This window comes from Pithys albifrons, chromosome 2, assembly GCF_047495875.1.
Source record: "Pithys albifrons albifrons isolate INPA30051 chromosome 2, PitAlb_v1, whole genome shotgun sequence".
NCBI classification, from domain to species: domain Eukaryota; kingdom Metazoa; phylum Chordata; class Aves; order Passeriformes; family Thamnophilidae; genus Pithys; species Pithys albifrons.
The window spans coordinates 120,663,556-120,896,972 of NC_092459.1; the positions used below are offsets into that span (position 1 = coordinate 120,663,556).

General features: G+C 54.8%; 4 protein-coding genes across 15 annotated transcripts in view; 3 read left to right on the forward strand and 1 right to left on the reverse strand.

The window, feature by feature from the left end:
* The window catches only part of HADHA (hydroxyacyl-CoA dehydrogenase trifunctional multienzyme complex subunit alpha), a 32,251-nt gene extending 11,330 nt beyond the window's left edge, over positions 1-20,921 (reverse strand). The window contains exons 1-10 of the mRNA XM_071547646.1: positions 20,803-20,921; positions 13,893-13,934; positions 13,737-13,807; positions 12,534-12,667; positions 10,246-10,384; positions 9,176-9,295; positions 8,993-9,095; positions 4,126-4,248; positions 2,977-3,095; positions 2,156-2,212 (exon numbers count right to left, since the gene is read on the reverse strand). Of these exons, the coding sequence (XP_071403747.1) occupies positions 2,156-2,212; positions 2,977-3,095; positions 4,126-4,248; positions 8,993-9,095; positions 9,176-9,295; positions 10,246-10,384; positions 12,534-12,667; positions 13,737-13,807; positions 13,893-13,934; positions 20,803-20,890 (996 nt within the window). The 5' untranslated portion in view covers positions 20,891-20,921. The remainder of the gene's footprint in view (positions 1-2,155; positions 2,213-2,976; positions 3,096-4,125; positions 4,249-8,992; positions 9,096-9,175; positions 9,296-10,245; positions 10,385-12,533; positions 12,668-13,736; positions 13,808-13,892; positions 13,935-20,802) is intronic.
* An 819-nt stretch (positions 20,922-21,740) lies between these two features.
* Positions 21,741-38,475, forward strand: HADHB (hydroxyacyl-CoA dehydrogenase trifunctional multienzyme complex subunit beta). Of its 4 annotated transcripts, none has more exons than XM_071547655.1 (16): positions 21,741-21,837; positions 23,659-23,936; positions 24,186-24,227; positions 25,633-25,729; positions 27,051-27,095; positions 27,970-28,069; positions 29,278-29,365; positions 30,336-30,523; positions 31,606-31,786; positions 33,045-33,166; positions 35,145-35,224; positions 35,310-35,357; positions 35,674-35,761; positions 36,608-36,682; positions 37,136-37,300; positions 37,910-38,475. In XM_071547655.1, the coding sequence occupies exons 2-16, from the start codon at positions 23,870-23,872 to the stop codon at positions 37,943-37,945; spliced, it is 1,422 nt and encodes a 473-aa protein (XP_071403756.1). In that variant the 5' UTR covers positions 21,741-21,837; positions 23,659-23,869; the 3' UTR covers positions 37,946-38,475. The 4 variants fall into 4 exon arrangements, with proteins under 4 accessions (XP_071403756.1, XP_071403757.1, XP_071403760.1 ...); XM_071547656.1 differs by having other exon boundaries at positions 21,832-21,921; XM_071547659.1 differs by lacking the exon at positions 21,741-21,837 and adding an exon at positions 22,097-22,171.
* Positions 38,476-42,703: 4,228 nt separating this feature from the next.
* SELENOI (selenoprotein I) lies at positions 42,704-73,483 on the forward strand. 2 transcript variants are annotated; one of them, XM_071547660.1, is made up of 10 exons: positions 42,704-43,218; positions 58,001-58,069; positions 58,330-58,438; positions 60,486-60,560; positions 61,362-61,624; positions 63,440-63,548; positions 65,132-65,180; positions 65,576-65,756; positions 66,897-67,079; positions 69,620-73,483. In XM_071547660.1, exons 1-10 carry the CDS (start codon positions 43,171-43,173, stop codon positions 69,734-69,736), a joined length of 1,203 nt encoding a protein of 400 aa, XP_071403761.1. In that variant the 5' UTR covers positions 42,704-43,170; the 3' UTR covers positions 69,737-73,483. The 2 variants fall into 2 exon arrangements, with proteins under 2 accessions (XP_071403761.1, XP_071403762.1); XM_071547661.1 differs by having other exon boundaries at positions 69,620-69,685.
* A 3,878-nt stretch (positions 73,484-77,361) lies between these two features.
* DTNB (dystrobrevin beta) lies at positions 77,362-227,401 on the forward strand. Of its 8 annotated transcripts, XM_071547650.1 has the most exons (23): positions 77,362-77,445; positions 78,076-78,152; positions 86,697-86,764; positions 88,716-88,796; positions 92,011-92,224; positions 96,812-96,897; positions 99,325-99,479; positions 100,480-100,585; positions 101,942-102,108; positions 109,556-109,680; positions 138,478-138,555; positions 139,993-140,115; positions 151,634-151,723; positions 157,147-157,234; positions 165,842-165,927; positions 167,763-167,876; positions 170,817-170,913; positions 176,213-176,233; positions 210,214-210,367; positions 215,930-216,019; positions 219,203-219,256; positions 222,820-222,855; positions 225,282-227,401. In XM_071547650.1, exons 3-22 carry the CDS (start codon positions 86,698-86,700, stop codon positions 222,822-222,824), a joined length of 2,001 nt encoding a protein of 666 aa, XP_071403751.1. In that variant the 5' UTR covers positions 77,362-77,445; positions 78,076-78,152; position 86,697; the 3' UTR covers positions 222,825-222,855; positions 225,282-227,401. The 8 variants fall into 8 exon arrangements, with proteins under 8 accessions (XP_071403751.1, XP_071403755.1, XP_071403749.1 ...); XM_071547654.1 differs by lacking the exon at positions 86,697-86,764; XM_071547648.1 differs by lacking the exons at positions 77,362-77,445; positions 78,076-78,152 and adding an exon at positions 82,030-82,379 and having other exon boundaries at positions 219,206-219,256.
* Positions 227,402-233,417: the final 6,016 nt, after the last annotated feature.

A 233,417-nucleotide genomic window follows, 5' to 3' on the forward strand; every position in this document is an offset into this window, starting at 1 on the left:
ACTACTTGGGGCCATTGTCCCCAGGGATCCAGGTGGAAGAGCTCTGTCCTCAGGCTTTGAGAAAAATCTTTATAAACAGGTCAATTCTCCCTGACAGCAGCAGCCTGAATCTAATTCTGCAGGATCACAGACAGGCAACAAATCTAATCCTGCATAACCTCCCAGCACTCAGCAGGGAAGTTCTCAGAAGACAAAAGACAGCCTAAGGAGACAAAAAATTAATGTCTGAGCCAAGTTAGCCCAGGAAAAGCAGGGAATGCAGTTTGGAGCAGGCTGTGCCTTATTTCATCCCTGCCCTGTGAGTTGAACCTTGTTAAAATACCTAAAACAAAGCCTGGAAGAGAATCTGCAACTCCTGTCCTGGGGGACAGAGGGAGGCAGTAAAAAAAGACACGACACTGACACTTCTTATTCTTCAGAGGTTCTGGGGAGATCTCCATCCTGCTGCTGCTCTCAGGGAAAAACATCCATTCTTTGCTGTAAGGAACAGAGTATCCCCAGGCTTCATTCAGCACCAGACCACACGTGGGTGGAATGCACAACCAGCAGGGATGGGGCTCAGCCAGGAGGGCACTGGGAAGGAGGGGAGGGAGCTGCAGCCACAGCTCAGAGCAGGCCTGGGACCAGGGGGAACAAGAGCAGCCACAAAGCACAGCAGGGATGTGGGAGATGGGTGGATTTCACTGGCATCTAAGGAGCAGAGACCTGAGACAGGGCCCAAATGCAGAGATAATCAGGTGAGAATGTGGCTCTGCTGGGGACCTGCAGAGCTGGCAGTGCCCACCTGACACTGCACAGCCAGGAATACCCCTCTGGCACCAGAAATTACACATCTGAGCACAACTGTAGCACAGCTGGGACCAGTGAGGAAAAACTAATTCAGAGCAGGCTGGATTTTAAGGCAGAAACAGGGAAGGATCAAGGTGGCTCAGGATGAACAAGCACAGGAAAACAAAGACACATCAACTTTCCCCTTTCCAGCTCTCCCAGCCTTCTCTTCTCCATTCCCAGCTCTCCCAGCCTTCTCTTCTCCCCATTCCCAGCTCTCCCAGCCTTCTCTTCTCCCCATTCCCAGCTCTCCCAGCCTTCTCTTTTCCATTCCCAGCTCTCACAGCCTTCACTTCTCCATTCCCAGCTCTCCCAGCCTTCTCTTTTCCATTCCCAGCTCTCCCAGCCTTCCCTTCTCCATTCCCAGCTCTCCCAGCCTTCTCTTCTCCCCAATCCCAGCTCTCCCAGCCTTCTCTTCTCCAATCCCAGTTCTCCCAGGCTTCCCTTCTCCATTCCCAGCTCTCCCAGCCTTCTCTTCTCCCCACTTCCAGCTCTCTCAGCCTCTCCTCAGGTTCCAGACTCTCCAGACCTTTAATCACCCTCTCTCCAGTCACTGGTCCCAGTCTGTACCAGTGCATGGGGCTGTTCCTCCCCAGGGACAACACTTGGCATTTCCCTTTGCTGAACTCCAGGAGGATCTGTCTGCCACTTCCCCAGATTGGTGAGGGCTCCCTGAGGGACCAGCACAACTCACTACCCACCAAAGGGGCTACTAAGTTTGGCCAAGGGATAAAGAGAGAAAAGTCTTGCTCTGGGTGAGAAACCACTACTGGAAGCAAAAGAAAACACGTTGTTTTCAGAAGCACCCAAATCATCAGTGGGTGAAAAAGGATCAGCACAAAATATCTGGATGAGACAAGAGCACAAACAGCAAAATGAGTAAGGGAGAATCAACACCCTGACCAAAGGGGGTGGTGAAAAAAGGTGGCAGCAAACAAAACAGGGCTAAAAAGGAAAGATAATTCTTGGTGTAAATGACTCCAAATTGCCTGGAAATGCTGATGAGACCAAGAGAACTGCACCCACACCTCCAGGTCACCTGTCCCTTGGGAGAACCAGGACAGGCAGTGCCCAGACACACAGAGAATCCAAGTCCTCTGTGGGAAAGCTGGACTATTCTGGTTATTCCCCACTCAAAGACAACACAGAGAGGAGGGAGAAAAGGCCCAAAGTGGTATCCCAGACTCCTGACACTCAGTCCTGTTGCTGCAGACAGGCCTCTCTCCCAGCCCCAGTGCCACAGGAAGGGGCAGGGAGCCAGGCAGCACTTGGAGCAGGCTGGAGGAGCCACACAAGGGGCTGATCCCTCCAGGAGCTCAGGCCTTACCTGGGATTCCACGAGGTATCCAGCGTCGTGCCCCTGGTCCAGACCCGTCTTTACAACCTGGGCAGGAACAACACAGACACTGCTCAGTCACAGCTGCAAACACCTCCACCTCCCCAGCACTGCCTGTTGTCTCCAGTGACCCCTCCCCAGCATTCCAGGCACATCTCAGGCTCCCTGGGTCCTGTCCCTGCTGCTCAGAGCAGAGCTGAGTCAGCCTCTCCTTCCAGCACAGGACAGGTTTCCCATCAGGTTCGTTTTGAGCCACCCCTTGTGGTTTCAGGAGCTTTGTCACTGGTCATGTCACTGCTCTCAGAGGCATTCACAGGTTTTAGAGAAATCCTGGCAACAACTTAATAGTAAAAAGTCATTTTAAAGTAAAGATTCAACCCTGGTGTGTGTTTGTAAATACCACAACTGCTGTGGAACCCAGAGCATTAACTTTCAAAGTATTGTGTGGTTAGTGCTATGAAAATTGTAACAATTTTTATTTTTCTGGCCTCAAACAGGTTCCCTGAACTCTTTAGAGACTGGAAAAACTTCAGCTGGAAGTCTGATGGACAGAACATTCCACCTAAGCCTCCCCTCAACTGGGATTCCTGCTCTACCCCTCACTGGTACCAGTCCCACCCAAACTGGAGATCATAATTTGGGCAGTGATTCTGAATTCTCCCACTCCTGCTCCAGACCCCACCCATCAGGAGTGATCTCTGTGAGGACCAGAGTGTTGGCTGGACTCAGGAAAAGGAACCACCTTCCCTCTGCCTGTCCCCCATTCTCCCACAGCTCCACCTTCCCTGCAGTTCCTCACACCTCGTGGTTACCTCGATGATCTTTAGAGGAGCAGGGTAGAGTCCTTTGGTTTGCTTCTGAACTTTGCTCTCCACTGTCTTGTAAACTTGCTGCCTCACGAAGGGGAGAGCCATGGCATAGTCTGTCAGCCCTGGAAGGTGGGACACAGCAGGTGTCAGCACAGTGCTGTGAGCACAGCCTGCCCTTCAGGGACCAGCTGCAAAGCCAAGGGAGAATCAACGGGAATGCTGCACATCCACCATGGAAATGTGTCCCTGGAACCAGCCCCAGCAGCAGGGGCTGCTTCCCAGGGCTTGTTCCATGGCCAAGTCTCATCCCCCTGACACAAGTGGTGACAGACGGAGCCCTGGGGGGCAGAACTCCCACAGAGATGCCCCCATTTCTGGGCTCTGCTAACGAGGATCAGTGTGGGGCAGAACTCCCACAGAGATGTCCCCATTTCTGGGTTCTGCTAACGAGGCTCAGTGTGGGGCAGAACTCCCACAAAGATGTCCCCATTTCTGGGCTCTGCTAACAAGGATCAGTGTGGGGCAGAACTCCCACAGAGATGTCCCCATTTCTGGGGTCTCCTAACGAGGCTCAGTGTGGGGCAGAACTCCCATAAAGATGTCCCCATTTCTGGGCTCTGCTAACAAGGATCAGTGTGGGGCAGAAATCCCATAAAGATGTCCCCATTTCTGGGCTCTGCTAACGAGGCTCAGTGTGGGGCAGAACTCCCACAAAGATGTCCCCATTTCTGGGCTCTGCTAACGAGGCTCAGTGTGGGGCAGAACTCCCACAGAGATGTCCCCATTTCTGGGCTCTGCTAACGAGGATCAGTGTGGGGCAGACCCACGTGCCTCTCCCCACTTGACTACACAGGTCTGGTACAGAACTTGCCACTCAAATGCTGAATGTGGATGGTGCCCTGGGGGCACTGCTGCCCCCATCCCCGAGGCCTGGCTCCCTTCCAGCAACCTCAGGAGCCACCACACCCAGCTCTGTCCAGGCCCAGATCTGCAGAGCAAGGATTTCTCTACCAGCCCAAGAGATGATTCCAACATGAAATAACCTTGTTTTGAAAATGGCATTAAGTGGGAGCACAAGCACACCCCGGGGAAGCCAAGCTGGATCCCTCTCACTGCAGTCCCGTGGGATTTGGCCACGTTGCCCACACTTACTCTGCATCAGCCCCTTGGATCTTTTGGCAGACACAGTCTTGTTGGCCAGGCCCCTGGCAAAGCCAATGGCCACCTCCTCCAGGTACTCGATGGTTCGTGCCTCTGGAGTCTTCAAACCTGGCCCTGGGAAGCACAGAGAGCACAGCAGAGTTACCCCTGAGAGCACAGCAGAGTTACCCCTGAGAGCACAGCAGAGTTACCCCTGAGAGCACAGCAGTTATCCCTGAGAGCACAGCAGGAGTTACCCCTGAGAGCACAGCAGAGTTATCCCTGAGAGCACAGCAGAGTTACCCCTGAGAGCACAGCAGAGTTACCCCTGAGAGCACAGCAGAGTTACCCCTGAGAGCACAGCAGAGTTACCCCTGAGAGCACAGCAGAGTTACCCCTGAGAGCACAGCAGAGTTATCCCTGAGAGCACAGCAGAGTTATCCCTGAGAGCACAGCAGAGTTACCCCTGAGAGCACAGCAGAGTTACCCCTGAGAGCACAGCAGTTACCCCTGAGAGCACAGCAGGAGTTACCCCTGAGAGCACAGCAGAGTTACCCCTGAGAGCACAGCAGTTATCCCTGAGAGCACAGCAGAGTTACCCCTGAGAGCACAGCAGAGTTACCCCTGAGAGCACAGCAGAGTTACCCCTGAGAGCACAGCAGAGTTACCCCTGAGAGCACAGCAGGAGTTACCCCTGAGAGCACAGCAGTTATCCCTGAGAGCACAGCAGAGTTACCCCTGAGAGCACAGCAGGAGTTACCCCTGAGAGCACAGCAGAGTTACCCCTGAGAGCACAGCAGAGTTACCCCTGAGAGCACAGCAGAGTTACCCCTGAGAGCACAGCAGGAGTTATCCCTGAGGGATGAGGATGTGGAGAAGGCAGGACCAGACAGCAACATGATGGGCCTTTGAATTGCCACCACTCCATTCCCCCCTCGTGCTGGACGTTTCTTGGTTCTGAGAGGTGGTGGGAAGGCTCAGCAGGGACCACATGGAAGCCCCAAGGGATTTACACACAGAGCATTGTACAGAAATGCTGGGATGCAGCTCCCAGGGGGAGAAGGGCCACATTTAAGTCACATCCAGCTCTGGAATTAGATCAGGTTGCTCAGGAACACCTTCTGCCAGTCTCTGAACACCTTCAAGGATGGAGGTTCCAGGGCCCCTTTGGACCTGTTTCAGCTCCTGACCATCTTTCTGCCACTTGTGCCCTTTTTTCTTGGCATAACAACAGGCACTGAGTATCCCAAGGGATCTGAGGTGTTCTGCCTCCCCTCCCTCTCGTGGCACAAGTGTGCACAACTACCCTGTACCAACACACAGACATTTAGCAAGTGTTGTGTCCTTCAAAATTACCTGCACTGGAGCCAATGTCCAACAAACCCCAACCTTTGAACTCAGCAGGAAATCTCCCCCCTGCTTTAGCTGCTGCAACCCACAGTAACTCCTGGCCTGACTTACAGCTGCCCCCCCCATGAGGCAAGTCACCACAAACCAGTTCCTGCAGCCTCTGAGTTGCACAATTCCCAAGCACAGGAATCCTGCTCCTTCCCAGACAGATCTATCATCACCAGGATACAGCAGAGCTCAACAGGCAGTGCTGAGAAGCTGCCAGAGGCAGACACTGAGTCATTAATGACAGGGCAATGCCCAGTCAGGGGCACAGGGTCACCAAGATGACTCTGCAGGTGAATGTGCAGCCTTGGGCTGCCTCTGAACTCGCTGAACAAACCTGGTGAGGTGACAACCCTGTACCCTCCAGCTGGGCAACCTCCTGCACCTTCACACAAACTGCTCCAGACACACCCAGGTGCTGCATGGAGGCCCCAGAGCCAAGGAACACCCCCAGACACAGGAGACAGAGAAAATGCAAACCAAACCCCCCTCCTGTTTTATGTCCCACTACTCTCCCCGTCAACAAAATCTGAGGTCTTCAACTTTAAGGTTTTGATCATGGAAACCCAGAGTGGTTTGGGTTGAAAGGGACATGAAAGATCATCTTGTTCCATGGGCAGGGACACCTCCCACCAGCCCAGGGTGCTCCAAGCCCTGTCCAACCTGGCCTTGGACACTCCCAGGGATGGGGCAGCCACAGCTGCTCTGCCCAACCTGTGCCAGGGCCTGCCCACCCTCCCAGCCAGCAATTCCTTCCCAATATCCCACCCAGCCCTGCCCTCTGGCAGTGGGAAGCCATTCCCTGTGTCCTGTCCCTCCAGCCCTTGTCCCCAGTCCCTCTCCAGCTCTCCTGGAGCCCCTTCAGGCCCTGCCAGGGGCTCTCAGGTGTCCCTGGAGCCTTCTCTTCTCCAGGTGACCCCCCAGCTCTCCCAGCCTGGCTCCAAAGGGGCTCCAGCCCTGCAGCATCTCCGGGGCCTCCTCTGGCCTGGCTGCAGCAGCTCCACGTCCTTGTGCTGTTGTTGCCCAGGGCTGGGGCAGCTCTGCAGGGTTTGGGGTCTGCCCTGAGGGGGCAGAGGGGCACAATCCCCCTGTCCTGCTGCCCATTCCAGCCCAGGATACACAGATACACTCTGCTGTGTTCATGCTTGTAAAACAGACTGATGGTTCCCAGGCTGGAGTTAAAAGTGCCTGGATAAACTTTCTCACTTTGTATTTACTTAGATGTGAATTGGCTTTTAAGAGCCAGCAAATATGGTTTTTATACCCACAATTACTCTGGTTTGGTGAAAGGAACTGTGAGCTTTCTGAGGAGCTGCTGCAAATCCTGGCTCAGCACGTAGGAGGAACACAAAAATACAAATTCTATGCAAACCTTGGAGGCCTTCCCTGTTCATGCCAAGAGCAGCCAGTGCCAGGAGGGCTCCTGCTGGGAGCTGCTGTTCCCCCTGTGTCTGGGGCAAAGCAGCTCTCCCTGGGGTGATGCTTTAAGTGATTACAGAGAGCTTTGCAGGAGGCAGCATCAGTCAGGAGACAATATCATCAGTTCTCCTTCAACAGGGAGCTCTACAGCATTCCCTGGATCCCACTGTGGCATGTGCCATTTATACAGGAAATCAGATGGGAGTGGACAGCTTGGAGCTCCTGAGTTAGGGCATGACAAACTGTTGGGAGGTAATTGCAGGTAAACTAAACCCATGTGTGGGATCAGCCACCTTGTGGGAATAGTTCTCACAGCTCAGACTTACAAATGAACAGCTCTTTTCATCAGCTGGAGTGTCAAAATCCAGCCCTTGGTGTGGAGCAGCCAAGCTAATGGAGAGGAGAAACCAGGTACTGGCATCCTGTAGCACATCAGGTCACTAAAGCTGAAGGTCTCAGCCTTGAAAGGTGAGAAGAGGATTTGGAAGTTGGTGAGGTTTGAGCTCTGAACTCCCCAGTGCTCTCAGATTTCCAGTAAATTCTCTGAAACCCATTGGGCATTGCTGAATACAGATTATGCAGCAGCTCTGGGCTGTTTCCTGTGCTGCTGTAAAATGGAATATGTTGTTCTGTGTGGCCTGTTTTCCCCTAGACTGGCTCTGACATTGTGCCAGGGCAGGGGGCCCTGGGGAGCTTTCCTGGGCTGGCAGAATGGCTGTGCTGCTTTGTTTGCTTTTGGCCAAGAGACTCCCCAGCAGGAGCAGCTTCTGGGGCCTGCTGGGTGCACATTCCAGTTGTCACATGAAGAGAGGTGAAATGTGGAAGGAGAGGAGGCCCTGGAGATGCTGCAGGGCTGGAGCCCCTTTGGAGCCAGGCTGGGAGAGCTAGGGGGGTCACCTGGAGAAGAGAAGGCTCCAGGGACACCTGAGAGCCCCTGGCAGGGCCTGAAGGGGCTCCAGGAGAGCTGGAGAGGGACTGGGGACAAGGGCTGGAGGGACAGGACACAGGGAATGGCTTCCCAGTGCCAGAGTAGGTTTAGATTAGGTATTAGGAAGGAATTTCTCCCTGTGAGGGTGGGCAGGCCCTGGCACAGGCTGGGCAGAGCAGCTGTGGCTGCCCCATCCCTGAAGAGTTCAAATCCAGGCTGGACTTGGAGCAACCTGGGACAGTGGAAGGTGTCCCTGCCCTTGGCAGGGGGTGGAATGGGATGAGGTTTAAGGCCCCTTCTAATCCAAACTATTTTCTGCTCTGTGATCCAGCTGAGCTCTGGCATGTGGGACAGACCACACAGGAGGGATTCCCTGGCATTGCTCAGGGAAGGCAGTAGCACCTTTTCTTTCTGTTTAATTTCTTTACCTTCAGGCACCAAGGGCCACCAGTGTGCTCTGGCCACTCTGCCTGCTCAGCACTCTGCAACTCCATGGCAGCTCCAGCTGGAGCAGTGGTTTCTACTGGAACTCCTGGTGGAGCTGCTCACACCCTTCAGAGGAGGCTCTGAAAGTCCTCCCTTTAGCTTAGTCCTCACAAACTCCTCCATTTAATTGCTTTCCAAGAGAGCTGCCCTTATGAAGGAACAGCAGAAACAAGGAATTATTCACTGGCCTGCTCAGCACCTGGAATCCTGCAGGTTGCAAGGAATTTCTCCACCAGCTGACAGCCAGCTGGCAATCCAGAGGCCTAAGCCATGGGGGCTGCCTTGCCCAGATCTCCTCCCAGATTGCCATCTGCAGGCTGCAGAAACCCAGACATCACTCCTCTATTGTCTGTCCATTAGGGGCTGCAATCTGTCCCCTGCCATGATAAATGAGGAATGTGGGCTCTTATCTGTGGAATTAGCTGAAGCAGGAGAGCCAGCAGGCCTGCCCTCCCTGCTGACCTCTGCCTGCTCACTCAGCTCCAGCAGCAGCCTGACATTCAAGGTCCCTGTGCTCCCAAGGTGGAACAGATTCCTGTGCAGTCCCTGTGCTCTGCCCCACTGGCTGCACTGATGCTGCTCATTTTGGTGAGGGGAAGGCTCCCTGACGGGCAGCACATCAAGGAAGTGAGAGGCACCATCATGTCTGACCTAGTGGTTCCACCAGCTGGTCAACCAGCCCCATCTTCTTGGCTCTGTCGGCGCGGATGTTCCTCCCAGTCAGCATCATATCGAAGGCAGCAGGGAGTCCCACCTGCAAGGGCAGAAAGGAGATTCCAGACAGGGAGCATGCCACACACAAGGGCTGTGGAGCAAAGCTCTCCTCTTACTTACCATCTTTGGCAGCCTCTGAGTACCCCCTGCTCCGGGCAGGAGACCCAGCAACACTTCAGGTGTGGCCAAGACTGTTTTCTTGTCCTTTGTTGCTACTCTGTAGTGACAGGCAATGGCGACCTTTAGAAAGGGAGACAAGGAAAGGTTTTCCTGGGAAACACCACAGGAGAGCTGGGCCATCCCTCTCAGAGCTCTGTCCTACACCCTGCCCCAGCCTCCCTCCTGACCCCAGTTCCCTCATCCAGCTGCCCCAACTCCCTCTGTGCTCACTGATGGATTCTTCTGGGACATGGCAGCAAACGGGCATGACACGAACATGAAAGCACCAAACTGAGCCCCGCAGGTTGTAAATCTCATCTAGACCACCATGGGCTTAATTAATTAACAAGCATGGTCCCATCTCCTGATCAGCCAAGATTCCTGGTTTATCCCTGACAAATCCAGATGTGTCAACACTGTGTGTAGAAAACTGTGACTGCCTGAGAAATCCATACAAACCAAAGAGAGTCTACTCCAAAGTTATCCTGTTTTAGTAACAACTCTGCTCCAGGAATTACCAGAGTCCTTCAGTTTACAGAAATCCTGGATGGAGATTCCCAGGCAAACCCTGGATTCAGCTGAAGGGGCAGGTGATGGAGCAGGGTGTGCAGGCAGGGAGGAGCCTGGCTGGGCCCCACACTCATCCCTCTCACAACAACCTTGGAAAGAATGGGAGTTGCTGGGATACAAGACTCACTTGATCTGAAAAGCAGCAATTTCCAGCCTGGACCCTGCCAGCAGCATTGATGCAGATCCAATGCCTGCTGGGAACAGCCAGTTTTCCCTGGGACACTCTCATCTCAACACCAGCCTGGCCCACACAGGCTCACATTTGATTTGCTGTCTTTCCACAGCAGCAGCAGAGCCCGAGGCACAGCCAAGCCATGAACTTGGCACAAACTCCTCTGCATGATGCAATGAGCCCTCCTCAGGTCCCACATCCCCCTCCAAGTGCTGGCACCACTTGGATAGTCACAGAACCTGCACCATCAGCTCCCACTGCTGCTGGGACAGCCAGCATTGCCCAGTACCTCCAGGCCTCCTCCCAGGCAGCTGCCACTGATGGCAGCAACGACAGGCTTTGGAGACTGCTCAATTTTTTCCAGCATCTTCTGTCCATCCTGAGAGAGCTGAGTCACTTCCTGAGCAGTCTTGCAGGCTTCAAGCATGCTGGGGGAGGAGAGAGGGATCACAATGGGACAAGCACTGAGCAACAGCAGGAAAATGAGAGGGTTTCAGGGACTTTGCCTCTTTTCCCACAGGCAGGTTAAGAGCTATTTAGGCCCCAGTTTTGCATCAGACAACACAGGGAGACTAAACCCAGTAGGGTAAAAGGCCCTTCCCACCGACACAGGCTGTGCCTGTGGCACCAAAGGGCATCCCTTTGTCAGGGCTCTCAAAGTCTCTGGGAGGAGACAAAAGGGTCAGAGGGAGCCTCAGAGCACTTGCCAGGAATAGGAGAGCCCAGGATCATTTTTTAGAGGAGCAGATGGCCAGTGCTCTGCTGCCACACTCCATCAATTAGAGACTTCCTGTGCCAATTATCCTCCTGGAGACCAGCAGCATTTGCCAGGCAGGAGCAGGAGGAGGCTGGAGGTGCTGGGGCCAGCAGGAACCTCTTAACCACAGCCTGGCCCCTGCTCTGCTCACCAGCTCTATCCACCCTCTCCTTCCCACCTGCACAGGGACTCTGCCCCTGGACAAGGGCAGCCAAACAGGCAATGAGGTTTTGGAGGGTCTATTTGTAATTCACCTTCTTTCCTCAGAGCTTTCTGGCCTTCCCTGTCTTTAACCAACTGTTCTGTCCTGTCCAGTGTCAGTCCTGGGAGCCAACAGCATTCCAGGCCCCAGTGAGAGCACCCACAGAATCATCCCACACCCTGGAAATGCTACCCAGGGAGTCTGCTGAGCACAGGGCAGAGTTCCAAACCCTGCCCGGCTGAGGGGCCAGGCTGGAAGGCTGCCAGGCACTCCAACCCAGCCTCAACGAGTCCTGCATGTAAATGATCTGCTCTTGTTGTGTCCCAGACTGAAGGACAATGGCCCTCTGCATCAGGATGGGTTCCCTTGGCTGCACCCCAAGTGCCACAGCAATGACTGCCACGTCCCTCTGTATCCAGGCTGGGCACCCTGTGCACAAGGATTTCACTCCCAGCTTTTGGATCCTGTCTCCAGGTGTGCCACCCTGTGCACAAGGATTTCACTCCCAGCCTCTGGATCCAGGTGTGCCACCCTGTGCACAAGGATTTCACTCCCAGCCTCTGGATCCAGGTGTGCCACCCTGTGCACAAGGATTTCACTCCCACCCTCTGAATCCTGTCTCCAGGTGTGCCACCCTGTGCACAGGGATTTCACTCCCTCCCTCTGGATCCAGGTGTGCCACCCTGTGAACAAGGATTTCACTCCCACCTTCTGGATCCAGGTGTGCCACCCTGTGCACACAGGGGATTTCACTTCCACCCTCTGGATCCAGGTGTGCCACCCTGTGCACAAGGATTTCACTTCCACCCTCTGGATCCAGGTGTGCCACCCTGTGCACAAGGATTTCACTCCCTCCCTCTGGATCCAGGTGTGCCACCCTGTGCACAAGGATTTCAATCCCTCCCTCTGGATCCAGGTGTGTCACCCTGTGCACAAGGATTTCACTCCCACCCTCTGGATCCAGGTGTGCCACCCTGTGCACAAGGATTTCAATCCCACCCTCTGGATCCAGGTGTGCCACCCTGTGCACAAGGATTTCACTCCCACCCTCTGGATCCAGGTGTGCCACCCTGTGCACAAGGATCTCACTCCCACCCTCTGGATCCAGGTGTGCCACCCTGTGCACAAGGATTTCAATCCCACCCTCTGGATCCAGGTGTGCCACCCTGTGCACAAGGATCTCACTCCCACCCTCTGGATCCAGTCTCCAGGTGTGCCACCCTGTGCACAAGGATTTCACTCCCATCCTCTGGATCCTGTCTCCAGGTGTGCCACCCTGTGCACAAGGATTTCACTCCCAGCCTCTGGATCCAGGTGTGCCACCCTGTGCACAAGGATTTCACTCCCACCCTCTGGATCCTGTCTCCAGGTGTGCCACCCTGTGCACAAGGATTTCACTCCCAGCCTCTGGATCCAGGTGTGCCACCCTGTGCACAAGGATTTCACTCCCACCCTCTGGATCCTGTCTCCAGGTGTGCCACCCTGTGCACAAGGATCTCACTCCCAGGCTCTGCCTCACCCCGGGGGGATGGCAGGGACAAGCTGCTGGATGTCACTGCACTGCAGGGCCTGTGTGCTGGGATCCAGGGAGGGCTCCCTCAGCCCCTGCTGTGCTTACTTGAGGTCTGCCCCAGCAATGAAGCAGCCTGGCTTGGAGGAGATGAGGACGGCGCTTCTCACGGCCTCGTTGGCCCAGATCTCGTTCATCACATCCGTGAACTCCGCGCTCAGCTGCTTGGACAGAGTGTTCACCTGCAACAGCAAATCCCCGTCAAGAGGAGCTCAGCTGGAGCCCAGATGGGCTCTAAGTTAGTTCAGCCTGTGCTGGAATGCAGTGAGAAAATCCCACTCCAATATAAAGCCCTGCAGCAGGTCACCTTTAATCAGGAAGTTCCTCCTTAACCTCCCCAGTCGTGGCTTTGTGCCCTCAAACACTGAATTTATGAGCTTGTCAACTGGTTTTTTTTCTGTATAATCACAGAATCACAGAATGCTTTGGGTTGGATGGGACCTTTAGAGGGCATCTCATCCCAGCCCCTGCAACGAGCACCTTCTACCAGACCAGGCTGAAATCTCTCCAGCCTGACTGAAGGGCTGCAACAAGCCAAACAAATCCAGCCTGGGTTCTTCACATACCACCAAAATCCTCTCACAAAACAGGATGTTTCAAAGCTGAGACTGCTGTTGCTCCTCACAAGGAAGGAGTATATTTTAAAATAAGTTCAGGTCTGCAACAATTAACACAAGATTTTTCATAGCAGGAGTAGTTAAATATTTATATCATGTATAAAATCAGAGCAGCTCAGCTGTTTAGCTTTAAAAACCAGTTTCTTATTGCAAGCTCTACAACTGCTTCATAACAGAGCATTTCCACCTGGGAGATGACATCTGAAATTCATTACTGGTTTACAAGACCCCAATATGCATTTTTAGAAGGTTCCTCAAATGTCATTTACAGAAGTTCCTGCCCTCCAATAACTAAAAGCAACTGCAGCTGTACTGACCTTAAAAAAGAAAATTAGTTCTATTTATATCATATTCATGATAAGAGAATCACAAGCATTATGTGGACACATTCTTTAACCTTCTTGAATTCTAGAATGTAGAATTCTTTAAAGATTTCTTTAAGATTTAGAACTTCCTAAGACCTTGTGCCTGGGAGAGAGATAAGTCAGCTCAGCACACACCAAGTGTCCCATGAGGCATCTCCAGGTGTGCCACTAAACACCCACAATCTCCTCCTCCTATTTCTCCTTTGCTCCCAACTCTCTAAGGCTGCAGGTTAGGAAAGTTCTTAGTCTGAAATGGGAGTTTTCAGTACCTTGGAATTTGGTGTGTTGAAACGCACAACAGCAACATCCCCTTTGATATCACAGCTCACGTGGGTCCTGGCTGGAACCAAACACAAACCTGGGGTCAGCCCCTGCCCAGGGGACTTAAGGAATAAAATGAATTTATGGGAAAGCTTCCCACTTACTCTGGAGGGCAGTGGAGGTGGAGATGTTCCGGCAAGCATAGCCTAAGGAAAGATGTTGCAGATGTTAAAGGGATTCTCAGCAGTCTCAGTTTAACCCTCTCCCAGCTCCCCCCACCTGCCAAGGACAGTGCCTGGAAAACCTGAGCATGGGCCAGTCCCCTCCCTCACAGCCTGACCTGTGCCAGAGCCCAGCAGATCCCACACCACTGCAGTGACCTTCCCAGCACAGATCCCACACTGCAGCTTCCAGCAGTGCCAGAACAAGAGCAGAAAAACATCAAAGGCTTCTCTGCAAAGAACTGAGAACAGATGGAGCAGGTGGCACAGGGCAGTTGGCCTGTAGGATGCTCATTCCAGCACATCTCCACATGCTGAACCAGGGACCTTCCTGCACTTTGGGGAGTTTAAAGCCTGAATTTTCAATTCCCTGCAGAGCAAACACAACTGTCCCAGGGTATTTCTGGAAAAACACACTCTGGTGCCAGGCCAAGAATTACATCACAGATCTCAGGGGGTACAACTGGAAGATCACAAAGAGCTGACAAAATATGTATCCTTGCCTCCATTTATCACCAAAATTATCAGAATCCCAGATTGGTTTGGGTGGGAAGGGACCTTAAAGCTTGTTCCACCCCCTGCCATGGGCAGGGACACCTCCCACCAGCCCAGGGTGCTCCAACCTGGTGTTGGACACTCTCAGGGATGGGGCAGCCACAGCTGCTCTGCCCAACCTGTGCCAGGGCCTGCCCACCCTCCCAGCCAGCAATTCCATCCCTGGCCTCTCACCCACCAGCACCCCCAAGTCCTTCTCCCCAGGGCTGCCCTAAATCCCTTCTGCTCCCAGCCTGCATTTGTGCCAGGGATTGCCCTGACCCAGAGGCAGCACCTGCACTTGGCCTCACTGATCTTCATGGGGCTGGCACTGTCCCACCTCTCCAGCCTGCCCAGGCCCCTCTGGGTGCCAGCCCTTCCCTCCAGCATGTGCCCACCCCACCCAGCCTGGTGTCACTGGCCAGCTCACTGAGGGTGCACCTGATCCCACTGTCCCTGTCCAAGAAGTCAGACACGTTGGCCCCGTTCCCACCCCCTGGGGGTTGCTCCTTGCCCCTGACCTCCCCTTGGACACCAAGCCATTGACCACAACTCTGAGTGTGACCATCCAGTCCCTGCCTTGTCCACGGAGCTCAAATCCCTGTCTCCCCAGCCTGGAGACAAGGCTGCAGTGTGGGGCAGTGGAAGTGCTTTGCAGAGAGCCCAGAGCAGCTCAGTCCCTGTCCCCTCATCCACCAACACCACAGTCCTGGCCTACCACACTGCATTTGTCAGGCATGATTCGCCCTTAGTGGAGCCACACTGGCTGTCACCAATCACCTCCTATTTTCCATGTGCCTTAGCATAGTTTCCAGGAGGATTTGCTCCACAAACCTGCCAGGCATTGATGAGAGACTGATCCAGGCTGTAGCTGATCCATCTCTACTCATGACACACAGAAGTGCCCAAACGTGTCTTGTTCCAGAGCCCTCACTGCACTTGGAGCACAGGATGAACAAGTTCTGCCCACAGTTTCTGACTCATGAATCTCCTTTCTCTGCTCAGACAAAGAGTTTGGCCCAACCACCTCTCAGAACATGAAAGAAGCCCAGTTCCATCCCAGTGACCTGGCACCCCAAGGATCCCCTCACACAGCCCAGGCTGAGCCCCTGCCAAAGCTGCTTTTTGCCCAAAATCCAGTCAAAGTGGGACTTCCAAAGCTCCACATGCACCTGCACCAGCTGGCACAGCCAGGGGAGGGACCTGCTCAACGCTGAGCAAACCTTTAGGAAGGAAACCTTCCCATTCCAGCAAAAAGGGAGAAAACCCAGGAGAGGGAGAACCAACTGCAGCCCTCCCCTGCAGCCCCAGCAGCTGCTCCCCCTGCACAGCCCCAGGGCCCGGGCTCAGGGCTGGGGCTCTGCTGCACTTTGGCCTCAATTCCACCTTGGCTGAGATGCTGGCAGTGGGGACTGACCTTTGCTCTCATTCCTGAGCCCGGGAGACACCGTGGGGATGGAAATTCAGTGTCAGGTTGTCCCAGCAAACAGCTCTGGGGTGTGTGTGTGTGTGTCATGTGCCCACAGGAGCACTTTATAAACAAAGTGAACTCATTTCCACTCCAAAGCTACTCAGGAGTATTTAATGCCCACCCCGTGATTGCTGCATCCAAAATTAATTTCCCTAAACCTTTTGCATCTGAACTCAGGTACTCCTGAAAACAAGCTCCAGTATTTAATTCCCACAAAACCAAGCATGGCCTGACAACAGTTTCTCAGCTGAGATGCTGCTCAGCAGCACATGATGTCCCTTTAACAGCAATATTTTAACCCAGTAACAGCCACACAGCCTCTTTAAAAAGAAAGTAAGGGCTGAACTATCTCCCTGAATCCCTTCACTCATTCCCTGGAGCAACCTGGTCTAGTGAAAGGTGTCCCTGCCCAGGGCAGAGGGTGGAACAGGATGAGCTTTAAGGTCCCTCCCAACCCAAATCTTGGATTCTCTAAGATTTGTTCTCTTTCTATGGCTTTCCTTTGCCATATCAGTTCCCAAAGAGATTCCATCCATGAAAACCTCCAACCCTGAATTCTCATTTGCCTTTCCATTCTAGCAGAAGACACGAAGCATAAAAAAACCAAATCAAGGTAACAACTGGACAAATCTCACTCCATTTGGATCTGAACTCTTTTGGGAAATGTTCTGTCAGCAGAGGAACAGTTGGTTAATATTTGAGTGAGGTTATTTAGCCTGACAGTGGTTTATTTGAGAGTCCAGAATATTTGTGGAAAAAAACTTTCACCTCTGAAACCAAAGCAGCTCCTTGGTCCCAGTCACTGCACATCTGCTTTAGGAGCTGGTCCATTCAGCACTACAATGGGAATGTGCCAGGACTGGAGCTGGAAAATCCTCTCCAAAATGCCTCAGGAAGCAGCAGCCCAGTGTGTGCTTCCACCACGTCCTACCATTCATTCCAGTCTCACTCCTGCACTCCCTTCAACTCACAGACCATCCAAACACCAGCACATCAACACTTCAGTTGCTCCCAGGACTTTGCCAAGGACTTGGAAGCAGCAGAGAACAGACAACATCCCATCCCACAGCCCTGCCAGGACCTGCTCCTTCCCACTTTCCCCTTCCCCTGTTATTTCCTCAAACACTTCCCTGCCCAGCACTTCCCCTTCCCACCCCTCCACTCACCCGGACGTGGCACACCACTGGAACTGGGAACAGCATCCATGGGTGATGGCTCAGGGAAAAGCCTTTCTCCAGCCCTGGAGCACTCCAGGCCCCAGCAGGACGAGCAGGATGAAGCTCAGGACACCTCAGCTCAGGGAGCTGAGCATGGAGCTGGGACCCGTGGGATGGGCAGCTCCTGACAGACTGAGCCTCCCCCTGCTCCAGGAACTCCCTGGCACACAGATGTGGCTCAGCAGGTACAGCCAGCCCTGGAGCCCCCCTGGCTCCTGCCTGCTCCCTGCCCTTGGGCTGCCCTGGAGAGTTTACAGCCCCTCCCAAACACTTTGTTAGGCAGAACAAGTGTGGTAATTACGGGCAGGGTCCTCAGAGCGGCCCCAAGGCTGTTTGTGATGAAGAGCTTTAACCAGGAACAAGAGTTCCAACCACCAAGAGCCTGAGAACTCCCTGCAGTAGCCACAGGTCTCCTCATTAGTGACTGCAGGGCCCTGTCACGTAGGAACTCGCTCCCATCCTGCACGTAACACAGGGATGATCACAGAGCCATGGAACTCTTTAGGCTGGGAAAGACCTTTCAGAGCACGAAGTCCAGCTCTAAACCCAGCACTGCTGAGCCCAGGTCTGGGTTTAAAAGAAAAGCTGCTGGATTTCAGGTCACCATCGATGGCAAACCCCAGGCCCTCCAAAGCACAGGAACAACTGGGTCACAGTGTCTCCCAGGCAGGACCTTTGGCCTTCCCAGGGCTCCTGAGGACTCCCTGCCTTGGTAGCTCTGCCAGGAAGCACCAACCCAGCACTGTGAACAGGCAGGAGAGTCCCACAGCCCTGCCCAGGCCAGCAGATGGCAAGGGAGATGTGTGATAGAAAATCATGGAATCACAGAATGCTTTGGTTGGTTTGCTCATCCAGTTCCACCCCCTGCCACGGGCAGGGACACCTCCCACTGTCCCAGGTTGCTCCACCCTGGCCTGGGACACTCCCAGGGATGGGGCAGCCACAGCTTCTCTGCCCAACCTGTGCCAGAGCCTGCCCACCCTCACAGGGAAGAATTCCTTCCTGGTATCCCACCTAACCTTGCCCTCTGGCAGTGGGAAGCCATTCCCTGTGTCCTGGCACTCCAGGCCCTTGTAAATAGTCCCTCTCCACCATTGCTGCCAACTCCCTCCAGACACTGAAGGGCCACAATTATGTCTCTTGGGAGCTTCCCTTCTCCAGGCTGAGCAATCCCAGTTTGCTCAGCTGAGACACTCTGGAGCACCTGGAGACACTGACAGGTATGGGCACACCCTCCCCACCCAGCAGGGACACAGGGACCCCTCCCCAGGGATACACCTGCATGCCTGGAGGGCAGCCTGGGCATTTGAACACCCAAGGGCATGGGGGCACCCTCTGTCTTCCAGGTAGGCACAGGGGGCACTGGGGACAGGCACATGTGTGAGGGCACAAGGGCACTCTCCCTGTGCATCAGCTCATGTGCCAGGACTATCCTGCCTGCAGGGTCTGTCCCCCTCAGTGCAGGGACACAGGGACGGCCCAGAGCTGCCCAGATTCCCAAAGGGACACAGGGAGTGCCCAGAGCTGCACAGACTCCCAAAGGGACACACAGACTGCCCAGAGCTGCACAGACTCCCAAAGGGACACACAGACTGCCCAGAGCTGCACAGGCTCCCAAAGGGACACACAGACTGCCCAGAGCTGCACAGACTCCCAAAGGGACACAGGGACGGCCCAGAGCTGCCCAGATTCCCAAAGGGACACAGGGACTGCCCAGAGCTGCCCGGATTCCCAAAGGGACACAGGGAGTGTCCAGAGCTTCACAGACTCCCAAAGGGACACAGGGAAGGCCCAGAGCTGCCCAGACTCCCAAAGGGACACAGGGACTGCCCAGAGCTGCACAGACTCCCAAAGGGACACAGGGACGGCCCAGAGCTGCCCAGACTCCCAAAGGGACACAGGGACTGCCCAGAGCTGCACAGACTCTCAAAGGGACACAGGGACTGCCCAGAGCTGCCCAGACTCCCAAAGGGACACAGGGAGTGCCCAGAGCTGTCCAGACTCCCAAAGGGACACAGGGAGTGCCCAGAGCTGCACAGACTCCCAAAGGGACACAGGGACGGCCCAGAGCTGCCCAGACTCCCAAAGGGACACAGGGAGTGCCCAGAGCTGCCCAGACTCCCAAAGGGACACACAGACTGCCCAGAGCTGCACAGACTCCCAAAGGGACACACAGACTGCCCAGAGCTGCACAGACTCCCAAAGGGACACAGGGAGTGCCCAGAGCTGCACAGACTCTCAAAGGGACACACAGACTGCCCAGAGCTGCACAGACTCTCAAAGGGACACACAGACTGCCCAGAGCTTCATAGACTCCCAAAGGGACACACAGACTGCCCAGAGCTGCACAGACTCCCAAAGGGACAGGACACAGGGAAGGTGTCTGGGCACGAGAGGGCCAGCCTGCCTTGGGGACTGGCACAGCACTGTGTCCCTCGTGGGGACACCACTGCCCTCTGGGGACCTCAGGACACAGAGGGACAGACCTGCCCCGGGAAAGCCTTGGAGTGGGGACTTGGGGACATGTCAGGGATCCCCCCGTGTGACTCCCAGGCCATGGGGACAAACCCCTCCCACACAGCACAGACACAGACAGGGACACCCTGCAGGGGACCCCCCCTCACCCCACAGCTTCCCTGGGACACCCCTTTCCCCACCATCCCCATGGGCACACTGCCTGCAGACCCCCGTGGTGGCACAGTGACATCCCCCTGCCACCCGCGGCCACAGTGCCCAGAAACCCCCTCTGTGACACCTCCCGCTCCCGACATCCCCCTGTGACACTGAGACCCCTACAGACCCTGTGAGACCCAGGCCAGGTCACCTGGGCACCCCCTCAGTGTCTCCCTGCTCGTCAGTGTCCCTCACCCCTCAGTGTCGCCCTGTCCCTCAGTGTCCCCCTGTGCCTTATCCCCTCAATGTCCCCCTGTCCCTCAGTGTCCCCCTGCCCCTCAGTGTCCCCCTGCCCCTCAGTGTCCCCCTGTCCCTCATCCCTCAGTGTCCCCCTGCCCCCCAGTGTCCCCCTGCCCCTCAGTGTTCCCCTGTGCCTTATCCCCTCAATGTCCCCCTGTCCCTCAGTGTCCCTCTGCCCCTCAGTGTCCCCCTGCCCCTCAGTGTTCCCCTGTGCCTTATCCCCTCAATGTCCCCCTGTCCCTCAGTGTCCCCCTGCCCTTTAGTGTCCCCCTGTCCCTCAGTGTCCCCCTGTCCCTCAGTGTCCCCCTGTCCCTCAGTGTCCCCCTGCCCCCCAGTGTCCCCCATTCCCCTCCATCCTTCGCCCCCTCAGTGTCCCCTCCTGCTTCTCCTCCTCAGTCTCCTCCTTCCCCTCTCTCCTCAGTGCCCTCCCCACCCCTCGCTGCCCCCGCGGTATTGTCCTCTCGGTACCCCCCGCCCCGCACTGTCCCTCTCCCCGCAGTTTCCCCTCCCTCCCCTCAGTGCCCTCTCCCCTCAGTGTCCGTCCCCCCTCCAATAACCGCCGTTCCCCGGTAGCCCCCCGTCCCCCGGTGCCCCTCTCTCCTTAGTGCCCCCCGTCCCTCGGTGCCTCTCCGTCCCCTCGGTGCCCCTCTCCCCTCGTGCCCCTCTCCCCCCATGCCCCTCTCCTCCCCGTCCCCCTCTCTCCAGGCCGGTGCCTCACCCCGGGGCGGTGCCCGGCGCGCGGGGCCAGCCCTGGCGGCGGCCGGGAGGCGGCCGAGGCTGCCGATGGCTCTCACCGCCGCCGCCATCTTCGCCGAGGTCGAATGAGGGAGCGGCCCGGGGGCCTCTCCGCGTCCGCCCCGCCCCGTCCCGTCCCGCCCCGCCCGCGGCACAGCCTGCCCTGGGAGCGCCTGGCCCGCCGCTGTCACCCGTGTCACCCCTGCCCCGCTGCCTGTCACCCCCGGCCCGCCGCTGTCACCTCTGCCCCGCCGGTGTCACCCGTGTCACCCCTGCCCCGCTGCCTGTCACCCCTGCCCCGCCGCTGTCACCCCTGCCCCGCCGGTGTCACCCGTGTCACCCCTGCCCCGCTGCCTGTCACCCCCGGCCCGCCGCTGTCACCTCTGCCCCGCCGGTGTCACCCGTGTCACCCCTGCCCCGCTGCCTGTCACCCCCGGCCCGCCGCTGTCACCCCTGCCCCGCCGGTGTCACCCGTGTCATCCCTGCCCCGCTGCCTGTCACCCCTGCCCCGCCGCTGTCACCCCTGCCCCGCCGGTGTCACCCGTGTCATCCCTGCCCCGCTGCCTGTCACCCCCGGCCCGCCGCTGTCACCTCTGCCCCGCCGGTGTCACCCGTGTCACCCCTGCCCCGCTGCCTGTCACCCCCGGCCCGCCGCTGTCACCTCTGCCCCGCCGGTGTCACCCGTGTCACCTCTGCCCCGCTGCCTGTCACCCCTGCCCCGCCGCTGTCACCCCTGCCCTGCCCCGCCGCTGTCAACCCGGTCACCCCCGGCCCGCTGCCTGTCACCCCTGTCCCGCTGGTGTCACCCCCGCGCTGTGCGGGGGCCGAGCCGGGCAGGGCTGTGCGGGGTTAGCGCGGGAAAAGCGCGCGGGGATAGCGCGGGAAAAGCGCGAGGATAGCGCGGGACAGGCGCGCGCGGGGCGCTCCGGGGCGGGCCGAGCTCGGGGCCTGCCCAGAGCGGGAGGAGCGGACCCGGGGCCCGGGGCAGAGCGGAGCGGAGACGGGACACAGGGCCGAGGTGAGCGGGGAGGGGACACAGGGCGTGGGACACAGGGCCGAGGTGAGCGGACACGGGACACAGGGCGTGGGACACAGGGCCGAGGTGAGCGGACACGGGACACAGGGCTGAGGGGAGCGGGGAGCGGACACAGGGCCGCGGGGAGCGGACACGGAAGGGAGGGGAGCGGAGCGGAGCGGGGAGCAGGCACGGGACACGGGAGACAGGGCCGAGGTGGTCGGGGAGCGGACACGGGGCCGAGGGCAGCGGGGAGCGGACAGGAGACGCGGGGCCGAGGGCAGCGGACACGGAACGGAGGGCAGCGGGGAGCAGGCACGGGCCGCAGGACGGAAGGGTGAGGAAGGTCGGAGAAAGGGTGAGGAGAGCCGGGGAGTTGGTCCCGGATGGCCGAGGGAAGGGTAAGGGGAGTCGGGGGCTTCGCCCCGGGCGAATGATGAGGTGGAGTGAGGGCGAGGAGAGTCGGTCCGGGGTGGACTCTGGGGCGTCTGCGGTCAGTCCGGGGTGGACTCTGGGGGGTTTGGGGTCGGTCTGGGGTCAGTCCGGGGTGGACTCGGGGGGGTTTGGGGTCGGTCTGGGGTCAGTCCGGGGTGGACTCGGGGAGGTTTGGGGTCGGTCTGGGGTCAGTCCGGGGTGGACTCGGGGGTTCTGGGGCGGTCCCAGATGCCGAAGGGCTCGAGAGGTCGGTCGGTCCAGGAGGGACGGAGGAAGGGTGAGAGGGAGCGGGGAGGATGGACGTGGGGGTTGAGGGGTGATCTCGGATGGGCAGAGGGGTGTCTGGGGGTATGTGCGAGAAACAGGAGTGTGTTTGGGGAGTATAGCGGGGGTGTGTTTGGGGGCTGTTCGTAGAATTATGGAATATCCTGAGTTGGAAGGGATCCACAGGGTCACGGAGTGCGGCTGTGGGAGCCGGAGAGATCCTGCAGGCTCTGGAAGGAGCTTTGCCCGTGGGGATTTGTGTGCAGGGCTGAGCCAGGGGTGCCAGGGGAGCACTGGCTGCCGAAAATGAGGGGGCTGGGCACGTTTTGGGGGGCAAGGACAGGCGTGAGGGGGCGGCTGGGCAGCGTGGGTGGGTTTGGATACCTGTGAGGAGCTTCTGTCAGCTGGGCAGGGCAGATTTGGGGAAACGCCTCAATCGGGGTGGGGAGGGAGCTCTGCACAGGTGGAGGAAGAAGAGCAGGATGCCATGAAAAGGTCCATTTCCAGGACTTTTATTGGCAGGAGGAGCCTGGGTTGGGTTTGTGGGCTGGGAAGTGAGGAATGCCGTGTGGCACATTCCAGGTGTGGAGCTGGAAAAGGGGGTGACTGGCAGGTTGTGCTGAGTTTTGAGGAGCTGTGGAGACCTGCTGGGCTGGGTTTGGGACTGCAGGTGTTCCTGTGTTCCTCCATGGAAAACTTGTGTGTTTGGGGGAGGGAGTGCTGGGATTTGAAGCCCAAAAGTGGACAGAGGGAGGTGAACATTGCCCTGAAGCAGCCAAAGAACTGGAGCTGTGAGGACCATTTTGTGCCCTGGGCAATAAAATGTGCAGATGAGGATTTGTTTATAGGGAAACCTGGTTTTGGGATGAGCTTTGGAGAAGCTGCAGAGGAATTTTGGGGGTGAAGGGTGTCACCTTGCTGTGTTTGCCCTGGGGACAGGCAGCAAGAGTTCCTGAGGTTGGCACGAGGGGCAGGGGTGTGAGGTGCTGCCAAGGACAGTGTGTCAGGAGAGTCGTGCTGGCAGCAGGACTTGGATAGGCACCGGGACAATTTTCCAGTGGGGAAGTGGTGGAGCAGTTACTGGGAAGGGAACTGAGAAGCTCACTGGGCAGTATTTATTCACAGGCACCTTTGCAGCCCCAGTCACAAGCCGAGCTGCTCCTGCTTGGATTCTGCTCTCGGAGCGTGGGAGGAAGTGATTCCCTGTGCTGCTGCTGCTGCCCTTGGAGTGCCTTCTCCCCACCCTGCTGCTCTGTCTGAGGGGCAGCTCGCTGCCCTTGGAGTTGTCCTGCCCAGCCCAGGTTGGACCCACACCCCCCTTTGTCCAGGCACCAGGATGAGTTCCATGCTGGCCTCGGCCCTCCGGACGCTGCCCGTGTGCTCAGCCCGGGCTGGACGGGCCCGTGAGTATCCTGGATCTGCTGAAGGCTTGGACTGGTGGCTGCTAAAGCTCCAGCTTTAATGGTGCCTCTGTCAAGTTTCTGACCAGAGTAAACCAACCAGTAGCCCACAGGCATTGGTTGTAACTGGTTGTATTTGTTTGTAAGACACCCCACATGTCTTACAGTGACATTATTTGCTTTTTAACCCTTCCTACAAGAACTGGAAATGTTTCTGACATTTTTTGCCATTTTTCCTTCCTTGTTTTCCAGTTGCTCGGTCGCTCAGCTGCTCCTCACAGCTCCAGACTGCAGGTAAAGGGGACACACCAGGAGTCTCAGGGGACTCTGTGCTAGACAAGGCTGTTTTGGAACCTGCCTCCCCTTTGCAGAGTCTTGTTCCACTTAAAGCTTAGAAATATTGCAGAGTGCCTGGTACCACTGCTTTTGAAAAGCTGCAAACAAGTAGGCACATCCCTGTTTACAGCAGAGTCCTCTCATCCTCTGAGTGCTCCTGGCTCCCAGCAGCCATTCCCAGTGTGCTCCTGGCTCCCAGCAGCCATTCCCAGTGTGCTCCTGGCTCCCAGCAGCCATTCCCAGTGTGCTCCTGGCTCCCAGCAGCCATTCCCAGTGTGCTCCTGGCTCCCAGCAGCCATTCCCAGTGTGCTCCTGCCTCCCAGCAGCCATTCCCAGTGTTCTCCTGGCTCCCAGCAGCCATTCCAGTGTTCTCCTGGCTCCCAGCAGCCATTCCCAGTGTGCTCCTGGCTCCCAGCAGCCATTCCCAGTGTGCTCCTGGCTCCCAGCAGCCATTCCCAGTGTGCTCCTGCCTCCCAGCAGCCATTCCCAGTGTGCTCCTGCCTCCCAGCAGCCATTCCCAGTGTTCTCCTGGCTCCCAGCAGCCATTCCAGTGTTCTCCTGGCTCCCAGCAGCCATTCCAGTGTTCTCCTGGCTCCCAGCAGCCATTCCCAGTGTTCTCCTGGCTCCCAGCAGCCATTCCCAGTGTTCTCCTGGCTCCCAGCAGCCATTCCAGTGTTCTCCTGGCTCCCAGCAGCCATTCCCAGTGTTCTCCTGGCTCCCAGCAGCCATTCCCAGTGTTCTCCTGGCTCCCAGCAGCCATTCCCAGTGTTCTCCTGGCTCCCAGCAGCCATTCCCAGTGTGCTCCTGGCTCCCAGCAGCCATTCCCAGTGTTCTCCTGGCTTCCAGCAGCCATTCCCAGTGAGCTCCTGGCTCCCAGCAGCCATTCCAGTCCACACTGAATGGTGCTGGAAAAAATTCTTTGCAGAGAGAGTGCTCAGGGATTGGAATGGGCTGCCCAGAGAGGGGGTGGATTCCCCATCCCTGGAGGTTTTTCAGCTGAGCTTGGCCGTGGCACTGAGTGCCATGATCTGGTAAAGGGACTGGAGTTGGACCAAGGGTTGGACTTGATGATCTCAGAGGTCTCTTCCAACCCAATCCATTCTGTGATTCTGTGATTCTATGAGATACCTTGGGACAGTGGGAGGTGTCCCTGCCCATGGCAAGGGGTGGCACTGGGTGGGCTTTAAGGTCCTTTCCCACCCAAACCCTTCCATGATTTTGAGGTCCCAGCTCAGGTGTCTTTCCTTTCCTGCCTTTCACTTATGCACCAAGAGAGGAAAATTCCTCAAGTTTTCTAGTAGTTTTTGCAGGTTTTATGTAAAACTTGCTGATGCTCTTGTCAACATCACTCCTGTCCTTGCAGCCCAGCCCAAGACCAAGAAGACCTTGGGCAAAAGTGGAGTGAAGAATGTTGTGGTGGTGGAGGGCGTGCGCATCCCGTTCCTGCAGTCTGGCACCTCGTGAGTATCAAGGGGGAAGGAGATACAGGAACCACCCTCTGCCTTTGTTAATAGTCACATCTTTCTGTGAAAAATTTGGTCACTTGTGCATTTTATTGTAGTTATTCTTATGCCTGAAGGTTCTGAAGAGGCAGTGCCTTAGTCTGCTGCAGATATTCCAGATTATCTAATGGAGAAATGGGGTTTGAAGGAGATTGTCCTTGTTTATGAATTCTGGGAAGAATAAGGATTTATGAAGCATGTCTGGAGGAAGCTGTTGTGGATCTACAGCAGATAAAGCAACAAGTTCCACAAAACTAGCAGGAGAGTTGCCCAGTATCTGCTGTAGACTCTTCTTACTGGATTGTTACACCACCAAATTCACAGCTGAACAAGGACTAGACCTGACCCTTAGTCAGGATGGGGAAGGGATTTATCCTGTCACTGCTGTTTTTCAGGGGGTTTAGTACAGGGGTTGTGTGCTGGGCTGGACACAGAGAGTCTGCACAGCCTGAGGGGTGAGTCAGGGCAGTCCCAGCACAACCACAGCCTGGGCAGAGAATGGACTGGGAGCAGTGGTGGGGAGAGGGACGTGGGGTGGATGGGAGGCTGGATGTGACCTGGCCATGTGTGCTGGGAACCAGAAACCCCCAGTGCCCTGGGCTGGTCCCACAGCAGGACAGGGGGGATTGTGCCCCTCTGCCCCCTCAGGGCAGACCCCAAACCCTGCAGAGCTGCCCCAGCCATGGGCAACAACAGCACAAGGACGTGGAGCTGCTGCAGCCAGGCCAGAGGAGGCCCCGGAGATGCTGCAGGGCTGGAGCCCCTTTGGAGCCAGGCTGGGAGAGCTGGGGGGGTCACCTGGAGAAGAGAAGGCTCCAGGGACACCTGAGAGCCCCTGGCAGGGCCTGAAGGGGCTCCAGGAGAGCTGGGGAGGGACTGGGGACAAGGGAGGGAGGGACAGGACACAGGGAATGGCTTCCCAGTGCCAGAGGGCAGGGATAGATGGGATATTGGGAAGGAATTGCTGGCTGGGAGGGTGGGCAGGCCCTGGCACAGGGTGGGCAGAGCAGCTGTGGCTGTTCTATCCCTGGAAGAGTTCCAGGCCATTTTGAACACAGCTTGGAACAGCCTGGGCTGGTGGAAGGTGCCCATGGCAGGGGGTGCAACTGGATAAACTTTAAAGGTCCTTTCTACCACAAACCAGTCTGTGATCCCATGAAATGTTTGGTCAGAAACATAGAGGAGCATTTCTGGTGCCTCCCCTGCTCTTTGCTGCTGGTCTGTGCTCACCCCTGGGCTCTGTGTTGGTCTCTGAGTTTCTGCCTCTTTCCCCCTCCAGGTATGCAGATCTGATGCCACATGACTTAGCACGAGCAGCTCTGCAGTAAGTAAATTGAATCCTAGGAGGGCTCAGTGAACTTGTTCAGCTGCTGGGTGTCAGTGTTGGAAGCCAAGGCTCTGGGTTTGTCTCAGAATGACACGGTCCAGGTCCTCCATCTTTCCTGGCCCCCCTCCACAGGCAGGGGGTTTGAGCAGTGGGCTTTGCCCCAGGCTTGTGTTGGTGCAAAGGGATGGTGGCATTGGCAAATCTCAGTGAATTTGATTTCTGACTGCAGTTTTCCAAACACAGAGGCCAGAGCTGCTGCTGGGCTGTGCTCTTGGGTGACCTGCACAGGGCAAGCTCAGTAACAACAAGGATATCAGGCTGATTCTGTCACCCTCCCTGGCCCTCTCCTTCTGCAGTGATCTGACCAAAGCAGTGGGTTTGTTCTGTGGAGAATTAGAGCAAAGTGCTGTGGAAAAGACAGAAGGTTTGGGGAGGCCCAGAGAAGCTGTGGCTGCCCCATCCCTGGAAATGTTCCAGGCCAGGTTGGACAGGGCTTGGAACAACCTGGGATAGTGGGAGGTGTCCCTGCCCATGGCAGGGGTGGGACTGGATGAGCTTTGAGGTCCCTTCCCACCCAAACCAGTCTGGGGTTTGATGATCCTGTGAACCATTTCGGGGAAGGAGGGATGTGTAAAGTAGTTGCTTTAGTGAAATCATGTGATGTTTTACAGTGATGTTGTCACTGTGATTGCAGCCCACAGTCAGTTACACTTTCCATCAGGCCCACATGCACAGGGGATTTATTCTGAGCTGGGAGCAGAAGATGTGGCTCTGTCCTTGCCTTGTTGTCCAGCCAAGCTGGCAGGAAGAGGATGTTTGAGAGGTTATTACTGCTGTGATGAAATTCCCTCTGCTTTGGTCCTCTCCTCAGGGGCCTCCTGACCCGGACCAGCGTCCCCAGGGATGTTGTGGATTACATTGTTTATGGCACAGTTATCCAGGAGGTGAAAACCAGTAATGTTGCCAGAGAGGTGAGTTGTTTGCAGCATCTCCCCGTGAGTCTGATTGTACAACTAGTCTGAAGATGACAAATATGTGACAAATTCCTGGTATTGTGGCTTGTTCGAACATGATTTGAGTCTGAAGTAGCTGTGCAGTATTATCTGTTAAATAACTGCATGGAACTGTAAGGAAATGATTCTGTAATTCTCTGACTCTGCCCCCTGTTGAAATCTGCCATGGTTTTCATTTATCATAGTTTTTTATTGTATTTTCATAGTGCATTTTAATGCTGTGAGGCCTCTGCTCGATTCGTCCCAGTAAGGGAAGCTTTTGTGAAGTGTTGCTGATCACTCAGCCCTTAACCACCAGTGGGACTCAAATGCTGCCTTGCCCAGAGTCCTCAAGAGGGCCAGAGCAAGCTGTGGGAGTTTGCTTGGTTGTGGTATTTATTTATTTCAGTTGGCAGATCAGACACAGGGTTTGTGTGATTTGAACTGGAGCAGCTTCGCTGCCCTTTGTCCCAGAAAACACAACTCCCATATTGTCCTCTGAAGTCACGTGGCAGAGGCACTGTGAGTTTTGCCAACCTGGAGCCTCTGCTGTTGTTCTGTGCACCTGCATTAGCCCAGGATGGGACTGGGCTGGGAGGGCTCAGGAGGTGCAGCTTTGGTCTCATGGATGCAGGTCCTGGCTTTGGTCACCCGCCGGTCAGGTGGGGCTGGGGAGTAATTTTAGCTTGGGAACAGCTGCTGAACTTTCAACTAGTTGGCCACGTCCCCAGTAGGGAAGGTGTCTGGGAGCAGCTGTGGGCTGGCCAGATGAGTCACTGCTCTGCACTGCAATTTCCTGCTCTCAGGGAAGCCCCAGTGCCCTGTGCTGAGGCAGCTGAACCAGCCCTTTCACGTGCTGCCTTTGCCAATAAGGTGAAGCAAAGATGACGTCCAGTAGCTGGAGGCTCTTTTGATGTGCTTTTTAAAAAGTGAGGTGTGTGATTAACTTGTGCCTTTATTAAACAAATGGGGAGCAGCAGTGACTGTTCTCACAGTGCAGCTGAGCCTTGGCACTGCCTCAGCTCCAGTTCAGGACTCTGGGGAGGGGATGAGCTGCTGCAATAATCGATGAAAACTCGGTGTAGTTGTTTCCAGCTTCACCTGGCAAGGTGTGCAGCTGGGCAGGAGGCAGCACTGGCCCGTGGAGCAGAAGCTGTGGGTTTAACAGCCACTTTCTGTCGTCACAGGCTGCCCTGGGAGCAGGTTTCTCTGACAAAACCCCAGCCCATACTGTCACCATGGCCTGCATTTCCTCAAACCAGGCAATGACCACAGGTATGTGGGCTGGAGGAACGAGCTGGGGGGCTGAGCAGGAGACTGGAAGGCAACTGCCAAGCTCTACCTTGCACTGCTTTGAACATAAAAACTGCTGCAGTGGAGGGAAAGATGGGGTCGTTTAGCCTGGAGCAAAGGAGGCTCAGGGGGCACCTTCTGGCTCTGCAATCCCTGCCAGGAGGGGGGAGCCGGGACAGGGGGTCGGGCTGTGCCCCAGGGCACAGGGACAGAAGGAGAGGGCACGGCCTCAGGGTGGGCCAGGGCAGGGGCAGGGGGCACAGGAGGAGAAATTTGTTGCTGGAAAGGGTGGTCAGGCCTTGGCAGGGGCTGCCCAGGGAGGTTTGGAGTGCCCAGGCCTGGAGGTGCCCAAGGCAGGACTGGCCGTGGCACTGAGTGCTCTGGGCTGGGGGACAAGGTGGGCATCGGGCACAGGGTGGGCTCCATGGGCTGGGAGGGCTTTGCCAAGGTGGGCATCGGGCACAGGGTGGGCTCCATGGGCTGGGAGGGCTTTGCCAAGGTGGGCATCGGGCACAGGGTGGGCTCCATGGGCTGGGAGGGCTTTGCCAAGGTGGGCATCGGGCACAGGGTGGGCTCCATGGGCTGGGAGGGCTTTGCCAAGGTGGGCATCGGGCACAGGGTGGGCTCCATGGGCTGGGAGGGCTTTGCCAAGGTGGGCATCGGGCACAGGGTGGGCTCTGTGGGATCTTGGGGGTCTTTTCCAACACCAGTGACCCTGGGGTTCCATTAAAGTTTTTACCCATGAAAACACAAGATGGGTTGTTCCTCCCCCCTGCTGTGTGTGACAAGAAGTGGAAGGTGCAGAACTGGTGGGGTTCAGAAATGTGTCTGTGACACACACGTTGCATCACCTGGGCAGAGCCAGAGGCTGGAGGGGCCCTGAGTGCAGTGGCTCCAAGGGGTGAGTGTCCTGCTCCCTGCAGCTCTGCTGGGCATCTCTGTCACTCCCCAGGCGTGGGCATGATCGCGGCAGGACAGTGCGACGTGGTGGTGGCCGGAGGGGTGGAGCTCATGTCCGACGTTCCCATCCGGCACAGCAGGAAGATGAGGAAGACGATGCTGACTCTGAACAGAGCCAAGACCTTGGGCCAGAAGCTCTCCCTGATTTCCAAAATTCGCCCGGACTACTTTGCCCCTGAGGTATTTTTTTTCTTCTTTTTTTCAGGTATTTAGATATTTAGCTAAACTGTTTCAGAGGAAGGGTAGACCAAGGTGGCTCAGGTGATGTTTTAAGCCTCAATGGAGAGGATTTAAGAAGGGTGAGGTGTCTGAGGCTCCCTGTCATCTATCTCTGTCCTCTGCTTTGGGTTAACACAGTTGATTAATGCATCTCACAGCATTTGGGACTCTGCTTTTTCTTCTCTTATTTTCAACTTCAGTAAACCCAGTTTAGTGCAAAACCTCCCTCTCCTTCTGCAACTGCTGGACAAACTGTGCTAGAGATGAGAGAAACAGAAGGGTTTTTCCCTGAAGCTTATTCAGTGGTTCTAAAGCATCAGAAGAGTTTTGAGTTAGAAGAATATTCCCTAGATAATAGAAGCAATGACCTTAGTGTCCATGAGGAATATCCTCAGTATGAATATGAGATCCCAAATCCACGTAAGATAGGGATATTGCAGACTTGAAAGCACGCAGGGATTAATTAGAACTAAGCCCAAATCACCTCTTGGCCCTGGTTTTGGATGAAGGTGTGTCTGACAGGAAGTTTCAAGGTCCCAGGTTGTGTTGTTTCAGCTGAACCCCAAAGTCTGGTCCCCTTTTCTCGTGGATTCCCTGATTAGCTGCTCTCTCTGCATGTGCAGCTGCCACACAGCTCTGAACCTCAGGAGTGAGCAGCACTCTGGACCTTGTTTTTTATTAAAATGCTGCAAAGTGGTGGCTCCTCTGATCCATTTCCCAAGTCCCCTCTGGTCTGGTTGCCCTGTGTTAATTGTGTAGCTGGGATTAATTGCATAGCTGGGAATTAACGAAGGATGGAATTTATTAAAAATTTAAGGTTGGAAAAGCCCTCTAAGATCACCCAGTCCAACCATCAGCCCAGCCCACCACAAACCATTCACCTCCAAAGTGCCACATCCAGGCAATTCCAGGGATGGGGTTCCATCACCCCTTCCAAGCCAAACGTGGCACATGGAATGGAGGTGGCAGGGCCTGCTCGGCTGAGCTCTGTGTGCTGCCCGGGAGGGGTTTCACCTGTGCCAACTGTGCCCTGCTGGCTGCAGCTGCCGGCTGTGGCCGAGTTCTCCACCAGCGAGACCATGGGGCACTCTGCCGACCGCCTGGCCGCCGCCTTCGGCATCTCGCGCCTGGAGCAGGACGAGTACGCGCTGCGCTCGCACACGCTGGCCAAGAGAGCCCAGGAGGAGGGCTGGCTGCTGGATGTGGTGCCCTTCAAAGTGCCAGGTAAACCAGCACGTGTTCCACTGCCAGCACACGCTGGGGGGGCACATCCCTGGGGGTCTGGGTGCATCTTTTACACTCGATGGAAAACTGGCAGCGGGGCATGTTGGTAAACAGGCCTATTGGGATGGAAAAGCACAGAATGCCAGAAGGGGTTGGGTGGGAAGGGACCTTAGAGGTCACACAGTTCCCACCCCCTGCAATGGGAATTCTGTCTTGGGTCTGCTTTAAGTAATCATAGAATCACAAGACTGGTTTGCATTGGGAGGGACCTTAAAGCTCATCCCATCCCACCCCTGCCATGGGCAGGGACATCTCCCACCAGCCCAGGTTGCTCCAAGCCCTGTCCAGCCTGGCCTGGGACACTCCCAGGGTTGGGGCAGCCACAGCTGCTCTGGGCACCTGTGCCAGGGCCTGCCCACCGTCCCAGCCAGCAATTCCTTCCCAATATCCCATCTAACCCTGCCCTCTGGCACTCATATCTTTACATATCTCAGTTTTGTCTTGCCCATGCTCTGTTCATGTGGTGACAGAGCAAGGAAAATCAGATTGGCTGGACCAAGGACCCCCTGCTCTTCCAGCCAGGCAGGAGAACCCATTTACACTCCAGAGTATTAATATGTTAATGTTGTTGCATATTAACAACAGACAGAAAGCCTCCTAAAATCCTGGTCTGATAATTCAGGTGCTGGAGAGGAGGAGCTGGAATGTGGCAGGCTCCAGTTCACCAGGCCACACTTTGGACACACTTTGGTGCAGTAACTGTTCATTTGGGCACTGTGGTTAATATCCTAGAGAAATTTTCCATTTACATCCATGGATCCTTGTGGTCTTATAATAAAATTGGTCCTTTTTGTTATTTGGCAGTTGGCATAGTTGAAGATTGAATATATTTGGTCCCTCCCAGGGCTTTTAATTCCTCAAAACTCAGCACATAAACTGAACTGATTTAGTTCCAGTTCTCCATTTTGCTTTTTTAACCTAAATTGATGTTCTTTTCTCAACTGGGATTGCCCTGGGGTAGTTTTCCCTCACAGTAAATAATTACAGCACTCTGGTTTTATTGTCTTCAGAGAAAATGAGGTACCTTCAATTACAAAGTGCTGGTTTTAGCCACGTTAAATATCCTGATGCCCCAAATGGATTTTCCCTTTTCTCCTTGTCCTGCTTGTCACAAAAAGCACATTTTTCTGCTGTTTGCCCTGGGAATGCTGATGTGCACATTGCTGTGGGTGGTTTCCACTGGGTTTCCCTTCCCCAGGCAAGGACACAGTCAGCAAGGACAACGGGATCCGGCCCTCCTCGCTGGAGCAGATGGGGAAGCTGAAGCCAGCGTTTGTCAAGCCCTACGGGACTGTGACAGCAGCCAACTCCTCCTTCCTGGTAATCCCTGTTCCCCCTGGCCCGTGGCAGAAGGGGCAGGCACTCCAGGATTTCTTGGCCCACCTGGATTCCTATATTTTTATTAGCTACGAGTGTCCCCAGAGTATCAAAGGCTTTTCTAAAGCCCAGATCAGTCTGTCTGTGTCTCACTTGGACAGATTCCCTGTTTAGGACAGGACTTTGATCCACTGGTGAGGACTGCACTGAAGAGCAAGGAGAGCCTTCTAAGTTGTATCACTGCCAGCCCCAGAGACAGACCAGACTGGCTCCAGCAGTTCCCAAAACAGCTTTTATTAACACAAGGATGTGACAATTGCTGTATGGATTCGTTGTCAGGGAGAATGTTCAGCTGCAGGATTGCATTTAACTAACAACAAACCCCAAACCCAGCACCAGCAACACCCCCCTCCCCAGGCCAGGCTTAACTAACAACCAAATCCTCCCAACCAGCAACACCCCCCACTCCAACTGGTGACACAAACCCCCAGCCCAGGAGCACCAGGACCTGGAACAAACCCTAAACACACTCGGGAGCACCAAGCAAAAAGAAAGGCTGGAGCTGCTTCCCACTAACACACATGCTCAGCAGGCAAGTGCAGTGCAATAAACCAAAGCAAACCCAGGGATCTGAAGTGAGATCCATACCTGGTGAGTTCCCTGGTGTAAGGCAAGGCAAAATGAGCATCACAGTAGCAAAGTACAGTTAGTGAATCAGGTGTGTGTGAAGTAAAGGTCTAGCAAGGTAAAATCAGCAGCAAAGTAACAAGGCCCAGTGAGTACATGAGGCACCTGGGGGTAAAGGTGAAAGAGGCTCATTGTAGGGTGTGAGGTGTTATAAGGGTATATTGGGTAAAGGAAAACAGGTTGCCCACCCCTGCAATGTCTGAAGGAGGGGGGGAGACAGGATGGCTCAGGGGTTACCTCTGCAGAGGGGATGGAGCTTGCCCTCAGTTTTGCTCATGTCTGATCTCTTTTTACACTGTTTTATTCTTTTATTTTTATAGTTTGACTGACTATAGTCAATGATGGGGTTTGGGATCATCGGCAGATGACACGGGCAGGAGGGTGTTGCAAAGCAGAGCCCTGTGTCCTGGTTTTGTCTTCCATAACACTCCATGCTGTATTAATCCTGTCAGTTTGTTGCTGGGAAGTCTCCTCAGGTTCTGGAGGACTTTGGGGAAGCCACTGGGGGCTCTTTGTCCCTTCCTTTGCCACCCATTATGACCAGAGAATGGTTTCTGGGAATAGCTCCCCCCGGGGCTGAGGTGTTCCCTGGAACTGGTGAGGTTATCAGAGCTATCACCCCACACCATCACTGTCAGCCAGAGGGCAAAGCTGTTCACTTGACCCTCTGCCTGCCCTGGGCACTGAGCTCCAGCTGGTATAACCTGGGCATGAGCTGGGTCCCTCTAAATTCCCTGCTTCTGGATTTTCCAGGCAGAATTTGGAACTCAGTTATAGTCTGGTGAATGTGGATACTGGATTGTTGGAGTCTAAAATCAATCAGTAACCCCTGAAGTTTTGGGTTCTCTTCCCTGTTTGCTTTTCTGTCTCTGCCTCCTGAGGGTTGATCCTTCAAAGGCACAGGTGGGAATTCTGTCCCAGGATGGGGTTGATCACCTTGTACTTTTAGAAGTGAGTGGTTTTAGTCAGAACTTCATGGAATCACAGACTGGTTTGGGTGGGAAGGGACCTTAAAGCCCATCCAGTGCCACCCCCTGCCATGGGCAGGGACATCTCCCGCTATCCCAGGGTGCTCCAAGTCCTGTCCAACCTGGCCTTGGACACTCCAGGGCTGGGCCAGCCACAGCTGCTCTGGGCACCTGTGGCAGGGCCTGCCCACCCTCCCAGCCAGGAATTCCTTCCCAAGAGCCCATCCAAGCCTGCCCTGGCAGTGGGAAGCCATTCCCCTGGCCCTGTGGGCTCATTGTGTGCAGGGTGTGCCGGGCCCTGACGTGGCTTCTCCCGCCTGTTGCAGACGGACGGAGCGTCGGCGATCCTGCTCATGGCTGAGGAGAAGGCCCTGGCCATGGGCTACAAACCCAAGGCCTACCTGAGGTGAGAGGGGCTGCTCCGTGGCCCCTGCAGCCTGCTCTGGCTCCCCTCTCCTCTGCCCGGCACTGACGGCGTTTCTGCCCCGCAGGGACTTCGTGTACGTGTCGCAGGATCCCAAGGACCAGCTGCTGCTGGGGTAGGTGCTGCTGGGGGCCATGCCCTGACAGCCTTGCCTTCCACCCCGTGCCATGGTGGGAAGGGTCCCGTGAGATGCTGCAGCTCTCCAGGCCTTCAGCCCTCGCTGGTGTGCCAGGGGTGCCCCAGGGGGGCAGGAGGGGGAGCAGCCGGGGGGGGAACCCCCGCCCGGGATTGCTGGGGGCACCTCGGGCTGTGGGACCAGCAGGAGCGGGGAGGGCAGAGCTGTGCCAGGAACCTGGGCACAAGGGATGTTCCTGTGGCCAAGGGGGGCTGTGCTGTGAGGAGACACTGATGTGTGTGCCCCTCTCCCCCAGCCCCACATACGCCACTCCCAAGGTGCTGGAGAAGGCTGGGCTCACCCTGAGCGACATCGATGTCTTTGAGTTCCACGAGGCTTTTGCTGTAAGTGCTCTCAGTCTGCAGTTCCACCCTGCAGACACCTCCTTTCAGCTGGGGAAAGCTCTTGTTGAAACCTTAGTTAAATGTCACCAGGAGAAATTCTACTTTTATGTCTAGAGAAATGCATTGTCTATATTTTAAATGTGTGACATTTTTATATCAACACAGTCCATGCTAAGAGTGGCTTATGCTGCTTGAGGTCACCCAAGGACTACAGTTGTCTAAAAGAATTTTATAAAAAGTCATTCTCCCAAGACCTTTGGGGGAAAGAAACCAGTTCTGCACATCATCCAGTGCCTGAGTTGGGATATGGAAACGTGGAATGGTTTGGGTGGGAACGGAGCTTGAATCTCATCCAATCCCACCTTGTGCCATGGGCAGGAACACCTTCCACTGTCCCAGGTTTCTCCAAGCTGTTGCCCCTTGTTCTTTCACTCCAGGCCCTTGTAAAGTCTCTGTCCATCTTTCCAGAGGGCTCCCTTTGGGTACTGCAAGGTCACAGTTCCATTTGCCCGGAGCCTTCTCTTCTCCAGGCTGGACAATCCCAGTTCTCTCAGCCTTTCCTCATGGCAAAGGGGCTCCAGCCCTCTGAGCAACTTGGTGGCCTCCTCTGGACACTGTTTGCCATATTTGTGAATTGCCTTGTGAATTGGACAGTGTCTGTTCCTAATGAAGGTTGGGCTGGTATTTCTTAACAAGGCTGGTGCTGTAAAGTATTTTTTTAGCTGGCTGTGCTTGGTTGGTGGCTGGAGCTCATCTCAGGACACCTCCTGTTTGCTGTTGCTGGCTGGGGGCTTTCCCCAAATTCTGACATTGTCCTTATTAACATCACCCTCCCCTCCCTTGCAGGGCCAGATCCTGGCTAACCTGAAGGCCATGGATTCAGACTGGTTTGCACAGAACTACATGGGCAGGAAGGCAAAGGTAAGGCACAGTCAGGACATTTTCATAGTCCCAGAGTGGTTTGGGCCAAAGCCCATCCAACCTGGCCTGGGACACTCCCAGGGCTGGGGCAGCCACAGCTTCTGGGGGAAACCTGTGCCAGGGCCTGCCCACCCTCCCAGCCAGGAATTCCACAATAGTTTTTCTTTTGGGGGTGATAGACTTAAGCCTAAGGGCTGGCTTTTTGTGTCCCCGTGGGGTGTGGCCAAGAAGGGCCCTGTCTTTTCCATAACACTCCATTCTTCCCTATTCCCATCAATCTGACCTGAGCACTGAGGAAGCCACTGGAGTCTCTTTGTCCCCTGACTGGTTCCTGAGAGCCCCTGCAGGGGCTGAGGTGTTCCCCTGAAACCATCCAGAGGCTGTCAGGGCTATCACCCCCAGTCAAGGGATCCCCTTCCAGCTGGTGACGTGTGTCCCTCCGTGTCCCCGCAGGTCGGAGCCCCTCCCCTGGACAAGTTCAATACCTGGGGGGGGTCCCTGTCGCTGGGACACCCCTTTGGGGCCACCGGCTGCCGCCTGGTCATCACTGCTGCCCACAGGCTGAAGAAGGAGGGGGGACAGTATGGGCTGGTGGCTGCCTGTGCTGCGGGGGGACAGGTAATGGTGCCCTGTGCCCCCTTTGGGAGAGGGGTGGGAATCACATGGCCCATCCTGCTGGGACTGAGAAATCCTCTGCGGTGACACCAGCACTGGGCACTGGGTGTTCACACCTCCCTGGGGCAGGACTGGCTGTCCCCATGCCCCCTCTGTGCTGTCCCTGTGCCCTGGGGCACAGCCCGACCCCCTGTCCCGGCTCCCCCCTCCTGGCAGGGATTGCAGAGCCAGAAGGTGCCCCCTGAGCCTCCTTTGCTCCAGGCTGAGCCCCCCCAGCTCCCTCAGCCGCTCCTGCTGCTCCAGCCCCTTCCCAGCTCCGCTCCCTGCCCTGCACACGCTGCAGCCCCTCCGGGTGTCTCTTGGCTGAGAACTGCCCCAGCCCTGGAGGTGCCTCAGCAGGGCCAGCACAGGGATGGGCACTGCCCTGGCCCTGCTGCCACACCAGGGCTGGCACAGCCTCCTGGGCACACCTGGGCACACCTGGGCTCGTGTCCAGCAGCAGGGACTCATGTTCTTGGTGCTGTGGCTGGGAGCCCTCCTTCATGTCTGTAATCATGAGTCTTTTCTCTAATAATTAGTCATTTCTGTGACGATCTCTCTCTCTCCTTCCAGGGGCACGCCATGATCGTGGAGCTTTACCCCCAGTGAGGGCCCAGGCACCGGGAGCCGTGTCTGCCCCTCCTGTGCCCGGCGCTGCCACCTCCCTGCACTAATAAATCCTACACCCCGTCCTTCTCCAGGGGGGTTCGTGGCCTTCATCAATCCCCTTTAGCTACTCTGCCAGTAATTTTTCTCTGATGGACACACTCTGTGCCACTTCCAGGAGAGGAACTGTTGAAGTGGCTCTGAGTCACTGCAGGGTCCTTGTGACCTCTCTGATCCCTCTGGAAACTCTGCAGGATTTCTCCCAATGGGGAACAAAAACGATTCCAAAGCTCTGAGTGGAGAATTAAGTTTGGAGATGAGGAGAATGTGAAGGCCTGGAGGTGGGTGGGCTGAGAGGGGGGTTCATGCTGTGGGAGGAGCAGCTGTTTGGGGCAGCAGGTTCAGGCCCAGGTGCTGAGCTGGGCTCTGGGGGCAGTTGCTGCACTGTGGCCAAATGCTGTTGGAGTGAGCAAAGTGCATCTGACACAGGAACGTTGCTGATGGAACCACAATGAATCAGGACAAAGCATCCAGTCTGGCTCTTTTCTTTGCCTCCCCTGCCCTGAAAGGCATTGAGGACTGTTCCTGTGGTGGTTGTGGTGTGGGCTGTGAGCTGGCACCAGGTGTGTGCTCTTTGAAACTGCCTAAACTCCTGCAGAACAGGCCCTCAGAATACCATGAGTGAGACAGACAGGTAAGTACACCTTTACTGAAAGCTTTCAAGGGGCACACCACGAAACCTGCACACGTGGTTCAGGGGTGTTACAGCTTTTATAACCTTCCATACCTTTTTATAATCTATGACCAAGCCTGGTCCCCATTTCCCTTGGTGCCCCACCCAGAAAAGTTTTGCCCCTGGCAGAAGATCCAAGGATTTTAGGCCATTGTTTTCAAGCTACCTGCAGTGCTTCTTCAAAGCACCATGGCCTTGGCAGAGCAGGAGAAACTGTGCAGGGATTTCCAAACACCACCTACAAATGTGAGTGACCCAGGAAAAATTGCATAATCCTGAAAGTCCTAAAAATCTACAAATACACACCAAAACCATTAGGCATCAAATCATGGAATCACACACTGGTTTGGGTGGGAAGGGACTTTGAAAGGTCATCTAATCCACCCCCTGCCATGGACAGGGACACCTTCCACTCTCCCAGGCTGCTCCAACCTGGCCTTGGACACTCCCAGGGCTGGGGCAGCCACAGCTGCTCTGGGAATTCCAGTCCAGCCCCTTCCCACCCTCCCAGGGAAGGATTCCTGCTCAGTATTCCCAATTCCCTGCCCTCTGGCACTGGGAAGCCATTCCCTGTGTCCTGTCCCTCCATCCCTTGTCCCCAGTCCCTCTCCAGCTCTCCTGGAGACCCTTTAGGCACTGGAAGGGGCTCTGAGGTGATGACAAAATTCAGGTGTGCAGACTTGTCTTTATCCCAAGGTTGAGACTTCCCAAGGATTTGTTTAATACCCTGTTTTCCTTTCCCTCGACCCCTGCTGGTTTCCAATGCTGGGCGTGGCTGCTGTTCCCTGCCAGGGCACAGAGGTGCTCCTAAGGCAGCTGGCAGACCCTCGGAGTGCTCGCTGTGCCCCCCACAGTTTGTGCCCCCCCAGCCCGATGTGAGGCTGGGCTGAGACAGGGCTGGGTGTGACACCCACCGGGGATTCCTCTTTATTCCCTCTTGGAAACCTTGTGCACCAGCGCTGCTGCTCGGTGGGATGGGAATGGTGCAGGGAGAGGCGGGAACTGCCGGGGCGAGGGGAGAAGGGCCCGGTTGGCTTTAGAATCCTGAATTTGTTTAGGCTGGAAAAGACCACGAGGGCAACCGAGCCCAGCCATGCCCCAGCACTGCCAAGGCCAGCACTGAGCATGTCCCCAGGTGCCACATCCACGTGGCTTTTAAATCCCCCCATGGATGGGGACTCCACCCCTGCCCTGGGAATTTGGGATTATTTGGGGGATTTATCCCCTCCAGGGTGTTCAGGGTTAGAGATGGGGTTTGGGCACCGTCATGGGCAGAGGATGGGGGACCCCCACAGGTGGGGGCTTGGGGATCTCCATGGATGGGGTTTGGGCACCCCCATGGGCAGGGGATGGGGGACCCCCACAGGTGGGGGCTTGGGGATCTCCATGGATGGGGTTTGGGCACCGTCATGGGCAGAGGATGGGGGACCCCCACAGGTGGGGGCTTGGGGATCTCCATGGATGGGGTTTGGGCACCCCCATGGGCAGAGGACGGGGACGGGGCACAGCCACCAGCGTCAGTGCAGGGATGAGCCCGAGGGCATGCTCAGCTTGGGCAGGGGGACTGTGGCTTGATCCTGTGGCTTCTGTGGGGCTGCAGGGCCCAGTGTGAGGACAAGGGGACAGTGCAGCTGCCCCTCCCCTCCGGCACAGGTGACAGAGGGGTCACAGTGCCCAGCAGGGCACTGGTCAGTGCCTGAGGTGGGTTTCTGGCTGGGGGCGCATGGCAGGGCCGGGGGGCTGGCACAGGTCCTGCTGCCCCTGACAGAGGGAGGGGTCCCTGCGGTGTTTGGGGGTGACCCCATGGAGCCGGTGCCAGGAACTGCTGTGGCTGCAGCAGATCAGGAGCTGCAGAGCATCGCTGGGGGTGAGCACCCCCCATGCCAGGCCCAGGGCTGAGGGTGGGCATGGGGACCCCCAGCAAGATGGGGGCCACCTTCAGCGCTGTCCCCAGAGTGAAGATGATGTCCCGTGAGTGTCCCAGAGCCTGTGGGGGCAGCAGAGGTGATGCCACGGGAGGACAAAGCTGGGGCTCAGCCCTGATGCAGCAGCAGTTCCAGAGAGAGCCCTGAGGTCACTGTGTCTCCATGAAGAAGCCCAAGCCTGGCTGAGGCAGAGGTGGCCACAGGCCCCAGGTGACACCTGGGGGCCACCCCTTGTTTTGCTGCTGGCCCCCCTGAGGTACCAGCAGCTCTGGAAGCTGGGGAAGCCCTGGCAGCACTGCAGGAACCTGCTGCCAGTCCAGAGGTAGGACACAGGGGCCAGTCCCTCTGTCTCTGTGAGGGAGAGGGGGCAGAGCAGAGTGACAAGTGCCCAGGTCACTTCACATGGCCTGGGTGTTGAGGGTGGGTGAGTGAGGAGCCTGCTCCAGTTCAGAGCTGGTGCAATAAACACCTTGCTGTAACCAGAGAGGTCTCCACTCCCAAATTTAATCCAGGTCTGAGTTCTCGGGGGGCTCTGGCCACATGCAGAGGACCCCCCAACACTGGAGGGTGTCTGGAGGTGGGGGAGTCCCTGGACAGGGAGCATCACCTGGGTGGGGCAGAGATGGACTGGGGGGGAGCAGGTTTGAGGGGTCCTGGGTGCAGGGCTGTGGGTGGGGGGTGTCACTCCTGTGCCCCTTCCTCTCCAAAAGGGACATCAGGGATGCAGAGCCGTGGCTGGAAAGGCCCTGGTGGTGTTACTGGGAAGGGTCACTGTGGGCAAATAAACTACAGAGTGGTTTGGATTGGAAGGGACTTTAAAATCCGTCCCATTCCAATTCCTCTCTTTGGCAGGGACACCTTCCACTATCCCAGGTTGCTCCAAGGCCCATCCAACCTGGCCTTGGGCACTTCCAGGGATGTGGCTCCATCCCTAAAACATGTGTGACTAAAGGCACTCAAACTCCACATGGTCATGACCACCTGCTGGGCTGATCCCACAGCGTGGGCAGCAGGACGGGGGGGGATTGTGCCCCTCTGCCCCCTCAGGGCAGACCCCAAACCCTGCAGAGCTGCCCCAGCCCGGGGCAACAACAGCACAAGGACGTGGAGCTGCTGCAGCCAGGCCAGAGGAGGCCCCGGAGATGCTGCAGGGCTGGAGCCCCTTTGGAGCCAGGCTGGGAGAGCTGGGGGGGGTCACCTGGAGAAGAGAAGGCTCCAGGGACACCTGAGAGCCCCTGGCAGGGCCTGAAGGGGCTCCAGGAGAGCTGGAGAGGGACTGGGGACAAGGGAGGGAGGGACAGGACACAGGGAATGGCTTCCCACTGCCAGAGGGCAGGGATAGGTGGGATATTGGGAAGGAATCCTTGGCTGGCAGGGTGGGCAGGCCCTGGCACAGGTTGGGCAGCGCTGGGATTCGATCAGCTGGGGTAAGAGGAGCAGGGCTGGTGGTTTCCAGCCAGGAGCCCCAGGCACTGCCCAGCTGCTGCTGCCTTCCCTGGAATCAGAGAGCCATTAAGGCTGGAAGGGACTCCCAGGATCACCGAGTCCACCTCTCTGTGGACAACTTTTCCCTCCCAGTATGGCAGCAGCTCCCCAGTTTCACACTCTGCTGCAGGAAAAGGCCGGATTTCCAGGAAGGCAGCGGGTGCTCCCGCACCGCCCCTCTGAAAACAGGAGCAGGTCCCGCCAAGGGACACAGGGGAGGGGCGGGTCTATTTTTTCAGGGATACTTTTTCCCGGATTTCCCAGATTTTCCGGTTTTCCCGGATTTCCTCCTTTATCCACATTTCCCCGTTTAGCCGGATTTCCTGGATTTCCCGTTACCCAGATATCCCGGTTTTCCCAGATTCCCCGGATTTCCCTATTTACCTGGAATTCCCAGAGTTCCTGGTTTCTCCAGATTTCCCGGGCTTCCCACGTTTCTCGGGTTTCCCAGGTTTCCCGTGTTTCCCGGTTTTCCCCCTTTACCCACATATCCCGCCTTTCCCACATTTCCCATTTTTCAAGGATTTCCCGCCATTCCCACATTTCCCGCCATTCCCACGTTTCCCGCCCCCGTCCCGCGCGGGGCCCTCCCGGCCGCCAGGGGGCGCCGATGGGGCGGGGCGGGGCGCGGTGACGTCACGGCCACGCCGGGTGGGCCGATGCGGCGGCGGCAGCGCCGGGAGCGGGACCGGGATCGGCACCGGGAACAGCGGGAATAGGACCGGCACCGGCACCGGGATCGCCACTGGGATCGGCACCGGGAACAACGCTGGGATCGACAGCGGGAATAGCGCCGAGAACTCCGGGAATAGTACCGGGAACGGCACCGGGATCGACAGCGGGAACAGCGCCGGGAACAGCACCGGGAATAGTACTGGGAAAAGCGCCGGAACCGGCACCGTGATCGGTATCGGGAACAGCAGGAATAGCACCGGGAATAGCGCCGGGACCGGCGCTGGGAACAGCAGGAACAGCGGGATTAGCCCCTGGAACAGCGCCGGGAGCAGGACCGGGAACAGCGGGAACGGCACCGGGAATAGCGCCGGGAATAGCGGGAATAGCGCCGGGAGCGGCCGGGCCCCAGCATGGAGTACGTGAGCCCCGAGCAGCTGGCGGGGTTCAGCAAGTACAAGGTACGGGCGGGTGCGGGGTGAGGGGGGGCCGGGGATGTGGGGGGGGCTGCAGGGAGACCCTGGATTTGGGGGGGGCTGCAGGGAGACCCTGGATTTGGGGAGGGGGGGGCTGCAGGGAGACCCTGGATTTGGGGAGGGGGCTGCAGGGAGACCCTGGATTTGGGGAGGGGGCTGCAGGGAGACCCTGGATGTGGGGAGGGGGCTGCAGGGAGACCCTGGATTTGGGGGGGGGCTGCAGGGAGACCCTGGATGTGGGGAGGGGGCTGCAGAGAGCCAGGGCATTTGGGCAGGGGGGCTGCAGTGTGACCCAGGGTTGGGGGCTACAGTGAGACCCGGGGTTTGAGGGGGCACTGTAAGAAGACGTGGGGTTTAGGAGGGGCTGCAGTAAGACCTGGGAGGTTGGGGGGGCTCGAGGGAGAGCCGGGGTTTGAGAGGGAGGGGCTGCAGGAGACACGGGGAGGGGGCTCTGAGCACAGGGAGAACCAGCGTGGGGAAGGTGGGCCCATGGGAGCCTTGCCCAGCTTGCTGGAGAGGTCAGGACGGCCGTGCTGTGCCCCACGGCCACTCAGGGGGTGTCCCCTGCCACCCAGGCCCCCCAGCCCATGTGCCAGCGGTGCTGGGGGGGTACAGTGTCCAGCACGGCACATCCCAGTGTGTCCCAGTGCCAGGTGGGCACCGGGGCTTGTTTGCCCCCCCGGGGGCCAGCCAGGCTGCAGCAGTGTCCAGGCTGGGGCAGTGGCACTGTGCCCCCAGCCCAGGTGTGCCCCTGGGGGACACACACCTGCCCAGGAGCGTGGGGGGGTCCCGGTCAGTGCGTGGGGCCCCCCCAGCCTGTCCCTGGGAGGGGAGGGGAGGGGAGGGCATTGCTGGGCGCCTTTAGGGTGGGAGCTGTGGCAGTTTCCCTGTCTCCCAGCTCCTCCTGGCCAGGGCCCAGGGAGGCAGTGGTGGCCTGTCCCCACCCCCAGGGAGGTCTGTGGCCACCCCTTGCCATGCAGGGACAGCAGGGACAGCAGGGGGTGGCCGTGGGAGCACAGCCAGCCCAGGAACTCCCCACGGGCACCTCAGGGCCAGTCAGTGCTCCTGCCCCGGGGCTGCCCTCTGCACTCCCAGCCCTGGAACCCACACTGGCCCTGTCTCCTCGTGCCAGCTGGGCCTTGGTCAAAGCACTGGCAGCCCTGGAAGGAAGTGCTGGAAGTGGAAAGAGGCTCTGCCATGGCACTTCAATCCCTGAGGGCTGACTCTGGGCCAAAGTAGGTGACTCCCTTAGCACGGGGCAGAACTGGGTGCTGTGTTATGCAGAGAGCAGTGTGTTTCCCACAGTTTTTCTTCTCCCACACCAGCAGTTGAGTGAAAAGGTTCCATCTCACCTTCTTTGCTTTGTTCTTGTTGGATCCATCATGTTGGGCCATGTTGCAGTTGTCCTTCCAGGATGGTCTGTGGGGTGTCATTGAAGAGTGTAGGGCAGTCAGGGCAAGTCTGGTGACAGTCAGGGCAAGTGTGATGCCTCCAGGGAGCAGAACTCCTCCTGGAGCTGTCCACGGGGGCTGCAGAGGCCAGGCCTTGCTCACACTCTCCTCTTGCACACCCAGAGCTGCTGAGATGGAGAGAAGTGGACCTGGGAGAGCGAGATGGGCTGATGTGACAGGGCTGCACAGGGTTCCCCCTGTGGGGACTCAGCAGGGAACTTTCAGTGTGTTTAGAAAGGCAGTGAATGATTGTGGGTTTGTGTGGGTGCTGGAGAAAGGTGAGCAAAACACTCAGGCCTCCCAAAGTCACTGGTTTGGCTTCTACAAACACAAAGCTTTTGGTTAAAGAGGGAGCCTGTGGTGTGCTCAGACTGTTCCCAGTCATGCCTGGAGGGATTCAGGGCAGTGCTGCACTGAGAAGGGGGTCTCCAGCTGCAGCAACCTTTTGGATCATGGAGCAGGCACCAAAACCTGCTCCCAGGTTTTTTCCTGAGGACACTTGTGGTGGAACTGCTGCTGCAGGTTGGTCTGGGAGCAGAGCCCTGCAGGCTGACCTGGGGCAGGAGGAAGGTCCCACGAAGCACAGAAAGCACCGGGTGCTGCTGTCCCCAGTTGGGCACTGGGGGGGTGTTTCCTGCTTGGGTTTGGGTGGCACAGGCTGAAATGTGGGAGCTGGGCTCTGCTGGAGCTCTGTCCTGAGAGCAGGGGTTCTGTTGCCTGGCAGGAGGAGCTTTGCTCCAGCGCCTGTGGTTTTACTGAGTCAACAGAGACTTTGATAAGAGTGGGCAGGTTCAGGTAGTGATCAAAGAGCATCATCTCTGCCTGTGTCCTGCTCACTTTCCTTCCTTCCTCTGTGTCTTGTTTCCATGGGGAGCCTTGTTCTTGGCTATTTCAGCCTTGAGGAAGTGGCTGATGCAGCACAATTCTCTGGTACTGGGTCACATATCCCAGCATTGCTTTAGGCACTGAGGCTTGTTGTGCTCTGCCCTTTACAGATTCCAAAGCGAGTTGATCTTACCAGACTCACAAATTGGGTTTAGGCTGGGGGGGACCTTAAAGCTCATCCAGTGCCACCCCCTGCCATGGGCAGGGACACCTTCCACCAGCCCAGGTTGCTCCAAGCCCTGTCCAGCCTGGCCTTGGACACTTGCAGGGTTGGGGCAGCCACAGCCTCTCTGCCCACCCTGTGCAGCCCCTGACTGAGCCTCAGCCTTCAAGCTGTGCCTGGCAGAAGCTCTGTGGCCACACAGTGTCCACATAAGAGGATTTTGGGGTTGTGGAGGAGGCAACATGTCCCAGGGAAGGGGCATGTCCTGGGAGAGTTGCTGGTGTGCCAGCAGCTGGACACGAGCCCAGGTGTGCCCAGGTGTGCAGGAGGCCAATGACCCCGGGGCTGTGCCAGCCCTGGTGTGGCAGCAGGGCCAGGGCAGTGCCCGTCCCTGTGCTGGCCCTGCTGAGGCACCTCCAGGGCTGGGGCAGTTCTGGGCCCTCAGCCAAGAGACACCCGGAGGGGCTGCAGCGTGTGCAGGGCAGGGAGCGGAGCTGGGAAGGGGCTGGAGCAGCAGGAGGGGCTGAGGGAGCTGGGGGGGCTCAGCCTGGAGCAAAGGAGGCTCAGGGGGCACCTTCTGGCTCTGCAATCCCTGCCAGGAGGGGGGAGCCGGGACAGGGGGTCGGGCTGTGCCCCAGGGCACAGGGACAGGAGCAGAGGGCACGGCCTCAGGCTGGGCCAGGGCAGGGGCAGGGGGCACAGGAGGAGGAATTGGTTGCTGGAAAGGGTGGTCAGGCCCTGGCAGGGGCTGCCCAGGGAGGTTTGGAGTGCCCAGCCCTGGAGGTGCCCAAGGCAGGACTGACCGTGGCACTGAGTGCTCTGGGCTGGGGGACAAGGTGGGCATTGGGCACAGGGTGGGCTCCATGGGCTGGGAGGACTTTGCCAAGGTGGGCATCGGGCACAGCGTGGGCTCCCTGGGCTGGGAGGGCTTTGCCAAGGTGGGCATCGGGCACAGGGTGGGCTCCATGGGCTGGGAGGGCTTTACCAAGGTGGGCATCGGGCACAGGGTGGGCTCCATGGGCTGGGAGGGCTTTGCCAAGGTGGGCATCGGGCACAGGGTGGGCTCCATGGGCTGGGAGGGCTTTGCCAAGGTGGGCATCGGGCACAGGGTGGGCTCCATGGGCTGGGAGGGCTTTGCCAAGGTGGGCATCGGGCACAGGGTGGGCTCCATGGGCTGGGAGGGCTTTGCCAAGGTGGGCATCGGGCACAGGGTGGGCTCCATGGGCTGGGAGGGCTTTTCCAGCCTGAAGGATTTGTAGTTCTGTGCCTGTAACTCTTCTGCAGTAGGGAATTCTTCAGGTGTAGCTTCTGTACCTCTGGGGACAAGCTGAGCTGAACTGGGATGGAAGGGAACAGATCCATCCTTTGTAGGTACCGTGTTCCAGCACAGGGTGAGGCTTCCCCCGAGGCCAGACCTGTCCCAGGTGTGTGCAGCTCTTCGGGGTTCTCAGCCTGGTGCAGGTGGTGGAAGGTGCTGGCAGGTGGAGGTCTCAGTGTCAGAAGTGAAGTGCTTGTCCTGAGCCCACGGGCTGGGATGTGTGTGCTGCCCTCCTGGGGCAGAGCAAACCGGGCACTCTGCTCTGGTGGGTGCCCAGTGCCCTCTGCCAAACCCCAGCGCTCCGTTCCTGTCCAGGGTTGGGTGTCCTCTGCCAAGAAAGCTGCACCAGGCACTGCTGTTTCCCAGGGAAACCTGGCAGCTGAATGCCAGAGGTCAGATTCTTAAAACCTGCCTGCAGATCACCTTCTGGGCAGACTCTGGACAACCTTCCCATGCAAATTATGGGAAGGGGGAAAACGAGACCATCTGGAACAGTTACAGAGGTGTCTGCTCCTGTGTTGCTTTCTCTGCTGGACTGGGATTTTTCATAAGGGCCTGGAGTCAGAGGACAAGGGAATGGCTTCCCACTGCCAGAGGACAGGGATAGATGGGATATTGGGAAGAAATTCTTGGTTCTGAGCGTGGGCAGGCCCTGGCACAGGTTGCCCAGAGCAGCTGTGGCTGCCCCATCCCTTGGAGTGTCCAAGGCCAGGTTGGATGGGGCTTGGAGCATCCTGGGCTGGTGGGAGGTGTCCCTGCCCATGGTAAAGGGTGGGAACTGGATTCATTTAAGGTCCCTCCCACCCAAACCAGTCTGGAATTTGATGATGGTGACTGAAGGCACAGTGCTGCAGCTTCACATGTCCTGGCACAGCAGCTCCAAGGGTTTGTCCCTGTCTTTCCATATTCCAGTCACGTGCCCCTCGTTCTCTGTAGCCTTTCCTCAGGCAGTGTTGTCTGAGCTGCTTGTGATTCCACATCATCCAGCTCTCCCCAAAGGGATCCTGCTCTGTACTGGTGTCTTCTGGTGTGATGGAGCTGCTGGTGACTGTTCCCAGGGCTGTGATCCCTTTGTGGCTCTTTGATCCAGGTCCTTTAGGAGCAGGGAAGGTACCTGAGTGGTGAGAGCTGTGCAGGAGGCTCTGGCCATGGGTGAGTCTCCTGTGTTTTCCTGACTGTGTGAGCTGGGTGACAAATCTCTGTCATGATGTCACCTGGACCTCAGGCATTATCCTCAGGACTGGTGTTCTGGTGAAGATGCCAGTGAAGGAGGATGTGGGAGTGCCACCCCTTACCTGTGGCACAGGAGGGACACGGAGGGACGGCCCGTGTTGTGTTTGAGTCCAAAGGTGGGACAGGCTGGTGGGTCACTCCAGACACTCCCAGAGCAAGTCTGAGTCCAGCAAGAGGAAACTGAAGTGAGACCTGGGAAGGGCCTTTTATAGCAAAACTTCTCCTAAAAACCTAAACCCCTCAGACCTTTCCATTCTGCGTCCTTGTGTTCTGAGCAGGAGCAGGTGGTGGCCTTAAGGGACCCAAAGGTGCAGCATCCCTGTGGATGGTGGGAACCCCAGCTGGTGGAGCATCCCACGGGCCTCTCATCCACATGCACTGTGCTGGGCAGGCCCCATCCACAGAAGATACTTCCCACATGTGGCTGTTCAAGTTGAGGATTTTCTTGCAGGAAAACAACTCTATTTCCAGTGTCAGCTTGAAGGAGTGTTCATGGGAAAGCTCAGGAGCCCTGAGCTGATCAGGCTCAGGCTTCAAGGGTTCCATTTATCGTGGGAAACCCTTTTTTCCTAGATGCTCTCCTCCCTTTTCTGCACCCTCCTTCCAGGTGGGAACCCAACTGCTGGTCCCACACAGTGTCCTCAAGAAATCCTTTTGGCTCCAGCCTTGGAGAGCAGATGCTGCGCCGAGGGGAGCCAGTGGCTGGGAGCTGTTCCTGGCAGGATTTGCTGGAAATGGGAGCCCTGAGGAGATCTCTGCAGGCTGTTCAGACACACTGACATGCCCGTGGCAGCTCCCACCAGTGGAACAGCAGCACAGGCAGCGAGGGCAGCAGGAGGGGCAGCGTTTGGCCGCTGGGATGTGGCTCGAGGGCACGGTGATGGAAAGGCCAGTGCCTGCCCCCCAGTCATCCAGCTGGGCTTCTCCTTAGCAGAAGGGGAGGCCTTTGAGCCCAGCTCTGTAATCACTTAACTCCTTCCTGAGGGGCTCTTTTAATTGCCATGAGACAGGCTGTGTGTGTGTGTGTGTGTGCCTTTAAACACAGGCAGTTCCCAAGGGGCTGCCTGGCTGTGCTGTAAGGAAGCCCAGGAGCCTCCTGTGATTCCCAAGTCAGAGGTGTTTTCCTTTTTGTTCTCCTGTTCTGTGATTAAATTCAGGGTTAGAACCTCTGCCCAGCTTAGTGTGTCCCCTGCAGCTCTCGTGGTCTGCAGATGCCGTGGCTGGAGGAGGCAGCAGCAATCCCAGGATTAACTGGGCACGACGTGGCTCACGAGCCTTGGCTGAGCTTTTCCCTGTGCTGAGCAATGAGATGAAGGGAAGGGATTTATCCTGCTTTCTAGAGACACCTCTGCCATGTGCTGGGAGGGTTTGGGGAGTGATGAGCTGGTGCCACTCCTGGGGCCTGGCTGGGTGTGTTTACAGCTCTTCCTGCTGAACAGCCCTGAAAGTGCTGCAGAAAGGCTGAGGGTTTCTGAGCAGTGGCCTTTGCTCTGTGGGTGCCAAAGGGAATGAACCATATTTTGGTGGGGAACTCCCAAGCTCTCTGGTCTTAGCCACACAGTGGTGGTGATGAAGGTCTTTGTGGTCAGGGACCTACTGTGACTTCAGTCCCCAGTGGGTCCTGCAGGGTTTCCAGGAGGAACTTCAAACCTCTGTGGGTTTTGTATGAGCCAATGACTCAGCTGGGGACGTGCAGCTTGTGGCTGTATTGGCTCCACACCTGGCCTTGGACACTTGGCAGGGCTGGGGCAGCCACAGCTGCTCTGGCAAACCTGTGCCAGGGCCTCACCACCCTCACAGAGAAGAATTTCTTCTGGCAGTGGGAAGCCATTCCCTGTGTCCTGTCCCTCCCTCCCTTGTCCCCAGTCCCTCTCCAGCTCTCCTGGAGCCCCTTCAGGCCCTGCCAGGGGCTCTCAGGTGTCCCTGGAGCCTTCTCTTCTCCAGGTGACCCCCCCAGCTCTCCCAGCCTGGCTCCAAAGGGGCTCCAGCCCTGCAGCATCTCCGGGGCCTCCTCTGGCCTGGCTGCAGCAGCTCCACGTCCTTGTGCTGTTGTTGCCCAGGGCTGGGGCAGCTCTGCAGGGTTTGGGGTCTGCCCTGGGGGGGCAGAGGGGCACAATCCTCCCTGTCCTGCTGCCCACACTGTGGGACCAGCCCAAGGCACGGGGGGGGTTTCCAGGTATCAGCTCACACGGCTGAGTCGTGTCCATCTTCCTGCATTCCTTGTCCTGTCCCACAGCAGGAGCCCTCTGGGCTCTTCCCTTGCCAGGCAGGCCAAGGACACAACTCCTGCTCTTCCCAGCTGATTGATGCCCACATCCCTCTGCATCCTCTGTCCCACTTGAAGCAGGAGGTGGCTGTTCCCAGCTGGTGGTTTGGGACACTTGCAGAACCAGGTGCCTTGTCCTGGATGTGCAGTGAAGGAGCAGGAAGCTGCTCTCCCTGTCCCAGCTATCAGTGTGGGCACAGGAATCCCAGAGGAGCAACCAGAGGCGTGTGGAGAGCAGGGACTGGTTGAGGTGGGTGACAGTGCCAGGACTGGTGCCTTTGGCTGCTGGAGCCTTTTCCATGTGCTGGAGGAGCCTCCCTCCCTCCCTCCCTTCTGGAGCGGGGCCAGCTCACAGCTCTGGCCTGCAGAGCTCGCCCAGTGTTGCAAGATGTGCAGAGCCAGCCCCTGGAACCAGCGTGGGCTGCTCATCTCAGGCCCTGTAATTGCACTCCAAGTTTGCTGCAATGTTTATTGGTGCGTGTTGAATCTTGGCTGCAGTGGATTCCATCAGAAAAGGCACTCTCTGCTAATTAACTACAAGTATTTGGCTGTCAGGAGAACTGGGTGCATTGTGGAAATTCAGGTATCACTTCCTGTGGCTGGCTCCAGAAATGGCCACGTTATCAGGGCTGGATCATGACCTGACCTGTTCTGCTTCACATCTGGCACCAAGCAGGATGTCAGTGAGGTTTTTCTCCTGTTAACTACGAATTTCCTCTTTGTGGAGAGAAAGGATGAGGGAGAAAGAGGCAGAGGGAAATGTGCTTAGGGGGAAAAAGGTGTTATTTGTGCCTTTCATACAGGCTCTGTGGAAACTTGGGAAGTGGCATTTCCCTCCTTCCCTGCAGTGCCTCCACCACCTGGAATTGTCTCTCAATGGGTGTGGGCTTGTGGCTTCCTTGAATGGAGAAGTTCACCTTGATTTCTTTTTCTAGGGGTTGTAACAAATCCTCTTTTCTGGCACTGACTCGTGTATTATCCCAGAATCCCAGAATGCTGTGGGTTGGAAGGGACACTCAAGCTCACCCTGTCCCACCCCAGGGACACCTCCCACTGTCCCAGAGTGCTCCAAGCCCTGTCCAGCCTGGCCTTGGACACTCTCAGGGATGGGGCAGCCACAGCTGCTCTGCCCAACCTGTGCCAGGGCCTGCCCACCCTCACAGGGAGGAATTCTTCCCAGTATCCCATCTATCCCTGCCCTCTGGCAGTGGGAAGCCATTCCCTGTGTCCTGTCCCTCCTGGTTGGTGGGTTGGGATCAAACCCAGCTCTGCAGAGGGTCTGGGATCCTGCCAGTGTTTGCATCTCCCTGGTGGGTCAGGACCTCCTTGAGGAACAGCCCAGCCTGGAGGCCCTGCTCTGACCCCACAGGGAGTAGGTTTTGGGATAGTCTGCTGGGAAGGAATGCCCTCAGGAGAGCATAGGGATGTGGATTTTGCATTTTTGATTCTGCCTTTTCTCCCCCTTCCCTCAGTTTCCCTCCCTGATCCCTCAATCCCCACTCTGGAGGCTCATTACTGGCTGATCCTCTAATTCCATCCCTGCCCCTGAAGGGTCTCCATTCCCACCCCTGTGCTCACCATCTGTGCCTCCTTCTGCAGCTGATCACCTCAAACTGCAGTGGAAGTGGTGGTGACCCAGATTCATGGATATTTAATGCTCCCAGGCAGGGAATGCTCCTGGATGCAGCTGGAATTGGCAGGCTCCTCTCCAAAGCCTGCCATCAACATCAAGTGTTGCTCCACGTTGTGTATCCATGGGAAAGGGATTTCCACTGCACCAACAGGATAATGGGATGGGGTCAGGACTCTGCAGGAGGCTGGAGGGGCTGGCTCAGAGCCTCAGCCCTCTGTGTGTCCTGCCTGGAGCTGCTGTGCTGGACCTCAAGACTTCACTGGATTCCTGGCTGGGAGGGTGGGCAGGCCCTGGCAGAGGTGCCCAGAGCAGCTGTGGCTGCCCCAGCCCTGGGAGTGTCCAAGGCCAGGCTGGACAGGGCTTGGAGTGACCTGGGCTGGTGGAAGATGTCCCTGCCCATTGCAGGGGGTGGAACAGGATGGATTTTATGGTCCCTTCCAAGCCAAACCATTATGGGAATCTCCCAACTGGTGCCTGTGAGAGCCAAGGCTGTGAATGTCAGACACTGTTGGCAGGACAGGACTCTGGTGTTCCCAATGAATTTGCACATGCCGTGGGACTTGGGAAGTGGGAAGGAGATTTCTGCTCAGTGTGGTGGCTCCTCATGGAGGAGGAGGCCTCTGACCATGCCAGGACTCTTGAGGGGCTGCAGCGTGTGCAGAGCAGGGAGCGGAGCTGGGAAGGGGCTGGAGCAGCAGGAGGGGCTGAGGGAGCTGGGGGGGCTCAGCCTGGAGCAAAGGAGGCTCAGGGGGCACCTTCTGGCTCTGCAATCCCTGCCAGGAGGGGGGAGCCGGGACAGGGGGTCGGGCTGTGCCCCAGGGCACAGGGGCAGGAGGAGAGGGAACAGCCCCAGGTTGTGCCAGGGCAGGGGCAGGGGGGATATTGGGAACAATTCTTTCCTGGAAAGGGCTGTCCAGCCCTGGCACAGCTGCCCAGGGAGGTTTGGCATCCCCAGCCCTGGAGGGACTGAAAAGCCCTGTGGATGTGGCACCTGGGGGACATCATCAATGGTGGCCTTGGCAGTGCTGGGAGTGGTTGGACTCGGTGGTGTCAGAGGATTTTTTCAACCCCAACCATTCCATGATTCCGTGCTGTGTTTTGAAGCATCTTTAATTGCTGGACCTCTGAAAGCTGCACAAGGAAAGCCCAGGCAGGACTGGGAGACGGTGCTGGTGTGGAAGCTGCAGGTGGGGCAGCAGGTGGGACATCCACATCCTTCCTGCTGTTTCCCACCTGCTGCTGCTCCTGACTGGAGCCTGTTGGCTCGTGGTGGGTGCAGCTCTGCCACTGCCAACGTGCTCCATTCTGATGCCAGCTGAGAAGTGACCTTAGAAAAGGCAAACAAGACTCTGGTTAATTAGTACCACTGAGGGTGAGGTGACTCCTCACCCCTCAGCCGAGTGTGGGCAGAGGGCAACCGTGCCTTGTTTTTCCTGGCACAGTTCTGCTCACTTCCATGGCCAGGGTTAGGTGAGTTTTTTGCCTTCTGGCTTATCTTGAGCCTGATGGGAGAAGGTTCTTAGCCTTGTGCTCTCTTTGTACTTAAGGAGATTTATGGGGAGCAGCCTTATGGACTCGCTGGAGCTGCTCTGCTGATTGCACTGGCCATGTGGAAACATGGGCTCATGGCCTGCAGCTGCCATGGATCCTCCTGGAGAGCCTGGGAGCAAGATGGGATGTGCAAATCCATCTTTGCTTGCCATCCCCAGTGCAGGTGGCTGTGCCACCAGTGCTGTCCTCGCCCAGCCCACCCTGGATCTGTCTCACCCTGACACTGGTGATGATGTGACTCCCACCAGGCACATGGTGGGATTCTTGGGGTGTGCTGTGCAGGGCCAGGAGCTGGACTCGTGATCCCTGGGGGTCCCTTCCTCCTCAGGATATTCCACGGTCCTGTGGCAGGGCTTGGTCTGCTGCTGGCGCCAGGTAATCAGATTACTTCAAAGTGGAATTGTTTTTCCGGGACAGGAAGGCTATTAGTAGACTCTGGGCTATAAATCTGTATTTTTTCCTCTTTGGACACATAATTGGATCTTCCAGCAGTGTCCTGGTTGCAAGATTAATGTTGTTTTCAAGCTGTATGAGCCATTTGTGTCCATAAGTCCCATAACGACTCCAGTCAGCTCGTCTGTGATGGCACCGCAGCCACCAGACCTGTCTCTGCCACCTGCGGTGCCCTGGGGTTCCCTGGGGGCATCCTGGCATGGACAGGGCACCAGAGGCTCCATCCAGGTGCCAGTGATAGGATTGTTGGTGCTGCCTTTGCTCTTCTCTGAAGGAGTTTGAACCCGAATCCCAAGGGAAGTGTGAGAGCTGGGCTGGCTCCTTCCTGGAGCCATGTCTGCAGACACGGTGCTGTTTCAGGGCAGGGCCTGCTACAGGGCCTGGCTGCTTTGGGAAGGAGACCCTGGGGGGGATGAAATTCCTTCTGTGCACTTCTCCTTTTCCTCTGGCCTTTTCTTCCTGAAAACGAGACAGAAATCTGAGTCCAGGCTGGTGGGAATCATTGGTTGTGACAGAGAAATGCCCCGTGGAAGGCTGTGAGTGACCAGAGCAGCGTGTGGAGCTCCAGCTGCAGGAGGGACACGGGTTTGCAGCGAGGACAAGCTGGGGGAATGATGGAGCCTGGCAGCTCAGGAGGAGCCTGGCAGCTCAGGAGGAGCCCGGCAGCTCAGGAGGTGCCCGGCAGCTCAGGAGGTGCCTGGCAGCTCAGGAGGAGCCTGGCAGCTCAGGAGGAGCCTGGCAGCTCACTGGAATTCTGGGAGTGGCTGTGCCGGGCACCAGCCGTGTCCTGGGTGTCCGGAGTGCTGTCCCAAAGGGTGGCAGCCAGCCTGGCACCAGAGTCAGCCCCTCTCTGTCCCTGTGCCCCGGGGGTGTCCCTGAGCTGGCACAGCATTGCCAGCCCTGCTCAGCCCACGGACAAGTGTCCTGCCAGGAGGCTGCTGGAGCTGGAGGGGTTAGGAAGATCTAAAGCTGTGGGAGAGCATCCAAAGTGCCACAAAGATGAGGAAGGGTCTGGAGGGGAGGCCACACGAGGAGGGGGTGAGGGCACTTGGCTTGTTCAGCTGGAGAAGGGGAGGCTGAGGGGAGACTCATGGGGGTCTGCAGCTTCCTCCCAAAGAGCAGCACCAATCTCTACTCTGTGTGAGCAGGGACAGCACCCAGGGAATGGCTGGAGCTGTGCCAGGACAGAGTTAGGTGGGATCTCAGGAAAAGCTCCTTCCCCCAGAGGGTGGTGGGCACTGCCCAGGCTCCCCAGGGCAGTGGGCACAGCCCCAAGGCTGCCAGAGCTCCAGGAGGGTTTGGTCAGCACTCTGAGGGACAGGGTGGGATTGTTGGGGTGTCATGGGCAGGGCCAGGAGTTGGATTTGATGATCCTTGTGTGTCTCTTTGAGCTCAGGATATTCCACAATTCTGTGGTTGCATCAACAAACCTCTGCAGAGCAGCTGCCCCCTCACCCAAGAGATGGGTCCTTGCAGCTTTTTCAGTTCTGCAAGCCAAGTGGGACCATGTGTGGCCATGGGGAAAAGCTGCTTATTGACTATTCCTCCCAGTCTTTGCAGGGAGAGGGGAAAGCTTCCTGGGACAGGGGCCTGGAGAGGCTTTCCTGAGGTTCCTTACAAACAAGCACAGAGGCCCTGGAGCTTCCCGTGCTTCGCTCTGAGTGTTGCATCTGTGTTCTTGTTCCAGGCTGTTCTGGGGATAATGAGATTAAAACAGTCTCTCCTTCTCCCCTAACTGATGGTTCAAATCCTATTACCTCATAAAGCATTTGGAATTCTGTCCCCAAAGTTGCACTAAGCTGGGATGGAAAATTCCTTGGGGCTTATCCCTCAGCTCCAGAGTCTGGGGTTTGGTGCTGCCGGCTCTGCTGCTCCTGTGGGATTGCTGGTGTGGGCATGGAAACCCTGGAGCTAAATCCCAGGGAGATGGACTGATCCAGCACAGGGAAGGGCTGGAGCAGGCACAGAAGTCCTTGCCAAGGATGGGATTCACCCAGCTGGGGACAAATGCTGTAAGATCAGAGCCCAGCAAGAGCCAGTGCCCTTCCTGGCCCTGTCTTTGGGAGTGTTGCTTTGCCCTTTCCCACCACTTTCTTCCCAGCTTTTGAAGGAGACAGGCTGGTTCCAGTGAAAAATGGGGTTTGTGGACCAGGAGAGGAGCAGCCCATGGGTGCAGTGGCAGGGCTGGTTCATGGCCATGGGGTGGGTGGGGACACAGAGCTGCTCTTTGCTGAGGGGTTTCCTTTCACCAGTCACATCAAACCTGGGACCTGCTGGAGTGGGCCCAGAGGAGGCCCCGGAGATGCTGCAGGGCTGGAGCCCCTTTGGAGCCAGGCTGGGAGAGCTGGGGGGTCACCTGGAGAAGAGAAGGCTCCAGGGACACCTGAGAGCCCCTGGCAGGGCCTGAAGGGGCTCCAGGAGAGCTGGAGAGGGACTGGGGACAAGGGCTGGAGGGACAGGACACAGGGAATGGCTTCCCACTGCCAGAGAGCAGGGTGGGATGGGATGCTGGGAAGGAATCCTTGGCTGTCAGGGTGGTGAGACCCTGGCACAGATTGGGCAGAGAAGCTGTGGCTGCCCCATCCCTGGGAGTGTCCAAGGCCAGGTTGGACAGGGCTTGGAACAACCTGGGACAGTGGAAGGTGTCCCTGCTCATGGCAGGGGTGGGACTGGATGTGATTCAAGCTCCCTCTCCTATCCCTCACCCAAACCATTCTGGGATTCTGTGGCTGGGATTAGACTGGGGCAGGTGCCCATACTGGGGAGCTGGGGGGTGTTGTGCCAACCACAGGACCAAGGGGTGGGCAGGTGGCAGGGCTGGGGTTAGACTGCCCTGCCCAGCACAGAGTGCCTGAATTGAGGAGTTCCGTGGCCTGTGCAATCTTTTTGGGGCACTCTTATCAAAGTGTTACTTGTGAAAGGACTTTAGCCAGGGCAGTCTGTGCTTGGAAGGGCTGTGAGGGCAGATAAGCAGCTCGTGCTGCTCTCAGGGGCCAAATGATGACAAAGTTTAACTTTCTGACTGGAAGTTGTTTCTTGCCTTGTCTCAGTCTTTGGTTTTCAGTTCTGTTTTTATTTCCCCACCACAAACATGCTCTGAGCACCTCAGATGTTGTAAAAGTGGTGGGATGAGGGGTAAGAGCTGTCCCTCCTCCTTCCCCAAGCTGCCTCTGCTGAAATCTCAGCTCCTTGACAGAGAGGAGCCCCCTGAGACCCATCCTGCGTGGAGCACCCACAGGATTCCTGATGTTCACCCACCCTTTGGAAATGCCACCTCCAGCTCTCTGAGCTGGACACAGGGAAAGGAGCAAGGTGCTGATCCTTCACCAGGCAACTGCTTCCAACTGCTCTGCCTTTGTTGGTCTTTGGCTGCTGGAGCTGGAGGTCCTTTTTGGGTTGTTCACACTCTTTCTGGGGAGAGTCCACCCTTGACCCAAGTGTTGTTGCAATGCCAAGACTCAGGTGGTTGTTGTGCTCACAGAAAGCTCAGTATTCCTGGCACTGCCAGGACAGGACAAGGAGTTATGGATACAAATTGAAAGAGGAAAAATTTAGGTTGGATATTGGGAAGAAGTTCTTTACTGTGAGGGTGGTGAAACACTGGAACAGGTTGTGGATGCCCCAGCTCTGGAAGCTTTCAAGGCCAGGTTGGATAAGTGGGATAGTGGGAGTTGTCCCTGCCCATGGTGGAGAGGTGGGACCAGATGACCTTTAAGGTCTCTTCCAAGCCTTTAACATTCTCTGGTGCCAGATCTCTGGCCTTCCCCAGGTGTGTGTGGAGCCCTAACTTTGTGTCTCCCTCTGTGGTTCCCAGTACAGCGCCGTGGACAGCAACCCCCTGTCCCTGTACGTCATGCACCCCTTCTGGAACGCCATCGTCAAGGTGAGCCTCGTCCTGCCCGCTGGGCACGCCACAGTCCCCTCTGGGGCACCCTCAGCCACTTCCTTCGTGCTGCCACTAATCCCCAGGGCTGCTGCAGCTGCCCTGGGTGCCTGCATGCCCCCCCAAGGCTTGTGCTGCGTGGGATGCCGTGGATGCTCCCGCCGCTGTTGTCCATCCCCAGCCGGCCGTGCCCGCGGCTGGAGCGGCTCCTCCGTCTGTGTTTTAATGAGTTCCTCTGTTCTTTTGCTGCTTTCCCATAGATCTTCCCTACCTGGCTGGCCCCAAACTTGATAACGTTCTCTGGCTTCCTGCTGCTTGTCTTCAACTTCTTCCTCATGGCGTACTTCGACCCCGACTTTTATGCCTCTGGTAAGGCTGCGTGCTCCTGGGCGGGCATGGACCTGTCTCCTGCTCTGCTGGGAATTCTGGTGCCTGTTGGTGAGGCCCCTGGGTCTGGGCCCTCCCAGGTGACTGGCACAGAGGAGAGGGTTGAACTGGCTGTGCTCCCTGACAAGGACTTGTCTGGATACACCACCTTCCCTCTGCCTGCCGGGGGAAGGTGCACCTGGCAGCAGGGGGGAGAGGGAGGAGCAAACAGCTGGAATCTTGGGGAGGAATTGGCTCTTCCTACAGAACAGACAACAACCCAGTGCCCTTGTTTTAAAGTCACAGGGTACTGTGGGAAACACTGGTTCCCTGGCACCAGCAGGCAGAGCCTTGTTCCTCACACCCAGCTCACTGCCCTCTTGCCAAAGCCTCCACCACGGCTGACTAACAAGGCCAAACCCTTTCTCAGCTTCACTGTTTGCAGCTTTAAACATTCTAAAACTTTCTAACAGTGCCCATGTTCATCTGTCTGTGATTCCAAAGGTTCAGCTGGGTCCCTTTCCTCCTGGAGCTGTCCCAGGGAAAGGCTTAATGCAGCGTGGTAACTCTCAGTACCTTCCTCTCCATGTTTGTCTCTCCCTTTGCCCCTGCCATTCTTGGTTTAGGTTGCTCAGGAGAGTTCATGTAGTTCTTCTAAACTGGGCCCATCATCAAAACACAGTTAAGTGGGAAAAGTGCTGGTTTCTTGGGATTGCTTTTATTGGTGGGTAGGCAAGTCCAGGCTACTCAGAGCTTGGGTGGCATCAGGGGCTGTTTGCCAAGATTTGGGCTGTGTTTTGGTCCATAAGCCATGGGAAGAAAAGCTGACAGAAGGTCAAGCTGAGAATCCCCAGGACAACAGACATCCAGAGTCATGGGATTACAGTTATTTGGGTTGGAAGGGACCTTCAAGATGCATCCCCCCTCTGCCATGAGCAGGGACACCTTCCACGAGCCAGGGTTGCTCCAAGTCCCATCCAGCCTGGCCTTGGACACTTCCCAGGGATGGGGCAGCCACAGCTTCTCTGCCCAACCTGTGTCAGGGTCTCACCACCCTCACAACCAGGAATTTCTTCCCAACATCCAATCTCTCCCTGCCCTCTGGCAGTGGAACCCATTCCCTGTGTCCTGTCCCTCCATGCCTTGTCCCCAGTCCCTCTCCAGCTCTCCTGGAGCCCCTTCAGGCCCTGCCAGGGGCTCTCAGGTGTCCCTGGAGCCTTCTCTTCTCCAGGTGACCCCCCAGCTCTCCCAGCCTCTCAAAAACTGGCTTTGGAAAGGTGGAGAAGCTCATGCTTTGAGACCCTTTCACATACGTGTTTTGCATGTCCTTCTTGGAAAGAGAACTTTTCCTTGTGCTGATGGAGCCTTCAGAACTTGGTGCCTTCCTTCTCCTTGAATGGCTTTGTAGATGTGACCCTCCCTTTGCTGCTGGAAAAGGCACCATCCTGCTGCTGTGAGGAGACAGGAGGTGGCATTTCATGGAATCTTTGTCCCCCCAGGAGACCTCCCTGTGCCCTGCTGCTCCAAGGAGCTGTGCCCTTCCCGCTGTTTGCCAGTGCCCCTTTGGCTCCCTGCCAGGGCTGTGCTGGAGGGGGTGGAGGTGCCATGAAGGAGCAACTCCATTTCCATTGGCAGGATGGGACTGGAGACTGGGCGGGGAATCCTGGCATGTCCCTGCGGGGGTGGGAATTGCCACATCTCAGAGAGGCTCCACCTGTGAGCAAGAGATGGAGAAGAGTCATGGCACACCATTCCATGGCATTGCAGTGGGGCTGCAGTTGCTGGCCCCAGTTCTTACATCCCCTGATTTTGGGGATCTGGGGACAGAGGGGAAGTAAATCCTGGAAGGAGAAGTCCTCAGTTTAATGAGGCCTGGTTTAATGAGCTGTTGTGGAGCAGCTCTGCCATCACCCCCTGAAAAGTTCACGTCCCAGCTTTGAGTCATGAGGTGCTTTGCCTTGGTCCTTGAGGCTCTGCCTCTTGGGTCCAAGTAAGCCCACTGGAAGCACATCCTGAGCTCCCCTGTCTCGGCTCTGTCTGATCCCTGCAGCTCCTGATCACCAGCATGTTCCAAACGGAGTGTGGATCGTTGTGGGGCTCCTCAACTTCATGGCCTACACGTTAGGTAAGAGTTTTCCTGCTGGCCTGTGGCCTGTGGCCTTGTGTCATCCAGTCTCTGGGCCCCCCAGGAAGTGATGGATTCTGTGCTCCTGCCAGGCACTGATCCAGCTGCTGCTGGGTCTGCTGCAGCAGCTTCTGGGGAGCTGCTCTGCAAAGTGGAGAGAGGGAAGTTGTCCCAGAGGAGCTGATGGGGAAGGAGGAAACTGGAAACAACTTTGAGATAAATGGTGAAATTCTGTCTTGGGTCTGCTTTAAATAATCACAGAATCACAACACTGGTTTGGATTGGGAGGGACCTTAAAGCTCATCCTATTCCACCCCCTCCCACAGGCAGGGACACCTTCCACTATCCCAAGTTGCTCCAGGCCCTGTCCAGCCTGGCCTTGGACACTCCCAGAGCTGGGGCAGTCACAGCTGCTCTGCCCAACCTGTGCCAGGGCCTGCCCACCCTCCCAGCCAGGAATTCCTTCCCAGTATCCCATCTGACCCTGCCCTCTGGCAGTGGGAAGCCATTCCCTGTGTCCTGTCCCTCCATCCCTTGTCCCCAGTCCCTCTCCACCTCTCCTGGAGCCCCTTCAGGCTCTGGAAGAGGCTGCTTTAAGTAATATAAAGGAAATACAAAGCAATAAGTATAATCTTGTCAGCCTGTCGATTTTCCAGGCTCCTGTGGAGCCGGTGGTGGGAATCCCACCCTGTGCTGGAGGATGGAGCTGCTGGAAGCTGCCGTTCCCCAGCTGCAGCCTGGCCCTTTGCTGTGTGTGGGGGGTGGCCAGGAACATCCCCATTCCTCTCCCCCTCGTCCCAGATGGAGTTGATGGGAAGCAGGCCCGCCGGACCAACTCCAGCACGCCCCTGGGGGAGCTGTTTGACCACGGGCTGGACAGCTGGGCCTGCGTGTACTTCGTGGTGACCGTCTACTCCACCTTCGGCCGCGGCTCCACCGGCGTCAGCGTCTTCGTGCTCTACCTCCTGCTCTGGGTGGTCTTGTTTTCCTTCATCCTCTCCCACTGGGAGAAGTATAACACAGGGATTCTGTTCCTGCCCTGGGGATATGACATCAGCCAGGTGGTGAGTACCCCCACAGCCCCCAGCTGGGGGGCACCTGCCGAGGGGTGCGAGGGAGGCAGGTGGCTCTGCTCGTATCCAGAGCCTTGTAAATCATGGAATCACAGCCCATGGAGATGGACTCTCCACGAAAAATGAGGTTGGAAGGGTGGACATCACCTTGTCTGTCCTCTCCCTGGTTCTAAATGCCTGTTTTGGCCACCTGAATTTTGGCTTTTGGTAGTTTCCAGCATGGTACCAGTGTGGGCACATTGAAGCCTGGAAGTTTGGGATGCTTGTTGGCACTATTAGGATGTGTGCCAAAACCACAGCAGAGTTAATTGGCTTGTTAATTGCTGTGCCTGGAGCAAAGGTTTCTGGGGAGGTGCACCCCCATACCTGGTACCTGGGAAATGAGTGTAGAGTTTGATGGTGATGGACCTGTTGGGGTGTCCATCCCTCTTTAAGGAATTCTCTGCATGAAGCTCTTTCTGAAGAGAACTGGGACAAGACAGGTCTCCTGTACTGCTGGCAGTGTCTCCCACTAGCCCAGGGTGCTCCAAGCCCCATCCAGCCTGGCCTTGGACACTCCCAGGGCTGGGGCAGCCACCGCTTCTCTGGGCACCTGTGCCAGGGCCTGCCCAACCCTCATTGTAAAAAAGCTGCTTCATTATATCTAATTACCTTTTATTTATTTTATTTATCTCCTGCCTCATCAGATGCTGGGTGGGAAATGCAACAAGGTGGAAGGAGGGTGATTAATGCAGCCACATTACAATAATCATCTCTCCTAGTAAAGGACACCAGAGTTGATTCCCCAGCTATACTCTGACCCCTCTCTCCAAAAGTGTTGCCTAAGCCCAGTGCTTTCAGCTCGTGCCTCTTGCAGGGCTGGAGGGCTGAGCTGCCCTGCAGAGTGTTCCACCTGTGCAGGGGGACTGGGAAAGCTGAAACCTCCCCTGGGAGCTTTGCCCTGTAATCCAGCAGCAGAAGGATAAGAGAGTCCCTGAGTGAACCTTCCAGGGTCACTGGAACTTGTGATGTAAAACCTGTCGCTGTGCTTTGGGTGTCTCAGGAGTTCCAGCTGTGCCAGGGCATCCTGGCTCCTGGACCTCCCCTTCTCAGGGAATCGCTGAGGTTGGAACTGCCCTCTGAGAACATCCAGTCCAACCAGCCCCCAGAAATGCCAAGGCCACCACTGACCCAAGTGCCAATCTATCCAGGGATGGGGACTCCACCCCTGCCCTGAGCAGCTGTGCCAGGGCTGGACAGCCCTTTCCAGGAAGGAATTATTCCCAATATCCCCCCTGCCCCTGCCCTGGCCCAGCCTGAGGCCGTGCCCTCTCCTCCTGTCCCTGTGCCCTGGGGCACAGCCCGACCCCCTGTCCCGGCTCCCCCCTCCTGGCAGGGATTGCAGAGCCAGAAGGTGCCCCCTGAGCCTCCTTTGCTCCAGGCTGAGCCCCCCCAGCTCCCTCAGCCCCTCCTGCTGCTCCAGCCCCTTCCCAACTCCGCTCCCTGCCCTGCACACGCTGCAGCCCCTCCAGGTGTCTCTTGGCTGAGGGCCCAGAACTGCCCCAGCCCTGGAGGTGCCTCAGCAGGGCCAGCACAGGGACGGGCACTGCCCTGGCCCTGCTCAGCAGCTCACACTTATTACACCTCATAACATGGGATGTTTGTGGATTTGTGTTGTTTTTCCCCTTCCTCTGGCTGGGTAAGACTGAACAGGCCATAGCAAAGCTGCCTGTCCCTGGAGCTGCCTGGCACACACGTGGTGCTGGAGGTGCTCCCAGCCTTGCCCATCCCATTCCTCACACCTGCTTGTCCTGTGCTTTCTTTCAGACCATTTCAATTGTCTACATAGTGACAGCCTTTGTGGGAGTTGAGGCCTGGTATGCACCTTTCCTGTTTAATTTCTTATATAGAGACCTATTCACTGCAATGATTATTGGTAAGAAACTCCATGTTGAAGCCTGTCTTTTAAACTCCCCCTTTGTAACGAAAGCCAATGTTCATGCCATGCTAATGCTGCTCTGTTTGCTGCCCTGGGAGCTGCTGCTTCGGGCTGTTGTTGAAGTGGCTCAGGGAGGGTGTTCTCACAGCCTGCCCTTTCCCAGGATTGCAAAACACTCTTGTCTCCTGCAGAGCTGTTTTGGAGAACTTAACTCCCGTCTGCCTGGGCTGACTTCACACACCAGGGAGCTCAGTTTGTTTGCAGTGAGAGCCAGGGGGGTGCCAGGGGATAAAAGCAGGGGGTTTAGGGGGTAAGGCCCCATGTGCAGGTGGGTGCTGGGACCTGGCACCCCAGTGGAGCCCCCCTGGCCTTGGGCTGTTCTGGGGGGATTAAGACACTTGTTTTGCTGCTCTGGGGCTCAGTCAGCCCCGAGCACAAACACTGTGTGGGAAGGAGGTTGCAGCTGTGGAGGGGGGTGGAAGCTCTGCTGTTTGGGGATCCTGCCCTGCATCCACCCACCTAATCACTGAATAATAATAATAATAAAACTGAAACAGAAGTCCAGCCTCTCTTTCCTGTGGTCAGTCAAAAGAAGCCACTGCAAAGAGTAGAGCTGAGCTGACGTTGTTTAATGCCATTTGCCTCCTTCTCAAGTTTCTGTTCAGTTTCTTTTCTGTGTTCTTGGTAATTGCTTATTTTCAAGTTAATTGGTGTGTTAAGTCTAATGCTTGCACTTTTATCAGGGGGATGTTCTGAGCTTTCCTCTGGCAGCCATGTAAGCACATGTAATGATAAATGTGTGAAGATCAGAGCCCAGTGCCCACAGACCCTGTAATGTAACATAGGAATGATAAATGTGCTTTTCCAATGTGAAAATCAGACCTTAATGCCCACAGGTCCTATAACTTAACATGTGAATGATAATTGTGCTCTTCCAAGTTGAAAAATGGAGCTAAATGCCCACATGGGCTGGATTTTGGGTAGGAGTTGGGTTATTAAAGCAGGAGTATTTGCAGCTCTGTTAAAAGAGCCCCTGCTGGATAAGCAGGGCAGGAGTTGGGCTGGGCTATCATGGATATAGTGGCTGGTGGTTCTGATTGGGGTCCAGATTTTTCACTCATGTAGGTGGTTTGTGTCATTTATCGAGTTAAACGACTCCTTTGTGGCACTGTGGGCACTGGAAGTGTTTGCACTCAGCAGGAGAAGTTGCAGATTGCCTTTATTATGAGGACTGAAAATGGTTGTGCACAGCCACGTCACCCGTGGAGTTTGCACTCGCCTCCTGTCTCATTAGAACTGTATTATAATTAAGCTTTGTCCCTGTTTAAAGCACCAGGCTCATTAATGCAGCTGTTTCAAATGGAAATGTCTTTCATTTACAGAAGACCTTAACTGTTAATTACAGCTCTTGGACCAGAGTTAGGAGCACCTGCTTCTGAATGTGCTGAGCTATTCTTGGGGCACCTCGGAGCTATTTTTGTTGCAAGGACCTTAAAGCAGAGCCCAAGGAGCTGCATGTCCAGGGGTGCTCAGGAGGGTCCCCTCTGCAGGGGCACTAACGAGGCTCTTCTCTCTTCCAGCCTGTGCTCTCACCGTGACGCTGCCCATGAGCCTGTACAACTTCTACAAGTGAGTTTCCAGAATCCCAGGATGGTTTGGGTGGGAAGGGACTTTAAATGAATTCAGTTCCACCCCCTGCCCTGGGCAGGGACACCTTCCACTGTCCCAGGTCACTCCAAGCCCTGTCCAACTGGCCTTGGACACTCCCAGGGCTGGGGCAGTCACAGCTTCTCTGCCCAACCTGTGCCAGGGCCTGCCCACCCTCCCAGCCAAGAATTCCTTCCCAATATCCCACCTATCCCTGCCCTCTGGCACTGGGAAGCCATTCCCTGTGTCCTCTCCCTCCATCCCTTGTCCCCAGTCCCTCTCCAGCTCTCCTGGAGCTCCCTCAGGTATTTACTGGAGGCAGGACCAGGGATCTCTCAGGGATTCCATGTATTTTCATTTCTTTCCTTGTGTTCCAGGGCCTATAAAAACAACACCCTGAAGCACCACTCTGTGTATGAGATCCTGCTGCCCCTCGTGTCCCCAGTGCTGCTGTTCCTGCTCTGCACCACGTGGATCTTCATGTCCCCCACTGACATCCTGGAGGTCCAGCCCAGGCTCTTCTATTTCATGGTTGGAACAGCCTTTGCCAACATCTCTGTAAGCAGCTTTTGCTTTATGCTTGAGAAACCAGGGAATTAGTTGAGTGTTTTCAAAGGCCCATGAACAGCAAAGTTCCTGCTTCCTTTTTGGGGGCAAATGTAAAATGGTAGAGCCTACATTTTCATTAATTTAATCTAATTTTTATTAAATTTAACCTAGCTGCATATTCCTAGAATTACAGAATCATTAAGGTTGGAAAAGTCTTCTAAGATCATCAAGTCCAACCATTCCCTCAGCACTGCCAAGGCCACCAGAAACTCAAGTCCCCAAGTGCCACATGAATGTGGCTTTTCAGTCCCTCCAGGGCTGGGCACTCCACCCTGCCTTGGGCAGCTGTGCCAGGGTTGGACAGCCCTTTCCAGGAAGGAATTGATCCCAATATCCCCCTGCCCTGGCCCAGCCTGAGGCCGTGCCCTCTCCTCCTGTCCCTGTGCCCTGGGGCACAGCCCGACCCCCCCCCTTATTAAACTCCCCCTCAGGGGGTTGGAGGAACTGGGACAGCCCCAGGGAGCACAGAATCCTTAGGGATGGTCAAGGGTGGAAAAGCCCTCTGGGATCATCCAGTCCAACCACCCCCAGCACTGCCAAAGCCATACTGACCATGTCCCCAAGTGCCACATCCACATGTTTTTTGAACATTTCCAGGGATGGTGATTCCAACACCTCCCTGGGCAGCCCCTGCCAGGGCCTGGCCACCCTTTCCAGCAACCAATTCCTCCTCCTGTGCCCCCTGCCCCTGCCCTGGCCCAGCCTGAGGCCGTGCCCTCTCCTCCTGTCCCTGTGCCCTGGGGCACAGCCCGACCCCCTGTCCCGGCTCCCCCCTCCTGGCAGGGATTGCAGAGCCAGAAGGTGCCCCCTGAGCCTCCTTTGCTCCAGGCTGAGCCCCCCCAGCTCCCTCAGCCCCTCCTGCTGCTCCAGCCCCTTCCCAGCTCCGCTCCCTGCCCTGCACACGCTGCAGCCCCTCCGGGTGTCTCTTGGCTGAGGGCCCAGAACTGCCCCAGCCCTGGAGGTGCCTCAGCAGGGCCAGCACAGGGACGGGCACTGCCCTGGCCTTGCTGCCACATCTCCTGTGCCCTGGGGAGAGACCCAGGCCCAGAGACCCCACGCTGTGCTCAGGCTGTGCCCCTGTCCCCGCAGTGCCAGCTGATCGTGTGCCAGATGAGCAGCACCCGGTGCCAGCCCCTCAACTGGATGCTGGTGCCCATCGCGGCCGCGCTGCTGCTCGTGCTGTCGGGGCTGGCGCCCCACAGTGAGACGCTGCTGCTCTTCGTGCTGACGGCGTTCCTCACCCTGGCTCACATCCACTACGGCGTGGTCGTGGTAGGTGCCCCCGGGGCATGGGCTGGGCTCTGCTCTGCTGCTCTTTGGTGCTGCTGCGGCTGGATGGGCAGGGAACGCTCCCGGTGAATGGGGGAGAGTGGGGGGAGTGGCTGTGGGTGGGAGTGGCTGTGTCGGGGGTAGGAGTGGCTGTGTCGGGGGTAGGAGTGGCTCTGTCGTGGGTAGGAGTGGCTCTGTCATGGGTAGGAGTGGCTCTGTCGGAGGTGAGAGTGGCTCTGTCGTGGGTAGGAGTCGCTTTGTCGTGGGTGGGAGTGGCTCTGTCACACTGCCTGTGACTGAGTGGAATTTGGGTGCTGTTGTCCCCCTGGGGCTGTGTCATTTGAGCTGGAAACAAATCATGGAATCTCAGGATGGTTTGGGTTGGGAGGGGCTCTAAAGCTCATCCAATCCCACCCTCTCCCATGATCAGGGACACCTCCCACTGTCCCAAGTCACTCCAAGCCCTGTCCAGCCTGGCCTTGAACACTCCAGGGATGGGGCAGCCACAGCTGCTCTGCCCAACCTGTGCCAGGGCCTGCCCACCCTCCCAGCCAGGAATTCCTTCCCAATATCCCATCTATCCCTGCCCTCTGGCAGTGGGAAGCCATTCCCTGTGTCCTGTCCCTCCAGCCCTTGTCCCCAGTCCCTCTCCAGCTCTCCTGGAGCCCCTTTGGGCACTGGAAGGGGCTCTCAGGTCTCCCAGTGGGGTCTCCAAGGTGTTGGGAGAGCCAGTGTGAAGGAGGGATGTCCCTGGCAGGGAAAGCAGGAGCACTGGAGCTTCAAGGCCACCTCCCCAGCCATGAAGGCTGTGTGGAGATCCATTTGCTCCCCTTGCTCTGCCTGGCTCCTTGACTTTTGAGTAAGAGAGAAAATAACTTGTAGCAGACCTGAGTCCCATCAGGAATGCCCCAGGAAGCTGCTGTGGAAGGAGGACAAGGAGCCCCATGTCCCCTGTCAAGCTGGGGACACCCTCCTTGGGAAGCCCCTTCTTCTGGGAGCCCAAGGTCTAACATGGAGGCTCCTGAGTCAAGTTCCAGCTGTAATTACAGCCAGGGAGTAATAGCCAGGTTGTCTGGTCTGTCCAATTACTGTAATGAGGTTTCTGTGCAAGAAGGATTTGAGTTCCTAAGAAGCTTAAATAAATTTGGTCTTGGAATCACAGCTAGAGATGGGACTGACTGGGTGGTGAAATCCTCTTGCCCAGGTTTGCCCATCCCCTCCCTGGAGCTTCCCAGTGCTCTGCTCCTCTGAGACTGTTCCCCTCCTTCCCTCCTTCCAGCTTCCCAGGGGCCCACCTGTCTCTTCTTCCAGGATAAAAGTCACTTGGAACTGAAGAGCCCTTAAAGGCTTTGTGACTGGGGCATAATCCCCAACTGCCCAAATCCTCAGGATTTGGGAGGAATGATTAGGAATAAACCCTCTGTGCCCAGCTCAGGCTCCTTCTGCCAGAAGCAAAGTACCCATCCCCTGGATTCAGGAATTAGACAGATATCTGAGATGACCAAATTAATTTAAGCAAAATAATAAAAATAATGCTGGGAGGAGCAGAGAGGGAGCAGGGTAAAATCTGAGGGTGGAACCCTGCAGGCCCCAGCGAGGGCAGGAGCAGAAACGAGCCTGATTCCAGGCAGGCCAGGCTGTTATTTCTGAGGATGTGGGAAGGGAGCAAGGCTGGTCCCTCTGGAGCCAGTGCCTGGCCAGCCCCAGCCTCAGGGACAGGGCTGGGCAGACACAGCCGGGGGGAGCTGCAGGGTGGGCACAGGGTCGGCAGGAGGGCAGCAGGGGGGGCACAGGGTGGGCAGGAGGGCAGCAGGGGGGGCACAGGGTGGGCAGGAGGGCAGCAGGGGGGGCACAGGGGGGGCAGGAGGGCGGCAGGGGGGGCACAGGGGGGGCAGGAGGGCGGCAGGGTGGGCACAGGGGGGGCAGGAGGGCGGCAGGGTGGGCACAGGGGGGGCAGGAGGGCGGCAGGGGGGGCACAGAGGGGGCAGGAGGGCGGCAGGGGGGGCACAGGGTGGGCAGGAGGGCGGCAGGGGGGGGCACAGGGTGGGCAGGAGGGCAGCAAGGGGGGCACAGGGGGGGCAGGAGGGCGGCAGGGTGGGCACGGGGGGGCAGGAGGGCAGCAGGGGGGGCACAGAGGGGGCAGGAGGGTGGCAGGGGGGGCAGGGGGGGCACAGGGTGGGCAGGAGGGCAGCAGCGTGGGCACAGGGGAGGCACAGAGGGGGCAGGAGGTCGGCAGGGTGGGCACAGGGGGGGCAGGAGGGCGGCAGGGTGGGCACAGAGGGGGCAGGAGGGCAGCAGGGTGGGCACAGGGTGGGCAGGAGGGTGGCGGGGGAGCACAGGGTGGGCAGGAGGGCGGCAGGGTGGGCACAGAGGGGGCAGGAGGGCGGCAGGGGGAGCACAGAGGGGCAGGAGGGTGGCAGGGTGGGCACAGGGGGACAGAAGGGCAGCAGAGCCTTTGTACAGGGAGCAGCTCTGGCACCCTGCCCTCTGCCCTCCTCCTCCCTGCCAGGCTGGCTGACCCAGTGCTGTGTCCTTGTCCCCAGGTGAGCCAGCTGAGCAGACACTTCAACATCCGGCCCTTCTCCCTCAAGAAGCCCACCCCAGACTGACTAGGGCTGGCAGAGGAGAGAGTCGGCCTGCGCTCTGCAGAGGGACTGTAAATACCTGCTGCACACCCCTGTAAATATTCAGCCATCACCACAGACCCAAACTCTCCCCTGGCCACACAGCAGGGCTGGGACATGCTGTGCTGCACCGGGGCAGGGCTGGCAGGGGCAGCTCCCGCCTGGAGCACCAGGAGCCTTCCAGGTCACTGTTACTGTATCTTAGACCAGCTGAATGTTCCCAGTGAAACTTCCAACTCCAGCTCTTGCTCAGGTAAAGCTGGTTGGGGATGCAAAATGCTTTACCTGAGCAAAGCACCAAAACCAAGGCATGGCTGATTTGTGCAAGGTCAGGGGAACATCCTGGGGGTCGGAGGACTTCCTGGCTGTCCCTAATCCTTGTCCTGGGCTGGTACTTTGGGAGCAGATGGTGCCAGTTCTCCCACATTCTGTCCTGCCTTCCTGCATTTGGGCAAATATTGCACCTTTTTGTTTTTTAAGAGGACGGAAGAAACCCAAGACATAGACAAAACTTACAGATAAATTCTAATTGGAGAGGGCTTAAAAAAGTCAGGGCTCAGTTTCCTGTAAGAGTGGGAATGTGGCTTTTGCCTGCCCTGCTCGAGCTGTGGGTACCTGGGACCACATCTCAGCCGTGTTCCTGCCTGTCCATGTGTGGGGCCTGGGCTCCCAATGGCCACAGAAGGTGGCTGAGAGCTGAGCTCCCCCCTCGTCCCCCCAGCTGGGCTTTGCTGCTGTGGGTCAGCTCTGCCCGAGCCGCCTCCTGCTCAGCCAGGCACAGCCTGCCCTTCCCACCAGCCCTCCCACCGCCTGCAGAAGCACCTGAAGCCTCGTGTGGGCTGTGTGTGCACCTTCAGGGCACTCACAGGGGCTGTGTGTGGTGGGAACCCTCCCAAATCCCACTGTGTCTTCGTCCCCCACAGCCACGTGTCTCATCCGGGGATCTCTTTGGTTACTGTCCACTTGTCCAAGATGTGTGTGCATTGATTTGATTTCTTAATTTGTTTTTATAATTGAGTTTGAGTGGGGTGGTGAAGACTGAATGCTGATTTTCTTTCCTGTTGGCTTGATTTAATGAAGACCTGTGCTTGAATGAAGAGTGTAGCTTAAAGCCAGGCTCTGGAAAGGCTGCATCCGGAAGTGAACAAGCACAGCAGAGTGTGCAGGTGTAACTGCCATGGGAACAAAGTCCTCCAGACACTGTTGTGCAATGTGGGGCATAACAGCTTGGTCAGAGGGTTTTCCTTCTGCAGGTGGAGCCTCCTGCTGGTTTAGGAAACCTTCAATGTGTAAGTTACAACAAGAAGTAACTACTATTTAATGCTTTTTCTTTTGTAAATTGAAATCACTGTCATGCAGATGATGAGACTTGAAACCCTGAGGTTGAGCTCATGAGTTCTTGGAGTGCAATTCAGGGTCACTTGGCCACCCCTTGGTCAGCCCATGGTCACGGTACAGCCTGTGAGGAGCAACTGGGGCCTTACCCTGGGCTGAGCAACGAGCAGGTACCTCCCCCAGGGCTGAGGACCGAGCAGGTGCCTCCCCCAGGGCTGAGGACCGAGCAGGTACCTCCCCCAGGGCTGAGGACCGAGCAGGTACCTCCCCCAGGGCTGAAGAACAAGCAGGTGCCTCCCCCAGCCTGAGGACCGAGCAGGTGCCTCCCCCCAGCCTGAGGACCGAGCAGGTGCCCCCCCCAGGGCTGAGGACCGAGCAGGTGCCCCCCCCAGGGCTGAGGACCGAGCAGGTGCCTCCTCCAGGGCTGAGGACCGAGCAGGTGCCTCCCCCAGGGCTGAGGACCGAGCAGGTACCTCCCCCAGGGCTGAGGACCGAGCAGGTGCCTCCCCCAGGGCTGCCACCCATCGTGGGAGGCTCTGGACGTCTGTGTGTCTGTGCGGTTGCGACGTGGCTGGGAAAGGGGGTGAATGGTTTTCAGAGTTTATTTAATAAAGTACCTTCCTCCCATCCACTTTACTGATGTTGTACAGAGAAAACCCTCAGTGGACAAATGAACCAGGCTGCACTTGAGTTTTGACTCCTGCTGTTTAATGAAATGTAATTATGGAGATAAATTTATGTCTTGCTTGCACAGGAATTGGGGGGAACCTTAAACTGGGACACACTTCCCTGGGATGTGTGTGGATAGCAGAGCTGGGCTGGCAGCACTGGCAAAATGTGGGGGTTGGATGATTTCCTGTCTAGTTTTATGTTTGCAGGGCCAGGGAAGAACTGAGGTGTTCCCTCAGGCTTCCAGCTGAGCTCTGAACTCCCAATCCTGGCACTTGCCTTGTCCTGTCTCTTCCCTCCGACATCCCTGGGCCCTGAGGACTGGGATGCTGCTGATGTTGGGAGTTGTCTGAGCTTAAGTCTAAGTGTGTAGGAGAAACATCTCTTGCAAACTGGAACTGCTTCTTCCACACAGGCTTTGTCTTTGGGGAGTCCTGGCTTTTTGGTGCCTTAATTTATTGCACCTTGAAACTAGAAAAATGTCTCCTTAAATCAGTGCTGAGCTTGGGCTGGCTTGTCCCTGGTGCCACCAGAGCAGGGAGGGAGCAGATCCCATCTTGGTGCCCATGTGATTCGTGCTGCTGAGGAGAGGGAGTTCTCCTTGGGCTGTTAGAAATCCAGTGATTTTGGCTCCTGGATTCTTAAAGGGGAATGGAAATGAACAGAGAGACCAAAGCCTGTGGTCAGGGTACAGTGTGGCAGCTGAGAAACAAACCATTTATTCATCTCCTGGGTACCAGCCCCTGGGGGATGGTCCATGGGGGAGGTCCGTGGGTGGGCTCTGTCCTTCCCAAGGGATGTCCTGGCTCCTCAGCTCCCCCAGCTGACCTGTGTTCTCTCTTCTTCCAGGGTTAGTGTTGGTTCATGTTGCTCCAAGCCTTGAACACTTCCAGGTCTGGGGCAGCCACAGCTTCTCTGCCCAGCCTGTGCCAGGGCCTGCCCACCCTCACAGCCAACAATTCCTTCCCAACATCCCATCTATCCCTGCCCTCTGGCAGTGGGAAGCCATTCCCTGTGTCCTGTCCCTTCCAGACCCTTGTCCCAAGTCCCTCCAGCTCTCCTGGAGCTCCTGGATGGGATGTGGCAGCTGCCTCCTCTCATAAAGAGCAGCCACCTGACCCAGGGGCTTTGCCAGGGCTGGGAGCAGCTCTGGCGAGGCCCCTGAACTCTTCTCCTCTGTATCTGCTCGTGCCAGACCAGGAGAACCCCCAGGGAAGCAGTGCCAGGGGAGGTTCAGGTTGGATATTGGGCACAATTCCAGCCCGAGATATTCATGGTGACCAGGGAGCTCCTTGCTTGTGGGAAAGGTCACCATTAGTGTGTAGAAGACCCTTTGGCCCATCCAGGTGTGGTCAGACCTGGCTTGAGATGTCTCTAGGCTGCTCTCCAAGGAAGTGGCCGAGGCATCCCTGCCCCAGGAGTGGAACTTCTCAGGGGAATTTGCTGCTCACCCTCCAAGGTGTTGTCCAGTTGGTCAGAGCTGGGGCTGTGCTTCAGGTTGAAGACTTCAAACTCTTCCCCACCCCTCACCCTCCTGTCTCCCAGCAGGGACACTGTCCTGCCTCTGTCCTTTGGAGTGTGTCCCTTAAAGGGGACACCGATCCTGGCAAATCCCAGGGATCACAGTTGCTTTCCCAGAGTCCGGACTCTGGGGGTTCAGGTACTGCAGTGGGTGTGAATTCCAGTCTGTTCAATGCTATTACTGAAATATTTATTGTGTTTGAACCAAACAAAAAACTATTAAAGTTCAGTAAAGAATAAAGTTTTCCATGCCTTTTACTGGTGGTTGTCTTTTTTTTCTGCTGAACATGGTGTGGAGCAGGGAATGGGCTGGAGGGCAGTGGGCAGAAATGGACTCAAAGAATGACAGGGTGGTTTGGGTGGGAAGGGACCTTAAAGCCCATCTCGCTCCATGGACACCTCCCACTGTCCCAGGTCACTCCAAGCCCTGTCCAGCCTGGCCTGGGACACTCCCAGGGATGGGGCAGCCACAGCTGCTCTGCCCAACCTGTGCCAGGGCCTGCCCACCCTCCCAGCCAGGAATTCTTCCCAATATCCCATCTCTCCCTGCCCTCAGGCAGTGGGAAGCCATTCCCTGTGTCCTGTCCCTCCATGCCTTGTCCCCAGTCCCTCCCCAGCTCTCCTGGAACCCCTTCAGGCCCTGCCAGGGGCTCTCAGGTGTCCCTGGAGCCTTCTCTTCTCCAGGTGACCCCCCCAGCTCTCCCAGCCTGGCTCCAGAGCAGAGGGATCCAGCCCTGCAGCATCTTTGCAGGACTGGGAGCAGCCGCAGCTGGGCTGGGGGCCCTCCGAGCAGGGCGTGGGACCCGGGGGTGGCAGCAGGGACAGGGATCCGGGTGCGGCTGTGCCGGGAGCGCCGTCCTGGGGGCACAGCCTTGGGCAGAACCCGAGAGCCCTGCGGGCTCCTCCCGAGCCCTGGCCCGTGCGCTTCCCCCTGGGACAAAGCCAAGGTGTATTTAAGTGATGCCTCGTCCTTTCTCAGCCGCTCCACGGCTTCCCCTAAGCGGATTGCCGCGGTAGGTGTAATGGAATTAAGGGATTGTTGGTGACAACAGGTTTGGAGCGCACCGGGTGCCGGCACCGCGCGCTCTGCTCTCGCCTTCCCGGGGCTGCTCCCGCTCTCCCGGGTCAGTCCCACCTGCCCGGGGCTGCTCCCGCTCTCCCGGGTCAGTCCCACCTTCCCGGGGCTGCTCCCGCTCTCCCGGGTCAGTCCCACCTTCCCGGGGCTGCTCCCGCTCTCCCGGGTCAGTCCCACCTTCCCGGGGCTGCTCCCTCTCTCCCGGGTCAGTCCCACCCTCCCGAGCTGTTCCCACTTTCCCAGGACTGCTCCCACCCTCCTGCTGTGTTACCAACACCTTCCCTGCTTCCAGTGCAAAGCACAGCCCTGGGAGAGCCCCTGTGGGAAATGAACTCCAGCTCACCAGACTAAATACCATCTCCATCTCTGTGCACACCATTTCTGTCACAGCCAGACCCCACCTAATTAAATGTGCACCTATAGATTCTAACTATGGCCTTGTATTTATTTCTCATTACTGAAATCCCTTCTTCCCAACACTTACAACCCAAAGGACCCCCTTAAACCACCTTTATTCCCAGCTGTGGGGGTTGCCCTTGGCTGGGTGCCAGGTGCCCACCCAGCTGCTCCATCACTCCCCTCCCCAGCCATAAAGGGAGAGAGCAGAAGATGGAACTCGTGGACTGGGATAAGGCAGTTTATCAACGGCCTCCACGTGGCAAATCCAGCCCCTGCCCCCTATTCCAGGGAGATTTTCTCTGTGCAGCTCTTGATTGCAGCACTTCCCCTGGCACTGGGTTCCACCCGGGCCAGGGCAGTGATCACTGCAGGGAGGGTTTGCATTTTTGCTGGAGGACAAAGCAGAGGGAAACGTCCGTGGCAGGAAGGGAGGAGGGTTCTGGTTCATGGTGGAGCGAGGGAGTTTCTGAGCCATGGCCGCAGTAACGCGCCTTATTCCACCCAAGCCTGGGAGCAGTTCCACCCCACTGTCCTCATGTGGCTGAGAGCACAAGCATTGCTACAGCATCTTGTGCACAGCCTTGTGCTCTGTGCTCCTAAACTGCAAAGCCTTTCGGGTTCTCCCTTCCCATCAGCGTGGCCTAAGGCTTGTCCAGCTCAGCAAGTGCTTCCTGCTTGGGAATTCTCCACCAGGCACCAGGGATTTCTCCTCTGCCCCAAAATTTCCCACGGTACAAAGTTTCCAGCTCTGTGCTGAAGCGACACACGAACCATTTCCAGTAGGCTTGTCTGGATGGATCAGGAAGAATCTTCCAAGTGGAATAAGGATGTCCTGCATCCCGGTATCTCTTGTAGGGGATTGTTTTGTCATCAAAAATGATGAGACTCACAATATACCTGAATGTGGGGACACTTTTCTTTCTCCAAGAATCAATGACGAATCTACGGTTACTGGCAACAAGGCTGGAACAAATGTCGATTGTCATGTGGTTTGTGTAGAGCCACGTCCAACCATTCACAGCCTGTGGGCGATGCAGGACAGGCTGATGGTCTCCATCGTGTCCCTGCATGGTGTTTGTGCAGACAGCCCCACAGAAGGGACACTGCTCCCAGCAGCCCGAGAACTGCTCCGCCAGGATGGTGTGAGGCTGCCTTTCAAACAAGCTCAGATCAGCCTCAGCAAATTCTTTCCTGAGCCCGTCCCTCGTGGCATCCAGTGCTTCTGCCATGGCATTTCTCAGGAACTCGATGTCTGTGATCTCCTGGTGCTCGAGGCCCTTCAGGTCACTTCTGGGCAAGTTGATCACCTCTGTCAGTTCCCTGCAAAATTCATCCAGCCAGAGAGACATTTTGTCTTCTCTGTCTTTCCTGTCTTTGACACGGCTGGGGCTGCCCTGCCCGGACAGGACACAGAGGCCAGGCCGGTGCCCGCAGCTGCTTTATCAGCAGAGCCGCAAAGGGCTCGGCCCGAGCGCTCCTTTGGCAGCTCTGCAGGAGGGCTCGGGCCTCGGATCTGCAGCGGCGCTGCGGGAGCTGCGGGGCCAAAGCCACCGAGCCCTGCCTGGGGCAGCCCCAGCTCCGCGGGGCCGGTTCCGTTCCGGGCCGGGCCGGGCTCCGTCTCTCCGCCCCGAGGGGTCGGTTCCGTTCCGTTCCGTTCCGGGTCGGGTCTCTCCGCCCCGAGGGTTCGGTTCCGTTCCGTTCCGTTCCGGGTCTCTCCGCCCCGAGGGGTCGGTTCCGTTCCGTTCCGTTCCGTTCCGGGTCTCTCCGCCCCGAGGGGTCGGTTCCGTTCCGTTCCGTTCCGGGTCTCTCCGCCCCGAGGGGTCGGTTCCGTTCCGTTCCGTTCCGGGTCTCTCCACCCCCAGGGGTCGGTTCCGTTCCGTTCCGTTCCGGGTCTCTCCGCCCCGAGGGGTCGGTTCCGTTCCGTTCCGTTCCGGGTCTCTCCACCCCCAGGGGTCGGTTCCGTTCCGTTCCGGGTCTCTCCGCCCCCAGGGGTCGGTTCCGTTCCGTTCCGTTCCGTTCCGGGTCTCTCCGCCCCCAGGGGTCGGTTCCGTTCCGTTCCGTTCCGTTCCGGGTCTCTCAGCCCCGAGGGTTCGGTTCGGTTCCGTTCCGGGTCTCTCCGCCCCGAGGGGTCGGTTCCGTTCCGTTCCGTTCCGGGTCTCTCCGCCCCGAGGGGTCGGTTCGGTTCCGTTCCGTTCCGGGTCTCTCCGCCCCCAGGGGTCGGTTCCGTTCCGTTCCGGGTCTCTCCGCCCCCAGGGGTCGGTTCCGTTCCGTTCCGGGTCTCTCCGCCCCGAGGGTTCGGTTCGGTTCGGTTCGGTTCCGTTCCGGGTCTCTCCGCCCCGAGGGGTCCGTTCCGTTCCGTTCCGGGTCTCTCCGCCCCGAGCTGTCGGTGCCGCTCTCGCCGCTCCGCGGGGCCCTCAGGGCGGGCCGGGGGCGGGGCCGGGCCGTGATTGGCTGGAGCCGGAGGGGCGGGGCCGCGCCCTCAGCCGCTCTCGCTGCGCCTGCGCGTTCTCTCCGCCCCGCGGGGCGATCCCCGAGCGCGCCGGGGCGGAGGCGGGACCGCGGCGCGCGGCGCTGGGCGTTGATTGGCTGTGGGGCGCCGGCGGGCGGGGCTCGGCGGACGCGGATTGGCGGAGGGCCGCGCGCCGCCCGCGGGGCCGGGTCGTGATTGGCTGAGGCGGCACGACCGGGCCCGGAGCCGCCGGCACCGCGCGGGACCCGGCGGGGCCTCCGAGCGCTGCGGCCGCAGGTGCGGGGGCGGGACCGGGACCGGGGCCGGGGCCGGGACCGGGACCGGGGCCGGGCGCGGGGGAAGCGCCAGAGGGGGCCGGGCCTGGGCCGGGGGCGCGGGGGGAGCCCCGGCGGGCACCGGGCCGGGCTGTGCGGGCACCCGGGGCTGGGCCGGACCGGGGCTCGCTCTGCCCAGAACCGCTGCGGGGGCGCGCGGAGGGGCTGCTGCAGTGCCGGGAAGGAACGGGAGACACGGAGGGGCTGCTGCAGTGCCGGGAAGGAACGGGAGACACGGAGGGGCTGCTGCAGTGCCGGGAAGGAACGGGAGACACGGAGGGGCTGCTGCAGTGCCGGGAACGAACGGGAGACACGGAGGGGCTGCTGCAGTGCCGGGAACGAACGGGAGACACGGAGGTTCAGCTCCATTGCTTTGGTATTAACGGGAGACACGGACGTGCTGCTCCAGTGCCTGGAATTAACGGGAGACACGGAATGTTGCGCCTCCATCGCTCCCGAATTAACGGGACACGCAGCCAGGGCTAAGGCAGCACCGTGTTGTGGCTGTGAAATAAGGGGGGTATTTTTCTGATGGAAACTGCTGCTTTCTTGGAGGAAAAAAGCTCAATGTCCTTTTCCCTCATCTTTTTAGGTTGTTTAAATGTTTGGAGCAGGAACAGAGCCAAGAAAAGTGGGAGTTGCCCTGAGAGACTTCTCAGTGTGAATCAGGTACCGTGATCTTTGGGACTCCCTGTGGGATTGACCTTAAAAGCTGTTTTCTGTTTCCTCTTTCCTACACTCCCAGGACTGATACTGAAATGTTTCATTTTCGACAGCCTTGTGGCCTGAAACAGCAATTTCTGTATTTTATGTCTTGTCCTGGACATGTGAAAATATTCTCTGTGAGATACAATTCTCTGCTTAAAATTCCCAGGGGATTTGGTTGTGCAACACATCCCTTGGCTGGGGAAGGTGAATTGTGGAATGGTTTGGGTGGGAAGGGTCTTTAATGAACATTTAATTCCCTGCTGTGCCATGGGCAGGGACACCTTCCCCTATCCCAGGCTGCTCCAAGCCCTGTCCAGCCTGGCCTGGGACACTCCCAGGGCTGGGGCAGCCACAGCTGCTCTGCCCAACCTGTGCCAGGGCCTGCCCACCCTCCCAGCCAGGAATCCCTTCCCAGTATCCCATCTAAGCCACGTATTGTCATGGAGACTGGGGAGAAGCTCAGTGGGGTGAGCCCAGTGCAGAGCTGCCCCTTCCAGGGGGGATTGAGGAGCCCCAGGGAATGGGCAGGTCACACAGAGATCCTTGGAAACTGCAGGTGGGGCAGAATGGGAGTTCCTGGGGCTTGGTCACTGCTGTGTGCTCCTGCCCCTTAAAGTGCTCTCTACTTTCAGTTTCTTTTCTTGCTCTGAGTCCTGAAACTGACTCTGGGGCTGATGCTGGCACAGGTTGGGCAGAGCAGCTGTGGCTGCCCCAGCCCTGGGAGTGTCCAAGGCCAGGTTGGACAGGGCTTGGAGAGACCTGGGATAGTGGGAGGTGTCCCTGCCCATGGCAGGGGTGGGATGGGATGAGCTTTAAGGTCCATTCCCACCCAAACCCTTGATCATTCTTTGCTCTGTCTGGTGTGGCTGCCCAGTGACAAACCATCCCATGTGCCTGAACCAGTGGTTCAAAAAGTCAGAAGTTTCATTTCCAGTTTTGCTTTGACCCCTAAATCCTTGCTGTGCTTCCATCTGCCCAGGATGCTGCTCCAGAGGTGTCTTTTTCCTTGACCCTGTTGTGCTGTTAAGTGCTGTTTGGGTGTCTCCTTGTTCCTGTTATCACACACAGGATTCTTGTCTTGTTCTGTGCTTTGGTACATCCCCAGTTTGCTGCTGGGCCTGGGCAGTGCCCAGGGAGCAGCTCCCCAGTCCAGGGCTCACTGCCAGGGTTTGCTCCTGCTCTCTCCAGGATCCCACATGAAGGGGGCACCTCTGGGCCCTCCTGTGAGTGCCCTGGGCCCCCCTCGTTGTTCCCTGGTGGTTCTGAGAAGTGCAGAAGCTGTGCCAGTGGTGCCCCAACTCTCTGGGGTTTGGAGCAGCTGCTTTGCCAGGCTGTGGGTTCTTTAGAACAGCAGATTCCTTTCCCTGTTGCTGTGGTGCAGCTGATGCAGTCAGGCCTCTGGGCTGTGAGAGAACTGAGCTGGTTCAACAGTAACACACCTTTTAAGAAGTGGTGGATGGGACTGAGGATTTAGGAAGAGCCATAGTACAACAAAAAGGCTTTTGCTGTATGAGAAAGGCTTCATTTCCCCCTCAGCAGCACAGGTGGTGCTGGGAGTGGTGACCACAGCCCTTTGCAGCCGTGTCAGGTGTTACTTCCTGCATGTTGTGCACTCTGTGGCAGCTTCTGAGGAGGGAGAAAATCAAGTTTTGAAGTCCCAAGCAGTGGCTTGGGATGGGCTGGGGCATCAACCACTGGGAGTTCCACACTCAGCCTGGCTGCCCAGGCTGCCTTGGGTGAGCTCTGGGGAGCTTAAAGATGGATCCAGATAAGATGATTCAGCTGATAAGGGTCTGAATTCATAATATTTTTATTAATTAATTGTTTTCCCTTTGGTACCAGGGAGAAGAAATCATGCTTTTGTTGTCTCTGTTTAGTTTAGTGTTTATTAAAAGACTTATGCCAGTGAAGACTCTTAGGCAGCCTAGATCTGAAAGAAAAGGTGGGAGACCTTCTAATGTGATGTCTCTTGGGGAATTTTATTTGGCTGGGTGTGTCTCTTTGGGAACAAGTGGAATTATGATGGCAGGTGCCAATTCATCACTACATTTTAAAAAGATTGGGTGTTTAGATGCACTGTGGTTACAAAACCCTTAAAATCCTAATAATTCCAGGTAGTTACTGACTGACTCCAGGAGTGAGGTCTTTCTCAGTCTTTATCAGTGCAGTTTTAAGTTTGTTCAGGTCAAAGGATGGACTTGCTGATCGTGGAGGTCTTTTCCAACCTTCCTGATTCTGTGATTTAAGAGCTGGGGGAATGAAGTGGGTGTTGTGGCATAAAACAAACAGGTTGGGAGCTCAGGCACTCAATTTATTTTTTAATACAGAAAGTGGCAAAGCCAAGGGGTAAACACTCCCAGTTTTACAGGAGCAATGGCCAGTGTCACCAGTTAGAGTTTTACTTCTGGCTTACTTTGTTTGTCCTGCCTTAAAGAAAGAAAAAAGCTTTGTTTGTGTCTGCAGTTGGTCAGATCCTTGGAGTGTGGATGGATGGAGGGATGGATGGATGGGATGGATGTGCCCTGGGCTGGTGATCACAGTGGGGTTGGATCAAGGGTTGGACTTGATGATCTCAGAGGTCTCTTCCAACCCAACTGAGAAGAGCAACGAGGCTGGAGAAGGGACTGGATGTGGCACTGAGTGTCCTCTGAAACACCTCCAGGGACAGAGAATCCAACATGTCTTGATCCAACCCCACTGGGATCACCAGCCCAGGGCACAGAGTGCCAGAGTGATCCCAGTGGGGTTGGATCAAGGGTTGATGATCTCAGAGGTCTCTTCCAACCCAAGTGAGAAGAGCAACGAGGCTGGAGAAGGGAGTGGAGCACAAGTGCTGTGGGGAGAGGCTGAGGGAGCTGGGGGTGTTCAGCCTGGAGAAGAGGAGGCTCAGAGGTGACCTCAGCACTGTCTGGAACTGCCTGAAGGGAAGTTCTGGCCAGCTGGGGGTTGGTCTCTTCTCCCAGGCACTCAGCAATAGGACAAGGGGGCACGATGGGCTCAAGCTCTGCCAGGGGAGGTTTAGGTTGGATATCAGGAAGGAATTCTTTGCAGAGAGAGTGCTCAGGGATTGGAATGGGCTGCCCAGAGAGGGGGTGGATTCCCCATCCCTGGAGGTTTTTCAGCTGAGCTTGGCCATGGCACTGAGTGCCATGATCTGGTAAAGGGACTGGAGTTGGACCAAGGGTTGGACTTGATGATCTCGGAGGGCTTTTCCAACCCAATCCATTCTATCATTCTATGATCCCATATACAGTCATGAACTTCAGCCTCTAAACCAACAGGCAGGTTGTAAAAACCCATTTACTCCTCAGGCTTTGGGGCAATACAGTGAGATAAGAGTGTTTGACTCTGGTTATTCAAGAAAAGCGTGTTCATGTTGCAGGCACTTTGTGTCCTGAATTCCCTGCACCCTCTCTGGGGTTTGCTGGAGAACAGATGGGACTGTGCAAAACTCTCTTTAAACACACAGTGTTGTCCTCCAGAGCCTGCAGATCTCCTGGGCCCGAGGCTGAGCGACTCCCTGGGGACTGGAAGGGAATGTGGAGTGCTGGGTACTTAAAATAACCCCTTGGGCAGGAGGCTGGACCCTCCAGTGCCACTGTCACTGTCACCTCTGTCTGCCCTGTGGGTTCTTCAGGGCTGGGATTTCTCTGTTCTGGGACAGTTGGAAAGTTTTCAAAATTGCAGCTAAATATTATTTCTCCTTGTGAAGTGCAACATCAAGAATTGAACAAACTCAGATTTAATAATTTGTAAATTAACTTTTTTCCCCACTGTTGTTCTCTTTGGCTGATGGGGCTGAGTCTGAGTGCAAAGCAGTGTGTGGAGATGGTTATCAAATCCTAAAGGTCAGAGTCCCCTCTGGAGTGTGTCTTAAAGGAGAAAATAAAATAAAACAAAAGTGATTTTAAGAAAAAAAAATCTTTGGCTGATTAAGTGGTTTAATGACTGAATTGGAGTCATCCAGGAGCAGCGAGGAAGCACCTGGATTGCAGGTATGGACCCCAAATGGCAGAGTGTCTAAAGGAGGGGAAGGTCAAAGTAGGAGCAGCTGGGGAAGGGCTGTGGCTCTCTGGGGTGTGGTTGGGGCAAGGATGGAGAGGCTGAGCTGAATCCCCTCCCTGCAGGACAAGCTGCTGCCTTGGGCCGTTACCTACAGCTGATGAGCTCCAAGAAGAGCGAAACCTGGTAAGAAAGGTCCTGTAGTATTGGCCTGGAACCTGGTGAGGAAGGTCCTGTAGTATTGGCCTGGAACCTGGTGAGGAAGGTCCTGTAGGTTGTCCTGGAACCTGGTGAGGAAGGTCCTGTAGGTTGTCCTGGAACCTGGTGAGGAAGGTCCTGTAGGTTGGCCTGGAACCTGGTGAGGAAGGTCCTGTAGATTGTCCTGGAACCTGGTGAGGAAGGTCCTGTAGTATTGGCCTGGAACCTGGTGAGGAAGGTCCTGTAGTATTGGCCTGGAACCTGGTGAGGAAGGTCCTGTAGGTTGTCCTGGAACCTGGTGAGGAAGGTCCTGTAGGTTGGCCTGGAACCTGGTGAGGAAGGTCCTGTAGGTTGGCCTGGAACCTGGTGAGGAAGGTCCTGTAGATTGTCCTGGAACCTGGGAGGGAGCCCCTGGGTGGGGGAACTGCAGGAACGTGGGGCAGAGGCAGCACTGGCTGAACCTGTTGGAGAGGACAAGGGCAAACAGCCAGCAGGGCTTTCTCTGCATTTATGTGGGTTTTCCTGCAGCCAGGGGTGTGTGTGTCTGTATATTTATATATATTTATATATATATGTATATGTTACACCTGCCTGTGTTGGGGTGGGAGGGAGAATTCAAAGGTAAGGAAAAGGGAGAACCCTGGACCAGAAGAGTGGAATATAAACAAGGAAAGAAAAAAAATTCAAACCAGAGAAATAAGAAAAAAATTTAAGTCTGTGGTGCCATTGCAGATATTTTAGGTGGTGGCTGAGTGTGGGATTCTCCAAATTTATTGGTGTGGAATTTATGATCAGCCTTTCTATTACCTGTGTCAGAGGTTGCTCCTGAGGCAATACAAGTGTTGTACCTGTTGAAAGGGGGACAAGGTGAGTGGATAAAGGGAAATGGCAGAATTTTTGAGCTTTACATCAAGCACAATCACCTGCAGTTTTCTAAGGTTTTATATATTTGTGTGCTTTAAGTTGGACGTGGCTTTTCATCATGTATTTCAGAGCAGCTGAATCCCCAGCCCTGGGAGTGTCCCTGGACAGGGCTTGGAGCAGCCTGGGCTGGTGGGAGGTGTCCCTGCCATGGCAGGGGGTGGAATGGGATGAGTTTATGGTCCCTTCCCTCCCAGACCATGCAGTGATTCCGTGGGTCTGTGTTTGGGTGGGTTTTGCCCACATGTGCCCATGGAATGGGAGCTGCTGTCCCGAGAATTCTCAGCTCCACAGTGGGCCCAGCCTGTGTGTGTTTCTTGGCATTTCTCTCCTGCTTTGTGCCAGGAATGTTTAACAAACAACAGGGCACCACCAGCCAAACAAACAAACAAAAGCCACCCAAAAAATCCCCCCCAAAGCCTCAAACTCATTCCCCCTCCCTCCAAACAACCCAACCCAAGCAGTGCAGCACAAGCTGCTGTTTCCCCTCCCTGTGTCGTGACATGAGCTCTGTAATTGCATCCTAAACATAGTTCTGTGGGTTTGGTTCATTCCTCTTTTGAGCTTGAGAAAGACTTTCCATCTTTCCTCTTCAGCCTCAACCCCCAGGGATCTTCCTGTACCTCATTGTTCAGGAATTAAAACAGGTTTGTCAATTAGTGTGATAGATTTGATACAACCTTTCCCAATACCTGCCCAGTGATGTGGGAGTTGGGCCCTTCTGGGGAACAAGTGACAGGATGAGGGGAAACAGCCTCGGGCTGCCAAAAGGGAGGGTCAGGTGGGACACTGGGAGCAATTCCTTCCTGGAAAGGGCTGCCCAGCCCTGGCACAACTGCCCATCCCCATCCCTGGGAGGATTTTCCAGCCCTGTGGATGTGGCACTTGGGGACATGGGTCAGTGGTGGCCTTGGCAGTGCTGGGGATGGTTGGACTGGATGGACTCAGAGCTTTTCCAGCCCAAAGGCCTCTGAGCTTCTGTTCTGTGGTTCTCTCTCCACTCTGTGTTTAGAATGTGCACCCTTGGCCCAGAAAAGCCATTTCTGAGGTGTTTTCCTCCCTCACAGAGAGGAGCAGGAAAGGAGCAGCCAGGTCAGCACATGAATCTGAACAGCACATTTGATTTCTTTGATGAGCAGGTCCAGGACTGAGGAGCTGCTCACCCAGGGAAAAGCTCAGACCTTTTGCTCTGCCATCCTGGCCCCTGCAGGGGCCTCTCCATGCCAGGATACCCAGAGGGGCTGTGGCTGCCCCAGCCCTGGGAGTGTCCCAGGCCAGGCTGGAGGGGCTTGGAGCAGCCTGGGATGGTGGGAGGTGTCTCTGCCCATGGCAGGGGTGGAACAAGATGAGATTTAAGGTCTCTTCCCAACCAAACCCATCTGGGGTTTGGTGATTGTGTGGTGAGGTGTCTGTAGGGAAAGGGATGGATGTCATGGTGCCATCATGGCTTTACATGTGTCACCTCCTTGCTGTTGGTAACACAACTCTGTACCTTCTGTGAGAGCACAGGGATGTGAGACAGGATCCCCAGGGACTGGGTCCAGCTTTGCAGAAAGATGAGATGGCCTTGGACATCAGGGTTTGCTGAGGGACATGTGCCCAAAGCCCAGGGTCAGGGAGGTCTCATGTTATTTTTATTTTCCTGGTGTTCCAGGAGATCCAAGTGTTGTTCTCCCTTATGTGTTGGTAAAATGATCTCTACTAAAACCAGTTTGAAAGATGCAAACACCAGTTTGTCCCTGAAGTCCCCCTGCTGTGGAGTTTAAAGGGGTGCACTGGGAATAAAGGTGATTTCTGGGACAGTGCCTGGTGGGCTTCGAACTGACTTGGGTATTTTATATGATGGGGAAATAAATATTGCAAAAGCTCTGAGGTCTGAGGCAGGGAATGGGGGCACCTGGAGCTTGGACAAGGTGAATCCCAGGGACAAACATCCCAGAGTCCAGGATGTTGAACTCCTGCTCCTGCCTGCAGTGAGGGACAGGTGAGTTCCTTGGGAGAAGCCTTGGCTGAGACACTCTGTATATGTTCATTAAATTAAAAAAATTAATTTATTTTAGGAAACTGAAAAAGAAAAGAGCCTTTTACATATCTTCAAAAATGCCAGTTAGGTCTTTCCCTCTAAAGAAATAAAAATACAGCAGCACGTTGGTTCCAAGTCTGTGGTTTTCTAAAGTAGGGAAAAGCAAGGAAATAAAATAACCTGCAGGTTGTAACCCCATGTGCTTATTTTCCTCGTGTGAAAAGGAAGAAGGAGAAAGGCTTTGGTGGGTCTCAAGCTGAAGTGCTGGGAGGTTTCAGCAGGAATTCAGGGGCAGGCTCTGGGCAGTGCCAGGGCTCAGCTGTCCCTGCCCTGCTGGCGTGTGAGGCTGAGCCAACCAACTCTGTGCCTCTTGGAGCAACTGGACAAGAATTTGAGGGTTTAGACACTTAAAAACTGTATTTAATGGTTTTTAAACCATCCCTTTAAACTTAAGGTTTAAACTGTAAGTTGGTGAATCTGTAACAAAAGAATAACGTAGTAATTAAGTAAATTATTAATGAGATTTTATGCTGATAACTGAATTAGCCTGCTTTGTTTTCCACTGGAGTTGATGGAATTTGGCATCTTTTAGGACTGTGTAGTGCCCTGAGAGGTCCTGCATTGTCCCTGTGCCCTCTCACCTTCCTCTGTCACTGTCACTTCTTTAATCTCTTTCCTAGGAAAAAGGGAGGCCTGTGCCACCAAAATACATGTTTTTTATTTCCAACTTAATTCCATATAAGTTCTTTATGTCCCTGACAAGTGTGATTTGACCTCAGGCACTGGGTTTCAAAGATAGATGAATTTGTACAGGTTTTATTTAAAGAGGAGCCCCCAGCCCCAACATCCCCACAAATCCTGGGCTCCTTTCCAGCCTCAGCCATTCTGGGATCCTGCAGGGAAGAGGGAGGGGGGTCACTGACCTCTGCCAGGGAGAGGAACAGGATGTGCCTCCCCCTCCTGAGCCCCCCCAACATCCAAAATCACCTTTCTGGCCCTGCTGCCCCCCGGGAGGCCTGACTTGCTCTGTGTTTGCCAAACAAAACCCCTCTGAACACAGTTCCTTATGTGATATTTCTGTATGTATTTTAATGCTGCTCTGAGTTTTTCCAACTTAGGATGAGCAATTAAAATGTTCAGAATTAATATTTCCCCCTCCTTAGAAGGCATTAATGAGCCTGAAGGGGGTGTGTGTTGTGAGTATGAGAATTATGGAGGGATGTCTGTCTTTCTACTGGTCTTTTCAGGCACCACATGGGGTCAGGCAGTTTCTGTTGAGGGATAAATCCATGTTGTTGGCAGCAAGTTGCTCTTGTAAGAGCAGTTCTGACACAAACAGTGTTTGCCATTTTTGTCTCCAGGATGATTGAGGAGAGTGGGAAGAGGAGGAGGACCATGGCAGAGAAGAGGCAGCTGTTCATGGAGATGAGTAAGTAGGAGATTGGAAGGCCCAATGTCGTTTATTCTTTACCAAGAGCTTTGCTGTGGCAGCTCTACCAGATCCTTCACATCTTGTTCCAGGAGATGTTTCCTCCCCCAGGGAAAAGGAGCCAAAGTGCTCCTGGGGCTGCTCAGGAGGAGAATGCAGAAGGGGGTCACACCTCCCTGGAGGGTCATTTGTTCTGAGGTTTTGGGAAGCTCCTTTTTTAAGGAACATTCACATTTCTCATCTGTGGCAATATCTGAAGTTTGTGAACAACTATTAAAGCAAATAATGACAACAGATAAAGCACCTTTGCCTTAAAAATAATTAAAAATGGCCCTGCAATGCTGGTGTGACTCAGGAGAGAAACAGTTTGGGGGTTGGTTTGTACAGGATCATTCTCTGGAATAGGGGCTGAGATTGTTAAAATACTGTGTGTTTGAATGACATCCCCTTGTTCTGCTGTCCTGTGGGAACACAGGGCTGAGGGGAGTTCCTGGATTGGGCCATCATGGCCTTAATTCCAGATACAGACTGGGGGAGATCTTTATTCAAACCAGATACTGATATTGTTTTGTTGAAGGAATTCCAGGGTAGCATTTTTATCATGGAATCATGGAATGATTTGGGAGGGAAGGGACATCAAAATTCAATCCTTTCCATGAAGAAATTCCTCCTGTTGTCCAGCCTGGTATCCTGAGGGAAATCTCCTCACAACTTTGTACAGCCCAGTGGCACATCCCCACTGGAGGCTTTGCCTGGTGCCTCAGGGTATCACTTTTATCTCATCACTTCCACGGGTTGTTCTCACCTTGTGATCATTTAGTACAGAATTCTGCCTGCTGACTTTTACCTTGGCTGAATTGTTGGAATATTCAGAGTTCTGGTTCTCTCCATCCAGGCTGTCTGTGCAGCTGGTTCTTGCTGTTCATTACCAGTTCAGGGCTGGTGTGTGGATGTTCCTCATGGCCTGTCTGTGTGAGGCTCTTCAGCACATCCCTGTGAGAAACCCAAGCTCCCAGAACCATGGAATGTCCTGGACTGGGAGAGACCCACAGGAATCATCAGTCCAACCCCTGGCCCTGCACAGACACCCCAACAATTCCCCCCTGTCCCTGAGAGTGTTGTCCAAACCCTCCTGGAGCTCTGGCAGCCTTGGGGCTGTGCCCACTGCCCTGGGGAGCCTGGGCAGTGCCCACCACACTTTTCCCAATGTCCAGCCTAACCCCCACCCCAACACAGTTAACTGTTTGTCAAGCTCCATCTGTCCTGTGGTGGAGTATTTCCCTTTGAAGTCACACACCAATTTTCCTTTCCAGGTGAGTTTCATATCTAGAAGAGATGCAGGTGTATAAAATTGGTGCTTGCAGAGACCTTCTGTTGTTGGTCAACATGCAAATTGCTCCTGTGAGCAAAGAGGAGAACTTGGCATCCAACCTGGCCTGGAACAAGTGTTGGGATGGGGCAGCCACAGCTTCTGTGGGCTCCCTGTACCCACCCTCCCAGCCAGCAATTCCTTCCCAATATCCCATCTCTCCCTGCCCTCTGGCAGTGGGAAGCCATTCCCTGTGTCCTGTCCCTCCCTCCCTTGTCCCCAGTCCCTCTCCAGCTCTCCTGGAGCCCCTTCAGGCCCTGCCAGGGGCTCTCAGGTGTCCCTGGAGCCTTCTCTTCTCCAGGTGACCCCCCAGCTCTCCCAGCCTGGCTCCAAAGGGGCTCCAGCCCTGCAGCATCTCCGGGGCCTCCTCTGGCCTGGCTGCAGCAGCTCCACATCCTTGTGCTGTTGTTGCCCAGGGCTGGGGCAGCTCTGCAGGGTTTGGGGTCTGCCCTGAGGGGGCAGAGGGGCACAATCCCCTCCCTTGTGTGCTGGATGTGGTGATGCCTGTGAGGAGACACTTGTGCTGTTCTCAATGAGCTGAATGTTGCAGAGGAAATAAACCCCCCCTGTCTCTGTCCCCAGGAGCACAGAACTTCGATGTCATCCGGCTCTCCACGTACAGAACCGCCTGCAAGCTGCGCTTCGTGCAGAAACGCTGCAACCGTAAGTTCTGGGCCCCCCGGGCCTCCAGGATGGCTTGGGCATGTTCAGGTATTACCCGTGGCAGCTCTGACTGTAGGGAGGGTAAGCATTTTGTCAGGCAATGGCAGTTGTTGCTTAAATGAAACAGATTACATGTGTAGTTGAAGAGAGGCAGCGACCTTTGTGCAGTGCTCTGTAATCTCTTCAAGTTTATTCTTCAGTGTTCAGAAAATTTAAAATATAAAGGGCATTACAGTGTGTTTCATTGCCCTCATGCTGGGTGCAGGGAGCTGAAGCTGTTTGAGGTGCTGTTCCATCTGGGGTACCACAGAGCACCTCCCAGCACAGCACAGGGACAGTCCCTGTGTGAGGGTGTCGGGGTCTGCCCTGGTGTCCCTCAGCACAGCACAGGGACAGTCCCTGTGTGAGGGTGTCGGGGTCTGCCCTGGTGTCCCTCAGCACAGGGAGGGACAGTCCCTGTGTGAGGGTGTCGGGGTCTGCCCTGGTGTCCCTCAGCACAGCACAGGGACAGTCCCTGTGTGAGGGTGTCGGGGTCTGCCCTGGTGTCCCTCAGCACAGGGAGGGACAGTCCCTGTGTGAGGGTGTCGGGGTCTGCCCTGGTGTCCCTCAGCACATGGAGGGACAGTCCCTGTGTGAGGGTGTCGGGGTCTGTCCTGGTGTCCCTCAGCACAGCACAGGGACAGTCCCTGTGTGAGGGTGTCGGGGTCTGCCCTGGTGTCCCTCAGCACAGCACAGGGAGGGACAGTCCCTGTGTGAGGGTGTCGGGGTCTGCCCTGGTGTCCCTCAGCACAGCACAGGGACAGTCCCTGTGTGAGGGTGTCGGGGTCTGCCCTGGTGTCCCTCAGCACAGGGAGGGACAGTCCCTGTTGTGAGGGTGTCGGGGTCTGCCCTGGTGTCCCTCAGCACAGCACAGGGACAGTCCCTGTGTGAGGGTGTCGGGGTCTGCCCTGGTGTCCCTCAGCACAGCACAGGGACAGTCCCTGTGTGAGGGTGTCGGGGTCTGCCCTGGTGTCCCTCAGCACAGCACAGGGACAGTCCCTGTGTGAGGGTGTTGGGGTCTGTCCTGGTGTCCCTCAGCACAGCACAGGGACAGTCCCTGTGTGAGGGTGTCGGGGTCTGCCCTGGTGTCCCTCAGCACAGCACAGGGACAGTCCTTGTGTGAGGGTGTCGGGGTCTGCCCTGGTGTCCCTCAGCACAGGGAGGGACAGTCCCTGTGTGAGGGTGTCGGGGTCTGCCCTGGTGTCCCTCAGCACAGCACAGGGAGAGTCCCTGTGTGAGGGTGTCGGGGTCTGCCCTGGTGTCCCTCAGCACAGCACAGGGACAGTCCCTGTGTGAGGGTGTCGGGGTCTGCCCTGGTGTCCCTCAGCACAGCACAGGGACAGTCCTTGTGTGAGGGTGTCGGGGTCTGCCCTGGTGTCCCTCAGCACAGCACAGGGACAGTCCCTGTGTGAGGGTGTCGGGGTCTGCCCTGGTGTCCCCCAGCACAGCACAGGGAGAGTCCCTGTGTGAGGGTGTCGGGGTCTGCCCTGGTGTCCCTCAGCACAGGGAGGGACAGTCCCTGTGTGAGGGTGTCGGGGTCTGCCCTGGTGTCCCTCAGCACAGGGAGGGACAGTCCCTGTGTGAGGGTGTCTGGTCCTGCCCTGGTGTCCCTCAGCACATGTTGCAACCACAAATAATTCTGCAAGTTCATGCCATACTGTCAGTGTAAGTTCTCTCCTTCTCTTCCATGGCCCTCTGAGCTTGGACAGCTCCCCAAAGCAAAGGTGAACCCCAGGTGAGCAGGTGAGACACTTTGCATTCCACCCACACCAGGTTGGGCACAGGAAGAAGCCAAACAGGTTGGTGTGTGCAGGAGCAGATCCCTCCACCCAGGGCAGAGCAGCTGGAGTGTGTACCATGGGGGAGGCCAGGAGAAGAGCTGAAGTGTCCCTGAACTGGGTGGATGGCTCAGGGATTTTTCAGTCTTGGGAAACAGTGAGTTCTTGGCTGTAGTTCGTGGTTCAGAATTAAAAATCTCTCTAAGAGCAGGGGTGTTATGAAATGCTATTAACAGCACGTGGCACTGGGCCCAGCTCACCATTGCCCATGCCCTGAGCAGCCTTTGCCATCCCTGGGTCTGTGGATGAGGCTGTGCAGTTGTGAGCTGTGTCTGGAGCACAGGCTGGCCCAGGGTGTGCATTATAGCTTGGCTGCTGTCCCTGTGTGGGTTTTATGTGAGATAAAAGACAAGCTGACTGTAAGAAATGTTCAAACTCACACTGACTTGAGCCCTTTCTGGAGGCATCCCAGGGTGAGTGCACAAATCCACCCTCTGTACCTGCTGGATCACGTTCAGTTTGCATTCCTGTTGATCCTTAGATGTCTTCTCCACTCTCATGCATAACTTAAAGGTTTGAAACATTTCAAAATACCCTTTAATGTGGTTCTGCAGATCACTTGCTGTGGTTTGGGAAATGTTTTCTCCCCGTTGTCAACACTCCTTGGGTATCTGCTTTTCTGTGGCAGGGTTATTTGGGGAAATGCTTTGGAGTTCTAGACCTGAGCGTATGGACCATTATGCTCAGGATTTGGGAGCTGGATCAACTGGAAACAGTCATAGTTCAACTGGAACATCAAGTTCCTCCTTTGATACTCTACTGGTCAGCATGAGGGTGTTCAAAATTCCTGTAAACAATTTGCAGTGAATTTAGAATATCAGAGAATCATGGAATGGTTTGGGTGCGAAGGGACCTTTCAGCTCATCCAGTCCCACCCCCTGCCATGGGCAAGGGCACCTTCCACTATCCCAGGTTGCTCCAAGCCCTGTCCAACCTGGCCTTGGACACTCCCAGGGCTGGAGCAGCCACAGCTGCTCTGGGCCCCTGTGCCAGGGCCTGCCCACCCACCCAGGGGGGGATTCTGGCTGATAAGTCTCTCTCAAAAGGCAATATCTAACCCTGCTAAAACACACTGCATGCTGAGGGGGTGGCTTTGCTCCTCTAGGAATTGTTTCTGGCACAGCACCCAGATGTTGCAGGGTGGAGTACAAGGCAGATGGGGCACTGCTCTGTTCCTTTCAACAGCTGAGTATGAACTCAGGAGTCTGTCTGTCCCTTTGAATACAAATAACTGTTCATTCCTAAGAAAAGCTAACCCAGTTCTCCTAAGTGCTGCCATCAAAGTGACCTTGCATGCCTTACAGAATAGCAGTTAATGTTTTCTCCTTTATTTTTAGTTCACCTTGTTGATATCTGGAATATGATTGAAGCCTTCAGAGATAATGGCCTTAACACTTTGGATCATAACACAGAGATCAACGTGTCCCGACTAGAAACAATCATTTCATCCATCTACTACCAGCTAAACAAACGCCTTCCTTCTACTCACCAAATCAGTGTAGAGCAATCCATCAGCCTCCTCCTCAACTTCATGATAGCAGCATATGACAGGCTAGTAATGCTCACTTGTATCCTTGCTCTTGTTTGCTCTCTGAGGGGCTGACACAGCCACCCCTGCACGAGTCTGGCAGTCAGTCTGTGCTGTGCTGGGGGTGATGGGCTTGGGTTACACACACAGGGGTGTCTGCAGGCACTGGCACTGCACAGGGCAGGGCTGGGTCTCAAACGTTGCTTTCTGAAGTGATTTGGAGCCCTCTGGGGCTGGTGGGAGCCACAGACTGAGCTGGACGTGGAGTGAAACTGCTGCTGTGACAGGGCACGGTGTGGCCTCCTGGGGGTTTAACACTGCTTTGAGAAGTGAATGTTTATTGAAAACTGCTCAAAAGGACCCTCATCTAATGCTGCCTTGTTTGGACAGTCAGTTTGCACCCCCATCTAATCTGCTGTGAAAGGGCAGTTCTCCTTTCCTGGCTGGATTTCTTGCTCAGGGTTCTGTCCAGGCATTTCCTCATGTCCAGTCTTAGGAGTTTCTTTCACAGCCTGTTTCTTCAGGGCTGGCTCTGCTGATCTTGAGTAGCTGTGCTTCTGTGGGCTCTGAGCAGCAATTGCAGGTCCTTCACCTTGGTTGGCACTTCTTGCTTTTGGTCTCCTTGTAACTGCAGTGGGATCTCTCTTTGCCCTTGGCCCAGTGAGGGGTTTTACCCAAGACAGTCCCCAGCAATAAATGTGCCAAATAATTGTTCTAATTGTGATGTCCAGGCATTGATCCTTTCCTAATATGACAACTCCTTATTGCCTCTAAACAGAAGCTGAGCTTGTCCCTCAAAAAGTCCAAGACCTCAGAACAATCCCTGTCTCGCTGGGGACAGATAAAAACCTCAGAGCAGAGACACTGTGACAGCAGAACCAAGGGGAGGGTTTATGTCCTGTTTTGGCCTTAGTTGAGAGACAAGTTGTAAAGGTTTAGTTATTCTCAGATCACACTAGAAAATATAGGATTTAAAACCAGAAATGCTCATGTTTTGGGGAGCTGCCTCAAAAGATGGAGGCTTTATTAGTGACAGATATGCTTTTGTCCCCACTTTTCCCCAACCCTGCAAGCTCTGCCTTGTCTGCAACCCCAGCAGCACTTTTGATCCCAGCAGAGTGCAGCAGCTTCCTCTGCCTGGCACGTGGGAGTGAGGGAGAGGCTGGAATGCTGCGGGAGCACCAGGAACAGGAGGAGAGGCAGGGCTGGGGCTCCCTCTCCAGGAGTTCAGCAGCATGGCAGGCAGTTAGTTTGTAAAAATGCACATCTGTACTGGAGTGGCATCCTTGGGGTCTGTGTGTGCTGCTGGGATGGCATCCTTGGGCTGGCATCCCTGTGCTGCTGGAATGGCATCCTTGGGCTGGGATCCCTGTGCTGCTGGAATGGCATCCTTGGGGTCTGTGTGTGCTGCTGGGATGGCATCCTTGGGCTGGCATCCCTGTGCTGCTGGAATGGCATCCTTGGGGTCTGTGTGTGCTGCTGGGATGGCATCCTTGGGCTGGCATCCCTGTGCTGCTGGAATGGCATCCTTGGGGTCTGTGTGTGCTGCTGGGATGGCATCCTTGGGGTCTGTGTGTGCTGCTGGGATGGCATCCTTGGGCTGGCATCCCTGTGCTGCTGGAATGGCATCCCTGAGCTGCTGGAATGGCATCCTTGGGGTCTGTGTGTGCTGCTGGGATGGCATCCTTGGGGTCTGTGTGTGCTGCTGGGATGGCATCCTTGGGGTCTGTGTGTGCTGCTGGGATGGCATCCTTGGGGTCTGTGTGTGCTGCTGGGCTGGCATCCTTGGGGTCTGTGTGTGCTGCTGGAATGGCATCCTTGGGGTCTGTGTGTGCTGCTGGGATGGCATCCTTGGGGTCTGTGTGTGCTGCTGGGATGGCATCCTTGGGCTGGCAGCCCCTGTGCTGCTGGGATGGCATCCTTGGGGTCTGTGTGTGCTGCTGGGATGCTCAGAGTGCCAGAGCTCCTCACAGCCTGTGCTGGTGGGACTGTCCCAGAGCCTTTAACAGGTACAATCATGGAGTGCTTTGGGTGGGAAGGGACCTTAAAACTCACACAGTTTGGTCAGGGACACCTCCCACTGTCCCAGGTTGCTCCAAGCCCTGTCCCACCTGGCCTTGGGCACCTCCAGGGCTGGGGCAGCCACAGCTGCTCTGGGCAATGCCAACAGCTCAGCAAGCTCTTGGGCCTTCCCTGGGAATTCAGCCTGATTGGATGCCCCGAGGGAGGAATTTGGGGTGTGATTCCTCTGGAGGGAACATGGTGGGAGAGCTGGCACAGCTGGAATGCTGCAGTGGCTCTCTGGGAGGGACAGGCAAGGAGTGGGAGTTGCCCTGGAGCTCTGGCTGGGACTGGATGAGGAGCCAGCTGGAGGATGAGGGGGCAGATCCACGTGGACATCCTGACTGTGGGAATCTGCTGCTGAGCCCTGGTCAGGAGGATGTTGAGGATGGGGAAGGAGCCTCATGTACACAGCCCTGGTCTGATTTAAACAAGTCCCCAGTTCTGTTTCCAGTCCTGTTTCTTACAGGAGATTGAAAATCATATGGGAAGTTTCACCTTTTTTCCTTCTTATGGGAATGATCTTTAAGGTCTCTCCAACCCAAACCATTCTCAGACTCCCTGTAGTAAAGTCTGACTTTTTTCACACAAAGTGGGAGTGCCAGATTGTTCCTTTGGGAAAGCTCTTGTAAAGACAGAAACAAAATAGGACAGTTGAGATCTTTACCTGTTTGTGAACTTTATTCAGTTTATATTCCTTGCAGTAAATATTGAATATGTTTAATTTTCTCCCTTAGTTTAGTTTTTCCAGCAGTGGTTAAAGAGTGCTGGGTCTGAACAAAGTGATGGCTCTGGGGTCACCATTCCTGTTCCCAGAGCTTCCCACAGCTGTAGCTCTGGGAGAGATTTTGTCTCTCCTGCAGAGAGGAGAGTTTGAAAGCCACTGAGTCTGTGTTAGAGAAACAGCCCATTGTATTTCAGGAGCTTCTCAGCCTGAGAGGTGGAATGGGAGATGTTACCAGAGAATGCTCTTTCCATGTTAACTGTGAGTGAGAAAGGGAAATAAAAGGGATTTAGTTACTTCCTGGTGTCTCCACCCACTTGCTCATCTGTTGTTGATGCTGGACCTTGTGCTTCAATATTGTGAGCCAAAATCTACTTCAAATAGTCCTATTTTTAGGAGTGTCTAAGGCACATGTTTGTGACCATCTTCCCACTGAATCAGGGAATCTCAGGATGGTTTGGGTGGCTTTAAAGCTCATTTGATTCCACCCCCTGCTATGGGCAGGGACACCTCCCACTGTCCCAGGTTGCTCCAAGCCCTGGCCAGCCTGGCCTTGGACACTCCCAGGGATGGGGCAGCCACAGCTGCTCTGCCCAACCTGTGCCAGGGCCTGCCCACCTCATAGTCAAGAATTCCTCCCCAGTCTCCCATCTCTCCCTGCCCTCTGGCACTGGGAAGCCATTCCCTGTGTCCTGTCCCTCCATCCCTTGTCCCCAGTTCCTCTCCAGCTCTTTGTAGTCTCCCTTCAGGAGTATATTCTGCTTTCTCTTGATCTCTCTCCACTCTCCTCATGTGTCTTCCCCATCAATGTATTTGCCACGCCAGTACAAATTATCTGTCCCCCATATTTAATTGCAGGTATTTGAATTTATTTGAATTCAGTTTCTCCTTTTACATGAGCCCTTGAGTTCCCTGCTGGTGGCTCAGTCTGTGCTGCTCTGTCTGTACTCAGAGACTCAGTGCACTTGTGTTTGGCAATAAGTTGCCCAGAATTCCAACAGCTTTTACCCACCTTCACCCAGCTGTGCTGGGCTTTAACCCACCAGGCCTCCTCCTGTGCTCCTGGTGCCTTCACCCCCTCAGCATCTCATCCTTAACTTCTTCTGGAAGCAGGAATAACCCTCATGTCTGTCCCTGCCTGTCCTACTGTGCTGGATGGCTCTTTCCTGCTTCCCATGGAGCCAAATCCCTTTTCTCTTGCTGATTCAGGAATGATTCCCCAAGTGTGCCACTGCTCTGACAGCACAGCAGCTTTAATCACTTCAACTGCAATTAAACCTTGTTCCCAGAGTCCCTGTTCCATGTGGGGTCTCCAGGGTCTCACACAACTTCTGTTACCTGTCACTTCAGGTGCTGCTTTTAGAATGAAATGTGTGTTTGGCATCACAGTTTAAATTAAGGACTAAAAGTTTAAAGCAACTAATGAAGGGCAGCAGAGTTAAAAATGAGGAGTTTTACAATGAGCAAATGGGTTTTAATGGAAAAATGAATTAGCACTTTATAAAAGAGTTATGGGATGGACAGTACAAATATACAAACGTCAGGCTCTTTGTCTGGGGATTTTTCATAATTCTGTGAGAAAATCTGATTTGTGATTAGACACTTGTTAACTCTTCCAGTGTATTAAACATGCTGAGTTATCCCTGTCTGAATCTTACATTAAACAGCTTGGCAGACCTCAGTAGTTAATGGAGAGATACATCTATACAGAGATATAATGGATAAATAGTAGTATAATGATTTATACATTCCCTTCCTAGGCCTTAAGTATTTCTGTGATTGCCATTCCCTGCTGGAATTCCTCACCCTGTGATTTTTCCCGCAGTGAGGGCCACGGGAAGCTGACGGTGTTCTCAGTGAAAGCCATGTTAGCCACCATGTGTGGGGGGAAAATCCTGGACAAACTTAGATGTGAGTATTCTCCAGAAATCCAACCAGTTTAGGAAATAAGTGCATTTCCACACATGTTTGTTGTATTGAGTTCTGGAAGCCAATTCTTTGCTGAATCAGTGATCTTTACACTGACCTGAAGCTGCTGTGAATCCCCAAATCACTGAGGTTGGAAAAGAGCTCCCAGCCCACAGAGTCCAGCCTGGGACTGATCCCACCTGGTCCCCCAGCCCAGAGCACTGAGTGCCACATCCAGTCATTCCCTCTCTGAGCAGGGACTGTTCCCCACCTGGCTCCACAGGTCTGGGGTGGTGCAAACCAGCCCATCATCCAAACCCCCAGATCCTGCTGGGCATCAGATGGAGCAGATTCCTCAGCCTGGAGAGAAAACTGGTGGTGTGATACAGAAAGTGTCTTGTTAAAGCCTGGAGAGCAACATGGTGGTGAATAGGAAAAGCTGGTTCCTTCTCCTTCCAGCTGCTCCCTTCCCCTTCCCCGGCTGCTCCCTTCCCCTTCCCCGGCTGCTCCCTTCCCCTTCCCCGGCTGCTCCCTTCCCCTTCCCCGGCTGCTCCCTTCCCCTTCCCCGGCTGCTCCCTTCCCCTTCCCCGGCTGCTCCCTTCCCCTTCCCCGGCTGCTCCCTTCCCCTTCCCCGGCTGCTCCCTTCCCCTTCCCCGGCTGCTCCCTTCCCCTTCCCCGGCTGCTCCCTTCCCCTTCCCCGGCTGCTCCCTTCCCCTTCCCCGGCTGCTCCCTTCCCCTTCCCCGGCTGCTCCCTTCCCCTTCCCCGGCTGCTCCCTTCCCCTTCCAGGACAGGAACCAAAGGGCAGCAACTGCAATGAGCAGTGACAAATGGAAGCAGCAGAAAGCAGCTCTGCATTAACTTTCCCAGAGGATGTGGTGGGTAGCAAACATCCACACCCTTGATTGCTCCTTGAACCAATTCCACTGAAGCAAATTCATCCAAGGCTGCTGAGAGCAAAGGGACCCTCAGGGAGGGGAGGAACATGCCGAGAATGTGCTGGCCTGACCATCTGCTCTTGGGATGAATGGGCTTCTGATCTCTCTGCCTCAGCTGTTCTCTTGTACTTTATTTCTTCTGATGATCATTATGAACATGCTAACTTGGTTTTTCCATTCTCTTTCCCACCTGACTCACTTCACCACCAAACAGCTCCTGTGTTCAGGTTCCTTGTGCCCCTGATCCAGCCCTTTCCTGAGCAGGTTGGCAGCTCTGGCTTGGCTGGAGCACGAGGCTCTCTGGAAGTCCTGGATCTGTATTGTTAATGCTCTCTCATCTCAGAAGCTGTGTGGGTGATTGGAACTTGGTCTCTGTAGTTCCACACGTACAGACTTGGTTTCCTACATGCTGAGAATGTGACCAGAGCTGGGGGAGAGTCAGGCCCTGCTCCAGGAACAGGGACAGGAGGAGAGGGCACGGCCTCAGGCTGGGCCAGGGCAGGGGGCACAGGAGGAGGAATTTGTTGCTGGAAAGGGTGGTCAGGCCCTGGCAGGGGCTGCCCAGGGAGGTTTGGAGTGCCCAGCCCTGGAGGTGCCCAAGGCAGGACTGGCCGTGGCACTGAGTGCTCTGGGCTGGGGGACAAGGTGGGCATCGGGCACAGAGTGGGCTCTGTGGGCTGAGAGGGCTTTGCCAAGGTGGGCATCGGGCACAGGGTGGGCTCCCTGGGCTGGGAGGGCTTTGCCAAGGTGGGCATCGGGCACAGGGTGGGCTCCATGGGCTGGGAGGGCTTTGCCAAGGTGGGCATCAGGCACAGGGTGGGCTCCATGGGCTGGGAGGGCTTTGCCAAGGTGGACATTAGGCTCAGGGTGGGCTCTGTGGGCTGGGAGGGCTTTGCCAAGGTGGACATTAGGCTCAGGGTGGGCTCCATGGGCTGGGAGGGCTTTGCCAAGGTGGGCATCGGGCACAGGGTGGGCTCCCTGGGCTGGGAGGGCTTTGCCAAGGTGGGCATTCGGCACAGGGTGGGCTCTGTGTGATCTTGGAGAGCTTTTCCAACCTCAGTGATTCCATGCTCCTGTGATGTTGTGTTCCTTCCATCCCTGTGCCATTGGTGTGTGCCACGTTTTCATGGAGTCCTTCCAGGTTTGACTTGGTGACTTTTGCAGCTGTTGAATTCGAGGAGGCTCCTCAGGGGGTTTCCTGTAGTCTCAGCTTGCAGGAGGGATGCCACATATTGCCTGTCCTGCTCTCTCCCTGCCTGTCCCTGCCAGTGCAGTGGCAGGGTCTTTGCCCTGGATGGGATGGAGGAAACAGGAAGATCTGTATCATGACATGTTGGAATAAATGCATTTATAAATTTTGTCTTCATAGCATGTGATAAGAAATCAAATTCTGAATAAAACAAAAAGAAACATCTTGGGATTCAAGTGGACTGAAATATTTTTTCCTATAATAAATCTGTATTTACTGTAGGGTTTTGTTATATTTTCTTACAGATATTTTCTCTCAGATATCAGATTCCAACGGACTAATGATATTTACCAAGTTTGACCAGTTTCTGAAGGAGGTTCTGAAGCTCCCAACAGCCGTGTTTGAGGGCCCTTCCTTTGGGTACACGGAACATTCCGTACGGACCTGCTTCCCACAGCAGGTGAGGGACAGTTCCCACCCTGGGATTTGGCATTCCCAGTTCACCAAACCCTTGGCTGGGGCAGTTGGAGGGAGGGGGGCACTGATATCCCAAGCAGTTTTAAGACAGCCTAAAATAGGCAATGAAAGGATTTGCCACCATTTGAGTTGATTCCCCTCCTTGCAGTCACAGCCCAGTTCCCCAGCAGAGCTGCAGGGATGACCATCCCTTTCCCAAGGCATAGAAAAAGGCATTTTTACTCTTTTGCCTTGATTTTGTTAAAGCTTTTTCTCTGTGTTAAGACAATTAGGCTCAACAATTCCCTTCCTTGCAGGCTGGGTCTGTACAAAATAAACACCTTCTTTACACACAGTTTATTTTTAAGGCAATTTCAGTTGTAATTTAGTTGTTCCAATGATTTATTTCTTGTTTGAGGTAATGTAAAGGGTATAAATAATCCTTAACTCAACTGGAAACGTGAACCTGGGTGGTCTTAAGCCTCAGATTGAATGTTTAAATGTTTAGACTCTGGGCATGATGATGTTCCAGAACAAATATTTCTGCAGGATTTAGATGTAAAATTTATAGTCACTGAATATGAGTTAATTAGAAATTAGTGTATTTGGAATAGACACAATGGGAAACAGCCTTTGATTTTGGAACTGATGAGGCTCCAAATGCACCTGGATATTGGGAAGAGATTCCTGGCTGGGAGGGTGGGCTGCCCTGGCACAGCTTGGGCAGAGCAGCTGTGGCTGCCCTATCCCTGGGAGTGTCCAAGGCCAGGCTGGACAGGGCTTGGAGCAACCTGGGATAGTGGGAGGTGTCCCAGCCCATGGCAGGGGGTGGGACTGGATGGGCTTTAAAGTCTTGCCCAAACTAGTCTGGGATTCCAGGATTCTCTGACTATGAAATATTCCTGGTAGGCACAAGTTGTGTCCTAGAGAAATGTTAAGAGAAGTCATTTTTGGTGTATAAAATTGAAATTTTTCTATATTACCAAATTGTCTTTTCTTTGCAGAAAAAGATCATGCTGAACATGTTTTTGGACACGTTGATGGCTGATCCTCCTCCCCAGTGCCTTGTGTGGCTGCCTCTCATGCACAGACTCGCCCACGTTGAAAATGGTGAATGGAATATGCAAATAAAACCCCAAATACTCCTACAGCAACCCAGACAGCTCCCACCTCGTTGGTTTGCATCCTGCCCCTGATGTGGTAATCCCTGCTCCTGGTTGTTCCAGTGCCCCCTGTGCCCACCATTCCGAGGCCGTGCCCGGAGCAGGACGGGCAGTGCTGTCACTGGGGTTATTTATCAGAATGCAGTTACAGCTTTCCCAGATCAGCACAGAGTGTGTGGGTGCTTTGGTTCAGGACACTGAGGTGCTTTTGTCCCCTTTTGTCAGTAGGAATCTCTGCTGACTGCAGGAGCCAGGGAAGAGAAGGGACAGTTTTGAAAAGGATGGGGAGAACTAATGGAGCCAGGCTGGGAGAGCTGGGGGGGTCACCTGGAGAAGAGGAGGCTCCAGGGACACCTGAGAGCCCCTGGCAGAGCCTGAAGGGGCTCCAGGAGAGCTGGAGAGGGACTGGGGACAAGGCATGGAGGGACAGGACACAGGGAATGGCTTCCCAGTGCCAGAGGGCAGGGAGAGATGGGATATAGGGAAGAAATCCTCCCCTGTGAGGGTGGGCAGGCCCTGGTTCTGGTTCTGTTCCCTGTCCCTCACCTTTCAGGATGTATTTCCCATGGTAAGGTATCATCTCCTTCACCTCATTCTCACATTCCTCCTTGGTTTATTCCAAAGACTTACATGGAGCAAGTCTGGAATTGTCTGTTCATGGGCAGAAAAACAGAAGAAGCATTTATTGATACTTATTTTGTCCAGCTCCTCTGGGTGCCTCTGCCTGTCAGACCTGATTGAATTTTCCAGTTCTCAGGGTGTTCAGGTTCAGGGGGACAGTGGGAACTTCCTCAGTGTGAGCTGTGGAGGTACAAGAGGCAGGTGGGGAGGAGTGAGGGGTGAGAGGGGGTTCAGAGCAGGAGCCAGTCCTGGTGCTCTGCATTTGCCTTTCTGAAGAGCCTCTTGGGTGACTCCAGAGCACAGGGGTCTCCTCAGGCTGACTCCAACTGCTGTGATGCAGCTTTGCTGCTTCCCTGCCCACTCCTACCTGCCCTCAGTATTGCTGCACTTCCCTGGGGGCTTCTGGGTCTGAGTGTGTCCAGGGAGGGAGAAATCTGAAGAACAAATACTGTCAGAACAGGTCAGGTGGAACTGTTGTATTATCACCAGCTTAACCTGAGGGTTGACCTTACCAAAGTTACCTGCTCTGTGCTCCAAATCCTGCCTGGAATAACAACCAGTGAAGGACACGTGGGGTGCTTTGGAAGCTGCACTGGAATGGGATGCTCAAGGTTTTGCTAAAATTCACTTAATATACTTTTTTTCCTTTGTTTTTTGCCCCTCCTGTTCCCCCTCCTCCCAGTCTTCCACCCCGTGGAATGCTCCTACTGCCACTGTGAGAGCATGATGGGATTCCGGTACCGCTGCCAGCAGTGCCACAACTACCAGCTGTGCCAGAACTGCTTCTGGAGAGGCCACGCCAGCGGCCCCCACAGCAACCAGCACCAGATGAAGGAGCATTCCTCCTGGGTAAGCAGGGCCATCCCTCCTGGGTAAGCAGGGCCATCCCTCCTGGGTAAGCAGGGCCATCCCTCCTGGGTAAGCAGGGCCATCCCTCCTGGGTAAGCAGGGCCATCCCTCCTGGGTAGCTCTGGCTGGAACAGCCACTCTCTGCTCATTCCTGTGGGAAGTTACTGGGGTTAGCACAGGAATCCACAGTGGGGCTGCCCAAGTTCTCCACACAGCAAAAGTGCAGAAACAGTTGAACTGGGCTGGGTTTAGTATTTAGTCTCCACTGGGTTAAACCTGGCTGATGACCCAGGGAATGGTGGGGAATGGGGCCACATCCAGCTGGGCACACAGGGACCAGCCCTGGGACCAGCCCTGTTTCACATCCTTAGTGATGATCTGCACGAGGGCACCGAGGGCACCTCAGTCAGTGCAGGGATGGCACCAAGCTGGGTGGGATGTGGATGTGCCAGAGGGCAGGAAGGCCCTGCAGAGGGATCTGCCAGGCTGGATCCATGGGCTGAGGCAGAGTGAGGGGCAACAAGTGCCAGGTCCTGCCCTTGGGTTACCACAGGCCCCTGGAACACTCCAGGCTGGGACAGAGTGCCCTGGCAGGGGCTACCCAGGGAGGTTTGGAGTGCCCAGCCCTGGAGGTGCCCAAGGCAGGACTGGCCGTGGCACTCAGTGCTCTGGGCTGGGGGACAAAGTGGGCATCAGGCACAGGGTGGGCTCCATGGGCTGGGAGGGCTTTGCCAAGGTGGGCATCGGGCACAGGGTGGGCTCCATGGGCTGGGAGGGCTTTGCCAAGGTGGGCATCGGGCACAGGGTGGGCTCCATGGGCTGGGAGGGCTTTGCCAAGGTGGGCATCGGGCACAGGGTGGGCTCCATGGGCTGGGAGGGCTTTGCCAAGGTGGGCATCAGGCACAGGGTGGACTCCATGGGCTGGGAGGGCTTTGCCAAGGTGGGCATCGGGCACAGGGTGGGCTCCAGGGGCTGGGAGGGCTTTTCCAACCCAAACTGCTCTGTGACTGTTACACATAATGTGGATTTCTGATGGTTGTCCCTGGGTTCAGGGGCTGCTGAGGGCACACAGACAGCACCATCCTGCTCAGGGCCTCAGCACGGTGTTTTTCACAGCAGTCCCACCTTTTTATTTTCCTCTCTTGTGGCTTAAAAATCCCCAAACACTGAAATACTTGACCTGCCCAGAGAGGTAACCAGTTACCAGGAGTGCTGTCTTAGATGGGTACTTTATCCCATGGCACCTTTCAAGGCAGTTTTTCTTTAAGAGAAAATTGTAGTATTGTGACTCTCCTGCCAGGTGTAAATATAGGCCTGGAAAACTCTTAATCAAAAAGCCTTAAAGAAATCTGAACAATAATGTGCAGTTTGATAATCACAGCTGAAGAAATAATGGACAATTTTATTTAGGAAAATCTATTTTATGGCAAGAGATTAAAGCCAATCTTTTACTTATTTAAAGAGAAGTTCAGATGATGATTGGATTATAATTAGTAATTATGTTCACAAGGAAGTGCCATTATAGCATTGCTGTTTAATTTAGAAACTTGGGGCTGGATACCAGTCAGGAGTGCAGAGGCAAAGAAAATGCAGTCTTAAATATTGTCCTTTTTATAACCATCTGGGTAATAACCCTATGGAATGTTTCATCTGAGGTAAGAGTAGGTTATTATCCTCCTGAGTGTATATAAATCCAGCCTGGGACTTTTAATATAAAGATGTATCTAAATCACAGAGTCCCAGACTGGTTTGGGTGGGAAGGGACCTTAAGGCTCGTCCTGTTCCACCCCTACCAAATCCAGGTCCCAGGACAGGGCACAGCCCACCCAACCCAACACTCTGCAGACCCAGGTCAGAGCTTGGGAAGGAATCACCTGCAGTAGAGTTGGAGCTCCCCTGGGAGTGTCCCAGGCCAGGTTGGATGGACCTTGCAGCAATATGGGCTGGTGGGAGGTGTCCCTGCCCATGGCAGGGGGTGGGACGGGATGAGCTTTGAGGTCCCTTCCCACCCAAACCAACCTGGGACTGTGGGAACAATCCCTGGAGCAAACAGAGCTCTGCCAAGCAGCTCCTGAGCAGGGGGTGGGAGCTGAGCCAGGTGAGGGGCCATCTCTGCCAGGCAGCCTGGGAGCAGCTCCTCACTCTGGAGATCAGGAGCTCCCAGGGTCAGCCAGCAGGACCAGGCAGTGCCTCTGGGACTGTTCCTTCCGTGGTCTCCTTGGAGAAGGAGAAAAGGGAGTTGTGTGAACAAGCAGAGGGATGGAGCTGGGCCTGGGCCCAGGGCATGGAGAGAGGGGAGACTGACACTCCCTGTTTGCAGGGTCAGGATCCAGGTCTCAGATAAAGGGAATTCAGAGCCTAAAGGTTGTCTGAGGGTGAAGCAAAGGGAAAAGGTGGAAATCAGGGACAAAAATGGGACTTCAGTAAGTGATAGGGCAATCAGGAGTCTAAAATAGTTTTGGCTCTAGCTCTAAAAACTCATTTCTGAGCCTGTTTAATCATTTACTGGGTTTTTTCAGCAACAAAGTGATAAATGGGCTGAAAAACTGAGGGATTGTGAAACTGTTTATGGGAGACTGGGCTGTCTCCTACACACCAAGCACGAGGAGGGGCCCTGGGGAGAGACATCTCTTACCTATTATTTTCTTGTATTTTTTTTTAACTTCTACAAGTCTTATGAGTTAACTTTATGAAAGTTGAAAATGCATCTTAATTTAAAAAAGCATGTCCTGATTCTGGCTTTGGGCTGTGTTGCTGGTTCAGGGACCTCCTTGTGTGTTTGCTCAGCAGGAACTCCTGGAGTGGAGACCCAGAGGCTCAGACTGAGCAGGCTGAGCTGGTGCTCTGGTCCAGCCACACAAGAGATTTGCTTTGCCAGGTGCACCAGAACTAGTTCAGTCTTGCCTGGTGTAATTACAGAGTTTTGGAGCTGGATGACCCAGAATGAGCTTTAATAATAAGTACCTCATACTTATTATTATTATTATCATCATCATTATTATTATTATTATTACTTAGTAGTAATTATATTTACTGTTAGTATTATTAATACACTTATTATTATAGGTTCTTTTTTCTGAAAGTGCCCTTGGTAGTTTTTTCATACTGTAAATCATATAGAGATTTTTAATACATATAAATAGATATATTACTACAGTGAGTAATTATAATAATATCTACTACTGTAGTGATTTTATATTTATAAGTTCAGGTAAAAACCTATTTTTGAAAGAGATGTTGCTGCATGAAAATGCTGCTTGTTGGGGCCTGGTTGGGGGGGATAAAAACCTTCAAACACTTTCCAAATTTCTCCTTCTGGGCCATTTCAGTTTTGGTTTTAGAGAACAGCCCTGGACAGGGTTCAGTGAGTTCCATACAAGCAGCAGAACTGAAAATCCAGCTGTTCATATTGAAAGCCTGTGGATTATCCAGAGCTTGTGCTGGTTGGAGGTTTGGGTGAGGTTGTTGAGCTTGAACAATCTGCCAACCCTGGATTTTGGGTCAGTTAAAATTGTTACTAATATTATAATCAAATTTATTATTTCATTACAATTATTGTTACTATTATAATTAAAATAGCCAGGTTACCCCAGGTTATCCCTGGGGTGTGGATGTGGGGGTTTGTCAGCTGGGGGTGGGTCAGGACATTCCTCCTGCTGGAAACAGTGGAATGTTTGTGATGTAAAAGCACCTTAACTGGTGCCTTGGGATCCAGATGACACACCAAACTCTGTTGAGATGTTCCTGCAGTGAGGATCCCTCTGGCTTCCCTTGGGAAGTTATCCCTTGGGATACAAAGGGGTCTAACCCCTTTATCACAGCCCCTTCCATGCCCAGCGGGGCTGTGGGAGCTGCTCACGGTGTTTTGCTCATGGAATCACATCTTTTGTATTTCTGGCTTGTTTAATTTCCCACTCAGTCAGCCTTGAAGTAATTAAACCTTTCTGAGCCTGGTTGTGTCCAGTCTGAGCCACGGGACACACAGATCCCCAGGGGTGCCCCAGGGATGCCCCACAGATGCTCCAGGGATGGCCCACAGATCCCCAGGGATGCCCCACACATCCCCAGAGGTGCCCCACGGGTGCCCCATGGATGCCCCACGGATCCCCAGGGGTGCCCCACACGTCCCCAGGGATGCCCCACACATCCCCAGGGGTGCCCCACAGATCCCCAGGGGTGCCCCACAGATCCCCAGGGGTGCCCCACAGATCCCCAGGGGTGCCCCACACATCCCCAGGGGTGCCCCACACATCCCCAGGGATGCCCCACAGATCCCCAGGGGTGCCCCACAGATCCCCAGGGATGCCCCACACATCCCCAGGGGTGCCCCACGGGTGCCCCACAGATCCCCAGGGATCCCAGGCGGCCCCTGCAGCCCCGCACGTTCCCGGCTGTGTGCACAGACACACCACGTGAGCCCGGATTCCAAGTGACCTGGAAATCCGCCTGTACCGTGGCATTTCCCAGCAGAGGGCACACACAGACCGGGAATGGGCCGGGTGCTCTCAGTCACAACAGCCCCATGGAGAGCTCCAGCTGGAGCAGGGAAAGCTGGGAAAGGCCCTGGGGGTGCTGTGGCAGCAGCTGGACACGAGCCCAGGTGTGCCCAGGTGTGCCCAGGTGTGCAGGAGGCCAATGGCCCCGGGGCTGTGCCAGCCCTGGTGTGGCAGCAGGGCCAGGGCAGTGCCCGTCCCTGTGCTGGCCCTGCTGAGGCACCTCCAGGGCTGGGGCAGTTCTGGGCCCTCAGCCAAGAGACACCCGGAGGGGCTGCAGCGTGTGCAGGGCAGGGAGCGGAGCTGGGAAGGGGCTGGAGCAGCAGCTGAGGGAGCTGGGGGGGCTCAGCCTGGAGCAAAGGAGGCTCAGGGGGCACCTTCTGGCTCTGCAATCCCTGCCAGGAGGGGGGAGCCGGGACAGGGGGTCGGGCTGTGCCCCAGGGCACAGGGACAGGAGGAGAGGGCACGGCCTCCGGCTGGGCCAGGGCAGGGGCAGGGGGCACAGGAGGAGGAATTGGTTGCTGGAAAGGGTGGTCAGGCCCTGGCAGGGGCTGCCCAGGGAGGTTTGGAGTGCCCAGCCCGGGAGAGGTTTAGATTTGTTGATTCCTTAAACCTTTGCAGTAACTGGTGGCAAACATTTCCCATAAGTTTTATTATTCTGTACAGGATGAAAAAGAAGCAGAAACTGTTTCTTTTGAATATTTAATGATATATTTGGGCAAAAGGTGAGTGTCCTTCATTGATGGGTCTCAATATATAAAAGGCTGAGAGTTTGTAAAAGTCTAGTAAAGTTCATAAAAGTCATAGAGTTATGAAATTGTTAAGGTTGGTAAAGATCTCCAAGATAATTGAGTCCAACCATCCCCCAGCACTGCCAAGGCCACCACTGAACATGTCCCCAAGTGCCACAACCACAGAGCTTTGGAATCCCTCCAGGGGTGGGCACTCCATCCCTGCCCGGGGCAGCTGTGCCGGGGCTGGACTGCTCTTTCCAGGAAGGAATTGCTCCCAGTGTCCAACCTGGCCCTCCCTGGCACAGATCTGTTGTGCTGGGAGGCAGGAGGTGTCCTTGGTGCTGCCCTCACACTGCACAGCCCTGCTGGCACGTTGCTGGAGCCAAAGAGACACATGAATCTCCCAAACCACTTGGAATAATGCAGAGAAGAAACCTTTCACTGATGGCTTGGCAGTTGGATAGACAGGAAAAGGGGAAAGAGTTGCTGGGTGACTTCACATCCTGGAGGGAGCCCAAACCCAGGAGTGCCTTGGCCTGGGGAGGTTGTGTCTGCATTGCCTTTCTGTGCCTGGCTGTTTCTGGCTCAGCAGCTGTGGGTGCATCACACTGATCTGAGGGCAGAGCTGGGAACAAAGTGGGGGCTGTTCCAGGTGTACACAAAGAACCTGTGAAGTGACTCTGCTGAGCCATGGGCTGTGCCCATTCAGGGAGGGATCCAGGATGGATCCCCTGCCAGGGCTTCCCAGGGGAAGGGGATGGGCTGGAACTGCTGAGCTGGCCCATTCAGGGAGGGATCCAGGATGGATCACCTCTCAGGGGTTCCCAGGAGAAGGGGATGGGCTGGAACAGCCAAGCTGGCATGTTCAGGGAGGGATCCAGGATGGATCACCTCTCAGGGGTTCCCAGGGGAAGGGGATGGGCTGGAACTGCTGAGCTGGCACGTTCAGGGAGGGATCCAGGATGGATCCCATGCCAGGTGTTCCCAGGGGAAGGGGATGGGCTGGAACAGCCAAGCTGGCACGTTCAGGGAGGGATCCAGGATGGATCACCTCTCAGGGGTTCCCAGGGGAAGGGGATGGGCTGGAACAGCCAAGCTGGCATGTTCAGGGAGGGATCCAGGATGGATCACCTGCCAGGGGTTCCCAGGAGAAGGGGATGGGCTGGAACAGCTGAGCTGGCCACACTCTGCAGTCCTGGTGCAGTGCCACAAGGGAATGGGAAGGGGTAGAAAATAAAGTCACACCAACCTGCCCTGTCACTGAAAGCTGAAGATAAATAACAGCATAAATTGGACTTGTGAAAGTTTTTTCAGAGTCTGACATTGTTAATGTTATTCAGAGAATCCCAGACTGGTTTGGGTTGGGAGGGACCTTAAAGCCCATCCAGTCCCACCCTCTGCCATGGGCAGGGACACCTCCCACTATCCCAGGTTGCTCCAAGCCCTGTCCAGCCTGGCCTGGGACACTCCCAGGGATGGGGCAGCCACAGCTGCTCTGGGCACCCTGTGCCAGGTCCTCACCTTCCTCACAGCTCCCATAATCATGGAATTGTTAGGGTTGGAAAACATTGTCCCTGGGACTCCCACATCACTGCTGGGAGCTTGGTGGATGTCATAAGACTTAACCTTGTAAGTCAGTATGGGATTTAAACCACATTTTCACACATGACTCAGGGCAGGTCACCATTCCTGGGGGTTTGGCAACACTTGTCACCAGCATTTCAGCATTCCCAGTTATCTGGGATTGTTGGTCCTGTGAATTTGTGAAAGGAAATAAACTGGTCATTTCTCTCTGTCTTAACACTGTATTCCACTCTGGCCTTTCCAATAATGGACAGAAAATTGGGAAGTGACCTGCTCCTGTCCTGCTCCTCCCCTCCAAACACATCATGTGTGTTCAGAGGACTCAAAAGTGAGTGTAAAAATCCCTTAATGGGATGTGATTGTCCCTTGGTTTAATTCCTGATAGAACACCCAGATAATTGGTTTATTTCTTAATCTTACATAATTTTGTTAAACTCCTTTCAATTTTCAGTATTAGAGCACAAGAAAGTCCCCACAGACCTTGTTCCCCTGTGCAGCATCTGCACAGATTGCCCAGGAATGGTCTAATGGAACTGGGTATTCTGGATATTCTGTCCCAGGCTGTTTTACACTCTGGTTGCAGGTCCTGCCTGGTTCTTCAGCAGCCCCCTCACCCTGTTTTCCTTCCCATCCCAGAAGTCCCCAGCGAAGAAGCTGAGCCACGCCATCAGCAAGTCCCTGGGCTGTGTCCCCAGCAGGGACCCCCCCCGGCCCCTGTTCCCTGAGCAGCCAGAGAAGCCCCTGGACCTCGCCCACATCGTGTGAGTACCCCTTGGGGCCTTGGGCCACGTTAAAGTCAGGGGGCTGGGGCTGTGTGTGGCTTTGGATTGGGCTGCAAGCAGGAGCCCTGGGACTGGGATGGAAATTGTGCAATGCTGAGTTGTGTTTCTCTGAAAAATCCTTTGGAGTAGTTTTGTGAAGAATGTCCTGTTAACAAGAGAGGAGCTGCAGGAGGTGTCTGTGTGAGTTGGCCCCAGGCCTGGCTGTGTCCTGCCTGCAGCTCGTGGCGTTTCTCATCAGTGTCACCTTTCACTCGTTCCTGACTTGGGTCAGTCTCATTTAGTGCAGATTAAAATGATATAAACAGAACAGTGTTAAACTGACTGCCTTGCAAATTAACATCCCCTGGTCCCAGCAGGTTCAGCCCATTGCTGCTGCCTGGCATGTTGGCTTCACACCCATGTCCTTCCCACTGGGGTTCCTCTCCGTGGCATTGCTGTCTCCCTGTGGCTGTGCCCTCACTGCTGAGCTGCTGGGATGATTGCAGTGGAACACCGTGGCACTGGTGTTGGTTTGGACAGCCCTGGGGTCACTCTGCTTCCCCTTGTCACACATGTAGATGAGAGCACGGGCTGCAGAGAGAGGAAGAGGAGCAAAGCACAGGGAGATAATTCAAGGAAAATGAGGAATTCCCATTTTCCTGAGTATTGCATCATCTGCAGGTCTGAGAGTGAGGGCAATTGATGCTCCTCAGGTTTCCTTTTGACATCTGGAGTACCAGATACTTCTGGAACTGGTTTCTCTGTCCCAGTTCTGAATGGAGAACTAAGGTATTGAAACCTGGATGTCCCACACCCTCTGCCTGTTCCGTGTCAGGCTGTGCTGCTCTGGCCTTCCCCAGATCAGGGTGGTTTCATTGACTGGCTCTTCTGCTCACTCCTTTGACAGTGTGGTCCTTAAGGAAAAGCTGGAGGCTAAGTTGTCAAAATACTGGAAAGGTGAGAACTACAAAGCTCATTGTAGTGTGGCTTTCTGGTGTGAAAAGCATAGAGGATCCAGAACTGGGCCTGGCAGAGTAGTTGCCACGCTGGACCCCTGCCCAACACGGCTTTGAGCTGGTTTCTGCTTGGCTCTGTGCTTGTTTCCTCCAGCTCTTTCCCCACTCAGTATTATCCTCCTTTCCCAGTGCTTGCTTTAGCCCTGTGCAGTGAGGGATTGATCTGATTTAATGGAACAGAATTGTTCTGTTTTTCTCAGTGCAATTGCACTCAAATCTAAAAAACCTCAGCCCTCAGTTGTGCTGCTGTTCAATCAGAACTGGAGTTGGTGTTCTCCTGACAAATTAATGTTGTTCTCCCAACAAATGGCTGCTCAGCCCCCCAAGGACAAGGCTGCCCCTTGTCCACAGTGTGAGCTCCAGGGCTTGGCCAGGAGGTGCCCTGGGGCTCGTTGTAGCCCTAAATCTGGATATTCCAGCACGGTGTTGCTCAGCCTCACCAGCACAGCTTGTGCTTCAAGTGCTGTCAGATCACAAATCCGGTCACTCTTCCCTCTGTAGATTCCTCTGTGCTGCTTCCATGGGTGGGAGGGAGTGAGCAGTGGGCAGGGTGGGAGCTCTGTACAACAAACCCTGTGACAGCACCAGGGCAGGGTGGGATCTCTGTACAGTAAAACCTGTGACAGCAGCAGGGCAGGGTGGGATCTCTGTACAGCAAACTCTGTGACAGCAGCAGGGCAGGGTGGGATCTCTGTACAGCAAACTCTGTGACAGCAGCAGGGCAGGGTGGGATCTCTGTACAGCAAACTCTGTGACAGCACCAGGGCAGGGTGGGAGCTCTGTACAGTAAAACCTGTGACAGCAGCAGGGCAGGGTGGGAGCTCTGTACAGCAAACCCCTGTGACAGCAGCAGGGCAGGGTGGGAGCTCTGTACAGCAAACCCTGTGACAGCACCAGGGCAGGGTGGGAGCTCTGTACAACAAACCCTGTGACAGCACCAGGGCAGGGTGGGAGCTCTGTACAGCAAACCCTGTGACAGCACCAGGGCAGGGTGGGAGCTCTGTACAGCAAACCCTGTGACAGCACCAGGGCAGGGTGGGATCTCTGTACAGTAAAACCTGTGACAGCACCAGGGCAGGGTGGGAGCTCTGTACAACAAACCCCTGTGACAGCAGCAGGGCAGGGTGGGCATCTCTGAGGGGGGACTTCAGGAATCATCCCAGAACTGTGAGCCAAAGTCCCACCCCTGCCACAGACCACCGAGTGGGAGGAATTCTTCCCTTTGCCAGGGCTCTTTAATTCATTAACAGATCTAACACATTTCAGTCCCAGCAGGACAGGAAGGGTAAAGGCCAGAGCAGGTGGCTCACTTTGGGGGTTGTGTTGTAATGCAAGAGCCATGGAAGGAGCTGGTTGAGAAGTGCCCCAAGTTTGCTTTGGGCTTCCAGCAAGGATCCTTAGCTTCCCAACATTCCCTTTTCCTTTCCAACTCAACATTGCCTTTTCATTCCCAGCCTGGCATTCCCTTTTCCTTCCTAACCTGACATTGCCTTTTCCTTCCCACGTGGCATTGCCTTTTGGGACAGGGACAGTGGGGACACTGCTGGACACCTCCTGCAGGGACTGGGACAGTGGGTACAGGGATAGTGGGGACATGGCTGGACACCTCCTGCAGGGACTGGGACAGTGGGGACATGGCTGGACACCTCCTGCAGGGACTGGGACAGTGGGGACATGGCTGGACACCTCCTGCAGGGACTGGGACAGTGGGGACATGGCTGGACACCTCCTGCAGGGACTGGGACAATGGGGACAGGGACAGTGGGGACATGGCTGGACACCTCCTGCAGGGACTGGGACAGTGGGGACAGGGACAGTGGGGACATGGCTGGACACCTCCTGCAGGGACTGGGACAGTGGGGACACTCTTGGACACCTGCAGGGACAGGGACAGTTGGGACATGGCTGGACACCTCATGCAGGGACTGGGGCAGTGGGGACACTCTTGCACACCTCCTGCAGGGACAGGGACAGGGGGGACACTCTTGGACACCTCCTGCAGGGACAGGGACAGTGGGGACACTCTTGGACACCTCCTGCAGGGACTGGGACAGTGGGGACACTCTTGGACACCTGCAGGGACAGGGACAGTTGGGACATGGCTGGACACCTCATGCAGGGACTGGGGCAGTGGGGACACTCTTGCACACCTCCTGCAGGGACAGGGACAGGGGGGACACTCTTGGACACCTCCTGCAGGGACAGGGACAGTGGGGACACTCTTGGACACCTCCTGCAGGGACTGGGACAGTGGGGACATGGCTGGACACCTCCTGCAGGGACAGGGACAGTGGGGACACTGCTGGACACCTCCTGCAGGGACAGGGACAGTGGGCACACTCTTGGACACCTGCAGGGACAGGGACAGTGGGGACATGGCTGGACACCTTCTGCAGGGACAGGGACAGTGGGGACACTCTTGGACACCTCCTGCAGGGACTGGGACAGTGGGGACATGGCTGGACACCTCCTGCAGGGACAGGGACAGTGGGGACACTCTTGGACACCTCCTGCAGGGACTGGGACGGCTGCCCGGACACTCCTGGCAGCAGTGAGGCTGCTCAGAGACATCTGCTCTGTGCTGACAACTTTAATTAAATTTAAAAAAATGGTGCCCTAAAAAGCCAAAGTTTTGGGAAACAGGGTCTGATGGTACCAGGACAACTCTGGGAACAACAGATACCGAGTTGGTGCAGAAATAATGTATGTAGGGGGTTTATATCAAAGACTAAATCACATGGATAAAAAAGGAATGTTGGACAAAAAAGACCTACTGGGGTTTTTATAGAAGTGACATGAGACCTTCAGGGGTTTTGTGTAAGTGATCCCATTGAAACCAAAAAAGTAATAATAAAAAGCACACCCCCACACAGTGTTTTGAAGTGTGAGAAGAGCTGTAGCCAGTGCAGAACTTGGCTCCTACCAGGGATTGCCCCGGGCCCAGTGAGTCAGTTCAGGTGTCAGTGAGCAGGGGCTGATCCATTGGATTCATGTGCAGCAGGAGCTCGTCAGCACTTACAAATGCTGGGGGAGAGCCTGGAAAGCTGAGATTGGCTTCAGCTGGGTAAATAATGTATGAAAATATGAATAACTAGAGGTAGTTTAACAATACTTGGCCAAATGTTCCACGGAAGACAAGGCTTGGAAAGGAAAAAACCCAGCTGTGCTCATTGAGAGAGGGAGGAAACACAAAACTGGTAGCAAAGAATGTAAATAATAGTTTGGAAGTTATTGTGGAGTAGTTTCCAGGCTGTGGTTTGGCCAAGGGTCAGTGACTGTGCAAAGTGCTGTGGGGAGGGACTGCCCTTTCCAGGGGCTGGAGCAGCTGAGGGAGCTGGTGGGGCTCAGCCTGGAGCAAAGGAGGCTCAGGGGGCACCTTCTGGCTCTGCAATCCCTGCCAGGAGGGGGGAGCCGGGACAGGGGGTCGGGCTGTGCCCCAGGGCACAGGGACAGGAGGAGAGGGCACGGCCTCAGGCTGGGCCAGGGCAGGGGCAGGGGGCACAGGAGGAGGAATTGGTTGCTGGAAAGGGTGGTCAGGCCCTGGCAGGGGCTGCCCAGGGAGGTTTGGAGTGCCCAGCCCTGGAGGTGCCCAAGGCAGGACTGGCCGTGGCACTGAGTGCTCTGGGCTGGGGGACAAGGTGGGCATCGGGCACAGGGTGGGCTCCATGGGCTGGGAGGGCTTTGCCAAGGTGGGCATCGGGCACAGGGTGGGCTCCATGGGCTGGGAGGGCTTTGCCAAGGTGGGCATTGGGCACAGGGTGGGCTCCATGGGCTGGGAGGGCTTTGCCAAGGTGGGCATCGGGCACAGGGTGGGCTCCAGGGGCTAGGAGGGCTTTGCCAACCCAAATGATTCTGGGATTCTGAGGTGACACAACAGGATGTTGAATTGCACTCTGTGTGTTTTCAATCCAAACTGCATTTTGAAGTAATTTCTTAATTTAGTTACTGCTGATGGTTTATGTGTCTCAGAGCACTGGAAAGGTCCCAGAGCCCTGGAAGAACATCCATATGATCTCATTGCCAGGGGACAGGGAGGATGAAGTCAGGGCAGTCTCTGACATGTCATGTTTACCAACAGGACTTTGATGGGGAGTGAAATAACTGAGCAGTGCTGAGCTGTTTGTGATCAGTAAATAAAAAGGTAACTTGAGCCAGCCAAGCTCAGGCTTTGGCAGTTTGGTGGAGTCAGACTCAACCTGGATCTTCCTGCCAGTTCATTCTAATTAACAAGTGATTTTGTTGCCATAATGTGTTTGTTATGAGCACAGGAAGATTTAGAAAGCCATAAACAATGCACCACCTGCCAGGGAATTGGGAAGAATCCGAGAAGGGGGGGGTGGAATGAGATGAGCTTTAAGGTCCTTTCCAACCCAAACCATTCTCGGATTCCATACAAATTGTTGCCTCATTGGCCTCAGTACAAGTGCCAAAAGAAGAGTGTTTTCAAGCAGAGCCCTGCAGAGATCAGGCTGAGTTCTGTGCCATTAACACTCCTTTGCATGACCAGCAGGAAAGTGTATAAAATAGAGGGGAATGAGAAAATGTTGGAGGAATGAAGCCAGTTGAAAGGAAAATGTGCTGGACAGAATGGCTCAGGAACAGTTCTGGAGGTCCTTGGTCTGCAGTGCCTCAATGTGATTTTGTAACTGTGGATGGTGACAGGATTCAGGAGGCCCAACAGGAGAGGTTTCCATTTGTGCTTGGTAGGGGCAGGATCCTTGCTGGAAAACTATGGAAAGACCAAAGGCTTTGAGAAGGTCAGTGGAAATGGTTGAAGGCCTGGAAACAGGTTTGGGAAGCAGCAGAGCTTTACAGCCAAGGACTCGGGGAATGCAGGAATAACCCACAGGAGTTGAGTTTGATGTTTCTGAAAATACCAGTCCTAGAGAAATAAAATGTAATCCCAGCGAGCTTTGGCAGGTGGGATTAATGAAGGACACAGAGAAGGAGCTGAAGGGAGACACATTCAGAATAATAAATATGAAATGTGAAAATCAGAGAGTGATGGAATGGTTTGAGTTGGGAGGGACCTTAAAGCTCATCCAGTTCCACCCCCTGCCCTGGGAAGGGACACCTCCCACTGTCCCAGGTTGCTCCAAGCCCCTTCTTTGACACTTGCAGGGATGGGGCAGCCACAGCTTCTCTGGGCAGCAAAACAAGACGTTTGTTTTTAACAGTAAATGTAAGTCAATAACTGTTAGAACCGATTTCCAAAGGGGTGGTGGAAGTTCCACCACTGAACCTTTCCACCATTAGGAGAGGGTTTTTACACCCAATCAGAATTCCAGTCAGGCTGATGCTCTGTGTTTGATGGAAGCTGAGTTATCACAGTGTTTGCTTTTGCTTTAGGAGGTACAAACAATGCAGACAAAGCTGTTAATGGAGTCTCAGGGTCAGGGATTCTGCAGGACACAGTGCTGCAGCCCCATATGCACATCTGTAAGGCAGTCAGGGGTTTGCTTTACTCACATTTCCAAGAATAAAGGAGTGTTTCTGAAGCCACCTCTACCCTCCCTCACCTGCATTCCTGCAGCCAGGCTGGGTCAGTAGTAAAGAAATTCTGCTACTCCTGCAGTTTTGGTGCATTCTGTTCTCTTCCCCTGATCTCTCTGATCCTCCTCCAGGCTGTGGCTGTTCCTCTGCTCCCAGAGAACAAGGGACAGGACAGGGGGAACAGCCCTAAGCTGTGCCAGGGGAAGGTCAGGTTGGGCATCAACAGGAATTTGTTGCTGGAAAGGGTGGTCAGGCCCTGGCAGGGGCTGCCCAGGGAGGTTTGGAGTGCCCAGCCCTGGAGGTGCCCAAGGCAGGACTGGCCGTGGCACTGAGTGCTCTGGGCTGGGGGACAAGGTGGGCATCGGGCACAGGGTGGGCTCCATGGGCTGGGAGGGCTTTGCCACGGTGGGCATCGGGCACAGGGTGGGCTCCATGGGCTGGGAGGGCTTTGCCAAGGTGGGCATCGGGTACAGGGTGGGCTCCATGGGCTGGGAGGGCTTTGCCAAGGTGGGCATCGGGCACAGGGTGGGCTCCATGGGCTGGGAGGGCTTTGCCAATGTGGGCATTGGGCACAGGGTGGGCTCCATGGGCTGGGAGGGCTTTGCCAATGTGGGCATTGGGCACAGGGTGGGCTCCAGGGGCTGGGCTGGTTCTGTATCCAGGTGGGAGTTTCCTGGCTGTGAGAGAGTAATTCCATGTGAATCCTACACTTGGTCTTGGGTGTCACTTCACTGAACAGAGTTACTGGAACCCACAGGCTCCCCCTGTTTTATGGAGTTACCATCTGTGTGGTGAAAGCAATGACACCTTCTTGTAGTGTGTGTTTGATGAGCAGAGATGGTGTTTGCATGGATCAGTTTTCCTGGGAGGGATCATCTAAAGTTTTCCATCACTGCTGTGGTGTTTCATGGATAGGACAGACCATTTTCCCCTGGCTCTGGACCCACTAAACACAACCCGCTGCCATTAAATCCTTGATTTTCAAGTGCTGTGGAGGTGGGTGACACAGCCCTGGCACAGGACATGGGATATTAACTGTTCCTGCCCAAAATAACTGTGCCAGCAGCAGCTGCCAGGGTGGCCCTGCCAGGAACATGCCATGGTGAGGTGTCCTGGGCTGGGGGACGCAGTGGTGGCAGATGGGCTGTGTCACACCCGGTGTCACCGCCGATGTCTCTCTGCTCTGAGCTGTCCCCTGTGTCCCTGACTGCAGGGAGAGGTGACAGAATGTGCTGTGTGTCACCTCGGTGTCCCTGAGGAGTCGGTGGCTGCAGGGAGAGGTGACGGAATGTGCTGTGTGTCACCTCAGTGTGACACCGGTGGCAGTGGTGGCTTTGTGTCCATGGGCTCTGTGGGGCAGTGACAGCCAAGGGGGGGTCCTTGGAGTGCCAGGGCCGTCTGCTCCGAGTCCCTCTGGGTGACAAACATGCAGAGACAGAGAGAGGAGGGACAGGGGGTGGCTTCAGGTCCACCCGGGGTCACATGGCTGGGGATGCTGCTCTGGCTCTTCAGCTCCGGTCCAGGGAGAGGAGGGAGGAGCTGCTGTGCCTGTGGGGGACACTGGATACAGGGAATACATGGAATGTATTGTGTACCCTTTGTTCAGTGCCACAGAGCTGGGGCCTGGCTGTTGGAGGTTGATTTCTCTTCAGAAGGGAATAGAGGAGTCCAGCCTGGAGAAGAGAAGGCTCCAGGGACACCTGAGAGCCCCTGGCAGGGCCTGAAGGGGCTCCAGGAGAGCTGGAGAGGGACTGGGGACAAGGGCTGGAGGGACAGGACACAGGGAATGGCTTCCCACTGCCAGAGGGCAAGGAGAGATGGGATATTGGGAAGAATTCCTGGGTGGGAGGGTGGGCAGGCCCTGGCACAGGTTGGGCAGAGCAGCTGTGGCTGCCCCAGCCCTGGGAGTGTCCCAGGCCAGGCTGGACTGGGCTTGGAGCAACCTGTGACTTTGGTTTCCTGGGAGCATTTTTGCTGCTGATCCAGTTGCAGAGGTGGGAGCAGAGAGGCCAGGCTGTTGTTCTGCTGTGCCTGCACTGGCCTGATTCTCCCTGACAGAGCAGAATTTGGCTTTATTTTGAGTTCCTCTCTGTGTTTCCATGGCAGGCTGTGGGGACGGGCAGTTTGTGCTGCTGAGAGAAATCTCTCCTCGAGTCAGGCTGAGAGAAGGTTGTTTATGATACTGTGATACGATCCAGAAAAATGAACAGGAACCCCCAGGTGCTGGGATTATAAATCCATGGGGGGTTATTTTGAATTCTGGTTTATTCCTGTGCCACGTTGGTCCTGTCCTGATCTTTTCAGTGTAACTGAGCAGCTCTCCCTGGGGCCTTGGCAGTGCCATGTTGGGGGACTGTGTTGCATCACCCACTCACAGGATATGGTCAGTATTGAGTTAATGATCATTAACACCTTACAATACTTGTATTCACAGTCAGGGGGCTGGAAAGAACACTCTTATCTGGGACAGAACAGGGAGCTTTAGGTAGAATTCCTTTTGCACTTGAGAAGGAGCTGAGCCCTTTTTTAATCCTTAAGCTATTGATGTTGAAGCCAAACAAATTCCAGTTAAGAATCTACTTTTTATGATCAAAACAGAGAGAGAAAGAACAGCTAAGGGATGTTGTAACTTTTTGATGACTTAAATCCAAGTGGAAGGGGTTCCTGCCCTGGGGTTGGAGCTGGATGGTCCTTAAGGTCCCTTCCAACCCCACCCATTCTGGAGTTCTGTTATTCAAACTTGTTGAAATTGGGCTTTAGACAAACCTAAAGGACTTGTCTCAGTGTTGGAGTAAGTGAATGGAATTCAGTTTGGATTTGGTTGGTTTGTATCTGCTGGAGGCCACATTTTATGGTGGAATAATCTCCATTAAATTGGTACTTTAGGAATCATATTAAATTTGACAGAAGAAATTCCTTCCTATGAGGGTGGGCAGGCCCTGGCACAGGTTGGGCAGAGCAGCCGTGGCTGCCCCAGCCCTGGGAGTGTCCAAGGTCAGGCTGGACAGGGCTTGGAGTGACCTGGGCTGGTGGGAGGTGTCCCTGCCCATGGCAGGGGGTGGGATGGGATGGGTTGAAGAGAACCACGATATTCCTCCTGTAAAAACCAACATGTTCAGCTCAGTGTGGTGCTCTCTTTATTGTGGTTATTTTTCTCCTCTTGAATATTGTGTTTTCATGAGTAAGTTTTGGATGTTTATTTTAATGGCTTTTATTTTAATTTATTTTATATTCATTTATTCAAAGAGAAGAATAGACTGAAACATAAAAGTGATGATTGGTCCAAGGTTGGAGTTGGTGATCTTGAAGGTCCTTTCCAACCTAAATTATTCTGTGTTTATTTGTTAAAAACCTGCTGTGAGCATCAGCTGCTGCTTGAGGCTGGGGCAGTGATGGGCACCCTGAGCTGCCTCCTCCCAGCAGAGCAAAATGGGTTAGACTTTAAAATGCAACAAAAATGAAAACTTAAGAAATAATGAGAATTAGAATTTACTGAAAAGTAAAACTTGAGAAATAATGAAAATTAGAACTTAATGAAAATCAAGAACTAGTGAAAATCAGAACTCTAAATAATATTAAAAATAAAAAATAAAATTAAAAAATAATAATTTAAAAATAATAATTTGAAATACGTCGAGGCGCCCTTTGTGGCCGGGCAGCGCATCCCGGAGCGCCTTTCCCGGGATGCCGGCGCGGGTACCCGGGAGATGCGGGTCACGTGGCGCCCGTTCCCTTGGAGACGGCTCCATGCGGCGCATCCTTGGGGATGGCGCGGGCCGGGATGGCAGCGCGGCGGAGGCACCGCGGGGCCGCGGCGGAGCAGGTGCGGGGCCGGGTGCGGGACTGGCCCGCTCCGGGGCTGCGGGAGCGCCGGGAAGGCTGACGGGACTCGACCGGACGCGGCTCATCCCGGTTGGTCTCGGTGGAGGGTCGTGGGGACGCGGCAGAAGCGGCAGGGCTGGAGCTGGGGCTGCGTGCTGGGGACAGCGGGGACAGCGACAGCGGGGACAGCGACAGGGACTGCTCCGAGAGGGGTGTGAGGACAGCGGGGACAGCGACAGGGACTGCTCCGAGAGGGGTGTGAGGACAGCGGGGACAGTGACAGCGGGGCTGCTCCGAGAGGGGTGTGAGGACAGCGGGGACAGTGACAGCGGGGCTGCTCCGAGAGGGATGTGGGGACAGGGGGGACAGTGACAGCGGGGCTGCTCCGAGAGGGATGTGGGGACAGGGGGGACAGTGACACGAGAGGCACTAAGGATGGGATGTAGGGGCAGCTCAGAGGGATGCGGGAGCAGTGGGAAAGGGACAGCAGAGGCACTCGGGGAGGGATGTAGGGGCAGCTCACAGGGGTGCAGGATCAGCTCAGAGAAGGATGTAGGATCACCTTGGAGAGGGATGTAGGAGCCACTCGGAGAGGTACAGGACCAGCTTGGAGAGGGAAGGCAGGAGCAGCTCTGAAGGGATGCAGGATCAGCCAGAGGGACATGGGAGCAGCTCTGAAGGGATGCAGGATCAGTCAGAGGGACATGGGAGCAGCTCTGGGAGGGATGCAGGATCAGCCAGAGGGACACGGGAGCAGCTCTGGGAGGGATGCAGGATCAGTCAGAGGGACACGGGAGCAGCTCTGGGAGGGATGCAGGATCAGTCAGAGGGACATGGGAGCAGCTCAGGGAGGGATGCAGGATCAGTCAGAGGGACATGGGAGCAGCTCTGGGAGGGATGCAGGATCAGCCAGAGGGACACGGGAGCAGCTCTGGAGGGATGCAGGATCAGTCAGAGGGACACGGGAGCAGCTCAGGGAGGGATGCAGGATCAGCCAGAGAGGGATGTGGTGTGGGATGCCTGAGCAGCCTGGGGTGGGGAAGTCACCAAACTCTCCATTTTCATCTTTGCTGTGAGTCATCCTGGACCAGGGCAGAACAAAGTCATTGGGAAGTAACATCTCCCTCAGTGCCTTGTTTACAGGAAGGGTTATTATGAATTGATCATTCATTCTGGGATGGCATTTCTGGGGGAAACAGCCCAGTTTGCCATGACAGTCTGTAGTAAATAACGTGCATATTGCAGATGACTGGAGGCAAGGCACAGTAAGGAGCTCTGCCTGTGCTGGGGGCTCTGGGCAGGTGCTGCTGCTCCATTTCCCTGCTGGAGAAGCAGCTGAAGGAGGCAGCTCGTCAGTAGTTTGTTGATGTTGCACACAAAGAAATTGGCTGTTACAAAAAAACAGTCCAGACTTCATGGTGAAATTGCTCAGAAACTCTTATGATCTGTGCAGTAAATTGCATTTATTTTCACTTGGTGTTGTTATAGTAGTCAGGGCTTTATTTTCCTCAGTTGTCATCTCTAAAGTCCCAATTATCTGTGTATATTCTCAGGTTTGTAATTGTTTTATTGTTTTTTAACTTCTCTTTATGTTTAATTTATTTCTGATCATCTGAACAGAATCCCTTCAAATTTTTTTTTTAATTGTTACAAACCCTGTAAAATGGACATTTAAATTTGTCTTTCCTGCTGCTAAAATCACCTCAATTTGCAGTTTTCCAGAGGGCAGAGCACTCAGATCAGTCCCTGAGTCCCTGCCCAGGCACGTGGTTGTTATCCCAGCAGCAGGAGGGAGACATTGTCTATCCAAACATGTTTGAAATGTTTCCCTTTGGCAAATATTTAGGCCGCTATTTTTGGATTAGAGGTTTTTTAACCTACATTGTTGGTGCTTTAGAGGTTGGTTGTGATTTTCTGTGCCTGCCTTTGTGTCAGGTTTGGTTTGGGCTGTTTGGGCTGTTTGCTCCTGAGTGGCACCAGCAGCGTCCGGCACAGGGAAAACTGTACCAGCTCCACAAAGGCACGTGGAAAACACAGCTTGGAACTGAACTGGACACGAGCCCAGGTGTGCCCAGGTGTGCCCAGGTGTGCAGGAGACCAATGGCCCCGGGGCTGTGCCAGCCCTGGTGTGGCAGCAGGGCCAGGGCAGTGCCCGTCCCTGTGCTGGCCCTGCTGAGGCACCTCCAGGGCTGGGGCAGTTCTGGGCCCTCAGCCAAGAGACACCCGGAGGGGCTGCAGCGTGTGCAGGGCAGGGAGCGGAGCTGGGAAGGGGCTGGAGCAGCAGGAGGGGCTGAGGGAGCTGGGGGGGCTCAGCCTGGAGCAAAGGAGGCTCAGGGGGCACCTTCTGGCTCTGCAATCCCTGCCAGGAGGGGGGAGCCGGGACAGGGGGTCGGGCTGTGCCCCAGGGCACAGGGACAGGAGGAGAGGGCACGGCCTCAGGCTGGGCCAGGGCAGGGGCAGGGGGCACAGGAGGAGGAATTGGTTGCTGGAAAGGGTGGTCAGGCCCTGGCAGGGGCTGCCCAGGGAGGTTTGGAGTGCCCAGCCCTGGAGGTGCCCAAGGCAGGACTGGCCGTGGCACTGAGTGCTCTGGGCTGGGGGACAAGGTGGGCATTGGGCACAGGGTGGGCTCCCTGGGCTGGGAGGGCTTTGCCAAGGTGGTCATCGGGCACAGGGTGGGCTCCCTGGGCTGGGAGGGCTTTGCCAAGGTGGTCATTGGGCACAGGGTGGGCTCTGGGGGCTCGGAGGGCTTTGCCAAGGTGAGCATCGGGCACAGGGTGGGCTCCATGGGCTGGGAGGGCTTTGCCAAGGTGGGCATTGGGCACAGGGTGGGCTCTGTGCAAACCTGGGGGTCTTTTCCAACCTCAGTGATTCCATCTTTCTCTCATTGTGAAGGGAAGCAGGGGCAGTTTCTCAGTGCACCAATCAGACCCCTCTCCAGCAGTGCAGAACAGGAATTGGTTGTTTTCTACGGATTAACAAAGAGAACAAAGTGGAAGTTAATCTGACTTATAAACTTGGTGCTTTTCCTGGAAGTTGCTCCCATCATTTGCTCTGGAATGGGGTGATGAGATCCAGTTTAATACTACAGTTACATTCCCTTTTTATAGAAAAAGCCTGCTGGCTCAGCATCCCCATGGATGTGTTTGCCCTTGGTGCTCTCATTGGAGGTGTGTCCGATGCTATTTTTAAACAATTCCTGATTTTTTCTTACAAATGCTCTGTCAGGACGTGGCATGTTCCAGGGAGGAGCTGCTGGCAGGTGTCTGGGCCTGGAACTGCACAGGGGGTTGTGCAGGGATGTGGTCAGTGCATTCCTGGAACCTCAGACAGCCTTTTCATTGCAACATAATTATATATATTATATAAATATAATTCAGGTTACCCCTATTTTGGTTTGAGGTTTCTTTGTTCCTTGCTCTGAAAACAGAGTAAATGCCACCAGCTCCAGAGCTCTTCTTGGCTCGAGGTGCCCTTGGACTTTAAACAGACTTTTGTTATTTAACAGTAGAAATCACAGGTAACAAATTCCCACTTTTTCTTGGAGTTCCCTTCTCTGGATGTGTTCCGTCCTTACATTTGTGTCTGATAAACCTTCTTGTGTCACAGCCTTGACTTCAGTTGGTGTAAAATATGACATATACATGACAACCAAAGGTTTCCCAAACTTCTGTGGCTTGGAAGTTTTCCTCTCTTGATTTTGGGCAAAAGAATTCAAAACATCCACACAGATGTTCCTGTGATCACATCCTGATTCCGAGTTCGTGGAGTGACTCATCACAGATGTTTGACCTCAGCCACAAATACAAGAGAGGGCAGAATATTTCTCTGAATTACTTCCTGTGCAAAGTAGAAAATACCAACAGACCATCAGGTATTGCATGAAAAGTGTTGAAGTTTCCCGTTGAAGAGCTTGTCCAGCCATGGCAGCCGTGCTGGGGCCTTCCTGCACCTCCCTCCCTGCAGCTCCTGCTCCTTGGATTTTGTTCTGTCTTTGCTTGTTCTCTGTGGTTTGGTTTTATTAGAAATAAATCAAATTTATGTGTGGGCTGCCATCAAAGCACCACATAATTGGCTGTTAAAGAGGAGGTTTGGAGTTAAGGTTCTCTCAGTGAAAAGAATGTTTTCCAGCTTTCAGTCCTTCCTGTGCTTCTTCCCTGAGGCATCCCTGCTTTTCAGGCTCCCTCTGGAGCTGCAGCTCCTGCCATGGGGTGTAATTCCATCACTGGCAGAGCCAAACCCACAGAACCCCTTTGCTCCCCAAAATCTCCTTTTGCTGGTGGTTGATGCCGTTGGGTTCCAGTGTCACCCAGAGCTGCTCCAGCCCCTGCCCTGGTGTGTGCTCTGCAGTCCTGTTGTCATGGGATGGAATATCCTGGGCTGGGAGGGACCCACAGGTATCACCAGTCCAACCCCAGGCCCTGCACAGACACCCCAACAATCCCCCCTGTCTCATTGTCCAAACCCTCCTGCAGCTCTGGCAGCCTTGGGGCTGTGCCCACTGCCCTGGGGAGCCTGGGCAGTGCCCACCACCCTCTGGGGGAAGGAGCTTTTCCTGAGATCCCACCTGACCCTGCCCTGGCACAGCTCCAGCCCTTCCCTGTGCCCTGTCCCTGCCCTGGCACAGCTGCAGCCCTTCCCTGTGCCCTGTCCCTGCCCTGGCACAGCTCCAGCCCTTCCCTGTGCCCTGTCCCTGCCCTGGCACAGCTCCAGCCCTTCCCTGTGCCCTGTCCCTGCCCTGGCACAGCTCCAGCCATTCCCTGTGCCCTGTCCCTGCCCTGGCACAGCTCCAGCCCTTCCCTGTGCCCTGTCCCTGCCCTGGCACAGCTCCAGCCATTCCCTGGGTGCTGTCCCTGCCCTGGCACAGCTCCAGCCCTTCCCTGTGCCCTGTCCCTGCCCTGGCACAGCTCCAGCCATTCCCTGTGCCCTGTCCCTACCCTGGCACAGCTCCAGCCCTTCCCTGTGCCCTGTCCCTGCCCTGGCACAGCTCCAGCCCTTCTCTGGGTGCTGCCCCTGCCCACAGGGAGCAGAGATGGAGCTTCCCCTCTGCTGCCCCTCAGGGGGAAGCTGCAGACCCTGATGAGGTCTGTTTGCCCAAGCTTTGTCCATAGTTTGTTAATTCTGTGGGAAAGAGTCCACCCTGCCCCCTCTCTGCTTTCTGGTGTGAATGTTGTTCATTATCAGCTCTCACATTTCTCAATAGGTTTTTCTTTCCTCTCCCCAGCCTGGCTCCATGCCTGCCCTGGGCCAGACTGTTGATCCCATATCTGCTCCTTGGGCTCTCAGGAGAAGGGATGGGCAGCAGGAGATCTTATTTAGATCTGAGCAAGGAATAAAGGGCCTGAGTTACGAGTTTGGTTATATAATACACACTGCACAAAAGAGGCTGTTCCTTCATTTCCACCTCCCTCGTGACAGGTTTGGAGTACTTGGAGGATGAGAGTTCATCCAGCCAACAACAGGAAGAGAATTTCTCCTTTAAATCATGTAGGGAGTTTGCTGAGGAGGGAGAACGTGGGGCAGAAGGTGCAGAAGGTGCTGCCACAGGTGTGCTGTGACCTCCTCCTGTCACAGCCCGTGGGAATCCAACCTGAGGGACTGCCACAAGTGTCCAAGGAATTGCAGAGCTCTTCAGGCATGGGGAGCAGAGCAGGGCAGAGGCTGGGAGAGCTGGGGGGGTCACCTGGAGAAGAGAAGGCTTCAGGGACACCTGAGAGCCCCTGGCAGGGCCTGAAGGGGCTCCAGGAGAGCTGGAGAGGGACTGGGGACAAGGGAGGGAGGGACAGGACACAGGGAATGGCTTCCCACTGCCAGAGGGCAGGGATAGATGGGAGACTGGGAAGGAATTGCTGGCTGGGAGGGTGGGCAGGCCCTGGCACAGGTTGGGCAGAGCAGCTGTGGCTGCCCCATCCCTGGGAGTGTCCAAGGCCAGGCTGGACAGGGCTTGGAGCAACCTGGGCTGGTGGGAGGTGTCCCTGCCCGTGGCAGGGGGTGGAACAGGATGTGCTTTAAGGTCCCTTTCACCCAAACTGTTCTGGGATTCCAGAATTCTGTGATTCTGGACCTGGCACAGGTTGCTTGGAGGTGTGGTGGAATCTCCATCCTTGGAAGTATGAGGATCCTGAGGAGGGAGCTGATCCAGCTGGGCAGAGAGAGGGGATTAGGGGCACTCAGGAGGTCCCTTCTGTCACCTGAAATTCCCAACTGCAGGAAGCAGCTTCCCAAATTCCAAAATCAGCAGTTTCACCGTGGTTTTGTGCTCCCTGTCTGATGTGGGGCTTTGCTGCTGATCCAGCACCATCCTGTGGCACATTCCCAATGAAAAGCTGCCTGACTTTGGTGTCAGGGGCAGAAGAGGATGCAGAGCCCAGGGAGTGAGCCCTTGGGGGGCTGTGGCTCTGGGTGCTGTTCCTGGGGTGTGCCTGGGCCTGTGCTTTGCTCTGACCCGTCACATCCACACTGGGAATCTTTCCTGCCTTCCAGGAGTCTGGCAGCATTTGAACTGCTCACTGGGATCATTCCTGGCTCCTGCTCACTCCAACACTCCTCCCAGGAACTGTTTGGGAAAGGGCTGTTGGACAGGGACCTGAACTGCTCTGGGGTCTGCTGAGCATTTCTCCTGCCTGGGTAGTTGTGATTTCTGGGGAGGCTTTTGAGGCAGAAAAATGCCTCCTCAGAGCTGATTCCAGCATCCTTTTCATTTAAATATTCATTTAAATATTAAAGCCATTTAAATATTTTTATATATTTCAAAGATGTTTTTTCACAGCTCTCAGGAGCATCTCGGAAGGGGAACTTTGAACTCGAAGTTTTGGTGAGATGGGGCTGAGCTGCCCTGCTGGGTCACAGGAGCAGATCTGACACAGAGCAGATCTTACCAAGAGCAGCTCCTGCTGCTCCACTGCTGTTGTGTGTCTTGGTTTCATGAATAATTCAGGTTTTCCTCCTCCTGGTCTCATGATCAAGGCAATGTTTCTGTCGTGGTTACACCAGCAAACAGGCTCCCATCCTGGCAGATGTTCCAAAAGGTACTCCCTAAAAATAGAGAAAGGGCCTCAAGAAATTCTCAGGCCTGGGAAAGACTATTGGGCATAATAAGAACATGGAATTACAGAGTCACTGAGGTTGGAAAAGACCTGCAAGATCCTCGAGCCCAACCTTTGACCAATCTCCACCTTGAAATCTTTTAATGAGCTGTTCCTAATTTTCCATTGCCTTTATTACTTAGTGAAGATTGAGGGGGGAAATTTGGCACACTGGAGGTTACAGAACAGGGAGAACTGGTGGAAATGGCCCATAATGCTGCTAAAAGCAGATTGCAAATGGTGAATTACATGCACTGTCTTATTGGAAGAGTCTTTTGGAATGCTGAGGAGGTGTCTGTGTGTTTGAGGAAATCGTGTCCCTCCCAAAGGAAAATCCCAGCCAATGTCCCTGAAGATGTGGCTGGAAAACACAGTTTTGGTTGCAGAAGCTGCTGCTGGTGGGAGGTGTTTCTGCCAGAGCTGCACGTGGGGTTTGGTGTGTGGGGCAGGAGCTTGGGGAGCTGGGAAGGGAGTTTGGGGAGCTGGGAAGGGAGTTTGGGGAGCTGGGAAGGGAATGTTTGGGGAGCTGGGAAGGGAGAGTTTGGGGAGCTGTGGATGGGAGTTTGGGGAGCTGGGAAGGGAGTTTGGGGAGCTGGGAAGGGAGTGTTTGGAGAGCTGGGAAGGGAGTGTTTGGGGAGCTGGGAAGGGAGTTTGGGGAGCTGGGAAGGGAATGTTTGGGGAGCTGGGAAGGGAGAGTTTGGGGAGCTGGGAAGGGAGTGTTTGGGGAGCTGGGAAGGGAGAGTTTGGGGAGCTGTGGATGGGAGTTTGGGGAGCTGGGAAGGGAATGTTTGGGGAGCTGGGAAGGGAATGTTTGGGGAGCTGGGAAGGGAATGTTTGGGGAGCTGGGAAGGGAGAGTTTGGGGAGCTGGGAAGGGAGTTTTTGGGGAGCTGGGAAGGGAGTTTGGGGAGCTGGGAAGGGAATGTTTGGGGAGCTGGGAAGGGAATGTTTGGGGAGTTGGGAAGGGAATGTTTGGGGAGCTGGGAAGGGAATGTTTGGGGAGCTGGTGTTGCCCGTTCACAGAAACACAAACCGACAGAGTATCAGTTTATGCGGTGCTTTATTTGCTGGGCCCGGGAAACCTGGGGACTACTGTCCTAAGCCAGGATTCCAATGAGCCGTTCTTGAAGACAGCTTTTATACTTTTTCTACAGCGTTGTACGTGCACAAAGACACACGGTCTCGTTCATAAATCAGTTACATAGGTTATATGTATACAATTGATGTCCGTCTCCAAGGGTTAAAAATCTACCACGCTCGTCTAGCACAGGATTCTGGTTAATTAGGCCCCCATCACCAAACCCCTTACATATGTTGATTCTAATCTTATCTTTAAGCAACAGTTTGTTTTCTTCCTCAGGTTCTATTTACTTCACTAATCGCTTTAATTATTGTCCTGCTGTTCCTAGCAAGTTCCCAATAGTTTCTGGGCCCCCACTACTGTTTCAAGTTACCTCACCACAGGCCCAGTTAAACCCCGTAAACCTTAGCATAACTACTTCCACAGTTAGATTTACAAATATATTTGTAACAACTCCCCCCTTTTGAGCATCCTTCGAGCTTCTTTTTCGCAAGGATGCTCAATCATTCAAATAGTTGCCTCCGAATAGGGCGGAGGAGCTGACATATTAGGATTCAAAGCTCCCGGTATAATCATTTCTTTCCGAGTGACAGCCTTGATCACTTGGCGTGTGTGCTGACCTTCTTTTAGAATCATTCCTAAAAGACACCTATAAACAATTAAAAGTGCCACAACAATTATTACGATTGATATTGCATACTGTATAATCGAGGAGAGCCAACCAGAGACCTGGATTCCTAGGGAACTAAAGATTTGTCCAATCCAGTTATGTTCTGCTTCTTCTTTTACCTCACGTACCTTATTTTCGATTTGTCCCAATTGACGAATGTCATTCTCGACATCTTGAGTAACATTAGGGATGTGTATACAGCAGTGCTCATTTCTACCATGCAAATACCCACAAACACCGTGTTCTTTGAGAAGTATCATGTCCAAAGCCATTCTATTCTGTAAAGTCACCCTAGAAGTAGCCTGCAATTGGATAATTATAGCTTTGAATCCTTTCCTGGTTACCGCTGCCAATCTTTCAGTTTGACCCATTAATTTAAACAACATCTCCCTATTCCGATAGGAGGCAACTGGTGCAAACAAAGATTCTAGAGCCCACCCAAATTTAACTCCCCCTGAGGGTTCATGCCAACCTTCTTTATCTAATCCTAAATCCTGCAAATCCTGATCCACACTTCGTCTACTTCGTAGTTGTTTTTCTTCCTTAGTTAATTTTGATTCCTTCCAAAAAGGGCATAATGTAGGAATTCCTAAAGTAATTTGTGTAATCAGTCCATCTAAGGGCAAGTGAGTTGTCCACTGCCCGTGTCCTAGTACCCATACTAAATTTCCCGGGCTATGTACAGTTGAGTATTTACAATTAACAGCCTTCTCTTCCTGTTCTATAGTAATATAATGTTTATATCTTCTACACTCACATCCCCACTTCAATACCATTTTTACGGGAACAAGTCCTATCTGATCCTCCGGAGTGTCACATGTAAATACTTGGGTACAATTCCATTCTTCTAGCTGCGTATGAAAATACCTGGAAGAGGTTTCAGTGGTAAGAACCTTTAGGTGTGACTGATCTTCTGTTCCTGTCCACTGTATACACCACTGCACCTTGCCAATATAGCTATAATGCTCCAAGACACTAGAACCCCAAGTAGTTTTCCATTTTTTCCAGATATCAACATCATGAGTAACATTCCGGCATTCTATAGTATATTGTTGTTTTCCCCATTTTATATTTTGTCGTGGTGCCCCAGTACGGGCGTGATCACAGGGTTCATCAAAAGGGGGTTCGATATAACATCTACCTGTGTCCCTTTGCCATACATAATACGTAGGTTTCTTTTTGCACTCTGTTTCTGTCATTACCCGTTTAGTCAAACATATATCAGCCCCTTTCGATTCTGGTCGAGGTACTTTTCCAAATACTTTATGACATGTCCATGAAAAATTCTTGCCTGATAATGGCATAACAGTTACGGGGATTACCCCCCACGGAATAGGATCACTTGCAGTCCGGGGCATAGGTAAACAGGAGGTAATCTGAGATACATTTTGTATCAAACCAAAATCTCTAATTAGACCTATCACTAAGTTTTCACGATGTCCATATTCCTTTTCCCAACCTACCCCTGAATTCGGGGAGTCAGTGACAGGTTCCTGATCAGAGGAACCTATCACCCGTAACTCTACATTTCCCTGGTCCCTACTACTTTGAACTGTTTTTGTACATGTATAGTGTCCCGTCCACATTTTTGTAGCTTTCGGTATATGCATGATAGAAGTGCCCCTTCGCATCCTTTCATCCCAAGTCAATTTTGAAGTCAATTCTTGATCGTCATCGGCCCCATCCCATCGAGCCTTCCATCCAGCTTTAATTTCTCGGAAACCAACTCTCTGATCGCAAATAAATAAACAAGTTAGATTGACAGCGTTCCCTTCACGTACAGTTACATAAGATCTTGGAACTTCAACCGTTACCACCCCTCCCACTGGAACAATCCACCACCATAATATCAGGGCTGACTTCGCAATATTAATCGGGTGGGTGACAGTGGTTCTACTGTCCATTTCAGAGGAACCTTTTTCACCCTGGTGTAATGGATCCAGTTGTCGATCCCTTGAACCTTGACGGCGGTATATGTAGTCATGATCACTTGGTGAGGTCCGTCCCATCTCTCCTTCAACGGCTCCTCAGACCACTTTCGCACATACACCTGGTCACCCGGAAGAATATCGTGTGCTGGATTCTCCAGGGGTAAAGGCCGATTCCACTGCAACATCCCTCTGATTGCTGTAAGAGTTTTATTCAGAGCCAAAACATAATTAAGCAACATTTGATCCCCAGTTAAATGAGGGTCCCCCTGATATGTAGCAGCATGATAGGGTTTCCCATACAAAATCTCATATGGGCTAACTCCCACCCTTTCCCTGGGTTTAATTCTGATTCTTAGCAGAGCTAAAGGCAATGCCTGCGGCCATTTTATTTCTGCTTCTTGGCAAATTTTTGTAATTTGATTTTTCAATGTTTGATTCATCCGTTCTACCTGTCCGCTAGACTGAGGCCTCCAAGGGGTATGTAAATCCCAGGAAATTCCCAAAACTCTGGAAAGATCCTGAACAATCCCAGCCACAAAGTGGGGTCCCCTATCTGATGAAATTCCTAAAGGCACTCCAAACCTCGGAATAATCTCCTTTAACAACGTTTTAACCACCTCCTTTGCCCGATTAGTTCTGCAGGGAAAAGCCTCTGGCCATCCTGAAAAGGTACACACATAAACCAACAAATGTTTAAAATGTTGGGCTTTAGGAAACTCAGAAAAATCCACCTGCCAATAATCCCCAGGCTGTGGCCCCACTTTAATTATCCCCATTTTTACCTGTTTCCTTACCACTGGATTGTTTTTAATACATACCGCACACATGGCATTGATCCTCTTTGCTAATGTTAACATCTGGTTTGAGAATATTTCTTTCCTTAAAAATTTTACTAACGCCTCTGCACCCCAATGGCACTTATTGTGTTCCACTTCAAGCACCTGCTTCATGATTTTTACCGGCAGTATCACTTGACCAACAGGGGTTACATACCATCCTTTGATATTCTTCCGTGCACACATCATTTGTGCAAGTTTCTCGTCCTCTGGAGAATAATGAGGCACTGTCTCCATATAAGATGCAGCGGGGTTTTCCCGGGTTGGTAATAACGCCATCTGAGTCCATACTTCCCGGGCAACCTGGCGTGCCACCTGGTCTGCTTGTTAATTACCTTGAAATTCTTTCCCCGAATCGTTTTGATGCCCTTTAACATGCATGATTGCTACTGCGGTAGGCTTATAAATTGCTTCCAACAACTGGAGGATTTCTTCCCGATGTTTTATTGAAGACCCCTGTGAATTAAGCAGTCCACGCTCTTTCCACAGGGCTCCATGCACATGCACTACTCCAAAGGCATACTTAGAATCGGTCCAAATGTTCACCTTTTTCCCTTGGCTTAAAATTAGAGCTCGCACCAAAGCCCAAACTTCAGCTTTTTGCGCTGAGGTACCCGGTGGTAGTGCTTTTGCTTCCACTGTCTGTCGCAGGGTGACCACTGCATATCCAGCATACCTGGTGCCGTTTTCCACAAAGCTGGATCCGTCTGTGAATAGTTCCCAGTCAGGGTCCGGTAATGGTTCATCTTTTAAGTCCTTGCGACTGGCATAAACCTGTTCAATCATTTCGACACAGTCGTGCTCCAATTTCCCTTCCTCCTGAGTAGACATCAAAAATTCTGCCGGGTTAAGGTGGTTGGTTAGTTTTAATTCGATATCGTCCTGCTCCCTTAGCAGGGCCTGATATTGGAGCATACGACTTGAGGAGAGCCAATGTCCCCCCTTTTGTTCCAACACAGTAATCACCATGTGGGGCACATAGACTGTCATATGTTTTCCCAAAGTCAATTTGCGAGCTTCCTGTATCAGTATCACGGTAGCTGCTACCGCCCTCAAGCACCCCGGCCAACCACTACTCACTGCGTCCAGCTGTTTAGAGAAATACCCCACTGGCCTCTTCCACGACCCCAGTTTCTGGGTGAGGACTCCCAACGCCAGCTGCTGTTTCTCATGCACATATAATTGAAAATCCTTGGTCAGGTCGGGCAGTCCCAAGGCCGGCGCTTCCTTAAGGGCTTGTTTCAATTTTTGAAACGCTTTTTCTTCTGCTGGCTCCCAGGTAAACACCTGCTTCTTTACAGCCTCATACAATGGTTTAGCCATTAGTCCATAGTTAGGGATCCACAGCCGGCACCATCCAGTCATTCCTAGGAAAGATCTTAACTCATGGTGATTACGAGGCACTGGAATGTCACAGATTGCTTTTATGCGGTTCGTTCCCAATCTAGTACCCCTTGGGAAATTTCACAACCCAGGTAGATAACTTTCTGTTTTGCCAACTGTGCCTTTTCCCTAGAAACTCGGTATCCCGCTTGCCCCAACATGTTCAATAGATCAATAGTCAGTTTACAACAGAGTTCTCGTTCTGTGGCTCCCAGGAATATATCGTCTGTGTATTGTAGAATTACATATGAAAAAGGTGAATCTTTTACCTGAGTAGTTCTCCATTCTTCCAATTCTTTGGCTAGCTGATTACCAAATATAGTAGGTGACGATTTGAATCCTTGAGGCAGTCTGGTCCAAGTCAGTTGGCACTTCTGTCTCGTGTCTGGATTTTCCCATTCGAATGCAAAGATGTGCTGACTCTCAAGTGCCAGGGTATGCAGAAAAAGGCGTCTTTCAAGTCAATTACCGTAAACCACTGAAATTTCTCAGAGACAGATGTTAACAGCGTATACGGATTAGCTACCACAGGATATATATCTTTAGTGATTGCGTTAACTGCCCTTAAATCCTGCACCAGTCTGTATTTTCCATTTGGCTTCACTATTGGAAAAATAGGGGTATTATATTCTGATTCACATTCCCTTAATATTCCCAATTTCACAAACTGATCAGTCATTGGAGCTATTCCCTTTCTTGCTTCAAGCCTTATTGGGTATTGTTTCACCCTTACCGGTTGCGCTCCTTCCTTCAGTTTTACTACTACCGGCTCAGCCGCTTTCGATTTACCAGGGATCCCCGTCTCCCAAACCCACGGAGCCACAGCCTGCTCTGTCACCTCTGGTATCGTCTCTGGTTCTACTTCCTTAATCATAAACATTTTTGCTAAGTTTTCTTCTGGTATTTCCAATTTTACCCTATCCTTATCAAATATTATTCTTGCTTGTAAAACCGAAAGCAAATCTCTTCCAAGTAGTGACTCTGGGCTGTTCGGCATATATAAAAATTGATGATCAAATTCCTTCCCCCCAAATTTAATATCAAGCGGCCGCAGGAATGTCCTTTCCTCTACTTCCCCAGACACCCCAACAACCAGTACTTTCGATTCACTCAAAACTCCCCGTAATTCGTTTACTGCCGAATAACTAGCCCCAGTATCCACCCTAAATTCTACCGGCTCCCCCTCTATTTCCATGACCACCTTAAGATCCTGGTCTAGTCAGCTTTGAGTTTGAGTGTTTCCCATCATCAGTGCCTGAGCGACACTTTGTGGATTATTCGCAAATGGATTCATTCCATTCCCCACAGCACTGACCAAGTTAACCCCGGGCAAAGAACTGCCACCCATTTGCATTCCTTGGCTGAGCGGGCATTCGTTCTTCCAATGTCCAAATCCCTTACAAAAGGCACATTGATTAGGTCCCAACATCCCGCGCATATTCATCCCTTGATTGCCGAAGCCACCCCTTCCAAGTCCGCCTCGCCCTCGGCTCCGGCCCCGACCCCTAAAATTTCCTGTATTTCCCCCTGTCGCTTGCTTCAATACTGCCAACATACCTGCCTGCTGCTTCTTTGTCGTCTCCTTTTCCCTATTATTATATACTTTCCATGCCACCTCTAACAGCTTTTCTAAGTTCCGCATTTCTTCTCCTTCTAATTTTTGCAGCTTTTTCCTAATATCCTCCTGAGACTGTCCCATAAATATTAAAGCCAACTGAAGTTTACCAGGTTCTGATTCTACATCCAAGTTAGTATATTTTCGAGCCGTATCCTTCAACCTCTCCAAAAATGCCGACGGAGATTCTCCCTTCTCCTGCCGAACCGAATACAGTTTCGACCAATTCATTGTTTTAGGAATGCCATCTCGAATTCCTTCAACCAACAACTCCTGATATGCCTTAAGCGCCTCATATCCCCTGGCTGTATTAGGATTCCATCCTGGGTCATCCCTCGGCACTAACTCATTAACCGTACTATGGGTTACCTGAGCCCTTATCATGTCCCTAGCCCGGTCAGTCATAACTTTCATCACCATCTCCTTTTCAGTAGAATCCATAAGAGTATCTAACAGAACTTGGAGGTCATTCCAGTCTGGTGTTTGCGCCTTAATAACCATTTTTACTACCCGTGCAACCTTCTCCGGATTCTCCCGATAAGCTCCGGCTGACTGTTTCCAAATCATCAAATCGCTAGGTGAAAACGGGACCTTAACTATAACCCTTCCACCATCTGCCCCCACGGCCTCCCGTAGAGGTGCCATCAATTTAGGCCGCACGTCCCCCTCCTTCCCCTTTTGCCTTCCCCGGCGTGTGCGTCCAGTTAATGGGGTTCTTTGTACATCACCCCTATTATCTAGCTCCGACTCTTCGTCTGAAGAGGAGGGAGCAGAGGTCTTTCCTTTTCCTATTTTAAGGCTTTCAAGAGAGGGACACGGAGGTGCACTAGGGGAGACCAACAGCGACACATCTTCCTCCGGGGGCTCAATAAAGCGCAACTTTCGCTCTTTACAACCCACACATTCATTATTAATAGTTTCCAAAACCAGCATACCACATTCTTTTAACCATTCAGTTTTTCCTTTTAAATGATAAAACAAATCTAAGTAAGGTATCTCATCCCATTTATCATTTTCCCTTAAGAAACCCATCAAAGGGGCGATAATCTCCGTAGTCATTGTACCATTCCGCGGCCATTGCATTCCCCCCGTTTCATATTCTGGCCAAACATGATTACAGTAATCAATCAAGTTCTTTTTCTTCATAGTTTGTTCAAAATTCCCCGTTTTCCAGTGCTTCAACAAACACCCGAGGGGGGAATCCTCGGGAATATCCTTATCGTTAGAAGACATTATCCCACAGCTCCCGAATGACAACAGAAACACGTACGACGCTGCGACTAACCACCAACCTATATCCCCAACTTGCCAATTCTAGTCGCTACCGAATGGCAAGTACCGGACCTGCACGAATTCTATGTACGTGTCTTACGGCCGGTGCCCAGGCTTCCAATACCAACCAACCAATCTTACCACCCCCATTCAGAATAAAGCCACCCCCCTTTCAAAATAAAGCACCTTCGGGCTCACCTCTATGTAGTTGTCCGACGGGCGCGGGGCCGGGCACGAACTGATGACTCCCCGAGGAAACTGCTCGGTGCCGGCTTGGAGTGGATCAGGACGCGAACCGCCCCAGCAACCCTCGGAGCCCCACGTTTGGGCGCCAGAAAACTGTTGCCCGTTCACAGAAACACAAACCGACAGAGTATCAGTTTATGCGGTGCTTTATTTGCTGGGCCCGGGAAACCTGGGGACTACTGTCCTAAGCCAGGATTCCAATGAGCCGTTCTTGAAGACAGCTTTTATACTTTTTCTACAGCGTTGTACGTGCACAAAGACACACGGTCTCGTTCATAAATCAGTTACATAGGTTATATGTATACAATTGATGTCCGTCTCCAAGGGTTAAAAATCTACCACGCTCGTCTAGCACAGGATTCTGGTTAATTAGGCCCCCATCACCAAACCCCTTACATATGTTGATTCTAATCTTATCTTTAAGCAACAGTTTGTTTTCTTCCTCAGGTTCTATTTACTTCACTAATCGCTTTAATTATTGTCCTGCTGTTCCTAGCAAGTTCCCAATAGTTTCTGGGCCCCCACTACTGTTTCAAGTTACCTCACCACAGGCCCAGTTAAACCCCGTAAACCTTAGCATAACTACTTCCACAGTTAGATTTACAAATATATTTGTAACACTGGGAAGGGAGAGTTTGGGGAGCTGGGAAGGGAATGTTTGGAGAGCTGTGGATGGGACATTCCATGTGCTCAGTCACAGGGAAGTAAGGGGGGAACTAAAGAAGGGAGGAAAGCCCCATTAATTAACTGCTCGTTACCATGGATGTGTTTGCCTGTGCACTGGCCAAATAAAGGGCTCCCAAACGCCCCGGGGGCACATCCCAGCTCGGGATCATCCCATTCCTGCTTTTCTGGACAGCAGGAATTGCCTTTCCCAAAGGAGCACATGCAGTAACCGTCTTAACACCAAATAATGTCTTGGTGAAAAGTTGTATTTAGAGTAACTTTAACATAAACATGAGCACAATTATTTCTGGGCGATCTGTCCAGAGAGAGGATGAGAAGTGAAGTGGTTTTCCCTCAAATCCTGCCTGGAGGAGGCAGGAATTCCTACAGGAATATGTCCTCTCTGATTTCAGGTGTTTGACATCCACGGGATTTTTCCAGTGATTGATTGATTCCTTGGATTACTGGGCTCTGAATATGGTTAAATGAAACAGGAATCTTAAGGCAATTCCTGGCGTTGGCACATCCAGGGGAGGAGCAGGATTCGTGTTGCTGAACAGGGAATGTCAGGGGTGCAAACAGGTGAAGCACCTTCTGTGCCTTGTGCTGCAGGAATTGGAGCTGCCATTCCTGGGAATGAACCTCGGGATTAACTGCAGCAAATCTGACTGGGCACGAATGCAAAGGTGGTGGCAAATACAGATCTCTGGGGACTGTAGTCCGTGTTCCAGGAGAGCTGGAGAGGGACTGGGGACAAGGACAGGACAAGGGGAATGGCTTCCCACTGCCAGAGGAGGGACAGGGTTAGGTGGGATATTGGGAAGGAATTCCTGGCTGGGAGGGTGGGCAGGCCCTGGCACAGGTTGGGCAGAGCAGCTGTGGCTGCCCCATCCCTGGCAGTGTCCAAGGCCAGGCTGGAACACCCTGGGACAGTGGGAGGTGTCCCTGCCCATGGCAGGGGTGGCACTGGGTGGGTTTCAAATCTCATTTCAAAGGTTGATGGTTGTCTTTGGGTGTCACTGGAGGGTAAACATCAGCAAATACTGATTCCGTGACTGGAGCTGCTGTGGTTCTCCCCTCCCTGCAGCTCAGACCCAGTGGCAGAGCTGTCCAAGGACATCCCCTGGGGGCTCCCCATGTCCCCCAGTCCCTGCACAGCCACCAGCACACGGTGGCCTCAGCTCCCTGCACTGGGAAACAGTCAGGGTTTAAGGATGCAGATAAGTGGCTCATCAGTCCCTGGCTGGGCTTTATGGGACAGTGAGGAACACGAGGCTACATCCATTTGTTTATTCCAACCAACCTGATCTTATTAAAACGAGCCCCAGGCAGGTGGTGTGTGTGGTGATGGTACCAGTGAGTGCTCCTTGTAATAAATCTTTGCTTCATTTCTTTAAACATTGGAAAAAACTGCCCTGATTTGAATGGTTCCTACATTTGCTTGAGCTCCTGGGCAGTGCCACAGGTGAGTTGTGTGGTCAGAAATGCTCCTTTTGTCTCCATTGTAGTGTAGCACAGGAACTGGGGGAAGCGCTGGAGCTCCTCAGGCACCGCTCTGTGGGGCAATTCCTGCTGCTGCTTTGGGCCTGTCGCTGTCCCAGGGCACAGGGATGGCTTTTCCAAGGGATGGGTTGTTTGCTTTTCGTTTGTTTCAGTGACTAACAGGCCCAACCCCTTGCCTTGCAGCCCCCCTCGGCCTGTGAGTAACATGAACGAGGCCATGGTGACCCACGTGTCCTCCGGAGCACCCACGCCCACCAAAAGGTACTTGTGCCTCGCAGCTCGGGGGGGTTCCTGGGAGAAGTGCTAAATACAGACTGTTCCATCCCTCCTCATACATCCCAAGTCAGTGGCACTGCAGGATGGGTGTGCAGCACCCCAGAGAGGAGGAATCCTCTGCAGGGATCTTTCTGTTCTCTCCAGAGGGGTTTTCATTTACTGAGTCATGTTATTGCATGAGAGTGACTGGGGAAACACAGGAGGAGGTTTTTGTTTCCCTCTCTGAGTAGAATGTGACTTCCCAAGCTCTCCTGGGAAGGGCTGGTCTTGTTGTGTCCTGGGCTGCTCTTCTTGCCAAGGGTGATCCTGTTCTGCTGGGCACATTCCACGTGGTGGTGGCCCCACATTCTCCACCCCACACACAGCTCAGCTCCCAAAGCTGGAGCTCCCGTGTCTGCCAGAGGCGTTTAGGGTCAAGTTGACTTTGGGTTTGTATTTACTTAGAGATAGATATGGAAATTATCATATGGTTGAGGGTCTGTAAATGAGCAAAAAGCTCCCTGAGTGCTGTGTTTGCACTTTGCTGTCTTGCTAAGGGGGAACAGGGAGGTGGAGACTGTGCTTGGCAAAGCTGTGAATGAGTAAATGTTCCTGCAGGGGATGAGGAGCTGAACTGTCACTATGTCAGTGGCAAGGGGGGCTCCAGAGGCAAAGCAGAGCTGCATTTCCAGCAGGCAGAGCCACCATCCATGGGCTTTCCTTCTACTTTCCTTGACAAAACAAGTCAGTTGTGTCTGTGGGTTCTGTCTGCCTGTGTGAAAGTGATCCCCAAATCCTCCTGGAAATCTTTCCAGGGGGTGTCTGGCAGTGCTGACAGATGTGCAATGACTGGGTGACCTCAGACTTGGGTGTGGGGAGTGCCCATCACTGGAGGCTTTCCAGGTGCAGTGGACAAGGGGTCAGATAACCTTTCCTAGGCTCCTTTCCCCTGAAAGGGAGGACCAGGCAGTCTTGGGATTCGGGAGGAATTGGTTGCAGGAAAGGGTGGGCAGGCCCTGGCAGGGGCTGCCCAGGGAGGTTTGGAGTGCCCAGCCCTGGAGGTGCCCAAGGCAGGACTGGCCGTGGCACTGAGTGCTCTGGGCTGGGGGACAAGGTGGGCATCAGGCACAGGGTGGGCTCCATGGGCTGGGAGGGCTTTGCCAAGGTGGGCATCGGGCACAGGGTGGGCTCCATGGGCTGGGAGGGCTTTGCCAAGGTGGGCATCGGGTACTGGGTGGGCTCCATGGGCTGTGAGGGCTTTGCCAGGGTGGGCATCAGGCACAGGGTGGGCTCCAGGGGCTCACAGGGCTTTGCCAACCTCAGGGATCCTGGGAATCTGTAAAATGCTCCTCCTGCAATCACCCTCTTCCTTAGTTTCTACTTCATGGTTTATCCATTTTTCCCCATTTTCTTAATCCAAACTGGATGATTCACATTTTACAGACACCCTGAATCCTGCAGTCCTGGAGCCCATCTCACTGTCAGGGGTGATCCTGGAGCCACCCTGCCCTGGCCTGGCCCACCAGCCTTTCAGCTCTTCCCAGCACAGGAGGAGTGTCTGTGCAGGTGGGTGGGATAGGTCCCTCTCTGTCTCAGGGAATAACGTGGTCCAGGAGCCATCACTCCTCTGCTTCCTTCCATCCCAAGGGTAATTCCCCTCTCAGGTTGTGTCTGCTGTGTCACCTGCACAGATCATGTCTGAGCTGGCAGAAGAGCCCACAGGAACAGACACTTCATTACTGAAGAGCAAAGGAGAGGATTCCAGTATTGGCTTTATGTCAAGTGCCAGTATTGATCCTAAAGTGCATTTTACACAAGGAAACTGGTTTTAAATCTTTCTTTTCATGTCAACACCCAGAAACTCCTTCCAGGTCCACCTTTCACACCCTCACTGCCAGCTGTGCTCCTGTGCCTCTGGGGCAGGGCCTTGCCTGCCTCTTCCTGAATTTGAGAAGGAAAAGTGATTCCTGGGAATTAGTTCTTGTTTGCTAACTCAGGCCTGTTACATCTGTGGGGGGAGCAGAGGGAAAGCATCAAAAGCCCTGGATGGTAACAAAAGGAATCTCCTTCATCCTCTGGGGCTGGTCCTTGGGCAGCCACTGCCCAGCAAGGCCCCAGGTCTTTGCAGGCAGCTCCAGTTTTGGAAACCTTGCAGATAAATACAGTGACTTCTCCTTTCAAAGCACTGAACTCTTCTGTTTTCTGGTAAATAACCCTTCCCTCAGAGACCAAAGGCAGTAACTCAGAATGGAGACCTTTGTAGCACATACACTTTACAGATTCCATCCCCACAAAGGCTTAGAAGTTGGAATAAACTTGGAATAAACACCAAAGCAACGACCTGACACTGCAAAAGGGTCATCGTGTCATCCTTTGCCCACAGTTTGCTCTGCCTGGGAGGTGAGACCATTCCAGAGGTCTGGAATGGCCCCAGACCTGGCCAGAACCAAGCTCTAGGAATCCAGGACACATCTGACTTTGAGGCATCACTGTTCCCATCTCAGCACCTGCCTCTTCCCAAGGTCCTGCCTCATCCCTCTTCAAGGATCCCAGAATTCTGGGATCAGAGTTTGCTTCCTCTGGCAGGTTCTGCAGCCCTTCATGGCAGGAGGATCCTCCTCTCTGTTCCTGCTCATTCCAGGGAAGGAACAGAGTGTTTCCTGGAGCTGGGGGAGCAGACAGCCTGTCCCAGGAGCAGGCAGGCATGTTTGCCTCCAGCATTGCAGCTCCTCAGGCTCTCAGATTCCAGAACTCCTCTGTAAGCCTGGGATGTACCTGAGGCTCTCAGTGGGACCCAAACCCAGCTCTGGAAAGGTGTTGTCCGTCAGACCCTGCTCAGTGCCTTGCTCCTTGCCCAGAGCCTCGTTGGGGTGGCCATGCACACCCAGCCAGGCCCTGGCACACTTGGTTTGGGTTTAATGACAGTGCTGAGGAGGGCAGGGCTTTTCCAGAGCTTCCCTGTGTGTCCAGCCGAGGTTCTGCTGGAGGGATCGGGGGCAGCTGTTCCAGGTTGCAGCATGTGTGGGATCCAGATGCTCTCTGCCTCTGCAGGGCTTCCCTGCTGGCATTGCTGAGTGGAAATACACTGAAAAGTTCTTCTAAAGTTGTATAAATGATCTCAATCCCACCCAAAGCAATGCTGTGTCCAGGTGTTAGTTGGTACTGCTGAAACCTTGGCTCAGGTCAAGTATAAGTATTTTAAAAAGAATATGGACACAGGTCAAAAGTCATTAAAAGAGAGCTGTGGAGCTGTGGGAATGTGATGCTAAGGGAGCATTATCTGTTCAGTTTACTGAGGGAGGGAGGGAGAGGTGTGACTTTGTGGCTATGTGACAATTGTTTGTAAATAGAGATATTGTAGAATCATGGAATGGTTGGGTGGGAAGGGACCTTAAAACTCATCCCATTTCACCCCCTGCCATGGGCAGGGACACCTCCCACCAGCCCAGGTTGCTTCAAGCCCTGTCCAGCCTGGCCTTGGACACTCCCAGGGATGGGGCAGCCACAGCTGCTCTGCCCAACCTGTGCCAGGGCCTGCCCACCCTCACAGACAGCAATTCCTTCCCAATATCCTACTTAACCTTCCCTCTGGCAGTGGGAAGCCATTCCCTGTATCCTGTCCCTCCAGCCCTTGTCCCCAGTCCCTCTCCAGCTCTCCTGGAGCCCCTTCAGGCCCTGCCAGGGGCTCTCAGGTGTCCCTGGAGCCTTCTCTTCTCCAGGTGACCCCCCCAGCTCTCCCAGCCTGGCTCCAAAGGGGCTCCAGCCCTGCAGCATCTCCGGGGCCTCCTCTGGCCTGGCTGCAGCAGCTCCACGTCCTTGTGCTGTTGTTGCCCCGGGCTGGGGCAGCTCTGCAGGGTTTGGGGTCTGCCCTGAGGGGGCAGAGGGGCAGAGTACCCCCTGTCCTGCTGTGGGACCAGCCCAGGGCATGGGAAGGCTCTGGGTGTGAGTGGTGCCCGCCCTCCAAATGTGCCTCCCCCCAGGTGGGAGCTGCACCTGGGGCTCAGGAGGAACAGGCAAACTGAATTCTTGGCTCTTGCCTCAGCTTGAAAGAGGCCCTGTGTGTCTCAGCACCTGCCCACCCATGTTGGGGTCATATTTCCCAGTGTTTGGAAGTGCCCTGACTGGAGCCTGGATGTGTTGGAGCATTATTGGGTCATCCATCACCCCGTTTGTCAGGGGGAGCAGCAGGTGGCTGTGCCTTTGTGTCCTTTCCTTTCAGCTGGAAGAGGAACAGGTGGCAGCAGTGAGTGACAGGGTGAGGTGAGGCAGGAGGAAATATCCCTGTTCTGTCAGGTCCCATCTGTGTGATTGCAGAGCCCTCCCCAGGATTTATGGCAGTGTCTCCTGCCCCAGGTGCATCCAGGATGTAAGTAAGGGATCATCAGTGACTGAAACTGGGGCCTCACTCCCCTGCTGGGGGCACTGCCCTGCCTTGGCAGCTCGAGGTGCTCCTGGGGGCAGGATGGGCTTTGGAGCTGCATTTCAGTGTCCTGGGGCTCCTCAAACTGGCCCCTTCTCACTTGGTTCCTGTTTCAGAGCCAGATTTGTTAATAAAATTATGATATATGTTCTATACCATAACAAATGCTGGATGAAAATGTGGCCCTTTTCCCTTTCTGGGGACAGAGAGTTCATCCTGGGACAGGAAGGATTGGGCCTACCCATCCTTTAGTGCCCTCAGTCTTGAAAAGGGCATCAGCAAAGCACAGCAACCAGAGAGTGAACTCTTTTTGTTATTTCCTGCTGTTAAGAACAGGAAAATAACCTCCCTTTGACAACTGTTTTTTTGGGAATAAGCCTCAACTGAAAGAACAGGATTTTAATGACTGAATTCCCTTCATTTCGTGAACTAAAAAGCCAAAACCAAACAAATCAAAGGAGCCCTTCTCAGTGTTCCTGTTCAGTCTCCTGGAGGAACATCCATCATTTCCAGCCTCCTCATCCTCTGCTTTCAGTGGGAAAACATCCAGAGGGGCACTGAACTGCAGCTCCCCCCTTTTGGTGGCTGTGCTCTGCAGGAACTCTCTGTCATCCCCAGAGTGCTGCAGACAGAATGGGGTCAGGGGGAGTTTTTGCTGCTCAGAGCAGAGCTGTGGGAGCAGGAGTGGAGCTACAGCCACGCTCAGCTGGGGGTTATTAACACATTTATGATGTAACTTCACAATTCTCATATTTTCCATCTTGCAAATTGAGGGTTTCTGAAAGAAAAAGCCAATTGATTCAGTGACATGTTCAGTGTGAGGGTGTTGGGGCAGGTGGGTGTGCTGGATGTTTGTTGGGAGACTTGTGAGGGGGGCATTTGAATGCAGCCCTGGGGATGTTTGTGACCTGTGATCAGAGGCACAGAATCCCAAATCCCTGAGGCTGGCAAAGCCCTCCCAGCCCCTGGAGCCCACCCTGTGCCCGATGCCCACCTTGGCAAAGCCCTCCCAGCCCATGGAGCCCACCCTGTGCCCGATGCCCACCTTGGCAAAGCCCTGCCAGCCCATGGAGCCCACCCTGTGCCCGATGCCCACCTTGGCAAAGCCCTCCCAGCCCATGGAGCCCACCCTGTGCCTGATGCCCACCTTGGCAAAGCCCTCCCAGCCCATGGAGCCCACCCTGTGCCCGATGCCCACCTTGGCAAAGCCCTCCCAGCCCATGGAGCCCACCCTGTGCCCGATGCCCACCTTAGCAAAGCCCTCCCAGCCCAGGGAGCCCACCCTGTGCCCGATGCCCACCTTGGCAAAGCCCTCCCAGCCCATGGAGCCCACCCTGTGCCCGATGCCCACCTTGTCCCCCAGCCCAGAGCACTCAGTGTCACGGCCAGTCCTGCCTTGGGCACCTGCAGGGCTGGGCACTCCAAACCTCCCTGGGCAGCCCCTGCCAGGGCCTGCCCACCCTTTCCAGCAACCAATTCCTCCTCCTGTGCCCCCTGCCCCTGCCCTGGCCCAGCCTGAGGCCGTGCCCTCTGCTCCTGTCCCTGTGCCCTGGGGCACAGCCCGACCCCCTGTCCCGGCTCCCCCCTCCTGGCAGGGATTGCAGAGCCAGAAGGTGCCCCCTGAGCCTCCTTTGCTCCAGGCTGAGCCCCCCCAGCTCCCTCAGCCCCTCCTGCTGCTCCAGCCCCTTCCCAGCTCCGCTCCCTGCCCTGCACACGCTGCAGCCCCTCCGGGTGTCTCTTGGCTGAGGGCCCAGAACTGCCCCAGCCCTGGAGGTGCCTCAGCAGGGCCAGCACAGGGACGGGCACTGCCCTGGCCCTGCTGCCACACCAGGGCTGGCACAGCCCCGGGGCCATTGGCTCCTGCACACCTGGGCACACCTGGGCACACCTGGGCTCGTGTCCCGCTGCTGCCACAGCACCCCCAGGGCCTTTCCCAGCCCCTCTGCCCTAGTCTGGAGGGTTCCAGGGGGCTGTTGTGACCCAAGTGCAACAATACCCAAAATTCCTCTGATCTTGGCAGCCAAAGAGCCTTTCTGAGCAAATGAGATGATTCTGTCTTATCTGTATGACCAGGCCAAGCCCTCTAAATGTTGTTTGGTTTAGCTCATTTGTATTAATTCACTTCAGGAATGTATTTTCCCCCTCCTGTTGTCTCTGTGCATGGTTCTTTCAATAATTCTGTTCCCAGGGACAACCTGTTCCCACATCCTTTGGTCTCTCAGCAGCCGTGGTCAGGCCGGGGATTGTGCAGTATCTTTTACATTTGTATCCATGGTAGAATTTAAATGTGTTTTATTTCTTGTTCAGAAGGCTCCAGGGACACCTGATAGCCCCTGGCAGGGCCTGAAGGGCCTCCAGGAGAGCTGGAGAGGGACTGGGGACAAGGGAGGGAGGGACAGGACACAGGGAATGGCTTCCCACTGCCAGAGGGGATAGATGGGATATTGGGAAGGAATTGCTGGCTGTGAGGGTGGGCAGGGGCTGGCACAGGGTGCCCAGAGAAGCTGCAGTGATGTCCCTGTACCTGTTTGGGGGTGACAGAGCAGACCTGCCCCAGGTGTCCCTTTGCAGGCAGGAACAGCCCAGCAGTGCCTGTTTGCTCTCCCTGTGCCTGGGGGTGCTCAGGGCTGGCTCAGGAGGAGCCTCCAGCACTGTGTGTTCAGGGAGCAAGAGCTTTTCCCTTGGGCACAGAGAGGTCTTTAGGCAGAATTCCTGTTCAACACCAGGCCTATAAAAGTTGTCACCAAGTGCTACCAGTGATAGAACAAAACATTCTTGTTTCTGATTTCCAATGAGCCTGGAGACCACTGGGTCACTTTTTGGTCGTGTAAAATGTGTTCCTACAGCCTAAAATCACAATTATTTGCAACTTAAGAGCTGAAGTTGGAAGGGACATGATGTCCCTAGCTGATATTCCTAAGCTGATATTCCAAAGATGATATTCCAAAGATGATATTCCTTTAGCAGAGGTTTTATTTTCACTAACCCTAACTGGGATTATTTGCAGTCCTCTGCTCCTGAGGCCACTGGTTCTCTGCTCTTCCCCATCTCTCATACCCCTCCTGCCTTTATTTGCTTTGTCCCTGTTTAACTGTCCAGCACCACTGACCACCCCCTGAGTTCTGTCCTTCCCCAGGTTTGCCCGTGTGGGCACAGCTGGGCAGTTTTCAGACCTCCCCAAACTCCCCTCCACGCTCAGCTCTGACTGGTGGATTCAGGAGTATCAATGTCATTGGTGCTGTCCCTTGGGGTGTTTTAAATTCTGTAACCCAGAGGGGGTTTATTTGCTTGGCAGCTCAATTTACCTTCTGACAACTTCCAGAGTGCCTTTCCCCCTTTGTTCCCATGCCCACACTCATCTCTCCAACATCTCCTCCCTGGGCAGTCCCCAGTTCCACCTGGGAGTGGGTGACATTCCTGTCACTGCCCACTCTGCCCTTTGATTGGACACAGGTGGAACACATTCCTGTTCTCTTCTGCTTCCTTGACTTCTGTGACCTCTGGAGATCCCAGAGCCTTTTTAGCTCATAGTTTTAGCCCCAGAAATATTTTGGGGATTGTTCAAGAGCCAGCCCTGCCTGGGCTGCTGGGGAGGTGGAGCCAGGTTGGTCATGCCATGAGTCATAATACATCCCATTGTGCTCTAGATAGACCTACCTGACACCAAAACAGGCTTTATTTTTAGAAAAGGGATAAAAATACCTCTTTGTCAGAGACAGGGGAGTTCCCAGCTCAGGGGTGATGGTGCTCAGCAGGGATGATGAAAGAGAGGGAGAGGCAGCCAGGAGGAGGGAGGGTGGGAGGTGCCTCCCGGCTACTTCAGACAAAAAGTCGGTGTTTCAGTGAGTGTTGTTTAGGTGGAGGTGCCTGGGGGTGTTTGTTTGTAACTGTGGTGCCCAATCCCTTGGGTGCTGCCCTGTCAGCAGGAGGTGGGTGGGGGAACCTGCCTCTGGTGGGGATTGGTGGGGAGGGAAAATGGCCCCAAAGCAGCTGCAAGGGGAACAGTTGGGGTGTTTGTGCACTGCTCCTGAGAGGTCCTAAAATCCAAAATCAAGAGGAAAACATGTGGTTAACTCTAAAAGAGCTCTTGGGTGCCCTGTGGATGTGGAAGGCTCAGACTCACCCTGCAGGCAGTGGGGCATGGCTGGGGGGAAGAGGAGAGACAGGCCCTGTGGGCAGGGTCACTCTGCTTCACCCTCAGGATGCTTTGGTGGCATCTTCTGACCCTTCCTGCTGTGTCTGTGTCACACAGCCCAGCCCAGCTCCTTCCCCTCTCCCGTGGGTGTCCCTGTGCCCAGCAGTGCTGCTGCAGTTGATGCCACAGCCATCCACCAAAGCAATAACCTTTATTCATTCCAGTTCTTCCTCCTGCTGGCTCATGATGGTTTTTCCAACAACTTTACTGCAATCCAGCTGCTGTCACAGGCCTGTTGGGCCATGCTGGAATCAGAGAGTCACAGGCATTTGGGTTGGAATAAACCTCCAGGATTATCAAGTGCAGCCTGTGCCCGATGCCCACCTTGTCCCCCAGCCCAGAGCACTGAGTGCCATGGCCAGTCCTGCCTTGGGCACCTCCAGGGCTGGCACTCCACCATTCACGGATTCTGTGTGATTCCCTGGAATGTGGTGCCTTCCCTGGGAGTTAATTCCTCCAGCCAGATGCCATCACTGTGTGATCTGGTCAGGCAGAGCCAGGCTCTGCTTCCCAAATTACTCAGCTGAATTCTGTCATCTGTCCTGCACACAGTGGGGTGATTGTCCTTCCTGACCTTGCCATCCCTTTCAGTCAGTCAGGGGGCACAGCAGCGTGGCAGGAAGCAGGAGACCCCTCTGGGCTGCATCCTGGCAGCTCCTCCAGAGCTCCTGCCCTTCCCTGGAGCCAGGGCAGCACTGGGCAGTCCTCTAAAGAGTTCCCAAGGTGCAAGCCAGCATAATAGAAACTTGCAGGGATTTCTTGATGTAAATTACAGGATTTAAAACAAATTGTCTCTTTTACTTGGCATTTCTGCTTGGTTTTCAGAACAGAAATTAGATTAAGACACCAAAGGCACCATTTAAGTCCCTCAGTAATTCATTGAGTTGCTTGTAAAGAGGCAGAGCCAAGTCTCAGTGTGGGAAACTCAGGGCAGGAGCCAAGAAACCTCCCAGGCCCCACTGCCTGATGTGTGGGGGCATGTTCTGGGCACCCCGAGCCAAAGCAGCACCCCAGGGCAGGATGAGGAGCGTGCCCTGCAGCTCTGGGCTGGCTCCTCTGGGCTTGTTCTTCTCCTCTCACTCATGATCACTGCCCTCCCTCAGGCCACTGTGGTTGCCTTTATTTCTTGCTCTCTCTTGGTTATTGCTTTGCTGCTGTAACCTGCATTTGTGTTTGGTGGCTGTTGAGGCATGAAAAGTGTGGGAAATATCCCTCAAACCCAAGATGTAATGAAGGATTCAGTTGGCTCAGTCAGGGGGGACATGGGGGTTTGTCCTTAGTGTGGTGTCAGCCCCTGGAGCCAAGCTGGGAGAGCTGGGGGGTCACCTGGAGAAGAGAAGGCTCCAGGGACACCTGAGAGCCCCTGGCAGGGCCTGAAGGGGCTCCAGGAGAGCTGGAGAGGGACTGGGGACAAGGGAGGGAGGGACAGGACACAGGGAATGGCTTCCCAGTGCCAGAGGGCAGGGCTGGGTGGGATATTGGGATGGAATTCCTGTCTGTGAGGGTGGGCAGGCCCTGGCACAGGTTGGGCAGAGCAGCTGTGGCTGCCCCAGCCCTGGGAGTGTCCAAGGCCGGGCTGGACAGGGCTTGGAGCACCCTGGGCTGGTGGGAGGTGTCCCTGCCATGGCAAAGGGCTTGGAATTAAATGATGTTGAAGGTCCCTTCCCACCCAAGCCATGTGTCATTCTGTGGCTCTGTCTGAATTATTAGAACATGCAGGAAGGTGAGAGGGGCTGTGGTGGTGCCAAGGGACAGTGTTGCTGTTTCTCTCCTCAGGCTCTACAAGGAGTAGTTTGGCTGAAATGTCTCTCTGAAGGTCCAAGGGATGGATTGTTCAGCTTCCTGATCATGTTATAAAACAATGTCTGTGCCCACATAGAAGGGTAGGAATAAAAATAGCTGCCATCTCCCTGTGGAGAACAAATCGTGTCAGAGAATGGAAGTGGGTGATTCCTCCTGGGTGGGAGGCCTTGGGAAGGAGGGGGAGCACTAATTGAGCATGGACTGACTCATAAAGCTCTTGACACTGTCCCATATGGTATTTGCATAAATCAACAAGGTAAATGTGGCCTGGGTGAATCTGCTGGTATGTGGGTGCAACACCAGTAGGAAAATTGCAGTCAGAGGAGGAAAACATCAATATTTTCCTCCCAGAGGGAGCACATGTCAGGTGGGATCCCACGGGATCAGTTCCCAGCTCAGAATTGCTCAGTTTGTGTCTTGCAGGGAACAGTCTCACACCAGTGTCATACTGGGACTGTGCAGGGGGGACTGGGACTCTCCAGGGGCAGCCTCTGCACCAGGCTGGGCCTGGGGTCACTGTTCCACCCCCTGCCCACCATTTCTCCCAGGCTTTCTCCTTCCCAGGAGAGCCCTTGGAGTGAGTCAGAATGGGAAGGCTCTTGCAGTCTGTGGTGGTTGCAGGAATGCCCCTGCTATAAAACATCTCAAATGAAGCTTCTCAGCTCTTGCCAGTGGTTTGCCTGAGAATTCCTCCTTGTGCTGGTTCATGTTCAGTCTCCCCATCACAAAGCCCTGATTCCACAGGCTGCTGTTTGCCTGGGGGGCTCCACATGGGTAATTCCATTTTAGCTCTTCTTTATAAGGCCTTGCTCTGCTCCTGGCAGACGCCCCTGACATGTTGCTGCACATAAGAGAGAAGAAAAGGGTCTGTGTGTCTGAAAATGTGAGTTCTGTTTGCCTTGTCTCAGTCTGCTGGTGGTGAAAGCAGTAAATGCCACATTTATCAAAGGCTCCTGAAGGGAAAACTTCCTGGGCATGTGTGTGGGAGGAATTAACTGCAGGTGATGAAGTGGAAGAGTGTCTGGAGTACCTGACAGGCATGACAGGTGTGATGATGCTAAAATAATAGTGACATCTGCCCAGGAACCATTTCTTAGGTGATGAGTGGATCTCACATCTGCACAGGACTGTTCATTTCCTCCTGTTGGAGATGCCTCCTCTGCACAGGCCCATTCCAGGTGGGACAGCAGAGGGATTCCTGCCACCACCCTCCTCCTGGACTGGGGAACCCATTGGTGCAGTCACTGTATCACCCTCTGGGTGGAGAGGGGAATGTTGTGTCCTTGGGTGCAGTGTCTGGGCTGAAAAAACAACCATTTTGCTGCATTTTCCCAGGGTTCTGCCCCATTCTCCCAGATCCTGCTGTTGTGAGTGTGGCAGAAATCAGCACCTGTTGGTTGGACTGCACAAAGAGCTATTTACTACTTATTTAGTTATAGTTCTGTATTTCTTCTGACGAATATTTCCTGCAACTGATCTCTGTTCATAGAAATAATCAAAACTGCAGCAGCTTTATTGTTCTGAGTCCTCTCAAACCAAAGAAGAGAATACATCATGTGACCAGTCCCTGTCAGGGGCAGCACTGGCCTTGCCAACCATTTGTTAGATTTTATCACTCTCCTCACATATTTTTGGTGGATCTCTGTTATGAGAGAAGGAGCCTGGGCACTGTTAGGTCTGGTTTTAGACACAGTGCTGAAGCTGCAGCAGGTGTGGTTTGGGGCTCTGGGGGCTGCTTTCTGCAGGAAGGGATGTTCATGGAAAGGGTGGTCAGGCCCTGGCAGGGGCTGCCCAGGGAGGTTTGGAGTGCCCAGCCCTGCAGGTGCCCAAGGCAGGACTGGCCATGGCACTGAGTGCTCTGGGCTGGGGGACAAGGTGGGCATCGGGCACAGAGTGGGCTCCATGGGCTGGGAGGGCTTTGCCAAGGTGGGCATCGGGCACAGGGTGGGCTCCATGGGCTGGGAGGGCTTTGCCAAGGTGGGCATCGGGCACAGGGTGGGCTCCATGGGCTGGGAGGGCTTTGCCAAGGTGGGCATTGGGCACAGGATGGGCTCCATGGGCTGGGAGGGCTTTGCCAAGGTGGGCATTGGGCACAGGGTGGGCTCCATGGGCTGGGAGGGCTTTGCCAAGGTGGGCATCGGGCACAGGGTGGGCTCCATGGGCTGGGAGGGCTTTGCCAAGGTGGGCACTGGGCACAGGGTGGGCTCCATGGGCTGGGAGGGCTTTGCCAAGGTGGGCATCGGGCACAGGGTGGGCTCCATGGGCTGGGAGGGCTTTGCCAAGGTGGGCATTGGGCACAGGGTGGGCTCTGTGGGCTGGAGGGCTTTGCCAAGGTGGGCATCGGGCACAGGATGGGCTCCATGGGCTGGGAGGGCTTTTCCAACCTCTGGGATTCTGTGAAATGTTCCTTGGACACCTGCAGGGATGGGGACTCCTCCACCCCCCTGGGCAGCCCCTTCCCATGCTTAGACATCCCCAGGGGTCCCTCTGGCCTGTGTTCCATCATTCCCAGGTGTCCTCGGCACGTGACTGGTGAGGGGACGTTTCCACTCTTGAGGCCTCCCGTGTTTGTTTTGGTTCATCCCCGTTTGTTTGGTGCCCATGTGGTGCCCTGTGCTGTGTATTCACCTTGTGCTCTCTCTGCTCTCTGCCTCCCTCCCTGCCAGGTCCCAGCCCAGCCCGGATTGCCCCGGCGCGGTGGCCGACGAGCACTCCCTGATTGCCACCTACGTGAGGCGGCTGCGGCGCGGGGCACGGTCAGTGCCAGGGCAGTGCCGGGGCAGTGCCAGGGCAGTGCCAGGGAGGGGCCATGCACGGGCCTTGGGCCGCTGCTGGCGAAGGGAGGGAAACCCACCAGTGCTCCCTGCACTCTCCTGGAAGGGATGGCTTGGTGTCCATCCCCACCCTGTTGCCCTCCCTCTACATACACCCAGTGACATCGTCCCAAAGGGCTTAATTAATTAGTTTTTCTCTCCATGCCTGTTCTGAAATCTTCTCTTTCACCAGCAGGAAACTAATTTTCTTCCTAAATTTCTTTCCCAGCCAGCTCATGGCCAGCACTGTCCTGTCACTCGTACCTGTCCTTGCTCCTCCTGGTCTTCACCCCCACCCCACACCCCCCCACAGTGCCCTCCTGTCCCTGCCTTTGTTCTTGAACAGGCTCTTCCAACCCCACACCATCACCTGCTCAATGCAACCGTTTCTTTTCCCCAAAATAGTGTTAATGCCTTGAAGAATTAATTCCTTTTATCTCAGCTTTGGTATTTGTGCACATTTATATTTCATGGCTCTGTCTATGCAGAGAGATTTCACCCTGAAGCCCCAAAACTCAGCGCTCCTGTTTCATCCCAGGACACAGCCAGGGGGTTCCCTGTCCCACTGTGCCTTTACAGAGCCAGCTGGGCTGGAAGGAAAGGGAGGTTTAGTGATCTGGGAGCTGGATGTGCTTGCTCCATCCATGTTTTCACCCTCTGGATAACATTTTTAGAGACCTATTTCATCACTCTGTCCTGCAGAAATTCACATTCCACTGCTGTGGGAATGAAGAGCAGCTCCTGGGAAAGGCAAGCTTTTCCTGGGAGTGGATCACTGCCCTCACCTGCAGGAACTGAGAGCCCAAAATGTTTTCCACAAAACAATGAAACCCAAGGAATTTCAGACTGTGGCCTTCACCCAGTTACTGCAATCACTGGATTGGGAGATACAAAGGAGTCTCTCTTTAAGATGCTTATGGAGCATCCTGAAGAGAGTACAACAGATTGGAATGCTGTGAATCCCAGAATCATTTGGGTTGGCAAAGCCCTCCCAGCCCCTGGAGCCCACCCTGTGCCCAATGCCCACCTTGGCAAAGCCCTCCCAGCCCATGGAGCCCACCCTGTGCCCAATGCCCACCTTGGCAAAGCCCTCCCAGCCCCTGGAGCCCACCCTGTGCCCGATGCCCACCTTGTCCCCCAGCCCAGAGCACTCAGTGCCACGGCCAGTCCTGCCTTGGGCATGTCCAGGGCTGGGCACTCCAAACCTCCCTGGGCAGCCCCTTTCCATGAACCCTGTCCAACCTGGCCTTGGACACTTCCAGGGATGGGGCAGCCACAGCTTCTCTGGGCACCTGTGCCGGGGCCTGCCCACCCTCCCAGCCAGGAATTCCTTCCCAGTCTCCCATCTGTCCCTGCCCTGTGGCAGTGGAAGCCATTACATGATGTACCATCTTTTCTCACACCCATCCCCGCCCACATTTGGGTTGTCCAAGCTCAGTTTTGGGTTGGTATTTGGCAGCAGGGCACAGCTTTCTCAGCCCTTCTCTCCACCACCTGCCTTTGCCCCATTTTGCAGGACATGATTCCATGAGATCCCAAGCCCAGCTCAGTGTTGGGGGGATGATTCCCCCCCCATGTCCCCCTGCATCCATCTCTGTGTGACTGCCACGTGTCACCGTCACTGCTGAGCTGGCTCAGGCACCTCCCCTGGCACAGAACAAGTTGTTATTATTATGTCAGGCCCATCCTAAGCCAATTCCATTTCCTTCCCTGGCTCCTCCAGGCATCCCAGGGCTGTGCCAGCGTGGCCCTGGAGGGCAGAGCCTGCAGACAGCCCTGAAATCCCCACCACATCACCCTCCTGTGCCCTCCACTGGGTTTGGCTCTGTCCACTGTCCCAGAGCTGCTGTGACAGACCCAAATGGCCCCAGGGTGTGTGTTGAAGCCTCCCTTAGTCAGACCTTCCCATCAAGGCCAGGCTGGACAGGGCTTGGAGCACCCTGGGGTAGTGGGAGGTGTCCCTGCCCATGGCAGGGGGTGGGACTGGATGGGCTTTAAGGTCCTTCCCACCCAAACCATTCTGGGATTCCAGGATTCTGTTCTTGGATCAGTGTCACCCACATGCAGCCATAACCTGCAGCTCCCAAGGAATAAGTGGGAGAGCTCAGGGATTGACTGTGGAATTGCTGTGTAAGGAGCTCAATGTTGTCAAAATGGGCCAAACCACCTGGGACACTATTTTTAAGACAGGGAATTCTGTACATCCCCTCTCCAAAATTCTGCTGCTGTAGAGACCTCTGAACTCTGACTCGTGTTCCCTCCTCCCATCTGAGCTCTGGGCTTATTCTTGCCCTTTCCTCCCTTTCCTGTTCGTGACTGCTGGGAATGTTCAGATTGGAGAAGAGAAGGCTCTGGGGGGAACACCTGAGAGCCCCTGGCAGGGCCTGAAGGGGCTCCAGGAGAGCTGGAGAGGGACTGGGGACAAGGGAGGGAGGGACAGGACACAGGGAATGGCTTCCCAGTGCCAGGGGGAAGGTTAGATGGGATATTGGGAAGGAATTGGTGGCTGGGAGGGTGGGCAGGCCCTGGCACAGGTTGGGCAGAGAAGCTGTGACTGCCCCATCCCTGGGAGTGTCCAAGGCCAGGCTGGACAGGGCTTGGAGCAACCTGACCAGGAAATGGACTTGAACTCCACTTCTTTGTCATCTGCAAAATATTTCTAAAAGCAAACAACAAAGGATTATTCTTTTTTCATAAATTATGGGTTTTTTTCAGGAAAGCAAGAAATTGTCAATAACTATTTTGTATTTCACTTCAATAATAAGAGGTTGTAGTTCTGGGAGTTGGGAGAGGTATTAGGAGATATCAGATTATGGAAAGGATGGAAGGGATGGAGTGATCTCTTACAAAAGCAGGGAAAAACTTGTACTGACAAAATTGCCAAGGAAAGCTGAAGAAAAGCAGCTTTGAGTTCAGAATGTGGGATGGGGAAGATTGTTCTCCTTAACAGAAAGTATTTGGGACAAGTATTCAGTGTGAAGGCATCTGTGAAGTTCCTGAAGCCTCATGTAAAGGCTCTAGTTTTTCTTTTCTTAAATCTGTTTTTCCACTGGTTTAACTCTCCTTTCTGCAGCTCCTTCCTCTGCTCTGGGCACTTGGGTGTCTCCAGGTCTGGATCAGCCAGGCTGAGCTCAGGGTCCTGCTCGTGCAGTGTGTGCTCATCACAGCCCATCCTGTCAGTTGGGCTTGTGTGTCTGTGCAATGCAGCCCAGGGGCTGGGCCATCCCACCACAGCACCTGGCAAACCACCCACAGCACCTGGGAAACCACCCAGAGCACCTGGCAAACCACCCACAGCACCTGGCAAACCACCCACAGCACCTGGGAAACCACCCACAGCACCTGGCAAACCAAAACATCACCTGGCAAACCACTCACAGCACCTGGGAAACCACCCACAGCACCTGGCAAACCACCCACAGCACCTGGCAAACCAAAACATCACCTGGCAAACCAAACAGCACCTGGGAAACCAAACAGCACCTGGCAAACCAAACACAGCACCTGGCAAACCACACACAGCACCTGGAAAACCACACACAGCACCTGGGAAACCAAAACATCACCTGGCAAACCACACACAGCACCTGGCAAACCACACACAGCACCTGGCAAATCAAAACATCACCTGGTGAACCACACACAGCACCTGGTGAACCACACACAGCACCTGGCAAGCTTCAGAGTCTTGAAAGGGTTCAAGTTGTTAAATTGGGTGTAATGCAATGGAATTAAATCTCCATTTTAAAATAACCATCATGTTCCCAGCATACATTTGGGTCTGTGACTAAAGGAAACAAATCCTGGAGATGAAGCTTAAAGAAATGCAAATTATTTTCTGAGGTGTGAATGTGGGCTGGAAGAAGCTTTTGTGGTGCACCTGGTCTGTGTCTGGTTTAATTTGCTGCTGCCTGTGGTGATGGTGCCCCTGAATTTCCCTGGGGCACCCTCAGGTACCACCCTGGGCTGTCCATGGATCCCACCTGGAACCTCAGGATATCATTGGGAAAGCTGTGTGGCCACTGGAAGCACATTCCTCATTCCCACACTAATCCTGGCTGTTCCAAATAATGACAGTTTGGTTTCTGTAATTGATCCAGTGGTTCCCTTTGCAGGGGATGTGGGATAAGACATCTCAGCACAGCACTGGGACAACCAGCAGCTCCCAAACCCAATGGGTGGATGTTGACTTAAAGAGCTGCTCTTTCATTTGCAATTCCCCTCCTGGTTCCTTGTGGCAAAGCCACTGTGGCACCAAATCCAGCTGGGAATCGATCTCAGCATTGGCTGCTTTCAATTTCTACAACCCCAAAATCACCCTTTGTCCCTCAGTGTGTTTATAGTTAAAAAGAGAATTGTTTGGGGGCAGCAGGAGCTGCCTCAGCACTGGGGGCACTGACTCTGTTCCCTGACTGGGTTAATCCTGTGGATGATGCACATGCACAGAGGGACGATGCTCGTGCTGAGTGTGAGCCAGATCCAGCTGCTGCCTTTCCTTTCCCACCCTGGGATCTGTCTCCTCTGCTCTCTCTGTGTTTCCTGCCTCTGTGTCCCTTTCCCTGTCACCTCAGGGTGCTGTCACTGCTGCTGCTGACTATTGGAAATGACTCCTAATATCTATTTCAGCAGCATTTCCAGGGCAGCTGCAGCCTGTGTGAGGCATCCATGGAATCTTGAACTGGGTTGGGTGGGAAGGGACCTTCAGGCTCTTCCAGTTCCATCCCCCCATGGGCAAGGACACCTTCCACTAGCCCAGGTTGTTCCAAACCCCATCCAGCCTGGCAACAGGAGGCAGCTGGAGCTGTGGGACCCTCTGGAGCTGAGATGTGAAGGACCAAATCTCAAATTCCTACACTTTATACCACGGGTGTTGTGAGGTGTTTGTGAGTCAGGTGTAGCTCAGGCTGACTTACAGGGTGTGTTTGCATTTCAGTCAATGCTGCTCAGCATTGACAGAGGGTCCTTCTCAAGTCACAATGGTTCCCTCTGCTCTTCCTCATGGGAATCATCCTGTCTTGGACACTCATCATCCTACATCCCCCAAGGAAAAAGCTCTCCTCCTGTGTCACTGGGTTATTGGCCCCTGTTGACCTCAAATAACCAAGAGGGTTTACAGACAAGCTCCTCAGAAACAAATTCAATCTGTGCCTAAACCAAATCCATGTAGTACATTAAAACTGGAACCTGTGAGTCCTGGGGCAGACACTGCCCAGCAGAAAGCCTGGAGAGCAGTCCCTGCTGTGGGAATGGACAGGGAGTGGTGTGGGCTGTTCCACTGGGACCTGGTGTGGGCTGTTCAGTGGGACCTGCCCTTGGCTGGCACTGTCTCTGTGCCAGGGCAGGCTCTGATGGTGGTGTTTTGGCAGTGCCCTGGACAGCCCCGGGCGCCTGGACGAGGAGCACCGGCTGATCGCCAGGTACGCCGCCAGACTCGCCGCCGAGGCCGGCACTGCTGTAAGTGACTGCCCCTGGTCTGGGAGAGGGAGGGGAGCTGGGCTGGGACGGACTGGGAGCTCCATTCTGGACTGGGAGCTCCATTCCCAGGGCTGCAGGGAAGGAGCTGGGCTGGCACTGACTGGGAGCTCCATTCCCAGGGCTGCAGGGAAGGAGCTGGGCTGGGATGGACTGGGAGCTCCATTCCCAGGGCTGCAGGGAAGGAGCTGGGCTGGGATGGACTGGGAGCTCCATTCCCAGGGCTGCAGGGAAGGAGCTGGGCTGGCACTGACTGGGAGCTCCATTCTGGACTGGGAGCTCCATTCCCAGGGCTGCAGGGAAGGAGCTGGGCTGGCACTGACTGGGAGCTCCATTCCCAGGGCTGCAGGGAAGGAGCTGGGCTGGGCTGGACTGGGAGCTCCATTCCCAGGGCTGCAGGGAAGGAGCTGGGCTGGCACTGACTGGGAGCTCCATTCTGGACTGGGAGCTCCATTCCCAGGGCTGCAGGGAAGGAGCTAGGCTGGCACTGACTGGGAGCTCCATTCTGGACTGGGAGCTCCATTCCCAGCTGCAGGGAAGGAGCTGGGCTGGCACTGACTGGGAGCTCCATTCTGGACTGGGAGCTCCATTCCCAGCTGCAGGGAAGGAGCTGGGCTGACACTGACTGGGAGCTCCATTCCCAGCTACAGGGAAGGAGCTGGGCTGACACTGACTGGGAGCTCCATTCCCAGCTACAGGGAAGGAGCTGGGCTGGCACTGACTGGGAGCTCCATTCCCAGCTACAGGGAAGGAGCTGGGCTGGCACTGACTGGGAGCTCCATTCCCAGGGCTGCAGGGAAGGAGCTGGGCTGGGATGGACTGGGAGCTCCATTCCCAGCTGCAGGGAAGGAGCTGGGCTGGCACTGACTGGGAGCTCCATTCCCAGGGCTGCAGGGAAGGAGCTGGGCTGGGATGGACTGGGAGCTCCATTCCCAGCTGCAGGGAAGGGTCAGTTTGGTGTGTCCAGCAGCACTCAGTGCCCTGTTCCAGCAGGAGCAGGGAAATGGGGTGGGAAACCAGAGCACAGATGATCCGAAATGAGGTCAGAGGAGCTGAGGGAATAAGCAGATTAGTCCTGCTTAGGCCAGAGAGGAGATAAATGTGTGGATACCTGAGGAAAACACATCATGGAGCAAATGTTGGCAAGTGTGTTTATTCCAGAGGGAGGAGCCTGAGAGAGGGAAAGGAAGGTGCTTTCTGTGTGTGCAGTTTCTTGTAGAAAATGGAAACACACAACCCATTTTAAACAAATCCTACTCTAACAGAAGTTGCTACAGGAGAATAATAAGAATTTCCCGAAATTCCATGGAGTATTTTCAGACTGCCTGGATGGGGAGATTATTTATCCATAGGGAAGGAGAGCAGAGTTTCCAGGAACCATCTCCCACATTCCAGAATTTCCTTCAGAGTGTGTTCAGCCCATAACCTGCCTTTGGCAGAGGGATGTGAGCAGATATTTCTGTCAAACATTAATCAAAACAGAGTTATGCTTTTCAAACATTTCTAACTGGCAGTTCCCACACCTCTGTCCAAGGGTAGAGTTGCAGTCCCAAACCATTCCAGTCACCAGGACTACAGTCAGGTTGAAATATTAAAGTGATGAAGTGCCAAGTTTCAGGTTTGGAGGCAAAAGGAGGAAATTTCCATGTAATCATGTAAAATTCAAGTTGTTTAATGAGACAGTAAGTGCTGAATCACTGTCACGCTGGAAGGTGGTGGAACAATTCTTACTCATGACTTGACTTTCTGTGGTAGAAACGAAGTGTTATGAAAGCTCAGGAGTCACAAACTGGTCCTGAAAGAACCTGATGGTTTAAAAACCTGTGACTCACCTCAGCCTGCTCGTGTGTCCATTGATTCTGGAGGGGGTCAAAAATGAATCAATTATTTGGGTGTACAGAGCAGCACTTGGAGTTCACTGAGGCTTTTCAGAGTGCTGTGACAAATTCCTGCTGTTTTGCACCCACATGAGTGCCATGGAAGGGCAGATGCCAGAGCAGTGCCAGGCACTGACAGGGGTAGGGAAAGGAGGAAGGAGGCACAACAGTTTCCACTGCACCTGGAGCTCAGCCACCAGGAATCTGAAGTTATTTACTGGCTGCACTGTTTATTTCCAGCCCAGAAATGCCAATCAGCTGAAATGGAGGGATTTTTATGTTCTGAAGGAATCCGAGTTCAAAGGGCTTTGCTTCATGGCAGCTTCCCAGTATTTCTGATCCATGGAAATCCTCCTTCCTTGTCCAAGTTGGCCATTGCAGCTTGAGGGGGGAACATCCCCCTGAGCTCTGGGACAGTGTGACATGTCCATGTCCATGGGGACAACGTGCCATGTCCTCAGGTCTCACTGCTGGGGATTGGCTGCCTCTGGAGAATGAAAGAGCTCAGATGTTTCAGCCACAATTGTGTTTTTATCAATATTCTTCTTGCAACATTAACACAGAGAGACAGGAGTGAAGGGCAGGCTGGGAAACTCCAAAACAAAACAGAGCAATTTTTTCATTCCATATGGAATTAAAATGGGAAACATCAACTGAAACCCCCAATAGAATAAACATCTTGGAAATCCAGTAGGAGAAAATGCTCATTGAGTATATTGGGTATGGAGCACAGAAAGGAATTCCTCCCCAGTGAGGGTGGTGAGTGCCTGGCACAGGTTGCCCAGAGAAGCTGTGGCTGCCCCTGGATCCCTGGAAGTGTCCAAGGCCAGGTTGGATGGGACCTGGAGCAACCTGGAATAGTGAAAGGTGTCCCTGCCCATGGCAGGGGGTGGGACTGGATGGGCTTTGAGGTCCCTTCCCACCCAAACCATGCCAAGCTCCTATGAAAAGCAGGTCACAGGTAACTTGGATGTCACTGGAGCTCCCTGGCAGTGACTGCAGAGACCTGGCCAGGCTGCAGAAATTCTCACAAGGTTGAGCAGAGCCCGGGGCTGATCCTGGTGACACCACACAGGGGGAGGCTGAGTCTGGTTTGGGGCCAGCCCTCCCACAGCCAAGGCCACCCCACCATAGAGCCCTTCAGGGAAGGGACAACAGGCAGCAGAAACAGAAGCTGCCAGAAAGGGAATTCCAACTGTATGTTAAAATCTTTTATCACCATGATAATGGTCAAATATGGTTGGCCAGGAGGTTGGCCAGAGAAGAACTGGGGTTTCCTTCTTTGGAGATGTTCAAAGCTCAATGAGGAGTTCTTGAGCAACCTGGAGCATGGACTGGAAACCTCCAGAGCTTCCTTCCCACCTGTAATTTACTGTGAATCTGGACCTTAATGAAAGTGAAAAGGGGAAAAAAACCCACAAAAGATTTATGGAGTATTTGTCAGTGGAGATTTTAGAAGCAAGATAGACCAGTATCTGCTGGGAACACTTGAGGGAGGCTGATATGAACAGAATTATTTCGTGCTGTCCTCTCCAGCCCTGCCTGTCAGATGGGATGTGCTTTATTTGTTAACATGCTCTGACTGCTGGAAAGGCAGAGGGTCCCAGGGACACACTGTTCATACTCCAGCAGCCTGGTGCAAAGATTCTTACTCTTTCCTTTGAAGTCATCACAGTGGACACTGGGAACTGCCCATGGGACAGTGTGGCCACTGGGAATTGTCCTTGGAGCAGTGTGGTGCCTGGGAATTGCCCATAGGATAGTGTGGTCACTGGGAATTGTCCTTGGAGCAGTGTGGTCACTGGGAATTGCCCTTGGAACAGTGTGGCCACTGGGAATTGTCCTTGGAGCAGTGTGGTCACTGGGAATTGCCCATGGGACTGTGTGGTGCCTGGGAATTGTCCTTGGAGCAGTGTGGTCACTGGGAATTGCCCATGGGACTGTGTGGTGCCTGGGAATTGTCCTTGGAGCAGTGTGGTCACTGGGAATTGCCCATGGGACAGTGTGGTCACTGGGAATTGCCCACAGGACAGTGTGGTCACTGGGAATTGTCCTTGGAGCAGTGTGGTGCCTGGGAATTGTCCTTGGAGCAGTGTGGTCACTGGGAATTGTCCTTGGAACAGTGTGGTGCCTGGGAATTGTCCTTGGAGCAGTGTGGTCACTGGGAATTGCCCATCAGGCAGTGTGGTGCCTGGGAATTGTCCTTGGAGCAGTGTGGTCACTGGGAATTGCCCATCAGGCAGTGTGGTGCCTGGGAATTGTCCTTGGAGCAGTGTGGTCACTGGGAATTGTCCTTGGAGCAGTGTGGTCACTAGGAATTGTCCTTGGAGCAGTGTGGTGCCTGGGAATTGTCCTTGGAACAGTGTGGTCACTGGGAATTGCCCTTGGAACAGTGTGGCTGTGGGTCTGACTCGGCCCATCCCTTTCTGCCCTCTCTCCAGTAGCTGAAACGCTGGAGCTGTTTCTGCAGGGCTGTTCCGTGCCACGTCACTCCCCACGTGAGTGCAAATACCCCATGGACGTGTGGAGGGAAAAGGCTCCATGTCTGACTGGGAGAAAATCATCTGAGGCAGATCTGAGAGTTAATTATTGAAATCCAAGTCTGCGTGTTGTTAAGGAAGGGCAGTGACTGGGGAGGAGGAGGAGGAGGAGGAGGAGGAGGAGGAGGAGGAGGAGGAGGAGGAGGAGGAGGAGGAGGAGGAGGAGGAGGAGGAGGAGGAGGCAGAGGCAGCCTCGGTGCCAGGGCATCCGTGCCACACTCCGCAGTGCAGGAGCAGCCGATGGCACGTGGGCAGGATGTGCAGCCTGGGCTGTGTCCACTCACAGAGCTCTGACTGAGCTGCTCTGGTTCCCTCGAGCCACTCTGCAGACAGAACATCCCTTCTGCTGACTCTGAGTGCTCAGGGCAGTGCTGGCCCTGCCCATCTGCTCTGGCAGAGCTGTGGCCCCAAACAGTGGCTGGAGCCGGAGAGGGAAGGGCAGGAGCTGACTGGGTGGGTAAGGTGAGGGGACTGGGAGAGAACTGCCCAACTTCAGTTAAATCACAACGTTCAGGAGCACAACTTCATCCCTTTGTCTCCCTCTGCTGCTTTGCTGGGATTGGCAGCCCGAGGGGAGGAACAACCTGCTGTTTCCTGTCAAACATCATCTTTTTGATAAAAGGGGGACTGGAACAGCTCTCCTGCATCCCCAGCCTCCTTGGCTGCTCTCCCCTCCAAAACCCACACCCGTGTCAGGTCCCACCCCAGTGGTACCTGATCACTTGAATGCAGGTGATCCTGTGGGATTTCTCCTGGTTCCCCCGGACAGGTACAGGCACAGGTTGGTGTGTCCAGGCACAGCCAGGTGTGCCCCTTCCAGATGTGCCCATTCCAGGTGTGCCCCTTCCAGGTGTGCCCCTTCCAGGTGTGCCCATTCCAGGTGTGCCCCTTCCAGGTGTGCCAGTTCCAAGTGTGCCCGTTCCAGGTGTGCCCATTCCAGGTGTGCCCGTTCCAGATGTGCCAGTTCCAGGTGTGCCCCTTCCAGGTGTGCCCATTCCAAGTGTGCCCCTTCCACATGTGCCCTTCCACGTGTGCCCCTTCCAAGTGTGCCAGTTCCAAGTATGCCTGTTCCAGGTGTGCCCCTTCCAGATGTGCCCATTCCAGGTGTGCCCATTCCAGGTGTGCCCGTTCCAGGTGTGCCCCTTCCAGGTGTGCCCATTCCAGGTGTGCCAGTTCCAGGTGTGCCAGTTCCAGGTGTGCCCCTTCCAGGTGTGCCCCTTCCAGGTGTGCCAGTTCCAGGTGTGCCAGTTCCAGGTGTGTCCATTCCAGGTGTGCCCCTTCCAGGTGTGCCCATTCCAGGTGTGCCAGTTCCAGGTGTGCCAGTTCCAGGTGTGCCCCTTCCAGGTGTGTCCATTCCAGGTGTGCCCCTTCCAGGTGTGCCCCTTCCAGGTGTACCTGTTCCAGGTGTGCCCCTTCCAGGTGTGCCCCTTCCAGGTGTGCCAGTTCCAGGTGTGCCCCTTCCAGGTGTGCCCTTCCCAAGTGTGCCCCTTCCAGGTGTGCCCGTTGCTCCCCAGTGACAGGGTGGGCAGTGACCCCCCTGCAGGAACCCCGTGCTGGGCTGGGCAGCGCCGCTGTGGGGGCAGCCACAAGCACCTCATAAATACAAGCTGATACTCAATTATGGCTGAGTGGGTAATTAGGTTGAGTTTTGTGGATGAGTTACAGTAATGAGGTTCTTGCCCACGTTGCTGTTTTTTGCAAACTCTGTGGTTGCTCTTCCCTCAGTGTCAGGCACTGCTAAAAGCCTGTGATCATCTCATCTCATCTCCTGAAAGCTGCCCACAGCCTAAATAACAGTCAGAGTATTCCCCCCATGTAACTTCTTTTTCAGGTTTTAGGCATTATTGAATACATAATTTTAAATGAAGAATGAGTAAACCAGATTTCCTCTTAGACAAATCTGCAGTTTGGTTCTTGGGTCATTTCTTCTTCTCCTTGACAAACCAGTTAAATGAACCATTTTTGTGATTTGATGCCTCTTCTTTGCCTGTTGATCATGCAGAGCCCACGGGGATGGGCAGCTGCAGTGCTGGCCCAGACTTTCCATGACACCAGGAGGTCTTGCACCAAGGAACCTGGAATCTGATGCCCAGGAGACTCAAGCTTTGCTGGTCTTTCACAGTTTCTTCCAGATCAGGGTGATGAGAAGTGCAGTGGCTGCCAAACTGACTGTGGGGGGCTTGATTATACCCTGTCATTAAACCCCCTTCTGTCACCCCAAACTGGGGTAGGGCAGGTGAGTGGGAATGCTCCTGATGGCAAATACCACTCCAGCAGGGAGCTGGAGTCAGCAATCCTTGGGGATCCCTCCAGCTGGGGATACTCTTTGATTCCTGACTGCAATTCCAGCATGGCTCACTTTCTGGATTAATGGCCAGTTCACAGGAAAACTAAATTACAGTGCACAGGTTTCACTGGGCCTGTGTGATATGAAGGATTCTAAGTAGATTTTATGACCATCATATGGATTTTGTTGCTTCCAGGAAACAGGCCCTTGCCATTTGGATAATCTCAGAGCTGTTGAGTATTCAGCAGAAGTTGAGTTGTTGGGGTGGGGTTTTTTTAGTAATTTTGACTTGCACTGTTGTCTCCCAGCAGGTCTTTGCACTCTGTAGTAAAAGGCCCTTGTAGGAGTGGAGTAGCAAAGGGAAACATCCCTGGAGTTCAGAGCTGCTGAGCAGGCAGGGGCTGAACCTGGGGGCTTTTAAAGCATGGAATTACAGCCATAAATCTTGGCAGGCACAAGTCATTCAGCCCTGCCTGGGGAGATGGAGTGCAGACACAGGAGTGCTGACTGGTAAATGAAGGGCTTGGGTTGGGTTTATTGCTTCTAAGGGCAGAGGTTTTAAAAACCACACACAACTTCACAGGGAGGGCAGGTACCCCCCTCAGAATAAATAGTAACATGCAAATGTGAGAATGGATTCTGCCCCTGGATTTACAAGAATAATGGATTTTGCCATCACAGTCCCAGACACACCAAACTCTTCCAAGGTGATGAAAGTTACAATTTGGTTTTAATAAAGTGCTGGACAGAAATGAGAGCAGGGACTGCAGTTAGTCCAGCCCTGGCACAGCTGCTCAGGGTTCCAGGGTTCATTCACTGAAGAAATACCAGAAGCCCACAATGGTATTTACACATCTCAGGGACACCTCACACTTTATCTCTTTCCACGCCCTGCCATGGGCAGGGACACCTTCCACTGTCCCAGGTTGCTGCCAGCCCCATCCAGCCTTGCCTTGGGCACTTCCAGGGATGGGGCAATGATGGTAAAATGTCCCTGTTTCCAGAGGCAGTGACCATGTTTACATTTAATGTCTGTGGATATTGTTCCTTTCCATGGATGGTGTTTCTTGGCCTTCAGTGAGCCAGGGGGTTCCAAGAACCTGCTCTGTGTCCCAGAGCTGTGCCAGCCCTTGCCGTGTCCCAGAGCTGTGCCAGCCCTTGCCATGTCCCAGAGCTGTGCCCAGAGCTGTGCCAGCCCTTGCCATGTCCCATAGCTGTGCCAGCCCTCGCCGTGTCCCAGAGCTGTGCCCAGAGCTGTGCCAGCCCTTGCCATGTCCCAGAGCTGTGCCAGCCCTGGCCGTGTCCCAGAGCTGTGCCAGCCCTTGCCGTGTCCCAGAGCTGTGTCCAGCCTTTGCCGTGTCCCAGAGCTGTGCCAGCCCTTGCCATGTCCCAGAGCTGTGCCAGCCCTGGCCGTGTCCCAGAGCTGTGCCCAGAGCTGTGCCAGCCCTGGCCGTGTCCCAGAGCTGTGCCAGCCCTTACCGTGTCCCAGAGCTGTGCCCAGAGCTGTGCCAGCCCTTGCCATGTCCCAGAGCTGTGCCAGCCCTTGCCGTGTCCCAGAGCTGTGCCAGCCCTTGCCGTGTCCCATAGCTGTGCCAGCCCTCGCTGTGTCCCAGAGCTGTGCCCAGAGCTGTGCCAGCCCTCGCCGTGTCCCAGAGCTGTGCCCAGAGCTGTGCCAGCCCTCGCCGTGTCCCAGAGCTGTGCCCAGAGCTGTGCCAGCCCTTGCCGTGTCCCAGAGCTGTGCCAGCCCTCGCTGTGTCCCAGAGCTGTGCCCAGAGCTGTGCCAGCCCTGCAGCCTGGTCTGTCAGGCTGGAGCTGGGCTGGATGCAGAGCCTGACCTGCCCCAAGGTAAGGACTATGCCGTGACTGTGCCGTGTTTCTCCCGCAGCCCCGCCCGCCCGCAGACCTGGGGTTCAGCTTCGATGCCAACAAGCAGCAGCGGCAGCTGATAGCAGAGCTGGAGAACAAGAACAGGTACCAACAGGCTTTGATCCCCTTTGTGATGGGAACCATCCCTGGGCTTTGTTCTTGGGAACCCTTTGTATCACATTAACCAGACTGTTTACCCAGATCTTTTGTTGAAGGGTGGATGCCTCATTAACTGATTAGTTAGTCATTAACATCAATTAATTGTGGATGGGGATGGAGCTACCCTGTCTGTTCCCCAGGGAGTGGGTTGCTCTTCTCCACTAATCTTAAAATGTTCTTGACCTACACTGAGCATCCAGAGCCCGTTTCTCTCCTGTCTGCACAACCAGCAACCCTCAGGGTCAGGACTCTGAGCCCAGGAACCCCCCCAGTGCCCTGGGCTGGTCCCACAGCAGGACAGGGGGGATTGTGCCCCTGTGCCCCCTCAGGGCAGACCCCAAACCCTGCAGAGCTGCCCCAGCCCTGGGCAACAACAGCACAAGGACGTGGAGCTGCTGCAGCCAGGCCAGAGGAGGCCCCAGAGATGCTGCAGGGCTGGAGCCCCTTTGGAGCCAGGCTGGGAGAGCTGGGGGGGTCACCTGGAGAAGAGAAGGCTCCAGGGACACCTGAGAGCCCCTGGCAGGGCCTGAAGGGGCTCCAGGAGAGCTGGAGAGGGACTGGGGACAAGGGCTGGAGGGACAGGACACAGGGAATGGCTTCCCATTGCCAGAGGGAAGGTTAAGTAGGATATTGGGAAGGAATTCCTGTCTGTGAGGGTGGGCAGGCCCTGGCACAGGTTGGGCAGAGCAGCTGTGGCTGCTCCATCCCTGGGAGTGTCCAAGGCTAGGCTGGACATGGCTTGGAGCAACCTGGGATAGGGGAAGGTGTCCCTGCCCATGGCAGGGTGTGGAATGGGATGAGCTCTAAAGTCCCTTCCCACACAAATCATAGGAGTTTTCTTGCTCCAGAGGGTCACCTGTGGATCCTCTCCAGGCTCTCCTCGTATCTGTGCTCTGGTCTCCCTGTGCCCAGCTGTGTGATCCTGCTGCCTGCACAGCCCTGTGCCAGGGCACCCTCAGCACTCTGGGCAAAAACACTGCTCAGGGGTAGTTTGGAAGAGAACCAGTTCCTGGAGAGCAGGAGCAGCTCAATCCTGGCACTGCTGTAGCTTCAATATTCCACCAAGAGACCTTGCAGGTATTTGGAATTATTCCTGGAGATCCCAGATAAGGGAGATCTCAATCAGTGCTGGTGTGAAGCTCTGCCAGGAGAGCAGCTCAGCAGTTTCATGGAGGAGCAGGGAAGGAGACCTGGAGCTGAAAACCTCCACTCTCAGAGGGGTTTCATTCCCACTGCAATAGGGGGTCCTTGGCCGTGGGTTCAGTGTTCTCTCCCTCTGGCTGTGCAGGACAGTGACCTCAGTTGTTGTGCTGGGGAGACTCCAGGGGTTGTCTCTGTTCCAATGAACTGTTACTCTCCTTATTCCTGCTGCCCTTCTCAGAGCCCTCAGGAGTGTGAGTGGGGAGCTGACTGGAACTGGCAGATCCTGTGGTGCCACTCCAGGCCCTTCTGCAGCACCTGCCAGGCAGGTTGTGCTGAACATGGAGCTTTTGTCCTCTTGGAAGTCTCTGAGCCCGTTCTGTGTGTGGAAGGGTTTGGAGAGACATTGCAATGAGTGATTTCATACTTATTAAGCAATAAATTTTCTATGTCTTGCAGCAATTCCTGTGTCTGTCCAACTTACCTGTCTTGGGTGTGAGTCTGTGCCAGCCACACATGAGCAAAACTTCTGTGCTTAGGCTGGGACTGACAGAAAGTGCCTCAGGGGCTGTAAGAGTGTTTAGGAGCAGAGCAGAGACTGACCTTTTCCTTCTTTCGTCTCCCCTCTGTCATTTCCACAGGGAGATACTCCAGGAAATTCAGCGGCTCAGGCTGGAACATGAACAAGCCTCTCAACCCACCCCTGAGAAGGCCCAGCAGAACCCAACGTTGCTGGCTGAGCTCAGGCTCTTACGGTAACAGAAATGCCTGGGCTGGGGTTGGTGGGGCACCAGGGCTGGGGGTGCTGGGGGAGGCAGCTCTGGGCAGCCTGGCAGGTCATTTAAATGCTGAGTTCTGGAGAATGTGTCAGCAACTTGGCCTTTAAGTGGCTTTAGAAGTAAATAAAACCACTTCTGTTTGTGTAGTTCAGAAAAGTGTTTGTAAAGAAGAAACCAACAGGAAGATCTGGCAGAAATGGCATTAACTGCTCATCATTTCTTGGCCAAAGGAGCAGAGCTGCAGGCAAATATCAGTATTTTGATTAGTCAGAGAAACCCCCAAAGTTCAGACCTCCAGACACATCCAGAGCTGGAGAACCACCTGCAAAACCTCTGTGGCTGAGTTTGCACTGCTGAGACACCTCCAGGGCTGGGGCAGTTCTGGGCCCTCAGCCAAGAGACACCCGGAGGGGCTGCAGCGTGTGCAGGGCAGGGAGCGGAGCTGGGAAGGGGCTGGAGCAGCAGGAGGGGCTGAGGGAGCTGGGGGGGCTCAGCCTGGAGCAAAGGAGGCTCAGGGGGCACCTTCTGGCTCTGCAATCCCTGCCAGGAGGGGGGAGCCGGGACAGGGGGTCGGGCTGTGCCCCAGGGCACAGGGACAGGAGGAGAGGGCACGGCCTCAGGCTGGGGCAGGGGGCACAGGAGGAGGAATTGGTTGCTGGAAAGGGTGGTCAGGCCCTGGCAGGGGCTGCCCAGGGAGGTTTGGAGTGCCCAGCCCTGGAGGTGCCCAAGGCAGGACTGGCCGTGGCACTGAGTGGTCTGGGCTGGGGGACAAGGTGGGCATCGGGCACAGGGTGGGCTCCATGGGCTGGGAGGGCTTTGCCAAGGTGGGCATCGGGCACAGGGTGGGCTCCATGGGCTGGGAGGGCTTTTCCAAGGTGGGCATCGGGCACAGGGTGGGCTCCATGGGCTGGGAGGGCTTTGCCAAGGTGGGCATTGGGCACAGGGTGGGCTCCATGGGCTGGGAGGGCTTTGCCAAGGTGGGCATTGGGCACAGGGTGGGCTCCATGGGCTGGGAGGGCTTTGCCAAGGTGGGCATCGGGCACAGGGTGGACTCTGTGTGATCCTGGAGGACTTTTCCAGCCTCAGAGATCCTGGGATTCTGTCTGTAGTATCTCACACGGAGGCTCCCTGGTGCTACACAAGCATCAGCTTTCCCACCACCAGCCCTCACTCATTAACAGGTTCACCCTGCACATTAATTGCTGTGGCTGCTCAGCATCACCCGGGGGGGTCACAATGAGCAGGTCTGGGATGCGAAGGAGCTTCCCCAGTCCCAGCTGCCAAGGAGATGCTCCCCAGCCTGGGCAGTGTGTGTGCCCTGGGCTTGATTGTCTGTCAGCACACGTCACCAGGTGATCTCAGATCTGCACAGAATTCAGGCTGTGAAAGCAGGAGGAGGATAATCCATGGAAAATCAACGTGTCCCAGGTTTAAAAATCTGCAGCCCAGCCCAGCCCAGCCTGTGGGATGAGTCAGCTCTGGCACTGCTGGCAGGTGTGACCTTGCAGGAGGCACGGCTGGATCCGTGTCCTTGTGGATCCCTGCCTTGCAGTGCAGGTATCCCTGCCTTCTCCTGCCTGCACTGCCATGGGAACACTGAATCCCAGAATGGGTTGGGTTGGGAGGGACCTTAACGCCCATCCAGTTCCACTCCTTGCCGTGGGCAGGGACACCTCCCACTGTCCCAGGTTGCTCCAACCTGACCTTGGACACTCCCAGGGCTGGGGCAGACACAGCTTCTCTGGGCACTCTGTGCCAGGGCCTGCCCACCCTCCCAGCCAGAAATTCCTTCCCAGTATCCCATCTAGCCCTGCCCTCTGGCAGTGGAAATCCATTTCCCCTTGTCCTGTCTCTCCAGTTCCTGATGATCAGTCCCCCTCCGGCTTCCTTGTAGGCCCCTTCAGATTCTGGAAGGCTGCTTAATTTAATAACCACAGGCTTCAAAATACAAAAAGATGTTGAAAGAAACACCCAGGGTGGTTAATATTTCACAGTCTCTGTCCTGTAAAGAACTGGTCTGTTGTTAAAATTCCCACAATGGTTTGTCCATCGTGAGTCACGTGAGAACATGGAGCTCATCAAAGACAGTCAAAGGTTTAGTCTGTAAGAGCTGATGCTGTAACTTTGGATTAGGACATTCTGGTGTCCACAAAAATAACAGTGGGTGAATAAGGGAGCCTTTTTAACCTGCTGTTCCCCACAGTTCTGTGTCATCCCCTGTGACTGGGGTTTGTGGTCCTGGCATTTCTTACATCACCGAGACACGGAGCCTCCGTCGGGCTGACGTCCGTCTTTGAACTGCTCCTTCTGTTAGTCACTCCTTTCCTTTTTTAAATCTAAAATCAAACCACACAGTCATATTTCCTCAAATAGCTCCCAGACAGGCCTTCAGCTGCCAAGGAAAGGGAAGGTCACTCCTTATCTGCTGCTGTTGTTACCTGGTGCAGGGAACGTGTCCGGGCTGATCCGTCACGGCACAGAAATAGCTCTGCTGAGTCTCCTCCAGACAGGCAGAGCTTTCCCTCCCCAAACATCTGCAGCCTTTCCTGCTCTTTTTTCCCCTCTCTGTCTTTCCTCCCGTAGTTCATCCTGTCTTGTCTGAGCACTGCACAGGATGCCAGGCTCTGACACTCAAGAGTTTTTCAAAGGAAGGGAAGCGTGTTTGTTCTCAGAATGCAGTGCCCTGAGCAGGGCGTCCCTGTGCCAGTGCCTGAGGACACATCTCTGGGTCTGAGGCCAACAGGGCATTGTCATCTTCACATTCAGGGGCTGTGCTGAGCTTTGCTCCAGGTTTTTAAATGGGGAACAGGGGGAATGGTGGGAACCACAGGCACCATTACACAGACAAATTCCCTGTGGTGGTTTGAAATACCCCAAGTTTATTTTCTGCCTCTTTCTTCCATGTGGCTGGAACAGGCAGAGGAAGGATGAGTTGGAGCAGAGGATGTCGGCGCTTCAGGAAAGCAGAAGAGAACTGATGGTGCAGCTGGAGGGGCTGATGAAGCTGCTCAAAGTAAGGAATCTGTCAGAAAGGCAGCACATCCCTCCTTTCCCTGGCTCTGGGCTGCTCTGGGATCCCTGCTGTGCTGTCACACCTTATAAATACTTCATGAGGAATAGGGAGAGTTTGCAAAAAGCCATTTCCATCCTGGCTCTGTGTGGGGTGCAGGTGGTTAATGAGTTTTCAGGTTCATGTGGTTAAAATATGGAGAACCCAAGATCTGGAAGGGTTTAAAGAAGTGTTTGATTTGATAACTGGGGGCTGATCTTTGCACCAGTTCTGTTCTTCCAGCTCTAACTGGGAAATAAATGGCAGCTGTAGTTCCTGCAGGGCAGGATGTGACTCCCCAGGCAGTGGGAAGCCATTCCCTGTGTCCTGTCCCTCCATCCCTTGTCCAAAGTCCCTCTCCAGCTCCCTTGCAGTCCCCAAATTTGTTTAAGAACTTTATCCAGCCACGAGAACTGGGTATAAGGAGAAGGTTTATCCCTGTGAGGATGCCCAGGCAGTGGGAGGGGCCCACAGAGGCTGCACCACCTCCATCCTTGAGGCTTCCAAGACCCACTGGCCAGAGCCCTGAGCAACCTGCTCTGAGGTTCAGCTGACCCTGTTCTGAGTAGGAGGCTGCACTAGAGACCCCTGAGGTCCCTTCCCACCTGAGGTGACCTACGAGCTGTGGCTGCTGGAGTTACTTGGTCCCACACTTGGCATAATGTGGCTGTTTGCATTTCCCCCCCAGACCTCTCTGTGGAGCCTGGCAGCTCCTCCTGATTAAAGCATCTTCCAGAGAGACATCTGGTCTTGAGCTGGAGGAATCAGAAATGGAAAATTCCCTGCCAATGCAAATTTGCTTGAACAGTTAGAAATGCATGCCTGGTTTTCAGTTCTAGTTCAGTTTACACCTCTTGTTTCTCCCTCCATGAAATCCAGGAGCACTTTTGCACCCCTGGGTTCTGCCTGTGCAGATCCTTCCTCAGCTCAGCCCAGGCACTTTCCCCTGGTGATTTGAAACCAGTGAAACAGGTGGAGCTCTGCTGGGCCCCTCACAATACTCCACTCCAGCCTTTTTATGGATGGTTTCTTTGCCTTCCCAGATTCTTAATATATTTTTTCTAAATTTGGCAAAAGCAGACTGTATGTGGAATTCTTCCCTGGCCCTCAGGAGCCAGTGCAGAGTCACAGCAGGGGTTTCACTGCTCTCCATCCCTGGTTTCCTTTTTGTGCCTTTTGAAGGCTCTCAGTCATCCAGCTCTTCCTCTGTGGGCTTATTTAATTCTGTGGTAACTGGTTAATGAGGATGTTGTGGGCAAATCCTCTGCTGTGCAAATCTCTTACATCTGTGCAGGCCCTTTAGAAGCCAAACCTGTCCTACATTCAAATAACAAAAAAGCCCTTTTTTGTCAACTCTTCCTTTCCATGAAGTTCTAAAGCTTCTGTCTTACCTGTAAGTTGGGTCCTGTGTCAGCACTTCTGTTACTTTGGGTAAACTGATGGCAAGGACAGAAATCATGAAATGGTTTGGGTGGGAAAGGACCTTAAAAACCATCCCATCCCACCCCCTGCCATGGGCAGGGACACCTCCCACTGTCCCAGGTTCCTCCAAGCCCTGTCCAGCCTGGCCTTGGACACTCCCAGGGATGGAGCAGCCACAGCTGCTCTGCCCAACCTGTGCCAGGGCCTGCCCACCCTCCCAGCCAGGAATTCCTTCCCAATATCCCACCCAGCCCTGCCCTCTGGCAGTGGGAAGCCATTCCCTGTGTTCTGTCCCTCCAGGCCTTTGTAAATGGTGTCTCTCCATCTTTCCTCCCTGTTTGAATATCCACATCCCAGTCCTGGGCTCTCCAAGCTCCATTAAGAAGTCCCTTCCCTGCACCAGGTAGCTCCTCACTCAGGTAATTATTTTAAGCTCCAAGTTCCCCAGCCTACTGATCTAAAAATAGAACTTCTAGTAGATACTTTTAACACCTTTTCTCATTATTAGTGTCAGTACTTTCCTGTCTGCTGAGAGAGACTCCACGGGGAAATGCTGTGAGTCAGACCCAGAGCAGAGACACGAATTCCTCGCCCCCTGCTCAGAATTTCATCCCACTGACCAGAGGCCTCCAGGCTTTGTTTTGATTTTGAGGTTTATGTTCTGTTCAAACTCTCCTTTTCACTGGTTTTAGCCCTGCCAGACACGATTTTCCCCCACAAGGTTTTAGCTTCTCTCACCATTTGATGCTCTTCAGAAATGTTCATCTATAATTTACATCAGCTGTTAAGCTTTTATGGGGGTTTTTTCCATCTTCTTATGCAGAATTTTTTACATTTTTGATGCTGCCTTCATTTTGCCATTTAGGGCTGGATTGAGCCTGCCCAGCTCTGGTTTGGGGCCTCAAATCCCTCTCTAAAGAAAAGGAGAGTGGGGAAAGACCTCATAGATGTCAAAAACTTCCTCCTGGGGGGTGAGCAGGGACAGGGCACATGGAAGGGCTGGAGCTGTGCCAGGGCAGGGACAGGGCACATGGAAGGGCTGGAGCTGTGCCAGGGCAGGGACAGGGCACAGGGAAGGGCTGGAGCTGTGCCAGGGCAGGGTCAGGGCACAGGGAAGGGTTGGGGCTGTGCCAGGGCAGGGTCAGGGCACAGGGAAGGGCTGGAGCTGTGCCAGGGCAGGGACAGGGCACAGGGAAGGGCTGGAGCTGTGCCAGGGCAGGGGCAGCACACAGGGAATGGCTGGAGCTGTGCCAGGGCAGGGGCAGGTGGGATCTCAGGAAAAGCTCCTTCCCCCAGAGGGTGGTGGGCACTGCCCAGACTCCCCAGGGCAGTGGGCACAGCCCCAAGGCTGCCAGAGCTCCAGGAGGGTTTTGACAATGGGACAGGGATAGGGGGGACTGTTGGGGTGTCCTGGGCAGGGGCAGGAGTCAGAGTGGATGGTCCTTGTGGGTCCCTCCCAGATCAGGAAGGGTTGTCCTGTGCAGGTCCATCCCTTTGCCCCATGCTGGGATGTTTGGCCCCAGAGCAGGGAAGGCCTGAGGCCCCTTCCAGCCCAAACCATTTCTGGTTCTGTGGTTTGGGACTATTTTGGTTTCTTGTGCTCAGGTCATTAAACCCCCGTGATGAGTGTCCTGCCCTGGTGTTTGTGAGCCCTCACAGGACCCACCCAGCCATGGCCATTTAGGGCTGGGGTTGCATCAGGTGTCTTGCACATCCCCTCACTGATGTGTGACACTTCTCTGGGGGTGCCAGTTACAGGAATGTCATGGAAGCACAGACTGCTTTGGGTGGGAAGAGACACTGTGGCTGCCCCAGCCCTGGGAGTGTCCCAGGCCAGGCTGGACAGGGTTTGGAGCAGCCTGGGCTGGTGGGAGGTGTCCCTGCCCATGGCAGGGGTGGCACTGGGTGGTCTGTAAGGTGCCTTCCCACCCAAACCAGTCTGGGATTCTGTGACTATCCAGGCCATTAGCTTGGCTTTCCCTGCTTTCCTGAGCTCTCCTGCCATCCCCAGGTGCCATCAGCTGGCCTGGCTCTGAGGAGCATCCGTGGGGATGATTCCCTGCTGCTCTCAGGGCTCTCAGCTCCTCGGATATGCCCCAGACAGATCCCATTTCACTCCCTCCATTTCCGCACGGCAATTTCCTCGCTGGCTGCTCTGGTGATTTATCTCCTCACTCGGTCCTGCCCAGCTCTGTCCCTCCTCAGGGGGTGTTTCCACATCTGTAGTTAAAGCCAAGGCCTCATTTTTCAAACTAGCAACTTTTTTTGTGGAGTGGAGACCACTGAAGATGTTTTCCCTGCCCCAGCTCCCCATCTGGTCCTGCGAGTCCCGGGGCTGGTGGGAGGAACAGCTGGAACTGTGGGATGTGGGGAGGGCAGTGCCGGCCTCGCTGCAGATGCTGCTCTGGGTTTGAGTGGAGCCAGGCCCCACATCTGCTGCAGCAGCACCTGGAAACACACCTGAAGGAACCCCAAGTCTTGGCAGAAAAAACAAAAAGTATCTGCCCAGAAACGTGGAATTCTCCACAGCCATTCCCAGATTTCTCTGCAGTGCACGGAGGGAAAACAGCTCTCAGTGGTCAGGGAGAAGAAGCTGCTTTAAATTAAGGGAAAGGTTCTGGTTAATCCTGCTCAGACAAGAGATCAGGGAGGGAAGGTGGATAAATGGGTTCATGGATTTCAAGGCCAGAAGGAGCTTTTATCCCATGAGTTTTAATTCCATGGCCTGGATTTCTGGGGGACGTGCCTAGCAGGGGTCCCTGTGCTGGGGGGCTGTGCCAGACCAGCGTGGAGGGAGTCACCTGGAAGTGCTGTGATTGCTGGGGTGGGGTGGATGAGTCACCAAAACCGTGTGTAGCCCTTCTGTCAGAGCTCAGTGTCTGGCTCAGGATGGTTGTTGTCTGTGGAAGTGTCTCAACTGGGAAAGAAACTCCCCACTGTGGGACATTTTGCCCATTCCAAGGAACTCTCCTGTAGTGGAAGGCAGGATATGCCTCCACCAGCCCAGCCCCATCACAGGGGACATCTTCCTACTTCAAAAGGGGATAAATTTGTCCAAATTTCACCTTTTTTTGTCTTGCAAACTGGGAGGGATCTGTACTGGCACAGGCACTGCAGTGCAGGAATTGCCTTTTTCCTTACTCAGCATCTTTGGTGGTTTTGCCTCCCAGTGCTTTGTGTCCCATTCCAGAGCTGGTTCTCTGCCCTTGAGAATCCCATGGGCAGAGGTCCTGGGAGGCCCAGTGGAACTGACCAAAAAGGTGGTGGTTTGCCCCTGGGACTGCATCAGTTTTGGGTCTCTGAGGGCAGATTTGTGCCCCAGGGAATGAGTGCCAGCAGCATTGGACACTCTGGATGGGATTCCCAGACTTCAGAGGGTGGGTCTGGTGTTCGTTGCCTTGAGGGCAGCACAAGAAGCCTCCTGAGTCCAGAGCAGGAGAGAGTCATAGAATCATGGAGTGCTTTGGCTGGAAACCCAAAGTGCCACGGGCAGGTTCCACCAGAGCAGGTCCAAGCCAGTAAAGGTCCTGTGTAAAGGGGAAGATGTCCCTTGGATCCATCCTGGGATATCCATCCTGTGTGTTTGACTTCAGCCAACACCAGGGGCCAGTTTAAAGAGAATTCTCTTGAGAACAGGACGAGTGTCCCCTTTGGTCCCCCACCATGGCCCTTCTGTCCCATGGCCCCAGTTCCTGTCATGCCTGGGGGTGTTTGCACCATTCCCCCTGTTCTGTTCCTTCATTGGGGTGGTTGTGTATTTTGTGTGAAAATTACCAGTTTCGTATGATAATTAATCTTTCCTCTTTCTCTCTTCACCTTTTTCTTTTGCCAACATTTCTAGGAGGAAGAGCAAAAGCAGGCAGTAAGTTGACTTCACTTTGTAGGTGATCTGACTCTTTTTTCTTCCTGCATGAAATCCATTTTCTGCTAATTGGCTTGTATGCAAATAAACCGTGGGACTGTGGGGCCTTTCTCGCCTGTGAGTTTGCAAACAGCCCTCACCAGTTTGCAGCAGAGCATGTTTTGTGTGTGTCCTTAAAGATATTCCTCTCTCCCTTTCAACTGAAGTTCATTGCCATGGGGACACAGCCCGGGGCTGGATTCACGAGCCTGTGATGGAATCATGCATGACCATCCAGGGCTGGAATTGGGGATTCTCAGCTGGCTTCATAATTTATGTTGTTGGAGATCCTTTGGAGTATTTCACATGCTAGGAAAGCTTCCTTGTCTCTTCAGAAACCCCTTAATTTGCCTCCTCGCCACATACAAGTTAATGCATGAAAACTAATTAATGGCTTAATATTCTGGGCATGGCTCCATATCCTTCAGTCAAGGCAGAGTCTCCTTGACTGAGCCCTGGAATGCTCGTTGGGAGCAGGAGGACTGAGCTGACAGGAGACAAGAAAGCATTTGCTTTGTAGCCCATTCCCCTTTCTCTGCTGCCTGTTCAGACCCGAATCCTGTGTTGATTTCGGGATCCACTCCAGAGGGAGCCCTTTTGCTTTTCTCGGGAACAGCCAGATGTTCAGTGCCTTCTCTCCAGCACAGCACATTTGCAGCTTTTCAAACATGGTTCCCTTCCCACACGGAGCTTTAATGGCCATTAATCCTGAGTTTCACACAGTTGGGGATTTTACATGTTGTTTGTCACGTACATAATTGGATATTGGACTCATGAACTGGAAATTCTGGTGACTTATTCCTTGTAGGGGAGCGTATATTTTGGGGTGACTTCTATTGGTGAAAACACTTCAGTTCTATATGTGCTGAAATTGGCTTTAGGTGACTCCTGGGTGGCCTTTTATTGATGTTCTGTCTTCAATTTAAGGTGGTGGTGAGGGGGCACCTTTGGTTGGGGCTCAGGTCATCATTAGGTGATCAGAGAGTCATGGAATGGTTTGGGTAAGAAGGGATCTTAATGTCACACAGTTCCCACCCCCTGCCATGGGCAAGGACACTTCCCACCAGCCCAGGTTGCTCCAAGCCCTGTCCAGCCTGGCCTTGGACACTCCCAGGAATGGGGCAGCCACAGCTGCTCTGGGCACCTGTGCCAGGGCCTGCCCACCCTCCCAGGCAGGAATTCCTTCCCAATGTTCAGTCTCAGTCCCAGGGTTTGTTGATGCACCTGGCAGAGATGATTTGGCTCATTGAAGGGACCAGGACAGCAGGTGGGAGGATCTTCAAGGAATGTCCAGGAGGAAGGAAAACGACCAAGACACCGCCATCCCTGTCCTCCAACTTCTAACTGTGCCAGTGGAATGTTGTATCCTGTGTCATTCTCCTACCCAGCATCATTCCTAGGAATAATCCTCTGCAGGGAAAGGCAGTGTTATGGATTAGCTTGTTTTTCCTGAGCTGTGCTTTCAGCTGGGTTATGGATATAGCAAAAGGGTAAATATGAGATCAGGGAAGAATTGGAGCCGTTTTACCTCCCTCCTTTCCCTGGAACACTGTCAGGAGGAGGATAATGAGCCAAAACTAAACTAATGTCAACACAGTGACATTCTGTCCAGGCCAATTCTGTTGGAATCAGGGATGAATGAGCCAAAATGCCTCAAGAAAGGCAGATTATGACCAACCAAAGGGCATGTTGCTGGTCTGTAGTCCTTCCTTTGCTTGGACTGAGAACAGTTCTCCTCAATATGAAGGTTGCAGCCTGAAAGGCTGGAAATCCCAGGATATGCTGGTCCATTTAGCTGAGGAACACACAGAAACCCCAGACTGGCTGGGATGGAAAGGGAGCTCTGAGATCACCCAGACCATCCCCTGTGCTCAGAACAGGCTGCTCAGGGTTTGTCCCATCACCACAGAACTGTGGAATCCCAGAATGGTTTGGGTGGGCAGGCACCTTAAAGCCCACCCAGTCCCACCCCCTGCCATGGGCAGGGACACCTCCCACTGTCCCAGGTTGCTCCAAGCCCTGTCCCACCTGGCCTTCTGTGAGGGAAAATGTGGAGCAGCCTCTGGGTGCTGTGGAAGGGCAGGCCCAAGTGTCTGAGGGATCTGAGGTGATGATCCTGCCAGCCCTTGAGGAGATGGATCCGTTGTGTGGTGGCTGCAGGAATTTCCATGAAGGGTTAAGGTAAATAACAGGCAGAACAAGGATCATGGGTTAGGACCAGCAGCACATCGAGAGCAGCAACATTTGCATCCACTTGGGAAACCTCTGATGTTCCTTCACTGCAGGGGCTGCAGGTCCCTTTCTGCTCAGTCAGAAGATCACGGCAAGTTGTAAGGAATTTGTCTCAGGAGAGAGTCTCTATTTCTGATCCTGGCATTTGTGATCAAGTCCAGAAACCTCTGTGGCCTGTGCTCAGAGCTGATCTGCTATCAAGATGTCGACAGTTTCTGTTCTATCTTGGGCTCTGTGGGGCCAGCCCTGGTCACACCCTGGAGGAACAGAGCCTGGTGTAGGGATGTTATTCCAGTGACGGAGTTTGGGGCCACGTGGTGCTCATGGCCCACCACACTGTTCTCCACTACTGCTGGGACTGTTGTGTCCCAGCTAGTAAAGATCCTAATTTACAACAGGACCATTTCCATGTCACAGCTGGTGAGAAACTTGGATAATCTGCTAAATATTAAACCCTCTTTGTTTTGTAGTCCAAGGAGCAGCCGTAGGAGCTGCGCTGTTCCATATCCAGAGGAACGTTAAAGGGATTCCCGAGGATGTGCATCACAGGGATGGTGTCCTTGGCGTGTCCTACAATCCATACAGCAGACCCTGAGGAGCGTCAGGCGCTTGTGCTCCAGCACCAGAGAATGTCTCTAATGCCAAACAGGCCCACAAACCCAGCGGAGGAGCTCTCGTGGGAGGGCTGAAACGCTGCAATGGAATCTTTTCCTCCCAGAAAACGGTGGGAACCATCGGAACGGCAGAGCACACTGAGCTCTCGACTTTCAGGGTTATGTTACCCTGCAGAAGTGGATGTGGACTGTTCCCAACAGTCCTTGGGAAGTCGTGCAAGTCATTGGAGGGTTTTTCCTTAACCCCGTGGAGAGGGATCAGGAGTTCCCGTGGTTCAAACTGAGTGTGTTGATGGGACCTTCCAGAGAGCCTGAGCAGTGCAAGGGCAGTAGAGCTCGTCCCCTTAATGAGGGGAACCTTCTTAGCCATGGCTACAGCAAAGTGAGCCCAGCAACCAGCTCAGGTGGCACCTGTGCCCTCTCCCGAGGGATGCAGAAACCTGTGAGCGGGGAATTCCCAGCCCTGCAGAGCCCTTGAGGGACTCTCATGCTGATACCTGAGTCTGAGGCTGCTGTTCAGTTCTGCATCTGTTGCATCAGCCAAAGCTGCACCGGTGGAGTGCCCAGCCCTGGAGGTGCCCAAGGCAGGACTGGCCATGGCACTGAGTGCTCTGGGCTGGGGGACAAGGTGGGCATCAGGCACAGGGTGGGCTCTGTGTGATCTTGGAGGGCTTTTCCAACATCCATGATTCAGAGATTCCTTGGCCTCCCCGAGCCAGTGGTTGTACATGGTGTTGGGAACAGTGTGCCTGGGAACTGCCTGGAATGTGCTCACTGAGTTGTGTCCCATCCTTGCCAGCGAGTGTTCCAACACTTACATCCTGAACATTGCCTTGTTCCAGTGCCAGGCTCTAATGTGGACAGGCAGAGCTTTGGAATGAGCTTGGGGTTGGTGCCTCCACACTAAGTGTTCATGGGTCTTCTGGAGGATATCATTGAATCCAGGTGGTTTGGGTGGGAAGGGACCTTAAAGCTCATCTAGTCCAATGCTCCACCATGGGCAGGGACACCTTCCAGTAGACCAGGTTGCTCCAAGTTCCATCCAACCTCAATCAAACCTAGAAGGGCTCCTGAAAGAGCCAGTTAGATGTTACAGTTGTGTGGGAGCCCATCCTCCATGGCGATGGAGCTCATGGCTCATAGACATTTCAGAAAGAGAGGTGAGGTCTGTGCTGCCATCAGGTACTGGAGGTGAAGAAAACCCTCACCTGGCTCATTAGTTGGCAGCACTGTCCCTGGCAGGTGACTTTGGGATGTGAGGAGGAAAGCTTGGCAGGGAACAGCCCTGGATACACATCAGGATTACTCTCTTGGAAGTGTTTGCTCTGGTGGATCTTCACTGTCCTGTGGTGGTTGAGTCAGGAAATGGAGGAGTCCCTGAATCCTGTGGTGGTGGTTCCTGTCCCCATGGGATGAACACTGAAACGGAGACAGTGTCTGCAGGAGACCTGGTGCCTCTGTGGAGAGAGAGAAATCCCCTCTCCTGGACCATTACTGAGTTTCTCCAGGCTTGGGGAGCCATCCCTGGGCACCTTCTGCCATCTGTGCCAAGCTCAGCAGGCAGAGCTAAGAGAACTTGGAGAGACCAGGGACAAGGACCTGGAGGGACAGGACAAGGAGGAATGGCTTCCCACTGCCAGAGGGCAGGGATAGACGGGATATTGGGAAGAAATTCTTGGCTGAGGGTGGGCAGGCCCTGGCACAGGTTGGGCAGAGAAGCTGTGGCTGCCCCATCCCTGGGAGTGTCCCAGGCCAGGTTGGACGGGGCTTGGAGCACCCTGGGCTGGTGGGAGGTGTCCCTGCCCATGGCAGGGAGTGGGACTGGATGAGCTTTAAGGTCCTTTCCAATCCAAACCAGTCAGGAGTTCTGGGATGCTTGACTGGAGAGGGGCCCCAGTCGGTCCAGAGGGGCTCCAGTGCCTGGTCCTGTTCAGAGCACACAAACAGCACAAGGGACAAGTGTTGTCAAACACAGGCTGGAACAGCAGAGAGCACTTGGCTGTTTCTAGTCCTGCATTGTAGTAACCAGAGGTATTTTCCAAACCCACAGTGGAGGAGCTGCTGGGCAGCCTGGTGGCTTCTCCTGGGCTCCCTCTGTGCCTTGCAGAGGTACCAGCCAGGAGGCAGGACGGGCTCTGCCACGTCCCAATCCATTCATGCCTTCCCTGAATCACATTCCTCTGCCCTTAATCACGTTTTGGATCACACAGCCAGAAACAGGCAGGAGTTTGTTCAGTTCCTTCTCTTCCAAGTCCTGCCTTGGCTCAGAGACGTGTCTGCCAAGTCCCAGCTCTGAAACCACTGCCCTGTGCACAAAGCTCCGGGCACAGGCTGTGCCTGCCTTTGGCTCAGGGGGAAATACACTGACTGATGTGCTTCAAACCCAGCTGAGGGCTTGGTTCTGTGCTCTGAACAGGTCCCCCCATCAGGGGCTGCCTGAAAATGTTTCAACTTTAAATCTCTAGAGGTTTCTGTTTATTTTCTTTTGTTGTTGTTTTTTGGTTTAATGTCGTTGTTTGTGAAATGAGATTAGAAGTGAAAGTGAGAGGTTTTACACCAGGAAGTGCAGTTCCTGTGGGTTTATTGAGGGGGGTTATGGGAAAGTCAAGGCTTGGTAGTGAACCCCCTGTGCTTGGGGGACTCCAAGAGCCTCAAGAGCTTGTTTTTGTGTTTGGTGTATTCCCCATATGAGGAGGCATCAGCTTGCCTTGCTGGAAAGGACTTGGAGGTCCTTCAGAGTCTTCAAGGATTCTCTGCTGGGAGTGTGTGAAAGCTGTGTATGGTATATAATGTAGTGCCTGTTGGGTCCAGGATTGCAAAACCCAGGCAGTTCTCCCTTATTTCAGCAGCAGGCCCTGAGATGCCCCAGGCACCAGGAGAACCCAGGACTTGCAAAGCAGAGGTTGGACAGGGCTTGGAGCAGCCTGGGACAGTGGAGGGTGTCCTTGCTCACAGCAGGGGATGGGACAAGGTGGGATTTCAGGTCCTCTCCAACCCAAACACTCCATCCTTCTATGATTCTACATTGTCCCAGAGCAGTATTTGGCATCCAAGGACATCGTGTCTTCAAGCCTAAACTTCCCTTGGCAGTGGAGGTGCCTGGGAGCAGCAGCACTTGAGCCCACAGCCACCCCAGCCTGGGCTGTCCCCCTGACCTGGACAGGCCCTACTCTGGGTGTTCCCAGGGACCACAGGGGGTGTAGGGGTGTCCCATGGCTGGGGTCTGGGGGGTACCAACAACAGCTTTATTCTGAGTCCCCTCTAGGAGAAATTTGGCTTCTTGGCCGTTGAACAGTGTTTTTTAAGTACCCGGAGACGTTTGTGGACTGCCCAGGGCTCAGCTTTACAATGAGCTGTCTGTGGCAGCAGAGCCAGCTTGAAACATTCCTTTTCCTGTGCCAGCAGCTCTGTCCATACAGTGTTGAGGGGCCACGCTGCAAACCAGAGCACTGGAACTGTCCTGTCCAACACAGCATTTGTAGGGACGAGATGAACCAGAGGCTCTTGTAGCTGCACCACTTCTGACCTAGCACAGATCTTTGGGAAATACCAATCCAGACTGGGAGAGGTTGGATATGGTTCCCAGGACTGATGTTTTTGTGTCCACCATTCAAAGCTCCTTGGCAGAACATAGGGGTGAGCACCTGTGAGTGAGGGAGGGGGTAAGAGCAGGGGCTGGTGAGGTTCAGACCCTTTGGAACCACGAGAGGAGAGGATGGTTTGTGTTAGGGCAGAGCAGGAGGAATGTTCTGAAGGCTGATGAGCAACATCCCTGGAGAGTCAGGGAATGTTTAGAACCACGAATTCAGGGCTCAGGTTTACCTTGTAGGAATCATCAAATCCCAGACTGGGTTGGGTTGGGAGGGACCTCAGAGCTCATGCAGTTCCACCCCCTGCCATGGGCAGGGACACCTTCCACTATCCCTGGTTGCTCCAAGCCCCATCTAACCTGGCCTTGAATATTTCATCCATCACCAGGAAAGATCTCATTGGCAGGGTCACAATGGGGTTTTTGCTGAAGATACTCTCCCACTCCGTGGGTGTTTCCACCCCTTATCACTTGTTCCTGAGGATTCACTGTGGTGTGTTGGTGGCATTTCTCATTTCCTATCGATGTTTCCACGGAATCGTTTGTTGCCACATTTGGGGACAGATATTCCCAAGCCTGGATGTTGTGTTTCCGTTGTGGAGAGATCACTGTGATGACTGGAGAGATGTACTACAAGGATTTGCATTTGTTTTGGCAAGGTCTGATTTTACTTGATGTTTGTTTAGTCCCTGGGAAATGTGATGCTGATGATGAGTTTGGCAAGACTGACGACAGAATTCTGGAATGGTCTCTTCCCCCGTGTTTGCTTTGGGCATGGGCTGTAACTGGTTAAATGATCGTCCTTGCAGAGTCCAGGATGTGAAATATTTATTGCTTCCCTGCTGAATTTCATGGCCGTGCTGACTCTTCTAAAACAATGTTTTCCTCACTTTGGAGTCAAGTGCTCCAGCACGTAAATGAGCTGAGGGAAGTGCAGGCAGTGCGTGCAAACTCCTCCTTCCAGCGCGATCCAGCACACGCTCCATTCCCTGCAGTTCCTAATTCCTCCTGCTGGGCTGGGCTGGAGCACCGGCTTGGCACCCAAATACACAATTGGTGCCATAAATAGTGGATATGAGCAGCTTTTCCACAGCATTTTAATCTTAACCAAACTCCAGAACTGTACATTCTCACATCGTTTGGTGTTGAATTGTGTCCATTTCAGAGACAGGGGAAAATGTTGCTTTTTTAGACACTCAAGAATATCCAACAAGGTGTTGATGAAATTCAGATGGGAGCCATTTGCCTGTATGTTGGCTGCTGCTTGTAGAAGGGACTGCTTATAGAATCCCACGATGGTTTGGACTGGAAGGGACCATAGATATCATCCAGTCCCATCCCCTGCCACGGGCAGGGACATGTTCCACTGTCCCAGATTGCTCCAAACCCCACCCAGGGATGGGACATCCACAAAAACTTCTGTTGTTGTGGCCTTTAGAAGCCCACTGAATTTCTTTCATCCATGATCATGGAGAATTCAGGAGAAGCCCCTGTTGCATCTGCAGGTTGTTCCCATCGTCCCAGGGCGCTGCTGTCACCTGCTCAGGGAGCATCCAGGGCTGACCTGCACCTGGGCTGGGAGGTGAATGGTGCTGTTAATGCCCAGTGATTCAATTGCAGAGAGATTAATGGTGAGTGTTTGTGTGTGTGCATCTGCAGTACTTTCCCTCCCATCATTATCCAAGCCTACAAGGGTAATCAAAGCCACGTGAAGGACATCTGGATCCACTGTTGGTTTATGTGGCACCTGGCCCTTATTAATAGTAATGAGGAAATGGCAGTTCAGGATTTCTTGACCTCACATGAAATTCATTTCACTGGGCAAAGGTTGATAACAGATGGCAGCAATTTGGGGCTCAGTTCATCATCTGTTGCACAGACTTTATTGCTCCAGTTTGGCCCTTTCCTCTGTCGGGAGCGATCCCTTTTTCCACCTCACCTCTTTATAAGGGTTGTCTTTTTCAAAGGGAGCCCTGAAACATCTTGTTAAAGGCTGTTCTGTGCAGCACGAGGGTTTAGGTATGGCCTGACACAGCCACACGATCCCGCTGAGCATAAATCACTCCTTTTACTAACTGTGTAGTAAACTTTTATCTTTTTGAAGCTGGGAGTTTCTTTGGCGTTATTGGCCCCTCTCCAGTTTGTTCTTTACTTCTCCAGCCCACAAAAACACTTCTGCACTCAGGCTTTGAGCAAAGGAAAGAGCTGTGAGAAGACACAGCCCTGTGATTGTCACACCATGCACTGAGAACGCTGGGGCTGTTCAGCCTGGAGGGGAGAAGGCTCTGTGTGTGTGCAGACCTGTTAGCAGCCTTGCCATGCCTTGAGGGGCTCCAAGGATACTGGAGAGGGACTGGGGACAAGGCCTGGAGGGACAGGACACAGGGGATGGCTTCCCACTGCCAGAGGGCAGGGATAGGTGGGATATTGGGAAGGAATTCCTGGCTGTGAGGGTGGGCAGGCCCTGGCACAGGTTGGGCAGAGCAGCTGTGGCTGCCCCATCCCTGGGAGTGTCCCAGGCCAGGCTGGACAGGGCTTGGAGCACCCTGGGACAGTGGGAGGTGTTCTGCCCTTGGCAGGGGATGGCACTGGATGGCTTAAGGTCCCTTCCAACCCCAACCATTCCATCATTTGATGATTCTCTCTCAGACCAGTGTTTGTGTCACCCAAGTGTTTTAGCCACGTCCCCGGGGACTCTGTGCCAGCTGGGGCTGGAGGGGTGTGTGACACCTGGAGAAGGGATTTGCACTTTGGTGTCTGTCTTCCTGTTGTCACATTGGGGTTGATTCATGGAATCACAAAATCACTGAGGCTGGGAAAGCCCTCTAAGGTCATGGAGTCCAACCATCCCCCAGCACTGCCAAGGCCACCACTGACCATGTCCCCAAGTGCCACATCCACAGGGCTTTTAAATCCCTCCAGGGGTGGGGACTCCAACCCTGCTCTGGGCAGCTGTGCCAGGGCTGGATAACCCTTTCCATGAAGAAATCATTCCCAATATCCAACCTGAGGCTCTCCTGACAGAGCCTGGGGGTTTGGTTGTCCCTCAAGTCCCCCCAGGTCGAGCAGCCAAGAGATCTCTGCACCACTTGCTCTGACTTGGTCGTAGGTTTTCCAGAGGTGTCTGAGTTTCGTCCCTCTGGCCATGTAGCTCCTTGACAAAAGGAGGGACCATTTGTGGTGCTCCTGGAAAGGTAAAACCTTTTAACTGTGGTTTTTGGTTGGATTTTTTTGGTAATTTTAGTTGATTTGAAACATGCTGGAAGCAAGATAAGGAAACCCAGGGAACACAGGCCTGGTGCTGTTTGGTGTTACAGGAATACTACTAATCCAAGACCTTGGGAATGCTGAGGTTGGATATTGCTTGCTCAGATGTTGTGTCAGCCACAATGGAGATCAGTCCCTCTCGTGCCTGGTGGCTCCTGCTCTGCAACAACACGGATTTACAGCCTGGGATCAAACAGGCCCAGAGCTCCCACAGTCCAGCACTGGTGTGAATGTTACCCTGTGCTGCAGAAAGGAAAAACCCATACCTGGAATCAATTTATCCAAACTCCTGGATCAAAATAGTCCTACCTGGGAGCTGACTGTGTGAAATATCGGTTCCAGCTGCAGCTTTGGCCTTTCATGATGTTTTCAGCCTGAAACCTCTTGGGGTTTTTTATTTATTGAAGTGAAATGGAAGTTGTTCCAATGACCAAAATCATCGTGTAATCCAAATTGGGTTTAGAGACAAATGCTTGTATTGTATTTGTGATTTAGTCTGTCATTTACTACCATAAATACCCCTCTGGTTGCTTGAGCATGAAGCAGATGTGCTTAAATCCACAAAGGATTAAAACAGTGGAGAAATAGAAAATCTCAGTATTTAAACTGATGCAGTTTAGGGAAAATGTTCAAGGCCAGCTTAGATGGGGCTTGGAGCATCCTGGTCCAGTGAAAGGTGTCCCTGCCAGTGGCAGAGGGTGGGATGAGTTGAGCTTTAAGGTCCCTTCCCAGCCAGATCCTTCTGGGATTGGATGATGCTATGAAAACTCTGCTCCCATGAGTTTTCCTTTCTCTGCTGAATTTCACCCAGTGGAGGTGAGGGGGGTGTTTGCTTTAGGACAGATCAGAGTTCCAGTGGCTTCCTGGGCCTGAGGAACCTCCACCCGCCGTTGGACCCGTGGCACGGCCCATCCCCATCACCTGGGCTCATTGGGAAACATCCCATGTTTGCTTCCAGCAGCCTCCCTTCTCCAGATCATTGGCAGCTTAATCCTGCGTTTCTGACAGCAGTAATGAGTCCATCAGATTAGATCAGATACAGAATTCCAGGAGATCTGCACCGTGTACGTGGGGCTGTGCCATGATCATGCTCTTGGCACTCAGGCGTGTCGGTGCCGGGCCCTGCCGAGCGTCGCTGCATCCACAGCGGGGTCACAGAGGGGCTTGGCTGGGAATGACCCTGAAACTCATGTCATTCCAACCCACTGCCATGGGCAGGGCCACCTTGCACTGGAGCAGGTGCCAGGTGAGCCCTTGTCCCTGCTGGGTCGGGTCAGTCATGGCAGGATCTGTCTGTGGTGCCCTCGTGGCGAGAGCGCTGCCGAATTCTTGGCTCGGGTTATTTCTCCCAGAGATTCCTGCAGTCCTTCTCCTCCACAGGTGCAGAGCCTCAGGAGCTGGCTTTGCCCTGTCTGAGCTGGGTGCTCACAGTCAGGTTCACTCCAGCCCAGCCTTTATCCCTTTACACATCCCTCTTCCTCAGGGTGTGGGTTGGAAACCTCTGGTCCCTGAATCTTCCACTGCTGGTCGTGGCTCCCATCAAGAAATTCATCATCTTGGTATCAAGAACTCCATCATTTTCATACCAAGGATATCAAGAATCACAGAATTAGAGAATTATTTAATGGTTTGGGTGTTGGAAGGGTTCTTAAATTTTTTCCAGTTCTGTGCCATGGGCAGGGACACCTTCCACCAACCCAGGTTGCTCCATCCAACCTGGCCTGGGACACTCCCAGGGATGGGGCAGCCACAGCTTCTCTGGGCACCTGTGCCAGGGCCTGCCCACCCTCCCAGGGAGGAATTTCTTCCCAATCTCTGACAGTGAGAGGATGAAGCCTTTCTGATCTCTCCCTTCCTCTGGAGCTGTTTGCAGCTCATGGGCAGACCCCACCATCCCCTGAGAGGCTCTGGGGGTGTGTCAGGCTCCCTGTCCGTGTGTTATGAATTAGCTGGTGAGCCACTCCTTCCAAAGATCAAAGGAGCTTTGCTGGGACACGAGGAGTTGGCTTTTAAAAACATGCCTGCAGCAGCTGTGGGGCGATGGAGCAGCCTGGGATCCTTGGCTTGGGGCACAGCAAAGTGGGGAGAGCAGTTCTTCCCCCTCAAACCCACAGGCTGATGCATCTCCTGTCCCTCCAGAGTGGCTCCTGCTTCCTCAGATTGCTCTCAGCTCTAGGAAATGGTTCACCTTTGACTTAGGGTGTGAGCCCAGTTTATTTCTGGTTGGACCAGGAAGGAATTCTCGTGGGATTCTCACTGCCCTGGAGAAAGGAGCTGGGGCTTGTCCTGCCCTCACCAGGGCTGATCCAGTGTGAATCCCATGAACATCCTTCCCATTGTTCCTTTCCCAAACCCACAACTGGGAAAAGGAGTGCTGGGAGCGGTGTTGGAGCAGAGGGAGGTCACACCCACTCCTGGGGACCAGGGAAGGTTCCTCCTGAGAGGTGCCAAAACCCACCCCTGAGATCCAGCCTGCACTGGCACTGCTGGTGGGTGAGTGTCATCCTCTCTTCTTCTTCTTTGTGGATATCAGGAGGAATTGGTTGCTGGAAAGGGTGGGCAGGCCCTGGCAGGGGCTCCCCAGGGAGGTTTGGAGTGCCCAGCCCTGGAGGTGCCCAAGGCAGGACTGGCCGTGGCACTGAGTGCTCTGGGCTGGGGGACAAGGTGGGCATCGGGCACAGGGTGGGCTCCATGGGCTGGGAGGGCTTTTCCAGCCTCAGGGATTCAGTCATTCCTCTGGGAATGGTGCCTGCCCTGGTGGGAGCAGCTGGCACAGTGTGTAGGAGCCTCTGAGCATCCTTGGGAGTGCCAAGCAGGGAGGAGGAGGAGGAGAAGGAGGAGGAGGAGAAGGAGGAAGAAGGAGGAGGTTTGTACTGTGATGAGGCAGCTTTGCTGCCTCCTGTCTGTGTCATCCCTTACACTTTTCCTGCTCTGTGGAGGTCACTGCTGTGGGGGCAAACCCCAAGGAGCAGCTCCAGATGATTGGAGGAGCCTCCAGTGCAGGGTGTTTGCAGCAGCACAGGCAGCTCATCTGCATCTCTCACTGCTGCTCCTGAGAGCCAGGAAGGGCAAACAAGCACGACAGACCCTGCAGTTTTATGGGAACACTTCAGGAAAGCAGGGAAAGTTGCTGAGTTCAGCTGCTCCTTCCCTGTGGAAATGTGTAAGCCCCTGGCTCCGAGGGGCGTGGAAATGACCTGTTAAGGGCACTGCAGGTCTCACTTTCTCTGTGTAAAATACAGAGCTATTTACCCAAAGAACCACAAATTGCATCCATTTTTCTCAGTCCCCAAAATGAATATTTATTTGGAGTCACAGCCTTCCTGAAATGGGTTTAGGAAGTGCATTTTGATCAGTTCTATGGCAATTGATAATGTTACATTAGCAGTGAGATGAGCTGTCCTTACCAGGCTCCTCTGCTGTGCCCTGCTCATCAAACTCCTCATTTCTCTTTTGATCTGTCTTAACTTCTTTATTCAGAGAAAATATGTAGATACAGAAATCAAACAGGTGCATTGTCTATTATTCAATGGTTAAAGTTTATTGAGAGTAAAATCCACATTTCTTTATCCTGTTAGGGTTGTATTTACCATGGTAGTAGGTGGTCAGTGAATGATCCATCTTCCTAAAAATGTCTATTGTGAGGGCTTTGGCTGTGAATAAACATCCCCAGCATTTGGCAAACTTCTCTCATTGTGAAGGAGACCAGAAAGGAGCAGCAGAGAGTGGGGTCGATGGTGTGGGTGTCACTGATGCTGCCCAGGACCTGACTGTGTGGGCTCTTGGGTTTGTTCATCCTTTCTCATTTTATCCTCATTAAGGTGAAGTTTCCTGGGGGAGTCCATGGCCAGAGTGGTTTCCCTGTGCTCCTGTTGCATGTCCTTGTGCTGGACCAGAGGGGCATCACCTGCAGGATCTGTGGGATGTTCTCGGGGGGTTGAACCATCAGAGGTGCTGCAGGAGGAGCTCAGCACTGGCACAGCATCTGGCAGTTTCCAGGCCCTCTCATGCAACAGTTGTAGTTTGGTCTCAGGGCAGCCCATTCCCTGCCCAGGTTGGTCCTCACTGTGTCTCATTAGCAGGGAGAGCACCCTGAGCATCTCCAGTTCATTTCAGCTGCAAGAGAGGGATGATATTTGCCATCTATGCCCATTTTGACAACAGAAAACAACCTGGAGTGTGACTGTGGATTTAGGTCTAGACTGGGAGAAGCTCAGAGTGTGAAGGTGCTCAGGAGGTTCAGTATCCAAGTTCAGACACAGCTCAGCACAAACACTGAAGCCACCAGAGCTGGTGGGAGTTGGGAATTTCCACATTCCTCACAGTAATGGTGCCAGTGCTTCTCTAGGAACAAAACCTGCATTCCCAGCCACTCAGTTCAGCTGCTGGGGCTGGTGGTCCTCACTCCTGGGGGCTGAAAAGCTGGACATGAGCCAGACTAATGCTCTTGCAGCCCAGAAAGCCACTGGTGTCACCAACACTGAGGGTGGGCAGGCCCTGACAGAGATTTTCCAGAGCAGCTGTGGCTGCCCCAGCCCTGGAAGTGCCCAAGGCCAGGCTGGATGGGGCTTGGAGCAACCTGGGACAGGGGAAGGTGTCCCTGCCCATGGTAGGGGGTGGCACTGGATGAGTTTTCAGGTCCCTTTCCACCCAAACCTTTCCAGAATTCTGTGCCTCTGTACAGACCCTGATATTGAAGGCTGTGACTCAGTGACATGAAGCTCCACAGACACTCTGTGGCTGCTCCACCAGCATTAACTTCTCGAGTTTCCATTGCATAAACCCTCCCATAAAGCCCCAAAAGGTCTGATTTGAGGCCTGGCCAAGGATCCAGCTGGGGACAGCGAGCCAAAGGGAATCATTATTTTTATTCCATGCCTTGACTCCTGGAGCTGGAGCAGACATAGTGACCTTCCCCAAGCAGCTCCTGGAGCAGTCAGTTGGTGCTGCTGGTTGCAGACAGTGTTCCTCTCATAAGTAATTCAGGATTTTCACGTTCCAGGCAGCTCCTGTGCCTGCCCTAAAGTTCCCTGTCCTGGAACCTCCATGTGCTGCTCTGTGTGGTGGTGGCCCTGGTGCCCCTGGCCCTGGGACACGTGTGAGTGGCCACAGCCTGTGTTCCTGTGGGAATCCCACCTGTTGGAGCCACTTCCATGGCACAGCACAGGGCTGGGCGGGGTTGGCAGCAGGTCAGGCTGCAGCAGCACCTGCCTTGGCCATGTTCATCACCAATGCACAGCCTCCCAAGCACGGTCTCCAGAGTTCCTGAGGACTGCATAAAATATTGGGAAAGTGTTCCAGGAAATGATGGAAGCTATAAGGAATTTAAATATTTTCCCGAGTTTTCTGTCCTCGCCCACATTCTCTCTTCCCTGGCTCCCTCCTCGCCTCCTTCCCAACCAACTCCAACCTTGAGCCGTGGTTTTTAAGGTCCTGCAAACACTTGGAGCTCTGGGCTGTTTTTACACTTCCTCTGACATGACAGCCCAGGGTTTAAACAACAGATGAACAGCCTTGTAAATCCATCCAGTGTTTTCTCCCCTTTCAGCATCTGAAGCCGCATCATTAATTAATGATTAATCCTCCGGCGCAGTCAGCGGTTGTTTCCATCACCACCCCACACCACTCTCCCCCAGGATGACTCCACACCTTTTTGCCTCTGCACACGTCAGTGAAGTCTCAGGGGCTCAATTTGAACCAGAATTGCTTTCTCCTCCCTCACCCAGTTGTCCCTGTGGGTCCCTTTACGAGCCTGTTCTCGCCAAGACGTGCAGCAGTGTCAGGGCCCTCCTGGCAAGGCACTTGTGGCTGTCCCTGCTCACTGGTGAGCTGGCTCTGAAGGTCTCTGGGTGATTCTCCTGCAGGTGTGAGGGGTCTCTGGAGGTCTGAACATCCCTAGAGGTGTCCAAGGAACAACTGGACGTGGCACTCAGTGCTCTGGTCTGGTTGACAAAGATCAGCCACAGATTGGACTTGATGACCTTGGAGGTGTTTTCCAACCTAAGTGGTTCTGTGATTCTGTCCCCAGTCCAGCCTTGTGCCCAGAGACTGAGAAGTCTCTGTTCTGGGTGGCTTCTTTGCAGCTTTGTGGGGTAACACAAAGGCATCAAGCTCAGAGCAATCAGATGGTTCAGTAATTGTGTGTTACTGTGCTCAGCCACCTTCTCCTTTGATAGAACAATACTCTGCACTTTTGTCATCTTTCTTTCTATGAATCAGGTGGGTTTTCCTCAATGCAACCTTTTTTAAGTGACTGAAACATTTCAGTTCCTCAGGAAGACAACTGCTCCACTGCCATTGCTTTTGATGTGCTTCTTCAGGTTGTGTTGCCTGAATGTAGAAAATGGGGGGCTTGTTATAAACATCCCCAAGCCTGGGAGCTTCTCTTTTCAGGGAATGTCTTTGTGTTCAGGAGACAGTTACATTTGCATAGCAAAGGTTCTCAAATACTCAGAAATGTCAAACTTCCACGTGCAGATTGTGCAGTGCCTGTAGGTTGATGCACCTTCCCAAGAATGAGGTGATGGGAAATCTGTGATGTGGGACATGGTGAGATTGGAGTGTGAGGGTGGGCAGGCCCTGGCACAGGTGCCCAGAGCAGCTGTGGCTGTCCCATCCCTGGGAGTGTCCAAGGCCAGGTTGGACAGGGCTTGAAGCCACCTGGGACAGTGGGAGGTGTCCCTGCCCATGACAGGGGTGGGACTGGATGAGTTTTAAGGTCCCTTCCCACCCAAAGCATTCCATGATTCCATGGACTCCTGAAGGTGGGTGACCATTTGAGCAGCCTGTCTGATGTTCCTTTTCTTGTGGCACATTTCACCTGGTTAATTCAGGTTTTGAACCCAGTAAAATTCCATTCTGTGTTCAGTGTTGGAACCAGAAGTGTCCTCGATGTCGCTGTGAGAGGATCCATCAGTTTGCATTGCCATTTCTCCCACTGCTGCATCCCAGGCTGTTGTTGAACATGTTGTCTCCAGCCCAGGATGTTCATGTCTGGCTTCAGCTGGGTTTGATTTTACCTTTCCTTGTCAGATTGCACGTCCCAGGGTTGTGCATTTCCCTCCTGTGAATGTACCAACCTGCTGCAACAGAGTCGGCTTTTCATGTACCTCAGACAATGGATTCAGATCTTTAATTAATGCCTCTGGCTTCTTTTTCTTTCCCTTGTGAGCTCCTTCTCCTCACTCTCTGTCTTACAATGTGGTGTCTGAAAGTGTTTTCCTCAGGAATTCCTGTATCCCCATTGGTACTCTCAGTTCTTGATGGCCCCACTTCCCTTTGCCACAGCCCAGCCAAAGCTCCTGGTCCTGATCCTCAGTTAAAACCTTTCATTTTTCCTGTTGCAGTCTCCTCTCAGCTCTCCTGTCCCTTTGCCTGTGTTTAAGGCCGGGCTCACTGATGTGATCTACCCAATCATTCCACTTTTCCTTCTTAACATTATCCAGGAAAATGCTAATATACCCTCTGGAATTTCCCTGTTACTTCAAGATTTATTAGAAATGGATATCAGTAGGCCAAAACACTCTTCAAGCAACTCTTCAGGGACTCTCAGGCCCAAGTTGTGCAGCCTGGTGCCTTTGAAAGAAGCCTCTTTGGGGAAGGGCTGAACACTGGGAGAGGAAACTGCAGCAACTCGTGAGCTCCGGTCCCTGAGCGGGGATGAGTCGCCCCTGCAGCAGTGACTTCATCCTGGTCACCATCCTGAGGTCCAGGCAGTGATCTCGTGTGGGGTTTGTGCCCTTTCTGGGAGAAAACTGTCATTTCTGCCCTTTCTAAACTCTTGCAGGGTTCCCAGGGGAGCTCTTGCAAACCCATCTCAAACAGATCCTCCAAAACCACTCAAATTCACTTTGTGCTTTGCAGTGGGTGTTTGAACAAAGGCTCATCCTGCTCCCTTGCTTGCTGTGGTACTTCATTCCATAGGCACCATTTGTTCATATCACTTAGCCCATGGATTCATTGCATTCAAGATCCTGGAATTCGGTGTTAATGATATATCTGGAGGGAAAATATTGGAATCACAGAACAGTTTGAGTGGGAAGGGACCTCAAAACTCATCCCATCCCACTCCCTGCCATGGGCAGGGACACCTTCCCCTATCCCAGGCTGCTCCAAGCCCTGTCCAGCCTGGCCTTGGACACTCCCAGGGATGGGGCAGCCACAGCTGCTCTGCCCAACCTGTGCCAGGGCCTGCCCACCCTCCCAGCCAAGAATTCCTTCCCAATATCCCCCCCAGCCCTGCCCTCTGGCAGTGGGAAGCCATTCCCTGTGTCCTGTCCCTCCAGCCCTTGGCCCCAGTCCCTCCCCAGCTCTCCTGGAGCCCCTTCAGGCCCTGCCAGGGGCTCTCAGGTGTCCCTGGAGCCTTCTCTTCTCCAGGTGACCCCCCCAGCTCTCCCAGCCTGGCTCCAAAGGGGCTCCAGCCCTGCAGCATCTCCGGGGCCTCCTCTGGCCTGGCTGCAGCAGCTCCACGTCCTTGTGCTGTTGTTGCCCAGGGCTGGGGCAGCTCTGCAGGGTTTGGGGTCTGCCCTGAGGGGGCACAGGGGGAGCATCACCTCTGATCACCATCTCTTTAAGGAGATGTGCTGCCACCCATCTTCTTGTCTTTTATGTTCTTGCCCTTTCCCAAATGGGAAGAAGTTGGATTTTGGGTTGCCCAGCACAGCAGCTCCCTGTGATCACTGGCAGTGCCATCTGTTTGTTTTCAGTTTCTGGGGGATTTTATTCTTCTTTGGTCTTACACTTTTGGACACCCAAAGGACTTTCTGTATTTCCATCCGTGGGTTTTCACCACACTGTTGTCCTTGAATATTTTTACTTTTGCTGGGATGGAGAACAGAGTTTGTCTCTGCCCCCCTTTTCTCCTTTTCCCTTTCACATTCCTCTCTCTGGCACAGGCCTGACTGCCCTGGAGGTGTTTGCAGGGTGTCAGTGTTTTGGGTGAGGATGTACATTCATGGTAATACCCCCCAGTGTGCCCTGGGGCTCCTTTCCTTCAATCAGTAACCAGTAACTCACAGCTGCCTGGGACCAGTCCCCACTTGCCATCATCCGTGGGCATCCATAATCCCAGGCATCCCAAAGCCCTGCTCTGTCATGTGTGAGTTCACCCCACGCCGTTCCAGCCTCCGGAGCCTCCGGAGCGTGTGTGATACTCTGTGCTGCCTCTGTATTAGTGATTCATCCTAACCTTTATGTCATCAGGAAGTGTCATTAGAGTGTGGTTATTTTTGTACACGTAATTAGAATATGAAACAGATGAATCCCTGAGGAGTTCCTCCTGGATCCTCCAGCCAGCAGGTTGTCTTTCAACAGAACCCATTTTCTTCTCACTTTTACGGGGATGTAGAGCCACAAATCACAACATTGACCTGTGCTGACAAATCCTTCAGGGAGCAAACCCAAACACCAGGTTTCTCTCCAGCCTGTTCTCCAAGGGGTGCCTGGGGCAGATTCCTCGGTGGCTCCTTTCCTGAGCATCGTCTGACACTCTGTGTCCTGGCTGGGGAATTTCACGCTCCTGTCTCACAGTCACAAGTGATCTTTGCAGACAGTCCCTCCTTTCAGCCTCTCACACGCCTGTTCCCTGCTCTGTCCCTGCCTTGTGTCCCTGGCCATGGTGATCCCCCTGGCCGACCACCCCCTGCATCCTCTGGTGGTTAAATGGGGGCTCCTGGATGTGTCTCTTTGTCTCCCCGGCCCCAGAAGCCTCGAGCTCTTTCTCTGAGCTGTGAAAAGGCAGCCCAGCTCATCCAGGATTACCAGGCCCTTCTTTGTTGTCAATATCTGTCATGCATTTCCCCCAAGCTGGGGTTCCAGTCCAACTCCCTGCTGAGCCACATGCCCTGGCCTGCTTAGACACTCATGTGCAAACCTGTTCAGCTTTGTGCTCTTATTGCTGGGGGAGAATTTCATCAGTGACTCTTAAAAAGCTGGATCTGATCAGGCATCCATTAGTTCTGGTTCTTATGCCATAAGCTCTTTAATTGGGTGGTTTCCATCACCACAGTCCCTGCATCCTGCCCAAGAACCATCATGAGCAGTTCTTCTCCTCAACACAGATGGAGGAAAAGATCATCCAAAAAATGCACCTCCCATGGGACCGGAGTTGCATTTGGTCTTCACAGCCTGTGTCTGCTGGTCCTGTGTGACCCCCTGCCATGGCCAGAGCTCTGCACCTTCTCCTCCACCCTCACCACCCCCTGGCTTCACTTTCCCCATTTTTTTCAGTTTTCATGAAAAGATGCTGGAGTGAGAGCAGTCCTTGTCTGCATGGGCAGCCTTAATGTGGATATGGAGCACCTGGGCCTGGAGGGACAGGACACAGGGAATGGCTTCCCACTGCCAGGGGGCAGGATTAGGTGGGATATTGGGAAGGAATCCTTCCTTGGGAGGGTGGGCAGGCCCTGGGATGGAATTCCCAGAGAAGCTGTGGGTGCCCCATCCCTGGGAGTGTCCAAGGCCAGGTTGGACAAGGCTTGGAGCAGCCTGGGCTGGTGGGAGGTGTCCCTGCCCATGGCAGGGAGTGGGACTGGATGGGCTTTGAGGTCCCTTCCTACCCAACCCATTCCATCATTCAATGAGTACAAGCTGTTGGTGTTTTCCAGGAGGGGAGATGGCTCCTCTCCCGTGCCTGAGCAGCAGGAATGGGGATATCTCATTACACTCCTGTTCCGCTGCTGCTGCTCAGCTTGGGGGAACTTCTCAAGCTGTTTTTTTAACGAGGGGGAAATTGCACCCGCCGCACTTCACGTGTCCCTGCTGTTGTCTGCAGAACAGGGAAATCCCAGGACAGGGAGCTGTGATGCTTGGGCTGGGTGCTCCCAGAATTATCCCTTTTGCTGTGACCCAAAGCACCCCGGGCTGGGCTGGGCTGGCTCCTGCACCCCCGGCCCCTGGAGCAGCTCTGCTCGCCCCTGGAGCGGGAGGAAAAGCCCCCCAGCCACCTCAGCCATGAGCCAAAGCGATAAAAGTGCCAGCTGAGGAGCCTGGAAACAAAACTCGAATAATTCTGAAAGATAACACTTGCTTTAGCCTTTGTAATACAAGTCGGTCGAGGAATGGGATGGGAATTGGATCCGTGGGAGTCCTGGGAACGCGGCGCGGGCGCGGGGTGGGCGCGATGCGGCAGCGCCGGCGGAACAATCTGGTCCATCTTGAGCGCAGTTTTGGGACCCCCACGTGAGGCCCCGCTGGAAGGGGGGCAGCACATGCCCCAGAACTGTGGAAATGGCGGATGAAAGCAAAAATGTCAGGCTTTGAAAAGAGCCAGGGAAAAGGCGGCGTTCTGTGTGGTAACCGAGATTTTATTGTTTCCTGATCCCTGCTCTCGGTCCCACAGCTGGGGGGATCGCGAGGAATGAAAACAAACAGCAGCCCATGAATGAGGAGTTCAAACAGCTCGGCGGGGCTGGGGGAACAGACCTGCTCGGGGGGCTCTGGCAGCAGGAGGGCAGTGGGGAGGGTGCCCAGAGACAGCCAGGCCATGGCAGAGCACAGGGGGGAATCTCTGGATGCCATGGAAGAGGCAGAGGCTGCCACACTGATCACATCTCTGTACCAAGGAGACCATTCGGTTGCTCAGTGGGAACTGCTGCAAAACATGGATTCTTCCCAATCTGACCAATGGAAAAGCCAGGCAGTGCTTTCTTGCCTTTCTTTCTCCCCCTTTTCTCTGCCATGATCCAGGGAGAATCATCCTTCGTCCAGGGAGAGGACAGAGAATTGCTCTGCCCCTCGATAAGCCCCAGTGTGTGACTGTGCAGGGAGTGGACATGGCGCAGGGACGGGCTCTGTGCCTGATGTGCAGGGAGGGGAGGCAGGGCTGGCAATGCCCCACCCTCCGTGGGCACAGGGTTTGATGCCCGGCAGCGAGGGGGCACAGCCCAGCTGTCCTGGACTCAGGGGGTTGTCTGTGTGTCGGAATTAAAGCTGAAAAAGCGAATTGCAGAAAGAGCTGAGTAATGCCTGGAGCTGCCAGAGCAGTGCTGGGAGCACACTGAGCCCGGGGCTCCCAGCCTGGCAGAGGGGCTGGCAGAGCCCTGCCCTGCTGGAGCCTCAGCCTGGAGGGGGCAGGTTGAATTTCACACTAAGGGTCAGAGCTGTGCCCCAGCCCCACGGCCTGGGGGGTCAGCAGCCCCTCCACAGCCCCCAGCCCACCCCTGGGCAGCCAAACCAGCCCTTCATTAACACCAGCATTTAAAACCAGGGGCCCCTCCATGTGTGGCTGTGCCCCCCTCTCCTTCCCTCGGCGTGTCCCCCCAGCACACTCAGCATCCCTGACACAGCTCCTGATTCTCCCATCATGCTTCTTTTGTAGTTAATTAATTATCTACTTTTGGACAATTAAATGCAAGTTTTTTGGTGGAGTGGGCCATGGGCCATCTAATGAACCTGTCCCCTCTGGGGTCACACAGAGGGCAGGACAGTGAAGGGAAGTGAGGTGAGCATTCCTGAGCCTGGATCATGAGCATCCCTGGGTTGGATGCTGAGTGAGACGAGCATCCCTGGGTTAGACTGTGAGCATCCCTGGGCTGGCATCACTGAGAAGCCTGGTGTTAGCAGGGATCCAAACCAGAGCACAGAATCCCAGGATCCCTGAGGCTGGAAAAGCCCTGCCAGCCCCTGGAGCCCACCCTGTGCCCAATGCCCACCTTGGCAAAGCCCTGCCAGCCCATGGAGCCCACCCTGCGCCCGATGCCCACCTTGGCAAAGCCCTGCCAGCCCATGGAGCCCACCCTGTGCCCGATGCCCACCTTGGGCACCTCCAGGGCTGGGCACTCCAAACCTTCCTGGAGCCCCTTCCAGTGCCTGACCCTCCTTTCCAAGAAGAAATCCTTCCTGTGGTGTTTGGATTTGCAGCACATTCCCCCACAGCCCCACCAGGCCCCTCTGTATCAGTATTTCATACACACAGGGGGCTGTGCCCATGGGTGCCTGTCGGGGTGTCACACCACACTCTGTGTCTGTGCAGAGCACGTTTCTCATCCCATTCTGGAGCACCATGTGCCTCTGTGAATGGGGAACAAGCTGTGATCAGACAGGGCTGGGGGTCTGCCCTTGTCTGAGCGAGCCGGATGCCGCCCCACGCCGGGGGCACCGGCGGCTCTGGGGGCACCGGCGGCTCTGGGGGCACCAAGCCTCACTCCCTCTGTTGCCATGAAACCGTCCCTGCCTTCGGTTGTAGCCAGGGATTGTATTAATGCCTCGAAAGGTTATTAGCCTTCCCACTAATGAGGCTCTCCTGTTGCTGGGCGTGCTCGCTGCGGGGGCTGTGCAGCCCCTGCCCCGCTGCGGTGCCACCGAGGATGGGCAAATTCAATTTCCACCCAGCAATCGGGTTAACGGCCCCGCTCGGGGGGGGCTCTGATTTAGGGGCCTTGTTTTCTGGTTTAAATATTCCCCTCGAAGAGTGTTTGCAGGGAGGGGGTTGGATTATTTTTAGCTCACGCTTCGATCGAGCTGGAATTACTCAGGCAGCAGCAGCAGCAGCAGCAGCAGCTTCATGTGCAGCACTGCGAGGGTTTCTCCTCCCTTCCTGCTTAACGTAAATAATTTTTACATTGCCAGTGAAAAGAAAAATGGCAAATGGCAGTTCAGACCCAAATCCTGGAGAAATACCTTGCAGGGAAATTACAGCCCCGTGACTGCAGTCGTGATGTTCGGAGCAGGAGGGGCTGTGGAGCCAGGATGGGGTTCCAGGGAAATGGAATTTGGTACCTGCAGGCGGTGGCAGTTGTGGTGCCCTCGTGTAGTTGTGATTTCAGCACCAACCTGATCGTCTGAGAGCTGCAAGGACAAGACCCAAGTCCTGCACCAAACCGGCCTGACAGCATTCCAGTTTTTATCACAGGTTAGAGTAATTCAAGTAAATGTGTATTAGAGAAAGGCTGCCAAGGGGGAGCATCCCCTGAGTGCAGACACTCCAGAGCAACCCCCTGTTCCCTCCCGTGCAGCCAGAGCAGCCTGGGCTGGATGAGCCTCATGCAAAGCAGGTTTAAATGTGGTTGGAGAAGTTTTCTCCAAAATCAGTTGTCAAGGGTTTTCTGTTAAAATAGAAAGACGTGTAAATTGAAATTCCTCTGTAGTTCATTATTTCTGTCCTGAATTAATTACTATTCAGCCTTCCTGCAAGGGACTTGGGTTTGTTCTTGCCATCAGGCAGGAGGAGATTGCTGAGGCTTTAGAGATGGGGATGAGAATTAAAACTGAGGGGGTTTTCCAACCTAAATGACATTGTGGTTCTATGAAAAATTGCAGGAATGTTTGTAAGACAAGCTGTGGCTGTCCCATCTCTGGGAGTGTCCCAGGCCAGGTTGGATGGGGCTTGGAGCAACCTGGGATGGTGGGAGGTGTCCCTGCCCATGGCAGGGGGTGGGACTGGATGAGCTTTCAGGTTGCTCCCAACCCAAACCATCCTGGGATTCCACGAAGTCCCAAGAAGGTTGGTGAGGAAGCTCATCTAGGGTGAACCTGGCGGGGCTGAAGGACCTGGAGCAGAGGACTCAGAGCAGGTTTAGAAGGTTTCAGGAACAGCAAGGACCCATTTGCAGAGGAGGGAAGAGCTGCTCCCCTTGCCCTGGGCTGTGCCACCAGCTCCACGGACTGAAAATGTCACTTTGGAGTTTAGGACACTCTGAATGAAGAGGTTTTTCACAGCATGTCAAATAAACATCTGCCAGGAGGGAATTAGGAAGAGTGGACCCAGCTGGGGTGGACGAGGTGTTTTCTTACAGCTGCATTTTCCGACGATTCTGTTCATCCCTGTGTGAGCCAATAACATCCTTTCCCAACCTCACCTTGTAAACAGCAGCTCCACAGCCCTTGGCTGCAAAACAATACATGAAATTACAGAAAACACATGTTATTTTTGTCACTTCACTGACAACAGTTATGCAGTTTTCTGTAACCTTCCAGTGTGTTGGTTCTGTGATAGTCTAATCAGAGTCATCGAATCCTGGAATGATTTGGGTGGGAAGGGACCCTAAAGCTCATCCCATTCCACCCCCTGCCATGGGCAGGGACACCTCCCACCAGCCCGAGTTGCTCCTAAACCCTGTCCAGCCTGGCCTGGGACACTCCCAGGGCTGGGGCAGCCACAGCTGCTCTGGGAAACCTGTGCCAGGGCCTGCCCACCCTCCCAGGGAAGGGTTGTCCCTAATAGAGGGACCAAGGGCTGAGCAAGAAGAGCTGCAGAGAAAGCCAAGGACAGTGTTGGGTCTGGGGGGGCTCAGCAGGATGTTCCCCCCCCAGCCTGGGTATGGCAAGAACATCTGGGTGAGCAAATGCTTTTTTTTCCCCAGGAAACTCCCTGCAGCATGGACAGGAGCTCACAGGGAATATCCACTTACAGGGAATGTGGTAAAAGCTCTTCAGCTGGAGCCCAGTGACACTTGACATGAGGCAGCCAAGCTCAGGGGCCAGTTCCTCCTTCCTAAGGAAAGCAAGGAAAGGGGAATTAGGCATTGAATACACATGATATGCAGATGGGAAGCCCATGGCATTTCCCTTTCCAGTGCAGCCCCTGCTCTGCTGGAGGGCCGTTCCCCATCCAGGCTGTGCCCCACCACCAAGAGTCACACACCATGTGTTCATGTTCTCCTTTTTGGTCTGTTCCTGCTGTATTTTCTGGAGTATTTGGGGCATGATGAGATGTTTACTTGTCTGAATCGCTTATCTGAAACCTGCTGGCTCTTGAGTTTATGTCTGTGCAAGATCCCTTTTATTTTAATCTATTTGTAGGAATAGGCTACAGAACAAAATGGAACAGTGTAGTTGTGGCTGCTCCATCCCTGGAGGTGTCCAAGGCCAGGTTGGACAGGGCTTGGAGCACCCTGGGATAGTGGAAGGTGTTCCTGCCCATGGGACAAGACGGTCTTTAAGGTCCCTTTCAACACAAACCCTTCCATGACAATTCTGTGATAAAATCAATGTTCATTTCTTGAAGAACAAGATTTCTGATTGTCTCAGTGAACACAGTAGATCACAGAGGTTCGAGCCCTTGCAGGTGGACTTGCTGGTTGAACTGAATGATTCTAAAGGTCTTTTCCAAAGGAAATGATTCCATGATTCCAAGCAGAACTGCTGCCAGCCCTAAATCAAGTTAGTTCTGGCTTCATGTAGGCAAGCTCTGAAAACAACTAAGGGTGGGGTTCCAGGACCTCCCTGGGACCTCCCCATGAGGGAGCTTTTCCTCCCAGCCATGCCCACAAAGCCCCGTGGTCAGGGTGACACAGGAGCTGGTTGTGTTCAGCCTGGAGAGGAGGGGGCCAAAGGGAAATCCAGCTGTAATCATCTGTCTCCTGCTGACCCAGGACTGAGCAGAGCCAGAGCCTCTCCAGAGGGTCATGCTCACACATTGCCTGGGGGATTCTGGCTGGATTTGGGAGAAAATTCCCAGGAGGGTGGTTAAAGTCTGGCTGCCCACAGGGGTGGGGGGTCCGCCCTCTGGGGGACCCTCTGAGATGAAGACTCAGCAGCCCTTTGCAGCTGGTCTTGCTCTGAAGGGGTGGTTGGTCTGGGCACCCTCTGAGGCTCCTTCCAACCTGAATTTTTTGAGGCTTTTTTCATCCCATTCTCCTTTAAAACCCTCCTCCATCATGGTGGGTTTAGTAAATTTGACAGCAGGCCCCCAGAGGGGTGGGGGACCTCCAGCTAAACTGCAGGGTGAGGGAGGTGATGGGGAAACAGCATCTTGTAGAGCTGCTGAAAGCTCTGACGGGCACTGCTTCCCTCCCTCCTGCCCCTCTGCTGAAGGGTCTGTGCACAGGGCAGCTCTCAGCCCCTTTTCCTTGGGAAATACTGAGGGGGGTGAGGTTAAACTCACAACTCTTGTATACAAGACTCGATAAGCTGAGGACAATAAATCGAAGTGGCTCCCAAACATTTCAGGAGCCAGGTCAGAGGTTTCCTTCGTGGTTTTTCTAAATTGAAATCCATCTTCTGTGTCCTTCCCTGTGTAGTTTCCAGGATGTGCAACAAGCCAGTAATTCCCAGGATTTTCTAAGGCTGCAGCTCCAGCACAGTCAGAGAGGAGTTTACAAACCTGTTCAGCTCTGCCTCTGCTCAGTTTACAGAAGGCATTGTGGATCTTCCCACCCTGTGAGCTCCATGGTGGTCCCCATGGAGGAGCAGAGCCGTGCGTGGCTCCTCCATGGATATGTCCCATCATCAAGGAAAGCTGGAGAAGCCCTTGGGTGTGCCAGGGAAGAGAGGCACTGAACCAACAGTCCCAACTCAGGCTCACTCCAGCAGCCCCAAAACCCACAGGGACACCTCAGCTCCAGGATTATTGGACCTTGAAATGGCCTCAGGGTGCACCAGGGGAGGTTCAGGTTGGACATTGGGAACAATTCCTTCATGGAAAGGGCTGTCCAGCCCTGGCACAACTGCCCAGGGCACAGTTGGAATCCCCATCCCTGGAGGGATTTAAAAGCCATGTGGATGTGGCACCTGGGGACATGGGCAGTGGTGGCCTTGGCAGTGCTGGGGAATGGTTTGACTCAGTGATCTCAGGGGACTTTTCCAACCTAAATGATTCTGTGATTCCATCATTCTTTCATTCCTTCCACCACTCCCATTGCCTTCAGCCACTGGAGAGGAAAGGTTTGAGAGGGATTTGTTGATCCCCTCTGTGTCACCTTCTCTCTCAGCCTTGGGAGCTGCCCCTGTGTACCCACAGATGGTCCCGTGCTGCCCCTGGGCTGTCCTGGTTCACTTCCCACACCTGCAGGGCACAGCTACACCCACTGAGTCCTCCCCCAGCTTCCTGTGCCTGGCCCTGGGGCTGCAGGGGCTCTGCTGCCCAGGTGTCTGTCGTGCTTTCTCAGGAGATTTCTCAAGTGCTTTCTAGGACTGGGCTGGTTTCACTGTGTGTGGTGTGAGCACAGCTGGGGAGGCTCCTTGTCCCCAGAGGCGTCAGAGAGTGACACACGGCCTGGGTGGGAAGGGACATAAAGCTCAGCCCGTTCCTCGCCCTGCCGTGGGCAGGGACACCTTCCCCCAGCCCAGGTGGGTCAGGTTTCCATCCTGTGTCCTCATACCTGCTCTGTGGCAGCAGCTGCCCAAGAGCCGTGGGCTGGGGGGTGGCACAAATGATGTCACTGGTGAGGAAACACCAGCTCAGAGGTTCCAATTCGTGCTCTGAGCGTGCCCCAGGCAGGGGTCAGGCTTTTCCACAGGGCTCAGCACTCGGTGCAGAGGGAAAGCACAAAACTACATGTGCTGTATAAAGTACTAGAGGAGATAACAATATGTAAAATAGATCCTTGCCTTGGCTTGCCTTTCCTGGCCTTGCCTTGCCTTGCCTTCTGTTCAGAGAAAAGGCACCCCCTGAGCCTCCTTTGCTCCAGGCTGAGCCCCCCCAGCTCCCTCAGCCCCTCCTGCTGCTCCAGCCCCTTCCCAGCTCCGCTCCCTGCCCTGCACACGCTGCAGCCCCTCCGGGTGTCTCTTGGCTGAGGGCCCAGAACTGCCCCAGCCCTGGAGGTGCCTCAGCAGGGCCAGCACAGGGACGGGCACTGCCCTGGCCCTGCTGCCACACCAGGGCTGGCACAGCCCCGGGGCCATTGGCCTCCTGCACACCTGGGCACACCTGGGCACACCTGGGTTTGTGTCCAGCTGCTGCCACAGCCCCAGGGCCATTGGCCAGCACAGTTCAGCTCAGTTGTCCCCTCCTGCCTTGGTCCCAGGGCTCTGTGTGGCCTGGGAAAGCCCCATCACTGCTCACTCTGGGTCAGGTTGTGCCACAAGCAGGAAGGAGTCGTCACCCCAAAGATCCTCAGTTCTCCTTTCAGGCCCAGCAGCCCAGGGGGCTCGTGCAGGTCTCCTGTCACATCCTGGACCTGTCTCATGAAACATGTGGCTGTCTGTGGGAACTGTGGCCTTGGAGAGATCTCCCAAGGCATCATCCATAAGGAGATTGGATTATTTCCTTCCTCCCAGAGATGTAACTCAGAGAGCTTTGTAACAGCCCCTGCAGTGCCACATGGATGTGCATGTGCAGCTCAGACCAAGGTATTTGGTGTTGGTGTCTTTTCCCAGCCAACAAGTGACAGGACAAGAGAAAACCTTCAAGTTGCCCCAGGGAAGGTTTGGGTTGGCTATTAAGGAACATTTCCTCGTGGAAAGTGCTGTCCAGCCCTGGCACAGCTGCCCAGGGTAGGGTGGAGTCCCCATCCCTGGGAGGATTTGAATGCCCTGTGGATGTGACACTTGGGGATGTGGTCAGTGGTGGCCTTGGCAGTTCTGGGGTACAGTTTTGGACTTGGTGCTCTGAGACTTTTTTCCCAACCCAAACAATTCTGTGATTCCACAATTGTGTAATTTTGACCTGTCTAATGAAAGATGCTGCACTAACAGAGGAGCTTTTGTCCTTCCTGTGCTTTGACCAGTGTCAGTGTTGGCCCCAAGTTCTTTGTCACAGCTGCCAGGTCAGGAGGGAGAGGGGTTTCCGCAGCCAGAGGGGTCCCAGGGCAGGGCTGGGGCCGGTGGGGTCCCAGCCTGGGTGCTGCCACCATGTTCCAGCTGGCAGGCTGGGCAGGCACGTGGTTCTCAGGAGGGTGATTTTCAAGTCTCCATTGAAGCGACAACTTTCAGATCCTCCTCCGAGCCCCGAGTGCATTGGGGTGAGTCGTGTGGGGGCACCGAGCGTGGCAGGAGCACAGGGGAGCAGGGGCCAGCCCTGCCCTGTCCTGTGCCACCATCAGGGTGGCCTCAGAGCTGCTCTCAGAATCTCTGGGTTTCCCAGGAACCCGTCACGGGGCGGGCGAGGGACATTCCAGCCCTCCCCTGGCTGTGCAATGCAAATGGGCCCAGCCAGCTGCTGCCCAGGGGGTAAAAAGGAATTAAAATGAAAATTTCACATGCTTGGGCCCTTGCTCTAAGAATGTAAATGTAGACAGTGTGTCTCAAAGAGGAATGTCAGTGACAAAAATATTTCCTCTTGCCCAGGACTGAAGAGTCTGTGGAGGGGGTGTGGGCACTGCCAGCCCACCAGCACGGGCATTTCTGGGGGTCAAGGTGTCCCCTTGGTCCAAGGAGTGAGCACACCCATAGTGCCAGGACACAGGGAATGGCTTCCCACTGCCAGAGGGCAGGGATAGATGGGATATTGGGAAGGAATTCTTGGCTGGGAGAGTGGGTAGGCCCTGGCACAGGTTGGGCAGAGAAGCTGTGGCTGCCCCATCCCTGGGAGTGTCCAAGGTCAGGCTGAAGCAACCTGGGCTAGTGGAAGGTGCCCCTGCCCATGGCAGGGGTGGGACTGGATGAACTTTAATGTCCCCTCCAGCCCAAACCAGTCTGGGATTCTGACCTGCAAAACCCATGCATGGGTCAAGGTGGGGACTTGTTTGTCACAAAGGGTAAAATCTGTCCCCTCACAGTTTAGATAAATGTGATTGGGGGCCTGCAGTCAGTGCTGAGATCTGACTGCATTGACTGAGCTCACTCCTTTCCACCTGAAAGGGCTGGCAGGCCCTGGCAGAGGCTGCACAGGATGGTTTGGAGTGCCCAGCCCTGGAGATGACCAAGGCAGGACTGGCTGTGGCACTCAGTGCTCTGGGCTGGGGGACAAGGTGGGCATTGGGCACAGGGTGGGCTCCAGGGACTGGGAGGGCTTTGCCAAGGTGGGCATCGGGCACAGGGTGGGCTCCCTGGGCTGGGAGGGCTTTGCCAAGGTGGGCATCGGGCACAGGGTGGGCTCCATGGGCTGGGAGGGCTTTGCCAAGGTGGGCATCGGGCACAGGGTGGGCTCCAGGGACTGGGAGGGCTTTGCCAAGGTGGACATCGGGCACAGGGTGGGCTCAGTGGTCCTGGAGTGATTCTGGCATGCTGAGTAAGGAAATCTCTGTGGCTTTCCCTTTCCTCACACCTGCCACCATCCATAGGTCTCTGGTGGTTGACAGGAACACGTGCTGAGGTCCCAGGACATGAGATGTGACCTGGGGATGAGCTTCAAAACAAAATATTCGACACAGAAAATATTCATCACATCAAATACTCCCACCCCTCCCCTGGTTCCCTCATGAGAAAGGGCAGCTCCAGTTCCTCAGCCTGTCTCCAGTGCAGGTGCTAGTGCCAAGTTTCCTCCTGGTTTTCCACCTTCATGGGCTCTTTTTCCTCCCCTGTGCAGCTGCTGAGGCTCAGTCAAGGAGGAGGAGGAGGAGGAGGAGGAGGAGGAGGAGGAGGAGGAGGAGGAGGAGGAGGAAGGAGACACTGTGTCTGTGCTGTGTCTCAGGGGCTGCACTGGGCATCTTTTGCCACAGATTTAAGCAAATTCAGAGACTGTTGCCTCTTTTGGGGCATTTTCAGGTGTTTTATTAAGGTTCAGATTGAGGGTTTGTTGCAGGAGTGGCAGCTGCTGGTGTGACACGTGCGTTTCTGGGTGATGTTTCCATGGGAAGGTGCCGTTTCCCTCCTGCAGCCCCGTCACCTCCGACGCCGTGTCACAAGGACACGTCACTCACGTCTCTCAATCCCCAATTAATTAATGCAGTTTCAAAATGACAATTTTCCACACGACTGGGTTTTCATGTTACTACAAATACCAACTTGGGGCTGGCAGGGAGAGGAGGATGAGCCGGAGCTGCAGCCACTCCGAGCAGCACCTTGTGCTGGGACCAGTGCGGGTGGTGTCACTGTTACTGGGGGGCTGGCAGTGCCACCATTGCACAGGGTGCTGGTTGTGTCACTGTTACTGGGGGGCTGGCAGTGCCACCATTGCACAGGGTGCTGGTTGTGTCACTGTTACTGGGGGGCTGGCAGTGTCACCATTGCACGGGGTGCTGGTTGTGTCACTGTTACTGGGGGGCTGGCAGTGCCACCATTGCACGGGGTGCTGGTTGTGTCACTGTTACTGGGGGGCTGGCAGTGCCACCATTGCACGGGGTGCTGGTTGTGTCACTGTTACTGGGGGGCTGGCAGTGTCACCATTGCACAGGGTGCTGGCAGTGTCACTATTGTGTGGCAGTGTCACCGTTGAATGTGGTGCCAGCAGTGTCATCATTACATAGGGTCCTGCATGCACAGGGTGCTGGCACTGTCACCACTGGACGTGGTGCCAGCAGTGTCTCCATTGAATGCAGTGCCAGCAGTGTCTCACTGCTGTGTGACAGTGTCACTGTTGTGTGGCAGTGTCATTGTTATGTGGGAATGTCCCTGTTGTGTGTCAGTGTCCCTGTTGTGTGTCAGTGTCACTGTTGCGTGGCAGTGTCACTGTTGTGTGACAGTGTCCCTGTTGTGTGTCAGTGTCACTGTTGTGTGACAGTGTCCCTGTTGTGTGGCAGTGTCACTGCTGTGTGGCAGTGTCCCTGTTGTGTGACAGTGTCCCTGTTGTGTGGCAGTGTCTCTGTTGTGTGGCAGTGTCCCTGTTGTGTGACAGTGTCCCTGTTGTGTGTCAGTGTCTCTGTTGTGTGGCAGTGTCTCTGTTGTGTGGCAGTGTCCCTGTTGTGTGGCAGTGTCACTGTTGTGTGACAGTGTCCCTGTTGTGTGGCAGTGTCACTGCTGTGTGGCAGTGTCTCTGTTGTGTGACAGTGTCACTTGTGTGGCAGTGTCCCTGTTGTGTGTCAGTGTCCCTGTTGTGTGGCAGTGTCACTGTTGTGTGGCAGTGTCCCTGTTGTGTGGCAGTGTCACTTGTGTGGCAGTGTCCCTGTTGTGTGGCAGTGTCACCACACTGTCCCCAGCCGTGTTTCCCTGGTAACCGCCGCACGTCACAGGGAGCAAACCATGAAGAGGCTCGAAAAAGGCCACAAACCAAAGGCTCAAAGCCCAGCAGTGGCTCTGAGGGACTCCCAGTCCCAGGTTCTGAGGAGCAGGTGGCCTTTACCTGGCATGGGGACATCACTCAACTATAAATACAGTCACAGGTCGTGGACCCCCTTGGCAGCACAGCCAGGAATGGGGGAGCCAGGCTGGGAGAGCTGGGGGGGTCACCTGGAGAAGAGAAGGCTCCAGGGACACCTGAGAGCCCCTGGCAGGGCCTGAAGGGGCTCCAGGAGAGCTGGAGAGGGACTGGGGACAAGGGAGGGAGGGACAGGACACACGGAATGGCTTCCCAGTGCCAGAGGGCAGGGATAGGTGGGATATTGGGAAGGAATTGGTGGCTGGGAGGGTGGGAGGCCCTGGCACAGGTTGGGCAGAGCAGCTGTGGCTGCCCCATCCCTGAGAGTGTCCTAGGCCAGGCTGGACAGGGCTTGGAGTGACCTGGGACAGTGGGACGTGTCCCTGCCAGGGCAGGGGGTGGCACTGGGTGAGTTTTAAGGTCCTTCCAAGTGAAACCATTCTGGGATCCTGTGATTCTCTTTGCAAAGGTCCTTAAACGCCAGCGAGGGGCATCACCTGGTGGGTGCCTGCTCGTCCTCCCCTGGGCACCACACACTGAGGACACACCAGAGCTTAGTCTTTTGGAAGCACAGAGCTAATAAGCCCATGTCACTCCTCTCCTGTACTTCCCTTTTCCTCACATCTCATTCCCCTGCCCATCACACCAGGGGCCAATCCTGGCTTGAGCTTTGGAGGCTTCACTGGGGCAGAAACTTCTTCGCAGCCAGTGGAGCTTTCCAGAGTGAATATTGCACAAGTTTCCTCCAAGCCTTCAGTGATTCTGTATTTGTTTGAGATTTGGTGTGAAATCCAGCAGGACTTGGGTCCACAGGCAGCACCTGACAGACCCTTGGGGCTGTCCCTGCCCACCGAGTAGGGGACACCAAAGCCTTACTGGGGATGGCACTGGCACTCCTGGAGCAAAGCTGGTCCTGAGGCTCCTGGAGTGGCACAGCAGGGATGGGGTGGGTTGGGCTGGAAGAAAACATGAAACAAAACCTTAACATTCCATATTTTAGTAATAAGTAAAGTTACATAAAGATACATAAAATGTAAAAATATATAATATGTATGTGAATAAATCAGATCTATAAATATACATAAAATATCTACATATGTGACATATAAATGCATAAAACATTAAATGTGTGGAATTAAGAAAACAAATCAAAATATTTTGAAGTATCAAAATTTATAAAAATATATAGAACTAAAAAAATGAAGCTGTGCCTCCACCACGAGCCCTCCCACGGCACCCCCAGCTCGAGCATCGCCTCACACTGAAACCGAGAGCGCTCGGGGGATGAGCCTTTCCTTGCACGTTCCCTTTTCTGTTTGTTTGTTTTTGCAGAACTGTTTTTAGCCCTTGACCCCCCAGATAAAAAGCACAGTGTGTAACGTGGGAGGGGTGTGGTGTCTCCCGGCAGGCGCAGGCGGCGGGCTCGGCACAGCCCTCGCCCACCCACGGCCGCCCCATCCCGATGCCCGTCAGGTCCAGCTCCGCGGGGTCCACGCCCACCCACGGCCCCCAGGACGCGCTGGCCGGAGTGGGGGGCGACGTGCAGGAGGCCTTCACTCAAGGTGAGGGGCAGAGCAGCTCCTGCCAGGGGGTGTCTGCTCAGCATCGTGGGAAACGGGGGATGCACGATGGGTGTTGGGGAGAAATCCTTCCCTGGGAGGGTGGGCAGGCCCTGGCACAGGTTGGGCAGAGCAGCTGTGGCTGCCCCAGCCCTGGGAGTGTCCAAGGCCAGGCTGGACAGGGCTTGGAGCCACCTGGGACAATGGGAGGTGTCCCTGCCCATGGCAGGGGTGGGATGGGATGGGATGAGCTTTAAGGTCCCTCACCCAAACCAGTGTGGGATCCTGTGATCCCATGGAGCTGGAGGATCCTGCTGGCTGGGATGGCTCCAGGCTGGTTTCTGTTTCTCAGCACACAAACCCTGTGGGATGCAGCTCCAAATGATTAAAGTAAAAACCTGAGCTACAGAGAGAGAGACCTTGGAGTCCCTTCCAGGGCCTGAAGGGGCTCCAGGAGAGCTGGAGAAGAACTTGGGACAAGAGATGGAGGGACAGGACACAGGGAATGGCTTCCCACTGCCAGAGGGCAGGGATAGATGGGATATGGGGAAGAAATTCTTGGCTGGGAGGGTGGGCAGGCCCTGGCACAGGTTGGGCAGAGCAGCTGTGGCTGACCCATCCCTGGGAGTGTCCAAGGCCAGGCTGGCCAGGGCTTGGAGCCACCTGGGACAGTGGGAGGTGTCCCCAAAAGGGGTGGAACTGGATGAGTTTTAATGTCCTTCCCACCCAAACCATCCCATGGCTCTGTGTACAGCAGACATGTAACTCACCATATTGAGACAAGAATTACAAACCCTTTTCCTGTTCCCCAGACCAAAGAGTTTGGGGGCATATTTTGAATCTTATGGACTTCATTAAATTATTACTGTGAGGATGGTCTTCCCTGAAGGGAAAGGATCTTCCAACACAGCAAGTTACACCCACAAGTAACTTAAGAATTAAACATTACAAACTGGTTCTATTTACAAATCTGGTGGCTGAACTATGAGGAAAAAAACAGTTTAATGACCAAAAGCAGGAGAACAAGCAGCCCTCCAGTCCAGAGTGTTCAGCCAGCAGCTGCTCACTTCTCTGGTTCTGAGACAATAAGGATGGAGTGTCCTGCAGCACAAGTTGGTGGAGGCTGTTCCTCATGGAGCATTTGGCTGTCATGGACATCTGCAGGATGGATCACTTGGTCTGCTGGGAACAGATGTGGGGAGAAAGGAAAAGGGCTAAAGGGGAGGGGAGGGGAGGGGAGGGGAGGGGAGGGGAGGGGAGGGGAGGGGAGGGGAGGGGAGGGGAGGGGAGGGGAGGGGAGAGGAGAGGAGAGGAGAGGAGAGGAGAGGAGAGGAGAGGAGAGGAGAGGAGAGGAGAGGAGAGGAGAGGAGAGGAGAGGAGAGGAGAGGAGAGGAGAGGAGAGGAGAGGAGAGGAGAGGAGAGGAGAGGAGAGGAGAGGAGAGGAGAGGAGAGGAGAGGAGAGAAGAGAAGAGAAGAGAAGAGAAGAGAAGAGAAGAGAAGAGAAGAGAAGAGAAGAGAAGAGAAGAGAAGAGAAGAGAAGAGAAGAGAAGAGAAGAGAAGAGAAGAGAAGAGAAGAGAAGAGAAAAGAGGAGGAGAACCATAACAAAAAAGCATAAGGACAGTAGGACAATAAACATCTCCTTGCCCCAACAATCAGAGCTCCTCCTCTTACACCTCTTCAATGTGTTAATTCCTCTCTGCATTTGAAAAAATGATCACTTTCTGGCCTAAAATCAGTGCTGCCAACTGCTCCCTAAGCAGATGTGAGAAGTGCTGGATTACGAGGCAGTTTGGGCTGTTTCCTCTCTGCCCACCTCGTCCTCCGTTCCTTTGGTAAAGTCAGGACGGTTGGATCAAACAGGTCCACCATCCATTTGGGAATAACACGGAGAGGAATTGAGGGCAGCAGTGGACAGACATATTTTCATCCCCTACTCTCCGTGGGTACTGGGAGTTCAGACTCACCTGCTGCTGTTACTTTAAAAAAATAAAGGAGTTTTACAGTCATGCATTTCAGGAAGATCCACCTTTTCCACATCTGATCAGGGCTGGCTCACAGGGGCTCCAGAATGTGAAGACAAGGAGATGCAGTGGACACTGCTGAGCTTGGTGCAGGCACAAAGAGGCCTGGCCAGGACAATGGCACAGCGGCAAGTGAGAATGGCTCTGTCAGTCTGGTGTCAGGAGACCTGGCAAATACTCTGCTCCCTTCAGGGAGCAAAGGAGGGGAAATTGGTCATTCTTCAGTCCCATCTACTTCAGCTCCACTCATGGTGAAGGAACCCCCTCCCAGTTGGAAGGGGTGCCCACCCCCCCCTGCATTTCCCAGTGATGGTACTTGGGGTTTAAACACTCTTCTCTTCTTTGGCCCATCTTGGTCCAGAGCTCTTCATCTTTAGTGCTCCAGGAGCATCCTGGGACGTAGAACTGTGGAAAAAACAGCAGCAGGGCATGGTCTTCCCAGTCTGACAGATGTGGAGGTTCTTCCTGGACATCAAATCTTTGAAGATGGATGTCCACTCATCTTTGTTGTTCTTGACAGTGAAAGAAAGAAAGGACAGAAAATCCACCTCTCCCTAAAGCACAGGTGAGGACTTCACCCATGTGTGAGCAGAGCCAAGGGGTGGGCAGCAACCAACAAAACTGGATTCAATCTTGTGATTCTTCTTGTGGACCTCGTGGTGCTTCCTGGGAAATCCTATTGGAGTATCAGGCATTGTGGTCAGTCCCATGCAGTGAACGAGAGCCCTCCAACTGATGCAGACGTGGTTTATTTGTTTAAAAGATGATGGGTCACCTCATACAGAGTCACAGAGCTGGAGGTGGTTTCTCATTCCAGGGAGGGAAGATTATGAATAGAATCATCAAATCCCTTTGTCAGATGAATGGGCTCCTTCTCCAAACAAACCAAACATGGAAATAAACCTCCCAGAACTGACACTGCATCTCCAAACAAACAGATTTTAAATAGCAGTTTGCATTTATCAGGTGCTCAGTGGATATATCCTCCTGGAATGATCTTCCCCCTTGCCCAGATGAGCTGCTGCCCCCAGAAGGTGAGGGAAGAGGCTGTGGAATGGCAGCAGAGGAGCAGGAGTGGCAGTGAACACGTTTAACTGGTGTTCCATCAGTGCTGCAGCGAGAGCAGGAGCCCTCAGCCCCAGAGTCGTCAGCACAGGATGGGGCCACTGCATGTTCTCCAGAGCTCTGCTGGTGATGGGGAACATCCCCTCCAAGATCTGCATCTCCTCTGGGAGAAGGAGGTGTCTTTCCTCATCCCATGGGTAGGAACAAGCTCCTCATGTCTGAGCAGTCCCAGCCCCAGCAGCAGAGCAGGCATTCCCAGGCAGGCAGGATGCCAAATACCAGAGGCAAAGGCTCCATCTGTTGCTGTGGGTGGTCCAGTCGCCTCCTCTTCCATCTCCACAACAAGTTTGGTGGTGCAGCCGAGAGCTCTCCCCTGATTCCTTTGGCAGCTGCCTCTCCTTCCCCCTGCACAGGATCCCTTTCTTTCCCCAGGACACGCAGAGTGGAACAGCAGCACCTTGAGCCCAACCAGGCACTGGGAAAATCCACACAATTTGTGGCTCGGAGTAACAAACACGTGAGGATGGCAGGATGTGAAAATGCTGCATCCCCATCATTTCCAGCCTTCCCTGGGCATCCTGATTTGCTCTGTATCCATCTGCCTTCTGCTGGGAAGGTACAGAAGCCGTGACAAGGCAAAGCCCTCCCTGCAGTCACCAGAGTCTTCCTCAGGCTCGAGCTGCTGTAATTAATCCAGGGCTCGTCGCTGCCTCTCCCATAACGAGGCTCCTTTGTCAGGACCTGCCGATATCGCCCAGAGTGAAAACTTGTGGTTTCTCAAGGTTTTTAACACCTGACAGTCTCTCAAATATGTGTTGCAATGAACCAGGTGTTGTAGAAAACTATTCAGGGCTGGGCTGATGTGCTGCAGCCACGTCCCAGCCGCGTGGTGGGGACTGGAACAACAAATCCACAGACATCCCTCAGGACACTGGTTTGATGGCCCATTTTAACAAAAACATTTACATTATTTATGCTAACTCTTGCATATCCACCAGACTCTTATTAAATGTGACAGTGGGAGAGAGGAGCAGAAGGAACTGAAGCTCCGGGTGCTGTTCCACCTCTGCCTGCTGTGACCTTGGTGTGAGCCCGGACACCAACAGCTCATTCTTCTTCCCAGGGCACAAGGCTGTGAGCTGCCCCATCAGTCTGGAAAATTGTAGAGCAGGAAACCTTTAAAGGATTGGATGACAGGAATCTTGATCAGACAGTCTTGAGGTTGGAAGAGTTTCCTCCATAGGTGATCTCTTGATCTTCCATCTGGTAGAGGATTATCAAAATTAGTACTTGGAAGATCATGAGGTATGACAGTATTAGAATCAAACACCCTTATGGTTTCTGGGTGAAATATTTGGTTACAGAGGCCACCATAAAGTTATAAAATGAGTTCTGCTGTTGATCATCTCAAAATCCACTGCCACCAACAGAAAGGTGGACGTTCCTCTCCTCATAACCACAGTGGTGGCTGAGGCAACAACTAGAAAAACTCTTTTGAGACAAAAAGGGGTCACCAGACTCTGTAATAAGTTTCCTGGAATGATCCTTCCGGAAAGGCAGTCTGCACAATTAGTGCTACTTCTTATTAATCACACAAAATCAGGTAAATCCGAGGCTGGTGGAGAACACAGGAAACAGGATAAAATGTCAATGTTTTCACATAATAAAATAATTGAATGTCCCAGCCAGGGGGGCTTCGGGGGCTGCTGCACAGAGATGTCCAGGGGGGATCAGTTATGTTCTCCAGCTGTTTTAACAGGGGAGACACTAGACCAGGTTGGTCCAAGCCCCATCCAGCCTGGCTTTGAACACTTCCAGGGATGGGGCAGCCACTGCCATGATCCAACAGGATCATTGTCTTTCCAGCATCACAAGAGGCAACAGGCGTCATCTCTCACCCATCTCTGTTGTGGCAGCTGCCACTTGGATGGTCCCTGTGCCAGTTGTGTCCCCATGCTGGTCCCAAACATTCTGGCACAGTCATGGCCATGTTTGGGTCAGTGATGGGACAAGGAGGTCCCTCCAGCAGTGGCTCTCACATGGAATGTACAGGCAGGTCAGTGTCACTGTGGGGACAGCACAGTGCCCGTCCCTAGCTGTGTGGCACTGTGCAGGTGGGTGACAATTCCAATTGCTCAAACCTCAGCAATACTGAGAGTGACTCTGCCCAGAGGAGGATGAGCCACCCCACAGCCCCGGTCCTGGGGGGCTGTCTCTGCCCTTGGGCTGCCCCTGTCCTGGAGGGGAACATGAGGCAGCTCACGAGCCAAGCAGGTGATCAGGGAATGGGGCAGAGCTGGGCTCTTCCATCACCAGGCAAGTCTCCATCTCTTCTGCTTTGCTGGCACTGGGGGTGTCCAAGCACCACCCCGGGGGACTCTGGGGCACCAAGTGAGGCTGAGCATCATGGTGTGAGGCACTGGGGCAGTGGCAGCCTGGCACAGGGGATTCCTGACCTCTGTGTCTGCTCTGCCCCAGGTACGAGGAGGAACCTCCGCAATGACCTGCTGGTAGCGGCCGATTCCATCACCAACACCATGTCCTCGCTGGTGAAGGAGCTTCACTCAGGTAAGAGCTGATTCAGCAGCACAGGAAAAGAACCAAAAGCCACAGGTTGGAGATCTGCTTTTAGATTTATTTTTTGTTAAAACTGAAGCATCATGTGAGATCATGTATCTATGTTCTCAGTGAAAGACCATTTTCATAGCCAACACCATTGGCCTGAACAGTGCTGGGAATGGTCTCAGTTATCTTGGAGGCCTTTTCCACCCTCAGTGATTCCGTAGTTGTATCACTGAGAACTCCCAACACCTTTTGGAGAGACTTCCCATTGGTTTTATCCCTGGTTGGAGAGCAATACCCTGTGGATACAGCCCTGGCTGGTGACACCACTGCTGATTCATGGAGCCAACCCCCATCCCCTCCCTCCTGCTCCCATTGATCCAAGCGTGGATCACAGGATGGAGCTGCTTTTCCAGAGCATCTCCTGGGAGAGAGGCCATGTCCCAGTCCCACTTCTGGAAGCCAGAGCTCCTTAATGACACAGTCAGAGGCCGGAGCAGATTTCTGGAGTGAGTGCCCCAGATTGGTGCTTTGTGCTGTAATACCTGGGGAGCAGGTGAGACCCTTTGCCATGAATCCTTGTCAGACTCCATAATCACATATATAAAATGTATGAGGCCAGTTTCATCCCTTGCTACTGATCAGTGTTGTGGGAAACAGGTAGTTATTCCCTCTGTGCTCCTTCCCTGGGCCAGGGGAGCTGAACACCCAGTGGGGCTGGAGCAGGTCCTGTGTCACCCAGGGATGTGTCCTGTGGCCCTCAAGCCTTATCAGCAATGTGGGGTCTGACCATTTAGTGCTCCAGCGGCCTGTTTTCAGGAGGAATTTCTTTCTGGAAAGTGCTGGCAGGCCCTGGCAGGGACTGCCCAGGGAGCTTTGGAGTGCCCAGCCCTGGAGGTGCCCAAGGCAGGACTGGCCGTGGCACTGAGTGCTCTGGGCTGGGGGACAAGGTGGGCATCGGGCACAGGGTGGGCTCCATGGGCTGGGAGGGCTTTGCCAAGGTGGGCATCGGGCACAGGGTGGGCTCCATGGGCTGGGAGGGCTTTGCCAAGGTGGGCATCGGGCACAGGGTGGGCTCCATGGGCTGGGAGGGCTTTGCCAAGGTGGGCATCGGGCACAGGGTGGGCTCCAGGGGCTGGGAGGGATTTGCCAACCTCTGTGACTCTGTTTCTGGGCTGCCTTTGCTGGTAAGGAGGAAGGAAGGTGTTCTGTGTCCAGACTGCCCCTCCTGGTCCCTGTTCCACCTCCACAGCCCCGTGCTGGACCCGCTCGTGTGTCACACAATCCCCCAAACTCCTCCCCATCAGTGCCAGACCCCACGAGGCTCTGCCCGTAATGGAGCCGTCACAGTGATAAACAGGGCTGATATTTTACTGCCCAGCAGTAAATTCCCCCTCCCCAAGCCCCGTGTCCCGGCTGTGGAGGCAGCTGGGAGTTAATAAAGTTGTCCATGGTCGACAGCAGCGCCGTCAGTGCTGTGGCAGGGCTCCTGTTCCTCCCATAAATCACCTCAGCTCTTCCCCCGGGGCTGAAACACAGAGAACAAACCTCTGCCCAAAGCAGAGTCCACAGCTTTTGATGTTTTGTTTTCCATAGCAAAGCAGGTGTTGTAGAATCATGGAATTATGGGATATCCTGAGCTGGACCCACAGGGATCATCAGTCCAACCCCTGGCCCTGCCCAGGATTGCCCAACAATCCCACCCTGTCCCTCAGAGCATTGTCCAAGTGCTCCTGGAGCTCTGGCAGCCTTGGGGCCATCACCATTCCCTGGGGAGCCTGTTCAGTGCCCACCAGCCTCTGGGAAGGACCTTTCCGTGAGATCCCACCTAACCCTGCCCTGACACAGCCCCACCCTTTCTCTGCATCCTGTCACTGGCCACCAGGGATGTGCAAAGCCACGTGGAGCACAGGGGAGTGAGAATGGAGTGCAAATGAAGTTCCTGTCAGGCTCCTGCTCAGGTCAATGCAGAGACCAAGGAAGGCTCCCCTGGAAGTGTCTGCAATGGTGTGGTTTGTGTGAATTAGGAATAACATGAGTTACCCTCAGCTGAGGGGCCAGCGGGATTTCACACATCCTGCCCGGAGGTGACACTGGGAACAGACACCTCCCCCGAGCAGCCACAGGAGGGGTATGGGGAGGGTCTGGGAGACACCAGTGCCTGCACCTCCCACCCTCCACCAGTGTGCCTCTGGTGTCTCTGCTCCAGCCCAGGAACAGATTCCCTTGGAAGAGAAACTCTGCAGTGTCACCCCGTCCTGGGGGGGCTGCCTGGGATGCTCCGATTGGCCCCTGCCCACCTTCTCCTGCAGTGGTGCCAGGGCAGGGTGAGGCTGGATATTGGGAGAAGGTCCTTTCCCCGAGGGTGGTGGGCACTGCCCAGGCTCCCCAGGGCAGTGGGCACAGCCCCAAGACTGCCAGAACTCCAGGAGCCTTTGGACAGCACTCTCAGGGACAGGGAGGGATTGTTGGGGTGTCCTGGGCAGGGCCAGGAGCTGGACCTGATGATCCTGGTGGATCTCTCCCAACCCAGGATATTCTGTGATAGAATCCTGGAGTCATGGGCTGTGTGACCCCCATGTCTTACCATCCTGGTCTGAAAGCCACAAAGGACACTTTTATGAGGTCCCCTTTGATCAGATCCATTCCACACACCCCCAGTTTCAAGTTGTACCTCTCATTGCCAGGTTTGTCCCTTTCCTTGCTCTCACACCATGGGCAGGAGGCAGGAGCAACATCTCCCCAGGGATAACCATCAGCTGTTTGCACAGGTCTCATTGAAACATTGGAGCAAGATGAGAGCCACCATCTGCAGAAAAATGTGGCCTCCTGCTCTGCTGTGCAAATCTGGGCCTGGCCATAAACTCACCCTACTTATCCCCAGTTAAACATAAGGAAGCCCCAGTTCTTACCATGAAACAAGTGAAGTTCAGGAGGAGTTTCCTCATGGAAAGGATTGTCAAGCACTGGAAGGGGCTGCCCAAGGAGGTGGTGGAGTCCCCATCCCTGGGGGGATTTAACAGCCCTGTGGATGTGGCACCTGGGGACATTGGTCAGTGGTGGCCTTGGCATTGCTGGGGGATGGTTGGACTCAGTGGTCTGAGAGGGCTTTTCCAACCCAAACAATTCCATCATTCTGTCTCTTCTCTCATGCACCTGTCTCATGGTTTGTTTTTTTTTTTTCTGAAGCAGAGGAAGAAGATGAAGAAGAAACAGAGAAGCTGCAGAATGGGAAGGACCGAGGTGAGGGGACAAACATGTCTCAGAGCTGTGAAGGATTTTCTGCCTTGCTTATCTGTGGGTTCTCCATCTCTGTTTGGAGCCCCACAAGGAGCTCTGGGTGCAGGTGGTGGCTCTGGGGACAGGTGGTGGCTCTGGGGGCAGGTGGCTCCAGGTGCAGCCCCTCTCACCCCATGGCACAGGTTTTCCTGCTGGCTCCAGTCACTGTCCCTCTCTCCAACTTCTGCCACGGGCTGACGTCATGGCCACAGTCCCTTTGCTGTGTGTGCTCAGCTTTCAGGGATGTTTTTCTTCCAGCAAAGGTCACACACAGAAATGTGTGAGAGGAGGAGGAGGAGCTGCTCCAGATGCTGCAGGAAATCCAGCTCAGGGGGACGGATCAGACAAAACCCACAGTGAGGGGGGTCACCTGTGCAGTCCCCAGGCAGTGGGACCATCACCTGCCCAGCCCCTGCCTGTGGGGACCTCGACTGGACAAGTGTCCCTGTGCCAATGGTGATCCCATGGTGACCTTGGCTGGACAAGTGTCCAGAATCCCTGTGCCAATGGCACTCCCATGGTGACCTCAGCTGGACAAGTGTCCAGAATCCCTGTCCCGATGGCGATCCTGCCCAGGCAGTGCCATCACTGTCACGGGAGGTCCCTTCCACCTCCACGTCCCTGATCTCCACACTAACCCTCCCAGACTTTATCTCTGGTGCCAGCGAATCCATGGCATGTTCTGCAGGAGTTATTCCAGCTGGATGTGGTTGGGCCCTCAGGGTTGTCAGACCCCCGAGCAGGGTGGAGCTGGAGGGGCTGGGGGGGGTCTGCTCCCCACCTCGTGCTCCACCAACCACCACAAAGCCCCTCCCAGGGTCAGGACCTCACTCAGGACTCTGCTTGGCTTCTGCTTCCCATGTTCCAAACCCAAACATGAGGAACAGACTTGGCTGGGTTTGAATCAGCCCAGGCATTTGTCTCACTTGAGCCAAACCTAATTCCAGCGTCAACAAACTGGGACTTTTTAGCCTTATTTTGTTACACACACATGTCCCTCTGGCTGAGCTGAGGCAGCACATCTCACGTTTCTCCCCAAAACAGCTCGTTTCCCTGAGTTTTCCCATCCATTGAGTTCTGCCAAGCATCCAGGTGTTTGGAAATGCTGTTCCTTTGTCCACCAGTATTTGAACTGGGTAGGAAGGAGCGCGGGGAGCTCAATTTTGGCTAAAACAAGTTTCCAAAGCAGAGTCTCCTTTGGCTCCAAGTCACAGGACCCTCTTTGCCCCAGAACATTCCTCTTCAGTGGAATATTTTAGATGCTTACCAGATGACCCATCTGTTTTTTTCCAAATCTGCATTGTATATTGCATGGGGAATAGGGAAAGGGGGATTCTGAGGAGCTGGAATAGGATGTATGGGAGCAGAGCTGAAACACAAACCACCCCGTTACTCAGCGCAGCAGGGGAGGGACGGCTGAGACGTGTGTCCAAAAGCAGAGCTGGAACCAAAAGCCTCCGTGTGGAATGTAAATATTATCTCTGCCAGGGAAAAAGTGATTTCTTAATGTCCCAGAGACAGTGAGGTAAAATCTGGCAGGGAAATTGAGGAATAATCAATACATAAGTGCAGCTCTTCAGTGGGAGCACCGTGGGAGTTGCTCCAGACCCGGGGGTGAGGGGTGGCAGGGGGGTGTGGGTACATCAGGGGTGGGCAATACCAAAGCCCATGTTACCTACAGGGACCTGTGGCCAGGATGCTGCAGACAGGTGGAGTCTGACCCTGTGCCCACAGGGAGCTCTGCCTGCCCCAACTTCATCCCGGGCACAGCGGCCCCAGCTCAGCAACACTCTCCCATCTGGAATGAACGAGGAGAAAAACCACTGGGAGTTCATCCATTCCCCAACTTCTGAGAACATGGACAAGGGAGATGCTGGTCCTTATGGGGAATCCACTGTGATGGGTTTCAGAGAATCATCATGGAATGGTTTGGGTTGGAGGGACCTTAAAGCTCATCCCATCCCACCCCTGCCATGGACAGGGACACCTCCCACTGTCCCAGGTTGCTCCAAGCCCTGTCCAGCCTGGCCTTGGACACTTCCAGGCCTGGGGCAGCCACAGCTTCCCTGGGCATCCTGTGCCAGGGCCTGCCCACCCTCCCAGCCAGGAATTCCTTCCCAGTATCCCATCCAAACTGATTCTCTCTCAGTTTAGAACTGTTCCCAGAGATGTCATCATTTCTGGACTTCTTCACAAGTTTCTTCACGAAGTTATTTCCTATTTCCCTGTGTCCCAGTAATTAATCCCAGCACTCTTCCCTGCTGGAGACAGTGACGTCCCCACGCTTGGTACGGCTTCAGGGCAGTGAAATCATCCGGGAGGACTCCAAGTTGGCTCCATGGTTTGTGGTTGGGATCACAAACTCAGCAGCATCTCCAAAGATGTCCATGAGCTCCAGGCTCAGAACAGCACAGCTGGGAGCTGGCAAAGCCACCTCCATCCAGTCACTTTGGGTGACACCCCATGGCAGCTCAGCCAGCCTTGGTGCTCCCATTGTATGTCCCCTTCTTGTGTATCCATAGGTTCTGCTCTGCCAGGTGTTATTTCAGGTGGGACACTGGCTCTGCCAGGGCTGTCCTGCAGTCCCTGCTGCCTTCCCCCAGGCACAATGTTCCTCTGGGTGCCCAGGGGATGAACCCAGGACAGTGTCACCTGAGACTCACCATGGGTTGGTCCCCTCTTGTATTGACCATTTGGATTTTATAACCCTCAAACCACTGGAAAAGGGACTAAAGAGCTGGAATTTGCTCTCACTGCTGGAAATTTTGCTCCTTCAGATTTCTTAGACAGAAATATCCAATTTGAAATTGGATTTCAGCACTGGCACAGGGTGCCCAGAGAAGCTGTGGCTGCCCCATCCCTGAAAGGGCTCAAAGCCAGGCTGGACAGGGCTTGGAGCTACCTGGGATAGTGGAAGGTGCCCCTGCCCATGGCAGGGGATGGAATGGAATGAGCTTCAAGGTCCTTTCCCACCCAAAATATTCTGGGATTCTATGAAATGCACCTGCCCTGAGACAGTGATAAAGGTGACACTTGGAGGGGCTGAGAGCACTTGGATCAAACCAATGTGTGCAAATAACTCGTGGGAAAGACTGAAGAAAACTGAGGCAGAGTCTTCCCCTTGGTGCCCATGGAGAAGAGAAGACACAATGGGTACATGGAAATTCTGCTTGGACATAAAAAGTACATTTTTACCCCAAAGCTGGTCAAGCACAGGTTGTTCCAAGAGGCTGTGGGGTCTCTACCCCTGGAGACCCTCAAGCCTCAGGGAGAAGGTCCTGAGAAGCCTGTGGGGCTGACCTTGCACTGAAGGGTGGGACTGGACAATCCCACCCTGGCCATGCCAGGATTTCTGGGCTTTGAGGATCAGGAGCACTTTTCTACCTGCCTTTCAGAGGACTTTCTGTGCATCCCCAGGTGTGCAGTCCTGGGGGAGTCCCTGTTGGGGCAGTAAGAGATGGGGGGATTTTTCATTTTATGGGAAATAAAATGATGCATTTCCTAACAGTGCCCTCCCTGTGCTGCAGGTTAGGAGGGCAGACAACGCTGGACAAGCAATTCAGGTAAGGATGGATGGATTTCTCCTCCCATCTCCTGCAGCACATAGGAGTGAACTCCTGTCACCTCCTGCTCCTGTCCTTCATCTCCTGTTTCTGCACCAGGAACAGTCCCCAGCTGCCCATTGCTCTGAAACATTCAAAAGAATGTTTTTCATAAATCCCAAAATGCTTTGGGTTGGAAGGGACCTTAAAGCTCATCCCATCCCACCCCCTGCCATGGGCAGGGACACCTCCCACTGTCCCAGGTTGCTCCAACCCCTGTCCAACCTGGCCTTGAACACTTCCAGGCCTGGGGCAGCCACAGTTTCTCTGCCCAACCTGTGCCAGGGCCTGCCCACCCTCCCAGCCAGGAATTCCTTCCCAGTATCCCATCTAGCTCTGCCCTCTGGCAGTGGGAAGCCATTTCCCCTTGTCCTGTCCCTCCAGACCCTTGTCCCAAGTCCCTCTCCAGCTCTTCTGGAGCCCCTTTAGGCACTGGAAGGGACTCCAAGGTCTCCCCAGAGTGGGAAAAGACCATTACCTTCAGTGAGAGCAGCATTATCTCCCATTTTGTTGCTGTTCCTTCCATAGTGAGAGGCCTCGGACAGGAAATGGGACCCCGTGGTGATGGACACTGTCCAGACATACCAAAAATACAATCTCTACCCCCAGAGAGACAGGGCCTCAAGTTATAACAAAGCCCAACAGATGGACAGACAAACAGGTGGAGCCGAGAGTGGGAGGGGAGGGAGCCTGAGCCATGTGACAAGTGTGACAATGTCCCCATGACCTGAACGAGATCCTTATCTCTCCCACCTGAACCGCTCCTAGGAGGGAACCGCTCGGGTTTCCACACTCACTGGATCTTTGCCATCATTCCCATCGCTCCCCATTCCCGCTGGGAAGCAGGGACAGAAGGGACCTTCCTCTGGGTCCTTTTCCCCCAGACTGTAGGTTGGGTGGGTGTAGGAACCAGGCAGTGGAAAGTCCTTTATCTCTAACTGAGCCCCAGTCCCCTGTGGTCATGGGCCAGGAGAATCAGTGATGGATCCAAACCTCAATTGAGGGGACAAACCCACCACCAACTCCCACCAAGTGTCCTGTGCAGGCACCTGGCAAAGGAGAAGGGATTTGCCCTTCCTGGCTCCTGGCCACATCAGCAGTGGAAGGAGAGAACCCCAGAGGGGCTCAGGAGCCTTTCTGACACTTTTTACATTAGAAATTCAAGTCCTGCCTCATCTGGGAAACAATCTGGTAACTCAAGACTGAGCAAAATTACAGAGTTGGAGGGGGAGCCAGCACAGGGAGCTGGTTGGGCCACAGTGTGTGGCTTTTCTTCACGTCCCTCTTCCCTGATGGCTCTGGAGAAAGGGACATCTGACCCTGTCACCCTCAGCACTGCTGTGCAGATGAGGAGCTCCCGTCCCCTCAGAGCCAGCAGGGCCTCCAGCACCACCAAGGAGCAGCTGACAAGCACTGAAGTGGAGACCACTGAGAAAATGAGAGAGAGGAACCACTTTCAGGCTTCTTTATCTTCCAGAAAGAATGGAACAGTACAAAGGGGAAAAGCAAAAACAACCCTTTAAACCACGGTGGCTTTTCCACCTGGAAGAATTTCTTCCTGGAAAGGGTGGTCAGGCCCTGGCAGGGGCTGCCCAGGGAGGTTTGGAGTGCCCAGCCCTGGAGGTGCCCAAGGCAGGACTGGCCATGACACTCAGAGCTCTGGGCTGGGGGACAAGGTGGGCATCAGGCACAGGGTGGGCTCCATGGGCTGGGAGGGCTTTTCCAGCCTTAGGGATTCTGGAATTCTCTGGTTCCTCACGTTCTTCCCAGTGCTGTGTGTCCAGGTGTCAGGGACCCAGGAGTTTGTGTTTTCTGGGTTCTCTGGGTCCAAGGTGAGGAGCTCTGGGGTCAGGGGGACACTCTGGTGGGTGCCACACGTGGGTCTGCTCTGAGCATTCCAGGGATGGCCCCAGGGGTGCACAGCCCCAGCCAGAAGGTTCAGGGGTTCATAGAAACATGGAGTCATGAGGTTGAAAAAGCTCTGACCATCCCCCTGCACTGCCAAGGCCACCACTGGCAATGTCCCCAAGTGCCACATCCACAGGGCTTTTAAATCGCTCCAGGGATGGGGATTCCCCCCTGCCCTGGGCAGGTTTGCTCCTGCCCTTTCCATGAAGAAATGTTCCTTAATATCCCCCCTGCCCCTGCCCTGACCCAGCCTGAGGCCGTGCCCTCTCCTCCTGTCCCTGTGCCCTGGGGCAGAGCCCGACCCCCTGTCCCGGCTCCCCCCTCCTGGCAGGGATTGCAGAGCCCTGAGCCTCCTTTTCTCCAGGTCCCAGCAGGTTCACATGGCTCTGGCTCTGCCCCACGGGCTGGGCTGGCTCTGCCCCACGGGCTGGGCTGACTCTGCCCCCCGGGGATGCTGACGGGTGTTTCTGATGCCGCAGGCACGGAGGTTGCGCTTGCGATCGAGGGACGTCTCCCGTCCGTGGGAAGAGGCAGTTTCAGCCCATCCATCACCATCGTGCAACTGTGACTGATCTCCACCACCTGCTGCCAACACAGCTCTCCCAAAGGCACCTGGGGAGCTCTCCCAAAGGCACCTGGGGAGCTCTCCCAAAACCACCTGGGGAGCTCTCCCCGAAACACCCGGAGGACTCTCCGCGGGCACCTGCCCCTTAGGCCATTGCATGTACCCTCGGTGTGTTTCCTGGCAATGACCAGACCATGTCCCACCCGGCTCAGCCAGTCATGGGAGGCTAAAAAAAAACCAAAAACCTGAAAGGAAACTGCTGGTGGCTGTTCCCGCTCCGTGTGCGGCTCCGTTCTGATCTCCCAAAAGGTGCCACCACTGTGTCACACACTGGTTGTTCCTCACTGTGTGCATGGAAAAAAGTGCAGACCTTCCTGGGGTCCCTCCTCTGTGGCACAGAGGGCATTCTCTCTGAAAAACCCACCTTGTGACACACCTGGAGCCAGGTGTGAGGCTGTGTCCTCCCGGGGGTGGGTGCTGGGTGCAGGTGTCCAACCAAGGGACCAGGATGGGCCACCAGCCTCCGGGATTCCCGGCCTTGCTGGGAGCAGCTCTGCAGGCTGTGAAAGCTTTCCCATCCCAAGCAGGCGACTGAGGGAGGAGCATGGCCAGGCTGAGAAAAGCATCTCCACTCCCAGTCTCAGGAGTTGGGTCCAGATTTGGTTAAAGGAAATGACAGAGCAGGGGGTGGCAGCTCCCCACTGACCCACACTGGGCTCCTCTTCCATCGCTGTTCCCAAACGTGGCCACCAGTCCCAGTCCTGAGTGGTTTCAGCATTTTTTTCCCGTGGTGCTTAGGAATGTTATTTTTAGTGGAAGGAGCCGAGGGCCCTGATCCATCTATAAATATTTATGGAGGGTGATGGATGGAAGGGAGTGATAAGCCCTGGGAGCGCCCTTGGCTCTGCCCCTCCCTGCTCCGAGCCGGGGCCCACTGAACGCACTGGCTGGGTCCCTGCAGCTCAAACACCCATAGTGGTGGCCACAGGTTTGGTTGTATGTAAATACTGGGAATGAGCTGCCAAGGAGGGAAAAGGAGCAATGAGAACCTGGAGTGGCACGGTCAGATCAAGCAGGGATGGAAATGGGGACAGGGAAAGGGATATGAACAGTGATGAGGGACAGGGATGGGGACAGGAATGGAGAAGGGGACAAGGGATGAAGGATGGAGATGGGAGTGGAGAAGGGGACAGGGATGGGAATAGAGATGGTGACAGGGATGGGAATAGAGATGAGGTTGGGGACAAGGACAGGAATGGAGCAACTTCATATGGAGTTTCAGCTGAATTTGCTGAATTCAGACCTGCGGCATCCTTGGCTGTGGCTTTGGGCAGGTTCAAAAGCACCAAAAATAGGGATGTTTTGCCAGTGGCCCTGCCAGGGTGGTGACAGCCACCGGGAGCTGGGGATGCCACAGCTCTGCAGGGGTGGAGGTCTTCCCGCTGGCACACAGAGGGCTCACACTGGCAGCACCCACTGAATTGGGATTGCCAGGCCACCTTGCAGTTCCCTGGGGCAAAACCCACCTGAAGGAAAATGCACCTGAAAGCATTTTCCCATGGGAATTCCCTGGGGCAGAGCTGTGTCCCTGCATTGGTGTCCCCAGCCAGTGCCAGGAGTTGATGCTGGGAGAGGGACACCCCTGTTCCCACGGGGCAGAGAACAGAGATGGGGGCCACGTGGGGTCCTACACCAGCTGGTCTGTGGGTACCATGCACAAGGACAGTGGTGGCCTTGGCCCCTTGTGCCATCCCCGGCACGCTCGTGCTTGGAGGCTCCACAGATCCCCAAGCCCTGGCCGTGCCCATGCGTGTCCCTGGGGACTGCACCAAGCTTTGGTGCCATTCCCTATTCCTGTGGGCACGGGGGAGCTCGGGAGCGAGTGGGATTGTCCCTGGGAGTGGGATTGTCCCTGGGAGCAGCTGGCAAAGCTGCACCGAAGCCGATGCCGTAAGCACAGGGAACGTCTCCAAGAGCAGCCTGTGAGCAGGGAGCCATGTTCTGTCATCCGCCAAATATTTAATAAATCCATCTTCTCCCTGCGGGGTGTCTTGTCCCTTCGCCATGTGGAAAAGGCAGGGAGCTCATGCAAAAGGGGAAAAAAGGGTTTTCCTCGGCAGTGGCAGCTCGGAGGCGGGAGCAGCTGCGGGCGCTGTGCCGTGGGGGCCACGCGGCAGAGCCGGAGATCCCCGCATTGGTCATGGCTGCGGGTGCTGGGAGCGCACAGAGCTGCCAGTGTTCGGGCCCTCGGCACGGGGCCAGCCCCGCCACAGCTGCCCCTGCCGCCAGATGTGCCCCCGCCGCACATCCCGCACATCTGGCAGCAGCAGAACGGGCTCGGGGGGCACCGAGGTGGCGGCACCCACAGCGGAGCCCGCGGCCCCTCCTCGGAGCTCCCAGGGGTGCTGGGGCTGCTGTTCCCCCCGATGCGGGGCTGGTGACGGCGGGAGCCTCATGCCCTGTCCACCCCCGGCCTGGGGTTGGTGGAGGGTCACAGCTGGCACCAGCTCTCCCAGGGGATGCCCAGTTCCCACTGCCAGACCCTTCGGTGATGCTGGGCAGCTGGACCTTCCCACCACCACTGCTGAGGGACCCCCATTCCCGCTATCCCAGCAAAGCCACCGATGGAAACTTTACCCGCGGAATCCACGGGGTCCTGGGTGCAGGTGTGTCCCCTCAGCTCCCCGGCCCCAATTTGGCACAGCGCGGCCCCTCTCCTGGTGCTCATTCGTTTTAGGAATTAAGTGCCTCGGTAGGAAAGATCCAGACCCTTCCCAGAGCCAGGGGCTCCCGGCTGCTGCCGAGCCTGGGCTGCTTCGTGCTCCTCTGCCTGGTGTGAGGTGAGAGCAGGAGCGAGAAACGAGAGCCTGGGGGGGATACCATGTGCCCATGGACTGAGCGTCACCGAGTGCCCAGCTCTGCCATCGCGGCACCGGCACACTGGGACACCGGCACACTGGGACACTGGGACACCGGGACACTTGGGCACTGGGAGACACCAACACACTGTGGGGCACCGGCACACCGTGAGACCCGGCACACTCTGGAGCACCGGCACACCCTCAGGCTCTGCCTGTCCCCAGCACCAGCATCGTCCCTGCCAGGGGCTGTGCCCACCCGTGCCCCGTTCCCCCCCCCGTCCTGCCCTACCCCCTGCCAGGCGCTGCCTGGGGACACGGAGCCACCGCAGTGGCCGGTGAGGCCTCGGTGTGCCCCGAGCTCTCCCGGGCTCAGCCCCCACGCCGGGACCCCGACACGGGGGGACGTGGGTGCAGACACGGGAGCTGTGCGGGCTACAGCGAGGGCCAGTGGCCCCAGTGTCGCTGTCCCTCTGCTCATCCCACGGCAATAACCCTTTCACACCTCATTAGAGCCGCAATTAACCCCGATTAGCCCCAGCTGCGGGGCGGGGCGGGGCAGCTGCTGCTCAGCGCGAGGGGCCGCAGGTGGGCTCGGTCCCACGGCGACCCCCAAGGACCCCACGTGCCCCAGGTATCCCAAACACCTTATGGAGACCCCGGGCTCTCTGTGCTCCCCAAAGAGCCCCCAAGGCCCCCGTGTTACCGCAGGGACCCCACTGATCTGGGACCCCGATCCTCACAGCCCCCCGGGCAGCCCCCGGCATGGGCGCACAGCTGGGGCCACCCGGTGTCCACCCACACGTGGCCGGGGTCTCCTGTCACACCCCGGGGCTGCTCCGGCCACTGCGGCTCCTTCCACGCCCGGATCGGTGCCTGCGCTCCGCTCCAGCCGCTGCTGCGCCCCCCGCCCTCCATCCCACCCCTGCTCGATGCCCCCCGTCCTTCATCCCAGCCCTGCTCAGTGCGCCCAGCCCTTCATGCCAACCCTGCTCCTCACCCTTCATCCCAGCCCCTCTCCATGCACCCAGCCCCGCTCCTCGCCCTCCATCCCAGCCGTGCTCCGTGTCCCCAGCCCCGCTCCTCGCCCTCCATCCCAGCCGCGCTCCGTGTCCCCAGCCCCGCTCCTCGCCCTCCATTCCAGCCCCGCTCCTCTCCCTCCATCCCAACCCTGCTCCTCATCCTTCATCCCAGCCCCTCTCCGTGCCCCCAGCCCCGCTCCTCGCCCTCCATCCCAGCCCCTCTCCGTGCCCCCAGCCCCGCTCCTCGCCCTCCATCCCAGCCCCTCTCCGTGCCCCCAGCCCCGCTCCTCGCCCTCCAGCCCAGCCCCGCTCCGCGCCCCACGCAGGGAGCGCCCCGCGGGGTTATCGGTGGGCAAACACCGCGCCGGATGGGATGCCACAGGTGTGGCTGCAGGTGCCGGAGGGAGCCCGGCACGGGGCCTATCCCGGCTCGGGGGGCGCTGCGTGCCCTCCCCGGGGTCCCGGACCTCACCGTGCCCACCTGCCCTCGCACCCGCACCCCCAAGTGACACACGCTGTGTCCCCAGAGACAGGTCACCGCCACGTTCTCCCAGTGCCCCCACACCCGCAGTTGCTGCGTGCCAGGGAGTGGCACAAGCCCCTTTGGCACTTGGGGACGTGGCACAGGGGACACGGCCCCACCGAGACCGTGGCAGCGCCCTCCTCCCGCTGGCACGGGGTGGGTTGGGGGGCCGGGTGAGGGGCCGGGGCACGCGGGGGCACCACCGTCCCCGGGCTGTGGGATGTGGGCACTGTCGGCCATTTCTGCTTGTGCAGGAATTCGGCGGCGATTGCATAACGAGGAGCCCTCGGAGCTGGAAACCAGGTCAGGCGGGAGCGGGGGGAGTGGGGCGAGCGGGGACAGCGGGGACCGGCCACAGCTGCTCATCCTCCCCGGGCTGAGGCTGCAGGAGCCGCGCCGAGGGAGCCACACGCCGGCAATGGCACCAGGACACAGCACAGCACGGCCACCCTGCTCAGCATCGGGACTGGGGAGCAGGGCAGTCCCTCAGGCCATGGTGGCCTCACCTGCATCCCCTGGGATCCCTCTGGCTGGGGTGGCATCGCACCTGTATCCCTTGGCATCCCTTGAGCCACAGTGGCATCACCCCTGTGTCCCTTGGGTCCCTCAAGGCATGGTGCCATCCCACCTATATCACTTCAGGTCCCTCTGGCCTCGGTGGCATCACCTGATCCCTTTGTGTCCCTCTGGCCACAGTGCCATCACACTTGCATCCCTTGGGGTCTCTATGCCTTGGGTGGCACCACTGCTGTCCTCGTTACCCCATGTCACCTCAGTGACAATGCCAGCAGTGTGCCATGTCCTCACACCCCGTGTCCCCAGGGCCTGGCAGAGGTGCTTGTGAAGGGACACTCCCACCCTGGCACACCAAGTGCCACTCTAGAACACCAAGTGCCACCATGGCACACTGTGCCACTGCCCGGCATGTGACACCAGCTGTCCCTGTGCCGAAGGGCTCGGCTGCTCCCTGGGCTCACTGACCAGCCGGGCTGCTTGTGTCACCAGCACTGGCTTAATTTGGCACCTTCCCTCCAGGCAAGATTAATTAATCCAATCCCTGCACCCGGCCCAGGGGAACCTCTCTGTGCACTGGCAGCTGTCACCGTGTCACCAGAATGCAGTGCCACTGCTCTCTTGGTGACAAGGCCGAGCTGCTGGGGGGAGGCTCCTTGGTGTGGGGGAGCCCCCAGCTCTGCCAGGGTAGGGGGTGACCAGCTGGTGCCTGGGGGCACCAAGGCCAGGTGGAACTTCCCAACAGTCCATCAGGGCCTGCGTGTCCCTGTCCTGCCCTATCCATGGGACAGGAGATACAGGTGGTCAGAAGCACAGAGCTGGGACCTGCCACCCTTGTCCAGCCACCCTGACCTCCCTGGCCAGGGATTATCCTGTGGGATAATTCCACCTGTTACCCAAACACGTTGCCCGGGCAGGAGTAGGTGCAGAGGAGCCAGTGGGGCAAGAGAGCAGGAATTTGGGGGCAGGAGAGGGGCAGGTGGGCACCGTGCTCCTGATGTGGCCATGGCACCATCTGAGCTCCCATGGATACATCTTGCCCTGGGATGTAGGGATGGGGCTGGAAAGGCTGAACACCAGTGGTCGAGCAGCTCCGAGGGATGTGGGGGTTTCTCGGGGGCATAGCCCTGGCCATGGGGCTCCTCAGCCTTCCAAGGGTCTTTGGAGCATGGAAGGGATGGGAGTGCCAGCTGCCACAGAGCAGGATGGCTGTGCTGGAGCATGGGGACACGGAGACCTGCCATGGAAATGGATGACCTCTGACCATCCTCCTCCTCTGCCCAGCCCAGTGCCAGCACAGAGCTCACTGCCTGTATTCCTCTGCCAGCAGCATTCCCCAGGGATGATTCTGCATTCCCCAGGGATGGTCCCACATCCCTGCCAGGACTCTGTGTGTTCCCTGAGTGCTCTATCACCAGCCCAAGACCTGGGACATCCTGGAGAGGCAGCAGAGCCCCTGCGGTGACATGTGGCACCAGCACAGGAGGCAGCGCTGCTGCAGAGCCAAGTGTGGGACTGTCCCCCATGATGGCCCAGCAGGACCTGCCTGTGGGGTTTGGGGAATTTATGCCAGCCCAGTGTGACCCTGCCTGTGGGGTTTGGGGAATTTATGCCAGCCCAGTGTGACCCTGCCTGTGGGGTTTGGGGTATTGATCCCAGTACAGTGTGACCCTGCCTGTGGGGCTTGGGGGTCAATTCTGGCCCAACAGGACCCTCCCTGTGGGATCTGGGGGGTTGATCCCAGCCCTGTTCTCTGCTCTAGAGGCACCTGCCCCTTTCCAGACAGGATCCTGGCACCCACAGGAAGCTCCTGCAGGACATCCATGGGAGCAGGCGGGGCCTCTCCCACCAGGGAATGCACCATTAATTAGCATTATTAATTAATGCCTTATTTTGCAGTGCCCCCCTGTGCACCAGGAGCTTTCCAGCAGCACTCAGGGTGAGGGGGGGCCCTGCCTGGGGGGTTCCTCTGGGGCTGCAGAACAGCCATGGCAGGAATGGGGCTGCAAAAGCACAGCCAGGTGCCCCCAGGCCCCTCCATGGCCATGCCAGGAGCTGTGGCATGAGCCTGGGACCCCAGGCACTCCTCTGGGTAGTGCTGGGTACTCCCAGGGTCCCCCCAAGGTCACCCCATCCTCAGCACCCGCTCGTGCCAGCTGGGGCCCAGGTGAAGTCCAGGCTTTGGCAGACCAAAAGCACCACCTTTGCAGGTGCTGGATGGGGCACCGTGAGCTCCCCGAGACCCCTCTGGCTCTTCCACGGTCTCCAGTGCTCCTCAAGTCCAGCTCTGAGCCCAATTCCAGGCATTTCCAGGCAGCTGGTGGGTTGTTCTGGAGATGCCCAGCTCTCCAGTCCCACTCCAGCTCCCATGGCACTGCCGGACCCGCCATCAGATCCTTAACGGGGAGGGGAATACAAATCCCCTTCTCCAAAGACCTTCTCCAATTTCCAAGACCTCGGATCCGCTGTCGTGGATCTCTGCCCGCTGACATTCCCCAGGTGTCCATGCCCATCACCTGGCTCTGAGCCTCCCAAGGAGCCTCCAGGCCAGCATCTCACAGGGATGGCTCATCCCAGCCTGGCTTGGCTTGGTCTGGCATAGCCTGGCTTGGCACGGCTGCTTGGCAGGGCATGGCATGGCTTGACATGGCACGGCCCTTGGCTGCACTTGGTTTGGCTTGACCTGGCATGGTCTGGCTTGGCATGGCATGGCTTGGCTTGGCTTGGCACTGCACAGCCCTTGACTATGGTTGGCTTGGCTTGAACCAGCTGGACCTGGCACGGCTCAGCATGGCATGACAGGGCCCAACCCTTAACCACACTTGGCTTGGCCCAGCCTGGCTTGGCACAGAACAGCTTGACTTGGTTTGGCTTGGCCTGGCTTGGCACAGCATGGCTTGGCACAGCACGGAACAGCTTGGCATGGCTTGGCACAACATGACTTGGGATGGCACGGCTTGTCTTGGCCAGGCTTAGCAAAGCCCCACACTGAGTGACCTGCCTGGCCCCAGTTCTGCCCGAGCCAGGCTGTGCCGTGCCGTGCCACGTCATGCCACCCCATCCCATCCCATGCCGTGCTGTGCCACGTCCTGCCATGCCATCCCAAGCCAAGCCCTGCCATCCCGTCCCGTGCC

Bases quoted from the DNA above. Each gene is read 5' to 3' on its own strand.
- HADHB (XM_071547655.1), top strand. From the start codon at position 23,870: ATGAGTTCCATGCTGGCCTCGGCCCTCCGGACGCTGCCCGTGTGCTCA. The intron at 24,228-25,632 runs GTAAAGGGGACA...CTGTCCTTGCAG, and splicing joins CTCACAGCTCCAGACTGCAG to CCCAGCCCAAGACCAAGAAG. The intron at 29,366-30,335 runs GTATGTGGGCTG...GTCACTCCCCAG, and splicing joins AAACCAGGCAATGACCACAG to GCGTGGGCATGATCGCGGCA.
- SELENOI (XM_071547661.1), top strand. From the start codon at position 43,171: ATGGAGTACGTGAGCCCCGAGCAGCTGGCGGGGTTCAGCAAGTACAAG. The intron at 61,625-63,439 runs GTGAGTACCCCC...GCTTTCTTTCAG, and splicing joins GATATGACATCAGCCAGGTG to ACCATTTCAATTGTCTACAT. The intron at 67,080-69,619 runs GTAGGTGCCCCC...CCTTGTCCCCAG, and splicing joins TCCACTACGGCGTGGTCGTG to GTGAGCCAGCTGAGCAGACA.
- DTNB (XM_071547647.1), top strand. From the start codon at position 82,354: ATGAGCTCCAAGAAGAGCGAAACCTG. The intron at 167,877-170,816 runs GTAACAGAAATG...TGGCTGGAACAG, and splicing joins GCTGAGCTCAGGCTCTTACG to GCAGAGGAAGGATGAGTTGG. The intron at 170,914-176,212 runs GTAAGGAATCTG...CAACATTTCTAG, and splicing joins GGCTGATGAAGCTGCTCAAA to GAGGAAGAGCAAAAGCAGGC.